General features: G+C 42.1%; 1 protein-coding gene and 1 pseudogene across 2 annotated transcripts; one reads left to right on the top strand and one right to left on the bottom strand.

Annotated features, from left to right (window-relative positions):
• Positions 1 to 56,528: 56,528 nt before the first annotated feature.
• LOC122560390 (ferritin, middle subunit pseudogene) lies at positions 56,529 to 57,059 on the bottom strand (annotated as a pseudogene).
• Positions 57,060 to 58,981: 1,922 nt separating this feature from the next.
• On the top strand, positions 58,982 to 209,499 carry rgs11 (regulator of G protein signaling 11). 2 transcript variants are annotated; one of them, XR_015760574.1, is made up of 20 exons: positions 58,982 to 59,049; positions 59,530 to 59,626; positions 70,613 to 70,663; positions 95,152 to 95,258; positions 102,602 to 102,653; positions 103,469 to 103,527; positions 105,887 to 105,963; positions 126,528 to 126,609; positions 141,929 to 141,997; positions 161,428 to 161,451; positions 166,546 to 166,607; positions 172,457 to 172,570; positions 179,467 to 179,582; positions 180,621 to 180,708; positions 189,447 to 189,585; positions 198,783 to 198,865; positions 199,376 to 199,481; positions 200,805 to 200,974; positions 204,835 to 204,959; positions 207,633 to 207,764. XR_015760574.1 is itself a non-coding variant. In XM_043711561.2 (19 exons), exons 1-19 carry the CDS (start codon positions 59,032 to 59,034, stop codon positions 207,760 to 207,762), a joined length of 1,644 nt encoding a protein of 547 aa, XP_043567496.1. In that variant the 5' UTR covers positions 58,982 to 59,031; the 3' UTR covers positions 207,763 to 209,499. The 2 variants fall into 2 exon arrangements, 1 of the variants encoding a protein (XP_043567496.1); XM_043711561.2 differs by lacking the exon at positions 204,835 to 204,959 and having other exon boundaries at positions 207,633 to 209,499.
• Positions 209,500 to 235,636: the final 26,137 nt, after the last annotated feature.

Genomic DNA, 235,636 nt, shown 5'->3' with positions numbered 1-235,636 from the left:
CATGGAGCTGACCCACCAACTCTAAAACAATAAGACTAAAGGATATACAGAGAGAAGTAGACCATTTAGCCCATTGACTCTATTCCACCATTCAATGAGATCATGGCTGATCTGATAACCCTCAACCTCACTTTCCTACCTTATCCACAATACCTTTGATTCTCTTACTAATTAAAAATGTGTCTACCTCAGCTTGGAATACACTTAACAACCCAGTCTCTACAGCCCTCTGATGCAAATAATTCCACAGAGAGAAGGAAGTCCTCCTCATATCTGTCTTACATGGGTGACCCCTTACTAAGGATTATGCCCTCAGATCCTAGATTTTCCCAAAGGGGAAACATCTGCCCTGTCAAACCCCCTAAGAATCTTACACGCTTTAGTAAAAGTTCCTCTGATAAACTCCAGTAAGTACAAGACCAACCTATTCAATCCCTACTCATTGAAAAATCCCTTCACAACCAGCATCAAACTAATGAACCTTCTCTGAACTGCTTCCAAGATGAGGAGACCTTTCTTAGATAAGGAGACTAAAATGTTCACAGTATTCCATGTGACATTTCACTAATACCTTGTATAGTTTTATACTCTATTCCCTTTTAAATAAAGGCCAAAATTCTAATTGCCTTCTATTTTCTCATTGAACGTCTGTGCTTGCTTTTAGTGATTTATGTACCAGAACCCCCAAATCCCTCTGTGCGGCAGCTTTCCGCAGTATTTCACCATTTAAATAATGTTTAACTGTCTTTTCCTTCCTGCCAAAATACATAATCTCACATTTTCCCACATTACTTTCCTCTGCCAAGTTTCTGCCCATTGACTTAACCTATCTGCATTCCTTTCTAGATTCCATGTGTCATTCTCATTAAATGCCTTCCCACCTATTTTAGATTAGATTAGATTACTTACAGAGTGGAAACAGGCCCTTTGGCCCAACAAGTCCACATCGACCCTCCAAAGAGCAACCCACACAGACCCATTCCCCTACATTTACCCCTTCACCTAACACTACAGGCAATTTAGCATGGCCAATTCACCTAACCTGCACATTTTTGGACCGTGGGAGGAAACCCACACAGAGACAGGGAGAATGTGCAAACTCCAAACGGACAGTTGCCTGAGGCGGGAATTGAACCCAAGTCTCTGGCGCTGTGAGGCAGTGGTGCTAACCACTGTGCCACCCAAACTTAGTGATAGTGAATTCACTTCCAATATCCCAGTTATTCATATACATTGTAAATAATGTGGCCCCAGAACCAATCCCAGTGCCACTCCTCTAATTACAAGTTTCCAGCATGAAACTGTCCCCCTTAGCCCAACTCTCTGTCTTCTATTAGTTAGTCAATCCTTCATCCATGCCAATGTACTAGTCGAATATCATGGACTGTTATATTATTGAGCAGCCTTATCATCAGAAATCCAAATATATTCCATCTACAGATTTCACTTTATCTGTCCTGTTTGTTACCTCTTCAAAGAAATGTAATAAAGCTTGAGACATAATTTCTGCTTCATGAACTCATATCCTAGAATAATAACCTGGGTTCTGGATTACTAATCCAGTGACATTATCACTACATCACTGCCTACCATCTGATTACCCTTTCACAAATCCATTCTGACTCTGCCTGATTGATTTAAACTTTTCTAAATGACCTGCTATAGCTTCTTTAATAATAGCTATTATCATTTCTTCTATAAAATCCATAGAATCCCTACAGTGTGGAAATAGGCCATTCAGCCCAACAAGTCCACACAGTTCTTCCAAAAAGCATCCCACCCAGACTCATCACCCTACTCTTTCCCTATAACTCTACATTTCCCATGGCTAATGCATCTAACCCACACATTCCTGAATGCTATGAGCAATTTAACATGGCCAGTTCACCTAACCTGACAGTAAACTAATGGGTGTGTAGTTTTTCTGCTTTGTCTCCCACTCTTTTTGAATAAAGGATCTACATCGCTATTTTCCAATGTAATGTAACTTTTCCTGAGTAGGGGGAGCTTTGGAAAATTAAAAACAATGCATCAACTATTTCACTAGTCACTTCTTTTAAGCCCTTAGGAGAAAGTCCACTAGGCACAGCCACTCATCCGTCTCAGCTCCAATAATTTGCTCAATAACACTTTCCTAATAATTGCAGTTTTCACAATTTATTTTACTTTTATCTTCTATAGTGAAGACTATAAGAGTTCAATTCATCTGTCATTTCCTTATTTTCCATTAATTCCCCGGATTCACTTTCCCCAGGACCAACACTCACTTTAAATCTCTTTTAAAAAGTATCTGCGCAATCTCTTAGCATTTGTTTCTCACCAGCTTTCTCTGTCCTTATTCATCTTTTTATCATTTTTGACTTTTCAAAATATATTATGTCCAATCTTCTGATTTGTCACCCATCTCTTTGCAATTACATACTTTTTATTTAACTTTGGTACTATATGTAAATGTTTACAGTTAGCCATGAACAGTGGTTCTCCTTTCTTGTTGGATTGTATTCTGTGAATTCTGAAATATCCCCTTCAATATCTGTCATTGCATCTCTGTTGACCTATCCTTTACCTACTTTGCTAGCTCAAGTATAAATGAAATATTTACAATATATGCTGAAGGATGTTGTTTTGCTCCACAGGTTTGGTTTCAGTTTCATCCATGTTGCGACCTGCCTCCAGAGATCCTGTAACCACTACAACTCCCACCTGATCCTTTGTTTACCCACCTTGAAATTTTGCCTGTCTCCCAATATATTACAGCAGTACCTAGATCCTCTGAAACAAATCCCAGCTCAGCTGAGAATATTTCCTGGTGTAGAGAGAATTTGTTGGAACATCACCAAAGTACTGGTAGATTATTGCTACAGCATCACAGTAGTAAGGATTTCAACAACAATTGCATTTAGGTTACTTTTTTCAAGTATACTGGAGATAAATATTGTTTCTTTTTAATATACTCTGTGGTTGTGACTTTAAAGACTCTCCAGGGATAAAGTCTGTGCTTTAGTCATTAATGACAATTTCAAATAAAATCGAACCATTCGTTTTGTAAAGTTTTTCACCCTCAAATTTCTTCATTTCCAAAATTTGCCATCAATCAGTGCAATTCTTCATTGTTTTATAGTGTATTTTTAAATAAATACAGTTTGCTTAAAACGTTATTGATCAAATAATTTATAATAATCTGCTAAAACTTGGTTAACACAGCTGAACATTAGTTATCAAAAATATCAAATGTTTCTTAATGAGACCAATATAGGGCACATTACTCTTGATGTGGTCTCAAGAATGCACTCAATAACTGAACCATAACCTCCACACTTCTAAAATTTCTCTCACAATGAACAATAATATTTTAATGGTTTTCACAATTACTTGCAGTGCTGTGTCCCAACAATAGGAGATACAGCAATCAAATCTTTCTTTAAAGCCTCTTGTGGGGTCCCCAGAAATGTGTCCACTACCAATTCCCTCTGTCTACCCATGAGCTTCCTTCCAGTCATACTTGGAATTATAGAGGTATACAGCACGGTTCAACTTGTCCATGCCAACCAGATATCCTAAATTAATCTCATCCTATTTTCCAGCATTTGGCTGATATCCTTCTAAACCCTTCCTGTTGTTTAAAAATTGTAATTGTACCAGCCTCCACCACTTTCACTGACAGCTTGTTCCATATACGTACCGCCCTCTGTGTGAAAAAGTTGATCCTTAGGTCCCGTTTAAACCTTTCCCTCTCAGGTTAAACCTATGCCCTGTACTATTGGATTCCACCCTTCCCCCGGGAAAAGACCATGGCTATTCACCCTATCCAAGCCCTTTATAATTTTCTAAACCTTTATAATGATATAATTTTGAAATAAATGCAACAGTTGATTATACACAGATGGAAATGTTTATAAAATACACAGCAGCCACTCACATAAGGGCCAGAAATGCTAGCTTGCTTCAGGTCTGAATATTGTGATACATATCTGAAAAAATATCTAAAACTAATTAGAGATAAACATAATAAGTCTGCCGCAGAATCATCCTCTCTCCAGGGATAACACCTCACTTGCTTGAAGATGGCGTGATCAGTTATTGATTTTATATATATATATAAAATTGCACAACAGTTTCAGAATTAGTAAACAAGGACATTATGTTTATCAATTCAGACTGAGTTCATCAGAAACATCATGAAGAATTCAAGCCTTTTCCTCACAGGTAGGTTGGTAGAGAGATACAAAAAATACAGATAACTAGGTTTCTAAAAGCTTCTTTCATCAGTATTAATCCTGCATGAGGCAGTAAACCACTTTTAAATCAGCAAACATGACTTTTAAAAGACACACACAATTATTTTCTAGTTTAATTGGATTAGTCAGCTATTTAAAGGTTTTTTTATTTCAGTGTCAATTTTTAGAATACAGTTATTGATGTCCTGCCATTCAGAATTCCCAATATAAGTTTTGGAACCTCCTTGAGGCTCTAGAAGCGAGTACAATTAAATAGGAAAATAGCAATGTAATTAATTAAAATTACAGGAAAATAGCAATGTAATTAATTAAAATTACAGGAAAATAACAATGTAATTATTTACAATTAAAGGAAAATACCAATGTAATTAATTGATGAAACAAACACAGAGATTGCTTGTGAAATTCAGTATCTGTGGAGAGAAACAGAGTCTGGTATGTTCTGAAGAAGAGCCATAACTGACCTGAAACCTTAACTCTATTTCTCTCTCCAGATGTTGCCAAATCTGCTGAGTTTCTCCAGCATTTTCTGTAATTTTTTTGGATTTCCAGCATCCGCAGTGTTTTCTTTCAATTAATTAACTAATTTACTGTGGCAGTACAGCCAGTAGAGTGGCCAGTGTCTGTTTCCAGCAAAATGTTTTGTCCTGCAAAAGACCAAACTTGTTTTGGACTTCATACAATTTATTCATAAATATCTGCTACCTTTAGTGTTGGCTATATGAATTCCTCATGATTTATACCAAATGAAAGTGCAATTAAAAAATAACTAAGACTTCTATTTGGCTTATTTGTTTTGAAGTAATGTGAATTAATGGCTTTTGTAGAAAGCAAAATCCTCTGGTCATGCATAATATTGGCAAACATGTCTCATCCATTCGTAACCTTCACTGAATGTACATTTATCTTACTGATATTCTCAGTTGGTTCACATGTTAGTAGTCTGGATGGTGGTTTGTGACACAGAGTGGTGCCAAAAGGTGGGGTTCAATTTCTGTACTTGCTGAGGTCATCATGAAGGCACCGCCTTCTCAACCCTGTTCCTTAAATGAGGCGTGGTGATGCTCACATTAAATTCACCATGAGTTCTCTGTTTCTAAAAAGAGAACTGCCTATAGGGCTATGCGGACCTACACTTTCAAAACTTTCAAATACACAGCACGTGATTATTTCACCTTTGTGAAACACTGTATAGAAAGGATATTATTAACCTAGAGAGAGTTCAGAAAAGATTTACCAGGATTTTGTTGGGTATGGAAGGTTTGAATTATAAAAAAGGTTGGATAGGCTGGGACATTTTTCACTGGAGTTTAAGAGGTTGAGAGGTGACCTTAGAGAGGTTTATAAAATCATGAGAGGTATATATAGGGTTAATGGTAGGTGTTTTTCACTAGGATGGGGGACTTCAAGACCAGGGAGCATATTTTTAAGATGAGAGGAGAGAGACTTAAAAAAGATATGGGTGGCAAATTTTTTACACAGAGGCTGATTCACATGTGGAATGGACTTCCTGAGGAAGTGGTGCATGTGAGCACAGTTACAACTTAGATGCTAAGATAAGTACATGAATAGGAAAGGTTTGGAGGGATATGGGTCAGAAACAAGCCAGTTTAGTTTGGGATTATGTTTGGCACGGAGTGGTTGGACTGAAGAGTCTACTTCTGAGCTGTATTACTCAATGACTTTTCAATTTTAATGATGACATCAGAATTGACAACAAATATAACTGGAAAAGTCTGTTTCACAAATTATCAGTGAAACTTTACTTAATAAACCTTGTAATCACAATCGATCTCTGACTTTATCATTAGATAAATCTTAGTTTTATCATGTGATGAATTTTGTATTAACACGTGAGTTCTCCCTCTGGGAAAAAAGAAATTCCCCTCATCTCTGTCAGAAAGGGTGACACCTAATTTTAAAACAGGCCCCCTAGTTCTGGGCTCACACACAAGGGGACATTCTTTTCCACATCCCCTGGTCAAAACTATTCAGGATCTTTAAAACTTAATCATCTCACTACTCATTCTTCTCAGCTCCAGTGAAAACAAGAGCAGCCTTTCCAGTCTTTCTTCTTTGGGCAATCCTCTCATTCCAGGTATCAATCCAATGAACCTCCTTGAACCATTTCCAATACATTTCTTTCCCTCCTTAAATAAGGAGACCAAAACTACACATAGTATACAAGATGCGATCTCAACAAAGCCCTACATAACTTAAATATAACATTCTTATTTTACATTCAATCCTTTGCATATTAACAGTTACTATTCAATTAACCTTCTTAATTACTAATGCACTAGAGGCTCATGTACTAAAACATCTGGATCCCTCTCTGCCTTACAATTGTATGGTCACTCTCCATTTAGGAAATATTCTGCCCTTATTACTCTTCAGCCCTTGGGGCTAAAGGGATCAGAGAATATGGGGAACAGCATGTACAGGTTATTTAGTTGGATGATCAACATGGTCATAATGAACAGAAGAGCAGACTCAAAGAGTAAAATGGCCTACTCCTGCTCCTATTTTATATGTTTTTGAGATAGGCAAGGTACTAATGGAAAGTAAGACCTTGTAACAGTCTGTGTGATGAAGGACAAAGTATTTACCTAATTAATGGGACTGAAGGTAGACAAGTCACTAGAACCTGAATACCAGCATCAAAAGCTTTTAAAGGAAGTCACTGCAGTAATAGTACAGGCATTAGTCAAAATACTCCAAAGTATTCCAGATAGGTCCAGCAGATTGAAAAATCACTACAGTGATAACCCAGATCAAGAGAGAGGTTCATAGTAAATAGGAAACTATAAGACAATTTGTCAAATGCTTGTTGCTGGGAAATGCTGGAGTCCATTATTAAGGAAGTATTAATAGAACATTTAGAAAGGCTCAATGATTTGGAGGAGGCGGCAGAGTGCAATATATCCAAATTTACTGATGATACAAAAATAGGGGTGAGGGCAGATGCAATGAGGACACAGGAATCTGCAAAGGCCATTAATCATTGGAGTGAGCAAGCAAAAATGGAGAATTGTAGTGAATGAGCAAAGATGGAGTATTGAGTGAGTGAGCAAAGATGGAGCATTGGAGTGAGTGAGTAAAGATAGAGCATTGGAGTGAGTGAGTAAAGCTGGTGCATTGGAGTGAGTGAGCAAAGATAGAGTATTCGAGTGAGTGAGCAAAGATGGGGCATTGGAGTGAGTGAGCAAAGATGGAGCATTGGAGGGAGTGAGCTAAGATGGTGTAATGGATTGAATGAGCAAAGACGGAGTAACGGAGTATTAGAGTGATTGAGCAAAGATGGAGTATTGGAGTGAATGAGTTAAGATGGAGTATTGGAGTGAGTGAGCATAGATAGAGTATTCCAGTGAGTGAGCAAAGATGGGGCATTGGAGTGAGTGTGCAAAGTTGGAGCATTGGAGTGAGTGAGCTAAGATGGTGTATTGGAGTGAGTGAGCAAAGTTGGAGCATTGGAGTGAGTGAGCAAAAATGGAGTATTGAGTGAGTTAGCAAAGATGGAGTACTGGAGTGAATGAGCAAAATGGAGTATTGAGTGAGTGAGCAAAGATGGAGTATTGGAGTGAATGAGCAAAGATGGATTATTGAGTGAGTGAGCAAAGATGGAGTATTGGAGTGAATGAGCAAAGATGGAGTATTGGAGTGAATGAGCTAAGATGGAGTATTGAGTGAGTGAGCAAAGATGGAGTATTGGAGTGAATGAGCTAAGATGGAGTATTGAGTGAGTGAGCAAAGATGGAGTATTGACTGAGTGAGCAAAAGTGGAGTATTGGAGTGAGTGAGCAAAGATGGAGCATTGGAGTGAATGAGCTAAGATGGAGTATTGGAGTGAGTAAGCTAAGATGGTGTATTGAACTGAATGAGCAAAGACCGAGTAACGGAGTATTGGAGAGAATGAGCAATGATGGAGTATTGAAGTGAGTGAGAAAAAGTGAGGCACTGGAGTGAGTGAGCAAAGGTGGAGTATTGGAGTGAATGTGCTAAGATGGAGCATTGGCGTGAGTGAGCAAAGATGGAGCATTGGAGTGACTGAGCTAAGATGGAGTATTGGAATGAATGAGGAAAGATGGAACATTGGCGTGAGTGAGCTAAGATGGAGTATTGGAGTGAATGAGCAAAGATGGAGTATTGGAGTGAGTGAGCAAAGATGGAGCTTTGGAGTGAATGAGCAAAATGGAGTATTGAGTGAGTGAGCAAAGATGGAGCATTGGAGTGAGTGAGCTAAGATGGAGTATTGGAGTGAGTGAGCAAACATGGAGCATTAGAGTGAGTGAGCAAAGATGGAGTTTTGGAGTAAGTGTGCAAAGATAGAGTATTCGAGGGAGTGAGCAAAGATGGAGCTTTGGAGTGAGTGAGCTAAGATGGAGTATTGGAGAGAGTGAGCAAAGATGGAGCATTAGAGTGAGTGAGCAAAGCTGGGGCATTGGAGTGAGTGAGCAAAGATAGAGTATTGGAGTGAGTGAGCAAAGATGGAGTTTTGGAGTGAGTGAGCAAAGATGGAGTATTGGAGTGAGTGAGCAAAGATGGAGTATTGGAGTGAGTGAGCAAAGCTGGGGCATTGGAGTGAGTGAGCAAAGATAGAGTATTGGAGTGAGTGAGCAAAGATGGAGCATTGGAGTGAATGAGCAAAATGTAGTATTGAGTGAGTGAGCAAAGATGGAGTATTGGAGTGAATGAGCTAAGATGGAGTATTGAGTGAGTGAGCAAAGATGGAGTATTGGAGTGAATGAGCAAAGATGGATTATTGAGTGAGTGAGCAAAGATGGAGTATTGGAGTGAATGAGCTAAGATGGAGTATTGAGTGAGTGAGCAAAGATGGAGTATTGAAGTGAGTCAGCAAAGATGGAGTATTGAGTGAGTGAGCAAAGATGGCGTATTGGAGTGAATGAGCAAAGATGGAGAATAAGAGTGAGTGAGCAAAGATGGAGCTTTGGAGTGAGTGAGCACAGATGGAGCTTTGGAGTGAGTGAGCAAAGATAGAGTATTCGAGTGAGTGAGTAAAGCTGGGCATTGGAGTATTGGAGTGAGTGAGCAAAGCTGGGGCATTGGAGTGAGTGAGCAAAGATAGAGTATTGGAGTGAGTGAGCAAAGATGGAGCATTGGAGTGAATGAGCAAAATGGAGTATTGAGTGAGTGAGCAAAGATGGAGTATTGGAGTGAATGAGCAACAATGGATTATTGAGTGAGTGAGCAAAGATGGAGTATTGGAGTGAGTGAGCAAAGCTGGGGCATTGGAGTGAGTGAGCAAAGATAGAGTATTGGAGTGAGTGAGCAAAGATGGAGCATTGGAGTGAATGAGCAAAATGGAGTATTGAGTGAGTGAGCAAAGATGGAGTATTGGAGTGAATGAGCAAAGATGGATTATTGAGTGAGTGAGCAAAGATGGAGTATTGGAGTGAATGAGCTAAGATGGAGTATTGAGTGAGTGAGCAAAGATGGAGTATTGAAGTGAGTCAGCAAAGATGGAGTATTGAGTGAGTGAGCAAAGATGGCGTATTGGAGTGAATGAGCAAAGATGCAGAATTAGAGTGAGTGAGCAAAGATGGAGCTTTGGAGTGAGTGAGCACAGATGGAGCTTTGGAGTGAGTGAGCAAAGATAGAGTATTCGAGTGAGTGAGCAAAGCTGGGGCATTGGAGTGAGTGAGCAAAGATGGTGTATTGGAGTGAATGAGCAAAGACCGGGTCACGGAGTATTGGAGTGAATGAGCAAAGATGGAGTATTGGAGTGAGTGAGAAAAAGTGGGGCATTGGAGTGAGTGAGCAAAGTTGGAGTATTGGAGTGAATGTGCTAAGATGGAGCATTGGCGAGAGTGAGCAAAGATGGAGCATTGGAGTGAGTGAGCTAAGATGGAGCATTGGAGTGAGTGAGCAAAGATGGAGCAATGGAGTGAGTGAGCTAAGATGGAGTATTGGAATGAATGAGGAAAGATGGAACATTGGCATGAGTGAACACAGATGGAGTATTGGAGTGAATGAGCAAAGATGGAGTATTGGAGTTAGTGAGCAAATATGGAGCATTAGAGTGAGTGAGCAAAGCTGGGGCATTGGAGTGAGTGAGCAAAGATGGTGTATTGGAGTGAATGAGCAAAGACCGGGTCACGGAGTATTGGAGTGAATGAGGAAAGATGGAACATTGGCATGAGTGAACACAGATGGAGTATTGGAGTGAATGAGCAAAGATGGAGTATTGGAGTTAGTGAGCAAACATGGAGCATTAGAGTGAGTGAGCAAAGCTGGGGCATTGGAGTGAGTGAGCAAAGATAGAGTATTGGAGTGAGTGAGCAAAGATGGAGCATTGGAGTGAGTGAGCTAAGATGGAGTATTGGAATGAATGAGGAAAGATGGAACATTGGCATGAGTGAACACAGATGGAGTATTGGAGTGAATGAGCAAAGATGGAGTATTGGAGTTAGTGAGCAAACATGGAGCATTAGAGTGAGTGAGCAAAGCTGGGGCATTGGAGTGAGTGAGCAAAGATGGTGTATTGGAGTGAAGGAGCAAAGACCGGGTCACGGAGTATTGGAATGAATGAGGAAAGATGGAACATTGGCATGAGTGAACACAGATGGAGTATTGGAGTGAATGAGCAAAGATGGAGTATTGGAGTTAGTGAGCAAACATGGAGCATTAGAGTGAGTGAGCAAAGCTGGGGCATTGGAGTGAGTGAGCAAAGATAGAGTATTGGAGTGAGTGAGCAAAGATGGAGCTTTGGAGTGCGTGTGCAAAGATAGAGTATTCGAGGGAGTGAGCAAAGATGTAGCTTTGGAGTGAGTGAGCTAAGATGGAGTATTGGAGTGAGTGAGCAAAGATGGAGCATTAGAGTGAGTGAGCAAAGCTGGGGCATTGGAGTGAGTGAGCAAAGATAGAGTATTGGAGTGAGTGAGCAAAGATGGAGCTTTGGAGTGAGTGAGCAAAGATGGAGTATTGGAGTGAGTGAGCAAAGCTGGGGCATTGGAGTGAGTGAGCAAAGATAGAATATTGGAGTGTGTGAGCAAAAATGGAGCATTGGAGTGAGTGAACACAGATGGAGCTTTGGAGTGAATGAGCAAAATGGAGTATTGAGTGAGTGAGCAAAGATGTAGTATTGGAGTGAATGAGCAAAGATGGATTATTGAGTGAGTGAGCAAAGTTGGAGTATTGGAGGGAATGAGCAAAGATGGAGTATTGGAGTTAGTGAGCAAACATGGAGCATTAGAGTGAGTGAGCAAAGATGGAGCTTTGGAGTGAGTGTGCAAAGATAGAGTATTCGAGGGAGTGAGCAAAGATGGAGCTTTGGAGTGAGTGAGCTAAGATGGAGTATTGGAGGGAATGAGCAAAGATGGAGTATTGGAGTTTGTGAGCAAACATGGAGCATTAGAGTGAGTGAGCAAAGATGGAGCTTTGGAGTGAGTGTGCAAAGATAGAGTATTCGAGGGAGTGAGCAAATATGGAGCTTTGGAGTGAGTGAGCTAAGATGGAGTATTGGAGTGAGTGAGCAAAGCTGGGGCATTGGAGTGAGTGAGCAAAGATAGAATATTGGAGTGTGTGAGCAAAGATGGAGCATTGGAGTGAGTGAGCACAGATGGAGCTTTGGAGTGAATGAGCAAAATGGAGTATTGAGTGAGTGAGCAAAGATGTAGTATTGGAGTGAGTGAGAAAAAGTGGGGCATTGGAGTGAGTGAGTAAAGTTGGAGTATTGGAGTGAATGTGCTAAGATGGAGCATTGGCGTGAGTGAGCAAAGATGGAGCATTGGAGTGAGTGAGCAAAGATGGAGTATTGGAATGAATGAGGAAAGATGGAACATTGGCGTGAGTGAGCTAAGATGGAGTATTGGAGTGAATGAGCAAATATGGAGTATTGGAGTGAGTGAGCAAACATGGAGCATTAGAGGGAGTGAGCAAAGATGGAGCTTTGGAGTGAGTGTGCAAAGATAGAGTATTCGAGGGAGTGAGCAAAGATGGAGCTTTGGAGTGAGTGAGCTAAGATGGAGTATTGGAGAGAGTGAGCAAAGATGGAGCATTTGAGTGAGTGAGCAAAGCTGGGGCATTGGAGTGAGTGAGCAAAGATAGAGTATTGGAGTGAGTGAGCAAAGATGGAGCTTTGGAGTGAGTGAGGAAAGATGGAGTATTGGAGTGAGTGAGCAAAGCTGGGGCATTGGAGTGAGTGAACAAAGATAGAATATTGGAGTGTGTGAGCAAAGATGGAGCATTGGAGTGAATGAGCACAGATGGAGCTTTGGAGTGAATGAGCCAAATGCAGTATTGAGTGAGTGAGCAAAGATGTAGTATTGGAGTGAGTGAGTAAAGATAGAGTATTGGAGTGAGTGAGCAAAGATGGAGCATTGGAGTGAGTGAGCAAAGATAGGGTATTCGAGTGAGTGAGCTAAGATGAGGCATTGGAGGCAGTGAGCAAAGCTGGGGCATTGGAGTGAGTGAGCAAAGATGGAGCATTGGAGTGAGTGAGCTAAGATGGTGTATTGGACTGAATGAGCAAAGACCGAGTAACGGAGTATTGGAGAGAATGAGCAATGATGGAGTATTGAAGTGAGTGAGAAAAAGTGGGGCACTGGGGTGAGTGAGCAAAGGTGGAGTATTGGAGTGAATGAGCAAAGATGGAGCATTGGAGTGAGTGAGCACAGATGGAGCTTTGGAGTGAATGAGCAAAATGGAGGTTTGAGTGAGTGAGCAAAGATGGAGTATTGAAGTGAGTCAGCAAAGATGGAGTATTGGAGTAAGTGAGCAAAGATGGGGCATTGGAGTGAGTGAGCAAAGATGGTGCTTTGGAGTGAGTGAGCACAGATGGAGCTTTGGAGTGGGTGAGCAAAGATAGAGTATTCGAGTGAGTGAGCAAAGCTGGGGCATTGGAGTGAGTGAGCAAAGATGGTGTATTGGAGTGAATGAGCAAAGACCGGGTCACGGAGTATTGGAGTGAAAGAGCAAAGATGGAGTATTGGAGTGAGTGAGAAAAAGTGGGGCATTGAAGTAGGTGAGCAAAGTTGGAGTGTTGGAGTGAATGTGCTAAGATGGACCATTGGCTTGAGTGAGCAAAGATGGAGCATTGGAGTGAGTGAGCTAAGATGGAGTATTGGACTGAATGAGGAAAGGTGGAACATTGGCATGAGTGAGCTAAGATGGAGTATTGGAGTGAATGAGCAAAGATGGAGTATTGGAGTTAGTGAACAAACATGGAGTATTAGAGTGAGTGAGCAAAGATGGAGCATTAGAGTGAGTGAGCAAAGCTGGGGCATTGGAGTGAGTGATCAAACATGGAGCATTGGAGTCAGTGAGCACAGATGGATCTTTGGAGTGAGTGAGCAAAGATAGAGTATTCGTGTGAGTGAGTTTAGATGGAGTGTTGGAGTGAGTGATCTAAGATGGAGTATTGGAGTGAGTGAGCAAAGCTTGAGTATTGGATGAGTTAACAAAGATGGAGCATTGGAATCAGTGAGCTAAGATGGAGTATTGGCGTGAGTGAGCAAAGATGGAGCATTGGAGTGAGTGAGCAAAGATGGAGTATTGTAGTGAGTGAGCAAAGATAGAGTATTCGATTGAGTGAGCAAAGATGGGGCATTGGAGTGAGTGAGCAAAGTTTAAGCATTGTAGTGAGTTAGCAAAGATGGAGGTTTGGAGTGAGTGAGCTAAGATGGTGTATTGGAGTGAATGAGCAAAGACGGAGTAACGGAGTATTGGAGTGAGTGAGCAAAGATGGAGCATTGGAGTGAATGATCAAAGATGGAGTATTGGAGTGAATGAGCTAAGATGGAGTATTGGAGAGAGTGAGCAAAGATGGAGTATTGGAGTGAATAAGCAAAGATAGAGTATTGGAGTGAGTGAGCAAAGATGGAGTATTGGAGTGTGTGAGCATGATGAAGAATTAGAGTGAGTGAGCAAAGCTGGGACATTGGAGTGAGTGAGCAAAGATAGAGTATTGGAGTGAGTGAGCAATGATGGAGTATTGGAGTGAGTGAGCAAAGAAGGAGCATTGGAGTGAGTGAGCCAAAGATGGAGCTTTGGAGTGAGTGAGCAAAGATGGAGTATTGGAGTGAGTGAGCAAAGATGGAGTATTGGAGTGAATGAGCAAAGATGGAGTATTGGAGTGAGTGAGCAAAGATGGAGTATTGGAGTGAGTGAGCAAAGATGGAGCATTAGAGTGAGTGAGCAAACTGGGGCATTGGAGTGAGTGAGCAAAGATAGAGTATTGGAGTGAGTGAGCAGAGATGGAGCTTTGGAGTGAGTGAGCAAAGATGGAGCTTTGGAGTGAGTGAGCAAAGATAGAGTATTCGAGTGAGTGAGCAAAGATAGAGTATTCGAGTGAGTGAGCTTAGATGGAGTTTTGGAGAGAGTGAGCTAAGATGGAGTATTGGAGTGAGTGAGCAAAGATGGAGCATTAGAGTGAGCGAGCAAAGCTGGGGCATTGGAGTGAGTGATCAAACATGGAGCATTGGAGTGAGTGAGCAAAGATGGAGCATTGGAGAGAGTGAGCAAAGCAGGGGCATTGGAGTGAGTGAGCAAAGATGGAGCATTGGAGTGAGTGAGCTAAGATGGGGCATTGGAGTGAGTGAGCAAAGATGGAGCTTTGGAGTGAATGTGTAAAGATGGAGCATTGGAGTGAGTGAGCTAAGATGGTGTATTGGAGTGAGTTAGCAAAGATGGAGCATTGGAGTGAGTGAGCTAAGATGTAGTATTCGATTGAGTGAGCAAAGATGGAGCATTGGAGAGAGTGAGCAAAGATGGGGCATTGGAGTGAGTGAGCTAAGATGTAGTATTGGATTGAGTGAGCAAAGATGGAGCATTGGAGAGAGTGAGCAAAAATGGAGTATTGGAGTGAGTGAGCATAGATAGAGTATTCGAGTGAGTGAGCAAAGATGGGGCATTGGAGTGAGTGAGCAAAGTTGAAACATTGGAGTGAGTTAGCAAAGATGGAGCATTGGAGTGAGTGAGCTAAGATGTAGTATTGGATTGAGTGAGCAAAGATGGAGCATTGGAGAGAGTGAGCAAAAATGGAGTATTGGAGTGAGTGAGCATAGATAGAGTATTCGAGTGAGTGAGCAAAGATGGGGCATTGGAGTGAGTGTGTAAAGATGGAGCATTGGAGTGAGTGAGCTAAGATGGTGTATTGGAGTGAGTGAGCAAAGTTGGAGCATTGGAGTGTGTGAGCAAAAATGGAGTATTGAGTGAGTGAGCAAAGATGAAGTTTTTGAGTGAATGAGCAAAATGGAGTATTGAGTGAGTGAGCAAAAATGGAGTAGTGGAGTGAATGAGCTAAGATGTCGTAATGAGTGAGTGAGCAAAGATGGAGTATTGGAGTGAGTGAGCAAAGATGGAGTGTTGGAGTGAGTGAGCAAAGTTGGAGTATTGGAGTGAATGAGCTAAGATGGAGTATTGAGTGAGTGAGCAAAGATGGAGTATTGGAGTGAGTGAGCTAAGATGGAGTATTGGAGTGAGTGAGCAAAGATGGAGCATTAGAGTGAGTGAGCACAGATGGAGCTTTGGAGTGAGTGAGCAAAGAAAGAGTATTCGTGTGAGTGAGCAAAGATAGAGTATTCGAGTGAGTGAGCTAAGATGGTGCATTGGAGTGAGTGAGCAAAGCTGGGGCATTGGAGAGAGTGAGCAAAGATGGAGCATTGGAGTGAATGAGCAACGATGGAGTATTGCAGTGAATGAGCTAAGATGGAGTATTGGAGTGAGTGAGCAAAGATGGAGTATTAGAGTGAGTGAGCAAAGATGGAGCATTGGAGTGAGTGAGCAAAGATGGAGCTTTGGAGTGTGTGAGCAAAGATGGAGCTTTGGAGTGAGTGAGCAAAGATAGAGTATTCGAGTGAGTGAGCAAAGATGAAGTATTGGAGTGAATATGCAAAGATGGAGTATTGGAGTGAGTGAGCAAAGATGGAGTATTGGAGTGAGTGCGCAAAGATGGAGCATTAGAGTGAGTGAGCAAAGCTGGGGCATTGGAGTGAGTGAGCAAAGATAGAGTATTGGAGTGAGTGAGCAGAAATGGAGCTTTGGAGTGAGTGAGCAAAGATGGAGCATTGGAGTGAGTGAGCAAAGATGGAGCTTTGGAGTGAGTGAGCAAAGATGGAGCTTTGGAGTGAGTGAACAAAGAGAGAGTATTCGAGTGATTGAGCTTAGATGGAGTATTGGAGTGAGTGAGCTAAGATGGAGTATTGGAGTGAGTGAGCAAAGATGGAGCTTTGGAGTGAGTGAGCAAAGCTGGGGCATCGGAGTGAGTGATCAAACATGGAGCATTGGAGTGAGTGAGCACAGATGGAGCTTTGGAGTGAGTGAGCAAAGATAGAGTATTCGTGTGAGTGAGCTTAGATGGAGTGTTGGAGTGAGTGAGCAAAGATGGAGTATTGGAGTGAGTGAGCAAAGATGGAGCATTAGAGTGAGTGAGCAAAGCTGGGGCATTGGAGTGAGTGAGCAAAGATAGAGTATTGGAGTGAGTGAGCAGAGATGGAGCTTTGGAGTGAGTGAGCAAACATGGAGTATTGGAGTGAATGAGCTAAGATGGAGTAATGGAGTGAGTGAGCAAAGATGGAGTATTGGAGTGAGTGAGCAAAGATAGAGTATTCGAGTGAGTGAGCTTAGATGGAGTATTGGAGTGAGTGAGCTAAGATGGAGTATTAGAGTGAGTGAGCAAAGATGGAGCATTAGAGTGAGTGAGCAAAGCTGGGGCTTTGGAGTGAGTGATCAAACATGGAGAATTGGAGTGAGTGAGCACAGATGGAGCTTTGGAGTGAGTGAGCAAAGAAAGAGTATTCGTGTGAGTGAGCAAAGATAGAGTATTCGAGTGAGTGAGCTAAGATGGTGCATTGGAGTGAGTGAGCAAAGCTGGGGCATTGGAGTGAGTGAGTAAAGATGGAGTATTGCAGTGAATGAGCTAAGATGGAGTATTGGAGTGAGTGAGCAAAGCTGGGGCATTGGAGTGAGTGAGCAAAGATGGAGCATTGGAGTGAATGAGCAACGATGGAGTATTGCAGTGAATGAGCTAAGATGGAGTATTGGAGTGAGTGAGCAAAGCTGGGGCATTGGAGTGAGTGAGCAAAGATGGAGCATTGGAGTGAGTGAGCAAAGATGGGGCATTGGAGTGAGTGAGCAAAGCTGGGGCATTGGAGTGAGTGAGCAAAGATGGAGCATTGGAGTGAGTGAGCAAAGATGGGGCATTGGAGTGAGTGAGCAAAGATGGAGTATTAGAGTGAGTGAGCAAAGATGGAGCATTGGAGTGAGTGAGCAAAGATGGGGCATTGGAGTGAGTGAGCAAAGATGGAGCATTGGAGTGAGTGAGCAAAGATGGAGCTTTGGAGTGAGTGAGCAAAGATGGAGCTTTGGAGTGAGTGAGCAAAGATAGAGTATTCGAGTGAGTGAGCAAAGATGAAGTATTGGAGTGAATGAGCAAAGATGGAGTATTGGAGTGAGTGAGCAAAGATGGAGTATTGGAGTGAGTGAGCAAAGATGGAGCATTAGAGTGAGTGAGCAAAGCTGGGGCATTGGAGTGAGTGAGCAAAGATAGAGTATTGGAGTGAGTGAGCAGAGATGGAGTTTTGGAGTGAGTGAGCAAAGATGGAGTAATGGAGTGAGTGAGCAAAGATGGAGCATTAGAGTTTTGGAGTGAGTGAGCAAAGATAGAGTATTCGAGTGAGTGAGCTTAGATGGAGTATTTGAGTGAGTGAGCTAAGATGGAGTATTAGAGTGAGTGAGCAAACATGGAGTATTGGAGTGAATGAGCTAAGATGGAGTAATGGAGTGAGTGAGCAAAGATGGAGTATTGGAGTGAGTGAGCAAAGATAGAGTATTCGAGTGAGTGAGCTTAGATGGAGTATTGGAGTGAGTGAGCTAAGATGGAGTATTAGAGTGAGTGAGCAAAGATGGAGCATTAGAGTGAGTGAGCAAAGCTGGGGCTTTGGAGTGAGTGTTCAAACATGGAGAATTGGAGTGAGTGAGCACAGATGGAGCTTTGGAGTGAGTGAGCAAAGAAAGAGTATTCGTGTGAGTGAGCAAAGATAGAGTATTCGAGTGAGTGAGCTAATATGGTGCATTGGAGTGAGTGAGCAAAGCTGGGGCATTGGAGTGAGTGAGCAAAGATGGAACATTGGAGTGAATGAGCAACGATGGAGTATTGCAGTGAATGAGCTAAGATGGAGTATTGGAGTGAGTGAGCAAAGCTGGGGCATTGGAGTGAGTGAGCAAAGATGGAGCATTGGAGTCAGTGAGCAAAGATGGAGCATTGGAGTGAGTGAGCAAAGATGGGGCATTGGAGTGAGTGAGCAAAGATGGAGCATTGGAGTGAGTGAGCAAAGTTGGAGCTTTGGAGTGAGTGAGCAAAGATGGAGCTTTGGAGTGAGTGAGCAAAGATAGAGTATTCGAGTGAGTGAACAAAGATGAAGTATTGGAGTGAATGAGCAAAGATGGAGTATTGGAGTGAGTGAGCAAAGATGGAGTATTGGAGTGAGTGAGCAAAGATGGAGCATTAGAGTGAGTGAGCAGAGATGGAGCTTTGGAGTGAGTGAGCAAAGATGGAGTAATGGAGTGAGTGAGCAAAGATGGAGCATTAGAGTTTTGGAGTGAGTGAGCAAAGATAGTGAATTCGAGTGAGTGAGCTTAGATGGAGTATTGGAGTGAGTGAGCTAAGATGGAGTATTAGAGTGAGTGAGCAAAGATGGAGCATTAGAGTGCGTGAGCAAAGCTGGGGCATTGGAGTGAGTGATCAAACATGGAGCATTGGAGTGAGTGAGCACAGATGGAGCTTTGGAGTGAGTGAGCAAAGATAGAGTATTCGAGTGAGTGAGCTTAGATGGAGTATTGGAGTGAGTGAGCTAAGATGGAGTATTAGAGTGAGTGAGCAAAGATGGAGCATTAGAGTGAGTGAGCAAAGCTGGGGCATTGGAGTGAGTGATCAAACATGGAGCATTGGAGTCAGTGAGCACAGATGGCGCTTTGGAGTGAGTGAGCAAAGATAGAGTATTCGTGTGAGTGAGCTTAGATGGAGTGTTGGAGTGAGTGATCTAAGATGGAGTATTGGAGTGAGTGAGCAAAGCTGGAGCACTGGATGAGTTAACAAAGATGGAGCATTGGAATCAGTGAGCTAAGATGGAGTATTGGCGTGAGTGAGCAAAGATGGAGCATTGGAGTGAGTGAGCAAAGATGGAGTATTGTAGTGAGTGAGCAAAGATAGAGTATTCGATTGAGTGAGCAAAGATGGGGCATTGGAGTGAGTGAGCAATGATAGAGTATTCGAGTGAGTGAGCAAAGATGGGGCATTGGAGTGAGTGGGCAAAGATGGGGCATTTGAGTGAGTGAGCAAAGTTTAAGCATTGTAGTGAGTTAGCAAAGATGGAGGTTTGGAGTGAGTGAGCTAAGATGGTGTATTGGAGTGAATGAGCAAAGACGGAGTAACGGAGTATTGGAGTGAGTGAGCAAAGAGGGAGCATTGGAGTGAAGGATCAAAGATGGAGTATTGGAGTGAATGAGCTAAGATGGAGTATTGGAGAGAGTGAGCAAAGATGGAGTATTGGAGTGAATGAGCAAAGATAGAGTATTGGAGTGAGTGAGCAAAGATGGAGTATTGGAGTGTGTGAGCATGATGGAGAATTAGAGTGAGTGAGCAAAGCTGGGACATTGGAGTGAGTGAGCAAAGATAGAGTATTGGAGTGAGTGAGCAATGATGGAGTATTGGAGTGAGTGAGCAAAGAAGGAGCATTGGAGTGAGTGAGCCAAAGATGGAGCTTTGGAGTGAGTGAGTAAAGATGGAGCTTAGGAGTGAGTGAGCAAAGATGGAGTATTGGAGTGAGTGAGCAAAGATGGAGTATTGGAGTGAATGAGCAAAGATGGAGTATTGGAGTGAGTGAGCAAAGATGGAGTATTGGAGTGAGTGAGCAAAGATGGAGCATTAGAGTGAGTGAGCAAACTGGGGCATTGGAGTGAGTGAGCAAAGATAGAGTATTGGAGTGAGTGAGCAGAGATGGAGCTTTGGAGTGAGTGAGCAAAGATGGAGCTTTGGAGTGAGTGAGCAAAGATAGAGTATTCGAGTGAGTGAGCTTAGATGGAGTATTGGAGAGAGTGAGCTAAGATGGAGTACTGGAGTGAGTGAGCAAAGATGGAGCATTAGAGTGAGTGAGCAAAGCTGGGGCATTGGAGTGAGTGATCAAACATGGAGCATTGGAGTGAGTGAGCACAGATGGAGCTTTGGAGTGAGTGAGCAGAGATGGAGCTTTGGAGTGAGTGTGCAAAGATAGAGTATTTGTGCGAGTGAGCTAAGATGGAGTATTGGAGTGAGTGATCTAAAATGGAGTATTGGAGTGAGTGAGCAAAGCTGGAGCATTGGATGAGTTAACAAAGATAGAGCATTGGAATGAGTGAGCTAAGATGGAGTACTGGCCTGAGTGAGCAAAGATGGAGTATTGGAGTGAGTGAGCAAAGATTGAGTATTCGATTGAGTGAGCAAAGATGGGGCATGGGAGTGAGTGAGCAAAGATAGAGTATTCGAGTGAGTGAGCTAAGATGGGGCATTGGAGTGAGTGAGCAAAGCCGGGGCATTGGAGTGAGTGAGCAAAGTTGAAGCATTGGAGTGAGTTAGCAAAGATTGAGCATTGGAGTGAGTGAGCTAAGATGGTGTATTGGAGTGAATGAGCAAAGACGGAGTAACGGAGTATTGGAGTGAATGAGCAAAGATGGAGTATTGGAGTGAATGAGCTAAGATGGAGTATTGGAGTGAATGAGCAAAGGTGGAGCATTGGACTGAGTTAGCAAAGATGGAGCATTGGAGTGAGTGAGCAAAGATGGAGCATTGGAGAGAGTGAGCAAAGCAGGGGCATTGGAGTGAGTGAGCAAAGATGGAGCATTGGAGTGAGTGAGCTAAGATGGGGCATTGGAGTGAGTGAGCAAAGATGGAGCTTTGGGGTGAGTGTGTAAAGATGGAGCATTGGAGTGAGTGAGCTAAGATGGTGTATTGGAGTGAGTTAGCAAAGATGGAGCATTGGAGTGAGTGAGCTAAGATGTAGTATTGGATTGAGTGAGCAAAGATGGAGCATTGGAGAGATTGAGCTAAGATGGGGCATTGGAGTGAGTGAGCAAAGATAGAGTATTCGAGTGAGTGAGCTAAGATGGGGCATTGGAGTGAGTGAGCAAAGTTGAAACATTGGAGTGAGTTAGCAAAAATGGAGCATTGGAGTGAGTGAGCTAAGATGTAGTATTGGATTGAGTGAGCAAAGATGGAGCATTGGAGAGAGTGAGCAAAAATGGAGTATTGGAGTGAGTGAGCATAGATAGAGTATTCGAGTGAGTGAGCAAAGATGGGGCATTGGAGTGAGTGTGTAAAGATGGAGCAGTGGAGTGAGTGAGCTAAGATGGTGTATTGGAGTGAGTGAGCAAAGTTGGAGCATTGGAGTGTGTGAGCAAAAATGGAGTATTGAGTGAGTGAGCAAAGATGAAGTTTTTGAGTGAATGAGCAAAATGGAGTATTGAGTGAGTGAGCAAAGATGGAGTAGTGGAGTGAATGAGCTAAGATGTAGTATTGAGTGAGTGAGCAAAGATGGAGTATTGGAGTGAGTGAGCAAAGATGGAGTGTTGGAGTGAGTGAGCAAAGTTGGAGTATTGGAGTGAATGAGCTAAGATGGAGTATTGAGTGAGTGAGCAAAGATGGAGTATTGGAGTGAGTGAGCTAAGATGGAGTATTGGAGTGAGTGAGCAAAGATGGAGCATTAGAGTGAGTGAGCAAAGCTGGGGCATTGGAGTGAGTGATCAAACATGGAGCATTGGAGTGAGTGAGCAGAGATGGAGCTTTGGAGTGAGTGAGCAAAGATAGTGTATTCGTGTGAGTGAGCAAAGATAGAGTATTCGAGTGAGTGAGCTAAGATGGAGTATTGGAGTGAGTGAGCAAAGCTGGGGCATTGGAGTGAGTGAGCAAAGATGGTGCATTGGAGTGACTGAGCAACGATGGAGTATTGCAGTGAATGAGCTAAGATGGAGTATTGGAGTGAGTGAGCAAAGATGGAGTATTAGAGTGAGTGAGCAAAGATGGAGCATTGGAGTGAGTGAGCAGAGATGGAGCTGTGGAGTGAGTGAGCAAAGATGGAGCTTTGGAGTGAGTGAGCAAAGATGGAGCTTTGGTGTGAGTGAGCAAAGAGAGAGTATTCGAGTGAGTGAGCTTAGATGGAGTATTGGAGTGAGTGAGCTAAGATGGAGAATTGGAGTGAGTGAGCAAAGATTGAGCATTAGAGTGAGTGAGCAAAGCTGGGGCATTGGAGTGAGTGATCAAACATGGAGCATTGGAGTGAGTGAGCACAGATGGAGCTTTGGAGTGAGTGAGCAAAGATAGAGTATTCGTGTGAGTGAGCTTAGATGGAGTGTTGGAGTGAGTGATCTAACATGGAGTATTGGAGTGAGTGAGCAAAGCTGGAGCATTGGATGAGTTATCAAAGATGGAGCATTGGAGTGAGTGAGCTAAGATGGAGTATTGGCGTGAGTGAGCAAATGTGGAGCATTGGATTGAGTGAGCAAAGATGGAGTATTGGAGTGAGTGAGCAAAGATAGCGTATTCGATTGAGTGAGCAAAGATGGGGCATTGGAGTGAGTGAGCAAAGATAGAGTATTCGAGTGAGTGAGCTAAGATGGGGCATTGGAGTGAGTGAGCAAAGCTGGTGCATTGGAGTGAATGAGCAAAGACAGAGTAACGGAGTATTGGAGTGAGTGAGCAAAGATGGAGTATTGGAGTTGATGAGCTAAGATGGAGTATTGGAGTGAGTGACCTATGATGGAGTATTGGAGTGAGTGAGCAAAGATGGAGCATTGGAGTGAGTGAGCAAAGATGGAGCTTTGGAGTGAGTGAGCAAAGATGGAGCTTTGGAGTGAGTGAGCAAAGATAGAGTATTCGAGTGAGTGAGCAAAGATGGAGTATTGGAGTGAATGAGCAAAGATGGAGTATTGGAGTGAGTGAGCAAAGATGGAGTATTGGAGTGAGTGAGCAAAGATGGAGCATTAGAGTGAGTGAGCAAACTTGGGCATTGGAGTGAGTGAGCAAAGACAGAGTATTGGAGTGAGTGAGCAGAGATGGAGCTTTGGAGTGAGTGAGCAAAGATGGAGCATTGGAGTGAGTGAGCAATGATGGAGCTTTGGAGTGAGTGAGCAAAAATAGAGTATTCGAGTGAGTGAGCAATGATGGAGTATTGGAGTGAGTGAGCAAAGATGGAGAATTAGAGTGAGTGAGCAAAGCTGGGCATTGGAGTGAGTGAGCAAAGATAGAGTATTGGAGTGAGTGACCAATGATGGAGTATTGGAGTGAGTGAGCAAAGAAGGAGCATTGGAGTGAGTGAGCCAAAGATGGAGCTTTGGAGTGAGTGAGCAAAGATGGAGCTTTGGAGTGAGTGAGCAATGATGGAGTATTGGAGTGAGTGTGCAAAGATGGAGCATTAGAGTGAGTGAGCAAACTGGGGCATTGGAGTGAGTGAGCAAAGATAGAGTATTGGAGTGAGTGAGCAGAGATGGAGCTTTGGAGTGAGTGAGCAAAGATGGAGCTTTGGAGTGAGTGAGCAAAGATAGAGTATTCGAGTGAGTGAGCTTAGATAGAGTATTGGAGAGAGTGAGCTAAGATGGAGTTTTAGAGTGAGTGAGCAAAGCTGGGGCATTGGAGTGAGTGATCAAACATGGAGCATTGGAGTGAGTGAGCACAGATGGAGCTTTGGAGTGAGTGAGCAGAGATGGAGCTTTGGAGTGAGTGAGCAAAGATAGAGTATTCGTGCGAGTGAGCTAAGATGGAGTATTGGAGTGAGTGATCTAAAATGGAGTATTGGAGTGAGTGAGCAAAGCTGGAGCATTGGATGAGTTAACAAAGATAGAGCATTGGAGTGAGTGAGCTAAGATGGAGTACTGGCGTGAGTGAGCAAAGATGGAGTATTGGAGTGAGTGAGCAAAGATAGAGTATTCGATTGAGTGAGCAAAGATGGGGCATGGGAGTGAGTGTGCAAAGATAGAGTATTCGAGTGAGTAAGCTAAGATGGGGCATTGGAGTGAGTAGGCAAAGCCGGGGCATTGGAGTGAGTGAGCAAAGTTGAAGCATTGGAGTGAGTTAGCAAAGATTGAGCATTGGAGTGAATGAGCTAAGATGGTGTATTGGAGTGAATGAGCAAAAACGGAGTAACGGAGTATTGGAGTGAATGAGCAAAGATGGAGTATTGGAGTGAATGAGCTAAGATGGAGTATTGGAGTGACTGAGCAAAGTTGGAGCATTGGACTGAGTTAGCAAAGATGGAGCATTGGAGTGAGTGAGCAAAGATGGAGCATTGGAGAGAGTGAGCAAAGCAGGGGCATTGGAGTGAGTGAGCAAAGATGGAGCATTGGAGTGAGTGAGCTAAGATGGGGCATTGGAGTGACTGAGCAAAGATGGAGCATTGGAGTGAGTGAGCTAAGATGGGGCATTGGAGTGAGTGAGCAAACATGGAGCTTTGGAGTGTGTGAGCAAAGATGGAGCTTTGGAGTGAGTGAGCAAAGATAGAGTATTCGAGTGAGTGAGCAAAGATGAAGTATTGGAGTGAATGAGCAAAGATGGAGTATTGGAGTGAGTGAGCAAAGATGGAGTATTGGAGTGAGTGCGCAAAGATGGAGCATTAGAGTGAGTGAGCAAAGCTGGGGCATTGGAGTGAGTGAGCAAAGATAGATTATTGGAGTGAGTGAGCAGAAATGGAGCTTTGGAGTGAGTGAGCAAAGATGGAGCATTGGAGTGAGTGAGCAAAGATGGAGCTTTGGAGTGAGTGAGCAAAGATGGAGCTTTGGAGTGACTGAGCAAAGAGAGAGTATTCGAGTGATTGAGCTTAGATGGAGTATTGGAGTGAGTGAGCTAAGATGGAGTATTGGAGTGAGTGAGCAAAGATGGAGCTTTGGAGTGAGTGAGCAATGCTGGGGCATCGGAGTGAGTGATCAAACATGGAGCATTGGAGTGAGTGAGCACAGATGGAGCTTTGGAGTGAGTGAGCAAAGATAGAGTATTCGTGTGAGTGAGCTTAGATGGAGTGTTGGAGTGAGTGAGCAAAGATGGAGTATTGGAGTGAGTGAGCAAAGATGGAGCATTAGAGTGAGTGAGCAAAGCTGGGGCATTGGAGTGAGTGAGCAAAGATAGAGTATTGGATTGAGTGAGCAGAGATGGAGCTTTGGAGTGAGTGAGCAAACATGGAGTATTGGAGTGAATGAGCTAAGATGGAGTAATGGAGTGAGTGAGCAAAGATGGAGTATTGGAGTGAGTGAGCAAAGATAGAGTATTCGAGTGAGTGAGCTTAGATGGAGTATTGGAGTGAGTGAGCAAAGATGGAGCATTGGAGTGAGTGAGCAATGATGGAGCTTTGGAGTGAGTGAGCAAAAATAGAGTATTCGAGTGAGTGAGCAATGATGGAGTATTGGAGTGAGTGAGCAAAGATGGAGAATTAGAGTGAGTGAGCAAAGCTGGGCATTGGAGTGAGTGAGCAAAGATAGAGTATTGGAGTGAGTGACCAATGATGGAGTATTGGAGTGAGTGAGCAAAGAAGGAGCATTGGAGTGAGTGAGCCAAAGATGGAGCTTTGGAGTGAGTGAGCAAAGATGGAGCATTGGAGTGAGTGAGCAATGATGGAGTATTGGAGTGAGTGTGCAAAGATGGAGCATTAGAGTGAGTGAGCAAACTGGGGCATTGGAGTGAGTGAGCAAAGATAGAGTATTGGAGTGAGTGAGCAGAGATGGAGCTTTGGAGTGAGTGAGCAAAGATGGAGCTTTGGAGTGAGTGAGCAAAGATAGAGTATTCGAGTGAGTGAGCTTAGATAGAGTATTGGAGAGAGTGAGCTAAGATGGAGTATTAGAGTGAGTGAGCAAAGCTGGGGCATTGGAGTGAGTGATCAAACATGGAGCATTGGAGTGAGTGAGCACAGATGGAGCTTTGGAGTGAGTGAGCAGAGATGGAGCTTTGGAGTGAGTGAGCAAAGATAGAGTATTCGTGCGAGTGAGCTAAGATGGAGTATTGGAGTGAGTGATCTAAAATGGAGTATTGGAGTGAGTGAGCAAAGCTGGAGCATTGGATGAGTTAACAAAGATAGAGCATTGGAGTGAGTGAGCTAAGATGGAGTACTGGCGTGAGTGAGCAAAGATGGAGTATTGGAGTGAGTGAGCAAAGATAGAGTATTCGATTGAGTGAGCAAAGATGGGGCATGGGAGTGAGTGTGCAAAGATAGAGTATTCGAGTGAGTAAGCTAAGATGGGGCATTGGAGTGAGTAGGCAAAGCCGGGGCATTGGAGTGAGTGAGCAAAGTTGAAGCATTGGAGTGAGTTAGCAAAGATTGAGCATTGGAGTGAATGAGCTAAGATGGTGTATTGGAGTGAATGAGCAAAAACGGAGTAACGGAGTATTGGAGTGAATGAGCAAAGATGGAGTATTGGAGTGAATGAGCTAAGATGGAGTATTGGAGTGAATGAGCAAAGTTGGAGCATTGGACTGAGTTAGCAAAGATGGAGCATTGGAGTGAGTGAGCAAAGATGGAGCATTGGAGAGAGTGAGCAAAGCAGGGGCATTGGAGTGAGTGAGCAAAGATGGAGCATTGGAGTGAGTGAGCTAAGATGGGGCATTGGAGTGACTGAGCAAAGATGGAGCATTGGAGTGAGTGAGCTAAGATGGGGCATTGGAGTGAGTGAGCAAAGATGGAGCTTTGGAGTGTGTGAGCAAAGATGGAGCTTTGGAGTGAGTGAGCAAAGATAGAGTATTCGAGTGAGTGAGCAAAGATGAAGTATTGGAGTGAATGAGCAAAGATGGAGTATTGGAGTGAGTGAGCAAAGATGGAGTATTGGAGTGAGTGCGCAAAGATGGAGCATTAGAGTGAGTGAGCAAAGCTGGGGCATTGGAGTGAGTGAGCAAAGATAGATTATTGGAGTGAGTGAGCAGAAATGGAGCTTTGGAGTGAGTGAGCAAAGATGGAGCATTGGAGTGAGTGAGCAAAGATGGAGCTTTGGAGTGAGTGAGCAAAGATGGAGCTTTGGAGTGAGTGAGCAAAGAGAGAGTATTCGAGTGATTGAGCTTAGATGGAGTATTGGAGTGAGTGAGCTAAGATGGAGTATTGGAGTGAGTGAGCAAAGATGGAGCTTTGGAGTGAGTGAGCAAAGCTGGGGCATTGGAGTGAGTGAGCAAAGATAGAGTATTGGAGTGAGTGAGCAGAGATGGAGCTTTGGAGTGAGTGAGCAAACATGGAGTATTGGAGTGAATGAGCTAAGATGGAGTAATGGAGTGAGTGAGCAAAGATGGAGTATTGGAGTGAGTGAGCAAAGATAGAGTATTCGAGTGAGTGAGCTTAGATGGAGTATTGGAGTGAGTGAGCTAAGATGGAGTATTAGAGTGAGTGAGCAAAGATGGAGCATTAGAGTGAGTGAGCAAAGCTGGGGCTTTGGAGTGAGTGATCAAACATGGAGAATTGGAGTGAGTGAGCACAGATGGAGCTTTGGAGTGAGTGAGCAAAGAAAGAGTATTCGTGTGAGTGAGCAAAGATAGAGTATTCGAGTGAGTGAGCTAAGATGGTGCATTGGAGTGAGTGAGCAGAGCTGGGGCATTGGAGTGAGTGAGCAAAGATGGAGCATTGGAGTGAATGAGCAACGATGGAGTATTGCAGTGAATGAGCTAAGATGGAGTATTGGAGTGAGTGAGCAAAGCTGGGGCATTGGAGTGAGTGAGCAAAGATGGAGCATTGGAGTGAGTGAGCAAAGATGGGGCATTGGAGTGAGTGAGCAAAGCTGGGGCATTGGAGTGAGTGAGCAAAAATGGAGCATTGGAGTGAGTGAGCAAAGATGGGGCATTGGAGTGAGTGAGCAAAGATGGAGTATTAGAGTGAGTGAGCAAAGATGGAGCATTGGAGTGAGTGAGCAAAGATGGGGCATTGGAGTGAGTGAGCAAAGATGGAGCATTGGAGTGAGTGAGCAAAGATGGAGCTTTGGAGTGAGTGAGCAAAGATGGAGTTTTGGAGTGAGTGAGCAAAGATAGAGTATTCGAGTGAGTGAGCAAAGATGAAGTATTGGAGTGAATGAGCAAAGATGGAGTATTGGAGTGAGTGAGCAAAGATGGAGTATTGGAGTGAGTGAGCAAAGATGGAGCATTAGAGTGAGTGAGCAAAGCTGGGGCATTGGAGTGAGTGAGCAAAGATAGAGTATTGGAGTGAGTGAGCAGAGATGGAGCTTTGGAGTGAGTGAGCAAAGATGGAGTAATGGAGTGAGTGAGCAAAGATGGAGCATTAGAGTTTTGGAGTGAGTGAGCAAAGATAGAGTATTCGAGTGAGTGAGCTTAGATGGAGTATTGGAGTGAGTGAGCTAAGATGGAGTATTAGAGTGAGTGAGCAAAGATGGAGCATTAGAGTGCGTGAGCAAAGCTGGGGCATTGGAGTGAGTGATCAAACATGGAGCATTGGAGTGAGTGAGCACAGATGGAGCTTTGGAGTGAGTGAGCAAAGATAGAGTATTCGAGTGAGTGAGCTTAGATGGAGTATTGAAGTGAGTGAGCTAAGATGGAGTAATAGAGTGAGTGAGCAAAGATGGAGCATTAGAGTGAGTGAGCAAAGCTGGGGCATTGGAGTGAGTGATCAAACATGGAGCATTGGAGTCAGTGAGCACAGATGGAGCTTTGGAGTGAGTGAGCAAAGATAGAGTATTCGTGTGAGTGAGCTTAGATGGAGTGTTGGAGTGAGTGATCTAAGATGGAGTATTGGAGTGAGTGAGCAAAGCTGGAGCATTGGATGAGTTAACAAAGATGGAGCATTGGAATCAGTGAGCTAAGATGGAGTATTGGCGTGAGTGAGCAAAGATGGAGCATTGGAGTGAGTGAGCAAAGATGGAGTATTGTAGTGAGTGAGCAAAGATAGAGTATTCGATTGAGTGAGCAAAGATGGGGCATTGGAGTGAGTGAGCAATGATAGAGTATTCGAGTGAGTGAGCAAAGATGGGGCATTGGAGTGAGTGGGCAAAGATGGGGCATTTGAGTGAGTGAGCAAAGTTTAAGCATTGTAGTGAGTTAGCAAAGATGGAGGTTTGGAGTGAGTGAGCTAAGATGGTGTATTGGAGTGAATGAGCAAAGACGGAGTAACGGAGTATTGGAGTGAGTGAGCAAAGATGGAGCATTGGAGTGAATGATCAAAGATGGAGTATTGGAGTGAATGAGCTAAGATGGAGTATTGGAGAGAGTGAGCAAAGATGGAGTATTGGAGTGAATGAGCAAAGATAGAGTATTGGAGTGAGTGAGCAAAGATGGAGTATTGGAGTGTGTGAGCATGATGGAGAATTAGAGTGAGTGAGCAAAGCTGGGACATTGGAGTGAGTGAGCAAAGATAGAGTATTGGAGTGAGTGAGCAATGATGGAGTATTGGAGTGAGTGAGCAAAGAAGGAGCATTGGAGTGAGTGAGCCAAAGATGGAGCTTTGGAGTGAGTGAGCAAAGATGGAGCTTAGGAGTGAGTGAGCAAAGATGGAGTATTGGAGTGAGTGAGCAAAGATGGAGTATTGGAGTGAATGAGCAAAGATGGAGTATTGGAGTGAGTGAGCAAAGATGGAGTATTGGAGTGAGTGAGCAAAGATGGAGCATTAGAGTGAGTGAGCAAACTGGGGCATTGGAGTGAGTGAGCAAAGATAGAGTATTGGAGTGAGTGAGCAGAGATGGAGCTTTGGAGTGAGTGAGCAAAGATGGAGCTTTGGAGTGAGTGAGCAAAGATAGAGTATTCGAGTGAGTGAGCTTAGATGGAGTATTGGAGAGAGTGAGCTAAGATGGAGTACTGGAGTGAGTGAGCAAAGATGGAGCATTAGAGTGAGTGAGCAAAGCTGGGGCATTGGAGTGAGTGATCAAACATGGAGCATTGGAGTGAGTGAGCACAGATGGAGCTTTGGAGTGAGTGAGCAGAGATGGAGCTTTGGAGTGAGTGTGCAAAGATAGAGTATTCGTGCGAGTGAGCTAAGATGGAGTATTGGAGTGAGTGATCTAAAATGGAGTATTGGAGTGAGTGAGCAAAGCTGGAGCATTGGATGAGTTAACAAAGATAGAGCATTGGAATGAGTGAGCTAAGATGGAGTACTGGCCTGAGTGAGCAAAGATGGAGTATTGGAGTGAGTGAGCAAAGATAGAGTATTCGATTGAGTGAGCAAAGATGGGGCATGGGAGTGAGTGAGCAAAGATAGAGTATTCGAGTGAGTGAGCTAAGATGGGGCATTGGAGTGAGTGAGCAAAGCCGGGGCATTGGAGTGAGTGAGCAAAGTTGAAGCATTGGAGTGAGTTAGCAAAGATTGAGCATTGGAGTGAGTGAGCTAAGATGGTGTATTGGAGTGAATGAGCAAAAACGGAGTAACGGAGTATTGGAGTGAATGAGCAAAGATGGAGTATTGGAGTGAATGAGCTAAGATGGAGTATTGGAGTGAATGAGCAAAGTTGGAGCATTAGACTGAGTTAGCAAAGATGGAGCATTGGAGTGAGTGAGCAAAGATGGAGCATTGGAGAGAGTGAGCAAAGCAGGGGCATTGGAGTGAGTGAGCAAAGATGGAGCATTGGAGTGAGTGAGCTAAGATGGGGCATTGGAGTGACTGAGCAAAGATGGAGCATTGGAGTGAGTGAGCTAAGATGGGGCATTGGAGTGAGTGAGCAAAGATGGAGCTTTGGAGTGTGTGAGCAAAGATGGAGCTTTGGAGTGAGTGAGCAAAGATAGAGTATTCGAGTGAGTGAGCAAAGATGAAGTATTGGAGTGAATGAGCAAAGATGGAGTATTGGAGTGAGTGAGCAAAGATGGAGTATTGGAGTGAGTGCGCAAAGATGGAGCATTAGAGTGAGTGAGCAAAGCTGGGGCATTGGAGTGAGTGAGCAAAGATAGATTATTGGAGTGAGTGAGCAGAAATGGAGCTTTGGAGTGAGTGAGCAAAGATGGAGCATTGGAGTGAGTGAGCAAAGATGGAGCTTTGGAGTGAGTGAGCAAAGATGGAGCTTTGGAGTGAGTGAGCAAAGAGAGAGTATTCGAGTGATTGAGCTTAGATGGAGTATTGGAGTGAGTGAGCTAAGATGGAGTATTGGAGTGAGTGAGCAAAGATGGAGCTTTGGAGTGAGTGAGCAAAGCTGGGGCATTGGAGTGAGTGAGCAAAGATAGAGTATTGGAGTGAGTGAGCAGAGATGGAGCTTTGGAGTGAGTGAGCAAACATGGAGTATTGGAGTGAATGAGCTAAGATGGAGTAATGGAGTGAGTGAGCAAAGATGGAGTATTGGAGTGAGTGAGCAAAGATAGAGTATTCGAGTGAGTGAGCTTAGATGGAGTATTGGAGTGAGTGAGCTAAGATGGAGTATTAGAGTGAGTGAGCAAAGATGGAGCATTAGAGTGAGTGAGCAAAGCTGGGGCTTTGGAGTGAGTGATCAAACATGGAGAATTGGAGTGAGTGAGCACAGATGGAGCTTTGGAGTGAGTGAGCAAAGAAAGAGTATTCGTGTGAGTGAGCAAAGATAGAGTATTCGAGTGAGTGAGCTAAGATGGTGCATTGGAGTGAGTGAGCAAAGCTGGGGCATTGGAGTGAGTGAGCAAAGATGGAGCATTGGAGTGAATGAGCAACGATGGAGTATTGCAGTGAATGAGCTAAGATGGAGTATTGGAGTGAGTGAGCAAAGATGGGGCATTGGAGTGAGTGAGCAAAGATGGAGCATTGGAGTGAGTGAGCAAAGATGGGGCATTGGAGTGAGTGAGCAAAGCTGGGGCATTGGAGTGAGTGAGCAAAAATGGAGCATTGGAGTGAGTGAGCAAAGATGGGGCATTGGAGTGAGTGAGCAAAGATGGAGTATTAGAGTGAGTGAGCAAAGATGGAGCATTGGAGTGAGTGAGCAAAGATGGGGCATTGGAGTGAGTGAGCAAAGATGGAGCATTGGAGTGAGTGAGCAAAGATGGAGCTTTGGAGTGAGTGAGCAAAGATGGAGCTTTGGAGTGAGTGAGCAAAGATAGAGTATTCGAGTGAGTGAGCAAAGATGAAGTATTGGAGTGAATGAGCAAAGATGGAGTATTGGAGTGAGTGAGCAAAGATGGAGCATTAGAGTGAGTGAGCAAAGCTGGGGCATTGGAGTGAGTGAGCAAAGATAGAGTATTGGAGTGAGTGAGCAGAGATGGAGCTTTGGAGTGAGTGAGCAAAGATGGAGTAATGGAGTGAGTGAGCAAAGATGGAGCATTAGAGTTTTGGAGTGAGTGAGCAAAGATAGAGTATTCGAGTGAGTGAGCTTAGATGGAGTATTGGAGTGAGTGAGCTAAGATGGAGTATTAGAGTGAGTGAGCAAACATGGAGTATTGGAGTGAATGAGCTAAGATGGAGTAATGGAGTGAGTGAGCAAAGATGGAGTATTGGAGTGAGTGAGCAAAGATGGAGTATTAGAGTGAGTGAGCAAAGCTGGGGCTTTGGAGTGAGTGATCAAACATGGAGAATTGGAGTGAGTGAGCACAGATGGAGCTTTGGAGTGAGTGAGCAAAGAAAGAGTATTCGTGTGAGTGAGCAAAGATAGAGTATTCGCGTGAGTGAGCTAATATGGTGCATTGGAGTGAGTGAGCAAAGCTCGGGCATTGGAGTGAGTGAGCAAAGATGGAGCATTGGAGTGAATGAGCAACGATGGAGTATTGCAGTGAATGAGCTAAGATGGAGTATTGGAGTGAGTGAGCAAAGCTGGGGCATTGGAGTGAGTGAGCAAAGATGGAGCATTGGAGTGAGTGAGCAAAGATGGGGCATTGGAGTGAGTGAGCAATGCTGGGGCATTGGAGTGAGTGAGCAAAGATGGAGCATTGGAGTGAGTGAGCAAAGATGGGGCATTGGAGTGAGTGAGCAAAGATGGAGTATTAGAGTGAGTGAGCAAAGATGGAGCATTGGAGTGAGTGAGCAAAGATGGGGCATTGGAGTGAGTGAGCAAAGATGGAGCATTGGAGTGAGTGAGCAAAGATGGAGCTTTGGAGTGAGTGAGCAAAGATGGAGCTGTGGAGTGAGTGAGCAAAGATAGAGTATTCGAGTGAGTGAGCAAAGATGAAGTATTGGAGTGAATGAGCAAAGATGGAGTATTGGAGTGAGTGAGCAAAGATGGAGTATTGGAGTGAGTGAGCAAAGATGGAGCATTAGAGTGAGTGAGCAAAGCTGGGGCATTGGAGTGAGTGAGCAAAGATAGAGTATTGGAGTGAGTGAGCAGAGATGGAGCTTTGGAGTGAGTGAGCAAAGATGGAGTAATGGAGTGAGTGAGCAAAGATGGAGCATTAGAGTTTTGGCGTGAGTGAGCAAAGATAGAGTATTCGAGTGAGTGAGCTTAGATGGAGTATTGGAGTGAGTGAGCTAAGATGGAGTATTAGAGTGAGTGAGCAAAGATGGAGCATTAGAGTGCGTGAGCAAAGCTGGGGCATTGGAGTGAGTGATCAAACATGGAGCATTGGAGTGAGTGAGCACAGATGGAGCTTTGGAGTGAGTGAGCAAAGATAGAGTATTCGAGTGAGTGAGCTTAGATGGAGTATTGGAGTGAGTGAGCTAAGATGGAGTATTAGAGTGAGTGAGCAAAGATGGAGCATTAGAGTGAGTGAGCAAAGCTGGGGCATTGGAGTGAGTGATCAAACATGGAGCATTGGAGTCAGTGAGCACAGATGGAGCTTTGGAGTGAGTGAGCAAAGATAGAGTATTCGTGTGAGTGAGCTTAGATGGAGTGTTGGAGTGAGTGATCTAAGATGGAGTATTGGAGTGAGTGAGCAAAGCTGGAGCATTGGATGAGTTAACAAAGATGGAGCATTGGAATCAGTGAGCTAAGATGGAGTATTGGCGTGAGTGAGCAAAGATGGAGCATTGGAGTGAGTGAGCAAAGATGGAGTATTGTAGTGAGTGAGCAAAGATAGAGTATTCGATTGAGTGAGCAAAGATGGGGCATTGGAGTGAGTGAGCAATGATAGAGTATTCGAGTGAGTGAGCAAAGATGGGGCATTGGAGTGAGTGGGCAAAGATGGGGCATTTGAGTGAGTGAGCAAAGTTTAAGCATTGTAGTGAGTTAGCAAAGATGGAGGTTTGGAGTGAGTGAGCTAAGATGGTGTATTGGAGTGAATGAGCAAAGACGGAGTAACGGAGTATTGGAGTGAGTGAGCAAAGATGGAGCATTGGAGTGAATGATCAAAGATGGAGTATTGGAGTGAATGAGCTAAGATGGAGTATTGGAGAGAGTGAGCAAAGATGGAGTATTGGAGTGAATGAGCAAAGATAGAGTATTGGAGTGAGTGAGCAAAGATGGAGTATTGGAGTGTGTGAGCATGATGGAGAATTAGAGTGAGTGAGCAAAGCTGGGACATTGGAGTGAGTGAGCAAAGATAGAGTATTGGAGTGAGTGAGCAATGATGGAGTATTGGAGTGAGTGAGCAAAGAAGGAGCATTGGAGTGAGTGAGCCAAAGATGGAGCTTTGGAGTGAGTGAGCAAAGATGGAGCTTAGGAGTGAGTGAGCAAAGATGGAGTATTGGAGTGAGTGAGCAAAGATGGAGTATTGGAGTGAATGAGCAAAGATGGAGTATTGGAGTGAGTGAGCAAAGATGGAGTATTGGAGTGAGTGAGCAAAGATGGAGCATTAGAGTGAGTGAGCAAACTGGGGCATTGGAGTGAGTGAGCAAAGATAGAGTATTGGAGTGAGTGAGCAGAGATGGAGCTTTGGAGTGAGTGAGCAAAGATGGAGCTTTGGAGTGAGTGAGCAAAGATAGAGTATTCGAGTGAGTGAGCTTAGATGGAGTATTGGAGAGAGTGAGCTAAGATGGAGTACTGGAGTGAGTGAGCAAAGATGGAGCATTAGAGTGAGTGAGCAAAGCTGGGGCATTGGAGTGAGTGATCAAACATGGAGCATTGGAGTGAGTGAGCACAGATGGAGCTTTGGAGTGAGTGAGCAGAGATGGAGCTTTGGAGTGAGTGTGCAAAGATAGAGTATTCGTGCGAGTGAGCTAAGATGGAGTATTGGAGTGAGTGATCTAAAATGGAGTATTGGAGTGAGTGAGCAAAGCTGGAGCATTGGATGAGTTAACAAAGATAGAGCATTGGAATGAGTGAGCTAAGATGGAGTACTGGCCTGAGTGAGCAAAGATGGAGTATTGGAGTGACTGAGCAAAGATAGAGTATTCGATTGAGTGAGCAAAGATGGGGCATGGGAGTGAGTGAGCAAAGATAGAGTATTCGAGTGAGTGAGCTAAGATGGGGCATTGGAGTGAGTGAGCAAAGCCGGGGCATTGGAGTGAGTGAGCAAAGTTGAAGCATTGGAGTGAGTTAGCAAAGATTGAGCATTGGAGTGAGTGAGCTAAGATGGTGTATTGGAGTGAATGAGCAAAGACGGAGTAACGGAGTATTGGAGTGAATGAGCAAAGATGGAGTATTGGAGTGAATGAGCTAAGATGGAGTATTGGAGTGAAAGGGCAAAGTTGGAGCATTGGACTGAGTTAGCAAAGATGGAGCATTGGAGTGAGTGAGCAAAGATGGAGCATTGGAGAGAGTGAGCAAAGCAGGGGCATTGGAGTGAGTGAGCAAAGATGGAGCATTGGAGTGAGTGAGCTAAGATGGGGCATTGGAGTGAGTGAGCAAAGATGGAGCTTTGGAGTGAGTGTGTAAAGATGGAGCATTGGAGTGAGTGAGCTAAGATGGTGTATTGGAGTGAGTTAGCAAAGATGGAGCATTGGAGTGAGTGAGCTAAGATGTAGTATTGGATTGAGTGAGCAAAGATGGAGCATTGGAGAGAGTGAGCTAAGATGGGGCATTGGAGTGAGTGAGCAAAGTTGAAACATTGGAGTGAGTTAGCAAAAATGGAGCATTGGAGTGAGTGAGCTAAGATGTAGTATTGGATTGAGTGAGCAAAGATGGAGCATTGGAGAGAGTGAGCAAAAATGGAGTATTGGAGTGAGTGAGCATAGATAGAGTATTCGAGTGAGTGAGCAAAGATGGGGCATTGGAGTGAGTGTGTAAAGATGGAGCATTGGAGTGAGTGAGCTAAGATGGTGTATTGGAGTGAGTGAGCAAAGTTGGAGCATTGGAGTGTGTGAGCAAAAATGGAGTATTGAGTGAGTGAGCAAAGATGAAGTTTTTGAGTGAATGAGCAAAATGGAGTATTGAGTGAGTGAGCAAAGATGGAGTAGTGGAGTGAATGAGCTAAGATGTAGTATTGAGTGAGTGAGCAAAGATGGAGTATTGGAGTGAGTGAGCAAAGATGGAGTGTTGGAGTGAGTGAGCAAAGTTGGAGTATTGGAGTGAATGAGCTAAGATGGAGTATTGAGTGAGTGAGCAAAGATGGAGTATTGGAGTGAGTGAGCTAAGATGGAGTATTGGAGTGAGTGAGCAAAGATTGAGCATTAGAGTGAGTGAGCAAAGCTGGGTCATTGGAGTGAGTGATCAAACATGGAGCATTGGAGTGAGTGAGCAGAGATGGAGCTTTGGAGTGAGTGAGCAAAGATAGAGTATTCGTGTGAGTGAGCAAAGATAGAGTATTCGAGTGAGTGAGCTAAGATGGAGTATTGGAGTGAGTGAGCAAAGCTGGGGCATTGGAGTGAGTGAGCAACGATGGTGCATTGGAGTGAATGAGCAACGATGGAGTATTGCAGTGAATGAGCTAAGATGGAGTATTGGAGTGAGTGAGCAAAGATGGAGTATTAGAGTGAGTGAGCAAAGATGGAGCATTGGAGTGAGTGAGCAGAGATGGAGCTTTGGAGTGAGTGAGCAAAATGGAGCTTTGGAGTGAGTGAGCAAAGATGGAACTTTGGTGTGAGTGAGCAAAGAGAGAGTATTCGAGTGAGTGAGCTTAGATGGAGTATTGGAGTGAGTGAGCTAAGATGGAGTATTGGAGTGAGTGAGCAAAGATTGAGCATTAGAGTGAGTGAGCAAAGCTGGGGCATTGGAGTGAGTGATCAAACATGGAGCATTGGAGTGAGTGAGCACAGATGGAGCTTTGGAGTGAGTGAGCAAAGATAGAGTATTCGTGTGAGTGAGCTTAGATGGAGTGTTGGAGTGAGTGATCTAAGATGGAGTATTGGAGTGAGTGAGCAAAGCTGGAGCATTGGATGAGTTATCAAAGATGGAGCATTGGAGTGAGTGAGCTAAGATGGAGTATTGGCGTGAGTGAGCAAATGTGGAGCATTGGAGTGAGTGAGCAAAGATGGAGTATTGGAGTGAGTGAGCAAAGATAGCGTATTCGATTGAGTGAGCAAAGATGGGGCATTGGAGTGAGTGAGCAAAGATAAAGTATTCGAGTGAGTGAGCTAAGATGGGGCATTGGAGTGAGTGAGCAAAGCTGGTGCATTGGAGTGAATGAGCAAAGACAGAGTAACGGAGTATTGGAGTGAGTGAGCAAAGATGGAGTATTGGAGTTGATGAGCTAAGATGGAGTATTGGAGTGAGTGAGCTATGATGGAGTATTGGAGTGAGTGAGCAAAGATGGAGCATTGGAGTGAGTGAGCAAAGATGGAGCTTTGGAGTGAGTGAGCAAAGATGGAGCTTTGGAGTGAATGAGCAAAGATAGAGTATTCGAGTGAGTGAGCAAAGATGGAGTATTGGAGTGAATGAGCAAAGATGGAGTATTGGAGTGAGTGAGCAAAGATGGAGTATTGGAGTGAGTGAGCAAAGATGGAGCATTAGAGTGAGTGAGCAAACTTGGGCATTGGAGTGAGTGAGCAAAGACAGAGTATTGGAGTGAGTGAGCAGAGATGGAGCTTTGGAGTGAGTGAGCAAAGATGGAGCATTGGAGTGAGTGAGCAATGATGGAGCTTTGGAGTGAGTGAGCAAAAATAGAGTATTCGAGTGAGTGAGCAATGATGGAGTATTGGAGTGAGTGAGCAAAGATGGAGAATTAGAGTGAGTGAGCAAAGCTGGGCATTGGAGTGAGTGAGCAAAGATAGAATATTCGAGTGAGTGAGCTAAGATGGAGTATTGGAGTGAGTGAGCAAAGCTGGGGCATTGGAGTGAGTGAGCAACGATGGTGCATTGGAGTGAATGAGCAACGATGGAGTATTGCAGTGAATGAGCTAAGATGGAGTATTGGAGTGAGTGAGCAAAGATGGAGTATTAGAGTGAGTGAGCAAAGATGGAGCATTGGAGTGAGTGAGCAGAGATGGAGCTTTGGAGTGAGTGAGCAAAATGGAGCTTTGGAGTGAGTGAGCAAAGATGGAGCTTTGGTGTGAGTGAGCAAAGAGAGAGTATTCGAGTGAGTGAGCTTAGATGGAGTATTGGAGTGAGTGAGCTAAGATGGAGTATTGGAGTGAGTGAGCAAAGATTGAGCATTAGAGTGAGTGAGCAAAGCTGGGGCATTGGAGTGAGTGATCAAACATGGAGCATTGGAGTGAGTGAGCACAGATGGAGCTTTGGAGTGAGTGAGCAAAGATAGAGTATTCGTGTGAGTGAGCTTAGATGGAGTGTTGGAGTGAGTGATCTAAGATGGAGTATTGGAGTGAGTGAGCAAAGCTGGAGCATTGGATGAGTTATCAAAGATGGAGCATTGGAGTGAGTGAGCTAAGATGGAGTATTGGCGTGAGTGAGCAAATGTGGAGCATTGGAGTGAGTGAGCAAAGATGGAGTATTGGAGTGAGTGAGCAAAGATAGCGTATTCGATTGAGTGAGCAAAGATGGGGCATTGGAGTGAGTGAGCAAAGATAAAGTATTCGAGTGAGTGAGCTAAGATGGGGCATTGGAGTGAGTGAGCAAAGCTGGTGCATTGGAGTGAATGAGCAAAGACAGAGTAACGGAGTATTGGAGTGAGTGAGCAAAGATGGAGTATTGGAGTTGATGAGCTAAGATGGAGTATTGGAGTGAGTGAGCTATGATGGAGTATTGGAGTGAGTGAGCAAAGATGGAGCATTGGAGTGAGTGAGCAAAGATGGAGCTTTGGAGTGAGTGAGCAAAGATAGAGTATTCGAGTGAGTGAGCAAAGATGGAGTATTGGAGTGAATGAGCAAAGATGGAGTATTGGAGTGAGTGAGCAAAGATGGAGTATTGGAGTGAGTGAGCAAAGATGGAGCATTAGAGTGAGTGAGCAAACTTGGGCATTGGAGTGAGTGAGCAAAGACAGAGTATTGGAGTGAGTGAGCAGAGATGGAGCTTTGGAGTGAGTGAGCAAAGATGGAGCATTGGAGTGAGTGAGCAATGATGGAGCTTTGGAGTGAGTGAGCAAAAATAGAGTATTCGAGTGAGTGAGCAATGATGGAGTATTGGAGTGAGTGAGCAAAGATGGAGAATTAGAGTGAGTGAGCAAAGCTGGGCATTGGAGTGAGTGAGCAAAGATAGAGTATTGGAGTGAGTGAGCAATGATGGAGTATTGGAGTGAGTGAGCAAAGAAGGAGCATTGGAGTGAGTGAGCCAAAGATGGAGCTTTGGAGTGAGTGAGCAAAGATGGAGCTTTGGAGTGAGTGAGCAATGATGGAGTATTGGAGTGAGTGTGCAAAGATGGAGCATTAGAGTGAGTGAGCAAACTGGGGCATTGGAGTGAGTGAGCAAAGATAGAGTATTGGAGTGAGTGAGCAGAGATGGAGCTTTGGAGTGATTGAGCAAAGATGGAGCTTTGGAGTGAGTGAGCAAAGATAGAGTATTCGAGTGAGTGAGCTTAGATAGAGTATTGGAGAGAGTGAGCTAAGATGGAGTATTAGAGTGAGTGAGCAAAGCTGGGGCATTGGAGTGAGTGATCAAACATGGAGCATTGGAGTGAGTGAGCACAGATGGAGCTTTGGAGTGAGTGAGCAGAGATGGAGCTTTGGAGTGAGTGAGCAAAGATAGAGTATTCGTGCGAGTGAGCTAAGATGGAGTATTGGAGTGAGTGATCTAAAATGGAGTATTGGAGTGAGTGAGCAAAGCTGGAGCATTGGATGAGTTAACAAAGATAGAGCATTGGATTGAGTGAACTAAGATGGAGTACTGGCGTGAGTGAGCAAAGATGGAGTATTGGAGTGAGTGAGCAAAGATAGAGTATTCGATTGAGTGAGCAAAGATGGGGCATGGGAGTGAGTGTGCAAAGATAGAGTATTCGAGTGAGTAAGCTAAGATGGGGCATTGGAGTGAGTAGGCAAAGCCGGGGCATTGGAGTGAGTGAGCAAAGTTGAAGCATTGGAGTGAGTTAGCAAAGATTGAGCATTGGAGTGAGTGAGCTAAGATGGTGTATTGGAGTGAATGAGCAAAGACGGAGTAACGGAGTATTGGAGTGAATGAGCAAAGATGGAGTATTGGAGTGAATGAGCTAAGATGGAGTATTGGAGTGAATGAGCAAAGTTGGAGCATTGGACTGAGTTAGCAAAGATGGAGCATTGGACTGAGTTAGCAAAGATGGAGCATTGGAGTGAGTGAGCAAAGATGGAGCATTGGAGAGAGTGAGCAAAGCAGGGGCATTGGAGTGAGTGAGCAAAGATGGAGCATTGGAGTGAGTGAGCTAAGATGGGGCATTGGAGTGAGTGAGCAAAGATGGAGCTTTGGAGTGAGTGTGTAAAGATGGAGCATTGGAGTGAGTGAGCTAAGATGGTGTATTGGAGTGAGTTAGCAAAGATGGAGCATTGGAGTGAGTGAGCTAAGATGTAGTATTGGATTGAGTGAGCAAAGATGGAGCATTGGAGAGAGTGAGCTAAGATGGGGCATTGGAGTGAGTGAGCAAAGATAGAGTATTCGAGTGAGTGAGCTAAGATGGGGCATTGGAGTGAGTGAGCAAAGTTGAAACATTGGAGTGAGTTAGCAAAAATGGAGCATTGGAGTGAGTGAGCTAAGATGTAGTATTGGATTGAGTGAGCAAAGATGGAGCATTGGAGAGAGTGAGCAAAAATGGAGTATTGGAGTGAGTGAGCATAGATAGAGTATTCGAGTGAGTGAGCAAAGATGGGGCATTGGAGTGAGTGTGTAAAGATGGAGCATTGGAGTGAGTGAGCTAAGATGGTGTATTGGAGTGAGTGAGCAAAGTTGGAGCATTGGAGTGTGTGAGCAAAAATGGAGTATTGAGTGAGTGAGCAAAGATGAAGTTTTTGAGTGAATGAGCAAAATGGAGTATTGAGTGAGTGAGCAAAGATGGAGTAGTGGAGTGAATGAGCTAAGATGTAGTATTGAGTGAGTGAGCAAAGATGGAGTATTGGAGTGAGTGAGCAAAGATGGAGTGTTGGAGTGAGTGAGCAAAGTTGGAGTATTGGAGTGAATGAGCTAAGATGGAGTATTGAGTGAGTGAGCAAAGATGGAGTATTGGAGTGAGTGAGCTAAGATGGAGTATTGGAGTGAGTGAGCAAAGATTGAGCATTAGAGTGAGTGAGCAAAGCTGGGTCATTGGAGTGAGTGATCAAACATGGAGCATTGGAGTGAGTGAGCAGAGATGGAGCTTTGGAGTGAGTGAGCAAAGATAGAGTATTCGTGTGAGTGAGCAAAGATAGAGTATTCGAGTGAGTGAGCTAAGATGGAGTATTGGAGTGAGTGAGCAAAGCTGGGGCATTGGAGTGAGTGAGCAACGATGGTGCATTGGAGTGAATGAGCAACGATGGAGTATTGCAGTGAATGAGCTAAGATGGAGTATTGGAGTGAGTGAGCAAAGATGGAGTATTAGAGTGAGTGAGCAAAGATGGAGCATTGGAGTGAGTGAGCAGAGATGGAGCTTTGGAGTGAGTGAGCAAAATGGAGCTTTGGAGTGAGTGAGCAAAGATGGAACTTTGGTGTGAGTGAGCAAAGAGAGAGTATTCGAGTGAGTGAGCTTAGATGGAGTATTGGAGTGAGTGAGCTAAGATGGAGTATTGGAGTGAGTGAGCAAAGATTGAGCATTAGAGTGAGTGAGCAAAGCTGGGGCATTGGAGTGAGTGATCAAACATGGAGCATTGGAGTGAGTGAGCACAGATGGAGCTTTGGAGTGAGTGAGCAAAGATAGAGTATTCGTGTGAGTGAGCTTAGATGGAGTGTTGGAGTGAGTGATCTAAGATGGAGTATTGGAGTGAGTGAGCAAAGCTGGAGCATTGGATGAGTTATCAAAGATGGAGCATTGGAGTGAGTGAGCTAAGATGGAGTATTGGCGTGAGTGAGCAAATGTGGAGCATTGGAGTGAGTGAGCAAAGATGGAGTATTGGAGTGAGTGAGCAAAGATAGCGTATTCGATTGAGTGAGCAAAGATGGGGCATTGGAGTGAGTGAGCAAAGATAAAGTATTCGAGTGAGTGAGCTAAGATGGGGCATTGGAGTGAGTGAGCAAAGCTGGTGCATTGGAGTGAATGAGCAAAGACAGAGTAACGGAGTATTGGAGTGAGTGAGCAAAGATGGAGTATTGGAGTTGATGAGCTAAGATGGAGTATTGGAGTGAGTGAGCTATGATGGAGTATTGGAGTGAGTGAGCAAAGATGGAGCATTGGAGTGAGTGAGCAAAGATGGAGCTTTGGAGTGAGTGAGCAAAGATGGAGCTTTGGAGTGAATGAGCAAAGATAGAGTATTCGAGTGAGTGAGCAAAGATGGAGTATTGGAGTGAATGAGCAAAGATGGAGTATTGGAGTGAGTGAGCAAAGATGGAGTATTGGAGTGAGTGAGCAAAGATGGAGCATTAGAGTGAGTGAGCAAACTTGGGCATTGGAGTGAGTGAGCAAAGACAGAGTATTGGAGTGAGTGAGCAGAGATGGAGCTTTGGAGTGAGTGAGCAAAGATGGAGCATTGGAGTGAGTGAGCAATGATGGAGCTTTGGAGTGAGTGAGCAAAAATAGAGTATTCGAGTGAGTGAGCAATGATGGAGTATTGGAGTGAGTGAGCAAAGATGGAGAATTAGAGTGAGTGAGCAAAGCTGGGCATTGGAGTGAGTGAGCAAAGATAGAATATTCGAGTGAGTGAGCTAAGATGGAGTATTGGAGTGAGTGAGCAAAGCTGGGGCATTGGAGTGAGTGAGCAACGATGGTGCATTGGAGTGAATGAGCAACGATGGAGTATTGCAGTGAATGAGCTAAGATGGAGTATTGGAGTGAGTGAGCAAAGATGGAGTATTAGAGTGAGTGAGCAAAGATGGAGCATTGGAGTGAGTGAGCAGAGATGGAGCTTTGGAGTGAGTGAGCAAAATGGAGCTTTGGAGTGAGTGAGCAAAGATGGAGCTTTGGTGTGAGTGAGCAAAGAGAGAGTATTCGAGTGAGTGAGCTTAGATGGAGTATTGGAGTGAGTGAGCTAAGATGGAGTATTGGAGTGAGTGAGCAAAGATTGAGCATTAGAGTGAGTGAGCAAAGCTGGGGCATTGGAGTGAGTGATCAAACATGGAGCATTGGAGTGAGTGAGCACAGATGGAGCTTTGGAGTGAGTGAGCAAAGATAGAGTATTCGTGTGAGTGAGCTTAGATGGAGTGTTGGAGTGAGTGATCTAAGATGGAGTATTGGAGTGAGTGAGCAAAGCTGGAGCATTGGATGAGTTATCAAAGATGGAGCATTGGAGTGAGTGAGCTAAGATGGAGTATTGGCGTGAGTGAGCAAATGTGGAGCATTGGAGTGAGTGAGCAAAGATGGAGTATTGGAGTGAGTGAGCAAAGATAGCGTATTCGATTGAGTGAGCAAAGATGGGGCATTGGAGTGAGTGAGCAAAGATAAAGTATTCGAGTGAGTGAGCTAAGATGGGGCATTGGAGTGAGTGAGCAAAGCTGGTGCATTGGAGTGAATGAGCAAAGACAGAGTAACGGAGTATTGGAGTGAGTGAGCAAAGATGGAGTATTGGAGTTGATGAGCTAAGATGGAGTATTGGAGTGAGTGAGCTATGATGGAGTATTGGAGTGAGTGAGCAAAGATGGAGCATTGGAGTGAGTGAGCAAAGATGGAGCTTTGGAGTGAGTGAGCAAAGATGGAGCTTTGGAGTGAGTGAGCAAAGATAGAGTATTCGAGTGAGTGAGCAAAGATGGAGTATTGGAGTGAATGAGCAAAGATGGAGTATTGGAGTGAGTGAGCAAAGATGGAGTATTGGAGTGAATGAGCAAAGTTGGAGCATTGGACTGAGTTAGCAAAGATGGAGCATTGGACTGAGTTAGCAAAGATGGAGCATTGGAGTGAGTGAGCAAAGATGGAGCATTGGAGAGAGTGAGCAAAGCAGGGGCATTGGAGTGAGTGAGCAAAGATGGAGCATTGGAGTGAGTGAGCTAAGATGGGGCATTGGAGTGAGTGAGCAAAGATGGAGCTTTGGAGTGAGTGTGTAAAGATGGAGCATTGGAGTGAATGAGCTAAGATGGTGTATTGGAGTGAGTTAGCAAAGATGGAGCATTGGAGTGAGTGAGCTAAGATGTAGTATTGGATTGAGTGAGCAAAGATGGAGCATTGGAGAGAGTGAGCTAAGATGGGGCATTGGAGTGAGTGAGCAAAGATAGAGTATTCGAGTGAGTGAGCTAAGATGGGGCATTGGAGAGAGTGAGCAAAGTTGAAACATTGGAGTGAGTTAGCAAAAATGGAGCATTGGAGTGAGTGAGCTAAGATGTAGTATTGGATTGAGTGAGCAAAGATGGAGCATTGGAGAGAGTGAGCAAAAATGGAGTATTGGAGTGAGTGAGCATAGATAGAGTATTCGAGTGAGTGAGCAAAGATGGGGCATTGGAGTGAGTGTGTAAAGATGGAGCATTGGAGTGAGTGAGCTAAGATGGTGTATTGGAGTGAGTGAGCAAAGTTGGAGCATTGGAGTGTGTGAGCAAAAATGGAGTATTGAGTGAGTGAGCAAAGATGAAGTTTTTGAGTGAATGAGCAAAATGGAGTATTGAGTGAGTGAGCAAAGATGGAGTAGTGGAGTGAATGAGCTAAGATGTAGTATTGAGTGAGTGAGCAAAGATGGAGTATTGGAGTGAGTGAGCAAAGATGGAGTGTTGGAGTGAGTGAGCAAAGTTGGAGTATTGGAGTGAATGAGCTAAGATGGAGTATTGAGTGAGTGAGCAAAGATGGAGTATTGGAGTGAGTGAGCTAAGATGGAGTATTGGAGTGAGTGAGCAAAGATTGAGCATTAGAGTGAGTGAGCAAAGCTGGGTCATTGGAGTGAGTGATCAAACATGGAGCATTGGAGTGAGTGAGCAGAGATGGAGCTTTGGAGTGAGTGAGCAAAGATAGAGTATTCGTGTGAGTGAGCAAAGATAGAGTATTCGAGTGAGTGAGCTAAGATGGAGTATTGGAGTGAGTGAGCAAAGCTGGGGCATTGGAGTGAGTGAGCAACGATGGTGCATTGGAGTGAATGAGCAACGATGGAGTATTGCAGTGAATGAGCTAAGATGGAGTATTGGAGTGAGTGAGCAAAGATGGAGTATTAGAGTGAGTGAGCAAAGATGGAGCATTGGAGTGAGTGAGCAGAGATGGAGCTTTGGAGTGAGTGAGCAAAATGGAGCTTTGGAGTGAGTGAGCAAAGATGGAACTTTGGTGTGAGTGAGCAAAGAGAGAGTATTCGAGTGAGTGAGCTTAGATGGAGTATTGGAGTGAGTGAGCTAAGATGGAGTATTGGAGTGAGTGAGCAAAGATTGAGCATTAGAGTGAGTGAGCAAAGCTGGGGCATTGGAGTGAGTGATCAAACATGGAGCATTGGAGTGAGTGAGCACAGATGGAGCTTTGGAGTGAGTGAGCAAAGATAGAGTATTCGTGTGAGTGAGCTTAGATGGAGTGTTGGAGTGAGTGATCTAAGATGGAGTATTGGAGTGAGTGAGCAAAGCTGGAGCATTGGATGAGTTATCAAAGATGGAGCATTGGAGTGAGTGAGCTAAGATGGAGTATTGGCGTGAGTGAGCAAATGTGGAGCATTGGAGTGAGTGAGCAAAGATGGAGTATTGGAGTGAGTGAGCAAAGATAGCGTATTCGATTGAGTGAGCAAAGATGGGGCATTGGAGTGAGTGAGCAAAGATAAAGTATTCGAGTGAGTGAGCGAAGATGGGGCATTGGAGTGAGTGAGCAAAGCTGGTGCATTGGAGTGAATGAGCAAAGACAGAGTAACGGAGTATTGGAGTGAGTGAGCAAAGATGGAGTATTGGAGTTGATGAGCTAAGATGGAGTATTGGAGTGAGTGAGCTATGATGGAGTATTGGAGTGAGTGAGCAAAGATGGAGCATTGGAGTGAGTGAGCAAAGATGGAGCTTTGGAGTGAGTGAGCAAAGATGGAGCTTTGGAGTGAATGAGCAAAGATAGAGTATTCGAGTGAGTGAGCAAAGATGGAGTATTGGAGTGAATGAGCAAAGATGGAGTATTGGAGTGAGTGAGCAAAGATGGAGTATTGGAGTGAGTGAGCAAAGATGGAGCATTAGAGTGAGTGAGCAAACTTGGGCATTGGAGTGAGTGAGCAAAGACAGAGTATTGGAGTGAGTGAGCAGAGATGGAGCTTTGGAGTGAGTGAGCAAAGATGGAGCATTGGAGTGAGTGAGCAATGATGGAGCTTTGGAGTGAGTGAGCAAAAATAGAGTATTCGAGTGAGTGAGCAATGATGGAGTATTGGAGTGAGTGAGCAAAGATGGAGAATTAGAGTGAGTGAGCAAAGCTGGGCATTGGAGTGAGTGAGCAAAGATAGAATATTCGAGTGAGTGAGCTAAGATGGAGTATTGGAGTGAGTGAGCAAAGCTGGGGCATTGGAGTGAGTGAGCAACGATGGTGCATTGGAGTGAATGAGCAACGATGGAGTATTGCAGTGAATGAGCTAAGATGGAGTATTGGAGTGAGTGAGCAAAGATGGAGTATTAGAGTGAGTGAGCAAAGATGGAGCATTGGAGTGAGTGAGCAGAGATGGAGCTTTGGAGTGAGTGAGCAAAATGGAGCTTTGGAGTGAGTGAGCAAAGATGGAGCTTTGGTGTGAGTGAGCAAAGAGAGAGTATTCGAGTGAGTGAGCTTAGATGGAGTATTGGAGTGAGTGAGCTAAGATGGAGTATTGGAGTGAGTGAGCAAAGATTGAGCATTAGAGTGAGTGAGCAAAGCTGGGGCATTGGAGTGAGTGATCAAACATGGAGCATTGGAGTGAGTGAGCACAGATGGAGCTTTGGAGTGAGTGAGCAAAGATAGAGTATTCGTGTGAGTGAGCTTAGATGGAGTGTTGGAGTGAGTGATCTAAGATGGAGTATTGGAGTGAGTGAGCAAAGCTGGAGCATTGGATGAGTTATCAAAGATGGAGCATTGGAGTGAGTGAGCTAAGATGGAGTATTGGCGTGAGTGAGCAAATGTGGAGCATTGGAGTGAGTGAGCAAAGATGGAGTATTGGAGTGAGTGAGCAAAGATAGCGTATTCGATTGAGTGAGCAAAGATGGGGCATTGGAGTGAGTGAGCAAAGATAAAGTATTCGAGTGAGTGAGCTAAGATGGGGCATTGGAGTGAGTGAGCAAAGCTGGTGCATTGGAGTGAATGAGCAAAGACAGAGTAACGGAGTATTGGAGTGAGTGAGCAAAGATGGAGTATTGGAGTTGATGAGCTAAGATGGAGTATTGGAGTGAGTGAGCTATGATGGAGTATTGGAGTGAGTGAGCAAAGATGGAGCATTGGAGTGAGTGAGCAAAGATGGAGCTTTGGAGTGAGTGAGCAAAGATGGAGCTTTGGAGTGAGTGAGCAAAGATAGAGTATTCGAGTGAGTGAGCAAAGATGGAGTATTGGAGTGAATGAGCAAAGATGGAGTATTGGAGTGAGTGAGCAAAGATGGAGTATTGGAGTGAGTGAGCAAAGATGGAGCATTCGAGTGAGTGAGCAAACTTGGGCATTGGAGTGAGTGAGCAAAGACAGAGTATTGGAGTGAGTGAGCAGAGATGGAGCTTTGGAGTGAGTGAGCAAAGATGGAGCATTGGAGTGAGTGAGCAATGATGGAGCTTTGGAGTGAGTGAGCAAAAATAGAGTATTCGAGTGAGTGAGCAATGATGGAGTATTGGAGTGTGTGAGCAAAGATGGAGAATTAGAGTGAGTGAGCAAAGCTGGGCATTGGAGTGAGTGAGCAAAGATAGAGTATTGGAGTGAGTGAGCAATGATGGAGTATTGGAGTGAGTGAGCAAAGAAGGAGCATTGGAGTGAGTGAGCCAAAGATGGAGCTTTGGAGTGAGTGAGCAAAGATGGAGCTTTGGAGTGAGTGAGCAATGATGGAGTATTGGAGTGAGTGTGCAAAGATGGAGCATTAGAGTGAGTGAGCAAACTGGGGCATTGGAGTGAGTGAGCAAAGATAGAGTATTGGAGTGAGTGAGCAGAGATGGAGCTTTGGAGTGATTGAGCAAAGATGGAGCTTTGGAGTGAGTGAGCAAAGATAGAGTATTCGAGTGAGTGAGCTTAGATAGAGTATTGGAGAGAGTGAGCTAAGATGGAGTATTAGAGTGAGTGAGCAAAGCTGGGGCATTGGAGTGAGTGATCAAACATGGAGCATTGGAGTGAGTGAGCACAGATGGAGCTTTGGAGTGAGTGAGCAGAGATGGAGCTTTGGAGTGAGTGAGCAAAGATAGAGTATTCGTGCGAGTGAGCTAAGATGGAGTATTGGAGTGAGTGATCTAAAATGGAGTATTGGAGTGAGTGAGCAAAGCTGGAGCATTGGATGAGTTAACAAAGATAGAGCATTGGATTGAGTGAACTAAGATGGAGTACTGGCGTGAGTGAGCAAAGATGGAGTATTGGAGTGAGTGAGCAAAGATAGAGTATTCGATTGAGTGAGCAAAGATGGGGCATGGGAGTGAGTGTGCAAAGATAGAGTATTCGAGTGAGTAAGCTAAGATGGGGCATTGGAGTGAGTAGGCAAAGCCGGGGCATTGGAGTGAGTGAGCAAAGTTGAAGCATTGGAGTGAGTTAGCAAAGATTGAGCATTGGAGTGAGTGAGCTAAGATGGTGTATTGGAGTGAATGAGCAAAGACGGAGTAACGGAGTATTGGAGTGAATGAGCAAAGATGGAGTATTGGAGTGAATGAGCTAAGATGGAGTATTGGAGTGAATGAGCAAAGTTGGAGCATTGGACTGAGTTAGCAAAGATGGAGCATTGGAGTGAGTGAGCAAAGATGGAGCATTGGAGAGAGTGAGCAAAGCAGGGGCATTGGAGTGAGTGAGCAAAGATGGAGCATTGGAGTGAGTGAGCTAAGATGGGGCATTGGAGTGAGTGAGCAAAGATGGAGCATTGGAGTGAGTGAGCTAAGATGGGGCATTGGAGTGAGTGAGCAGAGATGAAGCATTAGAGTGAGTGAGCAAACTGGGGCATTGGAGTGAGTGAGCAAAGATAGAGTATTGGAGTGAGTGAGCAGAGATGGAGCTTTGGAGTGAGTGAGCAAAGATGGAGCTTTGGAGTGAGTGAGCAAAGATACTGTATTCGAGTGAGTGAGCTTAGATGGAGTATTGGAGAGAGTGAGCTAAGATGGAGTATTAGAGTGAGTGAGCAAAAATGGGCATTGGAGTGAGTGAGCAAAGTTGAAACATTGGAGTGAGTTAGCAAAGATGGAGCATTGGAGTGAGTGAGCTAAGATGTAGTATTGGATTGAGTGAGCAAAGAAGGAGCATTGGAGAGAGTGAGCAAAAATGGAGTATTGGAGTGAGTGAGCATAGATAGAGTATTCGAGTGAGTGAGCTAAGATGGGGCATTGGAGTGAGTGAGCAAAGTTGAAACATTGGAGTGAGTTAGCAAAGATGGAGCATTGGAGTGAGTGAGCTAAGATGTAGTATTGGATTGAGTGAGCAAAGACGGAGCATTGGAGAGAGTGAGCAAAAATGGAGTATTGGAGTGAGTGAGCATAGATAGAGTATTCGAGTGAGTGAGCAAAGATGGGGCATTGGTGTGAGTGTGCAAAGTTGGAGCATTGGAGTGAGTGAGCTAAGATGGTGTATTGGAGTGAACGAGCAAAATGGAGTATTGAGTGAGTGAGCAAAGATGGAGTAGTGGAGTGAATGAGCTAAGATGGAGTATTGAGTGAGTGAGCAAAGATGGAGTATTGGAGTGAGTGAGGAAAGATGAAGTATTGGAGTGAGTGAGCAAAGATGGGGCATTGGAGTGAGTGAGCAAAGCTGGGGCATTGGAGTGAGTGAGCAAAGATGGAGCTTTGGAGTGAGTGAGCACAGATGGAGCTTTGGAGTGAGTGAGCAAAGATAGAGTATTCGAGTGAGTGAGCAAAGCTGGGGCATTGGAGTGAGTGAGCAAAGATTGAGTATTGGAGTGAGTGAGCAAACGTGGGGCATGGGAGTGAGTGAGCAAAGATGGAGCTTTGGAGTGAATGTGCTAAGATGGAGCATTGTAGTGAGTGAGCAAAGGTGGAGCATTGGAGTGAGTGAGCAAAAATAGAGTATTGGAGTGAGTGAGCAAAGCTGGGTCATTGGAGTGCTTGAGCAAAGATGGAGCATTGGAGAGAGTGAGCAAAGCAGGAGGATTGGAGTGAGTGAGCAAAGATGGAGCATTGGAGTGAGTGAGCTAAGATGGGGCATTGGAGTGATTGAGCAAAGATGGAGCATTGGAGCGAGTGAGCTAAGCTGGGGCATTGGAGTGAGTCAGCTAAGATGGAGCATTGGAGTGAGTGAGCTAAGATGGAGCTTTGGAGTGAGTGAGCAAAGATAGAGTATTCGAGTGAGTGAGCTTAGATGGAGTATTGGAGTGAGTGAGCTTAGATGGGGTATTGGAGTGAGTGAGCAAAGATGGAGCATTAGAGTGAGTGAGCAAAGCTGGGGCATTGGAGTGAGTGATCAAACATGGAGCATTGGAGTGAGTGAGCACAGATGGATCTTTGGAGTGAGTGAGCAAAGATAGAGTATTCGTGTGAGTGAGCTTAGATGGAGTGTTGGAGTGAGTGATCTAAGATGGAGTATTGGAGTGAGTGAGCAAAGCTGGAGCATTGGATGAGTTAACAAATGTGGAGCATTGGAGTCCGTGAGCTAAGATGGAGTATTGGCGTGAGTGAGCAAAGATGGAGCATTGGAGTGAGTGAGCAAAGATGGAGTATTGTAGTGAGTGAGCAAAGATAGAGTATTCGATTGAGTGAGCAAAGATGGGGCATTGGAGTGAGTGAGCAAAGATGGAGGTTTGGAGTGAGTGAGCTAAGATGGTGTATTGGAGAGAGTGAGCAAAGATGGAGTATTGGAGTGAATGAGCAAAGATAGAGTATTGGAGTGAATGAGCTAAGATGGAGTATTGGAGAGAGTGAGCAAAGATGGAGTATTGGAGTGAATGAGCAAAGATAGAGTATTGGAGTGAGTGAGCAAAGATGGAGTATTTGAGTGTGTGAGCAAAGATGGAGAATTAGAGTGAGTGAGCAATGCTGGGGCATTGGAGTGAGTGAGCAAAGATAGAGTATTGGAGTGAGTGAGCAATGATGGAGTATTGGAATGAGTGAGCAAAGAAGGAGCATTGGAGTGAGAGAGCCAAAGATGGAGCTTTGGAGTGAGTGAGCAAAGATGGAGCTTTGGAGTGAGTGAGCAAAGATGGAGTATTGGAGTGAGTGAGCAAAGATGGAGTATTGGAGTGAATGAGCAAAGATGGAGTATTGGAGTGAGTGAGCAAAGATGGAGTATTGGAGTGAGTGAGCAAAGATGGAGCATTAGAGTGAGTGAGCAAACTGGGGCATTGGAGTGAGTGAGCAAAGATAGAGTATTGGAGTGAGTGAGCAGAGATGGAGCTTTGGAGTGAGTGAGCAAAGATGGAGCTTTGGAGTGAGTGAGCAAAGATGGCGCTTTGGAGTGAGTGAGCAAAGATAGAGTATTCGAGTGAGTGAGCTTAGATGGAGTATTGGAGTGAGTGAGCAAAGATGGAGCATGAGAGTGAGTGAGCAAAGCTGGGGCATTGGAGTGAGTGATCAAACATGGAGCATTGGAGTGAGTGAGCACAGGTGGAGCTTTGGAGTGAGTGAGCAGAGATGGAGCTTTGGAGTGAGTGAGCAAAGATAGAGTATTCGTGCGAGTGAGCTAAGATGGAGTATTGGAGTGAGTGATCTAAAATGGAGTATTGGAGTGAGTGAGTAAAGCTGGAGCATTGGATGAGTTAACAAAGATAGAGCATTGGAGTGAGTGAGCTAAGATGGAGTACTGGCGTGAGTGAGCAAAGATGGAGTATTGGAGTGAGTGAGCAAAGATAGAGTATTCGATTGAGTGAGCAAAGATGGGGCATGGGAGTGAGTGAGCAAAGATAGAGTATTCAAGTGAGTGAGCTAAGATGGGGCATTGGAGTGAGTGAGCAAAGCCGGGGCATTGGAGTGAGTGAGCAAAGTTGAAGCATTGGAGTGAGTTAGCAAAGATTGAGCATTGGAGTGAATGAGCTAAGATGGTGTATTGGAGTGAATGAGCAAAGACGGAGTAACGGAGTATTGGAGTGAATGAGCAAAGATGGAGTATTGGAGTGAATGAGCTAAGATGGAGTATTGGAGTGAATGAGCAAAGTTGGAACATTGGACTGAGTTAGCAAAAATGGTGCATTGGAGTGAGTGAGCAAAGATGGAGCGTTGGAGAGAGTGAGCAAAGCAGGGGCATTGGAGTGAGTGAGCAAAGATGGAGCATTGGAGTGAGTGAGCTAAGATGGGGCATTGGAGTGAGTGAGCAAAGATGGAGCTTTGGAGTGAGTGTGTAAAGATGGAGCATTGGAGTGAGTGAGCTAAGATGTAGTATTGGATTGAGTGAGCAAAGATGGAGCATTGGAGAGAGTGAGCAAAGATGGGGATTTGTAGTGAGTGAGCAAAGATAGAGTATTCGAGTGAGTGAGCTAAGATGGGGCATTGGAGTGAGTGAGCAAAGTTGAAACATTGGAAAGAGTTAGCAAAAATGGAGCATTGGAGTGAGTGAGCTAAGATGTAGTATTGGATTGAGTGAGCAAAGATGGAGCATTGGAGAGAGTGAGCAAAAATGGAGTATTGGAGTGAGTGAGCATAGATAGAGTATTCGAGTGAGTGAGCAAAGATGGGGCATTGGAGTGAGTGTGTAAAGATGGAGCATTGGAGTGAGTGAGCTAAGATGGTGTATTGGAGTGAGTGAGCAAAGTTGGAGCATTGGAGTGTGTGAGCAAAAATGGAGTATTGAGTGAGTGAGCAAAGATGAAGTTTTTGAGTGAATGAGCAAAATGGAGTCTTGATGGAGTGAGCAAAGATGGAGTAGTGGAGTGAATGAACTAAGATGGAGTATTGAGTGAGTGAGCAAAGATGGAGTATTGGAGTGAGTGAGCAAAGATGAAGTATTGGAGTGAGTGAGCAAAGATGGGGCATTGGAGTGAGTGAGCAAAGCTGGGGCATTGAAGTGAGTGAGCAAAGATGGAGCTTTGGAGTGAGTGAGCACAGATGGAGCTTTGGAGTGAGTGAGCAAAGATAGAGTATTTGAGTGAGTGAGCAAAACTGGGGCATTGGAGTGAGTGAGCAAAGATTGAGTATTGGAGTGAGTGAGCAAAAGTGGGGCATGGGAGTGAGTGAGCAAAGATGGAGCTTTGGAGTGAATGTGCTAAGATGGAGCATTGGAGTGAATGAGCAAAGATAGAGTATTGGAGTGAGTGAGCAAAGATGGGGCATTGGAGTGAGTGAGCAAAGCTGGGGCATTGGAGTGAGTGAGCAAAGATGGAGCTTTGGAGTGAATGAGCAAAGATGAAGTATTGGAGTGAGTGAACAAAGATGGGGCTTTGGACTGAGTGAGCAAAGATGGAGCTTTGGAGTGAGTGAGCACAGATGGAGCTTTGGAGTGAGTGAGCAAAGATAGAGTATTCGAGTGAGTGAGCAAAGCTGGGGCATTGGAGTGAGTGAGCAAAGATTGAGTATTGGAGTGAGTGAGCAAAAGTGGGGCATGGGACTGAGTGAGCAAAGATGGAGCATTGGAGTGAGTGAGCTAAGATGGGGCATTGGAGTGAGTGAGCAAAAATAGAGTATTGGAGTGAGTGAGCAAAGCTGGGTTATTGGAGTGATTGAGCAAAGATAGGGTATTGGAGTAGGTGAGCAAAGATGGAGCTTTGGAGTGAGTCAGCAAAGATGGAGCTTTGGAGTGAGTGAGCACAGATGGAGCTTTGGAGTAAGTGAGCAAAGATGGAGCATTGGAGTGACTGAGCTAAGATGTAGTATTGGAGTGAGTGAGCAAAGATGGTGCATTGGAGTGAGTGAGCTAAGATGGGGCATTGGAGTGAGTGAGCAAAGATGGGGCATTGGAGTGAGTGAGCAAAGCAGGGGCATTGGAGTGAGTGAGCAAAGATGGGGCATTGGAGTGACTGAGCTAAGATGGAGCATTGGAGTGAGTGAGCAAAGATGGAGCATTGGAGAGAGTGAGCAAAGCAGGAGCATTGGAGTGAGTGAGCAAAGATGGAGCATTGGAGTGAGTGAGCTAAGATGGGGCATTGGAGTGAGTGAGCAACGATGGAGCATTGGAGTGAGTGAGCTAAGCTGGGGCATTGGAGTGAGTGAGCTAAGCTGGGGCATTGGAGTGAGTGAGCAACGATGGAGCATTGGAGCGAGTGAGCTAAGCTGGGGCATTGGAGTGAGTGAGCAAAGATGGTGTATTGGAGTGAGTGAGCTAAGATGGAGCTTTGAAGTGAGTGAGCTAAGATGGTGTATTGGAGTGAATGAGCAAAGACGGAGTAACGGAGTATTGGAGTGAGTTAGCAAAGATGGAGTATTGGAGTGAATGAGCTATGGAGTATTGGAGTGAATGAGCAAAGACGGAGTAACGGAGAATTGGAGTGAATGATCTAAGATGGAGTATTGGAGTGAGAGAGCAAAGTTGTCGCATCGGAGTGAGTGAGCAAAAATGGAGTATTGGAGTGAGTGAGCTAAGATGGAGCATTGGAGTGAGTGAGCAAAAATGGAGTATTGGAGTGAGTGAGCTAAGATGGAGTATTGGAATGAGTGAGCAAAGATGGAGCATTGGAGTGAATGAGCAAAGATGGAGCATTGGAGTGAGTGAGCAACGATGGAGTATTGGAGTGAGTGAGCAAAGATGGAATATTGGAATAAGTGAGCAAAAATGTGGCAGATGCGGTTTAATGTAGGAAAGTGTGAGGTGGTGCACTTTGGATAAGAAGATTAAAAAGACAAATTATTACTTAAATGGAGAGACCTGAGAAATGTTCAGCCCAGAGGCATTTGGGTCCTCTTTTACACAAACAAACAAATTAGCATACAGATACATCAAGTAATTAAGAAGGTAAATAGAATTTTGGCTTATATTGCTCGGGGATTGTTGTTTAAAAACTGGGATGTCTTTCTACAATTGGACAGAGTGTTGGTGAAAACGCCCCTTGAATATTGCTTCCAGTTTTGGTTCCTGGATTTAAGAAATTATATCTTGGCAGTGGAGGTTGTTCAAAAGAAATTCACTATGCTGATTCCTGAGATGAAGGGATGACTTATCATAAACGGCTAAACAGTTTAGTCAGTTATTTATTAGAATTTAGGAGGTAAGTAATTATCTTTTGGAAACATACAAAATTCTGAGCCTCTTGACAGGTGAGACCTTCGAGAAGATGTTTCCACTGGAATGGGAATCTCGAACCAGAAGGTACATTTACAGACTTAGGCAGCACTCATATAAAACTGAGCCATAAAGGATCCCCTTTCAGAGTGTAATGGATGTTTGAAATTTTCTTCCCCAGAGAGTTGTGGAGGCTCGATCATTGAAAATATTCAAAGAGGACGTAGATAGATTTTGAAATATTGGACAGTTGAGGATCATGAAGAGAGGTTTGAAACAGGAATTTAGGCCTTGAGCAGATCAATCATGATCTTATAGGACAGTGGGACTGGATTGAGGGGCTGAATGACCTAGCTGTGCTCCTATTTGTTATGTTCCCAATAGCTATTAACTTTTCATATCCGCTCCTGTAGAAACTCTCTTGCACCCTGGATTATTTCATTTTATTGGTGTTAGTTGTCTCACCTCTAGCCTCATCCATTCTCTCATTCCATTCCTTGTCTTTATTTTATTGATCTTAATCATAGAACATTTACAACTTGGAAAGAGGATATTTGGTTGGATTTTTGAAAGCCCTCTAGAACATAGAACATAGAACATAGAAGAATACAGCGCAGTACAGGCCCTTCGGCCCTCGATGTTGCGCCGATCCAAGCCCACCTAACCTACACTAGCCCACTATCCTCCATATGCCTATCCAATGCCCGCTTAAATGCCCATAATGAGGGAGTCCACCACTGCTACTGGCAGGGCATTCCACGAACTCACGACTCGCTGAGTAAAGAACCTACCCCTAACATCTGTCCTATACCTACCCCCCCTTAATTTAAAGCTATGCCCCCTTGTAATAGCTGACTCCATACGTGGAAAAAGATTCTCACTGTCGACCCTATCTAAACCCCTAATCATCTTGTACACCTCTATCAAGTCACCTTTTTTTTTTATCAATCAATACAAGATTTTATTCATTTCCATTCAGGTGATACAGCCATTACATTCTTGCCAACATATTCCTTCTCCCTGGGGGATGCCAGATTGTCCAAGTCAGTAATGCATTCAGACAAAAGCAGACAGTACCCCAGGCCCCACTAACTGCTGTCCTCCAGCGAGAGCCTGTCAAACAGGTACTCTCCCAGCACATTCTCAGGAGCTCCCAGACGCTTCAGGTTAGTGATGTAGTCCCCAAGTCGCTTGATGATCTCAACCTCCTCATCCAAATAGTGAGTCTCCAGGAAGTCACACAGATGAGGGTCAGTCTGGGCAGTGGCGAGTTGGTGTAGATCCAGCAAACTCTGGTTCACATTCTTCTCCAGATCCAGGGCAACCTGCATTGCCTGCAGACCGTTACCCCACTCATCCCTCTCTGGCTTCTTCACATCCTGGAGGAGGACTCTGCCTCCACGCTGATTCTGGAATTTCAGCAGCTTCTCTACATGTTCCTGCTTCTCCTGGGACTGAGCTTTGAAGAACTGGGAGAAATGGTGCAGGGCAACATCATCCCGGTCAAAGTACAACGTCAAAGACTGATAGAGATAGGAGGCAGTGAGCTCCAGATTAATCTGTTTGTTGACAGCAGCTTCACAATCCTGGTGATAGTTTTGACAAACCTGGGAAGCCATTTTTTTGGTGATAACTATTATCTTACTAACCTACCCAAAACAAATCACAAACTCAGAATTACCACCAACCCTCTGGCAAGTGCATCTCACTTATTCTGCTCACCTGCCTCTAGAAGCCCTGCAAATCTTTTCTCTTCAAATAGCTAGCCAATTCCCTTTAGAAAACTTTGATTAAATCTGTCTCTATCATTCTCTCTGGCAGTGCACTTCAGATTCTAATCACTTGCTGTATAAATACAGTTTCTTCCCATTGCAGTTGCCTCGTGTGCCAATAAAAACTTAAATTGGTATGTTCTCATTCTCAATGGTTCTGCAAACTGGAACAGGTTCTCCCAACTACTCTGACCAGACTCTTCATGACTTTGAACATCTCTATTAGATTACCTCTTGATGTTTTGATGCCCAAGGAGAACAGCCTCAGTTTTGTCAATGGAACTAAAATCTCTCATCTTGAGAGCCATTCTTCTGAATCTTTCAAAGACCATCTCAAATACCTCAAGTATTGTGCCCACAATTCTTCAGTTGAGGCAGAACCAATATTTTGAGCTGGTTTATTGTAACTTTCTCATGTTTGTGCTCTATGCCCTAATTTATAATGCCCCAAGGTTCCATATGCTTTATTAGCTGCTTTCTCAACCCACCTGGCCACTTTTAATAATTTATAACTACTATGCTAGTATATGTCCTTGTTCATTCTTCCATCAATAACTGCAACATTTCTTCAATACAAGTGTCGAAGAGTGTGGTGGTAGAAAAACACAGTCGGTCGATGGGCTGAATGGCCTTACTTCCACTCCTATGTCTTATAGTCCTATGTCTTATAGTCTTATAGTCTTATGGTCAGGCAGCACCCACGCAGGCACATTCTCCCTGTGTCTGCGTGGGTTTCCTCCGGGTGCTCCGGTTTCCTCCCACAGTCACAAAGATGTGCAGGTCAGGTGAATTGGCCATGCTAAATTGCCCATAGTGTTAGGTAAGGAGTAAATGTAGGGGTATGGGTGGGTTGCGCTTTGGCGGGTCGGTGTGGACTTGTTGGGCTGAAGGGCCTGTTTCCACACTGTAATGTAATCTAATCTAATCATCCAAGGAGCAGGAGAATCGACATTTCAGGCATAAGCCCTTCATCAGGAAGTCTGAAATACAAGTGTACAAAATCACCCCAAGGGACAGGGTGTGGGAGAGGAAATAGATGCCTAACCAAAGGAAATATCAGGTAAATTATCGTAAAGCTTGGTTATCAGAGGTGCTCTTGTTCACAGACAGTGTGGTCGATGTGTAAAAATGAGGAAATTCAAGGTAGTGGTATTCAGTCATTCACTATCAATTGTGGGGCAAAGTGAGGGGATGCACATGAGGCAAGAGTCAAAAGAACAGAGAATTCTGAAAGGAAGCTTGAGATACTGGAGGATCTAGTGACCTACTCCAACTCTGTATTGGTCAATGAAAAAACAAGTTGGGCAAGATACACAACATATAGTTTACTAGGCTTCCACCTGTTCTACACACTGGCCAAAGGTGAGGGTTTGGGTCATTTTATATGTAACTTCCCTTATGAAGTGGAAGGGCTTTTCATAGTTCACCATTTCTGGTGGTGAGCCAAGATTGCAAAACTATACAGGCCCCTAACAGGTGTGATCCCAGAACAAATTACTGAAGTAATGACTTTTCTGAAAATATTTGTTCTCATAAATGAAGAAGCACTTTAAACATAAAATGGAGCACTGTGCAGAATCGGAATGACTTGATAAGGGCTGCACTAATAGTCAACAAGCTAAGAGTATCCCTGTTGTTTCTAGTGCAGGGGTAGAGGCGGGGCTTCCAGCTGCCGAGCACATCGATAGGAGATGTCAGATTATCCCAGGAGACTCTGAGGGAGCCGCTGTGGAGCAGGCTAGGGAAGCGATACACCGCTGAGCCCATCTCGCTCTCAACATGACAATACACACCAGTCGAACTCACAACCAAAATACAAATGGCATGTTTGACTAAGGTAAGTGCTTGCTGAACAGGCTATTGTCCGCTTAAGTAAAAACGTAGGTACTTTTCTGAGCAGTGTAAAGAGAGTGTAGCCTGTATTGACATGTTTGAGAAATTTTATATTCACCTGGAGGATTAAAAGATGCTAGAACGTTAGCAGCATTCATATTTTTATGAAACTACAATAAGCAGAAAGAGCTGGTCTAATGCACCAGTCTGACATAATTTAAGCCATATACTGGATGAAACAGAAATAGTAGTTTAAAATTGAAGGTTAGATGCGCACTCACAACTAAATCCATGCAGTAAATGAGTTGGACGCGGACGACAGTGCCTGTAGAATTCACCCTATCCAGTTGTTAACTTGGAGCAGAGAACTGTTTGTGTAAGGAAACCATTTGTTATCCTACACTGTCCGCACCAGCGGGATGATGTATTAGATTTACTCTTTTACAGATGTCTTTTTCAATCTCTATTTACTGTTACCTTGCAGATGGAGAAAGTGATCGTAGCAATGCAAGACCCTGACGTAGGCATTAAGATGAAATACCAAAAACTTATAATTACAGGCATCCCCCATGCAGTCACTGGTAAGAGCGTCTAGAAATCCGGCGTTAACTGTATTGGTTCATTATTAAGGAGCTTTTTAAGACAATAGTTGGGTTATACCACCTTTTTGAGGAACTGTAAACATAACCGTGTTTTCTAAGTACTTGGAACTGTTCTAAAATCTATCTCAGCTCCGGAGAGTGAATCTTTACCTTCCGCACTTTTGGTCAAAAAAAATACGGGCTTGCATTTATGTAGCACTTTTTTGTCCTGCGATATGACAACGCGTTTTACAGTCAATTATTACTCTCAACAAGTAGGAAATGTGGCAGCCAATTGCACAAACGGCAATCTCATCACCATCATCATATTTTGTGATCTTTAAGGAATAAATATTGACCAGGACACCACTTCCACACTGTTCTTCCGTGTTTTTATTCATTCACGGGGTGTGGGCGTCACTGGCTAGGCCAGTATTTATTCCCCAGCCCAAATTGCCTAGAGGGCAGTTAAGAGTCATTGCTGCGAGTCTGGAGTCACATGTAGACTAGACCAGGTAAGGATGGCAATTTCCTCCCCTAAGGGGCATTAGTGAACCAAATTGTTTTTTTTATAACTGTAGAGTCATGAAGTCATTCAGCACGGAAACAGACCTTTTGGTCCAACTCACCCACACTGACCAGGTTTGCCGAATTAAACAAGTCCCACTTGCCTGCATTTAGCCCATTTCCCCCTAAACCTTTCTGATTCATGTCCTTGTCCAAATGTTTCTTTAAATCTTGCATCTACTACTTCCTTTGGCACTTTAGTCCACTTCTGAACCACCTGCTTCATGGAAAAGTTGTCCCTCAGGTCCCTTTTAAATCTTTCTCCTTTCACTTTAAAAATATGCACCTAAGGTTTGAAATTGCCTACCCTAGGGAAAAGACACTTACTAGTCACCTTATCTATGCTCCTCATGATTTCATAAACCTACTATGCTCTAGTGAAAAAAGTCTCAGTCAATCCAGCCTACCCTTATAATGCAAACCCTCCAATCCTGGCAACATCCTGGTAAATCTTGTCTGAACCCTCTTCAATGTAATAATATCGTACCCATAGCAGGGAGACCAGAACTGTGCATGGTACTCCACAAGTGGCCTCACCAATGTCCTGTGCAAACTCAACATGACCTCCCAAGTCCTGTACTCAATGGTCCGAGCAACGAAGACAAACATGATAAATCCATTCTTAATGATCCTGTCTACCTGTGATACAACTTTCAAAGAACTGTGTACCTGAACCCTAGGTCTCGCTGTTTGACAACACTACCCAGGGCCCTATTCTTAATTGCATAAGTCCTGCCCTTGTTTGTTTTACTAAAATGCAATATGTCCCATTTATCCAAATTAAACTCCATCTGCTACTCCTTGGTATATTGGCCCAATGATCAAGATCCCTTTCTAATCTTAGATAACATTCTTCACTGTCAATTGCACCACTAATTTTGGTGTCATCTGCAAACTTTCTAATTATACTTCCTAAATTCTCATCCAAACTGTTTATGTAAACTACAAACGAAAGCGGATCCAGCACCAATCCCTATGGAACACCACTTGTCACAGGGCTCCAATCCAAAAAAACAACTGTCCACCACCACCCTCTGACTCTTACGTTTAAGCCAATTTTGTATTCAATTGGCAAGTTCTCCCACATAATCTAACTTTACCAATTAGTCTACCATGTGGAAACTTGTCAAAGGCTGTTATTAAAGTCCATGTAGACAATGGCTACCATTCTGCCCTCATCAATCTTTTTGGCTACTCCCTCAAAAAGCTTAATCATGTTTGAGAGACATGATTTCCCATGCACAAAGCCATGCTGACTGTCCCTAACCAGTCCTTGCCTCTCCAAATGCATGTAAATGAGAAGGAGGAAGAGAGGAGACCTGATCAAGGCATACAAGATAATGAGTGGAATAGGTAGAGTCAATAGCCAGAGACTTTTCCCCAGGACAGGATTGACTGGTATGAGGAGTCATAGTTTAAAGATATTAGGAGAAAGGTGTAGAGAAGACGTCAGAGGTAGGTTCTTTATGCAGAGAGTTGTGAATGCATGGAATGCGTTGCCAGCGGTGATGGTGGAAGCAGAGTCATTGGGGACATTTAAGCGACTGCTGGGCATGCACATGGATAGCAGTGAGTTGAGGGATGCGTAGGCTAAGTTATTATATTTCACATTAGGATTAAACCTCGGCACAACATCGTGGGCCTAAGGGCCTATTCTGTGCTGTACTTTTCTATGTTCTATGTTCTCTATGTTCTAAATCCTATCACACAGAATTCCCTCCAACAAACACCCACCACTGACCAAAAGCTAGCAGGAGATTATTGGTGTAAAGGGAACAAATTACCTACTTTCACCCTGACAGGAATATACTTTCTCTGGATTCTTGTTATCTCATTTCTGAAGGCTTCCCATTTTTCCAGCCGTTCCTTTACCTACGAACATCTGCCTCCAATCAGCTTTTGAAAGTTCTTGCCTAATACAGTCAAAATTGGCCTTTCTCCAATTTAGAACTTTAACTTTTAGATCTGGTCTATCCTTTTCCATCACTATTTTAAAATGAACAGAATTATGGTCGCTGGCCCCAAAGTGCTCCCCCACTAACACCTCAGTCATCTGCCCTGCCTTATTTCCTAAGAGTAGGTCAAGATTTGCACCTTCTCTGGTAGGTACATCCACATACTGAATCAGAAAATAAACCAAGCATTCCCTTGATGGCAGAAATGCTATGATTGGCATCTAATCCGGATTATCCATATCTGTTAATGCAAGGCCATTCACCTTCAAGTCTAGCTGCTATCAGGTTCTCTCGGACCTATCTGGCTTGTCTCACTGTTCTCTGGTTTTCTTACTGTGTTTTTCACCAGCGTTGTCTTCAACAGCATCTCTATCAGACTCTTGTTCTTCCTTGACTGAGTGAGATGGGTGGCTGCTCCATCTCCCCATCTTTTCCATTCAAATGCCGTTGTTGTGCTAGGTTCTGCAGTACTGAACAAACAGTCAATACACCCTGTCCAGAGTACTGGAGCACACCTTCTGCATGGCCAGGTGATGGAAGTGCTCCTTCAGAAGACCAATTATCTGTTCTAAGATGACCCTCGTAGATGTCTGAGCAGTGTTATAGCGCTACTTCGCATCAGCCTGAGGATTGTGCACTGGGGTCATTTTGGGGGTACTCCTAATCACCCACAAGCCAGAACCTTAGAGCTGCTTAGAGTGCAGTGCCACAGCTAGAGGAAACATTACCAGTGCCCTTAACATACCCACGACAGGCTCTTCCCGGGTTGCTGAAGAGCACAACTGATGATACCGATACTTTGAACCCACACTCTGCTTAGCATTCACTTGAACTTCCACTTAAGCTGTGAAGGCTCTGTCCATGAGCTGTTCGTGTAAAAAGAGAGAGAGAGAGAGAGAGAGAGAGTGAGCATTGCAGATGCTGGAGATTAGAGTCCAAACGTATGGCACTGGAAAAGCACAGCAGGTCAGGCAGCATCTGAGGAGCCGCAGAGTCGATCTTTCGGGCATAAGCCCTTCATCAGGAATATGGGGCAGTGAAGGGGGCTGAAAGATAAATAGAAGGGGGAGGGTGGAGTTGGGGATAAGATAGTTGGGAAGGCAATAGATAGATGGAAGGGAGGGTGGTGCGGACAGGTAGGAAGGAAGATAGACAGGTAGGACAGTTCAAGATGGCGTGATGCAGAGTTGGAGGGTTGGATCTGGGAGGAGGTGGGGCAGGGGAGATGAGGAAACTGGTGAAAGCATCATTGATGCCCATGTGATTGGAGGGTCTCAAGGTGGAAGATGCAGCATTCTTACTCCAGGCATCAGGTACCTTGGATTTGGCAGTGGAGGAGGCCCAGGACTTGTATGCCCTTGGTGGAGTTGGAGAGGGAGTAGAGTGGTCAGCCACAGGGCAGTGGGGTTGTTTGGTACGTGTCCCGGAGGTGTTCCCTGAAATGTTCCACAAGTTGGCATCCTGTCTCCCCAATGTAGACCACATCGAGAGCAACAGACACAGTAGATGAGGTGTTTGAATGTACAGAAAAATTTCTGCCGGATATGGAAGGATCTTTTGAGTCTTGGATGAAGGTGGGGGGGGGAGGTGTTACACCTCTTGTGGCAGTAAGGCAAGGTGTCAAGAGTGGAGGGTGGGTTGGGTGGGGGACGTGGACTTTTTGAGGGAGTCACGGAGGGAATGGTCTCTGCGGAATGCGAACGGGGTAAGGAGGGAAAGAAATCTCTGCTTGTGGTGGCTGACTGTAGATGGTGGAAATGGCGGAGGATAAATGCTGTATCCGGAGATTAGTGGGGTAGAAGGTGAGGACCAGGGGTGTTCTATCCTTGTTGGAGTTGGAGGAGTGGGGTTTAAGGGCTGAGGTGCAGGACGTGGAGGAGATGCGCTGGAGGGCACTGTTGATCACATCGGTTGGGAAATTCCAATCCTTGAAAGAGGAGGCCATCTGGCATGTCCCTGAGTGGAACTGCTCCTCTTGGAAGCAGATATAGTGGAAGCAGAGGAACTGGGAGTAAGGGATAGCGTTTTTAAAGGGAGGGGTGTTGGGAGGGGGTGTAGTCAAGGTAGCTGTGGAAATTAGTGGGTTTGAAGTAGATGGTCCATGTTGAGTTGGTCACTGGAGATAGAGAGGTCCAGGAAGGGGAGGGAGGTGTTCGAGATAGTCCAGGCAAACTTGAGGTCAGGGTGGAAGGTTTTTGTGAAGTTGATGAACTGTTCAACCTCCTCGTGGGAACACAAGGTGGCACCGATAAAGTCATCAATATTGCGAAGGAAAAGGTGGGGAATGGTGCCAGTGTAACTGTGGAAGATGGACTGTTCCACATATCCGACGAAGACACGGGCATAGCTGGGGCCCATGCGGGTGCCCATGGCTACCCCTTTGGTCTGAAGGAAGGCAGAGGATTCGAAGGAGAAGTTGTTGAGGATGAGGTCCACTTCCACCAATCGAATGAGTGTCAGTGGAAGGGTACTGGTTGGATCAGTGGGAGAGGAAGAAACAGAGGGCTTAGAGTCATAGAGTCATAGAAACATACAGCATGGAAACAGACTTTTCGGTCCAACTTGTCTATGCCGACCAGATATCCTAACCTAATCTAGTCCCATTGCCAGCACTTGGCTCATATCCCTCTAAACCCTTCCTATTTATATACCCATTCGGATGTATTTTAAAAGCTGTAATTGTGCAGCCTCCACCACTTCCTCTGGTAGCTCTTCCAATACCCGTACCACCCTCTGTTGTAGACAGTGAGGAAGGATGTGGCAGGTTACAGCGGGATATAGATAAGCTGCAGAACTGGGCAGAAAGGTGGCAAATGGAGTTCAATGTAGCTAAGTGTGAGGTGATTCACTTTGGTAAGTGTAATAAAAAGATGGGGTACTGGGCTAACGATCGGATACTTGGTAGTGTGGATGAGCAGAGGGATCTTGGTGTCCATGTACACAAATCTTTGGAAGTTGCCACCCAGGTAAATAGTGCGGTGAAGAAGGCATATGGCGTACTGGCTTTTATTGGTAGAGGAATTGAGTTCCGGAGTACTGAGGTCATGTTGCAGTTGTATAAGACTCTGGTGCGGCCACATCTGGAGTATTGTGTGCAGTTTTGGTCCCCATACTATAGGAAGGATGTGGAGGCACTGGAACGGGTGCAGAGGAGGTTTACCAGGATGTTGCCTGGTATGGTAGAAAGGTCGTATGAGGAAAGGCTGAGGCACTTGGGGTTGTTTTCATTGGAGAAAAGAAGGTTTAGGGGTGACTTGATAGAGGTGTATAAGATGATTAGGGGTTTAGATAGGGTCGACAGTGAGAATCTTTTTCCACGTATGGAGTCAGCTATTACAAGGGGGCATAGCTTTAAATTAAGGGGGGGTAGGTATAGGACAGATGTTAGGGGTAGGTTCTTTACTCAGCGAGCCGTGAGTTCATGGAATGCCCTGCCAGTAGCAGTGGTGGACTCTCCCTCATTATGGGCATTTAAGCGGGCATTGGATAGGCATATGGAGGATAGTGGGCTAGTGTAGGTTAGGTGGGCTTGGATCGGCGCAACATCGAGGGCCGAAGGGCCTGTACTGCGCTGTATTGTTCTATGTTCTATGTTCTAATACTCTCTCCAATAAAGGAAAGCATACCAAACACCTTCTTCACTATCCTGTCTACCTGTGACTTTATTTTCAAGGAGCAATGAACCGGCACTCCAAGGTCTCTTTGTTCAGCGCCACTCCCGAAGACCTTACCATTAAGTGTATAAGTCCTGTCCTGTTTTGCAGCACTTCACATTTATCTAAATTAAACTCCATCTGCCATCCCTCACCCCATTTGTCCACTTCATCAAGATTCTGTTGCAATCTGAGGTAACTTTCTTCACTGTTCACTACACCTCCAATTTTGGTGTCATCCACAAACTTACTAACAATACTGGAGGTTTTGTAATGGCGGATGGACGTGTATAGGGACTGGATGTCCATAATGAAGATGAGGCGTTGGGGGCCAGGAAGTCGTAAGTCAAGCAGGAGGTGAAGGGCATGTGTAGTGTGTCCCAAATGTATGTGGGGAGTTCCTGGAGCAAGGGGATCAGGAAGGTTTCAAGATATGAGGAGATAGGTTCAGTGAGGCAGGAGTAGGCAGAGACAATGGGTCGACCGGAGCAGTCAGGTTTGTGACTTTTGGGTAAGAGGTAGAACCGGGCGGTGTGGGGTTCCGGGACTCTGAGGTTAGAGGCTGTGGATAGGAGATCCCCTGAGGTGATGAGGTTGTGGATGGTCTGGGAGATGATGGTTTGGTGATGGGAGGTGAGGTCATGGTCGAGGGGACAGTAGGAGAAGGGGTCTGTGAGTTGGTGCTTGACTTCAGTGGTGTAGAGGCACTGCTGAAAATGGCCACACTCCATTGTAGACTACAAATGCTGATGCAATGTGAACTGAGACCATCCAGCCTGGGATTTTGTTTCTATTACTGGGTCCCTGACGTCCATACCACTGTCCTGTTCACACCAGGGTTATTCCTAATCCCAGTGTAGTGTTTCACTATGATTAAAAACAAAAAATGCTGAAGAAACTCAACTGGTCTGGCTTCATCTATGGAAAAACAGTATGACTCAAAATGGTAACTCAGTTTCTCTCTCCATAGATGCTGCCAGACCTGATGAGTTTCTACAGCACTTATAGAGTCATAGAGTCATAGAGATGTACAGCATGGAAACAGACCCTTCGGTCCAACCCGTCCATGTCAACCAGATATCCCAACCCAATCTAGTCCCATCTGCCAACACCCGGCCCATATCCCTCCAAACCCTTCCTATTCATATACCAATCCAAATGCCTCTTAAATGTTGCAATTGTACCAGCCTCCACAACTTCTTCTGGCAGCTCATTCCATACACGTACCACCCTCTGCATGAAATCGTTGCCCCTTAGCTATTTTTTTATATCTTTTCTTTCTCACCCCAAACCTATGCCCTCTAGTTCTGGACTCCCCCACCCCAGGGAAAAGACTTTGTCTATTTATCCTATCCATGCTCCTCATAATTTTGTAAACATCTATAAGGTCACCCCTCAGCCTCTGACGCTCCAGGGAAAACAGCCCCAGCCTATTCAGCCTCTCCCTATAGCTCAAATCCTCCTTTTTTTTTATTTCAGATTTACAGAATCCAAAGTACTTTGCTTTTATTTTAGTGTTTAATTATTCTGTGATTGAGTCTGTTTACGATTGATACTCGCTGCATTTGAGTCATGAAGTCTAAGTTAAGGCTATACTGAAAGAACACAGACTTTAGAAAGAGCTAGAAACCAGAGCTGTAAGCATGTAGTGGACAAATGTACAGTTTTGTGTCAAAAGGTATGACACTGGAAAAGTGCAGCAGGTCAGGCAACATCCGAAGAGCAGAAGAGTGGATGGTTCGGGCCCAAAACATCAACTCTCCTCCTCGGATGCTGCCTGACTTGCTGTGCTTTTCCAGCGTCACACTTTTTGACTCTGAACTCCAGCATCTGCAGTCCTCACTTTCTCCCAATGTACAGTTTGTATAAGACTATTATGAATAAAGTTGCTGTACATGTGGAAACTGATGTCATCTCTGTGTAGATCTGAGATATGACATACACAACAGCCGATACTGACTATTTTCACTAATACTCACCGCATAAAATGTTATCTACTTCACCCTAGCTCATGGTTGTCTAATAGAAATTTTTGAATATTGAAAAACATAGCTATTGTGTCTCATAACTTGGAAAACAAAAGGTCTTAAATGCAATTCAAATATTCTTCACACTTATATTTATGGAACAAATATCTACCACTGTTCAGTGGAAAACATGCAACTTTTCTCTACAAAGTTTAGGATAATGGTATGAATTAACACTAATAGTGGGGAAAATGCTAGAGTCTATTGTAAAAGAAGTGAAAACAGAACACCTGGAAAGCATTAATGGGATTGGACAAAGTCATCATGGGTTTATGAAAGATAAGTCATGTTTAAGTAACTTATTGGAATTTTTTGAGGATGCAACTAGTAGAGTTGACAAGGGAGAACCAGTGTGTGGTGCATTTGGATTTCAAAAAGTCTCTGTATAAAGTCCCACATAAGAAACTCGTGGGCAAAATTAAAGCTTATACAATTGAGGGTAATATACTGGCATTGATTGAAAATTCATTGACAGATTTTTTAAAAATCTGAAAGATTAGGAGTGAGAATAAATGGGTCTTCTTTCCAGTGGCAGATGGTGACTAGTGCTGTCTCACCAGGAACAGTGCTTGAGTTCCACCTATTCGTGATAAGTGTAAGTGAAGTGTAAACTGCAAGAGGCAATATTTCCATGTTTATTGTTGACACAAAACAAGGTGGAATTGTGAATTGTGAGGAGGATGCATGTTGGCTTCAGGGAGATCTAGTCAAATAGAGCATGTGGGCAAATTTATGGCAGAAACACTGTTACATGAATAAATGTGAAGTTATACATTTCAGTCTGAAAAACAGACAAGGTATTAGTTATGGTGCTATGTTAGGAAATGTGGATGTATAAATCAATCTGGGTGTTTCTGTACACTAGTCAATGAAAGTAAACAGGCAGCTGCAGCAAGTAATTGGGAGGTAAATGGCATATTGGCTTTTATTGCTGGAGGGTTTTAATTCAGAAGTCAGGATATCCTACTGCAGTTATACAGGATTTGAGTGAGACCACACCTGGAGTATTGTGAGCAGTTTGATCTCCTTATCTAAAAGATAATTTACTTGCTCTAGAGGGAGTCCAGCAAACGTTCATTAGGCTTGATACTAGGAATGGAAGGACTGTCACATGAAGAGAAGCTGGTGAGTCTAGGCCTGTGTTCTCTAGAGTTTAGAAGACTCAGAGGGTATCTTATTAAGACATGTAAGATTTTAACAGGGCTAGACAGATTAAATGTTGGGAGAATATTTCTCCTTATTGGAGAACCTAGAACCAGGGGTTACAATCTCAGGATACAGGGTAGGCCATTTAGGACTGAGATGATGAAGCGGTTCTTCACTCAGAGAATAATCAATAAGTGCAATTGCTACCACAGGAAGCTGTGAAGGCAGGATTATTGAGTATATTCAAGAAAGAGATAAATACATTTTTAGATACAAAATGAATCAAGGAGTATAGAGAGAAAGCAGGGATATGGTGTTGAGATAGAGGATCAGCCATGATCATATTGAATGATGGAACAAGAACTTTAAGGTCCTACTCCAGCTCTGAGCTTCTCTGGTTAAGTGAATTAATGTGTCACGGCGGGCTGGATTTTCATATTAGGACAGAGCCCTAATGCTTAGATGAATTCTAGGTTGGGGGTTAAGGTTAGAGCCCTGCACATGTAACTCTTGCTAAATGTAAATACTTCAATTGGTCAGGTCTAATTAATGGTGCCAAGTGGGTGATGCTTACTGGTGTCAGTGTCAAAGGCAAGTGCTTTCTTGAGAGGCTAGTCACATAAATACATATGACGGAGTACAAGTAAGTGAAGGTGCATTGATCAGGCAGTAAAGGATCCAATCATTTAAACAGTAGAAAGAAACTGTCCTTTCACACCATAATGAACTGTGCATTGGTATGAACCAGACATTTCAAATTTGTTAAAATCTCTATTAATGTGAAAAATTCTGATCTCCCCAGACAATCGCCAGGCTCCTAATGGAGCTGTTAGTTGCAGGTACGTGGGGTTTCCATTCCCTCTGCAACCCCACACTCTAACTTTGAAAATTGCAGACTGACGCAAAAGTCTTTGGATCCACAGACTGCTTCTGGAAACATAATTTTAAAATCATGCCCTGAACCTGGTACAGACCACACTGGCAATGGAAAATCCAGCCCACCATGCCTTTGTGTAGCTTTTTCCATTAGTTTTCAGCAATAGTTTGATTTCATCAGTGCTGGCAAGTGTGTAAATGGCATGTGCTAAGGGTTCCATAGCTTTCCATCCAGAAAATAGTTGGTTGTAATTTGCCCGCTATGATTACAAGTCTCATTCAAGATGCTTGTTATTGCTTGATTTGCTTTCTTTCTGCTTGTTAGGAGTGATTATTCTGGTTGGTTGAGTTGACCACAATGACAGAGATCTAAGTTGACTGTATAATTTTGTAGGCCCCTTGGAGTCAAGAGTTGAATCTTGGGTTGATTATTGCTAATAATGTAGATCTCACATACTACCAGTGACAAAGCCAATCTCTGAGAGTACCTTTGGGAAACTGGCCTATAAATAATACCAATAATAGTTAGACAATGCTACAGGAATGTTATTGTATGTAAATTGTTATCTTTGTAATGCTGAGACTTTTAAAATGCGCAGTATAAAGTTAACTCTGGTCAAAGCAATTATATCAAATATAATTGAATATATACAGTCATATTTTATGATTTGTAAACCTACTATTTTAATTTTGAAAACTATCCAGTCTTTGATGCTTGTATTTATTGTGAAAATGCTTCATTTTGATTCTTTTTTTTATCAGGCAATGATATTGTCGAGTGGCTTATTCAAAACTTTTCTATATCTGAAGAAGGTAAGGGAAATTGCTTTTCTGCTTTTGATACATTACTTCTTTTTCTGAAAGATTGGACTGGAATTTGATTCTTCAGATTGAATATAAATTATTACTGAAAAGCCTTGTGTATGTTATCATGTTTGGGTATATGAATAGGATGGGATTAGAGGGAGATGGGCCAAATTCTGGTAAATGGGATTAGGTCAGATTGGGATGTCTGGTTGGCTTGGACAAGTTTGACTGAAGGTTCTGCTTCCATGCTGCATGACTCTATGACTCTATAACTTCTATGTTGTATGTTACAAGTCACATCATGAAACTTTAATGAAGCTGCCCAAGGCATTGGTAAAATGAAAGTCTGCAGTTGTGGTTCTATTTTTAATGAATTTTCTGAACTCAGTTGGATCATTGAAGGAAGCAATTGACTGTAGATGAGATACTTGTTCAAAGAAAGCAAATGGGAAAGAAAACATGAAACTCGTCACTATAAGTTGCTTTTCGGGGATCTTAAAATAGAGATGAGTTGTAGTGCTCAAAAAACTAATGATACAAAAGCCAGGTAGATGAATGTATGATTTCTTACTTACAAGATTGTCTTTCTGTGAAGCATTAAACCAAATCAATTTTCTTTAAAGTTTTAGGTTATTGCTTTGTATAATTCATGCTATGAATACTTAAATAAATCAGTTCTCATTTTCTTTATCCACCCCCTTTCTGTTATAACTAACAACATTCTAAAAATGTCTAACATGGTAGATGATGACCCTGAATCTCCTCAGACTTCTGGTCTCAGCATCTCTGTAACCTTGTCAGAAGCACTTCACATGGTGACATAGCAGCAGAGGTTCAGGAATTCAGAGCTACTTTGCTAAATTCACTGTGAATCAGTGTTGATAATTATAATTATCTAGTCACTTTGCAGCTGGCCTCTGTAGTTAATAGACCCATTTATAATGTTGATAAAATTTTACATTAAATAAACTTATAGCATGCTGGTAATCAGAATGTGTTATACCTCCTGCAGAAAGCTGGGTAATGCTTTTTTTTTTGCTGTGCTGTGTTTTAGCTCTATTTCAGTACTAATTTTTCAAACTTTGAATATGATCATATTAACTGGAACAATTCCGTTCAGAACAACTTCAAATGATTTGAAGACTGGCAGAATTAACACATTATTTTCAGGAATTAGTGTTACAGAATTCTGCAAATCACTTGTGTATGTCTGTGTTTATCCACATCAAGGGATGTTGGGATTTATAATGGGCCATAGCTTTCTGTTCAATTTATACATTAATATCATCAAGTCGCTCCAAAATGTCATTATTTTTCTAAATTTGACCTAATATTTATAAGTTTTCTAATTGCTTGCACAATTGGGCACATTCAACCATTTTACTATGTTCGGTCATTAATTATAATTAAATGTAAAAATGTAAAACAAAAGGCATTTGAAAGAAGGTACAAATGGTCCAGGTTACTAAATGTATTGCTACTGCAGGAATTGTTCCAACTTAATTTTAGCAGTTCAGCGAACACAGAAACAAACATGAAATGGGATTGAGCAGGTTAGGATATGATAGTATAGTTTTTGGTAAGTTCAGGTCTATGGAGAATGGATGGTAGGAAACAGGAAAGCATTGTAAAGTCAAGTTGGAGGTGACAAAAGTTGCAATGACAATTTCAGAGCAAATAGGCAGAGATGGGTGACTTGAAAGTGGTTGGTTTGTGTGATGAAAAAGAAATAGATTCACAATTTCAGGGTAAAATATGATGCTAAATTTGGGAGCATGTGAGTCGGGGGAAGGAGATAGAATCGGTGGCAGAGTGAAAGAGGTTTTTTCAATGTTTAATTGAAGAAAGTTGGTCATGACGTGGATGCCAAGCAAGCAATCTGACAACACTGGAGCAGTGGAGACATTTTAAATAGGCAAAGCTTGATGATATCAGTGTACGTGTGAAACCTGATGTCCTGCCATCCATTGACATCACCAAGGGACAACGTATAGCTGGGAAATGGGTCAGAAACAGCAAGTATAGATCTTTAGGGGAGTCCAGAGATAGCAGTGCAGTGGCTGGAAGAGAAACCATTTCTGGAGATTTTCTGCTAACAATGGAATGATGTCGGGTCAGCCCTGCACGCCTGGATAGCAATGGCCTGACGAAGAATTTCAGTCCATAAGTTATTTCTTTTGATGTTTGTCACTGACCTCTCATTATAGAAAATTGCTGTTTTTAATATTGGCTGTTCCTACCTTGTGTTATTGGGTGGAATAATAATAAGGATTTCATTCTTTTCAACCAAATGCAGTGAGGTTGAGGTGAATTTTCAAGATGTTCTACTTTTCCACTGTAACTTTAGTTGAGCATTCACAGAAACTACAAAAATATAACGTCTGCCAGCAGAGACAACTGGAACTCCTGTAGAAAATCACCCTTTATTTTTCACATCTATTTCAGATTATCAGATTTCACATCTTTATCAGATTATGTTTTAGTTTAGTTGCCAACACATTTAAGTTTCAGTATGGATTTGTTAGGAACAGGGTCCCTACACTTTACCATTGTCTAGAGATTTTTCCAGATGAAAGTGAGGACAGCAGATGTTGGAGATTAGAGTCGAGAGTGTGGTGCTGGAAAAGCACAGCAGGTCAGGCAGCATCCAGGGAGCAGGAGAATCGACGTTTCGGGCAAAAGACCTTCGTCTGTTGTACATTTCCAACACCACACTCTCGACTCTAGAGATTTTTCCATGTTGAATTTGCCACAAAGGTTTTTCTCCTATCTGTATGGATGTTAAATGTACAGCTTTTAGCTTGCTGATGACTGAATGCAATAGCAGATGACATGAAGCGAATTTTCAATTTTCAATCTAAAGACTGAATTTTCAGACCTCCACAACTGCCAGCATGTGAAATGAGACAACTGAATGGGATTGGCACCACTGCTCACGGTATTGTATATGCAGTTCAACTGTGTCTGTGCCTCACAATGATGTACGTGTATTTCCACCATCCAGTTCAGACATAGGAATCGACAAGGCCTTCTATGTCTAGTATACTGGAGGAAAGTCACTAACCGTTCTAACTAGAAGAGACAATAATATGCCAGAAGAAGTAGGTTATTATATGTTTGTAACTAGTTATAGATTACATTGATTTGACAGATATTGAGCAGAAAATTTCTTGCCTCTAAATGACATGGGCATTGGCAAGCAAAAAAAGGGTGAGGTTGTCAGTCATGAAATTCTGGACATTAAGATCAGAAAGTACGATTCTCCAACCAAGTAATGAATGGTGAGATGAGAATTAGAATTAACTTTAATGTCACAGATACTCAATGAGTAAAGAGAATATTTTACACGTCGTCACTTACAGTGCCATCTTAGGTACAAAGGTACCCAGGTACAGCTTCTTCAGTTACAAAATCTTAGACAATAGAGAAATAAAATATCCAATATTGCAGAAATAAAAATTCAGAACAACGGTCATCCAACCCAGACCACGCTGGCATCCAGCCTCCAGTCTGCTCCAGGCCCTGGCTCCAGACCACACTTCAACTTGAGGATCATGAGGCTAGAACATGTTTCAGGCAGCCATGCCAGGCCAATAGGTCACCATGCACACAGAGAGACCTATTTTTATCAACTTTCATGCATCGACATCTCATTGTTAGTTAACTTTACCTAATCAATATACAGTTTCCCATTCTCCCACCCTCCGTATAGAAATTGGACAGCAACGTTTCCCAACGTGAAAGTCAGAGGGATCTAAGGGGCAACTTTTTTCACGCAGACAATGATGTGTGTATGGAATGAGTTGCATAGGAAGTGATTGAGGCTGGTACAATTACAACATTTAAAAGGCATCTGGATGGGTATGTGAATAGGAAGGGTTTGGAGGGATATGGGTCAAGTTCTATAAAATGAGACTAGATTAAGTTAGGATATCTGGTCGGCATGGACGAGTTGGACCGAAGGGTCTGTTTCCATGCTGTACATCCCTATGACTCTATGATCTGGCAACTCTGTCTCACTGCTTGCTCCTCCAGACCTCAATCTTGGACAGCAGTCACCAACATCTCAGCACAAGCACCATGGGCAGCAACTGTCCATAACCCCATCCACAGATATCGGCAGCAGCTACCTATTAGCTTCATTATACCTTCATGGTACACCTCTAATCCACTTACAGTATAGACCTGCATTTCAGTGGTGGGCTTTGCAGTACACTTGTAGCTTTCATTGAAGCACTGCTGCCAGAACACATGGCACAGAGGGAGAGGTACCCCTCAGGGCTTATCACTTGGTCTCTTAGTGCCAGCTTGGATGCGCATAGTATCTCTGAACATCCTTGTTTTACCTTTTTGCACTTTGCCCCCTCAGCTAACGTTCAAAGGCTCACAGCACTCCAGTTTCAATTTGCCTCCTAGCACAGACACAAAGGCAGAAATCTTGTCATGGATGTCTCTAGTTATCTGTCAAGTGGATGGACCTGTTGCTGTAGCACACTGTGCTATGTCAGCCTCTCACCTGCACTATGTGCCTGCAGCATAAATGGCAAACACATGCTGCATGTGCTTCAGAAAAATGGTTATCTGCCAAAGTCTAAAGGCAATAGACCTCAGTCTGATCAAGGGAGACAATCCTTGGTCGGGGGGTCCAAGGACAGGAAGTCAAGGGTCTCATGCGCTTGGACATGGTCCGTCACCCGCTTGGACATGGTCCGTCATCCGCTTGGACATGGTCCGTCACCCGCTTGGACATGGTCAGTCACCCACTTGGACTGCTACAGTGTTGCAACACAAAGGTCACTGGGACCTGAAACATTGGCTCTGCTTTCTCTCCACTGTTGCTGCCAGATCTGCTGAACTTTTCCAGCAATTTCTGCTTTTGTTACAATCTCTAGGATTCAACATTGAATTCCAAAATTTCAGAACATGACTTCTGTACTACTATGTTTCTTACATCTCCCACCCTCCCCAGCCTGTGTCTTGTTGGCTTTGCTGTAGGCACAGTGGACCCATTTTCTTCTTTTTCATAGTTGACACGGCCACTTACTTTACACATCTATCACTCCTTTACAACCATTGTCACTTCCTTTGTCATTTACTCAGAGGATTCACACTATCTGTCCCACTTGCTCCTCCTCCCTCTTCTGTCTACAGCATGAAAAACATTTTTTCAGTTCTGAAAAAGAGTCATGCTGGACTTGAAATGTAGTCTGTGTTTCTCTTTGCACAGATGCTGCCCGACATACTGAAAGCCTCCAGCGCTTTCTATCTTATTTCAAAATTCCAGGACTACAGGATTTCGATTTTGTTTGTTAATTGTTCTGTTTGGCTATTGCATAATAAAAGTGAATTTTTCAAATGTTTAAAGGCTTATTGGTATGTAATGGTCTCACATTGAACCATGAGAGGATGTTGAGCTACCCTAGGCACTGGGGACAGCGTAGTACTCCTTTTTGGCAATGCTCTAAGATGGATAATGCTAAGGATGGGTAAACTGTGTACCTTAGTTTTCAAGTAGCAATACATGCATGGATGTGCACCTGTACGTGCAGTGAAGTGCCACCATGCCACCTGTGCATCCCAAGCAGCATTTGTTTTTGATTCCCCCCCCCCCCCCCCCCCCACTGAGAGAGTGCATACGGAAGGACAATGCCTGGCTGGCAGCATGTGACTGGGTGCAAGGTTGGTTTTTAAAGATGGTGCTGAAAATGTGTTGCTGGAAAAGCGCAGCAGGTTAGGCACATTCCAGGGAACAGGAGAATCAACGTTTCGGGCATAAGCCCTTCTTCAGGAAAGAAGGGCTTATGCCCGAAACGTTGATTCTCCTGTTCCCTGGATGCTGCCTGACCTGCTGCGCTTTTCCAGCAACACATTTTCAGCTCTGATCTCCAGCATCTGCAGACCTCACTTTCTCCCTTTTAAAGATGGTGCCAATGTAAGGAATCCCAGGGGGCTCTGCAGTAATGAATACCTCTATCTGTGGCATAAAGGCAAAGACAATGAGTGGGGTGCTATAGGAAATAAGAGTGTAGTGCTGGAAACGCTCAGCAGGTCAGGCAGCATCTGAGGAGCAAGAAGATCAATGTGTTGAACAAAAGCCCTTCATCAGCCCATCATCCTGTTCCTCGGATGCTGCATGACCTGCTGCACTTTTCCAGCACCACACTCTTGACTCTAATTACCCGCATTTGCACTCCGTACTATTGTCTGCTAGAGGAAATGAGGCAAGTCTCAGAAAATAGTTTGTGAAATCTTGTCAGGTCTCAAGGAGAAACCCTTTATGAAACTTGACAGAATTGACACTAACCAATTTTGAATAAAATTCCGACCATTGTTACAGAGTCTATGACAAGGTCTGGAACATTAGATCTAACTCCTCCAAGATCCTATGCTGTTCCCCCAAATATTCATATCATATCTTCATAATAGGTGGTGCTTAAGGCCCTCCTCAGTTTTACCCTTCTCAGACTCTTATACCAATATACAACCACCACCCCCTGCCTTCACCATAACACCTTGACTGTCTTGTGGATGAAAATCTGTGTAACTCTGACTTGAATCTATTCAATGACCTAGCCCATAGTAATGCCTGGAATGGAGTTTTCCAAAGTTTAATGACACTTGAATGAGAAAGATTTCTCCTCATATCTGTTTTAAAGGGAAACCTTTATTCGGAAACCATGCTTCCTATTTCTAGATTATCAGCATCTAGTCTGCTGAAGCCCTTCGCAATCCAATATGATTTCAAATTGAGTTTTATAAGATTATTACAGTTTGGAATTAAAGCTTTAAATGTAAGGCAAGTGAAGAAGTTCATTTGACATGTTCTGCAGTTTACCTGAGAGTAAGCCTTTGTAGTTTGATTGGTAGAGATCAAAAAAGGACTTAGATGTTTTTCAACCAAGAAAATGATGTGTGACAATTACGCTCAGACACAATATTTACCCAGCCTGAGAGTTTATAATGCAGAGACTTAAAGTCTCCCAAAGTCCCAAAAATGTGTTGGAGGTACCATGTTGCAAGTAGTGATGCTGTAAATTGTCTTTTACTTCTAATATTGATATAAAGCTGGGGTCACAAATAACTAATTAACAGTGCTACCATAATTGAAAGTTAATGCATTTTACTGATCAGTGGAGAGAAGTTGTGATGTACTGTACTCAGATGAGGGAGGGAAATGGTCATTAGATAAAGGAAAGCATCAAATGTAACACAAACAGCTAATTTCCTGGTATTGAGACCGGTTGTCATGCAATGAGGGGTACGTTGGGTTCCAAGAGATCAATTGGGTTAAGGGACTCTCTAGTCTGAGGTATAGGCAGATGTTTCTGTGGCCAGCAGTGAAAAATTAGAATGGTGTGTTGCTTCTCTCGTGCCAGGATCAAGGATGTCTCAGAGAGGCTGCAGAATGTTCTCACGGGGGAAAGGGACCAGCAGGAGGTAATTGGACATAGGAAGGGAAAAGGTTGAGATTCTGAAGGGAGATTACAGAATGTTAGGCATGAATTTAAAAAGCAGGTCCTTAAGAGTAGTAATAGCTGGATTACTCCCAGTGCTATGAGCTAGTGAGGGCATGAATAGGAGGATAGAGCAGATGAATGCATGGCTGAGGAGCTGGTGTACGAGAGAAGTATTCACATATTGGGATCACTGGAATCTCTTCTGAGGTAGAAATGACCTGTACAAGAAGGACGGATTGCACCTAAATTGGAAGGTGACTAATATATTGGCAGGGAGATTTTCGGGAGCTGCTCGGGAGGATTTCAACTAATTGGGGGGGGGCATGGGGTGTGTGTGGGGGGAAGGTGGGGGGAGGTGGGACCCAGGGAGATAGTGTGGAAAGGTATCAATCTGAGACTGGTACAGTTGAGAACAAATGTGAGCAAATAGTCAGGGCTAGCAGGGACAAAGAAGGACTGATTGATTAAACTGCATTTATTTCAATGCAAGAGGTCTAACAGGGGAGGCAGATGAAGTCAGGGCATGGTTAGGAACATGGGACTGGGATTTCATAGCAATTACAGAAACATGGCTCAGGGATGGGCAGGACTGGCAGCTTTATGTTCCAGAATGCAAATGCTACAGGAAGGACAGAAAGGGAGGCAAGAGAGGAGGGGGAATGGCATTTTTGATAAGGGATAGCATTACAGCTGTGCTGAGGGAGTATATTCCCGGAAATACATCCAGGGAAGTTACTTGGGTAAACTGAGAAATAAGAAAGGGATGATCACCTTATTGGGATTGTATTATGGACCCCCTAATTGTCAGAGGGAAATTGAGAAGCATATTTGTAAGGAAATCTCAGCTATCTGTAAGAATAATAGGATGGTTATGGTAGGGGATTTTAACTTTCCAAACATAGACTAGGACTGCCATACTGTTAAGGGTTTAGATGGAGAGGAATTTGTTAAGTGTGTACAAGACAATTTTCTAATTCAGAATGTGGATGTACCTACTAGAAAAGGTACAAAACTTGACCTACTCTTGGGAAATAAACCAGGGCAGGTGACTGAGGTGTCAGTGGGGGAGCACTTTGGGGACAGCGACCATAATTCTATTAGTTTTAAAATAGTGATGGAAAAGGATAGACCAGATCTAAAAGTTGAAGTTCTAAATTGGAGGAGGGCCAATTTTGACGGTATTAGGCAAGAACTTTCAAAAGCTGATTGGAGGTAGATGTTCACAGGTAAAGGGACGGCTGGAAAATGGTAAGCCTTCAGAAATGAGATAATGAGAGTCCAGAGAAAGTATATTCCTGTCAGGGTGAAAGGAAAGGCTGACAGGTGTAGGGAATGCTGGATGATGAAAGAAGTTGAGGGTTTGGTTAAGGAAAAGAAGGAAGCATATGTCAGGTATAGACAGGATAAATCAAGTGAATCCTTAGAAAAGTATAAAGGAAGTAGGAGTATACTTAAGAGAAAAATGAGGAGGGCAAAAAGGGACATGAGATAGCTTTAGCAAATAGAGTTAAGGAGAATCCAAAGAGTTTTTACAAATACATTAAAGACAAAAGGGTAACTAGGGAGGGAATAGAGCCCCTTAAAGATCAGCAAGGAGGCCTTTGTGTGGAGCTGCAGGAGATGGGGGAGATACTAAACAAGTATTTTGCATCAGTATTTACTGTGGAAAAGGACAAAGAATATATAGAATGTAGGGAAATAGATGGTGACATATTGAAAAAATGTCCATATTACAGTGGAGGAAGTGCTGGATGTCTTGAAACGCATAAAAGTGGATAAATCCCCAGGACCTGATCAGGTGTACCCTAGAACTCTGTGGGAATCTGGGAAAGCCAGTTTATTGAGATATTTCTATCATCTGGTCGGCATGGACAAGTTGGACTGAACTTGTCTGTGATGTACATCTCGATAACACCGATAAATTAAAATTTAAGATAAGTTTCTCTATGTGGAGAGTTAGCAGAAGGTCGGATAATTCTCCTTGGAGCTCAGAAGGTTAAGCAGTGATTTAAACCAGGAGCAGATTTCTTTCCAGGATATTTAATTTACAGAGAGACAGAGGGAGAAATTATTAACGTCACAATTTTTAGTAAATACTTTCAAGTAATTGGCGAATAATGCAAGTTAAAAATGTGAAGATTATTTTACTCAGTAAGTTCTGAGCATCTGGAACAGTTTGAACGACAGCTGGATGCAGATTCAGTAGTTATTGTCAAAACAAATTTGCAATTTAGCTTTTTTTAAGAAAGGATTTGGAGGACTACAGGCAAATGGGAGGTGGGTTGGGACAGACTGGCACCATCTACAGAGGGAGAGAGTACAGCCCCAATGGGCTGAATAGCCCCCAATCCCTGTGTTCAGTGAATCTGCCCCATTCACTGTGAATGATGAAGCTTATGCCAGGGCAGAGCCATAGAGATGTACAGCATGAAAACAACCCCTTTGGTCAAACTGGTCCATGCTGACCAGATGTCCTAGCCTAATCAAGACAAAAGATGGAAAATTATAGGCCAATTAGCCTAACCTCGATTGTTAAAATTCTAGAATCCATCGTTAAGGATGAGGTTTCTAAATTCTTGGAAGAGCAGGGTCGGATTAGAACAAGTCAACATGGATTTAGTAAGGGGCGGTCGTGCCTGATAAACCTGTTAGAATTCTTTGAGGAGGTGACAAGTAGGTTAGACCAGGGAAACCCAGTGGATGTGGTCTATCTAGACTTCCAAAAGGCCTTTGATAAGGTGCCACACGGGAGGCTGCCCATGCTGTTTGAGGTGAGCTACTGGCATGGATTGAGGATTGGCTGTCTGACAGAATGCAGAGAATTGGGATAAGAGGTTCTTTTTTGGAATGGCAGCTGGTGACAAGCGGTGTCCCACAGGGTTCAGTGTTGGGGTCGCAGCTGTTCACATTATATATTAATGATCTGGATGAAGGGACTGGGGGCATTCTAGCAAAGTTTGCCAATGATACGAAGATAGGTGGACAGGCAGGTAGTACTGAGGAAGTGGGGAGGCTGCAGAAGGATGTAGACCGTTTGGGAGAGTGGTCCAGGAAATGGCTGATGAAGTTCAATGTGAGCAACTGCGAGGTCTTGCACTTTGGAAAAAAGAATACAAGCATGGACTACTTTCTAAACGGTGAGAAAATTCATAAAGCCAAAGTACAAAGGGATCTGGGAGTGCTAGTCGAGGATTCTCTAAAGGTAAACATGCAGGTTGAATCCGTGATTAAAAAAGCGAATGCAATGTTGTCATTTATCTCAAGAGGGTTGGAATATAAAAGCGGCGATGTGCTACTGAGACTTTATAAAGCTCTGGTTAGGCCCCATTTGGAGTACTGCGTCCAGTTTTGGTTTCCACACCTCAGGAGGGACATACTGGCACTGGAGCATGTCCAGCGGAGATTCACACGGATGATCCCTGGAATGGTGGGTCTAACATACGAGGAACGGCTGAGAATCCTGGGATCGTACTCATTGGAGTTTAGAAGGTTAAGGGGAGATCTAATAGAAACTTACAAGATAATACATGGCTTGGAAAGGGTGGATGCTAAGAAATTGTTTCCGTTAGGCGGGGAGACTAGGATCCGTGGGCACAGCCTTAAAATTAGAGGGGGTAAATTCAGAACAGAAATGTGGAGACATTTCTTCAGCCAGCGAGTGATGGGCCTGTGGAATTCATTGCCGCAGAGTGCAGTGGAGGCCGGGACGATAAATGTCTACAAGGCAGAGATTGATAAATTCTTGATGTCACAAGGAATTAAGGGCTACGGGGAGAATGCGGGTAAGTGGAGTTGAAATGCCCATCAGCCATGATTAAATGGCGGAGTGGACTCGATGGGCCGAATGGCCTTACTTCCACTCCTATGTCTTATGGTCTTATGATAGTCACAGGTGAGGTACTAGAAGACTGGACTTTGGCTAACGTGGTGCCTCTATTTAAGAAGGGTGGTAAGGACAAGCCAGGGAACCATAGAGCAGTGAGCCTGACATCGATGGTGGGCAAGTTGTTGGAGGGATTCCTGAGGGACAGGTTGTACATGTATTTGGAAAGGCAAGGAATGATTAGGGATAGTCAACATGGCTCTGTGCATGGGACATCAAGTCTCACAAACTTAATTGAGTTTTTTGAATATGTAACAAAGAGGATTGATGAGGGCAGAGTGGTAGATGTGATCTATGTGGACTTCAGTAAGGCATTCGACAAAGTTCGGCATGGGAAACTGGTTAGCAAGTTAAATCTCATGGAATACAGGGAGAACTAGCCATTTGGATACAAACTGGCTCAAAGGTAGAAGACAGAGGGTGATCGTGGAAAGTTGTTTTTCAGACTGGAGGCCTGTGACCAGTGGAGTGCCAAAAGGATCGGTGCTGGGTCTACTATATTTCATTATCTGTATAAATGATTTGGATGTGAGCATAAGAGGTATAGTTAGTAAGTTTGTAGTTGACACCAAAATTGGAGGTGTAGTGGACAGCAAAGAGGGTTACTTCCAATTACAATGGGATCTTGATCAGATGGGCTAATGGGCTGAGGCGTGGCAGATGGAATTTAATTTAGGTAAATGTGAGGTGCTGCATTTTGGGAAAGCAAATATTAGCAGGATTTGTATACTTTATGGTAAGGTCCTAGGGAGTGTTGCTGAACAAAGAGACTTTGCAGTGCAGATTCATAGCTCCTTGAAAGTGGAGTCACAGGTAGATGGGATAGTGAAGAAGGCATTTGGTATGCTTTCCTTTATTGGTCAGAGTATTGAGTACAGGAATTGGGAGGTCATGTTGCAGCTGTACTGGACATTGGTTAGGCCATTGTTGGAATATTGCGTGCAATTCTGGTCTCCTTCCTATCAGAATGATGTGAAACCTGAAAGGGTTCAGAAAAGATTTACAAGGACGTTGCCAGGGTTGGAAGATTTGAGCTATAGGGAGAGGCTGAATATGCTCGGGCTGTTTTCCCTGAAGTATCGGAGGCTGAGGGGTGACCTTATAGAGGTTTATAAAATTATGAGGGGCATGGATAGGATAAATAGATCAAGTCTTTTCCCTGGGGTGGGGGAGTCCAGAACTAGAGGTGAGAGGAGAAAGATATAAAAGAGCCTGAAGGGGCAACGTTTTCAAGCAGAGGGTGGTACATGTATGGAATGAGCTGCCAGAAGAAGTGGTGGAGGCTAGTAGAATTGCAACATTTAAGAGGCATCTGAATGGGTGTATGAATAGGAAGGGTTTGGAGGGATATTTGCCAAGTGCTGGCAAGTGGAACTAGATTGGGTTGGGATATCTGGTCGGCATGGACAGGTTGGACCGAAGGGTCTGTTTCCGTACTGTACATCTCTATGATCATGACTCTATAAGTAGCGTTCTTAGGATTCGAAGAAATTCATTCTGGAAGGCCAGTGAGAAAGATGACTTTTTCTGTGCTGAATGAATTAAGAACTCCCTGTAAATTTCGGAAAGCATGTTGAGATTGTCATTCAAAATTCCTACTCAATAGACAGCATTTTGGGAATTTGCTGCTTTCTTCCTGATTCCTGCAGCTTAAATAATCTACCCAAGGAAAAGAAAATAAGGTCAAGTAAATTGTTTATTTTAGTGGCTTGTTACAGTAAAATATTTTAAAGTGGAAACTTGTCATTTTTTTCAGCTAATAACTGGAAGCTCAAATCTCAGGTCAAACGTCTCTGCAGAGATTGTAACATAGGCTTTATACTTCTCAACTAGAAGCAACCTGATAAATCAAAATCTTTTCCCAGGATTTAACCGAGTGTCATTTTTTCTGAAACAAAATTACTCAAGAAACTCAACAGGTTTGGCAACATATGTGGAGGGAGATCAGAGTTAATGTTTTGGGTTTCGTTCTTTGGTTTTATTGGAAATGTTTCTGACCTGCCTTCATTACAAGTATATCCCTTTATAAAAGATGAGACCAAAACTATCAGCTCTCTAGATGCAGATTCACCAGTGGCCTGTACAGTGTAGCAAACCTTTTACAATGCAAATAAACCAATTGGGATTTCCTCGACAATATCACAGAGTTGCTGTATGATAGCATTATAAAGATTTACAAATAGCTTCAGAAAAGAATTGCTATTTGTATAACATAATACTATCATCTAGATATTGTTGTGGCACTACTATGTTGACCTCGTGCTCCCACAAGGAGGTTAAACAGTTCATCCACTTTACTAACACCTTCCACCCCAACCTCAAATTTACCTGGACCATCTCAGACTCCTCCCTCCCCTTCCTAGACCTCTGCATTTCTATCTCGGACGACCAACTCAACACAGATATTTACTATAAACCGACCGACTCCCACAGCTACCTAGATTACACCTCCTCCCACCCTGCCCCCTGTAAAAACGCCATCCCATATTCCCAATTCCTTTGCCTCCGCCGCATCTGCTCCCAGGAGGACCAATTCCACTTACGAACAACCCAAATGGCCTCCTTTTTCAAAGACCGCAATTTCCCCTCAGACGTGGTCGACGATGCTCTCCACCGCATCTCCTCCACTTCCCGCTCCTCCGCCCTTGAACCCCGCCCTCCAATCGCCACCAGGACAGAACCCCACTAGTCCTCACCTACCACCCCACCAACCTCCGATACATCGTATCATATTCCGTCATTTCCGCCGCCTCCAAACAGACCCCACCACCAGGGATATATTTCCCTCCCCACCCCTATCAGCGTTCCGGAGAGACCATTCCCTCCACGATTCCCTCGTCAGGTCCACACCCCCCACCAACCCAACCTCCACTCCCGGCACCTTCCCCTGCAACCGCAAGAAGTGCAAAATTTGTGCCCACACCTCCCCCCTCACCTCCCTCCAAGGCCCCAATGGATCCTTCCATATCCGTCGCAAATTCACCTGCACCTCCACACACTTCATTTACTGTATCCGTTGCACCCAATGTGGTCTTCTCTATATTGGGGAGACAGGCCGCCTACTTGCGGAACATTTCAGGGAACACCTCTGGGACACCCGCACCAACTAACCCAACCGTCCCATGGCTGAACACTTTAACTCCCCCTCCCACTCCACCAAGGACATGCAGATCCTTGGCCTCCTCCATCGCCAGACCCTGACCACAGGACGCCTGGAGGAAGAGCGCCTCATCTTCCGCCTAGGAACCCTCCAACCACGCGGGATGAATATAGATTTGTCCAGCTTCCTCATTTCCCCTCCCCCAACCTTATCTCAGTCCAAATCCCCGGATTCAGCACTGCCCTCTTGACCAGCAATCTTCTTCCCGACCTCTCTGCCCCCACCCCGTCTCCGGCCTATCACCCTCACCCTCACCTCCTTCCACCTATCATATTCCCAGCGCCCCTCCCCCAAATTCCCTCCCCCCTACATTTTATCTCAGCCCGCCTGGCACACCAGCCTCATTCCTGAAGAAGGGCTTATACCCGAAACGTCAATTCTCCTGCTCCTCGGATGCTGCCAGCCCTACTGTGTTTTTCCAGCACCACATTTTTCAACTCGCATAGATTGCAAAGCACCTCTGAAAATCTACGAACCAGTCTTCAGTGAATTGCGAAAAGTATATTGGATGGCTGAAAGCTTCTGGAATTGGGATGGCCTGTGCTTTTGATTCAGACTATCTAGTATTTGTGTATCTATGTTCTGCCTGTAGGGTTCCTGTCACCAGCCTTCATTTTTGTAAAGACATGAGGTGCCATACAATTGGCATTCATAATGTCTATCATCCTAACACCTGAACATGACGTTCGACAATGATGTAGCATTGTTACTTTTGGAATCTTACCTGTGTCTCTTATTTGTAAAAACGTTCTTCAGTTATAAAACCACATGCATACTGATGTCAATCCAAATATTGATTTGCTTCTCTACATGAGCAATTATTCTAATAAACCAAGCTGTCAAAGTTTGAATAATTTAAGGAATTGCCACAGTGGGTTAATCCTACATGCATACTGAGAATTGAATGGATCCTAGATTGCTGCACTCCATTTGTCTAGCGTTTTACCAATAGTCCATCATCATTTGTGGCCTGATTAGGCTTTCAATTTAAAAGCAGAGATGACAGTTCTCTAATATTTACTAAATACCAATATTTGTCAGAATCCATTCCTGGAACCAAAAGTGATTGTTGGTAGTTTTTAGAATTTGCTTTGATTTGATAATGGGATAAAATAGGAATCAACTGAAATCTGTTGCTTCAAGAGACAACACACAATACTCATCCCTAAGGAACATTACTTAATGAGCACTGCTTTACTTCAGGCCAGTTGCTAATTACGGTTCAAATCAACAGTCTCTGGAGGGATACTCCTGTCCTTACAACTGCACACATCAAATTTATCAATTAAATTTATCTTTTGGGATCTCTTCTGGTCCCGGAACAATTCCTTGCTGGGTCCCCTTAGTATGAAGCTCAATGCCTTTTCCAATAAAGCTCAGTTGTATTATGGTTTATATTTACCAGTTAGGCCTATAATTTTTAGACAGCTACAAGGCATCACAACATCTGATGTTCCAGTATAAAGGCAATCACCTCACCTTCACTCACTCACTTTGGGCAGTGGATTGAGTGTAGTAAGTTATGTTTATGTAATGTACAGTAACATTATTAACCACAGAACATAGACTATGTGTATAATCCATGATAATAGACAATAGACAATAGGTGCAGGAGTAGGCCATTCAGCCCTTCGAGCCTGCACCGCCATTCAACATGATCATGGCTGGTCATTCCTAATCAGTATCCTCTTCCTGCCTTATTTCCCTAACCCTTGATTCCACTATCTTTCAGAGCTCTATCCAACTCTTTCTTAAATGAATCTAGAGACTGGGCCTCCACTGCCCTCTGGGGCAGAGCATTTTCCACACAGCCACCACTCTCTGGGTAAAGAAGTTTCTCCTCATCTCTGTCCTAAATGGTCTACCCAGTATTTTTAAGCTGTGTCCTCTGGTTCGGCACTCACCCATCAGCGGAAACATGTTTCCTGCCTCCAGAGTGTCCAATCCTTTCATAATCTTATATGTCTCAATCAGATCCCCTCTCAGTCTTCTAAACTCAAGGGTATACAAGCCCAGTCGCTTCAGTCTTTCAGTGTAAGGTAATCCCGCCATTCCAGGAATTGACCACGTGAACCTACGCTGCACTCCCTCAATAGCCAGAATGTCTTTCCTCAAATTTGGAGACCAGAACTGCATACAGTACTCCAGGTGTGATATCACCAGGGCCCTGTACAGCTGCAGAAGCACCTCTTTGCTTCTATACTCAATTCCTCTTGTTATGAAGGCCAGCATGCTATTAGCCTTCTTTACTATTGCTGATATTGCAGCATTGCTGATATTGCAGCATTGTAAATAGTTAGTGTTAAAAGTAGACTTCAAGATATCTGACTCAAAAGATCCTAACTTTTTGTGGTGTATTTGCAAAGGCTAATATATGGTAAATGACAAATTGTGTCATGTTGTCACAAGTGGAGACCAAAAGTGATTCGTACAGATTGTTAGTGGTAATAAGTGGACATTAAAAGATGAAAGGTAAAAAGCTTTTACCTAATGGTAACCTGTCAGTCAATCTGCCCAAGTTCAGAACTGAAGTTACAACTACAACCAAGACTAATGTGCTGTGATCAAAATGTATTGAAGCTCATGCTGAAGCACAATGAGTATTCTACCTTCTGTCTGTCTGGCTATCTCTCTCTTTAAAAGGAAATAGTACGCTACTGCTGACCCCATTAAAAAAGCGGGAGTTTTAAATAATTCCAAAATTATAGCTCTAAAGCAGTTCTCAAAAAAAAACTTACAAGCATTGAAAGAAATGCTTTCTAAACTCATGAGGCCTTTCCTGTGTTCAGCCATCAGTCAGTTCTGCCAATTTCTTTTTTTGAATTTGTGTAAAGATTTTAAAAGCCTGCATGCAATCATCACTCCCTTTTTGGTGGCAGCACCACCTACAGGCAAAATCCCACTCCTACAAGCTTGGAGCTTTTAAAAGTGCTTCAAGAAATTTTTAAAAAAAACACCTTTTAAACCCACAACAACAAAAGAAAGAAGTCAACTGATAATTTTAATGCTACAGCAACAATAAATGTGTGCAAAAACAACTCTTAACGCTGCAATATCAGAAAGGGGAGAAACCCAACAATAATACCAAAAATACCACACTGCAATGTACATTTTTACTTGCAATTTTAAAAACTGTAATTGATGGTGGAAAGCAAACATCTCACCGTGGACTGACAATTCAATGACATTCTATCAGAATTTATGTTATTTAAATAAATAATTGGTCTTTATTTCCTGGATCAACAAATAACTGACAAAGGCTGGCAGTCAAGATTCTTTTTGCTTTGGACACTAAAGGATTAAGGAATAATTAAATCCTCCATTTATTCTTATTGTGATTGCAAGGATCCTTGACAAAGTTTTTTTGGATTTTAGATTGAATTAAAGTTTGAGTCAGTTTCAGGATTCACAATCTTCAGTTCATTTCATATTGTCAACAGCCAAGTGAAATGACTGCCAATTTATAGACAGGTGTTAACGCAACTGTATGAAAGTCAACCAAAGTTAACTTAGCTGAAAGGCTTATGGAATTGATCATTGCTTCAACACCATAAAACCCTTCAGAAAAGCTCTTGTGGACAAAGCCAAATAGTATACTATTGATGCACTACTAGGAGAGCAGTTGGAGTAGAAGAGCAACATCTCCAGACTCTTCACCCTGAAACAACTATTGCAGGTGTCGGTAGGTTCAGTGGAGCTTGCTGAGGTATGGCTTGTCTCATTCATCAAAAAATTATCAGTTAAGGATTCAGAGATGTCCTTTCTGATCTGGTATTAGCAACCCAGAGCTGATCATACCATAGAAAACATAGAGAAATGGGGAAAGAGCAGAGGTGTTAGACCAGCTGGAGACCTCTTTCTACAAACTAGTCTAAGCATGATGAGCGAATGTCTGCATTTGATCTGTGTATTTTGTTCCCAGTGAGTTTGAACGCAAGGTGGCAACTAGGAAAGTAAAGTAAATAGCCTGTCTCCCCATCCAACCTTCCTCAAAACCTATGGAGAAGGGGAGATGTCAGCTGGCCCACCCACTCATGGGCCTACTGAGTCCAATTCACACTTAAAGATCTCATCTAACTGCCACTGATCTTTGACCCACAGTGGGGGAGCCTACAGTATGAGGGAGGCCTGGCAGCTTTATGGACAGGCTAGTGTTGGGCAAGTAGGTGGGAACCTCCTTGTATTGGACATCTGACCACATTAGAGGCAACCCTCCACTCTCCTCAAGATCAGCCAGTTATTGAATTCTACCACTCCCTGCCCTCTTAAGTCTAGCTTCCCACCTCTGTCTCACTGGGACCCTGGATCCTGGGCTCCTTGGGCTGATGGGATTGCCTGCAGTTCAGTAATGGTCACTACTTCTGGTTGGTGCTTCTGGGACAGAGCTTTTAATCATCAGCCCTCAAGACAGGATTTTATCCATAGTCAGGGCAGAATCTGCATTGTTATTTTGTCTTTCTAAAGGGAAATAACTAACAGCAATTTTTAACAATGCTGGAGCAGTAAAAATAATCAAATGAAAGTTCAGCTAGTCAGGAATAAAGGGCTGGACTTTCCAGTTTGGAGGAATCAAACGGAGTAAAAATAAAGAATCTTGCACTGGGACAGTTCCCTGGTGGGACCCTGTCTTTAAGCAATCTTACAGAAGATGGCGTCTGAGGAGCACCTGGCACCCACTTGGTAATAGTAGCTGGCTAATTAAGTGACAATGGGGGCAAATTGGGGAAATGTTGGATGAACTGTTCATTGTCCGGGGTGGGAGAGCAGGTAGCCATCTCGCAGAAAACCAGTGCACCACTGGTGGTCTTTTTAATCCCTCTGCCCAAACCTGCAAAAATCACAAGGGCAACATTCTCAGCCACTGGCCATTCTGTTGGAGGGGTTCCCCCTTACAAAATGATGGCCACACTTACTTTGGAACAACTTTAGAAATTTCCAGAGGACAGCTCCATGTTGAAGTGTCCTTGCAATTCCCCTGCCTATATCGACAGAGCCCACCTTTCCTAATGTAAGTACCAATCAGCCAAAACTCCCTGTGTCCTCATTGGCCCTACAAACCACTAAGCCTACTCACTGTCCTTAATTAGACACAGTGAGGTGACATATTAATTGGCAACAATCATGGACATTGACACCTCAAATGATTCTGATGATAACCTCAGCTCAAAGGCCTTCCTGAGCAATACTAACCTTTTCCTTAACACAGATTATACCTAAGTTACAATTCAAAGAGCTGCAGCACAATAATCCCATATGAGCTGTCTAGGACTGATTTGCGTCTGTTTCCGTTAGAGGAACTCTCTGGTGCAAAAGCATAGGCTGCGACAAAAATGGATAATTTTATGCAGTACTATCCAGGAAGTGAATTGGAATATGGATTAGCACCAGTTTATCCGATCATAAACATTTTCAGGTAGTGTCTGGGACAGCGAAGAAAAATATCTATCCTCAGACTTCATAGGAAGTGTTTCTACCAACTACCTAATTTCCTTACTGATTAGGGGAGGAAAAGGTGAGTCATTTCTCTGTGATTCCTCCTTGTGTCTGATGATCGTTGTGAGCTATCATGTTTTGGAGAAACAGACATCCCCTGAGTTCCAATGATGAGCATTGAACACCATTTTAATTAATAGCTTTCTTTTTGCTCGGAAACAATCATCAGACAGACAGGCTTGGAGCTTTTCAAAGAGCAGCATTGCTCAAACTGAGGTGATTTATCTAATTCAGTTGCTCAAGATGCTTAATCTAATTTGGGTTTGGTCTTAACATAACACTCTCCATAATGGTTTAAAAGTTCTCCACAAGACTTCTTTGAATGATATCACAAGATATAGGCCATAGAAAATTAAGAATCTGCCATTTCTGCAGATTATTTTTGCATCATCATTTAAACAGTAGAAAAGCAAAACTGCGATTTTATTTACTTAGCTAAACAGTGCACATCAAGCAACTGTGAGTGAGGAATTCATCCATGTAAAACCTGGAAACATTGTAGATGTATCATTTAAGTAAAAGCAAAATACTGCAGATGTTGGAAATCTGAAGTAATAACAGAAAATGCTGGAGAGATGTAGCAGGTCTCGCAGAATCTTTGGAGAGTGGAACAGAAGTAATCTTTCAAGTTAAAAGGCTCTTTTTCGAACTGAAGAGAGAGACATGGAAAGCTGATGGGTTTTATAATCCTATAAGTGAAAGAGTAAGCAAGATTAGAGTGCCCAGGTGACACAGATCAAAATGCAAAGGGAGTTGTCATGATTATAGAGAAATGGGATAGGTTTAGAGTAGAGTAGGGAGATTTTAACAATCCTTAGATAAGCACATGGATGATGATGGGATAGTTTAGGGGGACGAGCTGAGAATAGTTCACAGGTCGGTGCAACATCGAGGGCTGAAGGGCCTGTTCTGCGTTGTATTGTTCTTTGTTCTATGTTAATAACAGAACAAAGGTTGGCTCTGCTCAACTAGGAAAACTAGATGCTGAAAAGGAAACAAAATGGGGGACAGAGTTTATGGCCTGAATTTGTCAAACTTAATCTTGTCCAGAAGGCTGTCAAGTGCTTAAGCAGAAAATGAGGGAATGTTCCTCTAGCTTGCGTTGGACTTTGCTGGAATATTGCAGCAAATCTAGGACCAAAATATGAGCACAGATGATGTATTAAAATGGCCTGCTCCCAGAAGGTTCAAATGTGTATTGACATTCTGTAAAGTGCTCATGCCAGTGTGGAGGAGCGAATACAGTTGAGTAGATTGAAAGAAGTACAAGTAAATGAACATTTGACTAGATGAATGACTGCTGTTGTTCCATTTTTTACCCAGGAACAGACCTTGGCAGCACAAAACTATTATGTGCAGAAAGGTTTGTTGTAATATTTTACTGGACCTGAAGGAAAGTGATCAAAATGTTCCAAAGTGCCACAGTGTGGTAAAAACAAACATTTAATCTAGCTAATTTTAAATTTATACCCTAAAGGGAGTGGAAATTACTTCGCTCGAATTGATGTTTATTTTGACATTGTACGCATTTGAGATTTCTATATTAATTGGAAAATATTTGAGTGCAACCTTTATGGCCCGACAGAAGTGATTAATTTTCCATTGCAAACATTTTGAAAACTTGAATCTGACTCAAGGAGAAAGCATCTGTAACACCTTACAATTTTTAGAAATCTTGATGAACTTGAGAAATTCCAGCTTACTGATATAATTATAGGCACAACAAACAGAAGTATGAATGTGTTGGCAGGATTTCTTTACTTTGTAAATTCTAAAACTTATTTTTGAGCCCTCAAAAATATTGCTCTAATGTGTTTAAATTAAAGATCGTTGTTAAAGTATAGGCATGAAAAATCAGATCAGAGACCAATGGATCAAGCAAAGCTCTACAATCTTGCCACATCTAGTCATGAATGTTAGAGGACAGTTGACCATTAAACAATAAGAGTGGCAGCTCACAAACACCTCCCTCCTCAAGGATGGGGAAGCTCAACCTGGGTGGCACGGTGGCTCAGTGGTTAGCACTGCTGCCTCACAGCACCAGGGTCCCAGGTTCAATTCCAGCCTTGGAATGACTTGGGTGACTGTGTGTGGAGTTTGCACATTCTCCCTGTGTCTACGTGGGTTTCCTCCCACAGTCCAAAGATGTGCAGGTCAGGTGAGTTGGCTTTCTAAATTGCTATTAGTGCTAGGTGCACTAGGCAGGGGTAAATGTGAGTGGGTTACTCTTCAGAGGTTTGGTGTGGACTTGTTGGGCCAAAGGGCCTGCTTCTGCACTGAAAGTAATCTAATCTAACACATCAGTGTAAAAGTCATAGCTAAAACATTTGCAGCCATCTTCCATTGGAAGTGCTGAGTGAATGATCCATCTCAACCTCCTCTTGAAGTCCCCAGCAGCACAAATGCCAGATTTCAACATTTTTGATGAATTCTACATGATATCAATCAACAGCAAAAAGCACTGGTTACTGTAAAGGCTATGGGCCCTGACGATATTTCAGCAATGGTACTGAAGATATGCTCCAGAACTAGCCATGCTGTATAGTCAAGCTGATCCAGTACTGCTATAATACTTACTTGGTATTTTGGGCAGTTGCCCAGGTGCGTCCTACCTACTAAAGACCTAACAATTCAATCAAGCTAATTACTGCTCATCAACCTGTACTTGATCAACAGACCTATACAGTGATGAAAGGGGTTAATGACAGTGCTATCAAGTAGCTGTTATTCATCAGGAACCTATTCGTTGATACGCTGCTTGGGTTCTGCCATGACCATCTGCCTCTTGATCTCAATGCAACCATTGGTCCAAGTATGAACAAGAGGGCTTAATGGGAAAGAGGTAATATAAAGGTAACATTTGAACAAGTGTGACATTAAAGTGCCTTGGCAAAACTTAAGTGAATGGTAAACTCTCCACTGGTTGGAATCATACCTAGTACAAAGGAAGATGTTTGTGGTTGTTGGAGGTCAGTCATCTCATCTCCAGAACACTGGTGGAGGATTTCTGCAGGGAATCAGCATATGACTTCCTCATCTTTGGCTGAGCTTTGTCAAGGACCTTCCCTCCAAAATGAGCTCATTTCTGCGGGTGTTTTCTGATTGCTTATTATTTAACTCCATTTGTAACTCGTCAGATCCTAATGCAGACCATCTCCATATGGTACAAGACTTGGAGACCATTCAGGTTCAGATTGATAAGTGGAGACGTTTTGTGGTGCGGTGGTTGGCTCCCTTATACCTTTCAGGTAGAACCTCTGGGTTCCTGTTCTAGGACTTGATGGCTGTGGAAAGAGCACTAAAGTTGGCCAAATATCAACCTATAAGACCTTCAAATATGCTTCAGGCAGACTGTGAGGGTCTCCTGGTCAGCCATGTTTGATGTACAGTGGTACTCTTTAAACTGTAACCTTAGAGGAGAAAGTGAGGACTGCAGATGCTGGAGATCAGAGCTGAAAATGTGTTGCTGGAAAAGCGCAGCAGGTCAGGCTGCATCCAAGGAACAGGAGAATCGACGTCCTGAAGAAGGGCTTATGCCCGAAACGTCGATTCTCCTGTTCCTTGGATGCTGCCTGACCACCTGCACTTTTCCAGCAACACATTTTCAGCTCAAACTGTAACCTTAGCCAAAATGCTGGTGACCTGTTCCAGGAAACCATAGCTATAATAATATATGTAAATATGAGTTTGTCTGCTGCATATGACACAGGACTGAGGGAGCTTCTTATTCTAAGAGTTATAAATTACACTTGAGTGCCACTAAAGATTCAGATAATGATCATCTTCAAAAATAAAGAATCTAATTGTCTAAGACATTCAATTGTATTACCATTGCTGATTTTAACCCTTCTATTCTTGTATTTCATCAGCTTGCCTATTTCAAAGTCCAGGGAAAGTTAGAATTGACTTCAATATAATTTTACTTTGAATGATATTGATTCATAATTTATACTTCAGGCTTTAGCTTTCATCTTGATTTAGTAGAAAAATTATTTTTGTCAAATATTGCTTTGTATTTCAGCATTCTGGGAGAGTTAGAACTATTTTCCAATCTTCACTTTTAGGAAAAAAAAGGAAATGTACTCCTTTTCTTAGAAAATGAAAAGCCCATCATTGAAAGCTGAAATGAAAATTGGCTATAATTAGTTATCATTTAAGAAATATTTGTCAAGTAAATGCTGTGTTTTTCAGTCAATTATGAAGAAAAATATTGAAATCATATGGCAAATGTGAAATTCTGGTTAAAATCTGGAAATTTATTGTACAGGATGTTATCATACAAATTTTCACACATTCATATACATTTATCTTTGTACTATTTTAACAAATATATTGATTCATTTAAAAAAAATACATCTTTGCCTCTGCTTAAATGATAGGCCTGCAGTTTGATACCAAAGCACAGTGATTGTACATATATATTGTCTCGAGTATTTCTGGCTAACCATTTGTATCATTAGTGAATTGCAATTAATTGGGAAGTTTTATTTTTGTATTGCAGAGTCTCTTCATCTTGGTGACCTAATAGTAAAGTATGGCTACATTTACCCACTAAAGGATCCAAAGAATTTTGTTCTCCGGGCAGATGATTCTCCTTATCGATTTCAGGTAAGACCTTGTAAACTTAATAACTTTACAAACAGGGAAATTGTGCCATTGTCTTTACCTGTTGATTAATGAATATATATCAATATAAGTCAGAATGCTTTCTGATTTTTACATGTAAAATTATTTACTGTACAAGGGTGGACTTCAAGATAAAATAAATGCAGCTTTAATCAGCTATAAAAGACTGAATTTCAACATTTGTAAATATTTATTAAACAAGATTAATGTTCAATCAACAACAGAAAATGTTGTCAGTATGCCTTTAAGGGATATGCTTGTGATATGCTTATTATATCATGGCATGTGACCTGAGGGTATAAAGGCCTCAGCCTTCATCTTGGGCAACTTGAAGCATGACATGCTGAGGAAATGTGTTGCTCTTTGTAACCGAACAGCTTAATGTTAGCATGGGTTATGAGAGTGTGCCAGTGAATGTAATGTGTATGAAATTGCAATAATTTGTAAGATTCAGAATTTACTTCTCAGTTGCATATCATTCTAATGTATTTAAGTGAAAAATACAAATCAACATTTGATCACATTTGAGTTGACCATTTGTCCAATTCTGTGTATAACCTGGGGAGGAAATTTAAGTAACTTCAGTCTACCTATTTGGTGACGTTGTTTTGAATTTTCATGCTGGATATATTATAAATAAATGTAAATAATTGAAATGTATCTCTTTTACCCTGGTCATTCTGGAGATGTTTATAGAACATAGAACATAGAAAAGTACAGCGCAGTACAGGCCCTTTGGCCCTCGATGTTGCGCCGATCCAAGCCCACCTAACCTACACTTGCCCACTATCCTCCATATGCCTATCCAATGCCCGTTTAAATGCCCATAAAGAGAGAGAGTCCACCACTGCTACTGGCAGGGCATTCCATGAACTCACGACTCGCTGAGTAAAGAATCTACCCCTAACATCTGTCCTATACCTACTACCCCTTAATTTAAAGCTATGTCCCCTCGTAATAGCTGACTCCATATGTGGAAAAAGGTTCTCATGGTCAACCCTATCTAAACCCCTAATCATCTTGTACACCTCTATCAAGTCACCCCTAAACCTTCTTTACTCCAATTTTTAAAAATGATGTAAACTTTCAATGCTGCAAGAGTCTGCAAGCACTTGATTGCATAGTTGGCTTGAGTCCAAACAAATGCTAACAAGTTGATGAATAAAAGTCCTGCAGAATAAAACCTTTGTGGGATTGGGTTCATAAACTGACTGATATGACTAAAAACTGAATTTAAAAGGGCATATAGCTGCTGGCACACTAACTTAGCTTCATGTGCTATTTTGATTTAATGGATTTCCAAGACAGTTCTGAGGTTTCAGACTGTCTTTCATAATCTGCTTTACTTCTGGTGTATTTTGCTCTTATTCTGACTGCCTGCTCCTGTCAGCTAATTTTGAATCCTTGCCTTATTTGGAGGAATGGCCAGAAGAAGCAAAGGAATAGCAACAGTCTCATCAAGCAAGATGATCAAACACATTGCACATGAAATGCTCTGTGACTGAAGCAAGCAATTCATAGAAGGCTGTATCTATCTCACTGGTTAATTTCCCTAAAAATGCACTTTCTGGGTCCTGGAAGGGGTGTTCCTCTGCTACTAGCTGATAGGCGGACATGTTGCAGAATGCAAAGAGATGCTGGTTTAAGCATTATATAATGGACATAGGGTTATAGAGTCATATAGCATGGAAATGGGGGCTTTGGCTCAACTCATCCATGCTGACCAGATTTCCTAAACTGAAATAGTCCCGTTTGCCTGCATTTGGCCAATTTCCCTTTTAAACCTTCCCCATCCATGAACCTGCCTAAATGTTTTTTCAATTTTGTAATTGTACCCATCTCGACCGCTTCCTCTGGCAGCTCGTTCCATATACACACCACCCTCTGTGTGGAAAAAGTTATCCCTCTGGTCTCTTTTTTTTAATCTTTTCCCCCTCACCTTAAATCTGTGCCATCTAGTTTTGGACTTGCCTACCCTGTGAAAAGACTTTGGCTATTCACTCTATCCATGCCCCTTATGATTTCATAAACCTCTACAGGTTACCTCTCAGCCTCCTATCCTGCAGGGAAAAAGTCCCAGCCTATCCAGCTTTTGTTTATGACTCAGTTTCCAGCCTGAAAACGTTTTTACACCCTTTCCAATTTAATAACCTCCTTCCTATAGCAGAGCAACTTGAACTGCACATCTTACTTCAAATGTGGCTTTACGAAAGTCTTGTACAGTTGTAACATGATGTCCCAACTCCTGTACTCAATGCTCTGACTGATGAAGGCAAGTGTGCTAAATACTTTCTTTGCCACCCATTTCTCAGCTGTGACACCTCTTTCAAGGACCTATGTACTGCACCCCTAGATCTTCCTGTTTGATAATACTTCCAGAGCCCTATCATAAATTGTATAAGTCTTGCCCTGGTTTGTCTTACCAAAATGCAACATCTCAAATTTACCTTAATTAAACTCCATCTGCATTCCTCAGCCCAATTATAGAGTCATAGTCAAACAGCACAAAAACAGACCATTCAATCCAAACAATCCATGCCATCCATTATCCCAACCTAAGCTAGCCCACCTTCCTGCATTGGCTGACATCCCTCCAAACATTTCTTATTCATTTACTTAACCAAATATCTTTTTAAAAGTTGTAACTGTACCAGAATCCACCAATTCTTCTGGAAGTTCACTCCAGAAGTTGAATAAGATCCTGTTGTACTCTTCATTGTCCACCATATCATCAGTTCTGGTGACATCATCAAACTTACTAACCATGCCTCCTATATTTACATTCAAATCGTCTATATTAATGATGAAGAACAGTGAACCCAGCATCAATCCTTGTAGCACACCAATGGTCACAGGCCTCAAACTGACCGACCAACCCTCTAACACCATCCTCTGTCTCCTACAGTAAAGCCGATTTTTGAATCCATACGGCTAACACTGCCTGGATCTCGTGTGATATTACTAACTACTCTACCATGTGGACTAGTTGTCAAAGGCCTTCCTAAAGCATATGTACAAAACGCCTACCCACTGCCGTCATCTGTCTTCTTAATCACCTCTTCAAAAGCCTCAAGTAAATTCGTGAGACACGATTTCCCATGCACAAAGCTATGGTGACTATCCATAATCGATCCTTGCCATTTCAAATACATACAAATCCTGTCCCCCAGAATCTCCTCCAATAACTTGCCCACTACTATAGGCTCAACAGTCTGTAGTTCCCTGGCTTTGCCTTGCAATCTTTTGTAAATATCGGCACAACATTAGCAATCCTCCAGTTTCTGGCACCTTATCTTTGGCTGTTAATGATACAAATATACCTGCTAGGGGCCTGCAATTTCTTCTCTAGCTTCCTATAATATCTTGGATTACATTTGATCAGGCCCTAGGGATTTATCTACCTTTATGCATTTTAAGATCTCCAGCACTTCCTCTTTGATAATGAGGACCTTTTTCAAGATATCACCATTTCTTTCTCCAAATTTCCTAGCTTCCATGTCTTTTACCATAGTAAATACTGACAAGAAATATTTGTTTAGGATCTCATCCATCTCCTGTGGTTCCACACAAAAACTGCCTCATTGATCTTTAAGGGGGACTAATCTCTCCCTAGCTACACCTCTGGCCTTAACATACTTGTAGAGTCTCTTTGGATTCTCCTTAACCCGATCTGCCAAAGGTATCTCATGTCTCTTTTTTGCTCTGTATTCCTGCGCTCCTGTATTCAAGGGATTCATTTGATCCCAGCTGTCTATGCTTGACCCATGCCTCCTTTTTCTTGACAAAAGCCTCAATTTCTCCAGTCATCTGTTCCCTATTCCTGCCAGCTTTGCCCTTCACACTAACAGGAACATGCTGGCCCTGAAATCTCGTTATTTTGCTTTTGAAAGCCTCTCAGTTGCTAGATGTCCCTTTACCTGTGAACAGCTTCCTCCAATCAACTTTTGAAAGTTCCTGGCTGATACTATCAAAATTGGCCTTGTTCCAGTTTATAACTTTAACTTGTGAACCAACCTTATCCTTTTCCATAATTATTTCAAAACTAATAGAATTATGATCACTGGTCCCAAAGTGCTCCCCCACTACCACCTCAGCCACTTGCCCTGTCTTATTTCCAAAGAGGAAGTCAGGTTTTACCCCCTTCTCCTGTACTGTCATCAACATGCTGATTGAGAAAGTTTACCTGAACACATTTTAAAAATTCCTCTCCATCTGAGCTCTTAACACTATGGCAGTCCCAGTCTGTTTGGAAAGTTAAAATCCCCAACTATTACAACCATATTATTCTTAGACCCATCTGCGATCTCCCTACATATTTGGCATATTGAAGCAAAGTTTCAGGGCAGCAAAATTGAACTTCTCCTGAGTGAGACAAAGTTTCCTGCATCTTCCCACAGGGTCTCCAGCATGTTCGACATCCGCTGCTCAAAATTGGCATCCTCCGTTAAATTGGATAGGTCTCGAAAATGAACATTCGGGATCACAATGCTGGATTAACGCATACTCATTCTTTCTGATGCAAGCAGTGCGCCAACTTCTGGTTGCCTGCTAAATTTTCATTTTTTTCATGGAATGTAGGCATTCTTGGCAAGGCCAGGATTTGTTGCTCTTGCCTAATTACTCTTCGGCTGAGTGGCTTGCTAGCTATTTTGGAGGGCAGTTAAGAATCAACCACATTACTGTGGCTGTGGAGACACACATAAGACAGCAGATTTCCTTCCCTGCATGTTACGGAGGAGTAGATAGGGTTTTTCAACATGAAAATGATAATTGTATGGTAACCACTACTGGAACTAGATTTAAATTCCAGGAATATTATTTGAATTTAAATTCCACCACCTGCTCTGGTGAGACTTGAACCCATGTCATCCTATTATGAAGCTGAGCCTCTGGATTGCCAGTCCACTACACCACTTTCTTTTCATGTAGCCCAGCACTAAATATTTTGTTGAGCGTTTAGAGTCTCAATAGGAGTCCTAGGTCATACCTCAACATGTAACATTTACACAGGAGTTGCATTCTGCCTGGATCAGATGTTGGAAATATTTGTACAAGAATTTCTGCAAAAGGAAGATACGTGAATGGTAGCACTGCATGCTCCAAGGTCGGTGACATTGCTGATAATGCCTTTGCAAAGTTGCCCTGTTGGGGTGACAGGTCGAAAGAAAAATGTGAGGTTCCTCAGACAAACTTTTTAAAAAATTAAAAATCACACAACACCAGGTTTAATTGGAAGTACTAGCTTTCAAGCAACCACCTGATGAAGGGGCGGTGCTCCAAAAGCTCGTGCTTCCAATTAAACCTGTTGGACTATAACCCAGTGTTGTGTGATTTTTAACTTTTGTACACTCCAGTCCAACACTAGCATCTCCAAACTTTGTAAAAACAGTAGGACCAGGGAACCTTGCTAGTTAATGCCAGGTTTTAATCGAGGAAAAACATTGACTCACAGAGATACATTTTACTAAAGGTCTGCCAAATGCCAATTTTGGGGCATTTCATGGAAGCTTTCACTCTGAGCTCCAGTGACTTATCTCATGCAATTTTACATGTCTTGGGTATTTGTTTTAAACTGCTCTCTTGATTCTTAATTAAGAAATCTGAACTCAGTATCCAATTTCAGTGATATTTAGATAGTGCAGACTAGTAAACTTCATTGAAAATAATTGACAGATCAAAATCCCAAAAGTAGTGTAAGTGTTGAATATGATTCAAAACACAATATTGCAATGAATTGCTTTGATGTTTTGACAATGAACTCATTTTGCTTTTCTCATGCTCCCTTCCCCACCCCTCAGTCCAACAACCACAGTGGTTTCAGCAGAATCTCCTCTGTCTGTGTGGTTCAATGCCATGTCGGCCACTGTGTTTATTCACTTAGCCATCACGGAATCTTGTTTATTTGTGTTATTTTGGAATAGATCAGTCTGCCTTGGCACGAAAATTCACTTCTCTGAGGAATACCAACTGTGCAAAATTAGCACCAGTTCTTTCTGTAGTTCGTGAATGGTGGTGCTCCCAGAGGATAACAATATTCCAAAATACAGTGATACAATTAAAGCAACCATTTTGTCTTTTACTAGTTAAGAAAGAATTACATCGCATTATGTCAATAACCCAATGGAACCAGGAGTTACTAAAAAATGTATTTCTCTGCAGTGTGATCAAACAATGTTAACATTAGTTGGCTTGATGTTCATGAAACTCATTTGTCTATGAATAAGTCTGTTACTAATTACTAAGAAGCATACTATAAGACAGTTCTGTTCACTAGATGTAATGCTCATATGAAGCTATAAATTTAACTGTTATGGTGTTTAAGATAGCCAACTATAGGCAAAATGGTGCAATTTTCATATGTATAAGGATTTTTTGTGTTTTTTTTTTAGTTTAAAAAAAGACTAAATGACCTATGCCTGCCATGCTAAGCTACTTTCAATTTTAACAAAACAGTATATTAAATTGCAGTCTGTGATGTTTAATCCTATCACCCTTTTATATACACAAGCATTCACATTGTGTTATAATAATGCACAAAAACTTCCTTGTTATTTATATTGCTTCTGTGAAAATAAAATGGAACAGAAGGTGATCTCACCTTTAGTTAGAAATATGGTCAATAGTGTAAGAAAACTACTAAATATTTTAAAATTGCTACATGGTTGAACTAAAATATGATCATGATTTGAAGCAGGCCAAAGCACTGTGTGATGCTGCCTTCGGGTGGGGGGTTGTGGGTGGAATAGTTATGTAATTTGATCAGTTTGATTTATTATACAATATAGAGCTGAAAAATGTGTTACTGGAATATGCCCAAAACATCGATTCTCCTGCTCCCTGGATGCTGCCTGACCTGCTGCGCTTTTCCAGCAACCCATTTTTCAGCTCTGATCTCCAGCATCTGCAGTCCTCACTTTCTCCTAGTTGATTATACAATATAGCAATGTTTATGCATCTCAACATTTACATACCAATTAAGGGATTGTAATGTAATAGCAAACTGTTACACATTAGTTTTACATTGACCACTGTCATTGAAGTTATCAGTTAAATCCATCAGGTGTACAGAGACATCAACTTTATATAAATTGCTTTATTTTTCAAACTATATTAAGGGCAAGCACAGGTTTTCAGGTATGGCATTATTGAATGTGTGGTAAGGTACCACAAGCTATTGGATACTGGCACAAGCATTGTCAAGTGAAATTGTCATTTGGGAGGAAATAAAGGACGGCTAAATATGAAAACACCCAACTGTATAAAATCCCATGAGATTTACTACAGGTCTCATTATAAGTAATCTATTTCCTGTCTCATCTTTCTAGACCCCTTATTTCTGGACTTCATATAAATGGCCTGCAACAGAACTTGATTATGGTAAGTGTACATTCAGTTTGTAACTAAACATAGCAGACTTAATTCTAACAGAAGTTTAAAGCATACCTTTTCAACTAATGTTCATTGTTACAACTTTAAAGTGCACTTCCAATAATAACTTGCATTTATATAGCACTCTTCATTTAAATAAATAAAATGCTTTATGTGGACAGAAGGTGACAATGAGTGAAAAAAGAGATTTGAGGAAAAAGATTTTAGGAGTCAAATTCTAAATGTGCAGCAGTGGGGCAAGGATCAAGGGAAAACTGAGAAATGGGTAGCACTGGTAGTGGTATATTCTAATCCCAGAAGGGTGCAATAATTGGAGTAAAAAATCATTTTACAGCGGTTTTGAATACCATGTATTTTTCAAAGATGGATGTATCCTTTATTGAGTGTTCTAAGGTACAACATAAAATTGAACAGGAAAAATCAAGGTCCATTCAGTTTATAAAAGGAATATTCTGATTGTCAAGTATTTTTCAATTAAAATAAGATATTTTAACATTTAAGAAATATTGCTGAAAAAAGACACACTTTGTTTTATGAGGACAGTTCACAAGAATTCTAATTCAAGGGGAAAACCAACATTACATGAGAGTGATGTTAAATCCTTCTAAATATAATTCCTTCTGTGATGTGATCAAAGTCTTGGAAAACCAAACTTTGCAGTAGGTTGTTATGGAAAATTAGATCTATTGGGCAGACTCAAAAGATCTTATATTTTGTTTTTGTGGGACATAACATCATGAAGATGTAACCCTTTCAATCCTCTAAGCTACCACATTATATCTTGTGAATCTTTTGCTCTTTAGCTATATATTTGACTAAGAAGAACATAAAGAGGCAGGGAGACTTAGTTGACTATGAGAAGGTAAGAAAACAATATCCTTAACTTGAATTTGAGCAGCATCATTTTCTTTGTCACAAATATTTGTCTTTTGTATGTGTGTGGCTATTGTCATAATTTTATTAACTGTTCAAAAAATCTCAATGGTGTAGGCATTATAATTCAGGAAAATTAAATACATATTGAAAGATGAATCAAGTATGAATATCATTCAAAATATTGCTTATAGCTAAGTTGGAGCAGAAACACAGTTTACCCATTGTGCTCTAAATGGAAATTTTATGTGGAAATTAGTGCAGCTAACAGATGTTCTCCTGAAATTAGGTCACTAAAATGAGAACGTATAACTATTACGTTACACTCTGCTGTCTTTATCTAAAAGCCATTCATCCCTGCTTTGGGTGGAGCATGTTCCTAAATAACTGTCCAGTTACTGATAGTCAGGCACATATAAATTAAAGGCAAAAGCTTTCTAAGCCTGAATAAAGGAGAAACATTTTTAGAATGGAAGGAGTAGTTAATAAAGTATACAACATCCTAGATTTTATTCATGGGTCACAGAGTACAGGAGAAAGGAGGGTATGCTGAGCCTGTATAAAATCCTTGGTAGTCCTCATCTGGAGTATTGTGGACAGTGGTAGCTCCTGTCTGTGGATGCTCTGAAGAGAGCGCAGGAGAGGTTTAGGAAAATGATTCCAGGAATGAAAAGCTTCAGTTATGAAGATAGATTGGAAGTGTTTTCCTTGGAAGGAGAAGGCCAAGAGGAGATTTGATAAATGGTTGCAAAATCATAATGAAGTTGGATAGACTGAATAGGAGGAAACTAACCGCTTTCATAAAAGGATTGAGAACAAGGGCACAGATATAAGCTAATTTCAAAATAAATAAATTGATGTGAGAAAACACTTCTCACACTGAGTAATTAGAGACTGGAACATACTGCCTGGAAGAATGGTAGTGGCAGGTTCAGTTGGAGCATTCAGGAGGATATTAGGTTATAATATACGTGAAAATGAATATTCAGGTTTAGAGGGAAAAGTCAGGAGAATGTCATTGAATCATTATGATCATTCAGAGAGCTGGTATAGACACGATGGGCCAAACCACTCTCTTCTGCCTCATAACAAATATTTCTTTACATTGATATTACTTTCAATACCCTCATCTCCAACAATATTTGTACTATTGTCCATCCCTGTTATTTCCTCTAGAATGGTCGTCAGCTTCACTTGCTGAAGTCTGAAGGTTATCAACAGGAATGTACCTAGTGAATAACTGGTTCACCCATACAGCATCAAACCCAATATGAGGACATAAAATTCTTTTCAGCCTCATTCAGCTCTGACAAAAATGTTCACAACATTAGTAATATAATGGAAAACTTGTGTTCTTTATTACCAACTACCTGCTTAAACTCCTTTACTCTGCACCTTACATCCACATCTCTAACAAGCACCAAGGAGCGAATATGGCAGCATATTCAATAAAGAACTACCCCTCAATTTGACTAACTTTCAAAGTATCGTTGCATTTTCATTGCTAATTGAATGTCAGAATTTGCCAGAGTTGGGTTCTGTTCTGGCCTTAAGTGTATTGATATTAGCCTTCAATATGTACAATTATTGTCTAGTTATGGTGAGACTAAAGTGACCAGAAATACCTATGTCTTATTTATCACCTGAAGATAGTACAGAGCCATAGCTGATTAGTGTAGACCTGATTAATAAAGGTAATTTTCCGATGAGCATTGCTCGTCTGTTGTGTATCTCAGAGATTTGGGCACGTGGTACAAAAGAAATTGTGTATAGTATGTGCTTGAATTTCCGATCTGAGCTCCCAGAGGGGAGGTTCAGTGCCACTCACACAATGGCATAAAATTACCTTTGAGTCAATTTATTCAAAAATTGAATTGAATATTTAACTAAAGTGTGAGGAAAGTACAGACTTCTGGAATTTCCTATCAGTAATGTAAATAATAATTTATTTCTCTGGTTATTCATTTGTTATGTTATTTTGGTAATGAGAAGACATTTACATATAAAACAAAATAGGTCACTTCATCTTTTGTCAACTGTTTTATCACCTCTAGGGAATACCCGTCTCTTTTTTAACTGTACCTTATCTTCTGGAAACAAGCTGCAAGCCTATCCTAAGCTCTCTAGAGAAGGACGTGTTCATAATGTTGAGTAACCTCCCTTTGCATTCTAGTTGTACAGTGTAATTGGGCACATGTTCACAAAGGATCACACTGTTAGCAATACCAGGACTATTTCATTTTAAATCAAAAGCAGTACACAACTGCATATGCATCATTTCTATCCAAACAGGCTTTGATTTAGAAAATAATTTTTTAAATCCCTTTCAAAATGTTTAATTCCTACAGGACAGTTACAATCTACTGCACAAGAGGATCAATCATACTTGGGATTTTGTGGTAATGCAAGCCAGAGAACAGCTCAGGTTAGTCCACTGTTTATGCTTTATACTATGCCTGTTTGTACTGTACATGTAGTTCTAAATGATATTTTTATAAATTCTACCTACTTTTAGTTATTGGATCAGATTTTGTGAAAAATGCTAGTAGAAAAGCTTAATAATTGTATTTTATCAGCGTAAAGGTACATTGGTTTAGTGTATACAAAATACTTTAAACTGGAATAGTTACAGATTTATTGTTGTGCTTATATTGATGTGTTTAGCATGCAGGTTTAACATGTCATTGCTATGAATAATTAAGGAACATATGGTAATCCATAACACTATAAATAGATGCAGAACTATAGAGGCGTAACTCAATAACAAAATATTAGGTAAACTACATTTTGTATGCTTTGCATTTGTTTAAACAAAATAGAGTCAAAAATGTAAAGTCCTAAATTATTTGATACATGTTTAAATTATCATTGTGCTGAGTCTTTTTTTTAAATTTTCTAATATTGTACTATGTGTCTCTAAAATTATGAATAATCTTGGTTCAAGGCTAAAGTTTTTAGATGTGTATGGCTGTGTAAGATGAAGAATACATTCCGATGTGGCATATGTTCACTTTGCTCTGCTCTGTACAATAACGTTCTGTCAAAATTGGCAAATAGTTTTTGCGATTTCTTGTATCTGCTGAGGAGAGTGAAAGGGAAAAAGAATTGGCAGCAGGGGGGATTTGTGGTTGCACATTAGGAGAAAATTAAAAATCATCCTGCAGGATTGTATTAGAGAATCTGTGCTTTGGAACATCATTGTGCAACAGTGTGATTGCAGGATCTGATCCAAGAAAGTGAGAATACATCTCGTCAGAAAATTCTGTTTTCAAGGGGATTATTTTTCAGAGTTATGAAAGTTGTACCTGAGGAGAAAAAAGCAGTAGATTCGCCTGCTAATGCTTAAATAATGAAGTGCTTCCTATTAACACAGTGCCGATCAGAAGTCAGACTTTCTTTTTATGCCCTACAGCACTGTAAGAAAATAGGGTGGCTAGCAAACAATCATCTTTGCTGGGGTCTGGGATTTTGAATTATGAAACTATTGTGGTTGCTGCTTACTAAAGCAAGAAACCATATCACTGACCAGATAAATCAAGATGTTTGCTATACTTTCTGGGTCCAAGTAGTTTTCAATGTAAATATTGCTATTTGGAGATTTCTGTGCATTGTAGACTTCCGTTCAAATAACAGTTATATGAAGGTGATTTTTGTTACATCAAAGAGAATAGATTCTGTTACACCATTGAGGACTGGAACACAAATATTATGTAATGATCTTGCTGTTGGTATTTATTATTACCAGTTTAAACCCAATAAATATTGCCAAGTTCGGTATTTTATTCTTCCCTCCTGTTTTATTGCAGTTTGCTGCTTTCATCCTGATTTTCCTTTTGCCAGTGGGACATGAGGGCAAATAGTGACAGATGGCCGATCCAGCTTGGGTGTCACGTGGTCAGGGTAGAAGTGACTTCAACGTTTATTTTATTTGTTGATGCAGGGAGTATACTAGTCTCATTATTTTTATTGTTGATGGACAGAATGTTTTTCTTTATTTTATGGGTTTTTTTTGTTTTAAAAACAAGGAAGCAGCAACTTATGACATCACAGTAGTAAGGCATCAAGTCACAAAATGCCACATTACTGTCTTCCCCATTTATAGTTGATTTGGGGAGGAATTGAGTGAAGGTTTTCACTGTAAGCAAAAACTGTAAGTGTATTATATATACATTAGATATCACATTCACTTTTAAAAAGGCACAGAATTGCTTAATGATACATTGAAAGCAAAGCAGAAATGGAAGGATTGTGACAAACTTTACAGCAAGTAAGAAGAAGAGACAAAACAAAGGTCTATACCAAGTAGATATGCAATACCACAGAAAAAAGATGAGGGAATAAATTAGACAATCCAGAACAAACAGCATGAATTATGTTGCACAATTAACTGCTTAGAGCAATATGGAAAACATACCAACTTCTTATTTCCCACTAGCTTGAATGATTTCTGTGTGGGCATTTACTGCTAATTTTGTTGCTCATTGGCTGTGTGCATCATTAGGCAATTTAAACTCATCGCTTGGTAGCATCGGTTAGAGCCGGCCTCTCAAGCAGTGCCGTCGGATAACTAATCTTTTCATTGTTGAATGCACAAGTGCGAAAATAGATTTTTCCACCATGGTGGCTCAGTGGTTAGCACTCTCAGCGCCAGGGATCCAGGTTTGATTCCACCCTCAGGTGACTGTCTGTGTGGAGTTTTCATGTTGTCTGTGTGGGTTTCCTCCAGGTGCTCCAATTTCCTCCCACAGTCCAAAGGTATGAAGATTAGATAGATTTGACCATGCTAAGTTATCTGTTACATTCAGGGACATGCAGGACAGATGGGTTAGGCCTGTTAAATGCAGGGTTATAGTGTTACAACATGGTGTAAACTCCCTGACTTAATTTAAACCATCAACACAAAAGATTTATCCCATGTATTAATCTGTGAAAATGCAAGAGGCCAAGACCTATTTAAAGTAAAAATTAACAACTTTATTTCTTAAATTATAACTGAGAATAATTAACTAACAACTACTTACAACTTCTTCCTCTAACCTATCTTTTACTTTCCCTCTACAATACTGGTCCGATAAAAATCCCTATTAAGATTTACAAAACGAAACTTCTTATCTCAAAACCAGGCAACTTTCAGTTCTTCTCTGTATTCCTGTCTTCTTTTCTTGGGGATTCTGCTTCACGGGTTACTGATCGATAAAGGTACCTTTAAGAGAGTTATTTTTCAGGCAGTCTGTACATGCTAGTGGCTTGGCAGTTGTCCTTCCAACTGTTCAATTTTCCCCAGTCCTATACCCCCAAAACATCAGATTGTGTCATTGGCTTTTAAGATTGTCAGTAGACTGGAGTTTGTTTTTTTTTTTGGGGGGTATAATTTAAACTGATTGGCCTAATTCAAATCTGTATTTGTCTCCAGGCAACCAGTTACACTAACTGATGGACAAAAATGTTACATTATATCTTTTTTCAGAAAGCTTGGTGCTGTCAGGTAGTTCTGTTGCTTTTAACTCTCTTAAAGATACAGTACACCCACATCTTCATAACAGTAGGAATAGGGTAGAGGGGTGGGTCTTTGGAGGGTCAGTGTGAACTTGATGGGCTGAATGGTCTCCCACACTGTAGGGACTCCATGTTTCTGTGTTGGGAGGGATAGTACAATCCTGTGACCTAATGGTGCTGGACTTCTCTGTGCTCCTTAACGTTGTTTGTAGGGCCTCTAGCAAAGGCCTCAAGCAAAACTATAGCCAGAGCAGGCCCTGGAATTCACACAAGGAGTGAATCAGTGATTGATTGCAATGGAAAATGGATCAGTATGGGAAAGAAGCTTTTGAAGGTTGGGGGTGGGGAAGTGGTGTTGACAGAAGGAAAGATGATGGGGACTTGTGGCAAATCAGTCAACTATGAATGGCTCCTGGTTAATGGTCACAGATGGTTTGAACATTCAGTAAGTGGAAGTCCTTCAATTAAGAAATCTTGAAGGGGTTTACCGTACATCCATCAGTGATTTATCTGTGCCATACGAAATGCATCCTATATTTGGAGAGGCCAGAAACAGAATAGAACAATCATACTGCCTGAACAGGATAAGCTCCTTCGCTGTTGGAAGACAAATGTCAGTCATTCAACAAGTACATGCACAAAACATTGAGTGGGTGTAAAATAAAGTGATTTGCCTAAATGTCATGCAGCCCTTGCATGGTTGCAGATAGCAACATCCTGCAGAAGCATTTGCACATGTGCCACTGACCTCACCGCACTCTGAACACCGTGACCACAGCAGCAATGCGTGACCCCCATCGAGGTAGAGGGGAGGCTGGGGTGAGGCAGAGATGGAGTCAGTCTGTGAAAGGGGCCTTCCCAGAGCCTGGAGACCAGGCTTGGAACTGCTGCTTGGGATTTGGGTGAGGAGCGGTGATGGGAAGCAGCGGTGGTGGGTGGTGAATCTGAAGTAGGTTTCATCACCAAACATAGCACCTCGGTTATAGAAAAGGACCCCTACTTGGATTGCTGGGCAAGTGTGGTGAAGGAATGGCAGCAAGAGCCAAGCACCAGGGAGGGGAGCTATATGACACCTCATGTTCCATACAGAATATTAAAATAAGGGGACTGTTTCCTGCTAGAAGAAGACATAATCATAGAATCCCTACAACGCAGAAATAGGCCAATCGGCCCATTTGCATCTGCACCGATCCTCCAAAGAGCATCGTAACCAGACCCAGATCCCCGCCCTTTTCCTGTGAACCTGCATTTCCTATGTGTAATCCACCTATTCTCCACAACCCTGGACACTATGGACAATATCGGGAATCACTGCAGTGAGGGAGGGTCCCAGAGGACTGGGAAATCACTCATGTACCCCCCTCCCTCTTTTAATAAGGGAGTAAGGCAAAAGACAGGAAATTACAGGCCGGTTAGCCTGATCTTGGTTATTGGTAAGATTTTAGAGATTGTGAAGGATGAGATTTCTGAATACTTAGAAGTGTGTGGTTAAATAGGGCAAAGTCAGCATGGTTTCATCAAGGTCAGAATTCTTTGAGGAGGTAACAAGCAGATTAGATAGAGGAGAACCAATGGATGTTATCTTCTTGGAATTCCAGAAGGCCTTTGTCAAAGTGCCGCACAGGAGGCTACTGAGTAAAATAAGGGCCCCATGGTGTCAGAGGCAAGGTGCTACCATGGATAGAAAGCAAAGTAGGGATAAAAGGGTCCTTCTCAGGTTGGCAGCCGGTGACTAGTGGTGTTCCGCCAAGGTCAGTGCTGGGATCACTACTTTTCACTTTATACATTAACGATCTAGATCAAGGAACTTGAAGGCATTCTGACTAAGTTTGCAGATGGTACAAAGATAGGTGGAGGTACAGGTAGCATTGAGGAGATAAGGAGGCTGCAGAGGGGTTTAGACAGATTAGGAGAGTGGGCAAAGTGGCAGATGGAATACAACATGGGAAAGTGTAAGGTGATGCATTTTGGTGGGAAGAATAGAGGCATAGACTATTTTCTAAAAAGGGAGAAAATTCAGAAATCTGAAGTGCAACGGAACTTGGGAGTCCTAGACCAGGGTTCTCTTAATGTTAACTTGCAGGTTGAGTTGGTAGTTAGGAAGCCAAATGCAATGCTGGCAATTATTTTGACAGGACTTGAATATAAAAGCAGGGATGTGCTTCTGAGGCTTTATAAGGCTCTGGTCAGATCACATTTAGAATATTGTGAGCAATTTTGGGCCCAGTATCTCAGGAAGGATATACTGGCTTTGGGGCAGATCCAGAGGAGGTTCACAAGAATGATCCCAGGAATGAAAAGCTTAACATATGAAGAACGTTTGAGGACTCTGTGTCTATACTCAATGGATAGAAGGATGAGGGGTGATCTGATTGAAACTTACAGAACACTGAACAACCTGAATAGAGTGGATGTTGGGAAGATGTTTCCATTGGCAGGAGAGACTAGTAGCCGAGGGCAGACCCTTAGAGTAAAGAGAGAGGACGCTTTAGAACAGCAATGAGGTAAAAACCTCTTCAGCCAGAGGGTGGTGAATCTTTGGAATTCATTGCCACAGAAAGCTGTGGAGGCCAGGTCATTTAGTATATTTAAGACAGAGATAGATAGGTTCTTGATAAGAGGATCAAAGGTTACAGGGAAAAAGCGGGAGAATGGGGTTGAAAAACTTATCAACCGTGATTGAACAGCAGAGCAGATTCAATGGGGCTGAATGGTCTAATTTCTGGTCATATGTCTTGTAGTCTTATAGTCTTAATTTAGCATGGTCAATCCACCTAAACTGGACATCTTTGGGAGGAAACTGAATCACCTGGAAAAATCCCAAACAGATATTGGGAAAACATGAAAACTCCACACAGGGGTAGCCTGCGGATGGAATTGAACCTGGGTCCCTGGTGCTCTGAGGCAGCAGAGCTAACCACTGAGCCACCGTGCCACTAACAAAATCCCTTGTGTTGTAATGTATACTCTAGCAGTTTTGACTCCTGGTTGTGAAGCTGCAGAAATAACACAGTAATTATCGTGGAGATTACAATGCACCACTTCCACAGAAACTATTTCCTCAGAACTTCCAGCAGTGCCTTTGAGCCTGGTAGCTGTTCCTGGTTACTCAAGAATGACATAGAGCATCTCGATGCGCAACCATATGCTCTTCGAGCCACTTAGTAGTGGTATTTGCAGCTTATTAGCCAGTATAAAAATCCTCATGGCTACTGCAAATCAGCAAGTGGCAAACAGATTGAGTGACAGTAACTTTCACAGCCACAGGCAGAGCTGTGTGAAAAAATGTTCTTGACTGCAGGACACCATCCTGGTGTTGTTCTGCTCTTGGCTCTTGCACAAGCCTCTTCCTGAAGATCATCACACCGTCTGTAGAGTCTGTAAATCTTTCAAGGGCCTGCTTACTATTACTACCACTGATCCAAATATTTCTCAATAACTGCAAGAGCCCCCTTGCCACTAATCTGTCCTGTCCTCTTAAATTGGGAACAATGGAATATTCATTTAAAATGAGCCTGCGCCATGAATTCACAACTTAAGTTTTCTTTTCTTTAGTTCCAGCTGTCTCTCTCAAAAGTTTCTTTGGACAATGTGGTGCAGTGTGTTGAATTTTATCAAAATATTGCACTGTCTTGGTTTCTCTCTTGCACTGTAATGAGATATCGCCTGCAATTTTCCACCACTCTGGTCATTATGTCTGCACTATGCCCCCATGGTGCACTCTTACAGTATCTCACCTTCAGGAGCAGAGTAAATGCTTACCACAGCCTGGGTCTTTGGGGATTTATGCAGTTGGCGCCATATTTAAGTTCTGGTTGTGCACCAGGCAGGAACTGCCACTCCTGTTGTGTTGTTGCACAATTCTAAAGCACGTGGCTGATTAAGGGAAACCGGTACCCTGCTTTGCCAACTTGGAGCTGGATGGCAGGTTGAGCAGATGGTGGAAAAGAGGGCTATCCTCTTTGCCCAGGACCACCAGAGGAGTCTACAGGATCAGACTCTGCCAGCCTGGTCAAAATTTGCCATCCAGATCATTGTGCATCACCTCCCATTTCTCTGCATTAAACTTCATCCATCACCTAATCGCCTACTGCAATATGTCAAAGTGATGTTCTACACTGTCCTTAGGGTTTAAAACCTCAAGTTTTGTGTTGTCAACAAACATTTGTAATTGTCCCCTGCATACCAAAATGTAGATCATTCATAAATTTATGGAAAAGCAAGGCTCCATATATCAATTCCTCAGGAACTCCATTACAAACCTTTACCAGCCTGACTTTCAAAAAATACCGTTAACCATTACTCTGTTTCCTACTCCTTCAGACAATTGTTTCCACTTTTCCACTGCCCTTTTTATACAATGGTCTATAATTTTCCTCAAACGTAAAACAGAGAACTGCGGATGCTGGAAATCTGAAACTGAAGACTGGTCACTGGGCCTGAAACATTGACTCTGCTTTCTCTGCACAGATGCAGCCAGATGTGCTGAGTTTCTCAGGTTTTTGTATTTTTATTTCAACTTTCGTCAGGAGTTTGTTGTGTGACACTGTATCAAATGCCTTTATCAAGTCTGCGCTGTATATACCACATCAATAACTTTCCTCTCATCAACCTTCTCTGTTACCTATTCAAAAAAACTCCAGCACATTAAGTTAGACACGATTTTCCCTTAACAAATACATGCTGACTCTTTGAAATCAATCCACATTTTCCCATCTATTAACTCTACCCATCCCACATAATTGTCTCGAATGGGTCCCCCACCGCTGAAGTTAACTGGTCTGTAATTGGGAAGGAAATCTTTACAACTTGTTTTGAACAGAAGTGTAACACTAGCACCATTTCCAAAACCAGGGAAAATTGAAAGAAAATTAGGTGTGCCTCTGCAATTTCCACTTTAAATTCATTAGTTACGCTTGTGCTCTCATCTCATCCGGTCCCATTGCCTTATCAAATTGACATACTGACAGTGTATCCAATGCCGCCTCCTGATCAATTTGAGACTTTCTGGTGACTGGGTTTCCTTCTGTCACCATGGCGTGGGCAGGATCAGGCTTAGAGGTAAACACTGATGCAAACTATTCATTTAATATCTCAGCCATGCCTCTTGCCTTGATGTTTAAGTCCCCTTTTTGGTCCATTATTGGTTCAATTCCTCTTTTACCACCCATTTCCAATTGATATGTTTATAGAGGTTTTTAGGATTACCCTGAGATGTTGGAAAATGCTGGACAAGATGGAGGCTTGAAGGTGAAAGTGGTGAGTTAAACCACCAGGTACCATCGCTCAGATCCTAATTACCTGAAATGGTGACAATCTCGTTTCTCTCTACTGCATGGAAAAAAGGCAAAATGGATATAAATGAGGTGAGAATGCATAATAACGAGATGCCTTTTGCAGCTTACTGGTGAGATTTTTGTCTTGCCGGTAAGGTTTTGGCAGGAAAATTAGACTCTTCTTTTCTTAACCTCTTGAATCTAACTTTTCTGATCTGGTTATATTGTACCAACTGATTCGCCCTTGTCCGTGGTGTTCAGGAGCTGGGCAAACTCCACCCAGTCAAGACTGACCTCCCCACAACTTTAACATCGCTGAAGTCGGACACGGAATGTCCAGCAACCCACTCCTCATTAGGGAATATCCAAGATGGCAGTCACATCACTGGAGTGCATACTGCCCTTTCAGACCAATTGATGTCCACACACACTCAAAGGCAAAATACACAAGTGCTGGAAATCAGAAATAACGTGCTGGAAATGCTCCGCAGATCCAGCAGCGCCTGTGGAAACAGTCAACGTTTCTGGGCAGTGAATGTTAAATCTGTTTTTCTCCTCAGATATCGCTCTGTCTGACCTGCTGAGTTTTTCCAGCAACTCATAATTTTATTCCACGCTGTTTCAACTTCATTAGATGGGTCTAGAGTCCAATGGAATTCTGGTAAGTTCAATTTCTTTTTGGTTTTTAGTAGTCCAGTGAGAATGGCTTGTGCTTCCTAGCCCCATGTTTCCCCCACCTCTTGGCCCTCAGCTCGAATCAATAACTTTTCTGATACCCTCGCCACTTGCGTTGCAGTGGATGGTCATGGGAGTGAACTGACTTCTCCCTCCTCACTGACGATGGAACCTTGCTGCCTAGTCTCAGGACAGAATCCGTATTTCAGCGTACCATGTGCTTGCAGAGAAAGCCACATATTGAGATCAATAATCTCAATACCAGCCCTGAGTTAAATCATAGCAACACTGTCTCCTGATGGGTAAGCCAGAAGAATTACCTCATGTGATCCTTAGTGACAGTAGTTCTTTCATAACTGAAATGGCTGAAATTATACGGGTGGAAGACCCATAACAGTGGAGGACATACCTTTTGAAAGCACAGTTCAATGACACTATCCCAACATCTAGAGCGCTATTACATTGAAAGACAGTGGTGATCAATTGCACAAGACAGATGATACACAAGTTAGAATTTGTAGAATTAATGTTGGCTGACATTCTATTACAGTTCTTTCAGAGACTCCATCTTTCAGTGAACCTTTTGTCTTTATTGAAGTAAAATTGAAAGGTCCCATGGCCTTAGTTGAAGAGCAGAACAGTTTCCCATCCTGTTCCTGTGAATATTTATCCCTCCATAGTTAGAATGTAACTAATCTTGTTACTGAAGAAACTGTACCGAGATAACTTTGTACCTAAGATGGTGCTGCAAGTACAACTTATAAACTTGTACATGTGACAATAAAGCTAATTCTACTTCTAATTCAACAAATTCTAATTCAATATCAACAGAACAATTTTACCCAGTCCTTAACCACAGTGTTGAATTTGGAAACTTGATGTGCACAAATTGGATGCCATATTTACCCACATGACATCAGCACCTACGCTACAAATGTGCCTCCATGGATGTGATGTTCTTTGGGATATCCTGAAAATGGACCTCCATCGTCAGACCACAGCGAAACGACGGTTGGAGGAAGAACGCCTCATCTTCCGGCTAGGAACCCTCCAACCACAAGGGATGAACTCGGATTTCACCAGTTTCCTCAATTCCCCTCCCCCCAGCCTGTCTCAGTCAAATCCATCAAATTCAGCACTGCCTTCCTAACCTGCAATCTTCTTCACGACCTCTCCGCCCCCACCCCAGTCTGACCTATCACCCTCACCTTGACCTCTTTCCACCTATCACATTTCCAATGCCCCTCCCCCAAGTCCCTCCGCCCTATCTTTTATCTTAGCCTGCTGGACCAACTTTCCTCATTCCTGAAGAAGGGCTAATGCCCGAAACGTCGATTCTCCTGTTCCCTAGATGCTGCCTGACCTGCTGCGCTTTTCCAGCAACACATTTCCATCTCTGATCTCCAGCATCTGCAGACCTCACTTTCTCCTATCCTGAAAATGGCCCAATATAAACACCAGTTATTTTTGCAGAGCACAGTGTGGCATGTATTCATCGGGACTTCACTCAGTATAAGTAGAGAGTCTAATTTCACATGCATAGACATCCACCAAGAGGTCACCTTTGCAATGATAAACACATGAAAATCTTCTTATATTACGTCAATACTGTTAATATGTTTGGGGTGCATCAGATGTCTCCTATGTCAGACTAATGGATAAGCAAAGGCAGGACCCAACAGTTAAAAGAGAGCCAAATTGAATTCATTGGTCTTGAAAGTTGTAGGTTCCATGCCTATTTTACGGGCATAAAATGGAGATTTATGTGGATGGAGTACAGGTGCATAGGATGGGAAGTAAGCCCCTAGTTGAGTCCCTATCCAAAATCTATTTGTATCTGGCTACATCATGTGTCTTTACTTGCCATTTCTCATCCCAAGCTTGGATAGTGGTTGGATCTTGCATTACGCTTCATTGCTTCAGTGTGATAAGAGTTGAAAATAGAACGGAAAGTTGTAGAATTGTCAGCACCCCGCCCCATATCTGACCTTAAGAATAAAGGAAAAGTTATCAATGACATAGATGGAGACAGTTGATTGGAGAATGTTACATGGGGGATTTCTGCAGTGATATCCTAGAGTGTGGTGATTGGCCCTACAAACAAACATTGTAACTTTCCCTTGCCTCATCAATCACTGCTACCTCGGAGGGTGTTCTGCTTAGAGTTGTAATAAAATGCTGTTAACATGCAGCCAATGACCTGATATGCCTTGTTAACCGCCTCATGTTGGCTGAATGTTTCTGTGGTAATGTATTGATGAACTAAATTTGTGGGTGAGGAATATCCAGAAAACAAAGGTTCTGCTGGAATTTGACATAAGTCCACACCTGGAGCTTTTAAATAAGCTCAATGCATGCAGAATTGCTGGTAAAATCTAAAGGTGCTGATAAATGGGAAATGCATTATTAGGGACAAATACCAAAGGAATTCCACTGGGTGCTTCATCTGGATTTTATCATGATTGCACCATACATGAATACCATTGAGATAGATACTTCTGGTAACTTTAAAATGTTTTTAATCAACTTGTAAGAACACACCTCTATGGCAGGTGGAATCTGAACCCAGACCTCTAGCCTAGAGCTACAGACATTAACCATTGGGTCACAAGAGTACCCTTTGGTAATGTCATATCTGCAGGAGATACCAAACTCTGGAGTCAAGTTAAAGGAAATTGAAAATTTTCAAACGGCTGCTGAAAAATTATGAGCATCATCACTTCCAAGCTTGGTGGGCTGAAAGTGCAGTTTTGCAGGATTAACTCTGTATGTAGATAGGGGCACAGAAATGCAAACCGAATTAATGTAGTAATATTTGATATAGAATATTTAATATAGGAAGGATGTGACTGTCTTGCTACCAGCATTGTTTTTGGCCTCAGTGTGCTTAGCTTTTTGACCTGATGGGGTTACAATGTACTGTAAGTTATTGATGTTCTTGTGTACTGTTCAGGAGCTAGAGAAGTTTTATAAATTTCCTTTCCAGTGACAGTCTACCACAGAATGTTTAATGTTGTTAAGGTAGAGGACGGAATAGGAAATATATTCAAAAAGAATCCATTTAAAACAGATAAAGATTAGCAAGGTTAGATCTCATGGAATACAGGGAGAACTAGCCATTTGGATACAGAACTGGCTCAAAGGTAGAAGACAGAGGGTGGTGGAGGAGGATCATTTTTCAGACTGGAGGCCTGTGACCAGTGGAGTGCCACAAGGATCGGTGCTGGGTCCTCTACATTTTGTCTTTAAATAAATGATTTGGATGCGAGTATAAAAGGTACAGTTAGTAAGTTTGCAGATGACACCAAAATTGGAGGTGTCGTGGACAGCGAAGAGGATTACCTCAGATTACAACAGCATCTGGACCAGATGGGCCAATGGGCTGAGAAGTGGCAGATGGAGTTTAATTCAGATAAATGCGAGGTGCTGCATTTTGGGAAAGCAAATCTTAGCAGGACTTATACACTTAATGGTAAGGTCCTTGGGAGTGTTGCTGAACAAAGACACCTTGGAGTGCAGGTTCATAGCTCCTTGAAAGTGGAATCGCAGGTAGATAGGATAGTGAAGAAGGCGTTTGGTATGCTTTCCTTTATTGGTCAGAGTATTGAGTACAGGAGTTGGGAGGTCATGTTGCGGCTGTACAGGACATTGGTTAGGCCACTGTTGGAATATTGCGTGCAGTTCTGGTCTCCTTTCTATCGGAAAGATGATGTGAAACCTGAAAGGATTCAGAAAAGATTTACAAGGATGTTGCCAGGGTTGGAGGATTTGAGCTACAGGGAGAGGCTGAACAGGCTAGGGCTGTTTTCCCTGGAGCGTTAGAGGCTGAGGGGTGACCTTTATAGAGGTTTACAAAATTGAGGGGTATGGATAGGATAAGTAGGCAAAGTCTTTTCCTGGGGGTTGGGGAGTCCAGAACTAGAGGGCATAGATTTAGGGTGAGAGGGGAAGATATAAAAGAGACCTAAGGGGCAACTTTTTCACGCAGAGGGTGGTGTGTGTATGGAATGAGCTGCCAGAGGAAGTGGTGGAGGCTGGTACAATTGCAACATTTAAGAGGCATTTGGATGGGTATATTAATAGGAAGGGTTTGGAGGGATATGTGCTGGCAGGTGGGACTAGATTGGGTTGGGATATCTGGTCGGCATGGACGGGTTGGACCAAAGGGTCTGTTTCCATACTGTACATCTCTATGACTCTATGACTCTAAAAGCTTAGCTTGCGTATAGGCAGAGCGCACACTGAGCAGGAATGGACACGGGACTGCTGGGTAAGTGAGGCTTTATATTTGGGTGGTTGCTTTACCCGAAACACTACTTGGATAGTGTGACCCACCCGAATTGCCACCTCTAACCAAAAAAAAGGTTCTGTGCACCAGATAGGTAAGGTGATTAGTTTCTTTTTTTTAGTTTTTTAGTAGCCTCTTTGGAAATATAGAATAGTGGGAATGGTGGTTAGGGCAGTTGAATGTTCCTCCTGCAGACTGTGGGAGGTAAGGGTCACCACTAGTGTCCCTGCTGACTTTATCTGTAGGACATGCACCCAACTCCAGCTCCTCAAAAACCGCGTTAGGGAGCTGGAGCTGGAGCTGGAGCTGGATGAATTTCAGATTTTTGGGAGGCAGAGGGGGTTATTGGGAGGAGTTACAGGGAGATAGTCACACCTCAGGTAAAAGAACAAGGTAGATGGGTTACAGTCAGGGGACGGAAAGGGATCCGGCAGGTAGTGCTTGTGACCATTCCCTTGAACAACAAGTATATCATTTTGGATACTGTTGGGGGGGATGACTTACCAGGGGTAAGCAATGAGGCACAGGTCTGTTCCTGTTGCTCAGAAGGGAAGGGGGAAGAGGAGCAGAGCATTAGTCATTAGGGACTCCATAGTTAGGGGGACAGACAGGAGGTTCTGTGGGAATGAGAGAGACTCTCAGTTGGTGCATTGCCTCCCAGGTGCCAGGGTTCGCGATGTCTCTGATTGTGTTTTCGGGATCCTTGAGGAGGAGGGGGAGCAGCTGCAAGTCGTGGTCCACACAGGCACTAACAACATTAGGTAGGAAGAGAGATAGGGATTTAAGGCAGAAATTCAGGGAGCTAAGATGGAAGCTTAGAGCTAGAACAAAGAGTTGTTATCTCTGGTTTGTGGGGCTTTTACCCGAAACGTTGATTTTCCTGCTACCTCGGATGCTGCCTGACCTGCTGTGTTTTTCCAGCACCACTCTAATCTAATCTCTGGTTTGTTGCCCATGCCATGTGCTAGCAAGAAGAGGAATAGAGAGAGAGAGGAGTTGAATACGTGGCTATAAGGATGGTGCAGGGGGAAGGATTTTGGATTCCTGGATAATTGGGGCTCATTCTGGGATAGGTGGGACCTCTACAAAGAGGATGGTCTTCACCTGAACCAGAGGGGTATCAATATCCTGTGTGGGAAATTTGCTAATGCTCTTCAGGTGAGTTTAAACTAATTCAGCAGGGGGATGGGAACCTAAATTGTAGTTCAAGTATACAGGAGGTTGAGAGAAGTGAGGTCAGAAATAAGGTTTCAAGGTCGCAAGAAGGCACTGGCAAATAAGAAGTTGGTTTGAAGTGTGTCTACTTCAATGCTAGGAGCATCTGGAATAAGGTAGGTGAACTTGCAGCATGGGTTGGTACCTGGGATTTCGATGTGTTGGCCATTTCAGAGACATGAGTAGAGCAGAGACAGGAATGGTTATTGCAAGTACTGGGATCTAGATGTTTCTGTAAGAACAGAGAAAATGTTAAAAGGGGGAAGGTGTGGCATTGTTAGTCAAAGACAGTATTACAGTTGCAGAAAGGATGTTTGAGAACTCGTCTACTGAGAGTGGGCTGAGGTTAGAAACAGGAAAGGAGAGGTCGCCCTGTTGGGAGTTTTCTATAGGCCTCCAAATTGTTCCAGAGATGTAGGGGATAGGGTAGCAAAGATAATTCTTGCTAGGAGTGAGACAGACAGGGTAGTTGTTAAGGGGGACTTTAACTTTTCAAATATTACATTATATCCCCTACAGTGTGGAAACAGGCCCTTTGGCCCAACAAGTCCACACCAACCCTCTGAAGAGTAACCCACCCAGACCCATTTCCCTCTAACTAACGCACCTAACCTTAGGAATACAAGAGTTCAAGTACTTTAGATGGGTCAATTTTTGTCCAATGTGTGCAGGAGGGTTTCCTGACACAGTATGTAAACAGGCCAACAAGGAGCGAGGCCACATTGGTTTTGGAACTGGGTTATGAACTCGGCCAGGTGTTAGATTCGGAGGTAGGAGAGCACTTTGGTGATAGTGACCACAATTCGGTTCTGTTTACTTTAGCGATGGAAAGGGATAGGTACATACCACAGGGCAAGAGTTGTAGCTGGGGAAAGGCAATTACAATGAAATTGGGCAAGATTTAGGATGCACAGGATGGGGAAGGAAACTGCAGGGGATGGCCACAATTGAAATATGAAGCTTATTCAAGGGAGCAGCTACTGTGGATCCTTGATAAGTATGTACCGATCAGACCGGGAGGAGGTTGTCAAGCACGGGAGCTGTGGTTTACAAAGGAGGTTGAATCTCTTTTTCAAGAGGAACAAAGAAGGCTTATGTTAGGATGAGATGTGATGGCTCAGTTAGGGCGCTTGAGTTACAAGCTAGCCAGGAAAGACCTAAAGAGAGAGCTAAGAAGAACCAGAAGGGGACATGAGAAGTCATTGGCGGATAGGACCAAGGAAAGCCCTAATGCTTTCTATAGCTATGTCAGGAATAAAAGAATGACGAGAGTAAGATTAGGGCCAATCAAGGACAGTAGTGGGAAGTTGTGTATGGAGTCCGAGGAGATAAGGGAAGCTCTAAATTAATACTTTTTGTCAGTATTCATACTAGAAAAAGACAATTTTGTTGAAGAGAATACTGAGATACAGGCTACTAGACTAGAGGGAATTGAGGTTCACGGAGAGGAGGTATTAGCAATTCTGGAAAATGTGGAAATAGATAAGTCCCCTGGGCCAGATGGGATTTATTCCAGGATTTTCTGGAAAGCCAGGGAGGAGATTGCAGAGCTTTTGGCTTGGATCTTTGTCATAATTGTCTACAGGATTAGTGCCAGAAGACCGGAGGATAGTAAACGTGGTTCCCATGTTCAAGAAGGGGAGTAGAGACAACCCTAGTAATTATAGACCAGTGAGCCTTCCTTTGGATGTGGGTAAAGTGTTGGAAAGGGTTATAAGAAATTGGATTTATAATTATATAGAAAGGACTAAGTTGATTAGGGATAGTCAACATGGTTTAGTCAACATGGTAGGTCATGCCTCACAAACCTTATGGAGTTCTTTGAGAAGGTGATCAAACAGGTGGATGAAGGTAAAGCAGTTGATGTGATGTATATGGATTTCAGTAAGGCATTTGATAAGGTTCCCCATGGTAGGCTATTCCACAAAATATGGAGGCTTGGGATTGAGAGTGATTTAGCGGTTTAGATCATAAATTGGCTAGCTGAAAGAAGACAGATAATGACAATTGATGGGAAATGTTCATCCTGGAGTTCAGTTACTGTTGGTGTACCACAAGGATCTATCTTAGGTCCAAAGCTGTTTGTCATTTTTAAAAATGACCTGGATGAGGGCATTAAAGGATGGGTTAGTAAATTTGCAGATGACACTAAGATCAGTAGAGCTGTGGATAATGACAAAGGATATTGTAGGTTACAGAGGAGCATAGATAAGCTGCAGAGCTGGGCTGAGAGGTGGCAAGTGGAAGTTAATGCAGAAAAGTGTAAGCTAATTCACTTTGGAAGGAGTAACAGGAATGCAGGGTATTGGGCTAATCGTAAGATTCTTGGTAGTGTGGATGAGCAGAGAGATCTTGGTGCCCAGGTACATAGATCCTTGAAAGCTGCCACTCTGGTTGATAAGCTTGTTAAGAAGGCATACAGTGTGTTAGCTTTTATTGGTAGAAGGACTGAGTTTCGGAACTATGAGGTCATGTTACAGCTGTACAAAACTCTGGTGCAGCCACATTTGGAGTATTGCATACAATTCTGGTCACTATATCAGAGGAAGGATGTGAAAGCTTTGGAAAGGGTTGAGAGAAGATTTACTAGGGATGTTGCCTGGTTTGGAGGGAAGGTCTTACAAGGAAAGGCTGAGGGACTTGAGGCTGTTTTCATTAGAGTGAAGGAGGTTGAGAGGTGACTTAATTGAGACATATAAGATAATCAGAGTTAGATACATTGGACAGTGAGAGCCTTTTTCCTCAGATAGTGATGGCTAGCATGACAGGACATAGCTTTAAATTGAGGGGTGATAGATATAGGACAGATGTCAGAGGTAGTTTCTTTACTCAGAGTAGTAGGGGTGTGGAACACACTGCCTGAAACAGTAGTAGACTGTCCAACCTTACAGGCATTTTAATGGTCATTGGATAGGCATATGGACGAGAATGGAATAGTGTAGTTTAGATGGACCTCAGATTGGTTTCACAGGTTGGTGCAACATCAAGGGTCAAAGGGCCTGTACTGCACTGTAAAGTTCTATATTCTTCTATTAAAGTCAATTATCTGGCTTCAAAATGTCTCTGCTTCTGGAGCTGTTTGGTAATTTCCTTTTATAAAACCGCCTACCCAGCAAGTCTAAAGTGAGGTACAAGTACATATACACCTGACAATATGCCACATGTCTCCTGGGGCATTTCCCTCTTCATTGTGCAATGGAGAATTTTCAGGGGTGAGACCTTTTCTCTGAGCTGTCCCTCTCCCTGTCCATGGTTCCTAGGCTCTCAACTGCAGGCGACTGTTGGATTCGGTGGGATGTAATCAAAAAAAACTCTACAGATAACGTGATCCAAGTAACACCTTTAATAGTCATCATAATATATCTAAATATATTATATGTCAGTAAATATATTCAACAGCAAATTTCTATATTAAACAGTAAATCCATTTTGACAAATCTCAGACCCTTCAGCCCATCGGGACCCTGCTTCACAATGGCTGGTCTGAAGAACTCCTACATCATTTGCGATATGGCCTGAGATGAAATCTGACAGTACGTAACACAACAAGTCTCACTGCCAATGAATGGGTCAAAGTTCCTGATACTAGTATTACTCTGAATCAAAGATTCCATGCTACATCACCATTCTGTGGTGCTTTCAGTATGTTTCCAGACATTTCATGGTACAGAAAGACATCTTCAGGTGGCTTTGTGTGACAGCTCAACAAGACAGTTCTCACAGGCTGGTCAATGACACGTGGTCACCTCTCAGGCTGTTTTTGCATTAGGCCTGCTTTCCATGTACTTTTCCACTTAATTTCAATTGCTCATTGTCATATCCCTAATAGTCAGGATTGAAGATATCATTTTTAATCCCACCTGGATTAAAATGTCTCTGGTGCTTAGGCTAATACCCTGCCCCTCCTCCTTTCCACTGCTTGCTGCTCCTCAACTCTTTGGTACTTGCTGTGCCAGGCCTGCTGCTGCTCACAAGCAGTTGTGTCAAGATGGCGAGGCACTGACACCACAGGGTGTGAGAACAGCAGCTGCTGCTGGCCGCAACACTACGCCCAAGTGGGAGTGACACCTGCCTCACCCCGGGTCAGGCAATGTGTGAGTGGACATGTGCTGGTCTCAGTCAGCCGGGCCCTCATTGTGCCATCTCCCAAAGATATGGATGAGGGACTAGGGTGGACCACATCAGTGTAGGAAAGAGAGAGTCCTAAGTGATTGAGTGGGGAAGAGGGAGTTTGGTGACAGGCAGTTCAGACTGACTGGGGATGGGTGTAGGCAGCACAGGTGCTGAATATGTCAGAAGGAGCATTGTGAAAGAGGCTCACTGAGTAGGGAGGAATGTTGGGAAAATGGGATTGATGAGTGACTGAGTTGGGAGGAGCGTTGAGAAGAGGGGGATTGCTGAGTGAGTGAGTTGGGAGGAGGGTTTGGGAAGAGAAGTTGCTGAGTGATGAGCAGTTCGGGAGAGGGCTTGAAATTGGGGTTGCTGAGTGATTGAGTCAGGAGATGATTTGGGAAGAGTGATGCTGAGTGAATAATGGTTTTGGGCAGAGAGGGATTTTTGAAACATTTATTTCTCCCAACTTCAAGACCCAAAAACAAGTTGATCCATCTCAGTAATAAGTGAAGAATTATTATAGAATGTATATCACCTGTAATGTGAATCTTCTAATGACCTTTAAAATGCCTGGTCATTAGAGGAGCAGTTTAAAAATAACTTGTTGTAGAGTTTTCACAGAATGTGCATCCTTACTCAGAATTACCATCAATCTAAAGGATTTAGCAACCACTGGTATATACCATTCCTAATGCTCATCTAATTACTTGCAAAGTAAACACAAGATGCTGTATCATTTTAATGTTTGATTTTCTTTGAAGCCTTTTATCCTGGTTAACTTCAGGGAGGAAGAAAGCTTCCCTCACTGTTCAAATATGTCTTTGTTGGAGAGAGTGAGAAGATTACAAAGAACAGCATTGACAGTGGCAAGATCAACCCACGGCTAGACCAACCATTGCTAGGCATCTACAGACCAGAATAAATACAGGACGTATGTAGGTAGAACAGTGATCAATTCCTATTCATTATGCGACATTGCTTGGATTCCAAATCTGAATGGAAGACGGGACCAAGCATCAGAGGGTGGGAGGGAAGTATTCAAGGCGGGGCTGGGTTTGGTGAGGGGGAATAGTGTGTAGGGGAAGAAGATCATCAGTTTGGAAAGGAATCCGGGATTTGTAGTGATCAGCAGTAGGGAAGCGGTCAGAAGTGGCATTCTTGCTCTTCTAATCTCGACATTTGGTGTGAAAAGTTGGTTTTGGAAGTAGCAGCCAATCTCAAGGTTTGGTTTTACTGAGTGCAGCAGAGCAGCACAGGCTTATTTGGAGCAACATGTTTTTGAAGTGGGGACCTCAGACGGCCATTGGGTCAATAATGTTCATATATAGGTAATGGTAAAGTTGCCATAGTCTGTCAGCATTCTCTTGTGTGTGAGAGAGAAAAAAAGAGAGACAGAGAGAGAGACAGAGACAGAGACATAGAGCTGGTCGTGATTTAAACTGAGGGTCAGCACACCTCAGATGGGGGGGGAAAGAGGTTGAGAAGGAGAGTCCTTCATGATAACCTCACTTGGTATAGGATTTGAATCCATACTGTTGACATCATTCTGCTTTACAAACAATTTGTCCAACTAATTGAGCTAAACCAACCCACCCATTTTCATATTGAAAGAGACTAATGTGTGTTTCAGATGTGCTTCCTGGATGCTTTTCTATCAGGTTATGTTGCACGATGTGGTTCCTGCTTAATATGCTGCTGAATAGCAGAGATAAGTTTCAGCAAAAGTTTAACAATTATGAGAAGTAGAAAAAAAGGAAAGATTAGATAAAGAGGAATAGTAGGAAGCTAAGCTTGAACATAAACACAGGTACAGACCACTTGAGCCGAATGGCCTTTTCTGTGCTGTAAATTCTGAGTAATGCACGTGCTCAGATACAGCTAAGCTGTTAAATGGATTCATTTCTCTTTTTCTATGTAAATCAACAGGGCAGCTAAGCAACGGAGAAAGTCTGATCGTGTTGTACTGGATTGTCAGGAGCAGGCCTATTGGCTCGTCAACAGACCTCCAGTAAGTCATTTTACTTACCAGCAATTATGTTATTCTGAAGACCGTTTTTGTTGATTTGTGATGGCAAGATGCTGAGATTTTCCTCTTCTATAAAGTCACAACCTTGAGTGCGTCCAGTTGTAGATTGGGTGACAATTTTCCAGTGAGTAAGAATTGGCATTCCTACATTCTCTTGGGAACTTGTCAGTAAGGTGGGGCTGTGGAAGATTGTAGCTTAGAATCCAAACAATGAAGACAGAAAATGTAACCTAGACTATCAATCTTATCACATTACTTAACCTCAGTTTATCTGGCTGGGTGTTTCAGTCTACAGCAGAAGTGGTATCTCATATTGACAAAATGCACTGAACTCTGAAAACATATTCTTTGTAACTGCCACTCAAGTCTTAAAAGTGTACCACAAACAACAAAAATCTCCTCAAAATTTGGAATACTATGCTCATCACTTAGCTGATAATTTATTTAGCATAACCTGAGTTATCTTCACTGTCAATTAAATTTTGTTCTATTTTGCAGGTGGCTGCTGATGTGTAGAAATGTAAATGTATTTTAAATTAATATTCTTTCACTATCCTGCAATATGTTATGCAGAATTACCAGGTGAACATGAACTAATCTGCTCCCTGAAAGGTGGTTCACCTTTCGTAACTGCTTTTTCCTAATGCCTAGGGAAAGCAGGACTCTGCAGATTACCTACTGGAACCGCAGCCCTGAAAGTGGGCAACTTATCCCAGCACCAATATGCTTTCTGTGGACAACCCACCAATTATAATGAGTCCTATTTGCTAAAAGCAAGGGGGCCTTACACTAATATCTACTCTTAGACTTAACGGACTGTGTTAGTGTGTGCATTGGAGCATGTTATACCAGTGACAGGCACAGATTTGCAACAATAGTCATGCTTAGTCTTGCTGCTGTAGCCAAATCAGAAGCAGGGGCTCATGAGGACTATTTCACACTTGCAACAGAACAATATTGGCAAAAGAACATCCTCTTGACTAGGAATGGTATCCGGCAGTGGGTAAACCCAGAAGCAAAAAGAGAAAATACTACTGAATGCTATTGAGTGCATGTGGTCTTTCCTATTCAGTCCATGTAATTCAGGAGGTGACAGGTTGGCAGAGCACCCAGAGAAACAGAATAAAAAGTGATTTCAGCCTCTTATACTATTTCCGCAGGGGTTCCAGTCAAATCCTGCAAAGATTACAATCAGCAACTAGGAATGTCTGATTGAATTGCAGACCCTTTGTCTAAATTTTGAAAATTCTATCAGTATGGAAGTTTTGTTTTATTTTTAAAAAACACCTTTATCAGAGATTTGCATCTTTGAAGAAGTTTAATTGCTCTGTTAATAAAAAAAAAACAAAAAATAAAAGAGAATAAAATTGGCTCAGATATTGACATTGGAGCAATTTGCTTGTTTCTATTATTTTACAAATGTTAAAATAGGAGCAGTACGACATACCACATTATTGGACATCTGGTGGCAGAGGCCTGGACAGATCCCAAGCAAGAGTACCTTTTAAACAGGTGTACAGGTTTCTCACACAGGTTTGCTGGAGTTTTAAAAGGCTGAGTTCCAACAGACTGCAGTTTGGCTGTAGCAAGGGCCTGAACCAGCAGTGTGGGGGTAATATTTTTATACCCCAGATGTAAATGCTTTTGTAGGGGAATAAGATCTGTTTAAGTGTCATGATCTGAATTTTTTGTGTTTGAGCATAAGTTGGCATGGTGGCAACATGATGATAAGAAGGGCCATGAGGGGTGAGAGCCTGAAGATCTAATAGTGCCTCAAGCAACTGTGATGAAGTCCTAGAGAACCAAGTGGACCTTCTAACCAGGCAACCTGTTCACTTTCCTATCCTCATGACTGCTTAGAGTCTACTTCTGGCAATTGCAGGCCACTAGTTCCCTCAGGAGAAAGTGAGGACTGCAGATGCTGGAAAAGTTGAGTGTGATTCAGGCAAAAGCCCTGCTCCTCAGATGCTGCCTGATCTGCTGTGCTTTTCCAGCACTAGTTTCCTCACTCATGCTTCCTGCCTCTCCAGCCAAAACTTTGGGCCATGATTTTTACTTTTGTCATTGCTAGATCCTTCCAACTTTGCATCTGGAGATGAGAATAAGTATACAAGCAGAGAATTGAATTCTATTTGGATTAGAGATACATTGTAAATTAAGCGATTTAGACCTGAAAACAACAATTAACCCTATTACATTCATTAACTAATGAAGATATTAATCTGCATTTGATTTATAAAACATCGGCACCTTGAATCTCACAAATATTGCAATGTACTGCTCAAGTATCTGGTATCATAGATATTTCCTTGCACCTGAGAATCTGTTAACCTAACGTTTCAAATCTTAGGAACAAAAACTATACAAAAGAATAGAAAATATGGACGTCAACAGGCACTCAGATCAATATGGTTTCCTCTGTGGTTATTCACAGAACTGAATAAAGGTTCTGAGGGTCACGTCCTTAATACAGTGCTTCCTAGTTTCAGGCCAAAAAGCTGAAAGCATTAAAACAGCTTTTATCCACAGCTAAATAGGTTACATTGCCCAACGGGTGGTAATGGATCAAGAGCCACCAGATTAACGGCCTGAATGCGCTGGCATAAAGACATAGAGCTGTCCCTGGAGGAACAAAGTAAGCTGCTTTCATGCTGAAAGCTAACGCTTTTATCGATTGACAAAAAATATTTGTGATATATCCAGATAAATCTGCAACTTGGGCTCTGTTATAGATAAATCTGTAATTTAGAACAGCACCCAATACACTGTAGTTTTATGTTTATTGAGAAAAGACAGATGGACAAAATAAAATTCATATTGCATTGTGCATTAGTAAATGACCTTTTTCTGCTTTATTTCTCTGAAACATGTTAGCTACATTGCACAATGAATTACAATACTAGATCTCATGCCTGATACAACCTCACAGAAACATACTTTGATTTCAATTGCATTGTGATCGTAAGAGCTTTGTAAGGAGAAACTACAGAGAAAATGTACCATACGGTAACAAAGACTAAGTGTTTCATAACTGCTACGTGAATGATAGAATATCACAGAATGTAAAAGTAGACCGTTCGACCCATTGAATTCCTGCAATTTTTTTTCTCTGCAAGTACATGGAAGTCAGAACATGGAAGCATTGAACCCAAATACTCTATGTTGGCATTTAGCCAACTAGCATCAAATAATTCTAATTATGTTTAGCAATTTCATTGCCACACCTTTCATCATTTTCTTTTATCCATCTATCTCATCTTGAATCCTTCCATAGTTTCTGACAGACTGAAAGTGAAATTCACAACCTCTCAGTTTTTTATGCAAAGACATTGCTCTTGATCTCCTTCCAAATCACTTACAATTATTCCTGCATATTTGGTCCAAAGTGTTAGAGCCTTCATGACTGCCTGCTTCTATCGACCTTATCCTGTCCCTGTATAATTTTAAGCACTTTCAATGTTTCACCTTATAGTTTGCATTTCTAATGAAGAGACAGCATTTTTCATCTGTAAATATTTGTACTTTATTATACCAAGTAACATATAAATGAATTTCTGCTGTACTCTTAAAACTCAAATGCTTTTTCTGTGGTGTAGATACCAATAACACACACACACTTCGCTGACTGAGGTTTAAATAAGATTTTATAAAGGCTAATCTTTATTCTGTTTGTTATATTGGACACCTCTTACGACAAAATCTAGAAATTTGTTAGTTTGATAGGCCTCTGATATAGCTATGTTCCTGTCATTCATGTTTGAAGGACTGGAACCTCAAATCTCTTACATCTTCGACAACATCTAGTCATTGCTAAGCATCTCGCAAAGGATCTTATCTCACTTGCTGACATTGACTTCCATTTACCATTCTTTAGTCCACTCTCTCCCGAGTCAATGAATTCACTGTCTATTTTGATAACGTGTGAACATCAACTTGCTGTCAATCTATAAAACTAGATCATTGATGTGCACTTTTGAGTTATGTCCTTTTTGAAATCTACACCGGACACCTCTGGCTACTTGCTCTAAGTTCATAGTAATTTTCACCCTCAATATGATAATTGGAGTTTATACCCCTTCCCCATCTGCATTGTTTTGCCCTAGTTGCCTTTGAAAAGAGCTGCTTCAACAGCAGTTTCAGTACAGAATTCTAAACAAAAATATCCAGGCCAAACATGATAAGTTTTTTGTTTGGTAATGTATTCAGGGATTTTTTTTAAGTTGATACTTTGTCACTGCAACAAGGATTCAATATTTGTTCAGCTGTAATACTGCAAATGAAAGTCAAAGATAATTCAGTCAGGGGGATTGGGAGTATTGAAGGGCAGGGTTTAGATTTAAATTATGTTTAAAACTTATAAGGCAAAGAATATGTGGGAAAATACTGAATAAGGAAAATTACTCTAAAGCATGTTAAAAATTGAGTTGAGAATATTAGCAAAAATGCAAAAAAAACTTTCTGTAGACATGCTAGTAAGAGAGCATGATCAAGATTTGCCAGAGCAAGTGTAAAATATTGATTTTTTTTTTGACTCAACAAAGGTGGTTGTAATGTAGGAGGTAATGAAAAGTGAAACAAAAGTCACTATGGCTCAATGACTGAGAACAAGAAAGAGTCAAATCGGACGCAAAGTTAATTGTTACTCTCCACAAGCTGCAAGAACTGCTGAGTTTCTATAGCATTCGCTTTGTGTCCCACATTTGAAGTATTTTGCCTTTATTCAAGCACTGTGGAGGTTATTTGAATTAAACGTACATAACTTACAAGAATATGATATATTGTATCAAAACATCATTAGTGAAATGAGAAAGAAATAATAAAGTTTGACTGTAATTTTCCAAATTTACACAGAGGAAAATTGTACAGAGATCTATAGAGTAGCTGGTAATTGCATCATTTTTATTTCTAAAAATGAAGAGAAATACATCATAAAGAATGAGACAACAGCTATTTCTGTATGTTTATAGTTCATTCTATGGCAAGAAATTATGAAGCACTTGGAGAAATAGGAGTGAAGAAGGAACAGCCAACATAGATTCTCAAACAGAAGGTTATGGAGGATAGATTTAGGATGTGGCTTAAATGGATTAAAAAGAAACATTTATTAAGTTGTTATGCTGATCATATTAATAAATAAATGGTTGGAAGGATAAACTTTCAACAACTAATAAGATCAGGCATATGGTAATTTACAAAGGTTTATGCCTCTTACTTACTGCAAAATAAATGGCCTGGACTTAAGGATTCAGCAGTAACATTAAAATTTGTTGATGTCACCAAATTGTGTCTAGGGCAGTGAAGTTCTAATGGGCATTTTGATCATGGTATCAGGTAAGTTATAGCAATGTAATTGCATGCCTGCACAATTGCTACTGTTATTTGACTTGAGATGAGAAAGTGGCTTGATCAACATGACCAAGGATCATTGAAAGATCACAGGTTGTTTACATTGGTTAACATGTTTAGAAAAGAAAACAAATATTAATGCTGCTCTTCAACATAGTCAAACGCTACAAGGTACTTCATAATAACATTATTGAATAAAAATTTGACATGGAGTCATGAGGCATTAGAAGAGTTGACCAAAAGCTTTGAAAGAAAGAACGCTTTAAGGAACATCTTAAAGAAGGAGAGAAGCATAGAAAGGCCATGAGGTTCAGGGAAGAACTCTGGAGTTTAAGGCCTGGAAAGCAGAAAACATGGCTGTCGGTCCAATGATGGAATGATTAAAGTTGAAACCGAAAGAAAGACCAAAAGTGGAGGAGCAGCACAGAGGTCGCAGAGGTTTGTTGGGCCAGAGGAAGCTACATAGATGAGGAGAGGTTAGGCCATTGAGGGATTTGAAAATAAAAGGAGCTGTAAAATTCTGCAAGTGTTTATAGATGATTTAGTGCAAACTGGAGCATTATGGAAGATTTCAAGTTTAAGGAATGTGAAAGATGGGAAGACAGCCATCAGATATTAGTTATTGGATAAAGATACCCATCATCCATGTGGCAGATATGAACAGGAGGAGGTCATTTGACCCCTTGACCTTGCTCTGCTATTCAATATAATCATGGCTGACCATCAAGCTCAATACCTTAAACCTCCCCTCCCTCCATATCCCTTGATCCCCTTAGCCACAGGAGGTATATCTACCTCCTTCTTGAACCTCATAATGTTTTGATAGTGAATTCCATAGGCTCACCACTCTCTGGATGAATAAATCTTTCCTCAACTCAGTCCTAAAAGGTTTACCCCTTATTCTTAAACTATGATCCCGAGTTCTGGACTCTCCTACCATTTGGAATATCCTATCTGCTCCTGTTGGAATTCTCTATGTTTCCTAACTGACTCAATCTCTCCTCATGTGTCAGTCTTGCCATCTGAAGAATCAACTTGGTAAACCTTTGTTGCATTCTCTCTATAAAAATAACATCCTTCCTCAGATAAGGAGAAACCACAATTGCACACAATATTCCAGATGTGGCTTCACCAATGCCCTGTATAATTTCAGTAAGACATTCTTGTTCCTGTACTAAAATCCTCTTGCTGTGAAGGCCAATGTACAGATTGCCCTTTCTACTGCCTGCTGCACCTGCCTGTTCACTTTCAGCGATTAGTGCATGAGGATGCTCAGGTCTTGTTGAACAATCCCCTCTCTCAATTCACAGCCAGTCAATAATCTGCCTTCCTATTTTTGATACCAAAGTGAATAAACTCACATTTATCTACATTTCACTATATTTGCCATGCATTTGCAGACTCAGCATTGATCCAAACCATACTGCAACATCTCTGCATCCTCTTCACAGCTCAATCTTCCACCCAAGGTTCCACTTTCACGGAACTCTAGCAGGGCGGCAGTTAATATACTGTAAGGATTTAAGCTTGAATGTGTGATATGCTAACATGGCACAGAATACATCATCAAAGGAAGTGATGCAATGTCACATGATCTTGCTCTCTCTTGCAGACTCATAGCACAATTAAGCTGCAGCAAGACTTTTCTTACATAAAGTTCATGTTTTCCTTACCTCGGCAGACTCTGTAAATACTCTTTAGCAGCACAACAAGACCCAGAATATTATATGGTGGCAGCAAGTGAAGGAACGATATGGAAAAGTCTCCACCATTATCGAAAAGCTGCGAGGAGGCTGCAGGCCCCAATCAAGCAGAAGCATGGCGGAAGTGGCGCCGAATATTTACAAAGTATCGCACTGCATCTGGCCCCCCTGTGAAGCCAGTCAGTGAGCAGGTCAGTATGCTCTTGTATGCAATGGTGGCTGTGCAGGTGATATCCTAAAAAGTCAGGCCAGGGATCAACGAAGAAAAAGCTACATACAAGAAACTAATAAAACACTTGATGCCTACTCCAATCTACGAAAAATTTACCATTATCAAGTGGGCTAACTTTAATAAGAGTACCCAGCAACAGGGGGATGTATTGATATTTTTATCAAAAATCTGTGCAGATGTACGGAGAACTGTGAAAATGGCAGCTTGAAAGAAGAACTAATCAGGGACAGAATTGTTGTCAGAGTCAGAGACGAAGCATTATCTGATCACTTGCAGTCAAGGGATCACTTAACATGAAAGGTAATTCAGCCAAGCAACATGCTGAGGTCAGGAAGCAAAATCCATCGGAGATTCGGGGTGACAGGGAGAACCATATTCCAGAAATGACTGACTCAGTGGAGTGTGTTCAGGTTAAAAGCACAGAGCTGGCCACAAAATCACAGGGAAGCAGGAACAACATACAACACTACCCCAGCTAACTGCTAACGGTGTGCCGTTTTTGCAACAAGGATCATTTCTACTTGCTGTAGAAAGTATCCCATACAAAATAAGCAAAAGGAGAAGCCTTTGAAAGGTAGCAAAATTCAGGAAATAGAAAATATTAATGATATTAAGGTGCCATCCAGGGAACCAGGCAGAAACTTCCGGGATGCTGATATCCTAGTATTGTAGAGGGAAACAAGACATACTTTAAATTTGATATGGATGAAGCAGTTTCAATTCTTGTGGATGCTAAACCATGGTTGAAGGAAAATTCTCTTCACTTGTCCTGCAAAAAACAATATGGGCCAGAAGAGTGCAATCCTTCAATATAGAGAAAGAAAAATTGCTGACATTTTTTTTTTATGTGATCCTAAACCCAGAGTTGTTCCCACTTTTTAAAAGGAAAGCCTGTACTGACTTGCATCTGATTTGCAGACTAGAGGAACTAGGATGCCAAAATCAGCCTAAAAACATCAAAACTGACATCCCACTGCCTTTCACAGGACTAAGAAAGCTGAAGAAAGTGTACTTCATCATTGTAACTCCTGAACCAAAATCTTCTCTTGGCATTTCTTCACAGACAGATTTAGAAAGGCTGTACTCATTAGTTCCAGACTCATTGGTGGCTAGCCATGCTTATGGATGACTGGTAAATTCTTCTACTGTAGGGGAAAATGAAGCTATACTCATGTGCAGGATAATTGGATCATTCCTTCTCAACCTTTTGTCTAGTTCATCACTCAGTCCCAAAGGGTCATTATGCAAACATTTCAAACTCCCTGAAGGGATGCCTCTCTGTGTGCTGTATAAACCATTATCAATTAGAATTGCAGGCCACAGATTGTGATGCCTGGAGATACTACATCAGGAATATTACAGAGAACATAGATTGAGCAATGAACCACCACGATAGACAAAAAACGCTCAAGCGTCTATTTACACCCAGAGAAATTCCTTCTCCACTCTTCCCGAAGGCACTGAAGGAGTTGACTCTATGTTGAAGCAAGAGTTATTTCATATTGAACAGGAGCAAGAAGGTGGTGCTCAGAGGATGATCCCAGGACCAGACTCCCTGGACCTTTCAGAATCTGCACCGAATTTACATAGCTCAACAAAGCAATTGAACGTGAAGTTCATCTTTGTCAGCTGTGGATGAGAAATGAGAAAGAGGAGACTGGACTCATTCTTAACAATGAATGCAAGTTCTTATAGCTACCTTTCAAATTCCTCCAATAATACAACAGACTGAGGATGGTGACATTTGATAAAATGCTAGACCATGTGCCCGGAAAGCAACAGACCGCAGCAGATGCCTTGTTCCATCTCCATTTGTCAAGACCTGAACAAGGTGATACAGTTTTCATTGACGTGGTAGCAACCTTTACTTTGATAGCAATCACTACTCCATTGGCAACAACTCTAACTGGGTGAATCAATATGCATAGAAATCTGATGAAAAATGTATTCACATCAGCAAGAACTGCATCAAAGGATGGCCAATATACATACCACATGATCCCATTCTCAACTACTAGTATGAAGAGAGAGGATACCTCAGTGTAACAAATTATTTACTTAATTATGACAAAAGATTGATTATTTCAGGAGCCTGGGACTCAATTTACTGCAATGATTGTGCCAAGGACATCGGGGTATCACAAGAATTCAAGCCAGGGCTATTCTGTTCGATAGTCTTGTCTCTCAAAATTGAAAGAGATGATATCAAGGTGTATTACATGTGCTAGTCGTTGTTAAGAAGTAAGAGAACTGTTGATTTAATCTTCCTTTCTCTCAAGATTAGGGGAACATCTTGGGATGGACTTCATTAAGCACAGAGGTAAAATGTCTTGAGGTCAGAAGCCATGTGCCACTCTAGATGGATAGAACTCAAGCAACTGCAGGGTCACGTGCCTGAAGAAATGATTGCATCGCTGAAGATGGTCTTTGCAACACATGGAATCCAACACTTTGTTATGTCAGACCACAGCTTGCTCATGAGTATTTCAAAGAATTCACAGTCTCGTTTAGATTTGACCGTACTACCAGTTCAGCACGATATCCTCAAAGCAGCAGTATACTGAAAGAGGTGTGTAGAGTGAAAGCATTATTGCCCACTCCTGAACTATCCTGTAACTCCGCTCCAAAATGCTCGAAAACAATGCAAACGTCTCATGGAGAGAAGACAAAACTTATTCCCTACTCTCCCACACACAGTTTTGCCAAGCTGGTGTTTGGGAAAGATGAGGGAGAAAGAAGATAAGCACTCTTCCTATGTGGAACTATAACAAACATCACAAAGCGTGCAATCGACTGCAGCTCCGATCAGGAGAGCCAGTTTGGATTAGAAACTAAGTTCGTAATGGACATGTTGGAATAGACACTACTTCCACAGACCTACCTCATTGAAAGTGATACAGTGTGACAAAACAGGAGCTTCTACACAGCAGTCATCAACAGAAACAGACCAGAGATCCAAATGATGACCTATTATTTAACCAGAATCATCTGTCAATTCTCCTTCTGCCCAAACAGTGTGCAGGAGATCAAGTAAAGGTCTCAGACACCCAATTGTCCACCAATGGAGCTGAGAACACATTCATGTAGACTAATAAAACCACCAGAGCAGTTGTTCTTATAAAATAGAAATGGAAGTCAAACCTCAGGAGGAGATATAATATAACAGGTAGAATCAGAATCTTGGAGGGGTATGTAGTATTAGGAGTTAAGACTGATTGATTGATTGATTGATTGACACGTTAATAACTCTGAGTACGTCATCACAAGAAATGAGGCAGTGTCACATAATCTTGCTCTCACTTGCAGCCTCATGGCAAGATCAGGTCACAGTGAGATAGAGTCATAGTGATGTACAGCATGGAAACAGACCCTTCGGTCCAACCCAATCTAGTCCCACCTGCTAGCACCCGGTCCATATCCCTCCAAACCCTTCCTGTTCATATATCCATCCAAATGCCTCTTAAATGTTGCAATTGTACCAGCCTCCACCACTTCCTCTGGCAGCTCATTCTATACCCGTACCACCCTCTGTGTGAAAATGTTGCCCCATAGGTCTCTTTTATATCTTTCCTCTCTCACCCTAATCCTATGCCCTCTAGTTCTGGATTCCCCCATGCCAGGGAAAAGACTTTGCCTATTTATCCTATCCATGCCCCTCATAATTTTGTAAACCTCTATACGGTCACCCCTCAGCCTCTGATGCTCCAGGGAAAACAGCCCCAGCCTGTTCATCCTCTCCCTATAATTAAAATCTTCCAACCCTGGCAACATTCTTGTAAATCTTTTCTGAACCCTTTCAAGTTTCACAACATCTTTCCGATAGGAAGGAGACCAGAATTGCAATATTCCAACAGGGGCCTAACCAATGCCCTGTACAGCCGCAACATGACCTCCCAACTCCTGTATTCAATATTCTGACCAATAAAAGAAAGCATACCAAACACCACCTTCCCTATCCTATCTACCTGCGACTCCACGTTCAAGGAGCTATGAACCTGCACTTCAAGGTCTCTTTCTTCAGTAACACTCCCTAGGACCTTACAATTAAGTATATAAGTTCTGCTAAGATTTGCTTTCCCAAAATGCAGCACCTCGCATTTATCTGAATTAAACTCCATCTGCCACTTCTCAGCCCATTGGCCCATCTGGTCAAGATCCTGTTGTAATCTGAGGTAACCTTCTTCACTGTCCACTACACCTCCAATTTTGGTGTCATCTGCAAACTTACTAACTGTACCTCTTATGCTCGCATCCAAATCATTCATGTAAATGACAAAATGTAGAGGACCCAGCACCGATCCTTGTGGCACTCCACTGGTCACAGGCCTCCAGTCTGAAAAACAACCCTCCACCACCACCCTCTGTCGTCTACCTTTGAGCCAATTCTGTATCCAAATGGCTAGTTCTCCCTGTATTCCATGAGATCTAACCTTGCTAATCAGTCTCCCATGGGGAACCTTGTCGAACGCCTTACTGAAGTCCATATGAATCACTTCAACTGCTCTGCCCTCCTCAATCTTCTTTGTTACTTCTTCAAAAAACTCAATCAAGTTTGTGAGACATGATTTCCCATGCACAAAGCCATGTTGACTATCCCTAATCAGTCCTTGCCTTTCCAAATACATGTACATCCTGTCCCTCAGGATTCTCTCCAACAACTTGCCCACCATCGAGGTCAGGCTCACTGGTCTATCATTCCCTGGCTTGTCTTTACCACCCTTCTTAAACAGTGGCACCACATTTGCCAGCCTCCAGTCTTCCGGCACCTCATCTGTGACTATCGATGATACAAATATTTCAGCAAGAGGTCCAGCAATCATTTCTATAACTTCCCACAGAGTTCTCGGGTACATCTGATCAGGTCCTGGGGATTTATCCACCTTTACTCGTTTCAAGACATCCAGCATTTCCTCCTCTGTAATCTGGACATTTTACAAGATGTCACCAACTATTTCCCTACAGTTTATATCTTCCATATCCTTTTCCACAGAAAATACTGATGCAAAATACTCATTTAGTATCTCCCCCATTTTCTGTGGCTCCACACAAAGGCCTCCTTGCTGATCTTTGAGGGGCCCTATTCTCTCCCTAGTTATCCTTTTGTCCTTAATGTATTTGTAAAAACTCTTTGGATTCTCCTTAATTCTATTTGCCAAAGCTATCTCATGTCCCCTTTGGCCTCGTGATTTCTCCCTTAAGTATACTCCTACTTCCTTTATACTCTTCTAAGGATTCACTCGATCTATCCTGTCTATACCTGACGTATGCTTCCTTCTTTTTCTTAACCAAACCCTCAATTTCTTTAGTCATCCAGCATTCCCTATACCTACCAGCATTTCCTTTCACCCTGACAGGAATATACTTTCTCTGGATTTTCGTTATCTCATTTCTGAAGGTTCCCATTTTCCAGCCATCCCTTTACCTGCGAACATCTGCCCCCAATCAGCTTTCAAAAGTTCTTGCCTAATACCGTCAAAATTGGCCTTTCTCCAATTTAGAACTTCAACTTTTAGATCTGGTCTATGTTTCTTAAACAAAGTTAATCTTTTCCTTACATCAGCCATCTCCGTAATGTTCTTTATCAGCACAATGAAACCAAGAATATTATGTTTGGAATATTGTGCTTGATCTCAGTTTCAATGAACTGGCTATGGAGCACATGATGAGGGAGATAAAGGTACATTTAGCCAAAGCCTTATCCTCTACTTTCTGCCCACCATTCTCCTTTCTGAATTGTGTATTTGACACCAGGTGATCAGTTCTGATAAATAATCTAATGACCACTGAAAGGAGCTGCCAAAGAGATGCTGGGGTTTGTCAGGGTGTTACTGCAGCCCAGAAAGAATCTGTACCACAAGAAGAAACAATCTAATTAGAATAAAGAATAACTTCTCTGTTATTCTTTCTTGTGAAAAGTGTAAGAACTGAGTAAATTATTGCTTTGGGGTTGCAGCATCTGTCAGTGAGGACAAAAAAGTGAAACAGCAATATAATTTAGATTTCTTTCATGGATATTTTGATGAATTTTAAAAAAAATTATGTTGGTGCAGTGTTTTGACAATAATAGTATTAATGTTCAAGTCAACTGCATATATTGCTAAAGTTGCTCCTGGTTTCATACTTCTCTACCATTAGCTCTCTTTAACAATTCCCGTTTCAAACCCCCAACTGTCTGAATCATTCTCAAAACATTGAATGAATTGTTCGCATTTAAATGGCTGAGTTATGTTTATTAGAAATGGAATTTTCTAGTGACCAGCATGAGGACATTTTTCAATAAACATGAGCATTTTCTTCTCCAAAATGAAAGTCAAACATATAACAGATGACTGGAGATTCTGGATCATGTAATAGATCTCCAGCTCCTCACTTGTAATTCAAACCAAAATACAACAAGAACATTGCTTAGGTAACATAGGGAACAATTTAATAGTAATTCGTAGCCCTTTCTGTCAAACAAACCTCCTCTGTCCCACTGCACCAGTCACCAAATCAATTACTTTCAATCTCTGGGCTATTCATACTCATTAAACCAACAACAACATTTTTACTGGTGAGGAATTCAGAAAGCTAGCTTTGTTTTTGAAGTTATTCCTTATTAGAGTGCAGTTCATTTGTCACTTCCTTTCAACCAATAGATGTATAGAATAGTTGTGGCATGGAAATCGGGTACATAGTCCATCATGTTAGCACCCAAGAAAAACCAACCTCTCTTTCTAATCCCAACTTCCAACTCCTAATCTATAGCTCTGCAGTTACAGCATTTCAGCTGCTGATCTAGACACCTCTTTAAATGAGTTCAGGGTTTGATTTCTGCTTCCATCACCACATCAGGAATCAAATTCCAGACACTCCCTACCCTCTGGGTGAAAATGTTTTTTTCTGTCCCCTCTAATTCTTTTAACAATCACCTGATTTGACGTTAAATCGTATTTAATACCTAATACACCAATAAGATCCACATTTAAAATGTAAGTGAATTGATATTGCCTCTTGAAAATGAACAAGTCATTTATGTAGTCACTGCATAGATTGATGAGCATTAATTTTGCTTGAATCTCAACAGCCAGTTTCTATATGCCATTATATGTTAGCAATAGGCTTACCTCATTTTCAAATGTAGAATCTAACTAATTTCTAATTGGCAGATTTTTCTGCAATATTTAGGACCAGGATTTTATATTTTGAGTATCAGGATCAAATGGGGCTGCAACCATGCACTACATTGCATTCACTTGCAATGAATTTGCCTGAATTGGCCAATTAATGGCCAGAGGGCACACTCGCCAACCAAATAAGGACAGTGGGTGTGTTCTCAATGCCACAGTGCTCATTGTAATGCCTCCAATGCAGGAAGAGCCGTATCTACCATTGTCCTCCTGGCAGCTGGCCTGTTCCAAGCTCTTCTACCTTGAGTTTCTCATAGGCAATCCCAGTTGGCTTCTGACAATTGGTCTTGATTGGTCTATGTCTTACCTTAATTGACTTGCGACCTCTTCTGAGGAGTCATTCCTTCTACTCCCACTCCTGGCTATGGGCAGATGGCCTGAGAGTGGGGTGGTATCAACAATTCAATTGCTGGCCAGCATTACAAAATATTGCACCCACCTACCTCATTTCTCACCCCCATATTGGGCCAAGGTTTGACCCAAGGTATGTTGTGACTGATTAGCATTTGGACATGGGTTACGACATACTACAAAATTGGAAAGCTAAACTTGATCAATATGAGGTTAAGAGTTGATGCTGAAACTGCGGGTCTAACAAAGGAATGATCTTCAAGGGGCTTTTATATCTGAAAACTATACATTACTGCTTTAGAAATTCTTGTGTTCACAAATTCTAAAATCAAGTCCAGGTTGTGACTTTGAATTTTGGTGGTTTGCTTTTGCGATTTGCAAAATTCTGTGAACTCTTTTACTGTTGCCAATTCTTCCCAGATTAGATGCTGAAAGAATGCATGTGCTATTTGGCATTGTATTTAAAATAATTTTCTAAGGACATTAATATCTATTTCCAGCCTGGAGCAATAAATATCATGGAATCGACCCCAAAAGGAAGTAACATCCACACAACAAAGGTCACATTGGTAAGTATGTTCTCTTCTAAATTAACATTGCACATGGCATTGAAAAATGGTCACATTATATTCAATTCCATTTGGAAGTTGGAATTGAATCTGCATCCACTGTCCTTACAGGTTATGAATTCCAACCACAATGTACATTTTGAAAAACATTCATCTCCCCTGTTCCATTTGTCAATTTTTGTTATATCTGTATCCTTTCGTTCTGATAGTTTTTCTCTCTATTTGTTCTTGTTATAATTTGAATACCTATTAATTCTGCCTTTCACATTCTCTATTCTCTAGAGACAACAATTATAGTTAATCTCTGTACTGAGCTGAAGCCCTCAAACATGATACCACTTCATCAGTTTTCTCTTCATGCTCTGCTAATCACCTTTTTTAAAATTAATCTCCGTACACATATCTTGTAAATATTCCTGACATCAGATGATGGATGCCCCACTCCCAGACCAATCTGTCAGTGCACACCAAGAATATTTTAAAACAAAGCCTTCACACATTTCTGTTATTTCCATAAATTCTCCAAACCTTCTCTCTTCCCAGAGTGCACTCGTTGACTCCATGACAAATAGAACTGCTCAAGCTCTTCTTCCCAAGTTACCTGCTGCCTTTCAACCCAAACTTCTGCTCTATCCTTTGCACATTCGACTTCCTCTCTATTCAATTATGCCCTGCCAATATATATACGCTAGAAGTTTTGCACACATTCCCTTCATTTCTCACCCAAACTTGAGTAGATGTTTTCCTGAAAAAGAGTAAGCAGCTCTTTGCGCACTATCTCAAAGATTCATCTCTAGTGAGATTCATTACCACAGGAGATTAGGAGAGCTGTCTTAAAAACTCAGTCCCATGATATTCAAGGTGCAGTGCGTACCTCTGACCTAGAATAATTTCTTACTTAATAACATAATTGATCTCTTTCCTAAGTAATCAGATCTCAAATCTGCCTACAAATGTCAAATAACTTCAGAGATTTGTGGAGGACTCGAATATATTAAGTCCTCGAAGGTGTGTCTTCATGAGAGAAACATGAAAGTACACTTCACCTCTCACTGTTAAACCATTTATATTTTAACAGTGAGGAATACTAAAGGAGATGGTGTAATTAAAATCTTGTCCTGCTGGTATCTGTTTGCTATACTCATTGTGCATGAGGCAACATGTTGATTATTTCAAATTTAGTATTCACTTGAAAGAAGCCAATTAAATGTCACATAAATTCCTCTTATTATTTCTCAAAACTAAAACCTCATTCATATGTTGAGATATTGATAAAAGAAATCTTTTCAGTACAAATCTTACTTGGGTCATCTGCTCATCCCATATATCTCCAAATATTATACATGCATAAAAAAATTATTGAATTATATCTTAGAATTTAATCTGGCCAGGTTTTGCTATCAAAATTGTGAGTCAGCTAATGACACTCCATGTTATTTGAATAAATGGACAAGCGAATTCAGGTGAGAGGCAATGCGCCATTAACTCCAATTTTCAAAGATTGTTTAGCCACTTCAGGACAGTTACTATCTTAGTTCAGCTCACATGTGAATGAAAGACAAACAAAAAGTGGGTTGCTCTTCAGAGGGTCAGTGCAGACTTGATCTGCTGAATGGCCTCTTTCCACACTATAGAGAATCTATAATTTTATGTGGTAACATTACAATTCTCATTGAATCATACAGTAGTGAAGAGGTCCTTCAGCCCATCAAGTCTGTACTGCCAAAATGAGGCTACTACCTCCACTAGTCCCTGTTTCCCACAATTCAAGTGCTCATCCAAGCACTTCTTGAAGACCATGATGTTTCCCGCCTTAATTACCCTTCCAGCCAGTGAATTCCAGAACCCCGCCATCCCCAAGAATGAAAAAGATTTTCCTCAAATCCTATCCTGCATTGTGCCTTAAAGTTATCCCCCTTGTTGTTCACCCTTCAATTAAGGAGAACATGCGCTGTCCATGACCCTCATAATCATATACACCTGTATCCGGTCCTCCCTTAAGCTTCTCTCCTCCAAAGAAAACAATTTAAGATTATCCAGCCACTCTTCAGAGGTGAAATACTCCATACCAAGCAACACCCTCGTGAATCTCCTCTGCACCCTTTCCAGTGCATTCACATCCTTCCTCCAATGAGCCGACCAGAACTACATGTAATACTCCAGCTGTGGCTTATTGAAAGTTCTGTACAGCTCTGACATGACCTCCCCACTTTAATAGTCCACGCCACAATTGATAAAGGCAAGATGTTTTAGAAATTAAAATTATATCTAAAGGGCTTTCTTTATTTTTCTTACCATACATTTGGTAGGCTTTGTATATTCCTATTTACTTTGATGGTTAAAAATAGATTATACTACTGTACTGTGATTTGTGATCCATTTCGTTAAACTCTAACATAAGTGCTTGGCACCTGTTGTGCAGTACCTCCAAGAGATGCAGACAAGTATACTGATTCTTAAAACAATAACAATAAGCATCAAATAATAAACTTTAAAATCACAACACACAATCAAAACTCAGTTGCTTACATAAATAGAATCAACATTCGCCAAAGAAAGTGCAAGAAACTCTGATTTCATCCCATCATGTTTTCAGTCTGATCATGTCTTTAGAAACCTTTCTCTCTTATTCAGGCTGCTACATTTCTTCTGTTCTCCTCTCATTCTGTCCCTCATATTTCATGGGGTGGTGGATATTTCCAACTTGCTGCCCTGACGAATGCAGAGCAGTGCCATTATTGAAATGACTGAAGTTTTACTTCCATTGAATGAATAAAATGAAGATCCATTGGTATGAGTTTGGCTCCAGAGGAAATTTTATCTGTTGTGGCAATGCATACGTTATCTCCTGTAATGTAAGAAACCAGGCAGCATGGTATTAAAGAACCTAAAAGACATTTACTAAAACTAACATCTAGGTTCATACCTTACATTCCTCAGGCACATGAGTATCTGGTCAAATATTAAACTAACAGTTTGTAACAGAGAAGCATATTTCCAGTAGAGTGTCACGCTTTAAATGATCCAAGTTAAGATGAAGTATGAGATATTTGTACCTTTAGGTCACATGTTATGATGCAGTGATGGTATTGAGCATGAGACATAACATAACTGAAATATCTCCACAGAGCCCAATATCCCATCACTGAGTCACCCTTTATATACATGTGGAGAGTCCTTGATGCTGATCTGGCTCCCTCAGAGCCAGCTCTCAGTGAACAGGATATCTGACACTCCTGTTTATATCTGTCAGCCAGAGCACTCTGAACTAGATTAACAGCCCCAATCAGGAAACTTTTATTCTATGAGGTCCACCTGACTGACCTCATTACAATCACTACAATAGCATCACCCTTTTTACAAAGGTGAAAACTTATCCCAAATATGTATACATGAGTGTACTTCGACATACGTTGTCAGATCAATAATTATACCAACAGGTAAAACCATGATTAGCAGCCTAAAGTTTCAATTTTAGTGTGATGCTTTAGAGATTGACAACTTGTCCTAACCTGTTGATCATGTACTCACCTCACTTCTCTATTGCATTTGTTTGACATCTTGCATGTCTTCCTGCTGGCTGCTGTTACCCAATATCACTACACAAACACCACTGTCAGAGTGTTCCTCTGTAATCTCTTTCTGCAGGATTGGTGTACCATAACATTCGTTTGAACAGATTTCTGATCTTTTGCAATGTAGCACCATGATCACTAATGATCTGGACTGGTTTTATATTTTGGAAACTCTTTCTGGTATCCAAATATTTTAAAATATATTTCCAACACTCACTCTCTAACCACTGCGCAACTTTGGTAGATCTCTTCCTAGTTGCTCATCATGTATCTCTTTCATTCTTCTCTGTCTTTGGAGAAGAATGTCCTGTGACTCAGAATGGTTAGAAAATTGCTTATCTGGCAAGGTCATTCTCTTTGCCTTCAGTTCGTAAGTTGTGCTGGGGATGGTACTCCCTTCTCCAATGTAGTGCAGGGAAGTACAGTAATGCAATGCAAGATTAATGTTTTGTTGCTCAATCCTTATTAATTTGATGGTGCTACTATACTGCTTCAGTGTGAATCATGGCTTGTTGTTTATTCAGTCATGGGACATGGTGTCACTGGCTGGCCAACATTTATTGCACATTTCTAGTTGCCTTTGAACTGAATGGCTTGCTAGGCCATTTCAGAGTCTGGACAGTTGAAAATCAACCATCATTGTTGTGGATCTGGAGTCACATGTAGGCCAGGCCAGGCGAGGACGGTAGTGTTCCTTCCCTGAAGGACATTAATGAACTAGATGGGTTTTTCCAACAGTCAATACTGATTTCATCATCATCAGTGTATTCTTAATTCTAGATTGTTGCTAAGTTCAAATTCCACCATCTGCCATGGAGAGATTCAAACCCAAGTTCCCAGAACATTACCTGAGTTTCTGGATTAATAGTTTCGCTCTAGTATCACAAGGCCATTGCCTCCCCTTTGTGATATGGGTCCCACTCCACTTAAAATGGTTTGCCAGTGTTGTCAACATGCTTGTTGAGTTGCTAAATCATCAAACAATGGCCATTTACAAACGTAATGTGGATGTAGATGTGAATGTCCACTGCTTGGGTTGATATGCTCAGCATGCCTCACGTGAATTTATAAGTCATTGAATGTCCAGATTCATCCCTTGCCAGTATACAGATTCACATGCTCGCTGTCTTGTGTGCTCAATATTCATATGTCCCTGCTGTAACATTGACATCTTGGTACAATGTTTTTGGGGTTAGGACCTGTTGCCCTTTTAAATGATTTGTTGAGATATACCAAGTTCATCTGCGTCTGGGCAAAATAAATGAAGCTACTCAGGTACTTCTTTCGTACTGTTAGGCCAACCCTTGGTAATGAACTTTTGCAATTCTAGTGGTTGTTCATGGTTGTCAGGTGCCAGTTATAACTGTTTACACTGACTATAGCCAAAATGTAACAAATCAACATCAAGAAAATTTTCAACTTCTAGTCAAGAGCATGGAAGTGTAGATCAAGAGGAACATCTTGGTCTTTGTGTGGGTTGATTAATCTGCTCAGCATGTAATCATCTTGGCATTTGGCTTGCATCTCACATCAAAGTCATATCCTTGCAGAATGTTGACTGATTCAGTTGCATCATTTGTTCTTCCATGTTTGGTGTGGTGTGAATCTCATCAATTGTGACAACACCAAGATCAGTGCATTACTGATATTCCTACCACTGCTGGGCCATTGATATCTATGAGGTAGAAGATTTTGACATGACAAAATGAACTTGCAAATTGGCACGATAGTGTAATTCTGCCAATGCATGAAATTGGTGTTCTGTTATATGCTGTGAGATGGTCTCTTTTTGGTAGTACCATGGAGTGCCATTTACTGAGGTGCATGTCTTTCAGGATGAGCATTGGCTGCCATGCCACTGTCCTGTCTTTTCAGGATATTGATATTAATGATTGCCTTATACCATTGACAGGGTATATGGGCTTAACAATATAGAAGGCTTGTTCATCTTCTGAAATTCACCTTTCTCTTGATTCTCTCTGAATCTCATTGACATGATTGCCTTTGTGATTCATTCTTAACACTTATCTTCCTGCCAGTACTGTGGTGTTGTATCATCTTGTTGATCACCAGTGTTTTGTTCTGAGGTTTGGCTTTGCCGCTGGAACCATATTTCCTGCATATATATGCCCAATGTCCCTTGGTGTCGCATAATTTACAGGTATCAAGAATAACTGGACAGGGTTTGGGTCAATGCAACAAACCACATCTGTTACAAAGTTTGTTGGCTTGGTGCATTTCACTGACCATAGTGGTACCAAAAGCATGGAATCATTGGCCTGCTAATATAGCTTCGCACTTAAGTCTATCCTCACATAATGTGTAAATGGAATGGTTCTTTCTGTTATCCTAAAGACTTTAAGTGTTGTAGTGGCAATGACTAACTCACAAAGCCTCTCTGATCGTACCCCTTTGGAAATATCATCCCTATTTTCTTTGCTGAAGCATCTTCCAACAAACTGGTAAATAGACTCTTGGAGTTTGTGTCTGTCTCACATGAGTTGGAATCCATTAATCATGAAATTAATTCTTCGTTTGAGCTGGTCTTCAACAACCTTTCTGATCTTTTCTGGATTTTTTAAACACCCATGGGAAAGACTGGATGTGTTAATTCTACTAAATCCCTCCTTGCCAATGGAAGCATGACTTTTAGAGATCTTCTCTCCAGAACATTTATGGTTTATAAAATAGACATGCATACGTTGTTTAAACAATTGTACCGCAGTAAGATGTCATTGGCATGGCATAATTCGGAATGAGGTTTCGGCTATCCATAATTAGCCTTTAAACCATTGTACTATATCATCACTGGTGTGTGTTGCTTACTTCTTGTCAATGCAGATTAAAAACTTCTTCCTCCAGAACACTGACTTTGCAGGAGCTTTTATTAGAAAACGTTATTTGGGAACAGAGCGTACTTGTTCCAAACCTCTAAATGGCACTGCACTGGCTTTGTGTTGCAGTTGAAAAGTACATTTTGTGCTTTTTGTTCATTTTTTCTCATTCCTTTTAATTAAAGCTATATTAGAAATGATCTTTTCTGAAAAAACTTATATTCTGACTTAAACTACTTTTGCACTTTTCTTGGTCATTAATACCGATCTACAGATCTGTACAACTCTCTATGCTCAACTAAACTGATGCTGCTGAAGGGTGGAAAATTTTCCCTTTGTCTGGATTCATTGTTGTCCAGAGTTATTGTCCAGTTGATCTTCAGTTAGTTTTCTGAATATCTACTACCAGGATATTGGAGTGGTTTATGGATGGTCATGACTGCAACAATGATATCAGTTTGCCTCCAACAGGGAGTTTCTTCTTGATTTGGCAATACTTGGGTTCTCTCTGTAACATAAGACAATGGATTTGGATATGGTGGTATTTAAGATTCTAATAGACATGTATTACAAATAACTGTTAAGTATAAACATTACATTCCTCAGGCACATAAGTGTCTCAATAAACATTAAGTTTTTAGTTGACAACAGAGGAGCCTGCTTCCAGTAGTGTGTCATGCTTCTAATGCTCTGAGGAAAGATTGTTTAAGATCTTTACATCCCTTAGGTGACATAATGTTTTGAGCATTTCTTTTAAAGGTATACTGAAGAACTAACCATGATCCATAACCCAACAGTAATTTCTATAACATGCATCTAGTGTTTAAATCACAGAAACATAGAAAATACATGCAGGAGTAGGCCATTCAGCCCTTCGAGCCTGCACCTCTAATTCAATACATTCGTGGCTGATCATGCAATCTCAGTATCCCATGCACGCTTTCTCTCAATACCCCTTGATCTCTTTAATTGCAAGGGCTACTTCCAGCTCCCTCTTGAATATATCTAATGAACTGGCCCCAACAACTGTCTGTGGGAGAGAATTCCACAGGTTCACAACACTGAGTGAAGAAATTACTCATCTCAACCTGAATGGCTTACCCCTTATTTTTAGACTGTGACCCCTAGTTCTGGATGTCCCAACATCAGGAACATACTTCCTGCATCTAGCTTGTCCAGTCCCTTCTGGAGAAAGTGAGGGCTGCAGATGCTGGAGATCAGAGCTGAAAATGTGTTGCTGGTAAAGCGCAGCAGGTCAGGCAGCATCCAGGGAACAGGAGAATCGACGTTTCGGGCATAAGCCCTTCTTCAGGAATGAGGAAAGTTTGTCCAGCAGGCTAAGATAAAAGGTAGGGAGGAGGGACTTGGGGGAGGGGCGTCGGAAATGCGATAGGTGGAAAGAGGTCAAGGTGAGGGTGATAGGTCAGACTGGGGTGGGGGCGGAGAGGTCAGGAAGAAGATTGCAGGTTAGGAAGGCGGTGCTGAATTCGATGGATTTGACTGAGACAAGGTGGGGGGAGAGGAAATGAGGAAACTGGTGAAATCCGAGTTCATCCCTTGTGGTTGGAGGGTTCCTCGGCGGAAGATGAGGCGCTCTTCCTCCAACCATCGTGTTGTTGTGGTCTGGCGATGGAGGAGTCCAAAGACCTGCATATCCTTGGTGGAGTGGGAGGGGGAGTTGAAGTGTTGAGCCACAGGGTGGTTGGGTTGGTTGGTCCGGGTGTCCCAGAGGTGTTCTCTGAAACGCTCCGCAAGTAGCCGGCCTGTCTCCCCAATAGAGAGGAGGCCACATCCGGTGCAGAGGATGCAATAGATGATGTGTGTGGAGGTGCAGGTGAATCTGTGGCGGATATGGAAGTTTCCTTTGGGGCCTTGGAGGGAGGTGAGGGATGAGGTGTGGGCGCAAGTCTTGCACCTCCTGCGGTTGCAGGGGTAGTTGCCGGGAGTGGAGGTTGGGTTGGTGGGGGGTGTGGATCTGACGAGGGAGTCACGGAGGGAGTGGTCTTTACGGAATGCTGATAGGGGAGTGGAGGGAAATATATCCTTGGTGGTGGAGTCCGTTTGGAGGTGGCGGAAATGACGGTGGATGATGCGCTGTACAAGGAGATTGGTGGGGTGGTAGGTGAGTACCAGTGGGGTTCTGTCCTGGTGGCGGTTGGAGGGGCGGGGCTCAAGGGCAGAGGAGCAGGAAGTGGAAGAGATGCGGTAGAGGGCATCGTCGACCACGTCGGGGGGGAAATTGCGGTCCTTGAAGAAGGAGGCCATCTGGGTTGTACGTTTTTGGCTACATCGATGACTGTATCGGCGCCGCCTCGTGCTCCCACGAGGAGGTTGAACAGTTCATCCACTTCACCAACACCTTCCACCCCGACCTCAAATTCACCTGGACAGTCTCAGATTCCTCCCTCCCTTCCTCGACCTTTCTATTTCTATCTCAGACGACCGAATCAACACGGACATCTACTAGAAACCGACCGACTCCCACAGCTACCTGGACTACACCTCCTCCCACCCTGCCCCCAGTAAAAACGCCATCCCATTCTCCCAATTCCTTCGACTCCGCCGCATCTGCTCCCAGGAGGACCAGTTCCAAAAACGTACAACCCAGATGGCCTCCTTCTTCAAGGACCGCAATTTCCCCCCTGACGTGGTCGACGATGCCCTCCACCACATCTCTTCCACTTCCTGCTCCTCTGCCCTTGAGCCCCGCCCCTCCAACCGCCACCAGGACAGAACCCCACTGGTCCTCACCTACCACCCCACCAATCTCCTTGTTCAGCGCATCATCCGCCGTCATTTCCGCCACCTCCAAACGGACCCCACCACCAAGGATATATTTCCCTCCCCTCCCCTATCAGCATTCCGTAAAGACCACTCCCTCTGTGACTCCCTCGTCAGATCCACACCCTCCACCAACCCAACCTCCACTTCCGGCACCTTCCCCTGCAACCGCAGGAGGTGCAAGACCTGCGCCCACACCTCCCCCCTCACCTCCCTCCAAGGCCCCAAAGGAAACTTCCATATCCGCCACAGATTCACCTGCACCTCCACACACATCATCTATTGCATCCTCTGCACCCGATGTGGCCTCCTCTATATTGGGGAGAGAGGCCGGCTACTTGCGGAGCGTTTCAGAGAACACCTCTGGGTCACCCGGACCAACCAACCCAACTACCCTGTGGCTCAACACTTCAACTCCCCCTCCCACTCCACCAAGGATATGCAGGTCTTTGGACTTCTCCTCCATCGCCAGACCACAACAACACAACGGTTGGAGGAAGAGCCCCTCATCTTCCGCCTAGGAACCCTCCAACCACAAGGGATGAACTCGGATTTCACCAGTTTCCTCATTTCCCCTCCCCCCCCACCTTGTCTCAGTCAAATCCATCGAATTCAGCACCGCCTTCCTAACCTGCAATCTTCTTCCTGACCTCTCCGCCCCCATCCCAGTCTGACCTATCACCCTCACCTTGACCTCTTTCCACCTATCACATTTCCGACGCCCCTCCCCCAAGTCCCTCCTCCCTACCTTTTATCTTAGCCTGAAGAAGGGCTTATGCCCGAAACGTCGATTCTCCTGTTCCCTGGATGCTACTTGACCTGCTGCGCTTTACCAGCAACACATTTTCAGCTCAGTCCCTTCAGGATTTTATGTTTCTTTGAGATCCCCCCTTAGTCTTCTATATTCCAGGGAGTACAAGCCCAGTCGATCTTATCTTTCTTCATATGTCAGTCCTACCATCCCATGAATCAGTCTGGTGAACCTTTGCTGGACTCCCTTAATAGCAAGCATGTCCTTTCTCATACTAGAAGACCAAAACTGCAGCCATACCTTAGTTGAATATACCAATTAAACATCTATTCCTTTAATAAAATTCCATGGTTTTGGACCAGCATCCTGTCCTCGTAGTGTATGATTCTAAGTTTCATCATTGGTTACCCCTGTCTTGTCCCTCTTGTAATTGTTGTGCTCCTCACTTCTGTCCTGCATGAACTCAATTGTGATTTTGTACACTGGCACTCATTCTTCATCTGGGACAGTGCCTGAAAATGCAACTAGCAGATTGGCTCAAATCTGGCTGCTGTTCTTCATGTTCTTAGAAGAATATCTAGAATATTCTGCTCTCTAAGGATAATATAAAAGTATTTCATATCTCGAACCATTGAGCAAAAAATTACTCGACTGTGAAGAGGGAAGAGGACCCAGGTACAATTTGTCTGTAATCAGTAATTTCTGATCTTTAGCCATTAAGATGATAGATCAGAACTCTGAGTTACTAACAGACATATTCAACTTTTAGATAAGATATGTCTCTTTTAAAATGAAACTGTAAGTCAAGCATGGCTAATGATGTACCCTCTAAGAATATAATTCGCTCACTGCAAGTAGTATCCCTGTGAGAACCATTTGAATGTGAGTTGTGGTGTTCTAAGGAAGCTTCAAAGAGAGAGGGACTTCAAAAGGCAGAGGTACAAGGTAATCTAATTACCTGCTCTCAGCAGGAAAATATCTCCTGGCAGTTATATTCCAGACTGTGGCCTTGAGTCAAAAGACATCGTTTTTTTCTTTACTCTTCTAAGAATATATAAAAAAGGGGTTTAAAAACCAACTGTAACCCATGGTCTGTGTGACTTAATGGGTTGATAGTGTGGACTAATGTGTTCTAAATGTAACAGCTGTTAAGCATCTCCACACAGGTATAAAGACAAGATAACCTCTTGTTCTGTGTGCTAGAAGCCAGTCACCATCAAAAAAGAAGCAGGTCACAAGAATTTCAGCTAGCCTACAAAGTCAAAAATCTCTACTCAACTACCAACACCTACATTACCAGTACCACCCAACATAATAGCTGTAATATTTAGTTAACTATTCTTTAGAGACTTACCTGTTTATTTTTTAACCTTTATCCTTTTTTGGACTCCCTTCTCATTTCTAATCTGTGTATGTCTTTTGCATTATTATTTCTTCTTGTGTATATTTACTAATAAACTCTCTCTCTTCTTTAAATCAGAAAGTGTGATGAAAATGACTCATTTTAAACATAATCCATTTGGTTTGGGAGAATGGTATCCACAGGGAAGGAGATTTTTTTTTAAAATTGTGTGACAAATTGAGGGAGTGGGAATGGAAAGTAACAGAGTCAGCTCATCTGGGATCATGACAGTGTGGGGTATTCCATGTGAAACTGTAACAAGTAGAGAACTTCACTGGGGGACTGATCATAACATTAGCAAATAAAGTAATTTCAGTCAAAAATTAAAGTCACATTAAAAACTAAATATTTACAACATATTGAAAATGACAGGTAATATAAAGAGTATTACTACTAAATAACTAGATTGGGTTATTGATACTTACAGCTAATAATTAGAACATCGTTGGGAAGGTCAAAATACCACTTTTTTATTTCTAAGTTTTTTAAAGTTCTGATGACTGAGCTTCTAATAATGTAACTTAAAGAAGCAGGCTTAAACATAACAAACTGTGCCTAGAAATGTGATTTTGATTAGTAAGTGGAAGCATCCACTTTGAAACTTTGTGGTGAGAATAACATACAAACAAAATAACATACAAATAAAATGAACAGAAGTAAAATATTCAGGGAAGGTTCCATAGATTCACTTAATATTAAACAAGGTCTAGTTCTACTTTGAAAAAGTATGCTGTTTAAATTACAACCAAAGCCTTTGCCAAATACACCATATGTTCAGCTGTGCTGAAAGGAAGTCTAGCTTCTTCGCATTTCATTCTTTTCAACCAGCAGTACGATCCTTCCGGCAGTACATCCTGTTTAGAGCTGCTGTGAACAGCTTGGCATCAAGAGTTGTGTTGCATAACTTCCCACAGAACGTACATCGTATTTGTCCATATAATTGTATATTGTCTAATTAAGCCAATGCTTATTGATCGTTATAATTTTACAAGCTTTTTGAATACTTCTTCCCTGAGGATCCTTAGTGTGTCCAGTGGGCCAATGTTTAGAATTGGTTTTTAAAACGTGCTCTTCTGAGTAAAATATAATAGTTTCTTTACCATTACATAACATCTTTATTAATTCAAGATGGTAAGTGGGAACAGTAAATCACATTAATTGAAATTTAAAAGGAAGTGAACAATTAAAGGAACAGAAATTAGCCGGACAGAAACTCATACTGTCTTTGCAAAGCTCAAAGATCATTTCAATCCATTGGCAAAAATTCCCAAGTTTGAAGGGAGAAAGAGCTAAGAAATGTTTCTCGAAACCTGAGGAAAAGGAGACCCAATACACAGATATAATTATGCAGGTTAGTAACAAAATTGTTTAGACACCTCTTTAATAGCTACCAGTGTGGCATAAATGGATGAGATAATGAGGTGGCTATGAGTAGACTGTCCTATATTGCATTTTATTGTGCCATCTACTTGTGTCCAAATAGTAGCATACTTAATGTAATGTCATGAAGTATGAACATAAGAATTATAAGTATGAACCTATGAGGTAGAAACTCAAAATGAATACTTCCTTACTAAAGAGTATCGATTTGAGTGGCCTTCTCTTTCCCTGGAAGAACCCTCAGTGAATCTTCACATCTTGACAAAGTTATTAAAATGCAAATAATCCCTCAGGACATATCTTTAGAATTGTTAAAATTTAAATTACCCTTCCTGTGATAAATGGCGGCAGTTCAGAACGACTCACAAGAATACCAATTCAAGGGGAAAACAAACATTTGTACTGCATGACAGGTAGACATGTTGGTTTTCCCCTTGAACTGCTATTCTTGTAAGTTGCCTGATGCGTGCAAGATGAAAAGCTTAGACAAAATGTGTATTTTTGCAGCAATGCTCAAATCTTTTCCTTGAGTATATGTATATCAGTATGAATGAGGTAGTAGGTGTGGTTATGTATATTCAGCATTGACCAATAAACAAATATCTATCCTTGAAAACATTTGTTTAAAAAGCTGTTATCACCTAGTTGGAAAGTGGCATAGAAAGAAAGCCATATTTACCATCTTCCCCCCTCCCCTTCCGACCCATAACATGAGAAATAAACACAGACAGCTTTGAGTCTGAGTTTACCATTAATCTCACTGGTTGTGTCAACTCTAATGTTGCTATCAATAGATATTTTCCACTTGAATTTTTGCTGACCCAATTCTCAGAAGATAGTTCCACATAGTCATTAACCACTTAACTGTGATAAGTTTGCAAATGTTTGCAAATATTGTGGCATCTTGGCAGGTGTACCTTTTTCTAGTGTCACTGAAAGTGTGTCATACTGAATTGGAATATCTCTGATAAATTTTAACACAATTGAGCACTCAAGTGCCTTAATGATGTCAACAGTCCGGCTGTCCTAATTTTGTTTCACAAAACTGGAGCAACTGCGTACCCAAATTATCTGTCAAAGTGAGATCTTCCCATCTCAATGCTCTGATACAATTTGTATAGACATTAGCAGATGGGCACTGCTGAAGAAGCAGCAGGACCTGCCAGGAATCACTGTTACATTCTCCTTTGTTCAAATACTTGGATAAGGTTGAATTGGCAAACCTACTGGTGCCGTGTCAATTTCAGCCATAGACACAAAGGCTTATTGTGAACATAAATGAGCACAGAAAGAAAAAGAACAGTGCCTCATATTGTTGAACTGATCTTTTTATTAAAATGAACTACAGAATACAACAGAACACCTGGGAATGATGAATGCATGTTACAAATGTCTAGGAGTTTTGCTTGGTCTTGGAGTCCTTAAGGAGGTGAAATTGGATTCGCTGAAATACTTAATATAGATTTCAATTATTTTAGAATCTGAATATTTTATTCCATGCCCTTTACCCACTCCCACACCCCAGGCCAAGTCATCACATGTGTGACTTTCAGCACAGCCAATCCATTTCAGCTACTTTTGGTTCCCATTATCGGCTTTTCTCCTTCCTTGGCTTACTGTCAACCATCCTTTGTCCTGCCTATATGTCTTTCTCACACTCTGGGCTCTGTCTCCATTTATTCACTTACTGTTTTTACCCACCCATTCCCAGTCTTCAGTTTATATATACCACCTTTACCTAACTACAGTTTGGTTCTGATGAAGGGTCACTGGGCTCAAAGTGTTGACTCTACATTCTCTCCACAGATGCTGCCACACTTGCTGGGATTCGCCAGCAATTTCTGTTTTGTTTAAAATTCAAACCCCTTGTTAGGAATAAACCATAGGTATAATCTGTAAAACCATTTAACATTAGTGGGCGGCACGGTGGCACAGTGGTTAGCACTGTTGCCTCACAGCGCCAGAGACCCGGGTTCAATTCCCGCCTCAGGCGACTGACTGTGTGGAGTTTGCACATTCTCCCCGTGTCTGCGTGGGTTTCCTCCGAGTGCTCCGGTTTCCTCCCACAGTCCAAAAATGTGCAGGTCAGGTGAATTGGCCGTGCTAAATTACCCGTAGTGTTAGGTGCGGGGTAAATGTAGGGGAATGGGTCTGGGTGGGTTGCGCTTCGGCGGGTCGGTGTGGACTTGTTGGGCCGAAGGGCCTGTTTCCACACTGTAAATAATCTAATTACTATGAACTATATTGACTGTAACTAATCTCTAGTTTTTTTGTTTCTTTTTGCACCCATTCCTGTCCAAGTAAGTATTAATGCAGTATTAAAAAACATTTCTTAAAGTGTGAAATTGCCAAATCTCAAGAAAAAAAAATCATAGTCTTGGAAATCTACTTTGTAATAGAAAGTTAGTCATAGAAGGATGGTTAGTTTTTTATGTTTCGTTAAGTTTATGCCTGTATTTAGAAGAAATTGACAATTGCTTGTAGCTAGAATTTCCACATTGGCACCAAATTGGATTACTTTAGGAAACTTCTTTCAGTGTATTTTCTTTGCCTGAAGATTACCAGTCAATGGCTAATTATTTGTCAAAATATTCTCTAAATAACCTTTGTTGAAAAATGATTGAACTACAAGGTACCACCTGCATTATAGGAGAAGAAATAAAGCATGTGACAGCTGTCACTTATTTTCTCATTGGTGGAAATGAGTGACAGTAAACAATAAGAATGATTTTTAAAATTCAGTGTAAGAATTTTACCTGTGCTGCACCTAAATCTCCCTAACACTCAGATCTAACTTTAAGCATGAGGTCCCAATTGTCCATTAATGCATTCCTGCAACAGGACACAAGTTACAACCAACAGCCACAGCTTCTTCCTCCTTCTCAGATACTGTTTCCTTTCAGAGTCTCCCATGATAGAAGCATCTAGAATTCACTTATGTGCACCCCGTGCTTCCTAAACTGGTTCGGTTTATGCTTTGGCTTTGTTAATATCACAAACTACTGTTCATATGCCTTCAACATATTTTTAATATGAATGTGTTATCAATGTGACAATGACCAGATAATCTGATTTGTGATGTTGTTTGAGGGATATATATTGAGCAGGACACTGTAAATAATTGCATTGCTTTTCTTTGAAATAGTCCCATGAGATTTTTTACGCCCACCTGAACAGACATGTGGGTCCTTAGTTTGATAATCTCATAAAAAATATGCCATTAACTTACTGGCCAATTCAAATCACCCTTTAGATTGTGATCAGCTTGAAAGAGTTTGACTTATATTTGTGCTGAAAATGTGTTGTTGGAAAAGCGCAGCTGGTCAGGCAGCATCCAAGGAGCAGGAGAATCAACGTTTCAGGCATGAGCCCTTCTTCAGGAATGAGGAAAGTGTGCCAAGCGGGCGAAGATAAAAAGTAGGGAGGAGGGACTTGGGGGAGGGGCGTTGGAAATGCGATAGGTGGAAGGAGGTTAAGGTGAGGGTGATAGGCCGGAGAGGGGGGTGGGGGCGGAGAGGTCAGGAAGAAGATTGCAGGTTAGGAAGGTGGTGCTGAGTTCGAGGGTTGGGACTGAGACAAGGTGGGGGGAGGGGAAATGAAGAAACTGGAGAAGTCTGAGTTCATCCCTTGTGGTTGGAGGGTTCCTCGGCGGAAGATGAGGCGCTCTTCCTCCAGCCGTCATGTTGCTATGGTCTGGCGATGGAGGAGTCCAAGGACCTGCATGTCCTTGGTGGAGTGGGAGGGGGAGTTGAAGTGTTGAGCCACAGGGTGGTTGGGTTGGTTAGTCCGGGTGTCCCAGAGGTGTTCTCTGAAACGTTCCGCAAGTAGGCGGCCTGTCTCCCCAATATAGAGGAGGTCACATCGGGTGCAGCGGATGCAGTAAATGTTGTGTGTGGAGGTGCAGGTGAATTTGTGGCGGATATGGAAGGATCCCTTGGGGCCTTGGAGGGAAGTAAGGGGGGAGGTGTGGGCACAAGTTTTGCATTTCTTGCGGTTGCAGGGGAAGGTTCTGGGACTGGAGGTTGGGTTGGTGGGGGGTGTGGACCTGACGAGGGAGTCACGGAGAGAGTGGTCTTTTCGGAATGCTGATAGGGGAGGGGAGGGAAATATATCCCTGGTGGTGGGGTCCGTTTAGAGGTGGTGGAAATGACGAAGGATGATACGATGTATATGGAGGTTGGTGGGGTGGTAGGTGAGGACCAGTTGGGTTCTATCTTGGTGGTGATTGGAGGGGGCGGGGCTCCAGGGCGGAGGAGCGGGAAGTGGAGGAGATGCGGTGGAGAGCATCGCCGATCACGTCTGGGGAGAAATTGCGGTCTTTGAAGAAGGAGGCTATCTGGGTTGTTCGGTATTGGAACTGGTCCTCCTGGGAGCAGGTGCGGCGGAGACGAAGTAATTGTGAATATGGGATGGCGTTTTTACAGGGGGCAGGGTGGGAGGAGGTGTAGTCTAGGTAGCTGTGGGAGTTGGTCGGTTTCTCGTAAATGTCCGTGTTGATTCGGTTGCCCGAGACAGAAATGGAGAGGTCTAGGAAGGGGAGTGAGTAGTCTGGGACAGTCCAGATAAATTTGAGGTCAGGGTGGAAGGTATTGGTAAAGTGGATGAACTGTTCAACCTCCTCGTGGGAACACGAGGCAGCGCCGATACAGTCATCGATGTAGCGGAGGAAAAGGTGGGGGCTGGTGCCAGTGTAGCTGCGGAAGATGGACTGTATCAAAGCCCTTTGTGTTTTTTTTGTGGCGGATATGGAAGGATCCCTTGGGGCCCCCCGCTTCCTCCTTTCCCGCCGTACCAACCAGTACCCTTCCACTGACACCCTCCTTCGACTGGCTGAACTGGTCCTCACTCTGAACAACCTCTCTTTCCAATCCTCCCACTTCCTCCAAACCAAAGGAGTCGCCATGGGCACCCGCATGGGCCCCAGCTATGCCTGCCTCTTTGTAGGATATGTGGAACAATCCATCTTCCACAGCTACACTTGCACCACCCCCCACCTTTTCCTCTGCTACATCGATGACTTTATCGGCGCTGCCTCGTGCTCCCATGAGGAGGTTGAACAGTTCATCCACTTTACCAACACCCTCCAGCCCGACCTCAAATTTACCTGGACTGTCTCAGACTCCTCCCTCTCCTTCCTAGACCCCTCCATTTCTGTCTCGGGCGACCGAATCAAAACGGACATTTACTATAAACCGACCAACTCCCACAGCTACCTAGACTACACCTCCTCCCAACCTGCCCCCTGTAAAAACACCATCCCATATTCACAATTCCTTCGTCTCTGCTGCACCTGCTCCTAGGAGGACCAGTTCCAATACCGTACAACCCAGATGGCCTCCTTCTTCAAAGACCGCAATTTCCCCCCAGACGTGATCGGCGATGCTCTCCACCGCATCTCCTCCACTTCCCGCTCCTCCGCCCTAGAGCCCTGCCCCTCCAATCGCCACCAGGACAGAACCCCACTCGTCCTCACCTACCACCCGACCAACCTCCATATACATCATATCATCCGTCGTCATTTCCGCCACCTCCAAATGGACCCCACCACCAGGGATATATTTCCCTCCCCTCCCCTATCAGCATTCCGAAAAGATCACTCCCTCTGTGACTCCCTCGTCAGGTCCACACCCCCCACCAACCCAACCTCCAGTCCCAGAACCTTCCCCTGCAACCGCAAGAAATGCAAAACTTGCGCCCACACCTCCCCCCTTACTTCCCTCCAAGGCCCCAAGGGATCCTTCCATATCCGCCACAAATTCACCTGCACCTCCACACACATCATTTGCTGCATCCGCTGCACTCCATGTGGCCTCCTCTATATTGGGGAGACAGGCCGCCTACTTGCGGAACGTTTCAGAGAACACCTCTGGGACACCCGGACCAACCAACCCAACCACCCCGTGGCTCAACACTTCAACTCCCCCTCCCACTCCACCAAGGACATGCAGGTCCTTGGACTCCTCCATCGCCAGACCATAGCAACATGACGGCTGGAGGAAGAGCGTCTCATCTTCCGCCTAGGAACCCTCCAACCACAAGGGATGAACTCGGACTTCTCCAGTTTCCTCATTTACCCTCCCCCCACCTTGTCCCAGTCCCAACCCTCGAACTCAGCACCACCTTCCTAACCTGCAATCTTCTTCCTGACCTCTCCGCCCCCACCCCCACTCTGGCCTATCACCCTCACCTTGACCTCCTTCCACCTAACGCATTTCCAACGCCCCTCCCCCAAGTCCCTCCTCCCTACTTTTTATCTTAGCCCGCTTGGCACATTTTCTTCATTCCTGAAGAAGGGCTCATGCCCGAAACATTGATTCTCCTGCTCCTTGGATGCTGCCTGACCTGCTGCGCTTTTCCAACAACACATTTGCAGCTCTGTTCTCCAGCATCTGCAGTCCTCACTTTCTCCTGACTTATATTTGTGTTAAGTAGAAGGTACACTACTTTACAACCAAGATGTTAAAGCAAGGCTAACTGTTCCATTCGTGTTCCCTGTGATTTTCCTCTCATTTAATTTAGTGCATGAAAAGTCATACACTGGTGATTATATAAGCAGAAAGCATCGGGTATTTTTATTAAGAATGTGGAGATGTTATGAGTTAATTCAATTACTTACAGAAAATAGTCCATTAAATCAACCAAAAGCATAGCTGCATGATTGACCTTGCTGATTGCAAATAAACCATGTACATTTTCTTTACAGAAAGAATAGTGCATTTTACAAAAGAGAGGTAAGTGCATAAATCTGTTTATTTTGTGTACAAAATATCTCTTGTAATTTTTAATGCAGACAGCAATACTACAAATGCAGTAATTCATTGTCATTGGTTTAGTTAGGCAAATGTCATTTGATATATGTTCTATATTCATTGTTAGAATGCAACAATATAACATTAAAAATACTAGCCTCCTGACTGGGCATCCATTAAAGTTATATACAAGGCAAGGATTTGTGTGTCAGACCTTTTATGCTTTGAGTTACCATATCTGTGTAGTACAGTTACTTTGAATCTCTTGATAGGTTTTGTTACATTACCATACTGATGAACATCTAGCAGCTAAGGTAGAAGCATTGTCCAGCAGATAGTAGGCCTTACCTTTAGGCCAGTCACTAACCAATAAAGGAAGTAATTTGTGGTGGTGATTGGGAGGTGAAAAAAAAAATTATTGGCTCCAGACTTTGAATTGGGCACTTGCAAGTAAGAAAGGGGTGAATCAGGTATTCTCAAAACCAAGTGAACACCTCAAAGATAAAATTACAATGCACAAGAAAATAGGTAAAATATAAGTAAATATGGATGAAAGGACAAAATGGCAATAGATCTAAGTGTCTGACACTGTACTAAGATTAATGACAGGTGACCTGAGGTTGTAATGTGCTAGGCAATTTAAATACAGGTTTTTCTCTTTCTAAAATTTACTGTTTTCCCATAGTGTCCCAGTGACAGAGAAAGGGTAGACCAAGCCTTGACTGTGAGATAGGACTTCCTGCCAGTTATGGATAGGCAACTGTCTAAAGATCTCTAATCAGAGTTGAGGTCTTTGCATCTTCTGAGTCCCAAGTTAGTAAGCTCACTGTGGTTTGCCAGTCACCTTAACCCCTACCTGCCAGTTCCTGCTCCAAGCTAATCCAAGTGTGATTCGAAAATCATGATACAGAAAGCAAGGTTAACATGACGAGGAAATAAATGCAAAAGTTTCACTGTAATACAAGCAGATCTCTCAAGTCTTAATTCAAAGTGAATCAAATTATTAGCTGAAATGTGACAGTGATAGGAAGTGAGTGTGGAAATTTATCTGCTTTAAGAAGGATTTATAAACAAAATAAATTTGGATACTTTATTCCTAAATAACTGAGTGTGTGTTCTGTGACTGAGTAAAAAAATATTGGGCTGAACCCTACCTGAAATTGGCTGTCATTTTTGGCAAATTTCCACGAGCCCAAGAGAATTTTCTCACGTTATCTTCCCAACTCGTCTCATTGCCTAGAATCCACACCCCTATGGTACCACACTCACCACAGGTGGAAGTACTGGCCGCTGCCAGGGTGTCTGGCACCAGCTCCATCTTTAGAGCCTAGCTGGGCATCCCGGTCACGTGCTGGTAGTTTGCAGTTGCCCAGTGCAGTTGTCCATTTTATTTTCCCTGGACATGTCGGACAGAGCAACCTGTTTTGCTGACCGGGACCTCAAGATCCAGCTGGATGGGAGTTGTATGCGGTCACTATGCAGCAAACTTGCACTGATGACTTACGGAGGTTCAGAGATCAGTTGGTGAGCTGGCATCTCCAGGTAACCATTCTGACTTTCACGTCAGGAACTATTGCCATCCAGTTTCCCTGCAATGGATGGAGGAATGGGAAGCTGCATATCAATGAAGCAAGATGCCATAACAGTGAGGATGTTCTGGATGTAAGTTGCTTGCTGAGCTGGAAGGTTTGTTTTCAGACGTTTTGTTACCATGCTAAGTAACACCATCAGTGAGCTTCTGGTGAATGTTGCAAATGGGCCTCCTGCCTGTCACCAGTGATTATCCCCGTCTCACTGTCCAGTGTTTGGATTGAAAATGGGACTTTCGTTCTCGACTGAGAAGTTCTTTACTCCCTTTTCTTATGATTTTCCCAACTTTATCACCAAAATCCATGTCATTCAGAGCATATGTAGATTCCACCCATTGACTTATTTTGGGAGTAATTTCATTCCAGCTTTGCAAATACTGTTTACACAGTGATTAGACTTTTGCTTTTGATTTGGAAAGGAATCAGATTTACTTTTAAACCTATTTGTGTGCTTAGTTTTGTTTCAGTGGTAGCAACAGGTTTTGTTGTTGCAACACTTTCAGTAAATGCCTCAGGTTGTTTTTTTTATATATGTTAAAGACCTTGTGTAAATGGAAGCTGATCTTTTTTTAAAAAACATGGGGGAAAGTCACTGGATTAGTGATCCAGAGGCCCACACTGATGCTCTGAGAATATAGTTTCAAATCCCATCATCAGATTTAAAAACTAATCTAATGGTGACCATGAAAGTTTTGTCAATTATTATTAAATTCCTATCTGACTCACTAATGCCCTTTAGGGATGGCCTTTTCTATCCTACTGTGATTCAGAACCCCCACAATGTTGTTAAATCTTAGGCCTCCAAAATGGCATAACAAACTATTCAGTTATATCAAACTGCTATGAAATCTGAAGAAAGGAATGAAAACAGACTAATGGCTGAGCATTGACCTTGTTATGAGTAACAGCAATGACAAAACCAACTCTGCTGACCCTGCAAAGTCCTCCTTACTGAGACATTGTGCTAAAATTAGAACAGTAACATAGTCATACTCACAGAATTATACTTTATAGCTGATAAGCCAGGCACCAGCATCACCATTCCTTTGTGTCCACAGGTTGCAACATAGTGGTATACAGTCAGGAGGGAGTTGTAATGAAAGTTTCCAACATTGATTCCAGATCCTATGGAGTCAAGTCAAACATGGACAAGGAAATCACCTGCTGATTACCACCCAGGCCAGCTTCTCATCTGATGAATCAGTACTCCTCCAATTGGAGGAAGGACTGGAGGGGGCAAGGGCACAGAATATACTCTGGATGGGGGAACTTCAATGTCCATCACTAAGAATAGCTCTGGAGTTTCACCAATTATTGAACTGATTGCATCCTAGAGAATATAGCTGCCTGATTGAGTCTAAGGTGGTGGTGAGAAAACCAGAAAGAGGGAAAACCTATTTGACCTTTCCTCACTAATCTATCTATCACAGACATATCTGTCTGTGACAATATTCTTGGTAGTAATCATGATGTAGTTATATGGAGATGAGGTCCCATCTTCATATGCAGCATGCTCTCCATTGTACAGCACTGCCACGGTGCTAACTGCGATAGCTTTCAAACAGATCTAGTAATTTAAAGTTGAGCATCCATAAAGTATTGTGGCTATCAGCAGCAACAGTATGCAACTATAATCAAGCATAACCCCATTGTAACCATTGCCATCAAATCAGGACACCAGTCCTCGTTCACTGAAGATTGCTGGAGGGCATGTCAGAACCAGCATGAAGCATCTCTTAAAATGTACTGTTAAGCAGCACTTGCTCAGCAGTATGCTGCTCATTGATGCTCAATTTGCATTATGGCAGGGCAAATCAGCTCTTAACATCATTAGAACCTTGACTCAAATATAGACAAAAGAACTGAATGCCAGAGGTGAGGTGAGAATGACTGAACTTGACATCAAGGCAGCATTTGATCAAGTATGATAGCATGGAGCCCTGGCAAAACTGGAATCAATAGGATGTAGGGGGAATTGGGGACTCTGCTAGTTGCAATCATACTCAGCACAAAGGAAGATCGTTGTGGTTGTTGGAGATTAATCATCTCAGTCCCAGGACATCTCTTCAGGATTCCTCAGGGTACTAACCTAGATCTGACTATCTTCAGTTGCTTCATCAATGACCTTCCCTCTATTGTAAAGTCAGAAGTATCAATATGCAATTATGAGTAAACATTGTTCAGTCCAATTTGCTGTTCCTCAGACACTGAAGCAGTCCTTGCCTATAAACAGAAAGACCTAATCAACATCCGGGTTTGAGCTGATAAGTGGCAAGTTACATTCGTGCTACAAAGTACCAGAGAATGGCCACCCCCGACATGTGAAAATGCAACCGTTGCCTCTTGGCATTCAATGACATTACCATCACTGAGCTCTGAGCTCCTCCTACTAACATCCTGGGGTTTGCCAATGATAAGAAACTGAAATAGTACAATATAAATCCTAGGGCTGTAAGAGCAGATCAGAGGTTAAGAGTTTTGTAGCACAATGTTTACCTACTGACTCCCCAAAGCCACTCCTTTATCTACAAAGGCAGAATTGGGAGTCTTCTCCACTTGTCTGGATAAATGCAGCTCCAAAACCACAAGAAATCCAAAGCTTGAATGTCATCCCATCCGACACTTTCAACATTCTTTCCCTCTACCACCAACTCGCAGTGGCAACACTGTGTACCATCTACAAGTTGCACTGCAGCAATCCACATGGCTTCATAAACAGCACCTTCCAAACTCATGACATGTCCTACCTCAGATGATGAGGGCAACAGGTGCATGGAAACATCACCACCTTCAGGTTCCTCTCAAAGCAATATACCATCCTGACTTGGAAGTATAACACCTTTCCTTCACTGCTGCTGGATTAAAATCTTGGGATTATATGGACACAGACAGACACATACAGACAGACAGACAGACACATACAGACAGACAGACATGCACGGTACCACCTACATAAGGATAATGAGGGATGGGTGATAAATGCTGGTACAGCCAATGACAACACCATGCTGTAAACAAATATTACAACATAGTAGAATCCTGCAGAGCATTTCTGATATTTTCTGTGTATTTTAATTATATTAGAGATTAATAATTGCTAAAAGAAAATAGTTTGGTCCAATGCCAATTGGCACATAATACAGCGATTGCATTATCTTTACACTCAGTATTAAAACTCTACTCTTATTGGGAGATTTTCACAGGCCAAGAGGAAAACCTTTGAAACGTTCCTAGTGAAAATAATGTTGCTGCTAAACAATGTGGGAAATTAAGAATAATTTCTGTGATAAGGAACGATCTACCACTTATTTAGTGATACCATCTTAGAATTACCATAGCATGCACCTTGCTACAAAATAAAACATACAGAACAAATGTGTGTCTAAAATTTGCTAAGGTGTTAAGATACCATGAAAAATGCATTGAATTACACATTTTTTTTTCCTTTCTCGCTGCAATTGTGTGAACTGTCTCTTTGGACAACTAGATTGAATATTACAAAAAAGCATTGACAAGATCAAGAGTTAAATCATCTGTGTCCTTGGAGGGGTATGTTTTCTTCTCTATTCAATTGTATAACTCTAACTTGGTTATCTATAGACATAGTCAGGGACTTTTCTTCAGTGCATCTTTTTCATCTTGGTAATGTTCTCCCACTATCAATTCCTTATTTTGATAATTCTTTTCAGAAATGTCTGTTACTTTGTTATTATTTTGTATTGTCATTATTCATATATCAGCCTTCACAGAGAATTTGTGTGGGCTATTCTTCAGGTGGCAGAGCTGAACAGTTCTCACCTACCATTCCATCAGCATCCACATCCAGAAGACCATCAGACACCATTTCTGCCACCTCCAACAAGATGTCACCACCAGACATATATCCCCCTCGCCTCCCTGTCCACCTTCCACAGGGGGCTGTTCCCTCCGGGACACCCTTGTCCACTCTTCCTTCATTCCCAACACCCCCCACAACCCCACAGCACCTTCCCCTGCAATTATTGAAGGTGTAACACGTGCCCATTTACCACCTCTTTCCTCAGTATCCAAGGGCCCAAACATATCTTCCAGGCAAAGCAGCAGTTTACTTGCACTTCTCACAATCTAGTCTATTGCATTCACTGCTCACAATGTGGTCATCTCTACATTGGGGAAATGAACCATAAACTGGGTGACCACTTCACAGAACATCTATGTTCTGAGCACATAAAAGACCCTGGGCTTCCAGTTGCCTGCCATTTTAACACACCACCATGTTCCCTTGCCAACATCTCTCTCTCGGGGCTTGCTGTAGTACTCCAGTGAAGCTCAGCACAAGCTGGAAGAACAGCACCTCATTTCTGCTTGTGGACCCTACAGCCCTCTGGACTCCAAATCAAGTTCAATAATTTTAGTGCCTGAACTCCCCCAACATCCTTACCAGGCCTTGTTATCACATAGTCTGCCATAACACACTACCTATCGTTAGCCACTAGCAGCCCGCATTAACAGCTATTCACCCTGCCAGCTAATTCGTTATTGACTCCTTTGTCTGTCCAACTGTTCTTCTCTCTATTTGGGTTCTCTCCCTACCTATCATTTACTCCTAAACCCCTCCTCCCACCCTATCTTCTGTATATAATCCAACATTTTCCTAACCACTATCAGTTCTGAGGAAGGGTCACCGGACCTGAAATGTTAACTTTGATTTCTCTTCACAGATGCTGCCAGACTTGCTGAGCTTTTCCAATAACTTCTGTTTTAGTTCTCACCTGAAATTTGTGCATGTACACTTTCAGCAAGAACCAATGAATGAGTTAAGAATGGAATCTGTGGGTGATTTTTTTTTTCTCACTTGTGACATGGGGTTCTCTGAAGCTAATTGTGCTGAGTTGGAATTTCTGCCAGAGTGAGATGTGGTGCTCCTAACCATTCTGTACCAGAAGCACAATGCAGCACAGAATTGGAGACATCCTTGGCTTTATGACTCAGCCAAGCCACAAATAAACTAATTGATCCATTAAGTTAAAAATACCTTTGCTTTGTGCCTATTAGTTTGAGTCAACAAACTAATTACCTCATTGTCAGCAATGAGCACTTTGTTATACGAATATCTAAATCTATGTACATCACAATACATTTAGCAAATGTTGACTTCCTAAAAGGTTAGGTACTTGAGGTATGTGAAATCTTAGATCATGGTGGTTTATATAGCAACCTTAACTGAATTTTGGATGATCCCCAGATTACAGGGAGTAGACTGATGTGGAGACCAGCCAAAGGTCTTTTTTTTTCTTTCATTCACAGGATATAGGGACCAGCACATATGGCCTGTCTCAAGGAACCCATGGGTGGGTGTGGGTATGTGTGGGTGGGTGTGGGTACATATATTTGTGTCCATGCACCGCAGAAGTCCATTTGATGTAGATAGACCCACAATGCCATGGGGGGAGTGGGGAAGTCAGAGGAGAGTGGATTTCCAGGATTTTGATATTAAAGGAACAGCGATATATTTCCAAATCTGAATGGTGAGTAGCTTGGACAGGAAGCTCTAGGTGGTGGTGTTCCCATGAATGTATCCTTTTCGATGTTAGTGGTCATGGTTTGGAAGGTGTTGTCTAAAGGCTTCAGGAATTTCTGTTGCACATCTTGTAGACAGTACGCACTGCTGCTATTGTGTGCTATTGGTGAAGGGAGTGGAAATTTGCAGATGTGATGCCAATCAAGCAGGATGCTTTTCATCTGGATGGTGTCAAGCTTCTTGTGTTGTTGGAGCTGCACTTACCCAGGCATGTGGAGTGCATGCTATCACATGCCTAGCTTGTGTCTTGTAGATGGTGGACAGGCTTTGGGAGTCAGGAGATGAGTTATTCACAACATGATTTCAGCCTCTAACCTGCTGTTATGGCTGCAGTATTCTTACAGTTCGTCCAGTTCAGATTCTAGTCAATGGTAAGCCCCCCCAGGATATTGACAGTGGGAAATTCAGTGATCGTATTAATATTGAATGTCAAGGGGCGATAGTTGGATTCTCTCTTGTTGGAGATGGTTATTGACTGGCACTTGTGTAACGGTGCCATTTGTTAACTCAAGCCTGGATATTGTCCAGAACTTACTGCATTTGGACATGGAGTGCTTCAGTATCTGAAGAGTCACAAATAGTACTGAACATTGTGCAATCATCAGCAAACATCCCCATGTCTGTCCTTATGATGGAGGGAAGACCACTGGTGAAGCAGCTGGAGATGATTGGGTCTGGAACACTGCTCTGAGGAACTTCTGCAGTGATATGGAGCAGAGATGACTGACTTCCAACAAACACAGCCATCTCCCTTGGTGCCAGGTATGACTCCAACCCATGGCGAGTTTGCCCTCTGAGGGTCTCTTCATGCCATATTAATATGTGGCCTTGATGTTAAGGATAGTCACTCTGATCTTACCTCTGGAATTCAGCATTTTTATCCATGGTTGAACTAATACCATAATGATGTCAGGAGCTGAGTGGGTTTGGCAGAATCCAAACTGACCATCAGTGTGCAGGTTATTGCTGAGGAAGTACTGCTTAATAGGACTGTTGATGACACCTTCCGTCACTTTATGATCGAGGGTAAGGATTTGCTGAAGTCAGGATGCTAAACAATATTTAGAAAATGTTGAAAGAAAATTTCGCTCGCTCTCTCGCTCTCTCTCTTGCTCTCTCTCTTGCTCTCTCTCTCGTTCTCTCGCTCGTTCTCTCGCTCTCTCACTCTTTCCCCCCCCCCCCAAATGTCTGCTACAGCTTTGGTTGACAAGTCTGCAGAAAAGGAGAAAGTACAATTTCCAGTCTTCTACCAAATCTATGACAAGCCATCAGAACGTATCCATCCACCTAATTTCCACTTGTCCCTACTACCATTGTCTGTCCAACATACTCCATTACACGTATTTTGAATGTCACATAAGGTTGAGGGAAACAGTGGTGTTTTCATTATTTTAGTTGTGCCATTACTAAGATCACTCATTACCAACCCTGCAGTATCTCCCAGTTTTGCCTTTCGCAGCTTATCTGATGCTGAAACCCACAATCATGATTTTGTTAACTTTATACTTGACTGTTCTAATCAACTCCTGGTGAGTTCCACTCCATTAACTTGAGGGAATCCAATATCAGCTGCTCTATCCTAACTCAAACAAAATTCCAATCCACTATCACCTCCATGTTTGCTGATCTGCATTTGCATCCACTCCTAATTAAGGTTTACCAGATGCGTTCCCAGGATAACAGGACAGATAAGACAGATTTAAAGACTGAGTGGTGATCTTATTGAAATCTACAAAATACTTACAGGGTTAGCTGTCGTGACATAAGTAAAATGTTTCCCCTGGTTAGCGAGTCGAAGGTAGGCTTAAAAATAGGATCAAGTTGAGGAGAAATGTTTTGCTTTGAGGTTAGTAAATCTCTGAAATTCTGTACACCAGAGGACTGTGGCCTTTGAGTGTGTTTAAAGTACAGATCTAGACATTTTTGATTATCAATGGTGTAAAGGATTATGGGAATACTGTGAGTAAAATATATGTTCAATCCAGCCATGATTATATTGAATAGTGGAGCAGACTCAATGGCTTACTTCAGCTCTTATGTTCCTAAGTCCCAGCTTCATTTTTAATACTCATCCTTGTTTGAAAATCCCTCTCTATCTCTACAATCTTACCAGGCTTACAAACCTCCTCTGTTTCTGACCTATGGTGCATCTCCAATTGTAAATGCTCCTCCACTGGTGGTCTAGGCACTGAGCTTTGGAAACCCTCATGAAATCTTTTGGCCTCTATCGTGCTTTGCTCTTTTAAGACAGCACTTGAAGCCTTGCTTGACTATACATTTTGTCATCTGATCTAACACTCTTTGGTATTATACTTAATTTTATGATGCTTCTTGTACTGTTTTATTGTTAAAAATGCTATTTAAAAAGATGATAAATTACAAAGGCATTACAAGACTGGGATTCATTGGAATTATTGCTACAAATTTAGGTTAGGCTATTGTACAAGTGGTTTGCAAAAGTAACTCCTGCAATCGATATTTCACATTTTTGAAATATTCTACACTTTCATAAACATATTGGTAGTGGGGATTGAGTGATATAATGAGCTATAGCTAACCCCTTTGGAAACAAGTTCAAATCATATATATATATTAAAGTTTTCCACTCTGTTAAATATAAGGCATTTTCTGAAATGAGTTTATAGTTCAGTTTCTAAAGCAGGTGAACAGTTACAATACTGATAAATATCAACTGACAAATTTTAACCTGTACCATTTTATTGTTATACTTGAGATCTTGCATGGAGTAAATGTATTTTATAAAAAAGACAAATACCAACCTAAAATAGCTGTTATGATCATCTGACCATAGATTATGGAAGGTTCAGGACACTCAGCAGGAATAAGCAAAATCATCTGCACTGAAATTATTATTTTATCTAAAGGGTAATGAAACTGGGTAACTTGGTCAATGTCAAGCTATTTGTATCGTGTTTTGTATGAATAACATCACATGTTGGGAAATAAAAGGCTCATTTGCCAGTTAGCCAACTTGGAAAAACAACTAAGTTAAACTCAGGAAAACATAGTGAACTACATTTCAGGTTACTCCTTGGTAGAATTGCAGAGAAAAGGAAAAAGCAAGAACTGGAAGACTCTCTGTCTCTCTCTCTCTCTCTTCACCTTCCCCACCCACCCCAACCCCCACTCTCTCCCCCCCCACCCCACCCCACCGCCTGTTTCTTGCACCATTTCAGAAGACAGTACCTAGACAAAAAGCACATTAGGAAAAAATATTCACCTAGAACTCGGCTATCTACAAGCTTCAGCACTGCAGAGGCTGCCAATCGACCATCAAACAACTATGATCCCAGGTTATTAATCCAGCACTTTAAGGAAACTAAGGGCTTTTTAAACTGCATAACCCTTCCTCTTCCTTTCTTACCAGGCACACGTTCCCTTTTAAACGTAATAGCCGTGTTTGCGGGTGTGTTTGATATTGCAATATATTATTTTTATCAGACTTAGTAGGTCATAAAATTCATCTTTCTTCCACTCAAACTGACATTGTAATTGGCTCCTTCATTCTGATCTATTTAACTACATTTTTAATTGGTGTTTGATAGCTGCCTGCTAATAAGAAACAAAAATATTTGTTGTGAACAAAGGAGAGGAGTTTGAAATTTTAAGTGCTAAATGCCCCCTCACCTGGTCATAGCTGAGTTAGTATGAAATATAGCAATGTCACAGTGAGTGTTCAGAATCATTCCACTTCAAATTCAAATTGATACTGCTGTTCGGCAATGTCTTTGGGCATTTATTTTGAAATATTTCAGTATAAAGATATCTGATAAATATCTGTGATTATGATCAATTAATGTATACATTTTCTTCACAGGTTTGTGAAGCACTGTGAGCAATATCTTCTGCATGATCCTATTATGTCTAGCTGTCTTCCCAGTAACCCTTGGATTACAAGTGGCACTTTGTACTGGACAATGAATGCTGATTTGTAAGTATTGGAAGCATTTTATTGTACATCTGAATAGACCAAGTTTAGAGTACAAGGATATGTAGGATGTCTAGAGCAGCAGAAAGGATGAGATTCATATGTTTCCCTCACTCACCCTCCCAACATGGTACAGCTAAGTCAAGACCTCAGAAAGGGGAATATCCAATGAAGACATTGCAGATTACACACAATCCCCTCTTCTAGACTTTTTGTTGTGCCACTACAGCTTATTATATGGCTCCAATCCCTGTTAGTCTGATACAGAAAGGCAAATATTCCATGCAATGACTTTTGTTGTTCTGTCATCAGCCTAGGTAGATCAACCACCCTAAACCAAGGCCAATGAAAGGAGTTGAACATTATAAAGACAATGAAAATAGTTCCCAAAAATAACAGAAAAGAAGTCAGATTTGGGCCTTAATCACTTGCTAAAGGAAACAGGCTAATTTACTCAGTGCCCTCATTAGACTATGGTAGGAATTTTACCAGAAAACAGCTAAGTGCAAGTTTCATCAACTTTAAAAGCAGGTTGCCGTCCATGAGGCTTCTGGAGTTGTATCACTCAGCCAGCCCAAACCCATCTCATTGACTAGATGCCACATTCCCCTGGTGTCCATCCCACCCAATGCAAAGTTGGAAAATGCCATTTGTTGTAGGCAGACATATTTGCCTTTGCCAGAACACCCAGGAAGACTGGCACCATCTTTGACCACTAGCCTCGCAACTAGTCAAGTGATGACAGTCCAGAGTTATTTTTAACCATCAATGTAGCAGCAATACTAACCGCAGCCCAATGCCTCCATGGCACGTAAAATGCATAGCTGATGCTACCTTCCATATACAAGTGCACGGTACTACCTCAATTGCGCGTTAAGTACACAGCCTAACCGTCCTTGGCCACATTCCCTCTTACACACCTTTACATTGCTGTTGCTCTTTCCCTTATGCCCATCACAGCCCAGTATATTATTATTCAATGTGGGACCCTTGCATACAGGGAAGACACCAAGCCATTCAAAGCATTCATCTTTACCCACAGAAATCAAACAATCAGAAGCTACATTAGCCTCTTGGAACAGAAACTAATTGCTTATATGCCAAGAACCAATGGTTTTATAGTCAGTCAATGATTACTGTCCCCAGCTCTTTTCTACTGGAGTCAGGTATCAAGTAGTCCTGTCTGGCTTTTAACCCCAACACTGCTGCCCTGCAGAAGGTCACCTTCCTCATGCTTAATGACCTCATGCTCCTTCTCAGAAGGTTCCTCCTGCTCTCCCAACTTGTCAGCATCCATTATGGTAGAAGGGATAGACTATGTATGAGGTAGCAAAGAGAAGATGGGGGCACTTAACTTGTTGGAGAGGAAAAGGTCATTGACCTCTTGCAGCTTTGCTGCCCATTCTTCCAGACAGTGGACACTACATTGGCCCAGGAGATTACTTCAGACGGGAGTGGCAGCAGTTGAAGTGGTGTGTTGAAGTGGTGGCAGCAGTTGAATATAGCATGAATGCCATAAGATCCAAACACCAGCGAATTCTTCTGCCACTGCTGACTGCAAGATTATACAAGAACAGCACAGTGTGGAGGCAGAGTGCATGCTTAATGAAGTGAGCAGCAGAGAGTTGCATGAGAAAAGTCACCAGGCTTCACAGAGGGGAGCCCTCCATGAAACTCCCCAAAATTGACACCCAGCCAGACTATGGGAAAATTCAGCCCCATATTGCAGTATTTCCAGGTGTACTAATTCTTAATAATTAATTCTTCAAGCCGAATCATGCCACCGAAACTCAGTTTAACCATGATTTATAACCAATTATAGAACGATGTAGCAAAGAAAGAAGCTATTCTGCCCAGTTCTTTGAAAGCGCTGTCCAATTTGTCCCATTGTCGGGAAGTGGTAGCATGGTAACATTGCAGGTAAAGTCATCATACTCCCAGAGGGCCATAAGGCAGCTGGGTCATTAGAAAGAGACAACTGTAGTTAGTTTAACATGTGAGACAGCAGCCTCCGGCAATAGCAAGGCCGAGAAGGTGAGACCTTAATGATGTCCTCAGCCAGTACAGGAATTAAACATTTTGGCATCACTCAGCAACACGAACCAACTGAGCTAACTGATCAATATATATAGAAGTCCTGGCTAATGGTCTAGGGACATGGCAGCTCATAGAAATTAAATACATAAATTTTGAATATAAAACTAGTCTCAGTATTGGTGACCATGAAACTATCATTGATTGTTGGAGAATCTTATTGTATAGGGTGTAGGTTTGCTCGCTGAGCTGTAGGTTTGATATCCAAACGTTTCATTACCTGCCTAGGTAACATCATCCAAGCTTCACTTGGAGGTCACCACTGATGATGTTACCTAGCCAGGTAATGAAATGTCTGGATATCAAACCTACAGCTCAGCGAGCAAACCTACACCCTAAACCTCAACCTGAGTTACAAACCATCACAAACCTTGCAAAAATCTCATTGTGTCTTTCTGGAAGGAAATCTGTCATCCTTACCCAGTTGAGCCCATGTATGACTCCAGTCCTACTGCAATAAAGTTGACTCCTGGCTTCTGAAATGACCTACCTGCCATCTGTTGAAAGGAAATTGGAAGTTGCAACAAATGCTGGTCTTTCCATGAGTGCCCATGTCTCATGAAAAAAATAGAAAGAAAATGCTTCCTTGTCCTTTCCTATAGCCTGGCGGATAATTTCCCCTCAGTTGTTTATGCAATTCCCTCTTGAAAATTTTATGGAATCTGCTTCCACAATCCCTTCAAATACTGCAGGTTGTAACAATTCACCACATAAAAACCTTTCTCCTCATTTCATTTCTGGGCTTTTTCCAGTTGCCCTGTCTCTGTGTCCCATAATTATCAGCCCTACTTTCCATGTACAGTTTCTCCTTATTTATCCCTCTTAACCCCTTCATGATTTTGAATATCTGTATTAAATCTCCACTTAACATTACTGGCTCCAAGGAGAACAAGCTCCGCTTCTGCAGTGTCCCTAATAGCTGGATTCCCACATCCCTGACAAACAGAATGAATTTCCTCAAAATCCTCTGAAGCTATGGTGTCTTTCCTAAAGTGTGATGATCAGAAATGGAAGCAAAACTCTAGTGACAGTCTAACCAATGAGTAGTTGTTGGACAACTTGACAAAGAAATAGGGTATTTAGATTTAGAACACAATCATTGATTCATATATACACAAGGAAAATCAGCCTAATTAGTTATAAGTCAAAAAGTGAGTCCCTGGAAAAGCACACCAGGTCATGCAGCAACCAAGGAGCAGGAGAGTTGATGTTTCTGGCATAAGCGCTTCATGAGGAATGGGAGAGAGTGGAGGTGGGAGATGAGGAAACTGATGAAATCAACATTATGCTGTGTGGTTGGAAGGTCTCAATGTGGAAGATGAGGTGTTCTTCCTCCACGCATCAGGTGGCTGGGATTTGACGGTGTAGGAGGCCCAGGACTTGCATGTCCTTGGTAGAATGCAAGGGGGAGTTGTAGTGGTTGGCCACAGGGCGGTGGGGCTGTTTGGTGTGTGTGTCCCAGAGATGTTCCCTGAAACATTCTGCAAGTTGGGATCCTGTCTCCCCAGTGTCGAGGAGACCATATCATGAGCAACAGACACAGTAGACTAGGTGTTTGAATGTGGAAGGATCCTTTGGGGCCTTGGATGGAAGTGAGGGGAGAGGTGTGACTACAGGTTTTACACCTCTTGCTGTGACAAGGGAAGGTGCTGGATGTGGAGGGGGAGTTGGTGGGGACCTAACGAGAGTCGTGGAGGGAATGGTCTCTACAGAATGGTGATAGAGGTGAGGAGGGAAATACATCTCTGGTCGTGGGGTCTGAATGTAAGCGGCACAAATGGTGGAGGATGAGACACTGCATCCGGAGATTGGTGAGATGGAAGGTGAGGACTAGGGGGTTCTATCCTTGTTGCGGTTGGAAGGGTGGGGTTCAAAGGTGGAGGTGTGAGAAGTGGAGGAAATGCACTGCAGGACATTGTTGATCATGTGGGAGGGGAATTTGTGGTCCTTGGAGTAGGAGGCCATCTGGAAAGATTCTGGAGTGGAATTGCTCTTCCTGGGACCACATACAGCAGAGGAATTGGCAGTAAAGGTTAACGTTTTTATAAGAGGGATGAATATGGGAAGGTGTAGTCCAGTTGCTGTGGGAGTCGGTGGTTTGAAGTAGATGTCTGTGTTAAGTCCATCGCTGGAGAGGTCCAGGAGTGGGATGGAGGTGTCTGAGGTGGTCCAGGTGAATTTGAGGTCAGGGTGGAAGGTGTTCATGAAGTTGATGAACTGTTCAACCCCCTCCAGGCAGCACGAGGTGACGCTGATACAGTCATCAATGTAGCGGAGGAAAAGGTGGGGAATGGTGTTGGTGTAACTGCAGAGGATGGACTGTTCTATGTATCTGATGAAGAAGGAGGCATTGCTGGGGCCCTTACAGGTGCCCATGGCTACCCCTTTTGTCCCCCTTAGTCCAGGAACTCCCCACATATATTCAGGACACCACCCACGCTCTCCACCTCCTCCATTATTTTTGTTTTCCCAGCCCCCCAATACCTCATACTCACCACGGACATCGAGTCCCTGTACACATCCATCCACCACAGCGAATGCTTCCAAATCCACCGTTTCTTCCCCACCTGCAAATCCAACCAGTACCCCTTGACCGACACGCTCGTCCAATTGGTGGAACTGATCCTCACCCTCAACAACTTCTCCTTCAAATCCTCCCACTTTCTTCAGACAAAAGAGGTGGCCATGGGCACCCACATGGGCCCCGGCTATGCCTGCCTTTTCGTCTGATATATGGAACTGTCCATCTTCTACAGTTACACTGGCACCATTCCCCACCTTTTCCTCTGCTACATTGATGACTATATCGGTGCTGCCTCATGCTCCCATGAGGAGGTTGAATAGTTCATAAAATTCACAAACACCTTTCATCCTGAACTCAAGTTCATCTGGACCAGCTCAGACACCTCCCTCCCCTTCCAAGAGCTCCTCATCTCCATTTCTGGCAACCGACTAAACACGGACACCTACTTCAAACCCACCGACTCCCACAGCTATCTGGACTAATCCTCCTCCTACCCACTCCTGTTAAAACGCTGTCACTTACTCCCAATGCCTCAGCCTCGGTCTCTACCGTTTCTGCTCCCATGAGGAGCAACTCCACTCCAGACGGCCTTCTACTTCAAGGACCGCAATATCCCCTCCCACATGGCCCTCCAGTGCATCTCCTCTACTTCCCGCACCTCCACCCATGAACCCCACCCCTCTAACCACAGCAAGGATAGAATCCTCGGGTGATCACCTTCCACCCCACCAATCTCTGGATACATCACATCATCCTCCACCATTCCCACCACCTGGAATATGTTTCCCTCTCCACTCCTACCTGCGTTCCCCAGAAACCATTCCCTCCGCGATTGTCTCGTTAGGTCCAGGCCTCCCACCACCACCAACCCACCAACCCACCCTCCACTCCTGGCACCTTCTCTGGCCACCACAAGAGGTGTAAAACCTGCACCCACAACGACCCACCCCCCCACCCCGTCCAAAGCCCTAAAGGATCGTTCCACATCTGGCAGAGATTTTCCTGCACATCCAAACACCACATCTACTATATCAGTTGCTCTCCATGTGGTCTCCTTTACATTGGGGAGACAGGACACCAACTCTCCGAGCATTTCAGAGAACAGCTCCAGGAAACACGCACCAAACAAACCCCACTGCCCTGTGGCCAACCACTACAACTCCCCCTCCCACTCAACCAAGGACATGCAAGTCTTGGACTTCCTCCACTATCAAATCCTAACCACCCAACAACTGGAGGAAGAACACCTTGGGACCCTCTAATCACACTGCATCAACATCGATTTCACCAGTTTCCTCATCCTCCCTCCCCCCCCCACCTCATCCCAGATCTAACTCTCCAACTCAGCACCACACTCTTGATTGTCCCTCCTGTTCGCTCCAACCTGTCACCATCACCCCCCCCCCCCCCCACCTGCATCCACCTATCGCCTTCCCAGGTACCTTTCCCCCAGCCCCACTCCCCTCTTATTTATCTCTCAGCTCCCCCTCTCCTCCATTCCTGATGAAGGGCTTATGCCCAAAATGTCAACTCTCCTCCTCCTCAGATGCTGCCTGACCTGCTGTACTTTTCCAGCATCTCACTTTTGACTTTGATCTCCACCATCAGTAGTCCTCACTTTCTTCTAATTAGTTATAAGGTCAAGTCTGAAAAGTTTCATACATCTGTAGATGTTTATACACACCAACCCATGTATTGAATACATTTTTTAGTCTGTTCCCACCTTGAATTGACCATGTATCTGATGTAGTCTACACAACAGCACCGAGCTGCACCGCCACAAAGTGTATGCATGTGCTTAGAGGTGAAGAGGGGGAAAGTGGTCTTGGTCAGTATGACACAATGGGTGGATAACTAGTCAGTAGCTCACTTAATGAGCGACCACCTTATATGCTGATTTATCTTAAATGGTGAACTAACCAGGCAGCCAAGATGAAGACCACTTATACCCACTTGGATCCTTCAGAACTTATCATGTTGGACCATACTACTACTGTGCAAAAAGGATAAATATCATGCCAGAAATGCTGGTAATACAGCTGTCAAATCCATCATCCTCTCCTCATCACAGTACTAATCTGCTACTATTATTTGACTAATCTCACTAAAGCAGATCCAAATATTTGGATTTGAAATAACAAACAACATTGCTGAATCTTTCCAACCATATGACCAGATATTGTACAGCCATACAGTCTAAATCAGGATAGAAAATATTATTTCTATATTAATAAAGTGTTTCCAAAAGAGTTGAAGTTCATGACTTTCTCTATATTGACAGAGTGACCATTCCAACAAGGTTACGTGTAGAGCGTTGGGCATTCAATTTCAGTGAATTGCTACATGATCCCCTTGGCAGGCAACAATTTAGATACTTTCTGGAAAGAGAGTTCAGTGGTAAGAACAACTAACTCAAATTAATTTGCTCATGTTTAAAACACGTTGGCCACAGAGCTATTCATAAAGGGTTTAGAATTTATTCAGTTACCTTTTCTACCATCCCCCATTTTTATCTCCATGGGTCTAATGTAGTATCCTCCCATTACAGATAAACAAGCAAGATCAGCCCAAAGGCTTAATTAAGATTTGGAACAAAAGGTACTTTATTCTAGTGAATGAGCATTGCTGTTCATAGAGGAAGGTGACACAGTCAAAGATTCCCTCTTCCAAGTGAGAATAGAATGTTTCTTCATATCAAAGTTTTTTTTTTCCATAATTGAAATTTTTGGAGAACAGTGGATCATGTGGTCTGGACTGTCTCTCTCAAATGTTGAGCTCACATGGGCAAATTGTGTCAATTCAACTGGCTGGTTGTCTGTTAAGGTTAAGGCCAATTATCAGAGATTGACTGGAACTACTCAGTGGGCCTAAAGTTTCCCCTTCTATTGGGTGCACCACAGCTTTCTGATGACAGCCTCCGGAAGGCTGGGATCCTAGCATTCCAAGATGCCTTAGAAGCTTTCCCTAATATCCTGACTACGGCTACATCGTAGTCACAAGCTTCCCCAGAGGGCTTTTCCTTCTCCACAATGGTGACCTGACTACTACTTTTCATTATAAATTTGTTACGGTTACTGAGAGGGCCATTCAAGTAGGAGGTCTCTGTCTCCCCTACTACTAATAGCAGTTTGTGTCTTCTAATGGTCTTCCAGCTTTGTCAATATGGCTACTGTCCTTAATTTGACAGTGAGCCCGCTCTCTGCTATCTAGTGACAAAGCGAAGCAAATCCAGTGTCAATTACTGTTTCTGCAGCAAGTCAGATCAGGACCACCATTTCATCCCAACATCTGGTTCCAAACCCAAACTTATCTAATATTATGTTTACTGAAAGGTAGAGGAAATTCTGAGAATTCAGAACCATTTGTAAAATTAATCATTAGCTCAATGATTTTTAATACTTGTATATGTATTAATTGTATGTATTTCAAAACTAGCTGAAAATCTTAGTTTCTGGGAGGCTTGCGAAGATGTCCAGTATGGAGAACAGTCAAAAGTTGATGAGAAAGTGGAGGCCATCTTTGAGTAAGTTCATCATTTTGAATATAAATGCTACAAACAGCTATTATTCATTTTATGAATAAGGCAAAGGTAAAGTTACCACAGTCTTACCAGACCATAAAGCTGCTCTCCCCCTAGAGAGAGAGAGAGAGAGACACACACACAATTGATGATGATTTGCTCTGAGGGTCACGATGCCCTAGATGATGGAAGAGTTTAAGAAGGAGAATCTTTCATGGTAACCTCAGCCAGTATTGAACAAGAATTGAACCTCACTCTGTATGACTTTGCAACTGACCATAACCTTGTAATAATGTCATAATTGCTGGGCTTGTTTAAAAGGTGGTGCTAAATTCATGAACATAGTTTTTTATGATTTGTTTTTGCTGTGATGTTCTCATTGAACAAATTGCTCTAGAGAAATTACTGAAGTAGATTTACACATTAATGCACAGTAGTCTCATTGCAACTTTATAATCTATGTTTGAGAACTCTGTTAACAATGTGATTTAGTCCTAGCGTACAAGTCAACCTTGGTTGACTGGAAAGTGAACAATGGCTCAGTTGGTAGGCACCTCGCTAAAGGGTTTAAGCTCCAAAATCAAGACTGGCAGATCAGTGCGGTGCTGAGTAACTGCTGCAATATTGTAACACGGGTAAATGCATAAGGTCCCATGACACTATTGTGAAGGAGAGTGAGAGATTAAGTCTTGTTTCTTGGAAAATACCCTTCCCTCAATTCACATTACTGAAACAGATTACCTGATGGTTATCAATTTGCTGTTTGTGGAAGTTGCAAATTGGATGCTATAACAGCATTACCACAGTGACTGCATTTTAAATGTCTGTTGATTGGGAAAAGCACTCACATAAATGCAAGTCTTTCCTTTTCCCACCCAGTGAAACTAAGTGTTTTTAATGCAGCAGTGATTGAGATCTAAAGTGTTTTATCTAATTTTATCTTGGCAGCACTTTTGTGTCAGTCTTGCTAACTGTTAATTGAATAATGCCACCACCAGGATATTAGAGGGAAATCTAATTGGATCTAGGTCTTTTTTCATCAAAGAAATCTAATGTTCTTATCAAAGCGGATCGATGTTCCCAAGATAATGCTAATCCTGGTCTAATGTTTCAGGGGCTAAGAGGATATTTTGTGTATGTTTTCACTCAACATTTGAAGAACTAATTCAAAAATCCCCAACTTGGTTACAATGTCCTTCTCTTTTGCCTGTAGTTTGTAATTAATTAATTATTTACAATTTCTGTCTAATATGACAAATATCCCCCTTCTCTTCCTGTTTTACAAGCAATTTCTCTTGCTATCACTTTATTAGACTGCTTCATTGGTTAAGGAAATAGTTTATTGGGTGTTATCTTCACAACATCCCAGATATGACATTGACATTACTGCACTTCTGTTAATTTGCAATTTATGAATTTCCATTACAAGTAATTATTGTATAAGCTGATCGACCATGAACATTGCAACTTCAAGCCTTCCCTAAAGATTATGTCTACTGTGCAGTCATTACATTTCTGATATCACTCTTGCAAAGAAATCTGTGCCCTATTTTGTTGCCTGTTTCTGAGATTATTTAATACCCATTAATTTGGTGCACATACTTAGCTATTTGCATCAAACATTGCTTAAATGGAAAACCTACTCAGTACATTGAAGAGCTGGTTACAAAGGAGTTCTAGGATGCAACTGTGCTCAGCAGATTGAGAGCAACCTACTTCCCATCATTCCATGGAACAGCTCTCTGGGATTGGAATGCATCACAACTGGACAAATCTACTTCAAAATGTCACACGTCAACAAAAGGAGTCATATCCTATGAACCACTATTCTAGATTAAGCCCATTATTTCCTTAATCAAATCATGAAACAAACAGCATTAGGAAATGAAAACAGTTTCAGGGTCTGTAAGATGTTAGGCCTGTTATTGGCAGTCCTGCATATCTCATAGTATACTGTGCTTAGCTGCAGCCATTGTTAATTGGGATCTAGGATGGAACATGGTATTCAGAATATTTCATGGATCATACAATATGGAACAGTGCGGCACAGGAGCAGGCCTTTCAGCCAACCATGTCTGCACTGACCATGATGCTGTTCTAAACTAATCCCATCTGCCAGTGCATGGTTTATATTACTCTCTTCCCTGCCTGTTCATGTATCTGCCTAAATGTCTCTTAAAATTTGCTATTGTACCTGGTTCTACCACCTCCCCAGGGAACACGTTCCGGCATCTACCCACCCCTTTGTGTTCAAAAAAAACTTGCTTCACACATCTCCTTTAAATTTTCCAACTTTCACCTTTAAACGTGTACCCCTCATATTTGGCATTTTCACCCTGGGAAAAAGACCCCAACTATCCACCTTATCCACATCTCTTATAATTTTATCTACATCTGTCAAGCTGCCCCTCAGCCTCTGATGGTCTAACGAAAACCATCCAAGTTTGTCCAACCTCTCCTTGTAGCTAATACACCCAAATCCAAGCAACATCCTGGGAAGCCTCTTTTGCACCCTGTTCAAAGTCTCCACATCCTTCCTATAGCATGGCCACCGGAACTGCACATGTTACTCCAAATGTGGCCTCACTAAAGTCATACAGCTGCAACTTGGCTTGCCAACTTTTATATTCAGTGTCCCAATCAATGAGGGCAAGCACGCCAATTGCCTTCTTTACCACCTTATCTATTTGTGTTACCATTTTCAGAGAGACTTGAATTTGCAGTCCAAGATTGCTCTGTATATCAATGCTCCCAAGGGTTCTGCCATTTACTATGTACTTTTCTTTTACATTTGACCTTCCAAAATACAACACCTCACACTTGTCAGGATTAAACACCAACTTCCTTTTCGTGGCACAACTTCCCAACTGATCTATTTCCTGCTCTACAATTTGACAATCTTCCTCATTATCCACACACCCACCAATTTTTGTATCATTTGCAAACTTATTAATCAGACCACGTACATCTTAATCGAAATCATTTGCATGAATATTACAAACAACAGAGGTCACAGCACTGAACTTTGTGGAACATCACTTCTCACAGACCTCCAGTGAGGAGAACATTCCTCCACAACCACTCTCTATCTTCTATGACCAAGCCAATTTTGTATCCAACTTATCAACTTACTATGGATCCCATGTGACTTAATCTTCTGGACCAGCGTACCACAATTTGACCTTGTCAGATGTTTTAGTGAAGTCTATGTATACACCATCCACTGCACTGTCCTCTTCAATCATCTTGTCATTTCTTCAAACAACTCAATCAAATGAGAGAGACAAGGCTTCCCCTGTACAAAACCATGCTGACTATTCCTAATAAGTCCATTGTTTTCCAAGTGTGAGTTAATCATGTCCTTTAGAATCTTCTTCAATAATTTCCCTACCATATTTGTAAAATTCTCTGGTCTATAATGTCTATTGCCTTTCTTAAACAAAAGGAAAAGCTTTGGCTATTCTTCAGTCTTCTGAGAACTCACCCATGGCTAAGGAGGATACAAAGATCTAGGCACCAGCCATCTCCTCCTTTGTCTCCCAGAGTTTCCTGGGGAGTTATCTACCTTAATGATTTTCAAGAAACTAAAATCACCTCCTTCATAATATCGACATGCTTTGACCAACATACCCCTCCCTAATTTTACTATCACTCATTCCCTTCACTTTAGTGAATACTGATGTGCAGTAATCATTAAGGACCTCACCTGCTTTTTCTGGTTCAACACATTAACTTCCTCCTTTGTCCTTAAGTAGACCTAGTATCCCTAGCTACACTCTTGCTCCTAAATATGTATAAAATTCCTTGGGATTCTCTTCAATCCCACATGCCAGGACATTTCCTAGTCACTTTTAGCCCTTTTAATTCTTTGTTCAAATTTTTATTTTATTTAAGCTTGTTTCCTCATTAACCTGAATAGAGATTTTATTAGGCACCTCTGGAGTAGGTGGGACTTGAACCCGGTCTCCCAGTCCAGTGGTAGAGACACTGCCACTCTGCCTCGCTTTATGTTCCTCAAGAGCAATGTTGATTTTAGTTTTCTAAGACTTCCATATGTGTCTTTTTTTCTTTCTGATGAAACTTTCAATCACTTGTCATTCAGGATTCCCAAATCTTGCCATCCTTATCTTTCTTCCTCACAGGAACATACGCAGAGTCATAGAGTCATACAGCATGGAAATAGATGTTTTGGTCCAACCAGTCCATGTCGAACTAGTCCCACCTGCCTGCTCCTGGCCCATATTCCTCCAAACCTTTCCTATTCATGTATGTATCCAAATGTCTTTTAAACATTGTAATTGTACCCATATCCACCACTTTCTCAGGAGGTTTATTCCACACGTGAACCACCTTCTGTGTAGAAAAAAAAATTACTTATGTCTTTTTTTTATCTCTCTCCTCTCACCTTAGTCTAGAAATTCTCCCATCCTAGGGAAAACTACCATTAACTCAATCTATACCTCTGATTATTTTATAAACTTCTATCAGGACGCCTCTCAACCTGCTACACTCCAGTGAAAAAGTCCAAGTCTAACCAGCCTTCCTTTATAACTCTAACCTTCCATACCCATCAACATCCTGGTAAATCTCTTCTGAACCCTCTCCAGCTTGATAATATCCTTCTTATAACTGGGCCACCAGAACTGGACACTATTCCAGCAGAGGCCTCCCCAGTGTCCTGTACAACCTCAACATGGTTTCCCAACTCTTATACTCAAAGGACTGAGCAATGAAGCCAAGTGTACCAAAAGCCTTTTTAACTGTCCTGTGTATATATGATGCAAACTTCAAAGAATTATGTACCTGCACCCCGAGGTCCCTCTGTTCTGCACAACTACGCTAGGCCCTACCCTTGTCTGTTGTACCAAAATGCAATACCTCGCATTTATCCAGATTGAACTCCATCTGCCATTTTTCAGCCCACTGACCCATTTGGATGAGAATGCAAGGCATGATTAGTAAGCTTGCTGATGATACTAAAATAGGCAGTATCGTAGACAGTGAGGAAGGTTATCAGAAATTGCAATAGGACTTAATCATCTGGGCCTCCGTCAAGTACATGTAGGTCCTGAATCTCCTCCAGTGTCAAACCCTCAACGCCTGGAGGAAGAGCCCCTCATATTCCACCTTGAGACCCGGCCACCACACAGGATCAATTTGGATTTCAACAGTTTTCTCATTTCCCCCCCCCCCCCCCCCTCCAAACATTATTCCAGTCCCAAGCTTCCAACTAGGCACCACCCTCCTGACCTGACCTTCACCTTTCCCGTCTATCTGTTCTATCCTCCTCTCTGACCTATCACCTTCTCCCTCACCTTCATCTGCCTATTGCGTTCTCAGCTACATTCCCTCTAGCCCCCATCCCACTCCCATTTATCTCTCAGCCCCCCCCCAACCCACAAGGCTCACTCCTGATGAAGGGCTTATGCCCGAAACGTTGATTCTCCTGCTCCCTGACCTGTTGTGCTTTTCCAGCACCACACTCTTGACTTTGATCAGTTGGGGAAGTGAGCTGAGAAATGGCAAATGCAGTTTAATACAGATAAGTGTGAGGTCTTGCATTTTGGAAAGTCAAATCAAGGTAAGAGTTTCAAGGTGAATGGTGGGGCCTTAAGGAGTATAGTAGAACAGAGGGACCTTAGAGTTCAAATTTACAGTCTCTGAAGTTGGAGTCACAGGTAGACAGGGCAGTGAAGAAGGTTTTTGGCACACTGGTCTTCATCAGTCAGGGCATTGAATATAGAAGTTGGGAAGTTATGTTGCAGTTATACAGGACATTGGTGAGGCTGCACTTGGAGTATTGTGTTCAATTTTGGTCACCTTGTTGTAGGAAGGATGTTATTAAACTGGAAAGAGTGCAGAAGAAATTTACAAGATGTTGCCAGGATTCAATGGTCTGAGTTATAGGGAGAGGTTGAACAAGCTAGGCCTTTTCTCTTTAGAGCGTAGGAGACTGAAGTGGGGGCAGGGGGAATCTTATATAAGATCATGAGAGGCACTCAGTCTTTTTCCCCAGAGTTGGGGAATTAAGGACTAGAGGGCATCAGTTTAAGGTTAGAGGGGAAAGATTAAAAAGGAACCTAAGGGTAAACTTTTTTACACAGAGGGTGGTACGTAAGGAATGAGCTGCCAGCGGAAGTGGTTGAGATGGGTAAATTAACAACATTTAAAAGGCATTTGAACAAATACACAGACAGGAAAGGTTTAAATGGATATAGATGAAGTGCAAAGAAATGTGGTTAGCACGGACAGACATTTTGGTCAGCATGGACCAGTTTGGGCTAAAGGGCCTATTTCCGTATAGGACTCTATGATAAGGTCTCTTCATAATCTGAGAAAACTTTCTTCATTGTCTAAAACGCCAGCAATTTTGGTGGAATCTGCAAACTTACTAACCATGCCTTCTATTCTCATCCACCTGAACACTTACCAACTCACTTTTAAAGGACTCCTGTGTAACAGATGTGCATTTTCACAAACAGCTGCCCCCAATACTGTTATAATTAGCCTTCTCCCAGTTTAGCACCTTTACCCAAGGACCAGGCTTATCCTTTTCCATAACTATTGTAAAACTTAACGGAATTACGATCCCTGTTCCCAAATTGGTCCCCCCATTGAAAATTCAATCACCCAGCAGGCCCATTTCTCAATACAAGGTCCAATATGGTCCCTTCCCTTGTTGGACAATCTGCATATTGTTTCAAGAAACTCTCTTAGATGCAAGTAAGAAATTCTGCTTCATTTGAGCCCTGGCACTAAGGGAGTGTCGGTCAATATTGGGGAAGCTAAAATCATTCATTACAACAACAGTTGTTTTCACATCTTTCCAAGATCTGCTTCTTTTTCTGTTCCTCTGTCCTCTGGCTGTTGGAGGCCAATATGAAAACCCTGTCATAGTTATTGAATCTTTTTGATTCTCGATATGGCCTCATTGGGTGACCCCTCCAAGCTGTCTTCTCTTAGTTCAGCTGTGATATTAGAAGAAGAATTAGAATCCCTACAGTGTGGAAACAGACTCTTCGGCCCAACAAGTCCACACTGACCCTCCAAAGAGTAAACCACCCAAACCCATTCCCCTACCCTGTATTTACCCCTAACTAATGCACCTAGCCTACACATCCCTGAACACTATGGGCAATTTAGCATGGCCAATTCACCTGACCTGTATATCTTGGGATTGTGGGAGGAGAACTGAGGACCCAGCGGAAATCCACACAGACATGGGGAGAATTTGCAAACCTCACACTGACAGTCGTCCGAAGCTGAAATCAAACCCGGGTTCCTGGCGCTGTGAGGCAGCAGTGCTAACCATTATGCCACCGTGCTGCCCATAATGCCCCATACAGTACTCAATTTTTTTTTCACCCCTTTTTACATCCCTCTTTATCTTGTCTGAAACATCTAGATCCTAAAAAAATGAGCTGCAGGTCCTGTCCGTGTCTCAGCCAAGTTTCTGCAATGGCTTCAAAGTCGCCTCAGGCGACTGACTGTGTGGAGTTTGCACATTCTCCCCGTGTCTGCGTGGGTTTCCTCCCACAATCCAAAGATGTGCAGGTCAGGTGAATTGGCCATGCTAAATTGCCCGTAGTGTTAGGTAATGGGTAAATGTAGGGGTATGGGTGGGTTGCGCTTCGGCAGGTCGGTGTGGACTTGTTGGGCCTAAGGGCCTGTTTCCACACTGTAAGTAATCTAATCTAATCTATACTTCCATGTACTAATCCAAGCTTTAAGCTCATTTGCCTTACCTGGTATACTCTATTCATTAAAATATATACACTTCAGACTCCCAGTCCTACCATATTCATTAACGTTGCCGTGTCTTTTCTTCCGATTAGACTTACTTGACTTAACCTCTAACTTCTCCCCCCAGCCACACTAATTTAAACCCTCTCAAGAGGCACTAGCAACCTCCCTGCAAGAATATTGGTGTTCCTCCAGTCTAGGTGCAACCTGTCCTTGTACAAGTCCCTTCTGCCCTAGAGGAGATCCTAACAATCCTAGATATCTGTAGCACTCCCTCCTTCACCAGGTCTTTAGCCACATATTCAACTAGTTCTGGCCTCACTGGCATGTGGCACAGGGAGTAATCCTGAGATTACAACCCTAAAGATCCTGCTTTTTATCTTTCTACCTAACTCCCTAAATTCATTTTGCAGGACCTTATCTCTTTTTATGCCTGTCTCATTAATACCAATATGGACCAGGACTTCTGGCTGCTCACCCTCCCCTGTCCGAACGTCCTGTGCCCACTCAGAGATATCCTTTACCCTGGTGCCAGGGAGGCAAAACACTATCCTGGCACCTCAGGTGATTTTAGTTGATAAAAGCCAAGTACAACTGGAAATGTGGGCACATAGCAAAAGAAGTAATTTTGATCCAAGAGGAATGTCTCCATCATTCAATGCAGCGATGAAGTAGTGAACTAAAAATGTCATCGTTTGCTGGTTCAGAATTCCTGATTACACAGCATATGGGACTCTTGGTGCCATATGTCTCCGTGCCACTTTACACAACCTGCCTGGTGATTAGGGATTGCCAATACTAAGATCCAATACGTTTCCTACCCCCTACACACCCCAGTCAAGTGAATTCTATTGGCAAATGTGTTTATCCCACCCGCTAAATTACAAATGGACAGACTTTCTCAATGTAGTCTGACTCACTAAAAGTTAGCTCCAGATTATATTAGAATATTGACCTTTTGACTTTTATTATTTATAGAAAGTTTGTGTTACTTGCAGACAGTTTTTGGCAGCAGGAGCCAGCAAATGGGTAAATATCGACAGTAAAACAATGGAAAAGACTCTTGATGGATTACAAATTCCCAATCGCTATGTATTTGAAGATGCACAAATGCACATTTATATGCTAATGAAAAAGGTATGTGGACCTAAATTGGAGCCTTTGTGTAAAAACATATCAGAATAACATAAATGTTTGTATTCACTCTTGAGTTCCACTTGATAGAAGGTGGAAAAGATTTGAGAAATCAAGAAATGATTTCTGAAATCCTAGCCTTTAACTTACTGTTTTCCACAGAATTTATTGTGGTCAGTCCAGTTAAGATGATTGGGACAGAAAATCATAAATAAACTTTTTCTATTATTTTCAAAACCACAAACTGCTCATCAGATATTTCATATTCTTTTGACACCTATATGAGGAATATGTTAACCATCGGTGTATATTTTTAACACAACAAAGCCATTTGATACTGTCCCATTGCCAGCCTTCAGTTTTAGCAATCGAGCTGCACTCCAATAAAGTTTGCCTCCATTGTTGAATGGGGACCATTATATTATTTTATAAATACATGAAAAGCCATTGTGCAGACATTTCAATCTCAAATAAATTATTCACAAGCCCTTGCATTCTGATAATGAAGTGATAAAATGACAGTGTATTAGGAATGGTAAATTTTGTGTGTTAATTTCACTTGTATTATCTCATTTGCATTTGGTAAAACCATTGCTGCAGGGATTAATGACATTAAACTCAAAATATTCATGGGGAATTGTTGAAAATTACAATGTAAATTCTATGACTGCAGTCAGCAAAAAGAATTCATAATTGACATTGTGGATTAGCATTGCTGACCATTCCAACCCATAATGCTGGCAGTGAGAGAGAGATTCTAAGTGCTGTGCATAATAGATGAAAGATTAATTAATGATATTGAAATTAGTATAATTTTGGATTTAGGGGAACGAACAATAGTGCTGCTTTGGAATATCATAGCAAACAACAATTTGTGTCATCCCGAAATCCGAAGTACTGGAGCTGAGGTATAACTGCAACACTGGGGACTCCCCATGAGTTCACAGCAGTCAGGCATATACAGAACACAGGAGCTGCATATACAGAACACAGGAGCTGCATATACAGAACACAGGAGCTTCGTTTGCCTTATACTCACAACCCAATGAGATTTCATTCTCTCTGACATTGAATGTGAATTAGAGAGTAAAAATGATAGAAGCATGGACATTGGCTGCAAAGGATTCCAGATTGCAGTGAAAACATGGGATTGGATTTTTCCATCCCATGTAAGACATGAGGATAAAGAGGCAGGTCTGACCTGATTCCAGGATATTTTAATGGTGCAGATTAATTTATGGGTCTCGAGCCTGCATGCAGCAATTGCTAAGCCAGTGGTTGTATTGCTAGTATAGAGCTTTCCAAGCCCTACCTTACAGTTTTCATGGAGTTGTGCTGATTTGTGAATAAGAAATGGTTGATATCAGCTCAGAGATATTGTGATCCATGGAGGAGACTTGTGTGAAAATGACCTTGCACCAGTCACTGGTAAATGCAGCATTAAAGGAATTACACGGTAGCACAGTGGTTAGCACTGCTTCCTCACAGCGCCAGAGACCCAGGTTTAATTCCCGCCTCAGGCAACTGTCTGTGTGGAGTTTGCACATTCTCCTCGTGTCTGCGTGGGTTTCCTCCAGGTGCTCCAGTTTCCTCCCACAGTCCAAAAATGTGCAGGTTAGGTGAATTGGCCATGCTAAATTGCCCGTAGCATTAGGTGTAGGGGAATGGGTCTAGGTGGGTTGCTCTTCGGAGGGTCGGTGTGGACTTGTTGGGCCGAAGGGCCTGTTTCCATACTGTAAGTAATCTAATCTAAGAGATTTGAGGTGATGGTATTTGGGTTAGGCTAAGGACTACCATTATGAATTGAGGAGCCAGAAAGTAAGGTGAAATGCCTGAAAGAGTTAAAGTGCTGTGCAAGTAATTGACCGAGCACCAACAAAAGCCTATATTTTTGTTGTTTCAGTCACACAAAAAATGTCCCAACACACATTACAGGCATGTAATGAAGCAAAATACAGAACCACACAAGGCTATATTATGGAAGACGGTCAAAAGGCTGGCTAAAGAGATGGGTGTAAAAGAAGTGTGTTAAAAGAGGAAGAATACAGTTTTAGAGCCAGTGGGAATTCAAAACTTCAGGCCTGTCAGCTGAAGGCTGGAGCACGAGTTAAAATTAGGAATGTTTGAGAGGCTGGAATCTAGATGAAGGCAGCTATCTCAGCTTGTCTCCTGAAGGAGATTACAGAGGAAAGGAGGACAGGGCTAGTTGAAAACAAGGAGGAAAGTTTTAAATCCAGCCATTGCTAAATGTGGAACCAATGTAGATCAGCCAGCACAGAGACAACAGGAGAATGAAACTTTGTGCGAGTAAAGGCAGAGGTAGCACTCTCATAATAGAGGGAAAGTAGGATTAATAATAGACCAATTGGAGTCAAACCAAAATAACTTCAAAACAAAATTGAAAGATTAGGCAGCAAAACGTAAGAGGTTAAAATAACGTTGTCCTCATCACTTTTTGTTTCCCTGTCTCTCTGAAATGGAGGCTGAATCTTACATTTCTTTTTAGCCAAACCCTAATGTGTTCTTTTAATTTTACCTTACCAAACTCACCTCAGTAACCACCTATCCCAGCCCTATGGTGCCCCTCATGCCTGATTCCAGTCTCATCCCATCATGCACATTTCATGAACAGCTTGCCACTCAGTGGGTATCCTGGAACTCATTGGCATTCCTGGCCTCATGCCACCTTTAATCGCCTGTTGTGATCTCAGTCAAGCACAGTTGGTCTGGAGCAGCCTTGAATGGTTCTTGACATTTGCCCTGGACATGTCAGTCAATGAGAAATTGGTGTCCCATTGTGTGGGCAGGCACCTAAAAGGTCCTGATGGATGTGGTAGTTCAGTGGAGGCCATACACTGGACTATTGTGGCCTGGTCTGGTGTTAAACCAGTCTCCGGTATCTGGAGGGAGCTCTACAGAACTCTGCAGGAAAAAGGTAAATGTCCCACCAACCCTCTGCTCTAGGACTAAAACTGCTCCATCATCAAACTTGAATATTCTCTGTATTCAGGGTGGTACTAGAGATTGGGAGAATTGGGCAGCACGGTGGCACAGTGGTTAGCACTGCTGTCTCACAGCGCTAGAGACCCTGGTTCAATTCCTGCCTCAGGCAACTGTCTGTGTGGAGTTTGCACATTCTCCCCATATCTGGTGTGAGTTTCCTCTGGGTGCTCCGGTTTCCTCCCACAGTCCAAAGATGTGCAGGTTAGGTGAATTGGCCATGCTAAATTGCCCATAGTGTTAGGTCAAGGGGTAAATGTAGGGGAATGGGTCTGGATGGGTTGCTCTTTGGAGAGTCAATGTGGGCTTGTTGGGCCGAAGGGCCTGTTTCCACACTGTAAGTAAGTAACCTGATGAATTGTTGTTATTATTATAATCATTTTGAACCAGGACGTAAAGATCAACTGGGAAATTACAGACCACTCAGTTTAACTACAGTGGTGAGGAAACTTTAAGAAACAATTGCTTGGGATGGATGGAATTAATAGTGACATGGAAAAATGTCAATTAATTTGGAAGGGTCAGTAAGGATTTGTTAAGGGAAAATCATGGCTAGCTAACTTTCTGGAATTCTTTGAAGAGACAAAAGACTGGGTTGATGAGGGGAAATTTAAAGTGATGTATATAAATTTCTAAAAAGCATTCAATATGGTGCCACACAACAGATCTGTAGGGTAAGTTATAGGCCATGAAATAAAAGGGCAAGTGGACACAAATTGGTTGTGTGAGAAGAAAGACCTGTAATGGTGAATGGGCACTTTTTCAGCTAGAAGGAGGTTTGCAGTGAGTTCTTCACAGGTGGGTAATGGGATCCTTGCTTTTCCTGATATACATAATTGATGTGGAGTTTGGTATACAAGGAGACAATTTCAAAATTTGTTGACATAGAATCATAGAGATGTACAGCACTGAAACTGACCCTTCGGTCGAAATCATCCATGCAAACCAGATATCCTAACCTAATCTAGTCCCATTTAGCCCAAATCCCTCTCAATCCTTCCTATTCATATACCCATCCAGATGCCTTTTAAATGCTGCAAATGCACTAGCCTACACCACTTCCTCTGGCAGCTGATTCCATACACGCACAACCCTCTGTGTGAAAAGGTTTCTCCCTGGGTCCCTTTTATATTTTTGCCCTCTCTACCCAAAGCCTATGCTCTCTAGATCTGGACTCCCCCACCCCAGGGAAAAGATTTCTCTATTTATCCTATCCATGCCCCTCATGATTTTGTAAACCTCTGTAAGGTCACCCCTCAGCCTCCGACGCTCCAGGGAAAACAGCCCCAGCCTATTCAGCCTCTCCCTGTATCTCAGATCCTCCAATCCTGTCAACATCCTTGTAAATGTGGGTGGCACGGTGGTTAGCACTGCTGCCTCACAGCGCCAGAGACCCGGGTTCAATTCCCGCCTCAGGCGACTGACTGTGTGGAGTTTGCACGTTCTCCCCGTGTCTGCGTGTGTTTCCTCCGGGTGCTCCGGTTTCCTCCCACAGTCCAAAGATGTGCAGGTCAAGTGAATTGGCCATGCTAAATTGCCCGTAGTGTTAGGTAAGGGGTAAATGTAGGGGTATGGATGGGTTTCGCTTCGGTGGGTCGGTGTGGACTTGTTGGGCTGAAGGGCCTGTTTCCACACTGTAATGTAATGTAATCTAATCTAATCTAAATCTTTTCTGAACTCTTTCAAGTTTCACAACATCCTTCCAATAGGAAGGAGACAGCATTGCACGCAATATTTCAAAGGTGGCCTAACCAACATCCTCGACAGTCACAACATGACCTCCCAACTCCTGTACTCAATACTCTCTCCAATAAAGGAAAACATACTAAACACCTTCTTCACTATCCTATCTACCTGCGACTCCACTTTCAAGGAGCTATGAACCTGCGCTCCAAGATCTCTTTGTTCACCACCACTCCCTAAGACCTTACCATTAAGTACGTAAGTCCTGCTAAGATTTGAATTTCCAAAATGCAGCACCTCTTATTTATCTAAATTAAACTCCATCTGCCACTCCTCAGCCCATTGGTCCATATGATCAAGATATCCACTAAACCTCCAATTTTGTTGTCATCAGCAAACTTACTAACTGTACCTCCAATGTTCACATCCAATCATTTATATAAATGATGAAAAGTAGTGGACCCAGCACCAATCCTTTTGGTACTCCACTAGCCACAAGCCTCCAGTCTGAAAAACAACCCTCCACCATCACCCTCTGTCTTCTACCTTTGAGCCAGTTCTGTATCCAAATGTTAGTTCTCCCTGTATTCCGTGAGATCTAACCTTGCTAACCAGTCTCCCATGGGAAACCTTGTCGAACGTGTTACTGAAGTCCATATAGATCACATCCACCGCTCTGTCCTCCTCAATCCTCTTGATACTGCTTCATAAAAGTCAATCAAGTTTGTGAAACCTGATTTCTCACGCACAAAGAGAATAGATGGCAGATGCAGAGAAATCTGAGATGGTGCATTTTGATACAAAGAACATGGAGAACCAGTCTAAAATATAGGTTCTTATTGTAAAGGATGTGCAGGAACAGAATGACCCGGATGCAATTGAGACATTAGAGGTGGCATGACAGATGGAGGGAGCTATTAATAGAGTATTCTCGAATTCATAAATAGGGGCATAAAGTAAGAGAGAAGGAAAGTTCTGATGAACTGATTGGACTTTAGATGGAGTATTGCGCATTTTGGGTGCCACACTGGAGAAAGAATTGGACTGCATTGGAGAGACTGCAGATAGTGTTTATGTGAATGATTCCAAGGATGACACACTTCAGTTATGAGGAAAGATTGGAAATGTTGGAACTGTTTTCCTTGGAGAGGACAAGGCTAAGAGAATATTTGATAGCAGTTTTCAAAATAATGATGGATCCAGAAGGAGAGGGTATGGAGAAACTGTTCACACTTCTAATTGGACCAAAAACTAGAGAGCTCAGTTTTAAAGTGTTTTACAAAAGAAACAAATGTAAGGCAAAAAAAAACATTTTCACTCAGAGAATAGTTGAGGTCTGGAATGCACTGTCTGGAAGTGTAATGGAAGCAGGTTCAATGGAGGCATTTAAGAGGATATTTGGATGTCTATTTAAATGGAAACAACGTACAGGGTTACAGAGAAAGGTGGGAAATTGGTGCAAACTCAAAATGCCCAAAGAGCCAATGCACCAGAGCAGCTCTGTGAAATCCACCTTTAGAAGGTAGAGTAAAAACCTAGTTAAATAAACTTTGTACAAGTGGATAACATATCGATCCTGCAGACCATATAAGTGTTCCAAACTTGCAGCAATGAGCTAATTTATTCACAATAGTTCCTAATTTAAATTATTACATCAGGAATGGACTTATAAAATGAGTGACACCTTCACTTTTTGATGTGCTTCTCAAGAATTGTGGACAGATTGATAGTGCGTAAATTTAAACTTTTTTTTTTAGCAGAAATCCACCAACATGTTTTTGGCATCTTTTTAAACACTTAATAATCAATGAAGTCTATGCCCAGGTTTACGTCTGCAGTTGTACAAATACATCAAGGAAGCTTTGATCATAAGACTGTATCTAAACAAGAATTAACTTACTTTGATTTTAAATCTCTGAAGATATCAGGAAATTTAATTTAGATTAGATTAGATTCCCTATAGTATTGAAACACGCCATTTCGGCTCAACAAGTCCACACCAACCCTCCGAAGAGTAGTCCACCCATATTCATTCCCTTACCCTATATTTACCTTTGACTAATGCACCTAACGTTGTGGGCAATTTAGCATGGCCAATTCACCTAACCTTCACATCTTTGGATGATGGGAGGAAACCAGAGCATCTGGAGGAAACCCACACAGACACTGGGAGAATGTGCAAACTCCACACAGACAGTCACCCGAGGCAGGAATCGAACCCGGGTGCCTGGCGCTGTGGAGCAGCAGAGCTAACCACTGAGCCACCATGCTGCCCCATGGTGATTGTTAATTTTCTGAATATTTTAGATTGTTAATTTTCCGGAATATCTCTGAAATGCCAAGCAGCTACTGGTCTTTGAAGGTGTGCTATTTTAAAAGGATGAAAAGTGAAACTCACTCCGACATGTGGAGATCAGTTCCACAATGCTGGACGTCAAGCTCTGTCTAACCTACATCATAGTAACCATTATAATCCACCTGCTGAGCTCTTCAACATCACTGGTTAACTAATTTGGAGGTATACCGCTGGAAAAGAAAGTTCAAACATTAAGCTCGCAGTAATATTTAATTTTACATCAACAAAATAAAAGAACATACTATAAACTGATTGACGTAACAGTTATTTCAAGCTAACAAAGCATTGTAATTGATCAATAATCTGACACTATCAGGGAATCTTGGCCTTAAAACAGAGACAGATTCTGAATGTGTTGCAGGGAGGTGTATTTCAGTTTTACAAATCAGATTCCTAACCAAACCCATCTCCAACCTATTCATGATTCCTATTGTGATTCAGTTTTTAAACTTTAACGTCAATGAACAATATTGTCAGTGCCTTAGGGCCTCAGCTACATCGAGGAAGATGTGGCAGACCTAGGAGATTAGTGCTTTTACACCTGTCTCCTGGATCACTGTTGGAAAAAGCCTGGTCCTGGGTAACCCTTGCAGAACTCCTCAACTACTACCCGCAAAGGTCCAGCCACAAGAACTGAAGTCTTCCTACAGAGACTACGTGACAACACTGAAATAGGAGCAGGAGTAGGCCATCCAGCCTTTAGAGCCTGCAGCACCATACAATATGATCATGGCAGAAATCCAGCTCAATACCCTATTCCCCTTTTTGTCCCATACACTTTGATCCCTTTAGTCCTATCAGTTTCCTTCTTGAAAACATTCAATATTATGACCTCAACAGTTTTCTGTGGCAGAGAATTCCAAAGGTTCATCACCCTCTGGGTGAAGTCATTTCTCCTCAGTCCTAAATGGTCTACCCCACATCCTTTGTCTGTGACCCCTGGTTCTGGAGTTCCCAGTTTACTCAACTTGCTTCATCAAATACCATTAATTCACATTGCTAATACTGGTCAAACCTGGAGGACTCTTCAATTCCTGGTGAAGAAGAAATCAACAGAAGAGTTACAAAACCTGCAGCCTCAACTTTGATTAAGACTGTGCTATCCTTATAATTATAGATTTAAAAAATTAAACAAAAATTCCAATATTTCAGTCGAGACATAACCATCTTCGAAAAACATCAAAATTACATGGGTGGAAAGGGATACAAATAGTTTACAGACATATACTGTTAGATTAAAGAAAGTGGACAAAGTGTTGGCAAATGGATTATAATGTGGGAAAATGTGAAGTTATTCATTTTGGAAGAGAGACTAAAGGAACAGAGTATTATTTAAATGGGGAGAAACTGCAGAAAGCTGCAACACAAAGGGAAATGGGTGGGGTGCGAGCTTGTGCATGAAACACAGAAAGCTTGCACACACATGTAGCAAGTAATCAGAAGGCTAATGGAATGTTGGCTCTTATGTCAAGGGAGTTGGAGTGTGGGAATAAGAAGTCTTACTGTTACTGTATAAAGTGCTGGTGAGACCACATGTGGAGTACTGTAAAGCAGTTTTAGACCCCTTGTCTAAGAAAATATTATTTCATAAGCAGTTCAGAAAAGGTTCACTAGGATGATCTCCATTGTGGAGGGATCGTCTTATGAGCAAAGGTTAAACAGGTTAAGAGTCTATTCCCTGGAGTTTAGCAGAATCAGAGGTGGTGTCATTGAAACATACAGAATTGACAGGTTAAATGCTGAAAGGATCTTTCCCCTCATTGGAGACTCTAAGATCAGAGAAGAAGGCATAGTCTCAGAATTAATGTGTCCCAATTTAAGGTTGAGATGAGGAGGAATTTCTTCTCTCAAAAGGTTGAGTCTTTGGAACTCTTTGCCACAGAGAACTGTGAGGGCAAAGTTGTTATGTATATTTATGGCTGAGACAGATTCTTGATCAGTAGGGTTATGGGGAAAGGACAGGAAAGTCAACGTGAGGAACATCGGATCAGCCGGGGTCCTCTTGGTAAGGAAGACCTGGCTTGAGGGGCTGAATGGCCTCCTCCTGTTCTTGTTTCTTATGGCCTTCTTTAATAAGGACAGTGTGATTTGTGTTTCCTATAGAGGAAAAATGTTAATGCATATTACTAACTCCTTAAACTTATTGATATTGTAACTCCAGGATTCTTACCCACGTTACTTAAAGTCAGATATGTACAAGAATATTCTAGCAAGATCCATTGTTCCACAGGAAACCAAGAGAAGGTATGTTGTTACATGCAGTATCCAGAAAATATTTTTGGGGCAAAAAGTTGATTTGCTAAAAGGTAGTGACAGTTTTTTTTTGTGGCTTTTGTTTCATCCAACCTTTAGAATAAATAACATTGTTATATTTTAGTAAGTTGTATAAAGTTAGTTTTTTCAAAAACATCAACCAAAATGTAAATGCCAGCCTACATAAAATAATTTCTTTTATAGGTACATTCATGAAAGGGGATTTAAAATGTTGTTAAATTTAAATTACTCTCTATGGCAAATATTCCTCTCATGCTCAGTTCATTTTGCAAAATTTAACTTTAATGTTTTATCACTGAAATCTGAAAAAAGTGATTTCATGTACTACTTTAATCTTACATTTCCAAACCTACGCTAAGTAGATGCAGAATTTTCTCTATTACTACCTATTAAAGAGAACAATTCACCGGGGCTTATGTATTTTATCAATGCACAAACTGTTTAAAAAATATATACTTTTTTGCATCTATGTTTATATAGCATGGTTCCATTCATGAGGTGGCATCGTTATTCCAACGCCAGCTCTGTACAGATGTTCTACCCAAAGGACAATGACGGGAAAGGAAAGGATGCAACGGTTTCACAGGTTCAAAACTAAACACACCACATTAACAGCATGTTTTTTTTCTTTACCCTGCCATATTTCTACATCTCTTAAAATGCTCCCACACTTTCCATAGAGTCATATATAATCATTGATATGTTTCATTGCTGACTTTACATCATAGTTTTACATGTTACTTGTTATCCCAGGATGTAAAAATTGAATTCCTTGTTGAAAACCAACTAAATTCATAAACTCACCTGTATGCCATTTTTGAGTAACCCAAAGATTTAGGGAATCACATAGATTGCTATACCCCTCAAAAGTGTTTTCAACTGCTTTGCGTTATGTGATATGTTTGCCCTTAACAGTATTTTATTGAAATCCTTTTGAAGTATTAAATAATGTACCATTAATGTTGCAAACCTTTAAATTCCATTTGAAGAGCACAAGATGAAAACGTATATGTTGTATATGGATGTTGTAAAAACATGTCATGGCGAAGGAGGATATGGGTTTATGATCTGGATTCTTCATCTGTTGAGTTCCTAGTCTCAGCTGTAAAATTGGGGAAGGTCTTCAAATATTCCATTATAAGGAGGAAAGAAATTATAAGGTCAATCACCCACTGTAGCCACCATAGTCCTCCGAACATCTGTTATAGTTAGAATTAAGAGCTGATGGAAAATGGGCCCCAGGCAAGTTTCTTGGTTGGGGTGAACATCACGATTGGAATCTCAGGAGAAAAAGAATAAAACTAAAGAATAACTGCCATCATATATTTGAGGTTTTACATATATATATGGGCATAACCCACTGATGTTGAGCAATTTATCCAGAGCTCTCAATAAATTAGCTTTCCCACCTTGACAGCTTCAGACTAGAAAGCCTCATTGCTGGTAATTGTCTTCTAATTTTTTGATGTTCCCCTACTTTCCTTTACAAAATCTCGAATATTGATGTTTCCTACTCTTGATGCATAATGCATTAGGCAGTATTGTAATAAAATCATATTTGTGTTTTAGTTATACCCTACATATCAAGTATTTTGTGTTCCTACAGTATTAATCCTCATATAAAATCTTCATACAAATAAATATTCTTTATAACAGCTTGGTGTTTTTCTCATTTATAAAATCACATTCCCTGTCTGCATGACTTCTTCACTGCAGAACAAAGTTTTTTTTAATATAAAGTATGTTTTAGCAAAAGCACATTTAATTAATTATTCTATATTTGGATATAAAGATGTAAAATGTTAAAAAGGTTTTTCTATCCATTAGTCAGTACAATTTAGTATTTACAATAGTTTCTTATTACATTGCTGGACCTCAAAACACTTTTCCTTTTCTTTTATCCCTACAGCTATGTCGATTCTCCCACCCTTTGGCAAACCTAGGAGTGTTCACTGGACCAAATATCCCAATTAATTCCGAGGATGCACCTTCCTGGTCCCATTCCAGCCTTCCCTCATTTTGCCCTGGAATCCTTCCTGCTGCAACTTCCCCTTCCTGTAGCTGCACTGACCCTCAGAGGTTCGCTGTTTGTTCCTCACTTCCATTTTCAGCATGTGATAAGAATATTAATGAGTTGTGTTTTGGTTCTTCTAAATTCAAAGCTCCTTCACTAGTTAATGCAAGAGTAGAACCATGGTATTCCCAAGACCTGATGTAAGTCATTTTTAACAATAGTATATTAATTTTCAACACATACAGCATATTACAAATCTTGTATACATACCAAGGGTTGTACAAAGCATTGATCAAGTGTCACCTTTCATTGAAACAGTAAAACTATTAGGATCCACTATTAAGTCATTTGATAAATTTCAATTATTCACCATCTTGGAAAATAGTTGGCGAAGAAATTTCAAAATCGATTTATACGCAACTTATATATTACCACCTGCTGAATAATTACATTTATTGAAATGAATACCAGAGACAATATCAGCAATGTTAATAACTTGTTACTTAATCCTAATAATGTACTTTGACAGATCCAGATCATGGCAGATTGTCATGTAATTTCCATTATTTGTATGCATTAACAATGAAATTTAATAGAAAAATTCAAAATAGAAAAACTGCTGAAGTTCAAAATGGATATTTCAGTGAGAAATTCATCTGATATCGTAGGCCAGAATTTACTTTAGATATCACTATCCATTCATTAGATTTACTTTTGTGTGGCTTCTCCACAATAACTTGCTGTTAATGGGAAATCAAAATGCTGCTGCACCCTATACACCTGTATTAACAGGCCAAGCTGCTGTCAGTCTCTTTAAGTAATTTTACTGAAATATTGTGAATGCCGAACAGAGTCTAAACTGGGAAGTGCAATTGTCAAATAGGTACCAAAAGCAAAACAAAAAGTCAGAAAGATAGATAGGGCTGGAAGAGAAAGGGGAAAGGAGATGGAAAGAGAGAGTAATAAATTGTGTAACGTTTAAAAAGAAAATGCTCTAATAACATTTAAAAACTGAAAGAGTTAGACTCTGCATTTGTGAAAGTGAATTTTCAAGGCCAGAGAAGTTGTTTGTAAATAGTTAAAGATTACCATACTATAAAATACACTTAAATGGAGAGCCAAATAGTGAGTTGCCTTCTTCATGCAGCGTAAGGAGAAGCAGAACAACTTGACAGAAATGTTTAGAATTTTGCATTTAATTGTGTATCTGCACTTGCCTGAATTTCCTGTTAGGTTCACACACAAGTAATAATGGGTATCAATAGCCTCAATTGATATTGTAGTAAATTCAGGTCCTGGACCTTTTCATTGTTTAAACAATTGGGAACAATATATTCAATGTAACTGGAACAAACTCACAGAAAACTGTTCACTTTTTCTGTGTTCATGAATCAAGCATGTAGAATAAATGGAATATTCTGCAAAGGACAGGGCAACATTTAGAATACTCAGCTTTAAAATAGCCTCTCTTCATTATCAAAAATTCTGGTTATGTCACTCATCAGTTTAAGCTGCGACCTGTACTTTGTTTATTATTTGTCTTTTAATTGTTATAATGTTTTTATAAAAACTACAGAAATTGCAGGTACTGAGTTAGGCTTAGCCATTGTGCACTGATCATCTAAAGGCAGGTATTGTCACTACACTATAAAGATACTAATGGTACTAATATATATGTCTGAAAATCACAAGGTTTGTTTATGCCAATGAGCATTGCAGGAAGTGACATGTTAAAATAAGGTGAGTCTGTGTCATTTTTTGAATTTATTTTTACTATTGTAATTCTACTAATCATGCAAGATTCAAACTGCATTATAAAGTAAAGTAATGCCAGGATACACCAAAATAATGGCTTCAAGTAATAAACTTCCTGCTAACATAAATGTTACTGCATTAATTAGTAATTTCCCACTGGATGACAGTTTGGACAGGATTAGAGACTGGATTGCAGTATAGCAACAATAGTTAACCTTATTATTCTCATGCAGCAATCACTGAACCAATATGAGTTACTATTATTTTAATTCTAACTTTGCTGCAAAGTATGAAAGTAGATTATGCCATCATTGCTTTTAAAATAAATGCTGTTATGGTAGACAAATTGTAATTATGGAGAAGCCATAGTTAACTATAAGTTAAGGCTTCTCGGTTTAAGTCTCGCTAGGTGCAATATTAAGACCAACTCTGATAAATTAAGCTCAGACTCTATTTACATGTTCTTTGTCAGAGCAGGCAGCACTAACGCCAGCATTATAGATTCCAAAATAGGTTATTCAACAATTTTGTCTTTATTCCACTTTTCTCTCAGAAGTCAAGATGAATTTCTCTTTGCTAATAGTTTTGCACACAAAATGGCAGAAAATAATCTGAAATATTTTTCAAACAATCACACCATTTCAGTTCTTTCCCGTGTAGAACAAAATGGTGCAAATTTCCCTGCCATTAAATGACTTTTAAAAAAAATTTCACAATCAATTTAAAGGACCAGAATAATGTGAATGTCAACCTCCTGATTTTTGTGTGTACCCATCCTTCTGCACATGCAGTCACAGGCCATTGCTGTCCAATTTGCATATGAATATTGAAACGTGCCCTTTCTTTAAAGAACAAATTATCTTGATTGATGGGAATCGTGATTGGTTCCTTTTAATTTATGTCAAACTGAACTTGGATATAATGAAGCAGAGGTTTTTACTCGAGTTAAATGCACAAAATATTCAGTGGATCTGGTGACATCTGGAGAAACACAATTAAATGGTGGAGGGACTGGAAAGCCAGGGGGCACAGAGAGACTGTTGCTCTCCTGACTCCCCATGACTAAGTCATGTCACAGAGTTTGACCTTCCTGGATGCCAATTGCCCTTAAGATCCAGGCTTCATCCCACCACATTTGGTATGGTGAGAGGGGTACCCAACATGGGTTCCACCAGGTTTACCTCTTCAGCCTACCTTTGGGCTGAGGGGGTAACCACTTGATTGTGTACCCTGTGACCAATAGAAGGCCACACTGGGTTGCATCCTCCATAGAACCCCCGGTCTCCACACCAACCCTCTTCTTCCTCATCAGGGATAGTCTGATATCGCGCTAAAAAGGCTACCTTCTCCATCACAGCCTGCTCATTGACCAATACTTCCTGCAGAACCAGCAGTGGCCACCACTCCTGAACAGCTGCTTGCCCCTGATTTTTCTGACAGCCTTTGGATGTGACATTGTCATCCTGAAGATCCCAGGTATCCCAGTGGCAGGCAGGTAAACACCCAATTGAGATTTAATAGTAAGGAAGCTCCTGGAAATGCCATGGTTTTCACTAGCTCTCAGGTCAGTGGATTGGGCAACTGCTATGGTCATTAAATTCAGCACAAAATTCCACGTTGATTTGTTTTTCAGAACTGAGACATTTGAAGCAAGCAGAGCGACTGAGACAGTGAGAAACACAAATAACTAAAAAGAAAATTCTCTGCTGGTTGGAAGGCTGGGAAAATTACTTAGGAAAAGGGTTAATGGTGTAAGGCAAAAGCAGATGTTACAGGACAAGTAAACAAAAGTTGGGTCTAGAGGAGGTGTAAATGGGATTTACAAAATCTCAATCCAACAGGGTTTGTTGTCTGATGATTCAGTTATAAGGAAGAAATGGTTGAACTGTTGAATGTTGATTCCGAAAGACAGCAAGGTGTTTAATTGTAAGATGAGGTGCTGTTTCCCAAGCTTATGTTGAGCTTGGAACTGCATGAGGCCAAGAATAGAAAGGTCAGAGTAGTAGTGAGAGAGAATTAAAATGATGTCCCACAAAATGGTCACCCAATCTGGGTTTGGACTCATCAGTGTATCATCCTGAGCAGCGAGTACAAAAGAATTATCATCCTGTCTTTTACACCAATGTTGAATTACAAACACTAATTACAACTGCTCTGAAAATTGCCATAGATCAGCCATCTGACAGCAGTCAGAGCACAATCATTTTTGGAGAGTCAGAGGAACTGGATGATTTACTGCAGCCACGGTTGTGCTCTGCTGTGAGGAATCCAGCACTGGAAGGAACAAGCAATAAGGTACTTGCTGCAACCAGTGTCTCAGCTGGCCCATTGGAAAATGCAGTGAGAAGAGGTGCTGCTGAAGTGAGTGGAGGCAGGCAGCAACACAACCTGTATAAGGCCCAAATTTATCACCACACATTGTTTTGTGACATAACTCTACAAAGAAGTCTAGCTAAAACAAACTAGCTTCCAAAAATATTAATTACTGAAGATGATCCCAATCAAGAGTCAAATTATACATTTGTTCGAACAAATGTTCAGCCAAAATGACAGACGTCTCATAAAAGAAATCACTCTTAAAGTCCTCAATTCTATAGTCTAGACCCCACTATCCTGAGCTTATCATGCTCTGAATGCATTCCTCACTAACCACCAATCTGCCTCATAGCAACGTCGTTCATAGAATACGGTGTAATGTGTGTTGCAATTTCTGCTTTTAAATAAGTATGGTGTAGGTGTGCTCATTAAATTCTGCCCCTTAGTATTTTCTCTTTCTCACAGTGTAAGGTATGTGCATACCTCCAAACTGTGTGCATTTAAGAAGTTGGATAGGTGAATGTCAGTGGTCTTAGGTACTGAGAATATTAAGTAAAGATTGTGCGCTATTGATCAGTTATAATTATGGAAGGCTGCTTTACACATTGGTGTATCATCTGTGCAGTTTAGCTATTCACTTTCTGTTGGCCACACCTTCAATACATCCAGGGTGTAATCTCATACAAATTGCAAATCCTGTCCTACTGATCAGTCCACCAAAGAAACAATCTCGTTATAAAAGTGATAAAATATTGAATTGTTTTTTAAAAAAAACAAACACCAGCAGATAATCTGGGATTTTTGTGCAGGCATCAAGGATGGGCAGTTCAGAGATGTTTAAGCTACAGCCATACTGTAATCTTTTCTCATTGATGGGTAATTGCAAAAATATGAGGAGCAAGAACAGAGGACATCTGCTGCTTGACATGGTGATAAGTTAAAATGAAGTTGAATTTAACGTTTGTCTGCAGTCTATAAGGACGAGAGTGTTCCCTCAGGCTTCTGAACAATGCTACCCTGCTCAATTTAAAGTCAGAAATCAACACCGTCGAGAACCAATGTGAGTTTCCCTGGAGTAGCCAATAACTGAGCAGACAGCAGATAACCTCTACAATTGGTAAGTTTCCAAAGCTAGAGAACTAGCAAGAAGCCACACAGCTTGAAAGCAGCAGCAGACTTCCAATGCATGTGGGTGAAGGAGAAGGTTCTTCTAAATGGAGGCAACATAGAGTCATAGAGATGTACAGCACGGAAACAGACCCTTCGGTCCAGCCCGTCCATGCCGACCAGATATCTTAACCTAATCTAGTCCTACTTACCAGCACCCAGCCCATATCCCTCCAAACCCTTCCTGTTCATATATCCATCCAGATGCCTTTTAATCTCCAACTTCTTGAAATCTAAAATTAAAAATATCCTTTGCAGCCAGAGACTGCTGGTATTAGGAGAGCAGGACAACCTCTAACTGCTGCAGTATCCAGGCAAGATGAGCATCTGAACCTCTCGAATTCATCTCCAGCAACGCCCCCCCCCCCCCCCCCCCGCTTGACCTTGCAGTTTTTAACAGGTTGGGATGGGCAGCTAGCCTTTCCTCTGGGCCCCTCATCCTACACACATAAAAAAGGCCTCAAGTGAGACAGAGCTACAGAACTGGTTTGTCGAATAACAGCACTGTCCTAAAAAAGGCAAAGGCCTCAAGTGAGACAGAGCTACAGAACTGGTTTGTCGAATAACAGCACTGTCCTAAAAAAGGCAGAGACTCCTAAGCAAGCCATCAAGCTACACGGTATATATCCAAATTGCTCAGATGACTAAAAACCTGGATGGTCCTACTGAAACTTACCTAGCATGCCAAACTTGATAAACTTAGATTTTTGGTGGGGGAGGTCATGTGTATTTAGATGGACATTTGGATAAGAGATCATTGATTAGCTGCAGAACATTTTGTTCTGTTTGACTGCAAAAATAAGTTTGCCATATGATAATAGTGCAGTTGGAAATGCTCAGTGCTTCCAAATCAAAGAATAAAGTCCCTTCAGTGGTATAGATGAAAATCCAGTCAGGGAATAAAGCTCAAGTACTGGATATAGAGTTCCTGTTCAACAGAGTAAAATGGTTCAAGGACATACCCATGGAGGTAGTGGTAGAAGGTAGGTTACTGACAAGATTTTATTTTTCTTTAGTTAAAAGTGGCAAACGAGTCATACATAACTAAGACATGTATTTGATTCTGATTAATAATATTCAAAGTAAATTGTGAAGTTCTACCAAAGCATGTTTATGGCAGATGCACTGTAGGAATATATTTTGGCCACTGTAGAGATTGTGAGGCATGATGTGCTCTTGAAATAATGAAACTATAAAGTATGAGAAGTGTTGGAAAAATGCAGGATACAGCATAGTTATCCAAAGGCACAGACCACAACACTATGCAGCATTTGGCATGCAACATGGATAATGGACATCCAGAGAGTAAGTTAATGGACACTTGCTAGAAACTATACTTTTGTACAATTTGAAAATGATGATGAAAAGGTGAAAAATGTCAGTTGTCTAACAATAGGTCATGAAATTATTTTAATTGTCAGATGCAAAACTGTTTTTCATTGATTAGAATATGAGATAATAATATGGATTCACTGCTTCCCCTAGTCTCCCTCTTACTGCAGATGAAGTCCCCCTGGAAACTCAAGATTACCTGAATATGGAAAGTGCAGAAATGTCAAAGGTCAATGATGCTGAATTTGAAGAGGATGAATTTGGATGGACAACAAGATGTTAGAAAAAATGCCTAGAGTATAAATTGTTTTGTTTTCTTGTTATTGTGAAGTGCCTTTATTTATATTAAAAAAATTGCACTTTATAGTTTTAGAGCATGTTTCACAAATTCAATATTTCCCTTAAAAATAATTTTACTAATTTTATATCAAATATTTGAATGTAAATGCACTTCATTACACGTCATACAGTGGCACATTTATTGTTTAATTTGTGAAGTTTGCTATAAACAAATTGTCAACTTAAGAACAAAGATATACCTTATTATTTTGAATTTATCTGGTTGACTGCTTCTCTCTCTCTCTCTCAATTGTCAAAAAAGAAGTTACATCCAAATAGATTTCAAATTCTTTTAATCTTAATATTACACACAAGTCGATCTGAGGAAGTGAAGAGATATTTTCATGTTTGACCAGATTGTACATGTGCATCTTTAAACAGATTTACACCTGGTTGCACATACCACATAGGGGAACAATTTCTCACATAAATGTTAAATATTAGGAATTTAATCCTTATAAATTCTAAAGATCAAGTTATTCTATTAGTGATTTGTTAGAAGAAAGGGAAACAAATTTACTTGTATTGAACATCTCAGCATTTTTGAGAGAGTTGAAACCGGTTTGTAACCAATTACTCAAACTGCAGCCACTGTTATCTGGCCAATTGCAACAGCTGATTGTGTGCAGCAAAAAACATGAATAGTTATCATTTGGAATATTGGCCAGAATATTGAGAGAGATTCTTGCTCTTCTCAAAATGGTACTCATCTAAATGGTGATCCCTCCAACAATACATCAATGCATCAAGTCTGTGCTAAATTGTCTAGATTGTATACTCAAGTCTGGCACCAGTCTTGAATTCAACAACCTTTCGAACCAGAGGCAAGTGCTCCCAACACAACCAAGTTGACACTTTAAAAAGAAGAGCAGAAATTAGGTTATCTGCCCCAGACTAGTTGCTCAAATTACTTATTAGTTTTAAGATTGTAAATGACTATTTAGAACATAGAACATAGAACAATACAGCACAGAACAGGCCCTTCGGCCCACGATGTTGTGCCGAACAAACATTTACGTACTATCATAACCTCCTCCCTCTTACATCAAGACAATGCAGTGTCCTTACACTTGCCTTAGCCGCTGATGGTGCATTGTCTTTTTAGTTTGTGGTGTTGTCTTAAATACTACTGGTTCGTTTATGATTACTGATCATAATTGAGGTGTGTGATTTTTCACAAGAAAAATGACAATTATTAAAGATGATTCACGCAATGTCAATAAAACTCCTGGTGCATGGAACTGGTCTTTGTAGCATAAAATTGGAAACAGAAAATCAACAGGCAGTTTTTCCCCATTCCAGATTAATCTCTACTGACTTCAATACACGTGGATATTAAACTAAGTGTTGCTCACTTTTTTGTTTGTCCTGTGGGCAGTCATATTGAAAAATAGCCACCCAATGCTTAGAAGTACTTTTTAAAATTAAAATGTGTGTATATCAAAAGAAACACTTATCTATCAAATACTGTTCCAAAGTATTGAATACAGTTAACTCAGGCTCCAGGGTATTAGAATGAAGTTACTATTAGCTCAGTACAAATGTGTCACATTATGAACTTGTAGTCAATATTTAACAGTTTGTGTTGAATTTTTAATGTGACTGTTGTAAGTTATGTGATTTTTGGCATTTGGTCTATAGATAGTATCAAGTCTCAGGCAGATACCTCATTAAATATGGAAACCCGCAACCATCTGAGTAATTCACACATCTCTTTCTTTAAGGGTGGGTCAGTACAAAAAGATTATGTATTTACCAGACTCTCTGACTCCATGTTTCAAACTGGACAAAAAAAAAATCAATTTGGAGCAAATGGAAGTGAGTGGTCACAATTAATTTCCTATATATCATGATGGGTTTTTTTCCCATCAGACTAGACTGAGTGGACCTTAGATACTAACCCACAAAACGGGATGTGGAATCAACCTGAACAACATGGATGAAGCAGAAAAGACCTTTAACATGTCAAAAGCCCCAGGAAAGCTACTGGATGACTGTAGGTTGCTCTCTCATTGGAAAGAGACAGTGAGTTTAACCTCAGGGTCACCATGCCACAGGCAAGAGACAAGGCTGAAGAAGGCAGGGCTTTCATTGTGACCTTGGCCATACAGGAATTGAACCCAGGCTGTTGGCATCATACTACATCGTAAACCAGCCAACTGAGCTGACCGACAGCTGCATGGCAACAACTGATTTCCTGTTTAAAAGTAGCTGTTGCAGGTGGAATACCAACAGAACCATCAGCTGAGCCAGTTTGTGAACCAGGCTCAAAGTTTAATTACAATGTCATAAACAGGAAATTAAAAATAATACTTCAAATCAACTTCAAGTTAATTGGACTGCAACATTCTGCAGTCTTGATATTTCCAGTGTTGAATGGTGGTGGTGGACTTCCAAACAACTGACAGGAAAAGGAGGCCCCACCCTCCATTATGATGGAGAAACCCAGCACATCAATGTCAAAGAGAACACTGAAGCACTTATACCCACATTCAGTCAGACATACCAAGTGGATGATTCATTCTTAATGTCCTCCTGAAGTCTTCAACATGATAGGTTCTATTTTCAACACAATTCACATTGTCACATTCATGCAATTAGACTTATAGATTTCATAGTTCCAGCTAGCCACTACTTACAGTTATAGAGATGTACAGCATGGAAACAGACCCTTTGGTCCAACCCGTCCATGCCAACCAGATATCCCAACACAATCTAGTCCCACCTGCCAGCACCCGGCCCATATCCCTCCAAACCCTTCCTATTCATATACTCATCCAAATGCCTCTTAAATGTTACTTATGAAAACAAATGGTGAATGAACATGTTGCTTTTGAAATGTAATGGAGTTGAGAGGTCAGATGACATTTCCCATTTCTGGCAACTTCATTGAACTAATCAAGGCCTGGAAACCAGCCTGCATGGCTGGATAATTTAGTAAATCTATTCAGTGGATAAATAGCCATCATTGTCAAAATAATTAGGTAAACTACAATAAAACTTATGTGATATCTGACCAACTGGAAACATCTAGCAACTGTAATCTCATATCATCCCTTCCCCCAGCCTGATCCCCCAGGCTTCACTGTTACTATATCACTTCAGAATAACATTTGATTGTAAAAGAAACTGTTGAACAGTGAAGTATTTCTCATTGTGTTTACAATGAAGAAGTCTCTGAAGTTTGCAGTGCCCATTAAAGTCTGTTGTCATTTGATTCCAAAAATTACCAGGAACTACAATGGGTTAACCATCATTTTTAACATACCAGCAGCACAGGTCAGAAAATTACACGTCAGAAAAAAAATAGAAGTTGCTGGAAAAGCTCAGGTCTGGCTGCCTCTGTGGAGAGAAATCAGAGTTAACGTTTCGAGTCTGCTAACCCTTCCTCAGGACTTTACATGTCCAGTCGTAAGAGACCATTTGTGAAGACAGTAAACAAGAGTTACAATGGTCATGAGAGAAACCAAGTTTCTGATAAAGAACATTTAGTGGGACAGGTTTTGAAGAGCAGCTTGCTGACAAAGAAGAGCTCTCATCAACCATAGGACCTGCTGAAGATTCACGACAAGGCAAAGAATTCAGGCATGCCTTTGCCTATCTAATTAAGAAACCAAACCAGCTTTTTGCTGTGGGATTAGACTGGAGCCCAGTGGGCATGAAGCCAGAGAAACTTGCTATTGCAAGCAATAAGATACTGTAAGCCTACCTTCATAAAAATCAAATGTTTATTTCTTCAGTAGACTAAAATGGGATTATAAGTCCACGACTTTTAAAGATTAAGAGAAGCAAGTGTGACAATGATTTTTGTTCTGATTTTCTAGCAGCTACTTCTTTTGTAATTTTTTTGAGTCTAAGTGGGTGCTGATGCAAATATGTGGTAATTATATATCTTTTTTCCACAATTAAACCTGTCAATTGTGCTATTTTAAATAGTTGCAGCACTCAGGAAGGTTAAAACACTTTGTGCTCTCGTTAAAAATACATCAAGCTTCAATCAGTCGCAAGGTTCAAAAAAAAGGAGCAACATCTTGCCAAATATTCCCTGTCTGATATCACCAAATAGTTGAAGGCATTGGAAAGCCTATGGGCACTGATAACATTCCAGCAATGGTATTGAATTAACCATCATCTTCGCCAATTTGTTACAGAACAGCACGGAAAACTATCGAAAAATGTGGCCCTGGAAGAGCACAGCAGGTCAGGCAGCTTCCAAGGAGTAGGAGAGTTGATGTTAGATTAGATTAGATTACTTAGATTACTTACTGTATGGAAACAGGCCCTTCGGCCCAACAAATCCACACTGACCTGCCGAAGCGCAACCCACTCAGACTCATTCCCCTACATTTTACCCCTTGACCTAACACTACGGGCAATTTATCATGGCCAATTCACCTGACCTGCACATTTTTGGACTGTGGGAGGAAACTGGAGTACCCGGAGGAAACCCACGCAGACACGGGGAGAATGTGCAAACTCCACACAGTCAGTCGCCTGAGGCGGGAATTGAACCCGGGTCTCTGGCGCTGTGAGGCAGCAGTGCTAACCACTGTGCCACCATGCCACCTTCTTGAACTGTCCTACTCTGTCCATCTTCCTTTCCCATCTATCCACTCCACCCTCCCCTCCAACCTATCACTATCACTCCCCACCTTCATCCACTTATTGCTTTCTCAGCTACCTTCCTCCCACCCTCCTATTTATCTCTCAGCCCCCTTCCTCACCACCACCCCACCCTCCCCCAATTCCTGATGGGGTCAGCCACAGGGGGGATTGGTTGGTGCGTGTCCTAGAGATGTTCGCTGAAACATTCCACAAGCTGGCGTCCTGTCTTCCCAATGTTTCGGGTATAAGCCCTTCATCAGGAATGGTGGGGGGGGGGGGGGGGTTGGTGAGGAAGGGGGCTGAGAAAGCGATAGGTGGATGCAGGTGGGGAATGATAGTGATAGATTGGAGGGGAAGGTGGAGCAGATAGATGGGAGGGGAAGGTGGAGCAGATAGATGGGAAAGGAAGATGGACAGGTAGGACAGTTCAAAAAGGCGGTGCCGAGTTGGAGAGTCAGATCTGGGATGAGGTGGGGGGAGGGGAGTTGCGAAAACTGGTGAAGTCAACATTCATTCTGTGTGGTTGGAGGGTCCCAAAGCAGAAAGATGAGGTAGTGGAAGAGTGGCTTGGAGAAGGCCCAGGACTTAGCAGAGTGGAGAGGGAGTTGAAGGGGTCAGCCACAGGGTGGTGGGATTGTTTGGTGCATGTGTCTCAGAGATGTTCGTTGAAATATTCCCCAAGCTGACATCCTGTCTTCCCACTGTACAGGAGACCACATCGAGAGCAACGGTAGATGAGGTGTTTGGAGGTTCAGGAAAATCTCTGCTGGATGTGAAATGATCCTTTGAGGCCTTGATTGGAGGTGAGGGAGGTGGTGTGGGCACAGGTTTTATACCTCTTGCTGTGGCAAAGGGAGGTGTCAGGAGTGGAGGGTAGGTTGGTGGGGACGAACTGCCCAGCTATTCACCTGTACTCTAAAATCCAAATTGACTGATTACTGTTCCATTACTCTCAAGCATCAGCAAAATGATGCATGGTGTTGCTGGCTGTGCTACCGGAGCAACACTGACATGGTAATAACTTTCTTGCTGAGGTTCAGTTTCAGTTCTGACAGAACCACTCAACCACCGTTCTCATTACAGCTTTAGTTCAAAAGTGAACAAAAGAGCTGAACTCAAATAGTAAGGTGACAGAACTGCCTTTGATACCATAGCAGCGTTGACCAAGTATGGCATTAAGGAGCCCTAGTAAAACTGAATTCAATGAGAATCAGGAAAACAGGTCACATGGGCTGAGGCATACCTAGTTCGAAGGAAGATGGTCGTGGTTGCTGATGGCTAATCATCTCAGTCCCAGGAGTTAATTCCAGGAGTTCCTCAGGGTAATATCGTAGGTCCAAATATCTTCAGCTGCTTTATCACTGACCCTCCCACATGCCACCATCATAGAGTAGGCTATTCACTGAAGATTGTGCAATGCACAGCGTCATTCTCACCTGAATAACATTCAGCTGAGGTTCATAAATGACTGGGAGTATGCATACCACCCAAGTGGCAGGCAATAATTATCTCCTGCAAAAGATAATCCATGTTTGTTTGACCATCATTGAACCCCAAATGTCAAAGTCCTGAGAGTTATCATTAGCTACAACACATTCTCAGCCATACTGCAAAACACACATGCTTAGTACTCCTGCCAATATTGCCAGTGACATCATTCCATTCGCTCATAATGCTGGCAGAGTGTTTCACAAAATGTGCATATGCAGAACTTTCTTCATGTACAACGTGATCCTTTCACTGATGTCAGGAGACACAGCCTAACCATAAACAGAACTAGACGAAAGTGAGGACTGCAGATGCTGGAGATTAGAGTTGAGACTATGGTGCTGGAAAAGCAACAGGGGTCAGGCAGCATCTGAGGAGCCCTTCATCAGGAATGAGGCTGTGAGCCGAGGGTGTGGTGAGATAAATGGGAGGGGAATGGGGCTGGGGGGAAGGTAGCTAAGAGTAAGATAGGTAAATGGAGGTGGGGATAATGGTGATAGGTAGGAGGGTGGAGGTATAGGTGAGAAGGAAGATGGACAGGTCATGAGAGCAGTGCCGAGTTGGAAGGTTGGAACTGGGATAAGGTGGGAGGAGGGGGAATTAGGAAACTGGTGAAATTCACATTCATGCCATATGGTTGGAGAGTCCTGAGGCAGAAGATGAGGTGTCCTTCCTCCAGGCGTCAGCTGGTAAGGGAGTGGCGATGGAAGAGGCCAAGGACCTGCATGTCCTTAGCAAAGTGGGAGGGGGAGTTGAAATGTTTGGCCATGGGGCAGTGGGGTTGATAGGTGCAGGTGTCCCGGAGATGTTCTCTGAAGCGGTCTGCGAGTAGGCATCCTGTCTCCTCAGTGTGGAGGAGACCGCATCGGGAGCAACAGATACAGTAAATGACGTGTGGAAGTGCAGGTAAAACTTTGATGGATGTGGAAGGCTCCTTTGGGGCCTTGGACGGAGGTGAGGGGTGTGGTGTGAGCACAGGTTTTGCAATTCCTGCGATGGCAGGGGAAGGTGCTGGAAGGGGAGGGTGGGTTGGTGGGGGCATGGACTTGACGAGGCAGTTGCAGAGGGAATAGTCTTTATGGAAAGTGGATAGGGGTGGGGAGGGAAATATAACGCTGATGGTGGGGTCCATTTGTAGGTTGCGGAAATGGAAGATGATGATACAATGTTGGTGGAGTGGAAGGTGAGGACCGGGGGGGGGGTTGGGGGGTGGTGTCTGTCCCTGTTGCGGTTGCGGCAGAGGTGCAGTTTCATAATCAGGAAGCTTTTGCCCGAAACAGCGATTTTCTTGCTTCTTAGATGCTGCTTGTACCTGCTGTGCTTTTTCAGCACCACTCCAATCTCCAGTATCTGCAGTTCCCTCTTTCGCCAAAATCATTGAATTCCCATCCTAGCAACACTGTCAGTGCTTTAGCACCACATGGATTGCAGCAGTTCAAAACGGTGAATTGCCACTACCTTCTCTAGGGTAGCTAGGCTGGCCCAGCTAAAAACCACCACTTTTTAAGGAAATTGTATAAACCGCCCCCACCACAATAACACTTTTCAAATCATTCAGTACTCAAACATTCATTGATACACAAAAATGCATATATTTAAAATTACATTCAATAATAGGATTTGGAGTTTATCTAACCACAGAAGAAAATCTCCCGAAGCTGAAATGTAAAGCTCATCCTTTGCAAATCACTTTCACAGTTTCATGCCAAGTCATCCAGTAGGTGGCAGTAAAAGATTACTTGACAGGTTAACTGCCCTATCTACATTTTAAAACATGTACATTTTTGTACCAGTAGAAGTGATGAACATAATTGTTGCTAACTGGTAGACTGGACTTGGATCAGGATCAGGTGGAAGTCCCAATGCAGCTAAATTTGCAGGAATTGTCCAGGAAGTTGAAACTTGGGCAATTACCTGGTGTCTGTAAGTCTGAACTGAGCCAACTCTGAGAGACTCAGAGGCTTCAGATGACTTTGACTTAATTACCTGAATAGTTGTCAGGAATAGTTGCTCTAACACTAGGCTAACTGTAAACTAACCACTTAATCCCAACAATCACACTTCCATCAATTCTTGATTGCCCCACTCCACCCACATCAACTTTCCATGAACCTGACTCCAACCCCCACACCCCACAAACCTGACTAAAGCCTGATTTTTACACACTCCCCACTCCTGCCAACACTACACCCCCAACTGCTCCCCAACCTAACAGTCACAGACCTGCCCTAAGCCTTCACCTATTTATTGAGCTTTTACCCTCCCTCACTCATACATCTGACACCTAATCACTACACCTGCCTGGCACTGTACACCCCTCCCCCCCCCACTCCCCCCACTCGCCTGGCATCCTTTTCAAGATAGGAAAGAGGAAAACAACAGAAATCTAGAGGCCTTTTGGCTTGACATCTGACATGAAGAAGGATTTCAAAAGGGAAAATCTTACTCGACCAACTTTATTGATTATTTTGAGGAGGTAACAGAGAGACTGAATATGGTCAGAGAATGTGCAGTCAGGGGTCGAGTGTCAGATCAGACACCTTGCAGGTTTCAAGGTGGAAAACAGAATAGGAGTTTAGGGTAATTATTCAGAGTCCACAGAAGGTGACAAGTGGCTTTCCACAAGGAAAAATGCTGAGACAACTGCTGTTCACAATTTACATCAATAATTTACCACCACCAGAGATATATTTCCCTCCGCAACCCTATCCACTTTTTGTAAAGACCATTCCCTCTGCCACTTCCTTGTCAGGTCCATGCCCCCCACCATCTCACCTTCCCCTTCACCCTTGAATACCCATGATTTCTTTTTATTTGCAATTGTCCTTCATTTGGCTAAACCCAGAACTCTACATTCTGTCTTTAACCCCCATTGAGGCACGGTGGCTCAGTGGTTAGCACTGCTGCCTCACAGCACTAGAGTCCCAGGTTTGATTTCAGCCTCAGACGACTGTCTGTGTGGAGTTTGCATGTTCTCCCTGTGTCTGTGTCGGTTTCCTCCCACAGTCTAAAGATGTGCAGGTCAGGTGAATTGGCCATGCTAAATTGCCCATAGTGTTAGGTGCATTAGTCAGAGGGAAATGGGTCTGGGGAGGGGGGTGGTTACTCTCTGGAGGGTCGGTGTGGACTGGTTGGACTAAAGGGCCTGATTCCACACTTTAGGGAATCTAATCTAACATGTTGACCAAGCTTTTGGTCACCTGGTCTAATATCTCATGAGTGACAAATTCTGATTGACAATGCTACTGTGCAACTGGCTTGGAATGTTTCACTACAATAAAGGCACCAAATAAAGTGCGTGCTGTGTACATTTACAGCTCATAAAGAGGCCATTCAACTTTTCATGTATGTGCCAGCTGAATGGCTACTCATTCCACTCACACTGACCAGAACCTGGTCAATAGCTTTCCAGGTTACAGTACTTCAGCTGCAGACCCAGGTTTCTTTTAAATGTGTTGAGGGATCCTCCCTTAACCATCCAACTGGGTGGTAAAATCCATACAATCGCCACTGTCTGGGTAAAAATGTTTTCCTCACGTCCTCTCTTATCATTCTACCGTTCACTTTAAGCTGTGCCTCCGGTAGTTAATCTCACCACTAGAGAAAACTGTCTTCCCCGAACACTCTGCCTATGCCCCTCAATATTTTGTACAACTGATGAAGTCATCCCTTGGCCTCCTTTTTTCCAAAAGTGACCAGACTATGCATAAAACTCAATCTGTGGTTTAAACAGTGTCTCATATAGTCCAATATTACATCCCTATTCTTGTATTCATCACTTCACCAAATGAAGAAAAGCATCCCATATGCCTTTTTTATTACCTTATCTACTTGCCCTGTTACCTTCAGGAACCTGTGGACATGCACTCCAACATCTCTCACCTTATTGCTCCTCTCAATATCCTCCCACACTTATTGTGTATTCCCTTGCTTTGTTTATCCTCCCCAAACCCATAACCTCACCCTACTCCAGACTGAATTCAATTTGCCACTTTGTCTCCTCAACAAGACCATTGCTATTTTCTTGAGGTCAACAGCCAACCTTTTCACCAACAACACCTGATCAATTTTGCATCATTTACAAATTTCCCAAATCTACAAATTTATTTCACCTGATGAAGGGGCAGCACTCATAAAGCTTGTGATTTCAAATAAACCTGTTGGACTATAACTTGGTGTTGAGAGACTTCTGACCTTGACCACCCCAGTCTAACACCGGCATCTCCACATTACAAATTTCCCAATTATATCTTCCACGTTTCAGTTTAAATCATTATATATGCAACAAACAATAAAGGAATCAAAATTGAACCATGTAGTATGCCAGTGGAAAATCTGCTGCATCACAAAAAAAGCATGTCAACCAATACCCTTTGACTTAAAGGGGATTACTGGATGTCTCTGAAGAAACTTTGCTAAATTTTCTTTTCCATATTTTAACTCCTGCAGATCAGAAATGACCAAGGATAATTCATGCTGGAACTTGCTGCTAGCTGGTGCTTGCCCAGATTTGGTTCATTGCATTCGGCCCATTGCACTTTCCTCCATGACCTATCAGAGGGCCACCACAGATGAGACAGAAGTCAAAATTTGATGGCCAACCCAATGAGTGACCTTTGAAGGGGTGGGATGCTAACATCTTGCATAAGCAATATGCAAGTCAAAGTTCAGTAAGCTTTCAGCCGACATGGGTACTATATTACTTCATTGTATCCAAAGGAGGATCTGGAACATTCATTCACTCCTCCCCCTTTTGTTTTGTCCTTTATCAGCAATTCCACAAATCGCAAACTTACTCTTAATGCTGATTGTTTTATCTAACACCTCAATTTTCTTTCACAGTTATGCAGGTCATTGGAATCCACCGAGGATATGCAGGTCATTGGAATCCACCGAGGATATGCAGGTCATTGGAATCCACCGAGGATATGCAGGTCATTGGAATCCACCGAGGATATGCAGGTCATTGGAATCCACCGAGGATATGCAGGTCATTGGAATCCACCGAGGATATGCAGGTCATTGGAAGACGAACCAACCCAATCACCCTGTAGCACAGCATTTCAACTCCCCCTCCCACTCCACCGAGGATATGCAGGTCATTGGACTCATCCACCGCCAAACCACAACAACGCGACGGTCGGAGGAGGAGCGTCTTATCTTCCGACTGGGAACCCTCCAACCACAGGGGATGAACTTGGACTTCACCAGTTTCTTCATCCCCCCTCCCCCCACCTTGTCTCAGCCGAATCCCTCCAGCCCGGCACCGCCTTCCTGACCTGCAGTCTTCTTCTTGATCTCTCCGCCTCCACCCTACTCCGACCTATCACCTTCACCTTGACCTCTTTCCACCTATCACATTTCCAACGCCCCTCCTCCAAGTCCCTCCTCCCTACCTTTTATCTTCTCCTGCTGAACACTCTCTGCTCATTCCTGAAGAAGGGCATGTGCCCGAAACGTCGAATCTTCTGTTCCCTAGATGCTGCCTGACCTGCTGTGCTGTTCCAGCAATAAAGTTTCAGCTTTCACAGTTATTGCCAGTGAAGATTGTAGAAGATTGCAAACGGCCCTTGTTCAAATGCTAGCTAAATTGACTGGAATCATAGCTGACTAATTTTGAAACTCATTCCTGTACCCATACATCTTCATGAACAGTCACATAATTGAAGTTGTTGAACTATCTGGCAAATTGTTAATGATTATGCTGATGAAGGGGTAAGCCCGTAACGTCGACACTCTTGCTCCTCAGATGCTGCCTGACCTGCTGTGCTTTTTCCAGCACCAATCTTTATCGGCAGTGATTATGCTATCCCCCTATGAAGTCCAGGTTAATATGCATCACATTGAGCAAATACTTTACTAGAGGGATGGAAACAAAAAAAACTAATCCATAGAGATTTTTATTTGAAATTTTGAATTTCAATAACATGTTATTAACTTTTCAGAATCCATAAAACCAAGCCGGGAAGTTTTTGGTGTATGTTTGGGGAAATTTTCCAGAGCAATGCTTTGCTGGTCCAACCAGAAAGAGACATTGCTGGATTTGGTCAATTAGCATTGGAAACAGAAAAAATTCAACATAAATATAGTAACTGGAGAGGATTAGTTTAATTATACTAAGAACAGATGTGGCCCGGTAAAGTCAAAGATTAGCAAGTAAAAATGTATTGCAGCTTTCCAAGACAAAATAGTTCAGGCATATTCTGGACAGAGTAGATACTCCCAACTAGGGCAGGGTCAAGACTCAGAGGACACAGATTTAATAATGAATTTTTAAAAGAATTAAAGCCAATGTCAGGAAGAACCATTCTACAATGCCAGTGGTTTAGATCTGGAATGTAATGCTTGAATGTTTGGTTTCAATACTAGCTTTAAAACAGGAATTGAATAATCATATTATGTGCAACTCTAGTCTCCCTCATACAGGAAGGATGTTGTGAAACTTGAAAGGGCTCATAAAAGATTACAAGGATGTTGCCAGGGTTGGAGGCTTTGTGCTATAGGGAGAGGCTGAATAGGCTGAGGTTGTTTTCCCTGGAATGTCAGAGGCTGAGGGATGACCTTATAGAGGTTTATAAAATCATAAGGGCATTGATAGGGTAAATAGACAAGGTCTTTTCCCTGGGGTGTAGGAGTCCAGAACTAGAGGGCATAGGTTTAAGGTGAGATGGGAAAGATTTAAAAGGGACCTAAGGGGTAACCTTTTCACGTAGAGGGTGGTGTGTTTATGGAATGAGCTGCCAGAGGAAGTGGTCTGGGCTGATACAATTACAACATTTAAATGGGTATATGAATAAGAAGGGTTTAGAGGGATATGTGCTGGCAAATGGGACCAGATTAATTTAGAATACGTGGCTGGCAAGGACGAGATGGACAGAAGGGTGCTTCCGTGCTGTAGATCTTTATGACGCTAAATGAAGAGAAACATTTCCAGAGATATGAGGAAAAGACGTGAAACTCGCTGAGTTACTGCTGCAGGGAAATGGCTTGGACAGATGAGGTTGAACAGCCTTTTGCTCTGAAATTATGCATTGCTTTCACACATGCTCCAATGTGTATCGCATTAAACTTTTCAGAGATGAGCCAAGAAACAAATGGCAAACCAAAAAAACAACTTACATTACTTTATTTCATACTGAGTAAACACACACTGAGTAACAATCAGGTTCAACTTGACATTGCACAATTTAAAATAATAAACATGCTGCCCTTCCCTGTGTGAGTCATTTCCTTCAATTTAGCCTTCTGGTAGTTGTTGCATCTTCCTGTTTTTTTTTTAATTGAACATAAGTATTTCTGTTCCTATTTTTGTGTTAAACAGTTTAAAGCACCTATACCTATCAACCCTTGCCAAAAGGGCAAATAATTTAAAATGGCAAACAGAATGGTAGACATGATCTTAGTTGTGCTAAAATACAAAGATTTGAAAATTATGTTACAATTTTATAAAGCTCAGTCTAGATCTGATTTAGGGATTTGTATTCAGGTCAGGATAATGTTTCAGGAAGGATATTTTTGGCCTTGAAAAATTGTGGTATTTATGATCATTTAATTTTGTGATAGGGTGGACAGAAACTATTCCTGTTAAAAGAACTAAATAATTCAGAATTAAAAATCTAACAACACCAGGTTATAGTCCAACAGGTTTAATTGGAAGCACTAGCTTTCGGAGCGACGCTCCTTCATCAGGTGGTTGTGACTGATCACCTGATGAAGGAGCGGCGCTCCAAAAGCTAGTGCTTCCAATTAAACCTGTTGGACTATAACCTGGTGTTGTGAGATTTTTAACTTTGTACATCCCAGTCCAACTAGGCGAAAGTGAGGACTACAGATGCTGGAAACCAGAGTTTAGATCAGAGTGGTGCTGGAAAAGCACAGCAGATCAGGCAGCATCCGAGGAGCAGGAAAATCGACGTTTCGGGCAAAAGCCCTTCATCAGGAAATCAGTCATGCTGCCTGACCTGCTGTGCTTTTCCAGCACTACTCTGATCTAAACGCCCATCCCAGTCCAACACCAGCATCTCCAAATCATAAATAATTCAGGAGTGTTAACAGGAAGCACATTTCACATCTCAATGATGATGCAAGTGGCAACTTTCCCTCCATGAGCTGTCTGCAACCTTTGGCCATGTCACTTTTCTCCAATGCTTCTGAACTGTCAAACAAGTGGGTGGAATAGCCCTTACCTGCATTATTATCTAATTATGGCCAGAGAAACACTTAATGATTTCACTTCTTGCTTCTGCCTAGTTATTTCTGGTGTCTCTCAAGGATCCATCCTTCCCTGTGCATTATCCATATTTCTCACCCACATGCTGCCCCTCAGCAACAGCAAAGTGTTCATGTACACATCTACACTCACCCAGCAAGTTCAGTCTCACCACGTCCTCTTTCAAGTCCTCCGTTGTTGCTAATTTATCATACTGCTTAACAGACATAGCCCTGCACCGACACCGAGTGAACAGATATTTCTTTCAATTAAATATTGAAAAGACTGAAGCCATCATTTCGGTACTTGCTACAAAGTTCATACCCCAGCTACTCACTTGATTCGCTTTGCTGCCAAAGGTCTGTTTGCAACTTCAGTACTGCTTTTGATCCAGAGATGAATTTCTGGCTTCATATCGGTGCAATCAAGAAGACAGTTTTTGCCACCTTAATAGCATTGGCAGATTTTACCCTCGTCTCAGCCTTGCTGTTGAAACCCTTATTCGTTCCTTCATCTCCTCTAAACCTGATGATTTCAACATACTCTACAAGCCAGTGCTTAAGGGCATGTCAGGAATAATACTAAACATACCTAAAAATCAGGTATTAACCTGGTGAAGCTATAAAACAGCTGTAATACTTGTATTACAAACAGCATAATCAGCCAGTGATAAATAGGGCTAAGCGATTTTGGAACCAATGGATAGGATCTGCAATCCTGCCAAGTCTAGATGTGAATAGTGGTGGACAATTAAACAACTCACTGGAGAAGAAGGTTCAACAAATCTCCTAATCTTCAAAGATGGGAAGAACATCAGTGCAAAAGATAAGGCTGAAGCATTTGCAACAATCTTCAGCCAGAAGTACCTGGTGCCATCTTGGATTCCTTCAGAGGTTCCCAGCATCACAGATGCCAGTTTTCAGTCAATTCAATTCACTTAATGTGATATAGAGTCATAGAGATGTTGGATGCATTCGATATTGCAAAGGCTGTGGACAACATTCCAGTAATACTACTGAAGACTTGTGCTCCAGAACTTGCTGCAGTCCATCCAACACTGCAACACTGGCATCTACCCAACAATGTAGAAAACTGGACAAAAAAAAACAGGACAAATCCAACATAGCTAAATACCATCCTATTAGTCCACTTTTGATCATCAGTAAAGTGACGGAAAGTGTCATCAACAGCACTTGCAGAACAATAATCTGCTCAATGGTACTCAGCTTGGGATCCACGAAGGTCACTCAGCTCCTGACCTCATTCCAGTCTTAGGTCAAACATAAACAAAAGAGCTGAATTCCAGAGGTGAAGTGAAAGTGATTGCCCCTGACATCAAGGCTGCATTTGACTGAGTGCAGCATCAAAGAGTCCTAGCAAAACTAGTCAATGGGAATCAGGGGAAAATGTTCCACAAGTTGGAGTCAGAGTCATACAGCACAGAAACAGACGCTTCGGTCCAACTAGTGAATGCTGAAAATGATCCCAAGATAAATTAACCCCACTTGCCTGCTCCTGGTCCATATCCCTCCAAACCTCTCATATTCATGTACATATCTAAATGCATTTTAAACTTTGTAACTGTGCCCACATGCACCACTTCCTCAGGAAGTGGATTCCCCACACAAACTGCCCTCTGTGCAAAAAATTGCCCATGTCTTTTTTAAATCTCTCTCCTCTCACCTTAAAAATATGCTCCCCTAGTTTGAAATCCCCCATCCTAGGGAAAAGATACCTACTTTGAATGCTATCTCTATCCCTCATGATTTTATAAACCTCTTTCAGGTCACCCTCTCAACCTCCTACTGAGGAGGTTAATGGCCTTAAATGTTGTCCTTAAACACTAAGACTAAAATGTAATTTTGAATTATAGAACACATTTGCTGCACACTAGAAAAAAGTACGGCAAGGAAGGATAAGATAGTTAAGAATATTTGCCTTAACATCAGTGAATTTGTACAAACAGGACACCAAGTGATAACATTCATGGCTGTTCCTTTCTGAAATTAATGAACAATGTATAATTCTGACCTCAGAGCAAAACTCCTGAATTATTGTCCTTCACTATTATCTGTCTAGTTCAGAACATGCAGTGCTTTCATTAACTTTTGTGTTTGTGACAGTAATGCCTTTGTAAACCTGTATAAAAATAGTCTGTTTTTGATAGTACAATGGAGTATCTGGCCAGGACTCTTGGAAAAAAAAAGTTTCCTACTCACCTGGGTTATTAGAATCCAGTTAGCCTGACTTATGTTGTAACAGAGATGCTATTAATAAATGAAGGGAATGATTAAAATTAAACTGTCTGAGAGAGTTTTTTTTATTCCAGACTACCAAAGGCACGATCTCTGGGACGAATTAAGAGAGGCTTACAGGTTGAGTTCATAAGGAATTCCCTAGGCCATCTCAAATCTGTCCTTTAATACTACTCTCCAGTGAAAAGAGTCCTAGCCTTTCCAGCCTCTCGTTATAAATCAAACCTTCCATACCTGGCAACATCCTGGTAAATCTCTTCTGAACCCGCTCTAGCTTTATAAAATCCTATAACTGGGCAATCAGAATTGGACACATAGCTGACATAAAGGAAGATGGCTCTGGTTGTTCGAGGTTAGTCACCTCAGTTCCAGGACATCACTGCAAGAGTTCCTCAGGGCACTGTCTGAGGCCCAAATTTATTTTGCTGCTTCATCAATGACCTTCTTGCCATCATAATGTCAAGTGTGGGGCATGTCCACTGATGATTGCACAAAATCAGCACCATTCACAACTCCTCAAGCAGTCCAAATGCAGCAAGACCTGAACAATATCCAGGCTGGACTATCAAGTGGCATGTAACATTCATGCAACAGTTGACCAGAAACTGGACAAGCCATATAAATACTGTGGCTGAAAGAGGTGAAGAATCTTGCAGTGAGTATCTCAGCGCCCTGACTGTCCAAAGCTTGTCTATCATCTACAAGGCACAAGTCAAGAGTCTGATCAAATACTCTCCACTTGCCTGGATCAATGCAGCTCCAAAAATCAATTAAAAAGCTTGACACCATCCAGTACAAAGTAGGCCAACTGCAACAAGGACAGAACCTCCCCCCTCCCACCCTCCGGTCCTCACCTTCCACCCCACCAACCTCCGCATAAACCATATCATCCGCCAACACTTCCGCCACCTACAAATGGACCCCACCACCAGGTGGATACATTTCCCTCCCCACCCCTATCCACTTTCCGCAAAGACCACTCTCTCAGTGACCACCTGGTCAGGTCTATTCCCCCCAAAAACCCACCCTCCCCTCCTGGCACCTTCCCCTACCCCCACAGGAATTGCAAAACCTGCACCCACACCTCCCCCCTCACCTCCATCCAAGACCCGAAAGGAGCCTTCCACATCCATCAATATCATTTATTGTATCCCTTCCTCCCGATGCGGTCTCCTTTATACTGGGGAGACTGGATGTTTCCTTGTAGAGCACTTTAGGGAACATCTCCCTGTGGTCGAACATTTCAACTCCCCCTCCCACTCTGCCAAGAACATGCAGGTCCTGGGCTTCCTCCACCACCGCTCCCTCACCATCCGACGCCTGAGGTAGGACGCCTCATCTTCCACCTCGGAGCACTTCAACCCCAAGGTATCAATGTGGACTTCACCAGTTTCCTCATTTCCCTTTCCCCCACCTTACCCCAGTTCCAACCTGCCAGCTCAGCGCCATCCTCATGACCTGTCCTACCTGCCAATCTTTCTTCCCATCTATTTGCTCCACCCTCTCTTTGACCTAGCATCCCCACCTCCATCCACCTATTGCGGTCTTAGCTACCTTCTCCACAGCCCCAACCCCCTCCCATTTATCTTTCCACCTGGAAGCTCCCTGCCTCATTCCTGATGCAGGGCTTTTGCCTGAAACGTCTATTTTCCTGCTCCTCGGATAATGCCTGACCTGCTGTGCTTTTTCAGCACCACTCTAATCTTGACTCTGATCTCCAGCATCTGCAGTCCTCACTTTCGCCTAGCTTAATTGGCACATCAAAGATATTCACTCCTTCCAACACTGACTCTTTGTAGCGGTAGTTTATACCATTGACGGGATTCACTACAGAAATTCACCAAGGACAGTACCTTCCAACCTCTCAGCCTCTACCATCTAGAAAGATACCATCTGCAAATTCCCCTCCTGACTTGGAGATATATCACAGTTTTATCAGTGATGCTCATGAAATGCCATGTAACCCAGTGAGGCATAACAAGATATCGGTGCTCTTCAAGTTGTGCCTTTATAGACTCCACCAAGTTTAATCAGGCTACAATTGGTAGCAGCACCTGCAGTTCCTAGGTTCTAAAATCTGGAATACCGTCCTTACATTTTGGGCCTTGTACCTAACTTTCCTCTTCAAAGCATACCATAACATCTACCTCTTTAATCAAGTTTTTGTTTATCTGAGCTAATATCATCTTAGGTAGCTTGGTGCCACATCTTGCTTCCTAATGCCCCTGTGATGTGCTTTAGAACATTTTGTTACAGTAAAGGCACTGTACAACTTGTTATAAACAATAGTGGAAATCTTAAATACTCTCAATCACAAAACTTACAAAGGTTACATCAATTTAACATTCGGAATCTGAAAGGGGACTAAGGGATTTAGAGGCAACACAGAGATGCCAATGCTAGATGATTTCATTGTAGAGCAGAGCTCAGGAACTACTCTAGTCCTATCCTTATTCGACCATCGGAAGATTGTTTCTGCAATCACATCCCCAACCCAATCAGATGAGCAGACTGAAGTTTCCCTTTAACTGAGGCTCCTTGCAGTCACGGGGTTGGGAAATTACTTGAATCCATCATGCTTCACCATAGATTGCTCACAAGAAATTGATACCCTGGAATAAGATACTGAAGAGGACTGCGAAAAAGAAAAGGGAACATCCGTGTTGAACAATGAAACAAAAAGTAATTGAAGAGACATAACAGAAATTGAATAATGGTAAAGACTCTTAACTAAACAGAATTCCATGTAACACCTGATAGCTATGGCTATAGCTTGCGATTTTTACAACATCTTTCACTAAAATATTAAGATATTAGTGCGTGCTCACTATTTTGCATTTTATTTTAACCTGAAGAGCTTCTGAATAAATATAAAATACTTCCACAAGAAACCACTGAAAAGAGAGTAAGTATTTGCTACCCCAAACTTTCCTCAATCAGTCGAGAGAGGAATATTATTTCGCCACCCTCTCAACTAGGAATTGATATACGACAGAATAAAGGGAATGGAAGGATCCAAAAGGTATTTTTAAAATACTACCAAACCTTTGATTTTAGATCTTCACATATTTGAGTAAATGTATATCGTGGAATGTTTACCTTCCAATTTTCAGGCAGCAGTCTTTTATTTTTTTTTTCAGAAAAGGATACAACCGACTTTCTATTACAGAGAAATGATCATATTTTAGAAACACTGAGCATTCTTCATCTTCTAAAAGTAAAGGGGCCTTGCTTCCTGGGAAAAGATTCCATTACTGTCAGTCACTCTCCTCCAAAATGTTGTCAAAGTGGCCATGTTACATGTTGATCTCAGTGGTTACTAGCATATTAATGAATCCTTGAAATATCTTAGATATGCCCAAGACTATCCTCGCCTAATATCCATATATATCCAATTCAGCAGAAACCATTAAATAATCATTAATAGAGTTTACTAATAAGCTGGAAACACTGACACAAACTGCAGAATTCCCATTACTGTCCATGAATCAAACCTAGGGCCCTCTTCTTCCACATAGCTCGAATACTCACGGGGTGAACCAGATGACGACTTATGGAGTTTAGACAATTATGCAGGTAATTACGAGCAATTGCTATGAAGACACAGAAATGGAAATCATTAGAACTGTAAAGCAATTGTGAGTCGCCTTCCCCACGCAAAACAACCAAATGTATTTTATTATACACACACACACACACTTCCTTTTCATTAAGTTATTTCCTGATATAACTAGTATGTTTTTGGGTTAACAATTAAATGTGTAATTGCCAATGCAATACCTTTGATTAACCACGTAAATAACTCCATTCACACTTATTAAATGTTGGTGAATTTTGTAGTTACTCAGGTACATCGAGACCAAAAGAATGTTTTAGCATTTTTGGATTTTATCAATTAACAATATCATGATACATCTGCTAATATTCAGGAGTTGGTTGCATGCCCAAACTGAGCATGACATCCCCTTCAAATTCTGGCTCTTTTTATCCTTCCTGTTTTAATTGCACTCTTACATAGCCAAAGGAAAAATCTATCCTATGTTGCCATTCTGATCAGTTTCTCTCCCTATCACCCAAACATGCCACCTTTAACTTCATTCATGTGTTTACTTTGTCCACTCTGACGAATCTCTATTCCAACCTTTCACTAATTCTCTACCTCAGCATTCCACTGCTACAGTTTCAGACTTGAATTCCTTTTAAAAAAAAAAGCCATATTGCCGTACTTGGCATTCTCTAAAGTACTTTTTCAAGTATGTCTGCTGTTTTCTTATGGACAAAAGAAATCAAACATTCTCTTGTTTCTCAATTCCCCATAAGCTAGGAGGCAACCTCACCACCTTACTCTTCATTCCACTCATCCTACTTGACATTGCCCAATTAAATCAAGCCACCAACAGCAAACACTGCCTTTCTGTCCACAACAACCCTCAGGATGATGGCAGGTATACTTTGCCTCATATTGAAGCCTCTCCAACTATGGGTACTGCCATAGCGATGGTATGGAGGCCTACATATACTTTTCCTATATTACAATCATGATCAAACATTAAAAGTACTACTTTGATTGGCTGTAGTGTGCTCAGAATATTCTCAAATTGAGAAAAGATGAAATATTAACGCACCTTCCTCTGTACTTCAACTACTCTTCTGGCACCTTCACCACCTGCGATCATTGTTTTTCAGAATCTCCTTTACAATATTTATTATTTACTATCCAAGACAGCCTGAAATACTTTCTCTTCTTTCATCCCTATTTAACAATCAAAGCCTCAACTTGAACAAAAATATCTGCACTAACAACTCAGCACAAATTTCTATCTTAATTCCATCATCCTGACCACCAGTACTCATGTCATTTTGTGGCTAGTTCATGTATCCTGGTGGCTATTTTTCTGCCTGTTTGTCCAATGTAGTGTTTGTTACAGTGCTTGCACGGTATTTTGTAAATGACATTAGTTTTGCTTGTTGTTTGTATAGGGTCTTTCAAGTTCATTAGCTGTTGTTTTAGTGTGTTGGTGGGTTTGTGAGCTACCATGATGCCAAGGGGTCTGAGTAGTCTGGCAGTTATTTCAGAGATGTCTTTGATGTTGGGAAGAGTGGCTCAGGTTTCTGAACACGTTTTGACTGCTTGTTCGAGTTTGTTGCTGAAAAATCGGCGGACTGTGTTCATTGGGTAGCCATTCTTTTTGAATACACGGTATAGGTGATCTTCCGCTGCTCTGCGCGTTCCTCTGTGCTGCAGTGTGTGGTGGCTCGTTAGAATAATGTTCTGATGCAGCTTCGTTTATGAGTGTTGGGATGATTGCTTCTGTGGTTCAATACTTGGTCCGTATGTGTTGTTTTCCTGTAGACGCTGGTTTGAAGCTGCCCATTGGCTGTTCACTCTACTGTGACATCTAGGAATGGCAGTTTGTTGTTGTTTTCCTCCTCTTTAGTGAATTTTATGCCAGCAAGGGTATCATTAATGGTCTTGAAGGTTTCCTCTAATTTGCTTCGTTTAGGGATGACAAAGGTGTCATCCACGTAGCAGACCCAAAGGTTGGGTTGGTAGAGCTGTTTGTTCGAGTCTCTGCATTACTGCCTCAACTAAGAACCCAGATATCGGCAATCCCATGGGTGTTCCGTTGATTTGTCTGTAGGTTTTGTTGTTAAAGGTGAAGTGTGTGGTAAGGCACAGGTCCAGTAGCTTGACGATACTGTACTTGCTTAAGAAGTTAGTGGTATTTGGAGTATGTGTCTTTGGGTCTTCAAATAGTGTAGTCAGTGTTTCCTTGGCCAGGTTAATGTTGTTTGATGTAAGCATCAAAAGGAGACCATTATTTCATCCTCTTCTATCTTAATGTCTTTGATGGTCTTCAGGAATTCTTGGGTGGAGTGGATGGAGTGGCGTGAGCCTTCTACTAAGCATTTTAGTCTTTGGTGTAGCTCCTTGGCTAATCTGTAAATTGGTATTCCAGATGGCAAGACCATAAGTCTGAGGGAGGCTCCAGGTTTGTGAATTTTGGGTAATCCATAGAAGCATGGTGTGTTGGATCCGTCAGTTTTCATTTTTTGGAAGTCGGTCATATTTATTTCTCCAGATTTCTGAAGTTTTTTGAGTAAGGCTGTGATTTGGTTCTCTAGTTGTAGGTTGGGTCTATCCACTTGTTGGTAAGTGTTGGTATCTGTAAGTAGCGCCTTCACTTTTTCAATGTAATCTCTTCAATTTAGTATGACTATCAAGCGTCCTTGGTCTGCAGGTAGGATAACAATTTTTTTTATCTTTTTTTTAAGTCTTTCCAGTGCTTTCCTGTGTATTGAGTGTGTTTCCTTCCTTTTTTTCTGCTTAATGTTGATGTGACTATCTGTCTGATAGCTTGCTGGGTTTTTTCCTGAGAGTTGGTTGCCTTTTAGTGTTGTTTCTAAAGCTGCTAAGAAATCTTTCTTGTCCGCATCATGGCAATTGTACTTTAATCCTCTTACTAAGACAGTGTCTGTTAAGGGTCAGTCAGATAAGTTTTTTATCCATGCTTCGGTGTTGTCACTTTGTGTAAGTTTGTCTAGTTTCTTCTGCAGGTCTAGGTTTTTAATTTTGTGTGTTTGTCACTGTCTAATATCTATGGCTTGTTGTACTGGTCTGTCCATTCATGGTCTGTTGCACGAGTGAGGAAAGATTTTTGGTGCAAAATTTCCCGGTTGTATTTATGGAGTCTGTTGTGGGCATCATTAATCATTTCTCTAAGCGTTCTGGGGCTGTTTTGCTCTGCTATTCTTTTGGCTAGCGTATGTTAAGGGGAGGTTTGTGTTTAAGACAATTAGGTAGTACCTGTTTTCTTAGGTATTCGTGCAGGAAGTACTGCAGTTCGCGGGTGGCAGTCTGTCGGATGGCATTCGTTTCCCATTTTCAGCATATTACGCCCATAGGTCTTAGCAAGTTTTGAGAAGATTTGTAACTTAGGTTGAGGTTCTGGATGTAGGTTTGCTCGCTGAGATGGAAGGTTCATTTCCAGATGTTTCATCACCCTACTAGGTAACATCTTTAGTGGGCCTCAGGCGAAGCAGGGTACATGATTCTTGCTTTCTATTTATATGTTTGGGTTGATGTTTTTTCCTGTGGTGATGTCACTTCCTGTGGTGATGTCATTGACTTTGCATTCTTCTCTGGTTTCTTTAATTTTCCCATACCTTCTCCCAGCTGAATAGGGAACACAATGCCTGGCCCACAAACCCATTTTGATCTTCCCAAATGACCTCCCATAAGAGTGGATAACAAATTATTCTGGACTCATGTACTGACCCACTGAGTTTCAAAATCCTAATAATCACCATTGCCTCAAAACATCGACCAATATGTCCCCACAATCACTATCTTCAAACTCCCTTCACTCTCCAACATCCTTGAACAAGCTGTGCTGCCATATCTGTAATCATCATTGCTTCAAATCTGTATTTGAATCAGTCCAATCAGATCTATGTCTCTGCTATATTAAATAACTATAAGCAAAAACAAATCTCAAATTCCAGATTCTAACAGTCTGAATACATTGTCCCTCCTCATCTTCAACATCTTGAAAGGCTTCAACACGGCTATATGGTTCTCCAGAAATGTTTCTCTGTTAGCCACCTTTGTTGGACTGCACTCGGTCCGTTCAACAGTTACGTTTCTCCCTACATACCCATTATCCTTAATACTATGAAAACTTAGATCAAATCACTTCTCAAACTTCTAAATCCCAGGCAAAAGTACTCTAATTTCTTTAAAATCTCATCACAAGTTAACTCTTGGAATCCTGGTATTGTTCCAGTAAATGTGGTTGCTTCACTAAGAACTATTCACAGATGTCCAGCTTTTTCCTAACATAATTTTGCTTGCACTGTTTTTGACACCCTTTCAAGTTTTACATATAGCCTCTTTATATCTTTTAGCTCATAGGGTACCTTGCTCATTTGTAGGATATGTGCTTTGCTTCCCCCATTCTTCTATACTTTGTCTTTTAGTTTACGCATCTTTCAGTCATCTTTGTTTAATTTGCCACATGGGACAAGGGTTGAGTACTTGGCCCTTAGTGTTACTCATTGATTCTGAAGCCCATTAAGTTCTTTCTCAAAAAGGCTTTCCAATCTTTCATTTTGTCTAGTTTATTAGGGACAGTCCCTGCTCATCACAGTGAAATCAGTTCTACCCAAATCTTAAACCTCAACTGTTTCACATTTCATTCTTTCAAGTATATTGAATTTGAATTAACACTACTACATAAATATTCAGGCAACATTAGGCTGTTAATTAAATCTGTTCTTTATTCATCTCTAAATTCAAAATGCTTTGTTAGTCTGAGGATGCATTGCTGCAGAAACCATTCCAGACACTTGCAATAATCCACCACCTTTCTGGCATGTTTGCTTATCTTAATCTATATACAGTCTATACCACCTGCTTACTTCTCACTATATCCCCTCTTACCTTGCAAGTAATTTCATCCATAATTACTAAAGCTACTCCACCCCACGTACTATTTTTTCATCTTTTCTATCCTGGCATATTTAGTCCCCAGTCCTGACTGACAATGCAACAATGGCTCAGTGACAGTGACGATGTCGTATCCTCCCAAGTTGAACTTGCAATTCAACTATCTCCTGGTGTTCTGCATATTTCCACAGAGATCACTTAGCTTAACCCATAAACCTTAACCTGTTCTAATGTCTTATTTCTATTGCTTATTTCAATCTCCGTTTAATCAATTTACATCTAAGTTTTCTTCCCCTGTGGTAACTGAAGCACAGTTTCTGACTCTAATTCTTCTCTCTTAAATTTCACTTGTATTCAACTACTACATTCATTTTTTTTCTAATCCCTCCACATCATTTACTAGTTTAAATTCCCAGTGGCCACTACTGTCCATTCTGCTAGGGCAGGGGTTGCAGTTTATAAGAGTAGTATAGTCCCATCCTGTCCCAGTACTGGTGTCAGTGGAGTGCAAAATACAACCATTGACATCCAGTTCTTTAATTTAGCTCTTTGTTCCTGATACTCTCCAAATCAGGTTTCTTGTAACTCTATGCTGCTGCTCCTAGCACGAATCCCAACAACTGGACCTTGCCTTCCCACTGCAACATTCTCTCAAGGTAATTTATGGTGGTACCAGGCAGGCAATATACCACGAGTCACTCGATCCAGTTTAGAGGATAGTCTGTTCATTTAATGATTGAATTCACTACAACTGTCATATTACCTCACACATCCCCATTTCGTCAGCCTCCTTCTGAAAGCGGTCGGTTTCAATTCATGCAGGACAACTACCAGTACTGGGACAGAAGGAAATGGGCTTTGTTTGTACCCTGCTGGGACCAGTCTCCTGCCAAATCAAGTAAGTAGGACCATACAGAAGGCTTGAAACTAAACAGGGAGGGGAGGGAAAGAGTCTGGAGAGGGGATACAAAGCAGAAGGATCTGGTGGCATTTCAGGGCAGGTATTCAGCAAAAGATACCCAGAATGGGACTGGAAGGGACAGAGTTGTCAACCATAAAAAGGAACAGCAACAAATAAGGCCAAAAGGGAAAAATGGCTCTTCACTTCAATGTAGGTAGCATTTGTAACAACATAAATTAACTGATAGCACATAAAGAGGTTCATGAATATAATCTTAGTCTTTACAGACACATGATTACAAGGATATTAAAGCTTGGATCTAAATATAGAAAGGACTGAGTGGTGGGTATAGATATTAACCTAAAATTTGCTGGGTTAACAGAGATGAAATGAAATAAAACAAGAAAAAAAATGAAGCCTGGTGATAATCTAATGATAGAAAGATCACGGCTTTTAATGTGCTTCTGTGCCCTGCTGAAGAAATGTGTGCATGTGTTTAAATCAAGTATTGTAATGTCAACAGTGACAACTCAACTGTCACAGAATGTCTTGTCTGGCTGAAGTTCTGTTTAAAAACTGATACAGCGAGCAGGTGTGATAATGTGGATTATTTCAGTTAACTAAGTATGCTTCATACAGTTGCAGACACAAAGACAATATTCAGTACCGTTCGCAAATCCTCAGACACCAAAGCATGTCCAAATACAGCAAGTTCTGGACACTATCCAGGTTTGGATTAAATAGTAGTGAATAAATTCACATCCCACAAATGCCAGGCAATGACCATTTCAAATAAGAAACAATCTACTCTTTAAACTGAAATTAAAAGCTCCTTCTATTCTAAATCTGAAAGTATAAGTAAAGCTCCTCTGACATTGCGGAGAAAGTGAGGTCTGCAGATGCTGGAGATCAGAGCTGGAAATGTGTTGCTGGAAAAGCGCAGCAGGTCAGGCAGCATCCAGGGAACAGGAGAATCGACGTTTCGGGCATAAGCCCTTCTTCAGGAATCCTGAAGAAGGGCTTATGCCCGAAACGTCGATTCTCCTGTTCCCTGGATGCTGCCTGACCTGCTGCGCTTTTCCAGCAACACATTTCCTCCTCTGACATTGCCCCCATCAACACTCCCAAAATAGGGACAGCACAGGATAACGCTCATTCGATTCTTTTAAACTGAATGTTAATCTTCCTCTATTATTTTAAACCAAAAGCAAAGCTGTCTGGACACTGTCCCCACCAAACACTCTTAGGACAGGTACACTATTAGATAAAGAGTAAAGCTCTCTCTATACTGTCCCAGTCACATACTCCCAGGACCGAGACATCACCCGGTAGAAGAGATAACCTAACCTAACCACCCTTGAGGTTCAATCTCCGTGGACTGTAAATTACCAACACTAGATCAGAATTCCAGATGTTCTTAGCTAAGAACAAATAGCTAAGTAGTAACGACTTTACTGTAGTAGGTCAAGAAAGCATCTCACAGCCCCTTTTTAAGGATAATTAGGAATGGGCAATATACCTTAGCCTTACCAGTGGAACTCCTACTTCACAAATCAATAAAAAGGGACTTGACTTGAGGTCAAAGAGCTACCAAAATGAGTCAATTTAAAAATAGAATATCAGGACAAAGATTAGAAGACATGAGATTCACCAGGATGTTGCCTGGGATAAGGTGTCAATTATGAGGAGAGACTAGTGTTATGAAGATGTGTGTGTACTGTTCCTTTCAGAGAGTTAAAAGCTAGCAGCACCAAGTATTATGAACAAGATATACTGTAACCTTTTGGTCCAGTAGCTAGGGAAGCTGGTTGCCGAGAAATGACAAAACAGATTTGAATTGGGCCAAATCAGTTTAAATTATACCCCGAAAAATACCAAATTCCAATCAGGTTTGAATTTAGTATATTGACA

This window comes from Chiloscyllium plagiosum, unplaced genomic scaffold (genome assembly GCF_037043375.1).
Source record: "Chiloscyllium plagiosum isolate Xiang-an unplaced genomic scaffold, Cpla_swu_hap1 HiC_scaffold_20, whole genome shotgun sequence".
NCBI classification, from domain to species: Eukaryota; Metazoa; Chordata; class Chondrichthyes; order Orectolobiformes; family Hemiscylliidae; genus Chiloscyllium; species Chiloscyllium plagiosum.
This window is presented reverse-complemented; position numbering and strand designations above follow the sequence as displayed.

What these genes read in the sequence shown, in the direction of transcription:
- rgs11 (XM_043711561.2), top strand. An exon ending in CTTTTCTATATCTGAAGAAG is followed by an intron (nt 70,664 to 95,151) that starts GTAAGGGAAATT and finishes TTTGTATTGCAG; the next exon opens with AGTCTCTTCATCTTGGTGAC. An exon ending in ACACAACAAAGGTCACATTG is followed by an intron (nt 141,998 to 161,427) that starts GTAAGTATGTTC and finishes CTTTACAGAAAG; the next exon opens with AATAGTGCATTTTACAAAAG.